The sequence below is a fragment of the Hesperophylax consimilis genome, chromosome 18, assembly GCF_061612785.1.
Source record: "Hesperophylax consimilis isolate HC1 chromosome 18, BYU_Hcon_1.0, whole genome shotgun sequence".
NCBI lineage: Eukaryota > Metazoa > Arthropoda > Insecta > Trichoptera > Limnephilidae > Hesperophylax > Hesperophylax consimilis.
The window spans coordinates 17,892,566-18,180,923 of NC_142853.1; the positions used below are offsets into that span (position 1 = coordinate 17,892,566).

The window sequence follows — 288,358 nt, forward strand, 5'->3', positions numbered from 1 at the left end:
AAAAGTGATTTAGGTAGCAAGGACGGCATTTGATTCTCGTCTTTTGAGTCTCGCATTCGGATATTTGGAAGGAAATCATAAACAAAGTTCCAGTCCGCAGTCCATTCGGAGCGTATTTTAGTGTATTGCATAGATAATGAATAATAGAAATATATTGTAACAAATTATTATAAGCAATAATTATTAGCCTGAAAAACAAATATAAATTGAAAAAATCTCCGGGAAAATATAAATACCGCCGACGAGAATTGAACTTAAATAAATAAAAAACTTGTATTGTAAAGATAGATTTATCTTTAATAAAAAACAGAAATAGTTTGTTTTGATTGCATAGACAAAGCACTGAACGAAATATGACATTGGCGGCGCTTGGCGAATATTGTGTGATCTTTCATTTTGACAACTGTGGACCGAAATACTATTTCCCAGGGTTTATTTTGATTTCTGCTGATATCTCGAGTATTTTCGCACTTTCCGCAATAGGAACATTGCCAATAAGCAAAGGGAAACACTAGAATGTTTCCGACGTGAAAATATATAACATTATCTAGTCCATATCTGTAAATCCGAAACACCGGCTGCGCCTAAAACAAGGACTTTTTGTAGGTTAGTATTCGGTTTTACGCATTATTTCTTGGACTCCGTCAGAATGATTATGTCGAAAACAACATCTATGTAGTGAAGTTGTATTAAGAGTTCATCAAAGTTTTATTCATAGATCTTATATTTTGGTGCATAATTTTTGTATTGGTAGAGTTTCCAATCAGGCGTTAACATATATATCTGAAGTTGCGCAAGACAGGTTTTGGTCTTATGAATGACATTGTACTGTCTGGACGAGTAGCCTCAGTAACATTCAATAAATGTACTACTAAAACAAATTAACCACGCTACAGGATGGACCCTGATGCGCCGCTTATACCTAGATTGTATATTGTTTATGCATTGTGTAAGCCAAATAACTTAAAAACCTGATTTGTGTTCGTGGTTTCACGAAAAAATACGACGTCCCAATATGCAAACCATCGGCTCGCAAGCAGTTTGGCTCGCGTACGTCCATCCAACATAACACAGATTTAATAGTACTACATAAAATACTTCATTACAAAATTGACTGTCCTGAGTTACTTTTTTTTTTCTTGTGTCAGTCCGGCGTACCCCAACTCTGGGGTGACAGAAGACCTCGTCCGTGCATATCAAACTTCAAGATCAAATCACGATGAGGGATCTGTGTCATCGTCTGCTCGCAGCGCCTCCCCTGAGGTCAGGAACTGGACTGAGGATGGGCCGAACGTGGATTGGCGACCTTCCGCCCTGCCTCCAGGTATTCCGACGCTTTCTCCTCATGGTCTTCGGGATATTCCCAACCCCAACTCACACTTCTCGTCGAGGCACAACCGGTTTCCTGGCTTAGGGGCGCGGAACCTGATTCTCGTGAAGCCAATCCAACGCCCAGCTTTCTCTCCCTAGGTCTGCCTGTTAGTAGGTATCGACACCCCCTTCACCACAGAAAGAGGCGCATACTTTACCATTTTTCTTTTTTGTTCTTTTTGTAGGTGGCTGTGTATTATTTTAATTCTTCTCTACCTATTGTTGACATTTTGTAAATGTGTTTTTATTATATTAACCAAGTAGAATAGAACTTACTAAAATTATTAAAACACAGCACTTGCATACTGAGAATAACATCGTATGCATGAACATTTTGGAGGTCTTGTTTTGAAATTTTAAATGTAGACTCGTTTTTTTTCAAAAAAATTAGCGTCCTTGCGAGAGCTCTGAAGGGGTACCATCAGTACCTAAAACAGGACGGGGAAGTGGTGGGCCTCCTCCAAAATGTCCTGAGTTACTCCAATTAATCAGCATCCACATACCCAAAAGATCTTGCCGAATTTTACTACCCTTTTATTTTTACAACACAAGGACACTGTCTTATCAAAATTCCCCAATTCCAAGACTTCACAGTCTCGGAAATAAATACTCTGATCTGGAAGATATATTTCATCTTAAAAATAATCAATTTAAATATTGTTTATTTCAATTCTTTTATAGATCGAGACACAAATAGACATCTATAATTTCCGCAATATATATATTTTTATTTTTATTTTGAATATCTATTTATGTGAGACTTCTTATCATTTTTACTAATGTATCTTATTTTTTTTATATGCTTTTGTTGTAACATTTAATATTTTTTTCTTTTTTCGTTGTATTATGTTTCCTTTATTGTTTTAATTTTGTAGAATCTATAATAACTGTGATACTCTACTATTAAACTTTGTGGTGTGTAAAAGCCCATTAGGGCGTGTAATAATAATAAATAAATAAAATAAAAATAACATTGATAATATAATTAGTGTAAAATGCGTTAATTCATTCCAAACGTTTGGTATACGCATGTGTAACGTATTTTCAACGACCAATGATGCGTCTTCGTTTACGCTGCGTACGCCAGTATGTATTATCTCGTTATTACTGTGCTATTATCCTTTTTTTCTATTACTTATATAAAGTCTCGTGTTACGACGAATGTGCGGAAGTGCATTGCATAAATACACCTAGGCAGAGACCGCTTATGGTGCCAATACACCAACCACCTCACTATATTATTTTTTTTTTTCGTAAACTAATGTTTTAAGACAAGATTTTTTATGCATAGCACAAAGGGTAAAAATTATTTTACAAGCAATAATTATTTGCCTGAAACACTCATCCACATTGAAAAATCTCCTGATAAAAGATACATGACATGATACATGGTTGTTTTCAGGTGAAAAAAATGTAACAAGCAGTAATTATTGAATGAAACACTAGTATATATTGAATTATTTCGCGGATAAGAGATAAGCCGCCATAGCTCAGTGGTCAGAGCTGTCGACCGGAAATCAAAAGTACACGGGTTCAAGTCCCGTTGGCGTCATGTATCTTTTATCAGGAGATTTTTCAATGTGGATGAGTGTTTCAGGCGAATAATCATTATTGCTTGTAAAATAATTGTTACCTCACTATCTCACCACCTCTTTTGTAGTAATACAAAGAAAAAGTATTTGGACAAACGTATTTTGTGAGGTGGCGGACATTTGTAGTGCATCTTGTATGAGGTAGGTACTTAACACTACACGAAAGAACGTTATTACAATTTAATTAAATAGGTACCAAATAAATATATTCATAAATTAATTTTCTTTCTGAATAAAATTCTGGAAGATTGTTTTGTTTTGAAAATTAAAACGAACGTAAAATTTTCACCTCTTATGGTTAGTATCGATTTGAAACCGTAAGAAGTCGGACGAACATTTTTTATATTTATTAAATTTATTTTTGATACGTTTTTTCTTTGTACCTACTATGTCGGGCTTGAGATTGTACGTTTTGTTAACCATTCTTGGAATCTGCTGGGCTAATTCTACTAAGGATTATGGAAAAAGCGAGGTTGAGACATCCGTTGTTCACTCGGTCCCTGTCCCTGCCAGAATTGGATTCGAGCTGCTCGCGGGGTGAGGAAATTCAATACTTTTCTTAAACTAATTTCCATCTATGCGTACTGCAGAGACCTTAATTTCGTCGGTTTTTCTGTTTTGGCTTACACAATGCATAAACAATATACAATCTAGGTATAAGGGGTTGCGTCAGGGTCCATCTTGTAGCGTGGTTCAATTGTTTTAGTAGTACTTATTGTCCTACTAAAACCCTTCAAAATTCCTTCATAAATTCATTCCATAAATTAGCAAAATACTATTTATTTTCTTAGAATTTAACATCGTATGGTATTTTTCCAAAAATATGTTGATATTTTCGTATCAGTTGTTTTGTCGACATGTATTGGCGCGGTTATAAGATACTTAAGTATTATAAGATACTTCCCGAAAGTACGCGTTATGGTGAGGCTCATGGAGGATTATTGACGGTACTTGAGGTGATTTTTCACATAAACGGCGCTCTACAAATTATCCAATTATTATTATTTTTATTTTTTTTATGCTTCCGATTTTGTTGTCCGGGTTAAATCTTCCCCATAGGAAAAACTAAACCCTTCCACTCACTTTTCCACAAATGATCAGCTAGTCAATCAATACTATGTAAGTGCATTATATAAGTAAAATAAATACAAGAACAACAACACGTCAACTCACCAGATATCAAATGGGAAAAAAATTCACCGTCTCCAGATATTTTCATATCAGAGGGTACGGCTCGGTAGAACTTCTAACAGGGCCTATAAATCCTACTGATCCCTCAACATAAATATTTAAAAAATCTTTTGTTATCCTACATGTATTCAAAATGACCGACTTTTGCATCTTTATATATAAATTTTTTGATAGATCTAATACGCCAAAATTTTTAATTAGAGAGCTAGGTATAATGCCAGTAGCCGAAATAACGAATGGTAATATTTTTATAGTCTGAGAATGCCAAATTCTTTTTATTTCATTTCCTAAATCTGTGTATTTTCTTATTTTTTCGCTAACAGATTTTTGAATATTACAGGAATTTGGTATAACGACATCAATGATATAAGTTATTTTTTTAATTTTGTCTAGTAAAACTATATCGGGTCTATTATGACTAATCCCTCGGTCTGTTGGTATAGTTTTATCATAATATATTTTATAAAATTCGTTTTCTAAAAATGAATTTGGTTCGTATTCATATTCAAATAATATTCATTATTATTATTATTATTACTTATAGATTTAAGTCAATGGCTACAAACAACACATACTATTGCGTTTGTGCAGACTTTTAAGCTTATTTATATTGAAGAATGTTTTCAAATTATCCATTAAAAATGAAAAAATGAAGATACAATTTTTTCATCTATTTAAAATTTTATTACATTTACTTTAAATTTTGATCTTTCTTAAACGAAAAAATGTCGAAAGTTTAAATAAAAAAAAAGATAAACTTGTCAAATTCCGCTGCACGCTTAGTAAGCAAAAATAAATATAAATAGCACTTGGTTTCAACCAAAGATATTATAGCATATGAGGAGATATATGCTGTTGAACATTTTTACTATGGGACCTAATGTCGCCGTTATTACTAACCAATACTACTGCGCGCCTTCGATTGAAAAGTATCATTTTCGTTGGCACTAATACTACATCAGATTTCCGTGCCTACACTTTCCGACAGCTTTCGCAATTAACAATTACAAATACAAACGGATAGCGATTAAAAAAAAAGAATCGATATAAAAATCGATATTTCAATCAAATTATTCAAGTATAACTTTCATTTCATATAAGTTCTTACTCTCAGAACAGAATAAGTGTGATCTGGACTTTCACCAGGGCTATACTGAACGTATCTACCAAATTGTTTCAAAATTAATAATTTTACAATTATATTGACCAGTACTTTGCGCACCAACGGGTGCTCTACTTGTGTTAGGGTCTTTATTTGTATTTTTTTGTATTTTTTCATAGACTCTTTTAATACACCCATTGGGCTTTTACATTTGGTAGATTGAAATGTTTACAATTTTGTACATAAGGGTTATAAACAATGATTGCAAAAAATAATTTCACCCATTACAGTGGTTTATAATCGGATAAAATAATCACTAACTGAATTATCAGAAATAATATCTTGACACAATAGGTATGTTTTAAACATTGAATTAAAATTAAAAATGTCGATTCGATATTATGAAATTCGTCATTTCATTTTTATATTAAAACGAAATATGCTACAGTACATATTTTGGTCACCGCCATCAAGGGGCGTGAAAAGCTGCATTTGGCTACTTTTTGGCAAACGGTTAAAGAGTGAACAACTAGATCATATACGTAATACAGGCAACGGTTAACGAGAGAACAACTAGATCATATATATGTAATACAGGCAACGGTTAACGAGAGAACAACTAGATCATATATGTTAATACAGGCAACGGTTAACGAGAGAACAACTAGATCATATATGTAATACAGGCAACGGTTAACGAGCGAACAAATAGATCATATGCGCAATACAGGCAACAGGCATATAATAAATTTCTTTACTAGCTGTCCAGACAATACTTTAATGATGAAAATTTGCGGTGTTTTGTGGTGCTCGTTAGATATACTCGTAAAAAAAAATATTTTTATTTTTTGTTTTTTCGTTTAATTCGTAGAACTCCATTTAATTTTTTTTTTAATTTTTTTAAATCAAATTTAATAATATAATTATTAAGTTCTGCAAGTATTTTTTGGTTTTTGTTATTGTTACAGCTGTTTTGTTTTCAAGGCTATTTTCAAACTGTCAAAAAAAATACTCGTAAATAACATAAAGCCTTCTTTCAAAAACCTATTTTTTAAAGGTAGGTATAGAAATTAATTTTGGGTGCATGTAAAACAAGAAATTCGTTTCAACCGGATCATTTGCAGACAAAGGTAGATCAATAAAGTCAAATTCAGAAAATCACTACTAAAAATTATCATCTTCATTTAGCTAACGCGATCTTGACATTTAATACATATATTGTTGACCAGTAAAATCGATATATTTGCTTTACTTGTCGCTTCGATAATTTTGGTGTTACGTTTATATCTAAGTAATGTAAACATATCAACGGATGTCAAGGTATTTTTCCAAAACAGCTTTAGTGAATCGAATTTTTTTTTTATTTGGTGGATTGGTCATATTGATGAAAATAAATATTTTCAAACACTTCCAGATTCACAACACAAACAGATTCCAACGAAACTTTTTAAAGCTTTGGCTACTAGTTCCTGTTTATTATTATCTTTTGATTTAACTCTTAGTTTATTTTGTATCTAAAATGGCGTTCTTTATTATCAATTCCATTATTTTTCAAATGTGTGTAATATCAATGGAAGGGAGAAAAGACCACCTTTATACTTTAACTGTATACATCCATGATAATTAGTTATTTTATTTTCAATCAACGCACCGACACAAGTATCACACTTTAATTTCACACATAGAAAACGGACAAAAGCCAGCTATATATGCTATCACTTGAGAACTAAATTGTGAAGTATCTCATACAAGAATATCTTAACTTCATCGCCAAACAATGTCTGTTGTGTTCTTACAAACAGGTCTCCAACTCGTCTTGGAAGGAGTTTATAAATATTTGGTTGTTTTAGATTAATCAGGGATTTATTAATACTCCACTTATTATAATGGTGACTCGATAGTCGACTTAACTAGAAGTTTGCTAATTGGAATCTAAAACAGTGAGTTTCTCTGAGAGCCTTGCCACTGGCCCTGGCGACTACTGGCCACTGGCTCCATCTAGCGGACTTCTACGCAAGCTCTATGCACTGCCATCTGTGCGTGCATCTGTGAAGCTCTTACGTCCCAACAGTAGAGTAATTGTATTTCATCATCACAATTTTCTAAGAGACTAGCTTTTGGCGCGTTGCAGGAAACTAATGGTTAAAGTGCTAAGCGATTTGATGTTTGAATGTGAATGAAGCAAGGAGTGTGGGACCTCAAAATTTGATAAAAACGGTGTCAAAGTGCTAACGGGTCATTTTTCACCGGGCCATTCGGGTTGTGTAGGTTGAGACGCGTAGTTTGATACCCATATCTTATGTACGGTTTTTGTCACCGACACCTTTGAAAAGTCCCAGGGAATTTACCGCTATATTCAGTACACTTTCTGCTGATACAAAGCTCAGTTTTCTTACGGAAAAACATTGCTTTATAAACACGCAAAACATGAAAACTTTTTACAAAAAAAATCAATTAAATAATTATTTTTTAATAGTAAAATTACTTTCCGAAACTCGGTGCTTCTGGTAGATTACAGCGTCCTCGGGGTAATTTTACGCAGAAATGGCTTCATAAAAATTATCGTTATGGAGGAAAAAAATGTCATTTCAAACATAATTTAATTTCATTAAAAAAAATACCGTAAAAATATATACAAAACGCAATTAGGTACCTACTCGTTAAAAAATAAAGGGATGTGAATGGCACCCGGTGCGACGGTACCCATGCACGCCTACCAAATTTACGATCATTATAAACACGCGAAATACAAAAACTTTTAATTAAAAAGTATATTTTACAAAAAAAATCTTTGCTTCAACCTAATAATACCGCTTCAAACTTCTGCCCTCCTGGTATAATTTATAAATTTGCGTGAGGTTATTGCAGTTTTTCACTAAAACGGACATAAAAAATGATTATTATAATCAAAGCTTATTTTATTTCGTTCAAAAGCATTATATTAAATATATGAAGTAAAGTACCTACACAGATTTTATCATCTCTTTTTACGGTTTTCACATCCCTATGATCAGCCTGTGATTGGCCGAGCCGCAAGATGTACAAAACGCACTCTACAGTGGTTCAGATTAGCACTAAACTTTTTAAACCAATTAAAAATATAAACCTTTTTTTTTTTCGACATTTAAAAATTATTTTTCTGAAAATGACGTCAATCAACCATCCATCTTTTTAATTCACGAACGCGGCTACTATTTTTGTAACAATTCATTATTCATAACGATAAATGTGTCGAAAATCAAAAAATTGTACGCTTCGCAATTTGAGAAATATTTCATAAGCTTTTAAACGTTTCCCGAAACCGACCGACGTGATTTTCTTCAAAAATTTCGTAAATAATAGCAAAAAATTCCGTAAATGCTGTAGAAATGAGATCCCTGAGGCGTACGTGTGGCAAAGCAAATATGATCGTGTGAAAAATGTGGAGATCCGCAAAGAGTACAAGGCTGATGTAAGCGTAATGAGTAAGATTAAGAAAGGGACGCTTAGATGCTTTGGGCATGAAGAGCTAATGAACGAAGAAAGGAGTGCAAGGAAAATATATGACGCAAATGTGAATGGTAGCAGAAGTCGGAGACGCCCGAGGAAGACATGGCACGACCAAGTGAATTAGATACTTGAGTCGAGCCATGTCAAGAGTCAGAATAATAGAAGAGTGTGTATGAGACGATGTATGAATTTGAATGAGGCAAGGAGTGTGTGCCAAGACCGAGTTGTTTTTTAAAACAATGTTTTTCATACATGGGGTAACCATGTCAACAGCAAAGGAGGTACCTACCGCAATTGCATTTGTGTAATGCACTGCCGCACATTCACGGCAACATAAGATTTTATATAAGTAATAGAAAAAAAACATGTAATAGCACCGCAATAACGAGAGAATACTTGCGCCAAACATCGATATACGAAACTATCTACTCGTGAAGGATTCCCGCCGCACAGTGGGCTGAAAATCGCCTTTCATAGACATAGAGACTTGAATTTTCAAGGGTATTTTTTTGGCTAGAAATGGATTCTGCTGATAATTACTATGCTATAAAATTTTGTATGAAGCAATTGCGTGTACAAATGAAGGAGTTACATTTTTTAAAGAAAAAATTGTATGGCACTGACATTAAAAATGAGGTTATCTCTGAAATCATAAGGTTGGCCATTACATCCTTACACACAGATTTACTACTATTTATTTGTATTTTTTTGACAAATAAAAAACATTATTTAAAAAAATATAATTTTGCCAAATGAATGAAATTTTGAACTGATTTAAGTCTTTTCCTTATTTAACTCTTATTTTACATAAATATTCAGCGCGATATTCAATATTGTCTAGAAAATGATCCTACACCGAGACTTTTAGTTCTAAATTCAGTATCATATCCTTTCTTGCTTACTCACCTCTACATAAGAGGAGTGTTTCCCTAGTATTTGAATACTAGAAAACACTCTTCTTATGAAGGCGAGTAAGCGATATGCCTATAGGAATCTCCCGCCCACGGTATATATACGCAAGACGCGCAATACTCGCAATACATAGAACAAATACTGAGTATCTTTGACATATCTGTTCCAAACAAAGATATTATAATAAAATGAGATTATACTGTCAAGTATTTTTAGTATGGAAACGTATGTCACCGATTTTGTTAACCAATACTATTGCACGCATAAACTAAATTAGACTAGACACGGCATATCCATTGAAAAATAACCCCAACACAATTTTGGTTTGGTTCACGTGCACATTTATGAAAAGGCCCGCGCATTGTTTAATTTATAGTAAAAAAAAAAAATATATATATATATATGTATATTACTATATAAAGTTTCCACATAACATATTATAACATAGAATCTATGTAAGAATCGTGGCTCCCTTATCAGGCACAAGAGCTCCTCTTTTCTGATAAGGTATACATGACCAATTATGAACCTAAATATTATATTTTGCAAAATATTTATGTATTAATGTAACCCATATGATCTATATTAAAATAATAAAAAATAAAAAAAATTGTGTCGCATGCGAAATGGGCACTGTGCATTGCGTTTTGCTGGTCTAGAGTTTACTTATTTTGCTTCCCAGTTATAACTGGGCAAGTTCATTTTTTCAATCACAAATATTTCAGATTGTACCCATCGCGGACTTTATTTTAGAAAATGTAATAAGCTATCTGAATACAAAAAAATTAAGTTCCTTACAGATAGCTTGAAGGCAGTGCATTAACAAATATCAGAAATTAATAGAATTTCACAATCGACAAGTAAATTTTCTGACGTCATATTTCAAACAACTCATGACGTCATGCAGTGTGATTTACACATTTAACGGATACATATAAACAATACGACATGGCACGAGCCTGGCACATGATAATTATTGATGTGTTGGTTAAAATCACGCGTTTTTACTTGATACGCGCAAAAAACTTAAGTATGGGTTAGTTATTTGGGCATGTCTCTAATTCAGGGTTGTATTAACTTCACTTCACTTCCACAATTATTTTCGTGTTAAATTATATGAAAAAATCGCGTCGTTGAGTAATTTATTTTGTGCGTACATTTTTCTTTTTATTGAAAAAAAATGTGTATATATATATATATATTACACTTGCCTTGAGCAATTTTTTAAATGTTACCTTAATTAGCGACAAGCTATGTTGAATTATAACAAATATGTGTTGTTTTTTGTCATATTTATTTATATAATTATAACTATTGCTGTAGAGGTGATGAAGGTGGTGGAAGATATGTTACATGAAAAGGAACGTTAGAACATGTAGGCTTAAAATGTTAGGTATAGGAATAAATATTTTCTATATACATTCCGAAAATTATTCTTAAAATGTCTTATTTTCGCTTAGGTTTCCCCACAAACCGAGAAAAAATTGAAAAATGGATATAGGCAAACCGGATTCAACTATGTGAAAATAACTTGGTAAATTTCCTTCAGGTCCTTTATAATCTTTGAGCATGCTGTGTGGAGGAGAGAATGTTATATACCCACAAATTAGGTATAGTTGCTTAATCTGAGAAAGGTTATTTTAATTGCTGGTTGTTATTGTCTAGCTTTGGTTAAGCACCATCTATATATTTCACAAAAATGGTACTACAAAAATAAACCGAATAGGCATTTCTATGAAATCGTATGACATTAGAGCAGTTAATATACGAAATAAATGTCGGTCCTACCCGATCGGCATGCATTTTGCAAGGTTGTTGGCGCGGTTGACTCCAATCCTTGGGGAGGAAGGTACAATCATAATTTTTTTCCGTAGATATGTAAAGTTGTGCCTATATTCGAAAAAAGGAGACACACAACAAAAAACACAATGTAAAAGCTTATTTAATGGACATAAATAACTTGATATTATTACCATGTAACCCCCACCCTCCCTTGACCCACTCCACCACACGCTCTCTGAAGCTCTGTCCTCGTCTAATATGATTTCTCTCGCTTTATTTTAATATTATATTTTATACATCTTTTAATACTCAGTTGTTTTGTTTTCTTCGGGGGGCGCACAGAGTCGTATTTGCACGATCTACGCGGCCAAAAGTCCCAATCTCAAAATAACAATACTATTCATAAAAACCGGTTCCCCGAACAAAGGACTAACTCGTGAACAGAACCCGTCCCTGTTCTACCTTGTAATGCGCACCGCGCACCCGTGGCGTCAGTCGGAATTGAACCGTTTCACCTAGTGCACGTATCTGTTCTCGGCGACGCGCTTTATTATACGAACTTCCCAAGTTATTTTTTATGTTAACAAGTTATTGTTACAAATTGAAAGTGATGGATTCTAATGAAGAAGGTAAGAAACTTACAAATTACATTATAAAAGTTATGGTAAACTACAAAACAAGATTATTATTTCAACTTATAAAAAATGTTTTTTTCGTACCCTGATTTCCTTCAATATTTTTCTTTACTAGTGTTTGTGTTCATGTATAGGGGTAGATCGGGCTATGGTTATTATTACAGGTTGTTATTTGATCCTTTTCCTTATAACTAATATCAAAATCGTGTCCGGAAACTTCCGGATAAATATAGTTTTGAAACGTTAAAGATGTGTAGCGAAATTTCGTATAAAATTGGAAATGTTTGTTCGTGTCTTTTAACTTAATGTATGTTTGTTTTAGGTTCAGAGGGTGCATCAGAAGTAAAGATTGTGACTCGACAATATTTATTCGACCGCATGAAGAAGGAAAATTTGCCTAGTTTAGATGCAAATCTAAACTATCTAAAAGATCAACTTTTGTCATGTGAAAATTATAATGAAGACCAAATTATTAAATTGAAACGTGGTTTTGCCTTTTTCAAATCAGAACTGAAACAAAGGTGGGTCAAAGCTCATTATAAAGAAGCTAATTTTCTAAAATACAACCAATCTTGGCTATAAGGTACTTTTGAAATACCCGTAGTTGAGACACAAAAACGGCCAGGTCGGCCATCCAAGTCGTTCGAAGACTTAAGTGAGAGGAGCAAAAGGCGAAAGACTGAAGAACTTCGTTCTAATTTTGAAAAGGATATCATAATCCATGCTGCGACAGTGGAACTGGGAAAATCTGGTAAAAAAGATGCATCAAATGTCTTAAAAGATATCACCAGTACTCCGACACGAGCAACTAAATATAAAAAGGCATTTTACTGTACAAAATCAAGTAAAAAGCAAGCCTCCTCCTTAACACCAATGCAAGCTTTGCAAATGTTAGTAGATGCCGATTTGACACTTGGACAGTACGAAATTTTAAGAAAGACCAATAAAAAGTTTTTTCCATGCTATAGCCGCTTACTAAAAGCCAAGCAGACAATTTACCCACCTCAAGAATCGATTACGGTGACAAGTACTAGTGCCGAAGCTCAATTGCAGCCTCTAATGGATGTTACCGCTAGGCGTTTAACGGAGTACCTAGAAGAGCTATTGGAGACTTTAAAGGATCAAGAGCGTGAATGCCTAACTCTCATAAGTAAATGGGGTTGCGATGGGTCCCAGCAATCACAGTTTAAGCAAAAACTACAAAATGATACCGATTCGGATGCAAATATATTTCAAAGCTGCTTTGTACCTGTCCAATTGATTTGTGGAGATAATAAAGTTTTATGGAACAATCCAACGCCCTCAACGTCGACCAATAAGATTCCGTTTTGTCAAGGAAACAACAGATGTTACTGAAGAGGAAATAAGACATGTCAAAAGCGCCATTAACTTGTTAGTCCCAACAGAGGTCAATATAGTGGAGAAAAAATTCTTAATAAAGCACACATTTGTACTGACCATGGTAGACGGAAAGGTCTGCAATGCCGCCACAGGTACAAAGTCCACAAGTAGGTGCTATATATGTGGAGCAACCTCGAAAGATTTCAATAAATTGGACTACACAAGAGGAGTGAACTTTGCAGTCCTTGAATTTGGCATATCGGTGTTGCACGCCAGAATTCGAATTTATGAATGTATCCTACATTTAGCCTTTAAACTCTATACAGGGAAAGGAAATCGAAGGAGGAGAAAGACCTAGAAGAGCAAACCAAGAAAGAGATACAAAGAAGGTTTCGCAATGAAACAGGGCTAATAATAGATATGCCTAAGTCCAATTTCGGCAATACCAATGATGGCAATACCAGCAGAAGGTTCTTTGAGGACCCCAAATTAGCTGCAAAAATAACTGACATCAGCTATGAGCTAATTTACAGACTAAAAGTCATATTGGAAGCAATTTCAAGCGGGTTCAAAATTGATCCCGTAAAGTATGAAAAATATGCTTCAGAAACTGCTCGCGTTTATGTGGACCTATATTATTGGCACCCTATGACGCCAACAATGCACAAGCTTTTAGTCCATGGCGCAGTCACCATCGAAAAGGCATTATTACCAATCGGACAGCTTTCCGAGGAAGCAGCTGAGCCTCGCAACAAACATTTTAGATGTTACCGCCAAGATTATGCGAGGAAATTTTCAAGGGAAAGCTGTAATCAGGATATTTTTAATCGCCTTCTTCTTACTTCTGATCCTATGCTAAGTAGCATGCGGACTGTAAAAAAAAGGAAATCTGGAACATTTTTACCTGTAACTTTGGCCATGTTTGCCCCTGCAGACCCCAATATATCAGAAAGTTCATCGGAGAGTGATGAAGAATGCCAATAAACTAGCATTTTTATTGTTATTTCCCTTTGTACAGACCGAAAATTGTACTTTTTTGATTTTTTGTAAATATATAATTATATAATCTTGAATATATATATAATTATTGTGAAAAATTGTTTTTTAATTTATTTACATTGTTTCTATACCAATTCAGTATAAACATAGTTTTGGCCGCGTAGATCGTGCAAATACGATTCTGTGGGGCGTTTAGGCAAAAAGCGACCGCTCTCCCTCCCCCTCAAGTTGTTTCGACTCGAGGTTCGTTTTTGCTTGCGCGGCGTTTAGAAAAAAGTCCCATTCAATTGTTTCGGGCTTCAGGCGAAAAGCGACCGCCGTTTCCCCAGAGTCGTTTCGACTCGAGGTTCGTTTTCGCGCGCCCCGTTTTTCGAAAAACCTCGAGTTCATTTGTTTCAGCATCAGGCGAAAGGCGACCGAAATGCCTTTCTGTCGGTATAGAATCCGAGGTTCAATTTGGTCTGGCAAAAATTCGACAAAATTCAGTGCGAGTTTGTATTTAAATTTTTCCCCCAAACTCGACCAGATTCGTTCGGGCTGGATGTCGACAAAAATTTCCGGAAACTATGGCGGCGGAATTTGGAAGCGCTCGCGGCGCGCTATACGGAAGCGCCGCAGTACGCTTTTCGGCGGCCGGGATGGCCACACTCGCAAAACTAATTTGTCGCCGCTTAAGTTGCACAGCTTCCCGGTGACAAATTAACGTTTCGCCACGAGTGTTACCATACGCGCCGTTTCCAAACGGCTATATTTTGGAGCATTTTAGCAATGTTTCATTTTCATCGATCACTATCGATCTGTAAAACTTTTTTTCTTTCTCCGTTTATATTTTTATTCAATTTCGAACACACCCTGAACGCGAAATGATTAAAAAAAATTCGTGCGCCTTTTTTGCTCGAAAATGTTTCGTTTTTCGTATTATTCAAACGTAAATTATTTTTTATTTATTTTTTTTATTTTTATTCTAGATAAAAGAAAATTACATTTTTTAATTATTTAACTAGAAATAATATAGGTTTATATTTTACACTTAAATATATTACACACTGATATTATTCACTTTCATTGTTTTGTTGATTGAGCATAAAACTGAACAATTTTTTTTTAAATGTACCTATACTTTTTTCATTTTTATTTTCATCTGGGAGGCAATTGTATATGTTGCTTCCCTCGTAACCAATGGATTGCTTGCAAAAGATTTCAAAAGACGATTGATTTTGATCAAGCGTCGGGTCTGATTTAATCAGTTATCGTTGTTTTTTTTTTAAATTTCACGTAAAGGTTTACGAAATTTCCCCATTTATCGGGAAAGAGGTTAAAATATCGCGGAAATGTTTTTTTTTGCATAATGGTATCATTGGCCAAGGAAATAGTCACGTGGTCACCCAACCACGTGGTTCGCTTTGTTTATCAAAATCTACATGGTCAACCTGATGATTGAATTCCGTCGAAAACGCGTAGTCTGCGATTAAAATTTTCGAAAAAAAATCGTCGTCCGAAGGTTTAGAAACGTTAATCGGCCGTCTTACATATGGCGCTCGGTTCAAAATGTCTCACAATAACCGGCTAAAGTTTTGACATTGGCGACCTTAACAAAAAATGCCATTTTAAAAAAGAAAACAGTCGGGCTTTTGACCAATCAGAAATCAGCCAATCATAGACTAGCACCGAAGTGTTGTAGTATACTTTTAAGTGTTGTAAATTCAAAGAAACGATAAAATCTGTTCAGGTACTTACTTTGGGAGTTTATCTTTTTAGAATCGATAATGCTTTTGAACGAAATAAAATAAAGTTTGATAAAAATAATTTGGCACGGGTATCGTCGCCTTGTAGTGAAAAACTACATCAATAGCGTCACGCAAATTTATAAATTATACCAGGAGCGCAGAAGTTGTGTGAAGCGACGTTTTTTTTGTAAAATAAACATTTTTTTAATAACAAGTTTTTGCAGCTTGCGTCTTTATAATAATCATTTAATTTGGGAGGCGGGCATGGGTACCGTCGCCCCGGGAGCCATTCACATTTAAAGTATGATCCATTTATTTTTAACAAGTAGGTACCTAATTGCGTTATGTATATATTTTTTCGGTATTTTTTTTTAAAGTAGGTGCATGTACCTACACAGATGGTACCGGGTAGAGGTCCTAGGTAGGCAGGCACTGAGAGCGTGTTTTAGCCCGTTTTCTAGGTTAGGTACGTCGTGTTGTTATATAATCTATGGAAAAAAAATAAAAAATAAACGATTAAATCTCTTCAGGAACTTTGGCAGTTCATCTTTTTAAAATCGATAGTGCTTTTGAACGAATAAAATAAGGTTGGATAAAAATAATTTTGCATGCGTACCGTTGCCCCGTAGTGAAAAACTACATCAATAGCGTCAGGCAAATTTATAAATTATACCAGGAGCGCAGAAGTTAGTAGGGTGAAGCGATGAGTTTTTTTGTAAAATATACATCTTTTAATCAAAAGTTTTTGATTAAAAGATGTTGCAGTTTGCGTGATAAGTAATAATTAAATTTGAGAGGCGGGAATGGTTACCGTCGCCCTGGGAGCCATTCATATATAAAGTTTTTTCTTTATTTTTTTAACGAGTAGCTACCAAATTGCGTCATGAAAATATTTTTTTAGTAATTTTTTTAAAAAATTAAATTATGTTTGAAATGACAATTTTTTTCTTCCATAATGATAATTCTTATAAAGCCATTTATGCGAAAAATTACCTCGAGGACGCTGTAATCTACCAGGAGCTCAGAAATTTGGAAAAGTAATTTATTATTAAAAACGGTTTATTTATTTATTTATTTTTTTTGAATATAATTTTTTCAATTAAAAGTTTTTACATATGGGTACCGTCGCCCCGTAGTAAAAAACTACGTCACACAAATTTATAAATTATACTCGGAGCGCAGAAGTAAGTAGGTTGAAGCGTCGATTTTTTTTGTAAAATATACATTTTTTTGATTAAAAGTTTTTGCTTTTCGCGTGTTTATAATAATATTTAATTTGGTAGGCGGAGATGGGTACCGTCGCCCCGGGAGCAAATCATAAATAAAGTGTGATCCCTTTATTTTTTAACGAGTAAGGTACCTTATTGCGTTATGTATAAATTTTTTCGATGTTTTTTTTATGAAACTAAATTATGCTTGAAATGAACGACTTTTTTCTTCCATAATGATAATTCTTTTAAAGCCATTTCTGCTACAAATTACCTCGAGGGCGCTGTATTCTACCATGAGCACAGAAGTTTGGGAAAGTAATTTAATATTGAAAACGGATTATTTAACTTTTTTTTTAAATTTAATTTTTTCCAATAAAAGTTTTTACATTTTGCGAGTTATTAGAGCAATGTTTTTTTTTTTAAATAAAACTCGAAGAATTTTGAAGAATGTCGGTGACAAAAACCGTACATACGATATGGGTATCAAATTACGCGTCTCGACCTACACAACCCTAACGGCTCGGTGAAAAAATGATCAGTAAGCTCCTTGGCACATTTTTTTCTCAAAAGATCATTTTTTTTAAATTTTTGTAGTCCCACACTCTTTGTCTCATCTACACTCAAACATCAAATGGCTTAGCACATTTACCCATTAGTTGCCTGTAGACGCGTAGACCCATATTGTATGTACGGTTTTTGTCACAGACATTCTTGAAAAGTCCCAGAGAATTTACCGCTTTACTCAGTACACTTTTTGCTGATCAAAAGCTTTCAGTTTTGTTTTGGATAAAAACATTGCATTTTAAACACGATAAATGTAAAAAACTTTTATTTAAAAAAAAATGTATTTAAAAAAAATAATTCGTTTTAAATAGTAAAATTACTTTCCGAAACTTCTGTGCTCCTAGTAGATTACATCGTCCTCGAGGTAATTTTTCGCGGAAATGGCCTTATAAAAATTATCATTATGGAGGAAAAAAATTGTTATTTCAAAATGAATTTAATTTTAAAAAGAACCGAAAAAAAAACAAAACGTAATAAGGTACCTACTTGTTAAAAAATAAAGAGATCATACTTTATATATGAATGGCTCCCGGGGCGACGGTACCCATGCCCGCCACTCAAATTTTATGATTTTCAACAAAAATCGTTACTTCAACATTCTTAGTACCGCTTCAAAACTTCTTCCCTCCTGGCATAATTTATAATTTTTCGTGACGCTGACGGGCAACAATTGAAAAAACTCGTTGATTCCGTTTTAGAAGTTATTAAAGCCAATGTTGGAAATATTTCATATTATTACTTTATTTATTTATTTATTAAACGCCATAAAAGGCTTTTACAGTAATGTGAAACATTAGATTATAAGTACACAGTTCAGGGCTGTCAGAGACTTGACAATTAAAAATAACATATTGATGTAGTTTTTGCTCTCCTTTTGCTCGCAACATATGTTATTATGGTATGGGGCGGTTGCGCTGAATCCGTCATTAATCCAAAAATTAAGTACAAAACTAATATTGAGAATTATATTTAATTACCAACCTACCCACCTCTCCGATGTGCTATTTGCTAAAATCAGGGTCTTAGATATTCGACAACTATTCACTAAGCCAAGCTTATCATACATACGTAAAAATAACCAGCTGGTGGCTCCACAACATCAAGTACACACCCGCTTTTTATCAAACCTGGGATGCGAGGTTCCAAAAACTAGAACCACATTCGCTCAACGACAATTCTGGTTCATCGCCCCTAATTGAATCCTCTATCGAAAATATTAATTAAAAGCAAATTTGGAATAAAAATTAAGGGTAATACAAGGGAAAGTAGTACAATTTCGCATTTATTATTTATGGATGATATAAAATTATTTGCGAATTCTGAACAAAATTTAGAGAAAATGATCGAGGTAGTTAAAAACTTTTCAGATGAAATCAAAATGACTTTTGGTTTGAAAAATCCCTCTTTTAATTGAAATGCCCGGTATTATATTTTCTTACCTTTTAATTTATAAGTTAATTGGTATCCCAAAAGGACATAATATTTTCCAAAAAGCTAATAATGATGGGGTTAATTTTATATACATATTTAATACAGCCACGAGTGCTGGACACTTTTTTTTATTTTTTTATTTATTGTTGATACATTTTTTTTTACAATATTTCATATTTCAATTCAGTAATGTTGGCCTCACTGGGTTGTTTACCCGTGCTGAGGCCCCCATTTTATAATTTAAGAATTTATACATTTAAATGACTAATTTAACGACTAATCTATGGTTAACTATAGTGCTAAGATCTGAAATTTCCGCGTCCCTTATAAACTAGCCGAAAAATTAATAGGAGTTGTTTAAAGCCACAATAAATAGATTAAATTAAAGTTTAAACCTTCTACGTTTTGTGGGATCAAAAGTTTTAGTTAAGATTTCAAAGTGTGAGTGATTTTTGCGCAAAAACTAATTAAAGTAAAAAAATATTAAATGTCAAGTTGAGTGACTTTGTCTATGCAATAAAACAAATATTAAATAGTGATTGCCACCATCAATTTTTCATCAAGCATAATTAAAGAGGGGCATTTGTGAACTTACTAAAATAGTGATGTCTAGCACACGTAGCAAAACCCCAATAATTTCGGAAGATAAATTGAACATGGATAAGATTATTGAATACATTGATAAAAAATTTGAAACCCTGAAAAGAGATATATTTACAAAAATTGATTTACAAACTACAGAAACTACTAAAAGTATTGATTTTATCAGTGCTCAATACGATGAGATGTTAAAAAAAATTGAGGTCTCAAATAATTTAAATCGAGCGATCAAACAGATTTTGAAAATATAAAAAAAGACCAAATGGAAAAAAATATGATAATTAAAAAACTTGAAATCCGACTTTCTGATTTGGAAACGTTATCAAAATCTAATAGTTTGGAAATAGCAGGAATTCCACAACAAAACCGCGAACAACCTTTGGAAATTGTTAAAAAAGTTGCTGCCGCAGCAGGAATCCACCTCTTACACACTGATATAACTGACGTCACGAGAGTCTCAGACAGACGAAATGAAGCCCCTCCTAAACTTCTTGTGACCTTTTCCGATAAAAGAAAAAGAGATTCCCTCCTTGATAAGAAAAAGGAAATAAATTATAATGAAATCAAGGATCTGGCGACATCTCGAATCTTCATCGGGGAAGAATTAAGCCCGTATCATAAAGAAATCCTATGGAAAACAAAACAATTATCAAAAGAAAAAAAATACCAATATGTATGGTACAAACAGGGTAAAGTTATGATACGCAAAAAACAAGATGATAAAATTATCTACATTAAGCACCTTGATGATATAGTGAAAATAATTTAGTGAATAATATGAACAACATTACTTAATCCACTTAATAATTTAAATTTAGAAAATGAATAACGCACTAACAACAAACATACCAAACATATCATCCATAAACAATAATTTTAACATAATGCACCAGAATATTAGAAGTATCAATAAAAACTTTGACGAACTACAAATATTGATGAAAAGTTTAAATTTAAAATGGGATATTATTATTCTTACTGAATGTTGGCTAACTGATAAATACTACCCCCTACAAATTGGTAATTATGTCCCTTACTCTACAATAATGAACAACACAAAAAATGATGGTGTCATCGTATATATTAAAGAAGATATAGAAGCTGATGTCAGAGAGATCTGGATCAATAATGCAAACTGTCTAAGTATATCAATCGGTAATGACACAACAATACTCGAAATTTATAGATCTCCTTCTACACAAAATCTAGAACCATTCCTCAACTCCTTATCTAATCAACTAAGTCTACTAAAAAGAACTAAAGATGTATTTATCATCGGTGATATAAATATTGATATTCTTGAAAATGGCCATCCAAAAAAATTTGATTATATGCAAACACTAGCATACCATGGATATAAAAGCCTAATTGATGAACCAACACGTGTATATAATGAAAGCAAAACTTGCATTGATCATATCTTTTGTAAAACTAATAGAAAAACTCAAGCCATTATTTGTACTACCACACTGACCATTATACAATAATTCTATCTATTACAAAAAAAAATACATATGTAAACCAAAAAAAGAAATCACTCCTAACGAAGTCTGAAACAAATTGGGAAAACGTCAAATGCGAGTTAACAGTGAATGACTGGACAAGACTTCTGGAAAAAGATGATACTGATACTGCTTGGAGTTATTTTATAGAAGTTTTACAGAACATTATCCTATCAAACACCAAAACCATAGAAAAAAAGTTATCTCATAAAAATTTACACATTAAACTCTGGATTAGTCAGAATATTATAAACTCAATCAGAAAAAGAGATGAACTGCACAAAAAAGTCAAAAACAACCCTTATGATATCCTAACACTTCGATTCTACAAAAGATATCGTAATACATGTAAAAATGTAATACGTTATGCTAAAGAAACATTCTATAAAAACAAAATTGATGAATGTAATAATGATTCACGTAAACTCTGGCAGATCATAAATGAAATAACTAATGCTAAAGCCTCACATAATGACAATAGCATTAAGGAATTAAACATTGATGAGATTCCCACATCTTTTACAGAACACCCGGACAAACTTCTTGACTTTATAAACAACTATTTTTGCAATATAGGCTCAAACTTAGCAAATAAAATTAAACAAAATTCAATTAGTACTATCGAAAATACAGTGAGGATTGACGATGTAAATCAAGAAAACAGCCTCAATATTGTCAAGATAACAAGTGATGAAATAAGAAATATTATAGCCTCCCTAAATATAAATACTTCATCGGGAAATGAACTGATATCAAGCAAATCAATTAAATATCTACAAAATGAGTTAATCCACCCACTGACGTATCTTATAAATCTGTCAATATCAAATGGTACTTTTCCTGCTTGTCTTAAAATTGCTACGATCATTCCAATATATAAAAACGGTCCCAAAAATGATGTATCAAACTATCGACCAATTAGTATTTTAACTACACTATCAAAAATATTAGAAAAAGTTATAAAAAAACAAATGCTTACATTTTTGGATTCTAATAAAATATTATCATCTACGCAGTATGGTTTTAGGGAAAACCTGGGTACTGGTGACGCTATAGCTAATGTAACAAATACAATTATTAGAAAATTGGATGAAGGCAAAAAATGCCTAGCAGTTTTCATTGATCTTCAAAAATCTTTCGATACCATTGACCACGAAATACTGTATTTAAAACTAAAAAAATATGGAATAACCGAAACAACCCTAAACCTACTTAGAAGTTACTTAACGGGAAGAGAACAATTTGTACAAATTGGTAAAAGAAGGAGCAAAACTCTACCAATTAAGTACGGTGTCCCCCAGGGAAGCGTATTAGGACCTATACTATTTCTAATTTACATAAATGACCTTATGAATCTTCCCATCAAAGGAAACATAATGAGCTTTGCAGATGACACTGTAATTTTATTCCATGAACAAGATTGGTCAAGCACATATAAGGAGGCTGAACATGGCCTAACTGTTCTTCAAAACTGGCTTAAAGCAAACTCCCTTACATTAAATGTGAATAAAACCAAATATTTAATTTTCTCCAAAAACAAAAGAGGACAACCAATGAATGAGCATATACTCAAACTACATGAATGTCAAAAAAAATTTCCTCAATGTTCCTGCTCGATTATAACTCAAACCAAAAGCATAAAATATCTTGGTATTGAAATTGACGATAAACTACACTGGGATTCACACATTGATCGAACTTCAAAAAAGTTAACTAAACTCAACTACTTCTTCAAAAAATTACGGAACATTTTGTCAGCTAGGGATTTAAAGAGAGTTTACTATGCTTTATGCCACTCCAAATTGGAATATGGAATAATAGGATGGGGCTCAGCAGTATCAAAACATATAAAACAGCTGAAGGTAACTCAGAATTGCATCATAAAGACCATACTAAAGGTTCCTATAAGGACGTCAACAACAGAAATTTTTAAACAATTTGACGTTCCAAGCATACAGAAAATCTATGCCAAAAACATTTTGGTACAACACCTCAAAAATAATTCTCAGGAAAACACCTCACATACTCATAAAACCAGAGCCAAACAAACAGAGATACTAACTATACCAAAGTGTAACTCTACCTTTGGACAAAGAAGCTCTGAATTTTTAGCAGTAAAGGTATATAACAAACTCCCACTTAGTATCAAACAAATCAAAACAAAAAACAACTGCATTAAGAACATTAAATCTTGGCTTAAGGAATTACCGGAAAAAGAACTTACTAGCATATTTAAAACATCGTCGTAGAAGTTTCTGGAAACCCTTACCCAAAACATGGAGTCATACCATAGAAGTCGCTGAATAACTTATCCAAAACCTAGTCCCCCTCAGCACAGGATCTCCTAGTGAGGGGGACTATGAATATAATCAACATCTATTTTTTATATATATATTCTTATAAAAATGTAAAAAAAATGTATAATATAGCTACTAAATAAAAAAAAAAAAAAAAAAAAAAAAAAGAAAAACAATATTAAAATAAAGATAAATTTAAAATAAAAATAAAGATTAAAAATTAAAATATAATTATTCAAAAGAAAAATATCAAAAGAGAATGTAAATCGGCATTTATAATGATATATGTGTTTGTGCGTGTTGCGTGTTTTATATATTTTTTTTGTGTTGCGTGTATATGTTTTATTCTTTTATGTTATAGAATTTTGGTAATATTGTCTAATACACTATGGAAAGCCTTTTGGTAATCTATATAGCAAGAATGTAAATTACGCTTTCGAGTTTGAATCTGTTTTAGAATTACAGAATCAAAAACGAATTGTTCTTTACATCCCATATGTTTTCTGCGATAACCTTTTTGCTGTTCAGATACAATATTTTTTCATCTAAATAAGTATAAATTAAATCTGCCAAACAAGAGGTTAAAACTTTGTATACTGTCGGAAAACATGTAATGTGTCTATACTGAGAGCTTTGATTATATAAATGTCTAGATAGTGTCGCACTGTTATTCCGACAGAAAGAACAGGCCAGATTTGAAATACTTGTGTGCGTGTCACGCACACAAGTATACGCAAATTATATCGTTGACGTAAGCGCTTAACGTCACTGTAGGCGTATTGAGTAATACCAGCTACCTAGTATTTCCCAAAAAAGTTGGGAAAAAATATGTTTCGATTTTGCGGGACCTATAATTCGTTTAATTTTGAATTCATTTAAGTAAGTTAGTTTTCTACATAAATATAATGATATAAATGAAAAGAAAATCATTGTTAAAAGAGATTTATTTTTATTTGATTATTTTTAACAAATAAACAAGAAATACGGAAAATAAGAAAGATACATTCCTAGACGCTGCCAAATGGCCGGCAGGTATCGCTGTGTCTAAATTTAAATTTTTATCATCATCAATTAAAGAAGGTGGCCCACAACCAGGTAAATCTATACCTACCTAAAAAGTAGTGTATGGATACCTTATCAACTTAAATACATAAATATGATCGACCAAATTCAAAAAAAATTCCTAAGGTACGTTTACATGTGATCATACGGAATATATCCGAAATTCATGCATCACGTGGAAATGCTAAAGGAGACAAATTATCAAAGCCTGGAGACCATGCGTAATGCCGGACTCATGGTATTTGAATTAAAGTTATTAAAACATCTTATCGATTGTCCATATCTCCTGTCATGCTGTGGCTTATTCGCTCCTGATAAACACTGTCGAACTCGTAGCCACGCCCTATTCTGCATACCGCACAGATGTCATGGCTCAACATAGCATGACAAGAGGTTATGACATTGCTTAATGCCCTACCAGCAAATATAGATGTGTTTAATATCACTATACCATGTTTAAAATAAATTATGTATATGTATTGTTAGTTGTAAGAAAATTGTACCAATATTGGACCTACCTGTCTGTTGTACAAAATAATAATAAAACATGTCACACTAAAAAAGACAGTGCAACTTTTTAAAACTAAATCTATCGATAGTTATTATTTATTCTTAATGACCTTCCCTTTGAATTTGTTTTTTAAACAGATTTCGTTTAGATTTTACATTCCGGTTAATATTTTCCAATTTTGTCTTATAGTGATATCTTAAGGTCAAATATTTTTCCACGACCAATCTTATCAAATTAACTTGATGCAGAAGACCGCAAATATGTTCAGTTTTTACTTCGAAATAATTATCACCTCCAACAAATTGTTTCATAACAGCGGATACTATTTTTGCATAAGTTATGGGCGTCATTATAAAATCATTTGGAGCAACGTTTCAATTCTGAATGGTGGTCTTACACCAGGGCGATACTGGTAGTATCTTCCACTCTGGATAAACAAATTTCGAATTCATAACTTTTTAAAATATAGTGTCAACGCGAAGAATTTACAAACACTTAAACACAAAGACAAACTTTCACATTTATAATATTATTATATAAAGTGTACTTTGGGTAATTATTAAAACCTATTTTAAAATTAACAACGCACTCATGGGAATTTTTTTTATTCACTAGATTCTTATATTTCTTAAAGGGATGAATCATTTAAATTTACTGAATTTAAAGTTAATGTTCTTTATAAAAAGAACGGCGTCATTTGCGCCTTGCAATTTTTACCTTATGTGGGTATTTTAATTTGAAGAACAGGCAACCCTGTAAACAATGCGTCAAAATATGGCGTTGTCAAGACTACGGTAAGACTAAATTACACTATTAAAACTGAATTGTTTCTTTAAGTAAATGGTTATTATATGGCTTTGAAAAGGTAATTTACCTATGATAGAGTAACCTTTTTAGTTGTTTTCAATCGTCCTTTGTAATTTCTGCACACTTTTATAGCGCAAATCGTCATTTTCAAATGTCACACAACACGTGTTTACCGCACAGCGATAGTTTCGCAACTGAGCGGACTGAACGAGCTTGTCAGCCAACAGTTGGCTGATCTTTTTTTTGGCGTTTCGTCGCTCGAACGCTCAATCTAGACATTTATATAATCAAAGACTGAGAGAGATTATTAATATTTTCGCATTTAGGCAACATATAAGTAATGCCCTTAGTCAGAAAATTTAGATTGGAATTAAAATTTTAATTTTAAATTAAATGTTGGAACACTTTTTTATTATTTTTTTTCACATTGTATAATTTGTATGACTACCATAACACGGACATTAGCCTAGTATGGTAGTTAAAAATTGTAAAAAATCAATAAAATTAAAATCTGTCACATTATACTTGAACTTACGTAGGTAGTACATTTTGGTGAAGTTGAATATATATTTGTTACTCACTAACCAGTGGCGGCCGGTGGTCAAAATATGTGGGGGTTCACCGGATTACAACATTAAGTCATAAAATAAATTAAATAAAGGTAGATACCTATTTATAAAGAAGTTCTATTCTCTGCTCCTTTTGTTTAGCGAAGACCTCTATCAATGCTTAACACTGATAGTGCGTTCAGTCTGTCCTGGCTCAACGTGTTTAAAAAATATTTTATTTTTTTTAACGTTGAGAAACATCTTTAGCTTTCAACTGAGGTCATTCCAAAGGTCATGAATGGTGCACAAAAGTTTTAGTAATTTCACAGTCTCGGGAAAGTCTTCTAATAAACAAGTAGATACTATAAAAAGTTGTAAAATTGATAAAGCGCCGTTAGCTTTTGAAAAATCGTCGCGGGCGTAAATTGCACAGAGTTTACTGATCTTTATTTAGGAAGTCATACGCTTTAAGCGTCACATTTAAATCATTTTCTGGGAAATTTGACCTGTATCGATTTTTATTAAATAGCTCATTATGGTGTTTAACTTAGGCACGGTAGCCTGAATCCAATTGCATTCTGATGTCAACTTTTCCTAAAACCTTTAAGCTCAAAACTTTTTGTAAATGTAAATGACAAGAATTATGTTTTTTGATTTTTTCAGAAAGGTGAGTTACATCAGTAACACCGCTGATTGTCCAAACTGTATCAACATCGTAAATTAAACACGGAAAATAAAATAAACTATTGAATTGATCACATGCACAGAGCTACCAAGCTTTGTTATACAATGTTTTGTTAAATACCTAATCGGGTAAACTTCTTCGATCCAGATTTTCACTCTTGTTTTATTATCAGTTCAGGTTATAGGTGGAACGGCATTTTTTATTATCACTTTGTTTTCAAAACTCGACCTATTGTTCTTAATGTATTCCACATTCAAACTCATTCTTAATTTATACTTTGAACAAACACAAAAGTAATCATAAATTAGTATAACCTACAATTGATATGCCTTATTAATAATTGATATACAAGATCGATATAACCTGTTAAAATTAAATTAAATTACAATTAAACTTCAAAACTTTCGCAGAGTAAGAAAAGTTTTAAATTCAACAGACAATGCCCGTACCCGGCAACGGCGAGTACTGACTAAACTGATAATAAGTAATCTGATCATCACTCATCTCTTAATGACAAGTTTTATCATGTATGCTTGTATCGAAGAAGCGGAACATTCGCTGAAAAATAGCAGATGGTAAATTGAAACCACGATATCGACAATAATATCAAACATACGCGTTTTAGTTTAACTTTCTACTGAATAAACCATTCCTTCTGATGTGGTGGTAAAACCCCGAACGCCGTCCTTGATATGGTATTATTTGCAAAGAATAGTATGAACTGGTATGTACCCACGCTTTCGACTGTTCCACAGAATATGCTACAAAGCAGTTAAATTTTGGATCGCAATCGAAAACGAACTGCTACGAACATAGGCACAAGTCAAAGTCGGTCTGCAAGTTAAGCGCGCCTAATAAGTAGGTACCTTTTGAATGAGATATTATAACCGAACCGAGTTTCGTATTGTGATTAGCCATGTCGGAAATCTTGTTGGTTGTTCGGCGCTCGGGAGCACATATTAGCTGGCCGCCACTGTCGCTAACACTGCACTGGCTTTATATTTTTATCACGAAGAACTTTAACAAGCCATATTTTAGACACGAAATGAAAGTATTTCACGGCATTCGACAACTGCGTTATGTGGCCTCGAGCGATATGTCAAACTAGTCAATGTCTAAGCCAATAAGATCTGAGCTTTTTTAGCCACAATATAATAATTTTTTTTAAAGAAAGACAAACATTCCCGGGTTACGAATAACCTGACAATATTTTAAAATCTCCTACTACCACCACAGTAAGTTGAAAATGTTGCTTGTGTTGTGATGGAAGACTTAGCCAGCCGAGGAATTGAACACACTACGCCTGGGTTTGACCCAAACGCGATGTCGACTCGGCCACCGACCGGTTCTACAAGGAAATGGAGTTGGGCGTTTCGGTTTCAAATGGGTTTCAACGCCAGGCCTGAGCTATATGCCCCTGAGAAATACTGACGCACTGAGGCGGCGAGCGCATACACGCATCATTACGCGCATCAGTGACTCCACCACTTTTCGGCCACGCCCCAATACTGATTGGCCGATCCAAATTTCGGACATTGCCATTTTTTTGTACCCCCACCACTTAGTTGTCAATTAACTTTGATAATTTTTTTAATATCTTAAATCATATTTTTTTATTGAAATGATTATAAATCTGAGAAATATATTTAATTTGTAATGTACAATCACAATCTTTTGGCAATTTATCTTTACTACTTTTTTAAAATAATTTCACAGTAAATGTCACAATTTGAATACGCTGAATGCGACCTTCATATTTATCTTTTAAAACAATCGCTAGGCATCAAACGCTGTTAATTTTTGAAGTGCAAATAAATAATAGTAAATTTTAGAGTTTTTCGGTTTAATACGTACTTTAGTTTTTTTTTTACTTCCGATTTAGTTGTCCGGGTTAAATCTTCCCGAAAGGAAAAACTTAACCCTTCCACTCACTTTTCCACAAATGATCATCTAGTCAATCAACATTATGTAAGTGCATTATATAAGCAAAATAAATACAAAACAATACAAGAACAACACGTCAACTCACCAGAGATCAAATGGGAAAATAATTCACCGACTCCAGATATTTTCATATCAGAGGGTTCGGCTCGGTAAAACTTCTAACAGGGCCTATAAATCCTACTGATCCCTCAACATAAATATTTAAAAAATCTTTTGTTATCCTACATGTATTCAAAATGACCGACTTTTGCATCTTTATATATAATTTTTTTGATAGATCTAATACGCCTAAATTTTTAATTAGAGAGCTAGGTATAATGCCAGTAACCGAAATAACGAATGGTAATATTTTTATAGTCTGAGAATGCCAAATTCTTTTTATTTCATTTCCTAAATCTGTGTATTTTCTTATTTTTTCACTAACAGATTTTTGAATATTACAGGAATTTGGAATAGCGACATCAATGATATAAGTTATTTTTTTAATTTTGTCATGTAAAACTATATCGGGTCTATTATGACTAATCGCTCGGTCTGTTAGTATAATTTATCATAATATATTTTATAAAATTCGTTTTCTAAAAATGAATTTGGTTCGTATTCATAATATGGTACTACATTACGGCAGTCAATCAAGTTATGTTTAATTACCAAATTTTGGTGAATTATTTTTAAAACTTGATTGTGCCTAAATGTATACTCGGACGGTGCTAATATAGAACATCCCGATATAATATGTTCTATAGTTTCCAGAAAAGCCAAACATTTTCTACACAAATCATCAATTTGATTTGTATCTTTTATTAAACATTTTTATTATATAAGCTACAAAAAGTTCAAAATTTTTGTTAGGTTTTGTAACGCAAGTTTCAACCAGTACAAATACTCTTGCTAAATTCATTTTTATCGTGTAACTAAATTCCTAGTGAACACTATGCCGTCATATTGACTCTTCACTTCAGTCAGTGAGTAGAATTATAACAGTGGGCGTGCTTGGGCTTGATTTTAGGGAAATTTTTGTCGAATTTGTAACGTTGACCACACAAAGTATCTACATTCAATACAAAATTACGATACTTTGTGTAAATTATTATATTTATCGTCCTTAGTTCACCAAATTACAAGGCGGAAAACCTCGAGGGCTTCGAGAAGTATATTGAACAGTTTCCCACATAGCCAACACAGGCCAGTCATGCTAAGCATAGGCATACAGATTCCGTGTATCTCCAGCAATCCGATGCCACAGTTGAATCTAAGAAGGGCAGAATGGCGGGACTTCTCGGAATATGTTGACAGGGTTGTGGATAACATACCACCAAAGCCGACCGATTTCTACGATCGATTTTCAAACCTTTTATTTATAGCCGCAAAGAAATTTATACCTAGAGCCTACAGAAAAGTGTATATTCCTGAGCTGCAGATTAGCCAACTAAAACAATTCCCAAAGTGTCACAAAATGCTGTTTAAACGAGTTCTAACATGTATATGTAGATTTTTGAACCTGGTGGTTTCACCAGGTCCAAAAATTTCTGAAGGCGGCGCGGCTAAAATAGCCGGTTAACACTGTGGTCGCCGTTTCAGCTGATGATGGAGACATCGCCCTAACTTCCAACAATTTTTTTATTTATAAAATTGTTAATGGTATTATAGACAGCCCTGATTTATTGAGTCTAATTACCTTTCATATACCTAAAAGAGCTAGTCGATCTAAAATTATTTTTAATTGCAACAAAATAATCAGGACTGACTCATTTAGATACTCGCTTGTACCTAGATAACATGCAGTTGGCAATGTTTTGTCAAAAGTAGTTGATGTGTTCAATTGCACGAAATGTAGTTACAAGAAGTCTATAATAACATACCTCATAAATACATATATAAATATCCAGTTTTGTTTTTTTTTGGGGCGTTTAGGCAAAAAGCGACCGCTCTCCCCCTTAAGTTTTGTCGACTCGAGGTTCGTTTTCGCGTGCGCGGCATTTCGGAAAAAAGTCGACTTTCAATTATTTCAGCGTCAGGCGAAAAGCGACCGAGACGCCTACAAATTTAAAGTATGATCCGTTTATTTTTTACCGAGTAGGTACCTAATTGCGTGATGTATATATTTTTTTCGGTATTTTTTTTAAAGTAGGTGCAGGTACCTACACAGATGGTACCGGGTAGAGATTATAGGTAAGCAGGTACTGAGAGCGTGTTTTAGCCCGTTTTCTAGGTTATGTACGTAGTGTTGTAATATAACGTATGGATTAAAAATCAAAGAAACGATTAACTCTGTTCAGGTACTTACTTTGGCATTCATCTTTTTAAAATCGATAATGCTTTTGAACGAAATGAAATAAGGTTTGATACAAATAATTTGGCATGGGTACCGTCGCCCCGTAGTGAAAAACTACATCAATAGCGTCACGCAAATTTATAAATATACCAGGACCGCAGAAGTTAGTAGGGTGAAGCGATGATTTTTTTTGTGAAATAAACGATTTTTTAATCTATCGTTTTTGCAGTTTTGCGTGTTTATAATAATCATTAAATTTGGGATGCGGGCATGGGTACCGTCGCTCTGGGATCCATTCATATATAAAAAGTCTATCTCTTTTTTTAACGAGTAGACCTTATTGTGTTATTTTTTTTTAAATAAAATTTTGTTTTAAATGACAACTTTTTTCCTCCATAATGATAATTCTAATAAAGCCATTTCTCTGAAAAATTAACTCGAGGACACTGTAATCTACCAGGAGCATAGAAGTTTGGGAAAGTAATTAAATATTAAAAACTGATTATTTAATTGTTTTTATATTTTTTTCCAATAAGAGTTTTTACATTTTGCGTGTTTATAGAGCAATGTTTTTTTTCCAAAATAAAAATCGCTGAGACTTTTGAAGAATGTCGGTGACAAAAACCGTACATACGATATGGGTATCAAATTACGCGTCTCGAATTACAGAATCCGAATGGCTCGGTGAAAAAATGATCAGTAAGCTCCTTGGCACATTTTTTTCTCAAATATTCATTTCTTTCTAAACAAACATATATATTTTAATACATTTGTGGTCATACACTCATTGTTTCATTCATATGCAAACATACATATTACATATATAAACATTTTTTTTATTTAAAAGTTTAAAATTTTTTTTCTTAAAATATCCATTTTTTTCTTTAATTTTGTAGTCCTACACCCTCGCCTCATCTACATTCAAATACAAATATTTACCCATTAGTTTTGGGCAAAAAGTAAAAGTGTCAAAACACACTTTTTGCTTCATCCACATTCAACTCCAAAATACATGAAATTTATTATTTTTTACATCCACTTACTCAAATATTTTTTACCCATTAGTTGCCTGCAACGGGAAAAAAGAGTTATAAACTAATCGTTGCCACACACTTAAAAGATTGAGTTGACGTTGCATGGTTTTTATTCTGGTGTACCTGCTACAACACAGTATTGACCTCATGCCTCTGTTCTGGATTACTTCAATTTTCTTAATTTGGGTTATGTTACTTAGAAATATTGCACTTGTACAATAATTCAGATGGGGTGCTACAGTGGTATTGTAGACCAATATCCTTGTTTTAATGTCCAATTTACCTTTTATCCCACATAAGAAATTAACCTTTTTCGCAATTATTTAATTTAAAATTTCAAAGTTAGTGTTAAATTTGTTATCTATTATGATTCCCAAGTATTTGGTTTCTTTTACTTCTTCAATATTTTGATTGTCTATATTTAGGACATTATGTACGTTTAGTTTTTTTCCTAATACCATGAATTTACTTTTAGTTACATTTAATTTCAATTTATTTATGTATAACCACTTAGATAATTCATTAAGTTCATTTTGTATTTTTGACAACGCATCTTCAATATTATTTGCTATAATTTATAAAACTGTGTCATCTGCAAAAAGTTTGATGGAACAGTACTTAAAGCACTTCACTATATCATTAATATATAAAATAAATAGGAGCGGTCCCAAAACAGATCCTTGAGGAACTCCAATGTTGATTTCTTGTTCTTCAGAGATAGTATCTCCAATTTTGGTTTTTTGTTTTCTATTTTTTAAGTAATCAATAAACCACTGCAATTCATTAGCACGAATTCCTATGTCCTTCAATTTCATTATTAGTCTTTCTCTGTCTATCGTTTCAAATCCACGTCTAAAATCCAAGAAAACTGCTATTGTGATTTTCTTCTGATCCATAGCTGTTTTCCATTCATTTATCACATAATTTATTGCTGTTTCACAGGAATATTTATTTCTAAACCCAGATTGTTCTTTTACTAGAATGTTATTTTTTTCTATAAATTTACTCATCTGTTCTTTCACAATGCATTCTAGTAATTGTTCATATTTAGGCAATCCATTTATTGGTCTGAAGTCTTCGAAATTTTAAGCATTTATTATTTTGGGCACTGGTGTTATTATGGAGGTTTTCCATGACTGCGGAAAAATTCCCTTAGTCAAAGATTCATTTATTAGTGTAACTAATCTGTTTCCTATAGCTGGCAGTGCATCTTTAATTATGCTTATAGTAATTCCATCCGGCGATGATTTTGGTTTCATTGTTCTAATGATTTTCACTAAATACTCACTGTCAATTTTATTAAACCTGAAAATATATTTACTCTCCCTTTTTTCCGATGATTGAGAAGAGGTATCTGCGACTAATGGAATACATACTCTTATTTGTGTTTTCGACACTAAGTACAAAATTTGTGTTAAATTTTTGGGTTATTTTAAGTGTATCATCTTCAACTCCACCTTGAAACCGAACTTCCTTAATGTTTTCCCTCTGTTTGCCGCTTATAATTTCTTTGAGTGTAGTCCACATTTTTCTTGAGTCACTTTGAGAGGTAATTATTTTTTGCCTGATATACGAATTTTTTGTATGTTTTATTTCTGTACTGTACATATTTCTAAGTTTCTTATTGGTTTCCCACCTTTCTTCAGTGAATTGTATTTTAGAGGCTTTATAGGCTGCCTTTGTTTTTGTAGAATATGTAGGGATTTCGTATACCATTTCTATCTTATAATATCATTTAATATAATATTAGTTAAAGGCATTAGCTCATTTGTAATTTGTATCATAATATAATATTAGTTAAAGGCAATAGCTCATTTACTACTGTTTTCAGATGTCCTACTAGTTCATCGGCTTTTCCGTCTAAATTTCCTTGGTTATCGCAGATCCATTTTTTGTTTTGTAATGCTGTACACAATGTATCCTTATTATAGTTATTTTTTTTCCTATGTTATATTTCGTATTCCCTGTGGCTTCGGACTTTTATATTTAATTTTAGTTGCAATAGTTTCGTGATCAGATATTTTGAGTTCTTCTACAGCATTAACTTCCGCATAAAGGTCATTTGAAATGACCAAATCAATCGTTGTTTTAGAGTTTATTCCCATTCTTGTATAAGTGTTGACCAGTTGCTTCCAACCTAGGCAATTTATGATGCTATGTTATCTCGTGCTTTTGTATTGGATTTCATAATATTAATATTGAAATCTCCACAGATAATTAATTATTAAGTCTCTTGTATTTATTTGTTTGCCACACCATTCTTCAAAAAAATCTAAAAATTTTGTAACATTTTGATTTGGGGAATGATAAATAGCTGCATAGGTTCCCCGCTTAAAATCCTTTTGAATTTCAATAGCCAGTATCCAGGTATTATTATTATCTAGGACCGCATTTGTTATGACTTTGTAAGAGATATTGTTTTGAATTAAACTCCACCTGTATGCCTGCTAAATGAGTTGCATCTAATTGTCGAATAGCCCTGAAATGTTATTTCATTTTGGTTAATGTCTTCTGTAATACAGGTTTCGCTCATCATCACCATGTGCGGTTTGTATTATTTTAGCATGTCTTCGACTTTTTCGATATGTGCTAATAAACTAGCGATGTTTAAAGAATATATTGTTATGAAGTTTGAATTTAATCTAAAAAATTTACCATTCTGTTCTCTTGTTCAAGTTTACGACAATATACTGGACAGTCTTTGCTCCATACAGGTGATTAATTTTTAAGTTTAATTTCAATCTTTCGTTTGCCTTTTTACAATTGATGCAACAATCATACCTTTCGTCGCAGTTTTTGATGTCATGGGATTTTGCACATTTTGGACATGAAATCTCATTTTTACAATTTAGCGCTTTATGGTTAAACCCGTTGCACTTAAAAGCATCTCATTATATTTATATTATTGTACACCCGGCATCTGTCCCACCCTATGTATATCTTTTCAGCCTTTATTATTCTCATGTAAGTTTTTCCGTCGACTTCCGCATAATATACTGTATAATTTATCTGGTCTCTTTCATTTTTAATATCCACCAGCTCTCCCAATATACTTCGCCCGTGTCCCCTAGCCAAGCTCCGACGTTTCATTTATTGGTTTTACATTTTACATACATAGAGGGTTTACAGTTTAATTTTACATACATTTACATATTTCAATTTATAATTTTATTTTATAATTTTAACGTGGGTGACTGCGGCCGAGCCCGGAGCAGTACGTCCGTTACAGTTATGTAGCGGTTTAAATCGTAGAAAATAATAATAATTGCCGAAGCCGCCACACGCTAGTGCTTGCAATCCTGGCGGCAAATCTCACGCGGTCAGCTCACGCTTGCTGGAATCAGAGTGAATGCTCTCTCCAGAACTTGCCCTTAGTGCGACAACACGTCACTCCGAAGTCGCGTCTCGCGCCCCGGAAACCAAATCTGGATACAAAAGAAAATCTGGACCAACGTCTGGATAATCACCCTAAAATCATTACCTTTCGACAAAGAATATAGTATAACTTCTGACCGGATTTCTACGCGAATCTAACCTTTTTCATTCATGGTCCGACGCGCTCCTTGCGCGTTGACAATGGCCGCCCCACATTTCATCGCCGATAGAAGAAACTATGTAAGCATGACCCTTCTACCCCCCTATTGTGGGTGTATTATTAATTCAGTGCCGATTTAGTAACTTAAATTCAAAGAGAGATCACAATTAGATAGGATTATACTTTGTACCTGTAATGTTTACCATGTCCCATAAGATGTATACTTTGTGTTGACCCTTTTTTTAAACTTTTTTTATAGAGCGGAGACGGTTTACATATAGTTCCCGTAAGCACTTAGGCCATAGACCTATTGTGCTATCTCCCATTTTACCTCATTCCTTTAAAAGTCACCCGGTCCCTTTTATAAAGTTCACCGGGGTTGTCATTGGATATGTGGTTATGTCTTCTGGTTCCACAATGTGTGTTCCAAGGTCTCATCTCTCTTCTCCAATCCCTCTTGGTTCCCTGAAGGCTCCAAAAGGGAAGAGAGCCTCATTTCTCCTCTCAATTCTCCTTTGGTTCCATGAAGGCCCCATAAGGAAAAAGTTCACGGAGGTGGCCTCATCATCCCTCTCCACTCCTTTTTAGTTCCCTAAGAGCCCCACGATGGAAGAGGACTTCGTCTCTCCTCTCTACTCCTCCTTGGTTCTCTGAAGGCCCCACGAGGGAAGAAAGAGTTCTCAAATGCGCCAATTTTTGTCCCACGGATATCTAGGGAAATAGAAGGTCTACTCCATCAGAGCCCCAAGTGCTGGGGTAAGGTTTAAATACTACCCTGTTTCTCGGATGCACCGTTCGTGACACTGTTCCCCAGATCATTCAACCTGAGCACGGTAGCTCACATCTTAGCTTGGGATGGCTATTGCAGGTCGTGTTTCCACTCCCCGAGCGATGGGTTCGCCACACTCCTACGCTAATATTACATCAATTTGCATATTTTTATACATACATACATATTTTTACACTGCCACCCATCGTGCATTGCACGGACATGGGGACCTGTATTATAGCAATATTTACCCATCTTTAGAATTAATTATGGTCTTAACATTATTACGCCCTGTAAATTATGAAAAACAAACTACTTGGAAAACCAAAACACTGGACCACACCAAAACACCCCGACTTATCAACCCACTGTGAATGAGATATTACTTGAAAATACCAAAGAACTAGGAATCCAAAATACTGTAATAAAATCTTTAGTTACCACGTAATCGTAATCGATTCGGTTGTTAAAAACAAATTTTATTTGTGATTAAAAATAATAAACGTTTTAATTTTTTTGTGATCAGAAAATTTTTGTTGGGTGACTGAACTAAACTGTTCAAAATATGCAACTTGTTGGGTGACTGAACTAAACTGTTCAAAATATGCAACATGAATATGCGATTATTAAAACAAAGATTATTCAAAAACTTGGGTTGTTGGTTATCGAACGTAACGTTTATTGAAAAACTAAGGGCTCTTAGCTTTTCCGCTCTTTATTCATGACTAAGTTGATATTTTTTTACAGAAAAGTGATGTCGCTCAAGGAATCGGGAGAACTGAAGAAAAGAACTCCGGTTAAACGACAAGCCGGCGTTAATACAACCACTGAGGTCCCAAAGACGACAACAGAGGCTGCCAAAACCACTATAAAGTCTACTACGAAGTCAACTGCACCGCGTCCATGCCCTTCTATCCTCATTTTACTGATTACCAACTGCCTTCTCCAAGCGTTTAACGCACTCGAATAGAAAAAAAACAAATCATTAATGCTTTATTTTCAAAATTCCTCAGTCATATTTAACAGGTGCGCATTATGTGTGCATAGTGTGTGCATTATATGTGCATTATGTGTGCATAGTGTGCGCATTATGTGTGCCTAGTGTGTGTATTATGTATGCATAGTGTGTGCACTGTGTCTGCTCTGTGTGTGCACTATGTTTGCATTAACTAATCAAATGGGACAAAAAACGAACCTTTCGATATTGCACGCTGGAAAAAAGGTTTTTTTTGTTTATAATTGTAAAACAAACATTTTTCAACATTATATTGAAACAAAAGTTTTTTGTCCCATTTGTTTTCGTAATGAACACACGATGTGATATTTCGCTTTCCAAAATTTATGTGGTTCGTTTGAATAAAAACACTGAAAACTACAATTGTTTTTTTAAAACCTTTTCCATTTCGACATATACACGTGTAAGTATAGTTATTATTTATTTATTCATTTTCGGCCCGTCGGGCTTTAAATGAGTATAAATTATTTACATTACATAGTGCATTCAAATGAACAATAATAATGTCATTAAAAGAAAGGAAAAAATGAATACAGAAAAGAAAGAAAAGAGAAAAAAGGTATTAAAACCTGCCTGGAGTAAATAATAAAAGCCAACATAAAGGAAAAAGTAAATTATAAGTTTAAAATTTACATAAAGTGTAAGTTACAGATCTTTGTATAAAATAAAGTCGTTTTTCGTGTCTTGTCTGTTTGTGCGCTTAGTTCTCCTAAACTACGCTACAGATTTTATACGGTTTTCACTGTGGTTTAGAGAATTTCTTCGGGAAGGTTTATGTAAATAATACATGCATATTATATTTATAGAAAGTAATCAAGTCAAAAAAAAAGTGGGTGTGTCAAGCCTACGCAAGACAGAAGTGAAACTTCTAGTTTCAGCTGATGCTTGGCGTGGCGCAGTTCGCTGGTGTCTGAGAGAGAGGAAAGAAGAGAAGAGAGAGAACGTTCGTGAGCGGCTCCCCCACCTCAACAAGGTTTCACTTCAAAAATGCCACAGCCGAGAATCGAACCTCGCTTAACTGATTGAAAGCCAACCACGCTGAGCACCAACTGTAAGCAAAGCCGCATAAATTGATTATATTATGTAGGTTCTGAAAATATGAGAGCTTGTTATGTTTTATAATGTTACCTACATCACACCCAAAATATAATATATTTTTAAAAATAATGTACAATGTACAGAAATAGAATCCCACACAAGATCGCGTAGTGCGCTCTAGCGAACGGATATTTTATCAGAGGGAGATAGTTTTAATTTTTTTTTCTGTAAATTATTACATATTATCAAAATAAATAAATTAATTAAATAAATGTAATACAATTATCATAATATACGGATTAGATAATAATTTTAATCCAACACAATAACGCAAAGCGCGCTCTAGCGGAGTAATGTTTTATCACAGTGAGATAAGTGTTTTTATTATTTTGCAATATTATTTTCTTTTAAAAAATGTTCTGACCTACTAAAAAATAAGATATTGAATGAAAAAGGCGTTAAAAACAAAAAAATAATGTGCGATGGCCGAGAATCGAACTCGGATCAACTGCTTGGAAGGCAACTATGCTGACCATTACACCACCAACGCCAGTTGTCGGGATGAGCTAAGAAGCATTTATATGTTACTTCAAAACTTTGACTAGATCAAATGAACTTTAATCGGTGGTGGGGGTACCCGCATTTTCGTTTCGGTCATGAGTCGGTTTTACTCCGGTCCTCGAAATTGCATGACGCGCGTAAAGAAGTTTCACTTCAAAAACTTTATTCTTATTACCTACCAAATTTTTTAACTGCATATTGTGAATTTATTATGCTCTTATCGGTCGGTGTAATGTTTTGAAGAGAAAGGTTTTTTTAGGTGAAATAATTACCTAGGAAGAAAATATTTTTTTTTTACTTTCATTAAAAACAATAATTTTATTTGATACCAAAAATATGTAGATATTTTTCTTTTGTCAAAATTCGCTTATTGGATATTTTTGAAAAAAGATAACAAATTCATTTTGTATTATTATTCATCATGTTAATTGGATGCGTATTTAAATAATATCGTATAACATTGACCCCGATTGATTATTCTATTAAAACTGTTTAACGAAAGAAAAACGTATTTGTAGATATTTATCTTTTTGAAAACGATCCTCATTTAAAGTTTCTATAATTAGTCGAGTCGGCACGTTGGCACTTCGGACACAATATATTGTAACAATCGACATTTTGACCCAAAAAAATTTAATTTTTCAGTGATATCGAATTTGATCTAATAAGATGACAATAAATAGGTATGGAAAAAAATGGTTGTCACTTTTTACATAAAAAAGTTTTATCAATCTCACACAAACACCCCTGCAACACACTTCTGTAAGGGAATCTTTTCAGTGTTTGGTTTACGTGTAACCTAAATGAAGGGCCGAAATTCAACCCGCGTTTCTCCAATAATAATATTAAAAAATCGACAATTATCACATTTCAAAATTATAAAAATCTCAAATGTTCTTCCGATGAAAAATGGTACGTTTTGCAGGGTGAAAGCTCCCCATTTCTCTCAGGAGGTCTCCTGGGAATCCGGGCCAGGTGCATTATGAAAAGTTTAGTAATAATTCGAAAGCTCCCAGCAGAAAAGGTAATCAGATTAAATGGAGTTATTGTTGTGAAGCCTTTTATAACTATGCGGATTAAGGGCTTAGAAGGGATGCCGAGTTGCATTCTCTTCTGTAATCCCCAATTTGAAAAACTCCAGCGGATACGGCATGGGTTTTCCGGTTGCAGGGAGGCTTTTGCTTAACGGATAATAATAAAATTTGAACTGTTTCAATGATTGTAATTTAACGTGTAATTTCGACGGATTGTTATCCGAAAAAACCTAATATAATTTTCTTATGAGTAAAATTTCGGCAACTCAACGGTAAGCTCTTTTTTTTACGAAAATTTACTCTGATTTCACTCTCTAGAACTTCTATGAATATTCTTTTATTTTCGTAGATGGAGATAAGGTTTAAATTCCCGCTTAACACCATCCGCCTGTTTTGATTTATGCAAGAAGAAAACATGGCCAAAAAGTGCCTTTTATTTTATTTTGTGGATGTTAAGGCATAATTTTTTTTTTTTTCAGATCATTATAAATAATTTAACTAACCACATTATACAATAAAATCAGTTTGGAGCAGTTTTCCTTATTTTTTTCTGGGCTTATAAAAAGACTTATATAAAAAATACTCGATTATTTCAAAGGTCAAGATGTATTCTACTCGCAGTATTTAATTATCTATTTAAGTATCTGAAACATTTCTAGGCGACCATATTTTCAAACCAAAAACACATGATTTTGCATTACTACGTATGGCATCGCCTTAATAAAGCAAAATTTCAATAATAATACAAAATCCCAACAAAGTGCTAATAACTACTAGTGAAATATATTTTTCTGACAATATGACGAAGTAAATTTTATTTCATGGATGCATTTTTAAAACGTTCAATTTAACAAATATAGTTGTTTATGTTAAGGTTATTCGAATTATATCCGTAAGTATTATCTTTGATCTTATTGTCAATATGATTTTCACTATCTGTTAGGAATGATTGCGAACAACGATATGTATATTTATTGGATAACCAGCAACTCTGACAAAACAGGGGTGCATGGATTAAGGGGTTGAGGTTAGTCCAGATCTTGGCGGCGCGGCGGATGCACCTGTCCAACACCTTGTGACAAGAGGCCAAGGTTGAGGAAAAGCATTTGACTTCTCTGGCTGGACACTCTCAACCCATTGCCTTGCACAGTGGGAAGATTGGATTTATAATTACCTTTCTTCATATTTTCTTTCACTCCTGACTCCTGGACACAATGACCCCCATTTATTCCTACCCACCCCACCATATTTTTTTTCTTTCCCAGAACTTCATATTCTTCCTTTATTTGAAAAGACCCTCCACACAGTAACCCCAAAGATGACATAGGCTGGCAGATAAATGGTTTTCCTCGGGGCTTTCCCCACGGAGCTAATGTAAAAAAACTCGTTCGAACTAAGATGTCGAACAATATAATATTATCTGAATTCTCCGGTATTGCTATTTTACAAAGGCCTAATAACATATAATGTTTCTGCGCATATATCCAAAGTTGTTCGTTATTAAAAGTTCGGTTAACGTTCGGAAAAAGGAAGCTCTTGCGAAATTCGGAAGAAAATAAGAAAGTCGTTCTGATGAATATGTAAGTAAGCCAAAGTGAGGAAATGTCATGAGTTAACGGATGATGTAACCGCTTTGTTTTTAAAGAAAATACTTAGTATGAAGCAAGCTGGAAAGAAACCCAATATTTTAGACAACTTCCAACACGATCCTTCCTTAAAAAATGTATTTTCAGTTTTATTACCCAAGACGTGAATGGTTATTTTAAAACTTTTTCTTTAACTTTTACCTTGAATTATATCTTAACTCTTAAATTGAATGCAACGACTATCTTTTCTTGCCTGAGAGTTTGTATAGTATTTGTTTTATTAAGGTGAAAAAAATGATACAGACAGTTATTAAGAAAACAATATTAAACTTTAATTGGAGAATTCGCCTGCATCCTAACTATTTCTTTCAGATTAATATTTTTTATTGAGTGATTTCGGATTGTTTACAAAAATACTTCAGTTCAAAAAATGTATGTTTTAGAAACCAATATTGAAAAGCCTTCCTAAAATGAATATAAATAATGCTAATGTGATGTTTAACAGCAAAGATCTCTGACAGTGAGTTCTTAAGCCCAACTATTAGGAACCAGGTGGACTACACTTTGTGGAAAGATATATGAGAAGACGGAATTCACTTAACAATTCAGAACTGATTTTTAAATAAGGTTAATTGCATACTAAACCAAGTTCTGTAAAAGATTATAATCTTTATGAAACATAAAGCTATGTAATTAACTTTTGTTTGTGTATCTGGAAGTTTGCGGAAGCGTAATAAAATATCTTCAGAGTAATATTTGACAAACTTATCTAGATTATACGCATTGTAAACAAAGTAAAGAACCTATCGCAGAAAATTGAATTTCCATTCAATTAACCGAAGTTATTTGCCTTTTTTCTATATTGGCGTTTTCGCCTATATTATCCCCAAAGCCCTTAATTTATGATCATAACGTAGCAAAGTGGAAAGACAAAGTAGGTTTTTTCGCATAATCAATCACCCTCATAATGCCAAATTGATCCACTAGTCCCTCAAATGATCCCCTTATTCTTATTTTGTAGGTGGCCAACTTGCCAGGATAGCCCGATTCAAGCTTTAAATTTAACAAAGGAAAATAATGTAACCCACCGTAGATAATATTCCCATCCAAGTCCATTGTTGGACATAAATGGACTTTTTTCTCAGTTACACTGCCAAATGACAACAAAAGGCCTGGTAATTTCAGACAATAAGCGCTTATTGTTTATGATCTATATCCCTTATTAGCCCTGCACCCTCGATCTAATCGCAAAGGGATGGAAATAATGCGTTCGAATTGTTTTTGCCTTTTCATTGTTACATTCAAGTTGCTATTTTACCCACAAATAAATAGTATAGATCTTTATTATTATTTACTCCACTTACGGATAGTGTAATATTTGGAATTTATTATTTTTCGATATTATCAAATAGTTGTTGTTTCTCCGTGTACTATAAGTGGCTTAAGTCCCAAAATTTTACTTCTACATAGTATTATATTTTAAAGGCTTAAATTTATAAACCAATGCCAAAATAATAATCACTGAAAATCGACAGTAAAAATAATGTAGTGGAATGGAAATAATATGTCTGTGTAGTTTGTGTAAAGATAATGTATCCTTTCAAATAAGTCTCAGTAAACTGGATCTATTTTTGATCTAAAAAATTACCTTTATTATTATTCTCATTAACACTATATTTGTAAAAAACCTTTATGATGTTTATTTTTATGTGGAGGTTGGGAATATCTTCTGGATGCTTTGTGAAAAATCAGGATCACGTTTGCTGTGTAATATCATTTTCCGAAAGGCCATAAAATGGCTAAAATCATCTATTTACTTGAGTTTTCCTGATAGTGAAAGGGGAGAATATTGCTTTGACTGTAAGTAGGTACTTTGTGTGTGCATCAGTTACAGAGTCATTATTTATTTGAAGTAAATATTCGCAGAATTACTTAGGAGTTTTTTGACATTTCATTGTTAAAATAATATTTAGGAACATAGAAGTTAATATACTAGTTTAATAAATTCAGATCGTTAGATTTTTTCAATTTTGTATAAATAAGTCATCTGGTTTTAAGCAGGCGTCTCTTGTTGGCAACTGAGTACAAGGTATTTCACACGACAAATTACATGAGTTTGTACACTACATGAGACGATTGCCGTCAGCTTCTGATGCACAATTTTGGCTTCAATCCACTTTTATATTTTAGAATCGACAAGACGTTAAAATTATATTTCTTCAATACTTCTCCAATGTTCACCGTTCTTTCAAACATAATATTTTCGATACAATGCGATTTGTATAAAAAAAATGGATATAATCTGTTTCCGTTATATGATTCAATTATTAATTCAAATACATTTTCAAATGCACATAAATTATTAGGGGTTCCTAACAAGGGTATCTTTAAGACCCAGGTTTGCTCCTCATTTTTTCTCAAAAAGAACCCTACACAGCGTCGACAAAGGTAAATTAGGTGACATGGGGAAATTATTTCTCTCAGAGCATCCTTTGTGGAGTTGATACGTAAAAAAGGGGTTCCGTTTTAGTTATATGTAGGGCAACAGTAGTGTGCTCTACAGTATACGTACCTACACGGAGAAAACTTACTGACATAAACTATTGCTAATTTATTAAAAATCTCTTCTAATTATTTGTGTTCCTTTTAAAAACGGGACTGCGTACATTTAAAGAATGAATTGACAGATTTCATAATAAAATATAAATAAAAGTTCGAATATGTTCTATAAGATACTAATAATTTATCAGGAAGTAACAAGCTGTCACGTTTTTAACAGGATTTTAATAAACCCGAAACACTCATTTTCTCCGTGTACTGAAAAAGAAAGAATTGTACTTATCCTACATTCAGAATAAATAAATCGATTAATTATAGTACCTACATGCACATTATTATGCACATACTCATATCTCCAGTGAACTTTCTTTGATTACCTTTGAAAACTCTTAGTAGTGTAATTAACGTAATGTAGTTGTATGGTTAGCGTAATATACGAGGAAAGCAAAGAATGTCGGCATAATTCTCTATGCAAAACTATACATTTTGTGGTCGTTGGTAGTAAAAGTGTTATCGCTATTGCAATAAAGGTATATCATACTTCCCCCTGTTTTGTGTAGGAAAAAGGCAGTGTTTCACCATTATTTACATCATGACTTGTTAAATAAGTATAATTTTGAGAGGATACGCTTGTGGTAATTACGAAATATTAATATCTATTGCCTGGGACGATGTCGTTAAATTTTTCTCATTTTAAAATACTCATAAATATGTTATTATACACATATGTTGTAAAGATAAATTTTGCAATGGCTAGCCAAAATAATTAAAGATTTAATAATTTCTCTACCAGCTGTGCATCATTTATACTGTATGCATCGTAAAAAAGAAGAAATGATTATTTTTGGTGGTAGGTATTTCTTTATTCCAGATAATATACACAACAAAGCATTACGTTCTTGTATATACGTTAATCATAGAACAAAGTAGAATACTAGCATTAAGTTTAAATGGAAACCAATGCCTGACTAAGTACCACTTGGTTCCAGCCCATTTAGCACGCACTTTGACCCTCTTACACTTGACTGACATCCAATTAGGGATATCTGGTCACCAAATACGACTCGAACAATTTTGAACGGAGGTCTTTCACCGAGGCGCTACTACAATGTTCCACTACTGATTTCTGTGTTTTCGATTCCTTGTTCTCTTTTTAATCCAACTACTCGTAGTTTTAGATACAACCGTGCTTTTGTCAGGCAGTTTAACAACTGTTGCATCCGGAACAAGTAAGTTTATGTTTTTGTTTTAACAAAATAATCTTCGTGCAACAAAAGCGGGCTATGTTTGCTTGTGACTAACTGAGCGTTGCACTAAAATTGTATCGGAACTTGGTGAACAACAAGCAGTAGAGAGTTTACTTGGAAACTAGAAATTCTAATGCTTCTAATCGAATAAACGAACTGTGTCGACCAAAAGTAGATATTGCAGTTGCCTACTCTAAATATTTAACTGATCGGTAAATTGATCCAACCCAGGCGTTGCTGGTTCAATCTTGGCAATTTTCCAACATTTTATACTTACGAATATGGAATCAAAAGGATTTGAAATAATGTTCGAATTCATAATCAAAGATTTTTCTAAATGGTACCATAAGACAAGATACCACAAAATTCTCAACTGCTACTAACCGTCTGGAGCCAGTGAGAAAATGAAACCCCAATTGGGGTATGTTGGGAAGCTGAAATTAGTGGGGAGGGGAAGTAGATAAGATAGAGGAAGGTAGAAAAGTACCCGGATATTTAGATCTGGTCCCCAAACACGGCTAAACTCAATTCAAGCAACGTTTCGATTCAGAATGCTGGTCTACTAAATTCTCTACCACTCTGCAACGCGCCGCAATTACAGTATTTTTAATGCGAAAATTGTTGAAAAAGAGAAACTTCACCAAATATAATTTACTTGCACACGCCAGGATTTTAATCCACGATCCCTGAATTCGTAGCCAAGTATTATAACCACTCAACCACGGAAGAAGTCAAATTTCTTCAAGTCTTTTAATTTAAAAAGATAGGATAGCTATTTTCGTGGAGCTAGTCCCATCAAACACTTCCTTCAAAATTTGTCTGATTTGGAATGGGTTTTGTAAAATGAATATTTTATAAAAATCGTATGCTATTACCGAAAAAACATTACTCCACATAAATGATTAAAAAAATAAACCCTGTTTCAAGCCTGTGTGAATTATTGAGGTTCTGTTTTTCCATTCCCGCATTTTTCCATAATACTCATACTCATTACTCAAAAGGAAAATAATATAATCTCCCCTTCTCCCGTTGTATGTATCTCGTTATATTTATGTTTCTTTGTTCTGTTTTTATACCTTTGTATGATTACGAGAAGAAACATTTCTTATTCAATGTACCTTATTTTCACAGGTGAACTGTTGTTAAATGTAAAATTCGGTAATGTTTTAAGCATGTTTGCTTCACGTTGATAATTTATCTTATTGGACTTCATATTTGTTGTTTATTATCATTCAAACCTCAAAAAAGATATTTCAGTAAATTTTGGTTTATTAAAATAAATGGTACTTTCAAGAAAACATAAAAAATTAAACAGACCCTTGGATCCGGGGTCCTTTGTGATAATTATTTTGGGATTCATGAGGAATATCATAGATTTAATCATCTCTCTAAGATGTCTTAAAACTTTCGTTTGTTTCGCTCAATGGTCCCAAATGCTTCCAATCGTCTGTAGCCAGTGACACTTTGGCATCCCCAATTGTGGTATGCCGCGAGGCTGGATGTAGTGCAAAGAGGAAGGAGATGGAGAAAAATGGGGTGGAGAAGTACCTGGCTTTTCAGATCTAATCACAAAATACGGCTAAGCCGTTTTAAGCAACATTTCAATTGTGAAAGATGGTCTTTCACCAGAATGATAATGAAAGTATCTACTACTCTGGAACGTGCCGCAAATATACTATATATAATTAAAAATGGTTAAAAAAACAGAGCGTGCAGTTTTGAAGGGGTGAAGGGATAATAAGACCTAATAATCTCAAATTTAGAAATCCTACACCACAGTCTTTTTGGGAGTGAAGTAGGCTTGGGTTGTTTTCAGCCCAGTACCAAAAATGTTGTTTATTCATCGCTCCACAGAGATGAAAGGCCCGCTGGGTAGTGACGAAAGAACGGCCATTTTCAAGAAACGTGTGGACGTCGATCTCAAGCTCAGGTATTGTCCAGACCAAACCATGGTAACGACTGAAAACGACCCTTCCGATACAGGTTCCTACCCCCACCATACGGGATGTACCGGTCCTTCAAAACAGGACCGTCTGTTGTATTGTTGAGGTTACAAATAAATTCTTTCTTGAGAAGAACTTTTTATTCATTCAAAAAGTAAAAAATTGGTCACAATTGAGGCGCTGTTTCTCGGTTGTGACCGTAACCTTTTATTGTCTGTATTGTTCTGTTTAACGTTCTGTTTCGATTTATTAGAATTATCTTCTCCTTCAATAATAACTAATACCTTCTTCCACAAAGTTAAAGTTAAAAGGTTAAAGGTATCGAATCACAGTTAATACAGAATACAGAAATCAATGTTATTTTTCCGATAAAACATTCAGGAATATAAAATAAACTGTATTCACAGTATCAACAGTTATCAACAAAACTTCTTGTTTTGAAAACAAAAAGTTTGAAACACGCGCAAAACCATTCATTGAAATAATTTAATGATAATACTTCAGTCCTGGTGAAGAAAGTGGAATCTCCAATCTTTCGCAAAAATGAGTTATATCTGTTATGCGTGCTGCTATTGCAATATCTAACGTCAAAAAAATTGTAAGGATGATATATTTTTATGGTTTTTGAAAAATAACGATCTTATAAAAGACAATTAATTACGTCAAATATCCCTTTTCGTTGCCTGTTTTTAGATATGCACAAAAAACCTGCCCCTTTCTACATATGTATTAACGGAATAACCGCCTTTTTTATGTGAACGCTCGTTTGTATTTCAAGCTTGTTCCAACTTTTTTAATTGTTTTTCTTAACCATTATGAAACACTAAATTGGGTGTGTTTAGTTCGATAAAAATGAACATTTTTATGAAAAAATTTTGATCATCAAAAGTGATGTTTAGATTTTTTTATAATTAGTATGACCCATCTATATTCCGATCTTTCAATAATATTTAAAACGATTACGTCTCAATTAAATGTGTTTTATTTCTTTACCATGAATCAAAGGTATTTATTATCTCCATTTAAGTAAAATAATTGGCATTAAAAGTGGCAAAGCCTCAAATGCAACTATTTAGTTATGTATCTTACGGTTTTTTTTTAATTAAATGTCGCAAATCCTCAAATGCCAGTTTTTAGTTACGTATCTTATGATTTTATTTTCTAACTAAAAGTGGCAAATCAACAAATGCCAGTTTTTATTTATATATCTTACGAATTGATTTTTTTTCTTATAAGTGTAAATCCTAAAATGCCACCTTTAAATATTGGAACTTAAGTTTTTTATTATTTAATTTTAGCCATATTCAAAAAAGTAAGAGAAATTTCTAATAGATTTCCTATTCCAATATAAATATTTAATTTAATCTCATGAATTGTAATATGAAGCTTAAGTTTATAAAAAATATATCTGAATATATGTTTATTTTAAAAGGTGGCAGAAAGCATTTTGTGTTTTCTTTATTTTGCTTTTATTTTGGATAAGTCACTCTCTTCTTACGGCCGTCAGAATAATAGTTTGTATGTACGAATGATATATAGGTACAGAAAATCTTCACACCGACTTTTTCAATCACTCGATTCCCGCAGCTCAGCTTTTCTAAGCTTTTCCTAATAGTGCTTTATAACAAAGAAGAGGCATTTCTCCGGCGCACATAAACGGCAAGAGGAGAAAGCGGATAGTGGGCTATCTCTAAGTGTGCAGAAAAGACAGAAATGCGAAGGAGAAAACTCTGCGAATAAATACTTTCAGAATGTGAAAGCTGTAGCGGCTTTTAGAACGTTCCACAATGGACCACTGACCCTTTCGGTGAACGAACGTAATTCAATGCTGTAGGCGGTCAGCGGTATGTGAAGCAGTGCTTTTACACATCACATGTTAAATTTGTAGTGTGACATCAAGATTTTAGAGCGTTTCAGATTACATGTATTTATCAACATGGCTTTCATTGTATTACTTACGTTTATTGAACTAAACTCTTGGAAACTACTGCATCACTGGCAATCTCTTACTTTTTCTTTGAAATTTTTTTTTTTATGTTAATGTTTGTAAGTAGGCTGAAATACGTGGGGAAATGAAGGAAATGGAGTAGAAAATGGTTGGAAAGTAATTGGCTATTTAGCTCTGATCACCAAATGCGCGAAAAGTCATTTCAAGCAACGCATAACCAGGACGATACAACTCCGGAACATATATATATATAAATATAAATATAATATTTTTTTGTATCTCACGATTTGTACTCATATATAAATATTATTTCCAATTCAACGATTAACAAGCCATCCTAAGTTCTCAATCTAAATGCCTATTAAGAAAAATCTCATATAAAAAATCTTTTTTTTTGATTTTGGTATTTTGAATGTTTAATCATTGTTGTTACGCATCTCCGTCGCTCTTCGGTACATCTATCTTTAATAAGATAAAGATCTTGATTTTCCTCTGGGATTCCATTTCTGAAAAATTAATTTCAGGCTGTCTCCGAAACCTTATTATGTTTTCAATAAATACTCAATCTCCCGGGACGCCGAGAGCTCTCTCCCGAAATTATTCATGTTTATTCTAAATTTGCACGTGAAAGCAGAAATAGTAGTCATGGCAAATCATAAAAGCCAGAAAACGCAAAAACATCAACTAATTTATTTCTTAACTATGTATTAAATGCGTGTTGTAAATAATTTTTAGTGGGAATAAATATTATGATGTAGTACCTTACGCAGAAAATCACCTTTCCCTCGATGTAACAGCCTCCGTGGTCGGCTCAGTGGTAAGGCTCTCGATTAGCAAGCTGGAGGTTGCGGGTTAATATCCCGGCGTGCGCAAGTAATTTAAATTTAATTCATTTGTGTTATTTCATAAACTTCTCATTTAAAGTAATATATAGCATATTTGTAGCACGTTCCACCATTCGGAATTAACAAGTTGCTTTACTTGGCTTAGGCCGTGTTTGGTGACCAGATCTGAATAACCCGGCACATCCTCACCATCCTCTTTTCCATCTCCTTCTCTTCCCTACTATCTTCAGCCTCACAATATACCCCAATTCATTTGAGATATCTTTTTTTCTTGCGAGGTTTCCAAAGTATTGAAAGGCACATTTCTCGCAAATAATTATAAATAATTTTTTTTCTCAGAAAATTGGTCAGGTGTTTGTAATATACAGATATATCATAAAAAGCAAGTTATTTTCCATTATTCGCATTTAAAATCAATTTTTCAGCTCTGCAATGAAAACAGATAAAACGGGAAGAAACAAAAAAAATCCTTTAAAATTTACTGTAATTTTTAAAACGAAATTCATATCAATTTTGATTAATTTCACACCAGCGACGCAAATAGGCGAGCAAGTGTTTATGCCAAAATATTTACATAATATTATTCATGTATTTCGCCACTGTTCCCAGTTTATTATATAAAACTGATGAAAGTAAAATTTTGTTGTTTCAACAAAAACTAATTATTACGAAATGTTTGAGTTTTTTTACTAGCCTGATAACAGAGAAACATAAAGCTTTATTGGTCGATTAGCTTAGGTCATAAACACACAAAAAATATGAAAGCTATTATATTATCCCACTAAACACGTTTCGCAGAAATAATTTCGTATTATTTAACTGGCAACATTTAAAAAATGAAAATGTGACGAATTTTCACGTTTCATTATTTAGAATATTGTTTATTCAAGTGGGTGGCGTGGATCTATGGTTTATGAGAACATGTGGATTTATAACCGGCAAGTGGGCATTTTCTGTACAAAAAAAGACGAGTGGAGTGTCTAGTTTCCACTTTATTTCGTTTTGACATTGTTTTTGTAAGAGGTTGGGTTTTATTATGTCTTCTACTTTATTTTTGATTTTGTTTTTTGATTTTACTTTTTTTTGTTTTTTTTTTTTTTTGATTTTGTTGTGCTTATTTAAAGATTCTTTGTAAAAAAATAAGAAAATTATATGTAAAAGCTTAGCCGGGCGTGTATTTATAAATAAATAAATAAATAAATTACAGTCGTAAAATATTATAATGTTTGAAAGTTATATTTTCTGTTATATTTGTTGGGTTTATTCCATGGAGGAAAGAATAGGAGGTGTCGTATGAAAATATCCTAAAAGAATTTTGTCGCCAAAAAGTATGAAGGGCGGGGGCCTTTGGGGCAGATAAATTGACACGCCCATTCATCTAACGGGACGCCGGCCAAACATTAAGCCAACCACTAGATAGGTGGATAGATATATGGAAATAAAAATTATAAAAGGTCTTCCAAATTTTGAATGAACCTAATTGTGACCCGTAACAAAATAAATAAAATGATTTTATTTAAATACAAATAATTTTCAAGCCAGGCGACATACATCAAATAGTAAAAATGTGTTTCTTTTATTTAATTTATTTGATTATGAATGAATATTTATGAATATATATTTCCAGAGTGGAAGATACTACCAGTATCGCCCTGGTGTAAGACCACCATTCAGAATTGAAACGTTGCTCCAAATGGCTTTAGCCGTGTTTAGTGACTAGATCTGAATAGCCAGGTACTTCCCCACCTTCCTCTTTCCCTTCCCCACTTACCTTCAGCCTCACAACATCCCCCAATTGGGGATGCCATAGTCTCACTGGCTCCAGACGGGAGCAGTTGAGACTCTTGTGAGGTATTCACTATAAAAAAAAAGAATATTAAAATCAACACGGTATGTCAACTCTTTGGGTAAACAATTTACCGTTTGTCAAACCAATGCTACGCGATTGAGAGCTTTAACGTAACTTTATTCAATGCCCAATATCACATAACATTGTCGTATCATGTACTCCGAAGGACACGGCTACCACAAAACGTGAGACATAAGCACTTTGCGGAAACCAGCATTTTAATATAAAGATCATCACTAAAAATACTTGCATGTGGAAAGTAATGCCTTCTCTAATTTTCAACTTTTTTTCCTGTATTGGTTTTACAAAATTTCATAGTTTATACGTAGCAAACCCACTTTATAGTCATGCAACATTCTGCTTCCACCGAGTAGTGAAATCATACTGGCCTAGTGAGCTACGCACATTTGAGCACGGTTGAGTTTATTTGACGTGTTGTGCCCGGTTGCTCTAGTGCCATATCCTTTCCCTTCGTTCCTCTATGGTATATAACGACAGCAAAGCGGTAAAGTTTAGCTGATTCTGTAAGTGTAATGTGATAGCTCATTTGAAATCACAATACATATTTAAGCTCCCTTGCAGGATGATAAAGATTCTTCGTCTAGAGGTCCTAGGTTCACAACCCGACAAAATAATTTTTTGGTAGTTGTCAACTGATAATATATTTATTTAGTAACTGGAACATACCGATCCCCAAAAAAATCACCATATGTTAATTATAAATTCTTACATACAAAATATAAAATCTCTACAAAATCAAATACAAACAATATACATTTTTATTGCAGTAAAGCGGCATATTGAACAAACCAAGAGCTATCAAATACTGTTGGTTCTTGGGTAAGTAGGTAAGTTGTGCGAAACATTCCTGCTTAATGCTTAACATTATTCAAGCCCAATAAACTTTTAATTGAAAATTGGAACTTCTAAGCATTTCTTTTGTTCGTATGATCGACAAATACTGAAATACAATAATAGAGTAAAGTTTCCTTACTGAGACAATGTGCGTGGTTTTACTGAACTAGGTCCAGTGAACATTTACTTTGGCGAGCCGTTCATATACACATTCTTTGAATGGCTATCCTTTTCACAAGTAGCGTTACGTTTTTTGTTCGATTAGTATGTTGTGTAACAGTATATACGATGTGTTTGGTATTTTTATAATTTCATTCGATAATCCTTCAAGTTTACTAACGGAAAAAAATTCAATTTTACTTATTTTGATATAAATCCTGAATGTTGTCAGCTTCAGAAATCCTACAAGTATAATATCCCGTGATTTATGCGCCAGTTGACATACTATAAGTGAAGCGCACCAAATAATTGACCCCTTGGTAAATAGGAGAAAATAAAAATTTTGAAATTCGTACAAACAAAATACATTTCATTTGCGAGGGTGGACTCATTTAATTAAATTTCAATCAAAACAAATCCGTTCAATCTGAATTGGAGGCCGTATTATCATCTGTAGGATTATATTTCAATGATAAAACATTATTTTAATCTTCATTGAAACAAGAATCGTAAAAAAAATACAAGAGTTTATGCGTTTGTTTTGCTCGCGTTATTCCCCCGTTCAAATATTTACAATAACGACAGCTTTCACTAGGTATTATTTGTTTTCTTGTTTTTTCGGCAAACTGCTAGTGATTTATGGAAGCGTGAAGCCTTCGCAATTATTTCTTTGAAGGCTTTTATTCAATCTGTGGCTGGGAAGGTGTTCTAATATTTACGTTTTTGATGTTGGTTTTTTCGAAAAAAATATAGAGATTTGAAATACGCATTGATTTTGCTTGGGTGATGTCGCTGGATGGGGCTGCGATAAGAAATATAGATATTTTAAGACGTCTGAAATTAAATATTTTTTATTGAAAAGATTTCAGTCGAGTCTAAACGGCATTTTATAATCTTGAGGATAAGAATAAGTCCAAAAGTAAAATTAAATGTTCGAGCGTAATTAAATTTTTTTTTGGTTTACAAAATATAATTATACTTTATTGTAGATACATGATTTATATACAGACTTTTGTATTTGAATGCAATTATTAATTTGAGTACAATGCAATAACCAAGCCAAATTTAACTCATTTTTGTTCCTGAAGCTGAAGGTAGTGGGGAGGGTAGCGGGAAATGAGATGGGAAAACACAAAATAAGTACCATGACAAACTCGTTCATCAGCAATTAATTAATGTTTAAACATTTCTTCATTAATCGTGAATTCACTTTGTGGCGCCATTTTAATTAAATGAAAATAAATCACTGTGTTTACAACACCATTTAATCAAAATAATCGACATGTTTCGAAACCAATGGTTTCTTCGTGAGTAATACGATTATTATATCATGATATACACATGTTGATTATTTTGATTAAAACGATGATATAAAGTTTAAATACATGTACGATTTTTTTTCTTAACCTTTTAATGCGAACTCCGTGTGTTTTTGGAAAAAAGCTTATAGGAAGTAAATTTTTTTATCATATGTAATATGTAACCATTTCAAGAAACAAATAGTTACTGTCAGAGATAACTCGGTTTACGATTAACCGCTGGCGGCAGTTCTTGCCACGATAATATTGAGCAGAAATTTCAACGGTCAAACTAAAAAAAATACGTTTTTCAGTGCTCAAAAATTTTGCAGGTAAAAATAACATTGCCGTGGTATCAAAGGCTTAAAGAGAAATCGCTTCAGTCGCTACGCTTCTGTGAAGTGTAAAAATATTTTTATGCTCCGCGAATTACGTACACGTTAACACGATAAAATACGTTTTATTTTGTTTTGTGGTAGCAGTTTATTGACATGACAGTAAATATGGATAATTTATTCTGACAAATTAAAAAATTCCAACCTGGATTGAGATTAAAAATTTTATTAAATAAAAAAAAACACAGCAATATGTTGAAATAACATTATTGTTACTTTAAATTATCCTACAAATGTGCACCCAAGTCGAAGCTATGTGAAATCATTATAATGTAGTCAATATTTATGTTGACTTCAATGATGTGTTACGTGTAAGATTTGTAACAAGGTGTGTGTGCATCATTTTCCTTACATCGCATCTATGGTCTTGGTGTGTGGGACCTTTAAGTACCTACACATTGTCATTTTGCTATTGGTCAAATTGACAGCCCTGGAATTCTGACTTGGAGAGTTGCCAAACCTGAGGGAGCAAGGATCTGTGATTTGTATTGGAAGCAGTGGCCATTCTTTGATCACCAGCCCAGAGCAGCTGGCATTTCCTCTTGGCTGAGGTTCGACGAACATATTCGCCAATTTTTGTGAACATCAGCTTTGCATATGGAGCATTGACCATTAGATTGATGGAATCGGATGGCATCTGCCGATCCTCATTGGTTAAGAGAAACCCTTTTGGAGACCAGCAGCGTGAGGCTGTTTTGCATTGGAATACAAGACTATTTTTTGAATAAATTATAAACTGGGAGTTGCTGTGAAGAACCGGAATCTACTACTTCGCATCAAGAACGAACTAGTATCACACCTTCATTTTACCTTTGCAAGCCCTTTGCCAGACAGATTATATAGTAGGATGCTAATTAATTTATTTTTTGCTATGTCTTTTTTGTGGTGATTTTTAGTATTCTTAAATATTTTTTTTTATTTCTAGACAATAAACTCATCCTTATTTTTATTTGCAGCCACTTAATTCCACGGTAACAGCTGATCATGTGCAAATTGTGTTTAATTCATATTTTTCAATTTCAAAATCTTGTTCAAAGCTGGATGGGTACGTTTTCGTTAAACGACTCTAATAAAATCACTGTTTCACGTGTCGTAAATACTATTTTTTCTACCTCCAATTAATTAAGTTCATATAATAACTTTTGGTTCGTAAAGCAGAGCTCAATACGCCCCATGTGTGGGCTAAGCCCCTCGTAGGTAATTCCTCGCAGTGCTTTCGGTTCCCCCAACCTGTTATATTAATTAGTTAAATCCATTACACAGCCACCTTATCCCCCGTCTTAACGACCAGAAAACGCTAACCATCCTGCGCGTCCTAATTACTGCGACTTTGCAAATAAATAATCCGAACTAAGTTGAGGGCATGAAGGACGTGCGCCATGGGGCGGTTGAGTAATTCGTGCTGATGAAGTGTGGACTTTTGAATGATTTGTTCTGCTTTGAAATGGAACCAGTTATATAAAATTAATTGTGGCATATTCTTTGATGGATGCTAAAATCCAATGAGGTTCAGATGATAAGTACACGTCGTGATTGCATAAGTATGTGATCGGAATGACGTTACTTCGCAAAAACCAACCTAATCTTATTTGACTTTTTCCAACCTAATCTTGTGCAGATATGAATTAAGATTTTCGCAGTCAAAAGTATTATAGCGATTATTTTTTTGAGGTACTATGCCGTGTTGCGCTACTTCCTTATTTAGTTTTGGACAGCATTACAATGTCCATCATCAGGGCAGATGTGTAAAACATTGATGATGTGTAATGTAAGCCAACATTGCCTAATTAAGCCTACTCTAGCCTAGCACAATCTAATCTAGCGTGAGATGTGTAAAACTCTGATGATGTGTAATATAGCACAACCTAATCTAGCGTAAGATGTGTAAAATACTGATGATATTTAATGTAACCCAACCTTAACAAATCATTTTTTATTAGCTATTGAAGACAATATTAGCAATTTCTAAACGAAAATCTGAAAAAGAAAAATCAGAAAAGGATAAGACTGTGGCCGTATCCTTTTCTGATTTTTCTGTTTCAGATTTTTGTTTAGAAATCGCTAATATTGTCTTCAATAATTAAATATTACAATTTGAGGTTTTACTCAATAAAATTATTCCGAAAAATAAACATTTTTATCAGTATAACCGCCAATTAATATTGTCTATAATCTACGAGATGAACTGTAAAACTAAGGAAACTAATACAGAATTTTATAGCTGCTATGGGAATTTACCCAAAAATTTGATCAGTAGTAGGCAGCTGCTAATTAAAATATTTTATATCCTTGTTATTGTTTCTCTATTCCTCTGTACAGTATCAAAATCAGGACATTCAACGAAGTGTTGACATATGTAGGATAAAAGCTTTTGAAATTTTGACTGGATAACTAATTTATTATTTCTTCATAGCACACAACCTAATCTAGCGTAAGTGATGATTAATAAAAATTTGAAAGGTGGAATAATTTCCAAAAATATCATCGTTTAGTAAAAAGCTTTTCCGCCTCTAATGTTAAGCTTACCGAAATAATTTTAGAAGGTAAGCAGAATTCACCATATTATTCCGTAGAAAATAATATTTATTATTCATAAAGTTTAAAACAACACCGATTCTTTAACTCGCGTAAAAAAGAAGAATAAGAATTGCAAACTTACACAAAATTTAGTTTGCATTCTAATTGATTATTATTTGATAATCTTTACATTTTACGGTTATTTTTACAACTGTCTGAATCCCATCGACACATTTGAATTAATCACATAACACGTCAACCAATCACACGCCTTAATTCAATGGTAGGTACCAAATATTCGCAAGGAACAATGAAAAGCCCGACGTTCGTTGTCATACCACTTCCTGATGATGGATGGCATAGTGCTAATCGACTTTTACAGAACTGTAGAGTTCAAACCTATTGTTATGTTAATTATAAATATATTAACAATATTAATAGGTACCGGGCGACGACCATAGTGTCTGGAATGAGACATGGCGTCAGTTCTACAAAAAAATCTACATAAAAAACCTTGTTTTCGAAGATTCGGCAGATTTTTTAGGCTTCAATCAATTTACACACAATAATATTAATTTGAATTGAATATCATATCAACAATCACTCAATAAATTCTCTTGATATAAAAATTATATTTAAGAATTTAATAAGTAACATTTTATTTACACTATTTGAAACAATTAAATTCTTGACATATCGTCGAATCTTATTATTTATTTCACACATCAGTTGAACATATAGGTATTTCATGAAAGCTCTTGCGGGCAAAGCAAAGTAAATTGTCTCGCGGCTTACCTACGTGCTGACGGACAATAAAATACGTAGGTAGAACACATGCACAGGTAGAGAAAAACTATGTGCACTCGACATAGTTATTGGTACTTGAAATTGTACAGAGCAAAGAACGGGCAAGGGGAAACCGTAATTAAGGAAACGGTACATTGAAATTAGAAATAAGAACAGAACGTTTCAAACAATAGTTCAAAGTTGTGAGGAGATGAAGCATTTTGTTAGCTTTATTTTGAGCGAAAATTATTGAATTTAAAAAAAGTTTAAAACAATTTTTTACCAACATAATTGGGCCACAATCGAGTTAATAATTATGTACCAAAGTAATTACACAAAATCAGATTTTCTATTCTATTTCCAATTATATTAAAACTACTTAGACAGTTTTAATAAAATACACATTTAAAATAAATATTAGATTTAAATTTTTTATTTGCTCTGTGATTTTTTTTGGTTTTATTATTATACGTTTTGTCCTTTTTTAGCCAATGTTTCGGACAACGTTCGCGTCATTTGTTGTTGCTTCGTTCCTTTCCCGTTATTCGTGGTTCGTTTTGCGGTTTTTCCTCCTGTTAATGGCAGCCTTATAGTATCGTATTTTTAAATATATCGTAAAAAGGTTAGCGTAAAAACAGATAATATACGTATGTCTTTACATTGAGTAACATAAAATATTAATTGCATTATTAGTCATATGGCGGGGTAAAATTTTACTTCAAAAAGAGTTTATCTGCGACATAAATATTCGGTTTATGTTTTTATGTTGTGCTCCACAAACAAAAATTTGATAATATAATATGAAATGAGCAATTCCGTTAACTGTTTAATAAATTTTGATTACCTAAAAGAAAACTTGTTTTACAGCGAATCCTTCACATAAAACAAAATTATTTTATTAAAAAAATTCTGGGTAAATTTCATGATTAAAATACTGAAACTTTCCATGAATTCAACTATAAAAATTATTATGGCCGAATAATTTGGCAAGAAAATGTTAATGTGCTGATGACGAGGCTCAGTTTAGGGAAACATTAAACATTCAGGGCTGCCAAGAAGGATTTCAACGACGCATAATAATATACAGGTTAAGCATCAGGATTTTGTGGATATTTTACGTTGTATGAAAACAAACACTGAAGAAAACATTTTAATTATATTGGCTACGTTATCACCAGTATTTATTAAAATTCATGTTTAATCTCTGTTTAAAGAAATGCCACGATATATATTTGGAATGAAATATTTATATTTTTAAACAAACATGTATTATATTTAAAAAGTTAATAACGATGGTAAAATTATTTTTTCGTTATCTCCAAAAATGACGAAGTTATAACTTTCAAAGTGAACTTGGGTAAAACGAATACAACGTAATACGTGACGTCACACGAGATACAATTTAGTACAATTCTTCGAATGGTAGTGCTGCAGTACCACCGTGTCAATTTATAAGCATTGTGAGGCTTATAAATTATTCGGAATTTTCAAAAAATTCAAAAATTTGTGTTCTCAGTAAGTTTTAAGTAACTTGATACATTTACTAAAAAAAAATAATTTCATTTTAGGAGACGACCATGTAAAAATATGATTATATTATATTAAAGGGTTAAAATAATATAATCATAATACCAAAGACAAAATACATACTAAAATGTATGCACTGAAAACGGGTTCTTTCAGAAAAATTAGAAGAATTTTTCAAATTTCAAAGTTATTTTTCAAGTTCTGTGAAAGATTTTTTCAAGTTCTGTTTTATTTCAGTTTTGTCATGCAAGTAGCATATAATCCAGAACTTGAATAAGACTTGAAATTTGATAAATTGTTAAAAAAACCCATTTTTAATTTACCTTCGTTTGATGTACCATTTCGATGCGGAATTAATATTTTTTATCAATAATTTTAATATTTCTAACTTTGGTAGAACTTCATTTTATTTATAAAATTGTTTCAAGTGTTTTCAAAAACCGAATAATAATTATTATTTATCTCCCATTAAATGAAAGCATTAAAAATCATATTATAGCATATATTCTATTGATTTGAATCAGTAATTTATGTAAGTTTACATTGAAATTGTAAAAAGGAGAGAACCATTCATTACCTTTTGACAAAATATGTTGACTTCGTCAAATCTGTAAAACAATAATATTTACTCTCATTGTTCGTTTTCCAAATTTAGTTCTGTCAGCCCTGTTTTTATATAATTCAGGTAAGGTTAATGTAAAATGTAAAACAGGAAAGGCATAAAACGGCTGAGAAAGGGCCATTTATTTTTTAAAGTTTGTTCGACTTTTATTTGACTTTTTCTAACTTTCTTTTAATCAAATGAATATCTGTCAATTTGCCCTGCTTTATTTGTTCTTTTCGTGAATAAATTTCAAGTTTATGGCACAAAACTTTTAGATTACTTCGAAAACTTATTGACACTTAATTTATTATTTTTTCCAGTATTTCAAAAGGAAGGAACTCAATTGAACTTTTATTTTAATAACTCAACAGTAAAAAAAATAAGTTTATTCTTCCTGAGACATAATAAATTCTTTAAATATATTCAGCAATAGTTAATTCAGCGACACGTGTAATTTATGACTAAACTGTGATTTTGTAAATTCAATAAAAAAATATTTTTATATATACAGGGTGTATCGGCACTAACCCGACAAACTTTCAAACATAAGATTTTTTACTCCAAATATGCTAAGGAATAGCTGGTTAAAGTTTGTCGGGTACGTGCCGATACACTCTGTATATATATATAAATATACATATATATAATAAAATCGATAAATCTCTGTGGAAGATTAAACAAAAATCTGATAGTATTATTACTCTAGCGTCTGGACGGATTCAAATCGAATTCAAATAGTATGTTTCGGGTAAATTCCGCATAAATCCTTCACGCAAATAATATAATAATAATAATAATGTTTATTTCAGCTGGACAGAGCGGTGTGTGCAATGCTCTGCCTGCCATAAAAGTTTACATTTAAGTTAATACATACATAAAAAGAAAATCAATAAAGAAATAAATAAAAATAATAAAAAATGAATACATTGATGAGCACATTAGGACTCTATGGTGGCTTGAGTGAAATTCTCCATCTCTGGTGTAGAGGCGCTCCCTGCCACTGGGCAACGGCCTGGACAAGAGTGTTGTCCGATCTCTGGTAGCGCTGACTCGTCCCGGCTATTCTGTGGCGCATTAGAGCAGCGAACCCATGCACCCTTCCTTTGGTAAACATCTGTGAGGCGCTGCATCGCCAGGGGAGGCCAAATAGGGCTCTGTATGCGTGGTTGTACTGTACTCGGAGTGTGTTCATGACGCCTTGTGTATATGTCGTCCATAGCTCGCTAGTGTAGAAGCTCATACAATATGTTTGGAAAAGTTGCTTCTTCACCGGAGGACTGCATTTGTTGAATCTTCTGGCAAGCATGTTAGCTTGCACACTCAGTATTCTTCTTTGACGTTCTATGTCTTTTTTATCATTTAGGTCATCGGTGATGACATGCCCCAAATATTTGATTTCGCTGCATATTTTCAGGTTGGCCCCGCCGAGACGTATGTGGCTATGGCTATGGCTATGAGCTAGTATGACCATGTCATCTGCATAGCTAATATTGTTCATACATACCTCGGCTATATGGCATCCGATTCTTGTTGTATTTAGTGTTTTACTAAGTTCATCCATATACACGTTGAAAAGCACTGGGGACATTGAGCCTCCTTGTCTAACGCCGCACTTTAATTTGGCTGCTTCTGATAGGCTATCATTCCATCTGACAAAGTTTTCCTGTTGGTTGTACCATGTTCTCAGTATATTAATAATTTGTAATGGGACTTGTCGTTTGGTCAGTTTTTTCTACAACGCATTATGACAAACCCTGTCAAAGGCTTTGCTTAAGTCTAGGAAGCATGCGTACACCGTTGTTTTTCTGGCTTTATAGTATTCTATTGTTTGTTTCATGCTATATATGGCCGTATCAGTAGAGCATCCAGCTTTGAAGCCCATTTGAGAGTCAAATATCACGCATTCTAGGGTTCCTTGAAAATGTCAAACCCTCCTTTACCGGCCGCTGGAGTAGTTTCCCTATTGGCCGACAGAGCGCACCTCTGGCGGCATATTAGCGAATAATTTAATTTGAAATAATCCATAACAAATATGTACAATTTCATCTATTAAAACTACAAAACAACCGTTTTAATACGCATTTATAAAAAAACTGACAATAAACAAAAACTCTTTGCAATTACATTTTTTTTAAATAAAAATATTTAATATTATTTAATTAAATAATAATTTCGCACCATTTTTACAGAACACTGATATGAAGTTTGTTTGTAGGAAGTGTAGGCATTGCCAACTCAATAAAAAAAATATGAAACACAATCGGAAGCTAGAAACGCTTCAATGGTTGTAAAATTAGCCAGCAAATCTCTAATCTGACATGTACTTATATGTATAGTAAAATGTACGTGTACTTATGACATGCACTTATATGTATAATAAAATGTACGTGTACTTATGACATGCACTTATATGTATAATAAAATGATAGGTTAGGTTAGGTTGGGTTATTATAGGTTAACTGTTGTTAGTATCACTTAAACTGGGCGAAGCCCAAAGAAGTGTAAAAAATATTGCTGCTCTGTCTTCTTAACGATGATTTTTTTCTCACTAATTATAATTTAAAACCAAAAGTGATGGTATTGTGAGAGCTCAATATGGCTTTGTCATCGTCTAGTATTCGTATTAATTAAGCCATATTATTTTTTAAATTTAAATTCCGCCCAAGGGTCTCAACTGCCCAAGCCGGTTGGACTCTGGCATTCTTACCGGATATTGTGAAGCTAAAGTGAGTGGAAGGAAGAATATGGGAAAAAGGATGATTGGAAAATATCTTGCTATTTCATGCAATATTTTGATTCTAAATAATGGTCTTTTACCTGGGCGATACTAAAAGTATCTATTTATGTTAGCCAGCACAGTTATTCGTGAAGAATTGTCTTGTCCTTCATAAAGTGTTGGTACCAGCTGATTTGGATTCGTTGGTTTTTTTTCTCTACTGCTTAGATATGCATGTATCTATGCTAGAAGACTTGCTCAAATAACGGAATGGTTTACAAGGAATTAAACGTATTTCTTGGTTGCTCCGGTGTCTTCAAACACATACCGCATTAGAATCTTTTCTGGGATCATATTAAAGATTCAATCTTAAAATTACGACAATTACGCAATTTTATTTTAAAAAGATACTTCTTTACATTCATGAATACAAAACCCAAGAAATAACAACTAATACGCATATAATAAACACCAGATCTCAGGACCATAACATTTCCAGCAAGCCACTACGAATACAATATCTGGACAAAAAAAGCTTATACCAAGGTACTAAACTCTGCAACAAAATTCCACTCTCACTCAAAAATTACAAAAACGCTATAACATTCAAAAGTCAAATGAAAAACTTGACAAAAGATAGGGCCATCAGAAATAGAAAACATACTGCCATCAAAAACAGATTGAAACTACTCAACCGAACTAAAACACACTACCTACTATATTTATAATTCTTTCAGTAACTTTATTTTATTCAATTTATTACATTTTAAAATCTAAATAAAGTCCTCAGCGCGAGAGATCCCAGTGAGGATGTCAACAGGTACCTCTACTTGTAACAAAAAAGGAAGATTCCTAATAAATACCTAAAAAAACATTTACCTAACTACTATTGAAATACATTTTTACAAAATTTACATTTGGTAGGCGGATATTGGTACTTATATATTTATTTACTTACATTGATCATTTGTGGGATAACCAATAAATGCGGGATTCTTTTCCCCTCTTAATGCGTGGCGGGTCGGATCGGGAGAGGCTGGTTAAAAGATACCTTTTGATTCCTTCAGCCGACACTCTCGACCCATCGCCTTGCACTGGGATGGATTCATTTATCCGTCACTCCTGGACACAATGACCCTCAGATTCCTACCCATCCCTCATGCCTTTTTCCTTCCCGAAACATTCTCTCTTTCCTTTCCCTAAAAATCCTTTTCACACATCATCCCCAATGATAACATTAGATGGTATGGTTCCAATGTAAAAAAATCTGAAAGTAATTCAAAAAGATAATTACGTCACGTCTTTAATTTAGTCATCTCCACGTGTTCCAAAAATTCAATTAAATTAGAAGCACAAAGTTTTCCGTGTTGATTACTCAGAACGGTTGCGAATCTGCTAAGGTCGGAAAAAACCTCTCGTGGATCAAATACTATTGCTTTAAGAGGGGAAATGGTTTCATTCAATTATCCATCTCTCTTCCTGTAACGTAATTAGTTCCTTTGAACTACTTATTCCTATTGCCCATGTGCCGATCTTAACTAGCAACGTTACCTGACTACCGAGATTGGTAAAATTATAACTAACTAACCACGCTGTTTCCCCGCAAGGGTAGGCAGAGAGGAAGGTCCGCCAAACTTCTTGCCTCACTTACATTCATACGTACTCTTCTATTATTCTCTCTTGACGTGGCCCGACTCGAGTATCTGATTCACTTGATCGAGCCATGTCTTCCTCGGGCGTCCCCGACTTCTGCTACGATTCACATTCGCATCCTATATCCTCCTACACTCATTTCTTCGCTCATTCGCTCTACATGCCCAAACCATCTAAGAGTCCCTTTCTTAAAATTAATACAAAAATGGGACGTTCCTTGTAATGTAACCGATCGCATTTCTTTAGACGACTAAAAACCCGATTTTTCTAGGGTCATGTAAAAAAATTGAGAAAAAATAAAACCAACAACGTTTAGTCAGAAAACTATTTCTAAAAGATTGGTTTACAGCAAAAGTTCTTTAATGAATTAACTTGTTTCCGCAACTTCCAGCAAGCTTCCTTCTACAATGTAAATACTAGTAACTTACTTCATGTTAAATCAGTTAACGATTGTTCCTATATTACTTACAATTTACTCTATTTGTTTATTCAACATCATATTTGTCTGTGTATTCAATACTTAGATATTTTACGGACTCTTAACTTAACTTGATGGAATGTAAAAACTACAATAACAACCACTGTATATAAAGTAAATAGTCTGAATATGCTAATAATCTGTTATTTTTCCTTGCAGTTCAATGGGACGTGGGCGCTTCCACCGTTCGTGTGCGACTTCTACATAGCCATGGATGTCATCTGCTCCACGTCCAGCATCTTCAACCTAGTAGCCATCTCAATCGACAGGTAATTATATCTTTTTACATATCCCTCAGGGCATTCATGTCATCCTTTGGGATGCTGTGAGGAAGGTCTTTTTCAATGAAAGGAAGGAGAGGAAGTTCTAGGAAGGTAAAGGATATCAGGGTTTCGGTAAGAATCTAAGGATCAGTGACGGATTTATGAATATATCCCTCCCACAGCAGCACTAGGCGATCGGTCGAGAGACCAGTTAGAGGAGTCAAAGGGTCTCCCCAAACTAGCCTCTCAGATCGAATCCTGAACACACCTCACCCGATGAGCCCCAGCATCCCTGAGAAATCACCAATCGTAGAAAACCACTTGCGGTGACCTATGGCAGATGTTTTAGCTATCCTATAAATGATTCCCGGGCGGCTGTGCCCAAACCCGCCTTCTAAATTGAAAATAAAATCATTCCTTTACAAAATGCATATATTTTGACGGCCTCCGTGGTCGAGGGGTAAGAATCTATCTGGGTTCAAATCCCAGCATGCGCAAGTAAATGTAGTAAAAAACGTACGTTACTAATTTTCTCTTATTTTAGTAAATCAAAATCGAAATTTCTCCAAATCATAAGATTTTTGAATAGATACTTAAATACCCACCTGCTTAGTTGTAAACATTCTTCATTTTTTGTCCAAGGAAACGGCACTATCTTAACGACAATTCTATTTTTAACCTTTCTTCAGGTGGGTAGGTAGGTACCAAAAATGCTGATAAAAAAGTTCAAATAAGCACGACAATTTCACAAATAAAAAAATAATCTCTACTGAATCATCAAAACGACCGCCATCTTTAACCGGAACAGAACCTACAAACAAATTGACAGACAGACGAAATGCAAAACAGCCAAGTTGAAACTGGACTTCTCCAGGTACAATCAATTAACCCACAAATTGATTAATGATTTACAGTAAAAAATGGTTTTTCTAGAAAAAATTATGAACAGCAATAAGGAACAAATTTCACATAATAATTAAATTATTAATCAATAATTGAAACGATCGCTTTACATATTTATATTTCTCCCGTTCAGATAAGTTATTTGTTTAACGCACTAGTAAATCTAAAATTATCATTTTTGCAAAATAGGTAATCCCAAATCCTGAGGCAAGATTATTCTAAATAGTGGAATATTTCGGATACCTAGAAGGACTTTGTTTTGTAATGCACCTAATTCGAGTTATTATTTAAACATTATATTGAAGTGCTTCTGAATACCTTCTTATTGGGCGGGAAGATCATCTATCATTCATTGAAATAAGCAATTCGAAGAATGTAAGGACTCTTCGCGTAAACAATATGACATTCTGTCAGTTTCAGTTTGAATTCTGTTTCTCCGAAATATTTTTTATTATTTAAACAGGAACAAACTTTTATGGTGTTTTTTTTTTGGTTTGTGTTTATATTGACAACTTACAGCTCCAGAGTAAATGGTACAAATGTAGTTGCATGCTTAATAAAGTCGAAATTCTCTTTTTTTAAATTATGATTCAGAAAATAATATATATGTATATATATTAAAATATTAGGTTTAGGTATATTATTTGTTACATCGTGCCTTATTCAATTTATAAGTTTAATCTCCGAATAGACGAATCTAGTGAGGCAAGTAACGAAACTATGTATGTGATATTTTAGTTCAATAAAACTTTCAAGAAAACGTACCCGTGTAACTCAATTATACGCTTAATTTTGGGAGGCGGGTGCGGGAACCACCGCCTTGCAAACTATTCATTGGATAACCCAAACCACTGCCATCCATCTATTGGATCATCCCAAGTGGTTCGCTGCGTTTGTTAACTTTGCAGGAGTGCTCGGGTTAATGAGGTGTGGGAGAGGCTTTTCCGGGCATAGCTGCGTGGCGGGCTGGATCGGGAGAACTTTTTACATTATCAGTAGGATTTTCAGGACTCATCACCTTGCACCGCTGTGGGAGAAATGGTTCGTCACCTCTTGACACACTGACCCCCGAATTTTTACCCACCTCTCATGCCCTTTTCCTTCCCTGAACTTCCACTCCTACCTAAAATTGTTTCATACTACGTCCCCAAAGATTAGATGGCTCCGGAGGGAAAAATTTTCCTCTACACAGGCTTTCTGTGCCGAGTAAATATAAAAAAAAAAACAAAAAAGTTATTTCATTGTTATTTTAACATATTAAAAAAATTAAACTACAAAATTATAAATAGAAAAATTATGTAGAGGCATTTAAAATTATTGTTTAACCAGTTTCCACACCAAAATGGCAATATCCCGCTATGTTATCTACCTGCGTTATAACATACCCACCTACACACATAATAAATAACGTAAATTCTATGGTATTTATTTACGGGCCCACTAAAATGTCAGTCGCGCCGGACTTTGGACACCTTATGATAAAGTGCCCCTAGATAAATGTGTGAGGGTGTGCGTAGAGCATTAGGGTGGATTCACATTAGCGACTGCTGAATTTGGGTATGTAGGTACTAGCGAAAAAACATGAGGATATTACATATTAAAAAAATAATATTTTCAAATCATTTTTTTAACATTGAAAAAGGAAAACGGATATTGTTGTATCCAAAAATAGAATGCCTGGATCTAATAATAATTGGCTAACTATTGTTTTATGATATCGCAGAAGATTCCCATCTGAAGAGAGTGGAACTATAGCCTCCATTTTGTAGAACTTGAAAAATAGCTTTGATGAATTTTGTAAATTCTGTTAAACAACATGCCCTTAGTGATCTTTATTTAATTATTGACTGACCGTAGTCCTGTTTTAACTTAAAACTTTTAACCCGTCCGTTTACAGACAGACGAAATTTATTTGTTTTCTCCGTTTGCAGTTCAACATAGATTCTTTTTTCAAATGTGAAATCGCCGTTTTTATTTTGACTTTATTATTGGCATTTTTTGAATATTAAAGAGATGGTGAAGTTTCATTGGATTTTTAATTTAAGGTTTGTTTTGGTTTTGATTAATTAAACAAGATAAAATTAGAAACGTACTTCTTTGGACTTGAGGTGCTCAGTTCACAAAACTACTTCTTCCGTCTTTATGTCCGGGTTAAATCTTCCCCACAGGAAAAACTAAACCATTCAACCAAATACAAGATCAACAATACGTCGACTCACCAGAGATCAAATGGGACAATAATTCACCGACTCCAGATGTTTTCATATTAGAGGGTTCGGCTCGGTAGAACTCCTAACTGGACCTATAAATCCTACTGATCCCTTAATATAAATATTTTAAAAATCTTTCGTAATCCTACATATATATTATATGACAGATTTTTGCATTTTTATATATAAATTCTTTGATAGACCTAATACGCCTAAATTTTATATAAGAGAGCTAGGTATAATGCCAGCAGCCGAAATAACAAATGTTAATATTTTTGTAATCTGAGAATGCCAAATTCTTTTTACCTCATTTCCTAAATCTATGTATTTTCTTATTTTTTCACTAACAGATTTTTTTTAACATTACAGGAATTTGGAATAGCGACATCAATAATATAAGTTATTTTTTTAAATTTTGTCATGTAAATCTATATCGGGTCTATTATGATTAATCGTTCGGTCTGTTAGCATAGTTTTATCATAATATATTTTATAAAATTATAGTATAAACATTCTTACTGAAAAGGTTTTTACTATTTATAAGCATAACCAAATTCTTTGGCCTTTTTAAAAGTCGAAGTAAAAGTTGCGAAATTCTCCATGATATTTTTACTTTACTGCTTTCAGCTTTAAGTCCTTACCTTGCCATTAATTATATGAAACTCCGCACACAAGTTTGGAGTCGGGTTGTACGGGAGGGTTTGTATGACAGGGCGGTGTATGGAAGGAAATTATTTCTGTCGTTATTGTGATTTCTCATTCATCTGACTTACGGATTTCAGCTCTATTCTACATAATACTTGGATGTTGTTCAAATCTATGTAAAGAAATAATTATTTTAAGTGGTTCGTTAACCCACAATTACAATGGAAATGAGACATTTTGGCAGATTTATTACTTGTTAAGTCTAATTCATGAAACTTTCATTAGTTTTTGTATTTTAATAATCGAGTTTGCGTATGGTATTATATTTCTAAATTATGTAATATGCTAAATTATAATAATCATATATACTGACGGCCTCCGTGCTTGAGTTAAGGCTCTCGATTAACAAGCCGGAGGTTGCAAGTTGCGAGTTCAAATCCTGACGTGCGCATGTAAATTTTATTTGATTTATAGATACTCCAAGTAACGCCCTGGTATAAGACCACAATTCATCGATTTGGCGTGTTTGGTGACTAGATCTGAATAAACAGGTAATTCCCTATCTTCCTCTTTTCCATCTCCTTTTCTTCTCCACTTCTTTCAGCTTCACAACATACCCCAGACCGCTGGGAGCAGTTAAGAGTCATATAAGACTTTTTTGATCACAACGTAATATATTTATTTACTAAATATTGTGAAAAATATTTCACGTGATATTAAAAAAAAAAATAACATTTTAATTTGACTTTGCGTTCCGTTAGAACATCAAGGTTCCATGTGCCATTTTGTATGAATTTAAATATTATTACGGAACCGGCTCAACCTGAGACGGTTTATTATACCAAAAAAGTATATTTTACTATATACTTTTGTAATAAATAAATAGTACAATTGTAACAAAAAAAAACTTACCTGTGAAAAAAAATGTATAAAAATTATAATGAATTAAAAAAATCATTTTGTAGCAAAAAAGGAATTATGGCCAATGTCAGACCTTGTTGTTCCAAGGCGCCCGATTTTGGGGAAAATTTGTATATCAATTATTTTGCATGTGATTTAGAGAGGTTTGAACACAAAATGAGCGTTGTAATTATGTTCTACCTTGCAGGAGTTATGTACATATTTTGAATGTTAAATGATGCTGTAGTATTTGTATATTCTCCCCACCACGCGACAGCTGTCTCATCGAGCGTACAAGCACATTTGAAAATATGACTTTTTATATGAATAATACAGCATAGGCTGTTATTGATTAGGGTGACTGAGGAAGCAGGCTGACATGACAGAGAGGCATCCGCGCAAGCTTTTTTCAGTAATAATCTGTCATGCACCTACTTTAAATCACTATCACTGTATCCTCTGGAGAAAACTGCAACAACCTTTATAAACACTGCCATGATTTCTGAAGTAATAAAATATCGAATAGATTTTCAATTTGGGTGGCGGGTATGAATAACCAGCAATACATCTGACATAGGTCACCCTTACTGGTTCGCTACGTTTGGTGACTTAGCAGGGGTGTCCAGGTTCATGGGATGAGGATTGTCTAGGTCTTGGAGAAACTGAAGATAACTTGGTTGAGGGAAATCTTTTCACCTTTCCATCAGGACTCTTTTGACCCATCACCTTGCACTGCAGTGGGAGGGATGAATTCAAACATCCGTCACTCCTGGACACATTTACCTCCAGGTTCTCACCTAACCCTATTACCCTATTCCCTCCTTTTCAAAAAAACCCTCTACATAGCATCCCCAAAGAACCACAATAAACGAAAGAAAAATTAATTGTATGTAAGTTAAAATTAATTATTAATTAAATATTAAAATAACTAAAATAAAATTAATTAAAATAAAGTTAGACAAAATAAAATAATGTCCCGAATATAAACTAAAGAACTGCGATACATGCACTACAACTGATTCTATAATAATAAACTGTCTTGATGAAAGGAAAAATTTAGAAGCGCCTTCAATACTAATTTGAATGGAAATAAATGTGCCACAGACTTAGTACCTTTTAGTTTTAGACCATTTAGCACGCGCTCTATCTCTCGTGATTTTATTATCGCCTTAAATTGTGTATCGCCATCAAATTTGAAATTCGTAATCACGTTAAACACAGTTTTGTATAGAAATATAGGCCCAAACTGGGCTTTTATTTAGATCACGAAACACGCCCCAAAGTCAGTATCATTCTTTATTCTATGATTAAAACATTGTAGAAACACTGCTTTTGTTGCTATAATAATAAGTTATCGTGATGAACCCCCTACGGACTACTAAATTTGTGTTTCAACTGTTGAGTGTTGCGTACGTACGGTTCAATTTCGTCAGTTACTCCTCTTGGGAACGCACGCAGTATGCCTCCTACTTTATATTAAAAAAATTGCAGTCGCTTTAGTAGGGTCGTAAAATATTAACATGAAAAAAAACACAAACAAGTGCAAAAAATGGATGGTCATATGATGCTACTAAAATAATAAAAAATAGCTTTTTCCGGTTTCATTCGTTGCATCCTTTTCAAAGCTGTTTAACAAAATGCTTAGCAACTGTTCATTCTATTAAATACCTTGGTGTCTCTCTTGACAGCAAGCTTTCTTTTCGGGAACATATAAATGTGATTGTTAATAAATCTCTTAAACTACTTGGCTTCATCGCTAGTACCACTTCCGACTTCAAAAATATAAAACCCCTTAGAACTCTTTACTGCTCCTTGGTTCGCCCCCATCTTGAATATGCTTGTGTTATATGGTCTCCTTTTTATGCTATCCATATTCGTCATATTGAGTCTGTTCAACATCGGTTCCTAAAAGGAATTGCTAGGAGGCTAGGATTAGAAAGAGACAATTACTCGTATTATGAAATTGAACAAAATCTAAATCTTTCTTCTTTAAAAGACCGTCGGAAAAAATCTGATCACATTTGTTTCTTTAAAATTATAAACAATTTGATTGACTCACCTACATTACTAGAACTCATCACATTCAATAAACCTACTCGTAGACTCAGAAATAAATTCCTCAATCAACACTCGACTAATTATGCTTATAATTCACCACTGTCCAGAATATGTAGAATGGTCAACTCTCGACAAGATCTTGATTTTTTTGGTATAAGTTAGAATGTTTTTTGTCGCTCACTATGCAATTGAGAATATTTTGTTTAACTTTAGTTTTAGCACTTGGCTTGACACTTCTATTTCATTTCTATTTTCTTATGTTTTCCCTGTTTGTCTCTGCTTTTATATACCATCCTTTACTCTTGCATTGTACATTGTCCTAAATCTCGTGTCGCTTTGTTATATATGGGACGAAGTCCGTTAATTTATGAATAAATAAATAAATAAAAAGATTTGCACTGCTCCAAAAGAATAACAAGAAATTCATTCCTACTATCGCCATCAGAAAACCTCTTGCTTGTAGTATCCCACGAGTAAGTTGAATCCCCTTATAATGCGAAAAAATCCGCCAAACTCCACAATCATTAGTAATACCAGTTATTTTATTTATTTGTATTCGTTAAGTTTACGCTCACAAACAACTACGCATGACGGCTCCTAGGAAGATCCAATAAAGTTGGGTCAGCCGCTTAACCACGCTACGCACGATTCAACTTGGTTGGCTGTTGGGTGTTTTGATGGTGGTTGAATGCTTTGGCGGTACAACCATTCAAAAGGATAGCCACGCCACATTATCGCATACAACGCATCTCCTTACGGTTCAACTTCATATTCAACTCAAGCAGATTGATACAACCGCTCAACCAAATTGAATGGTTTGTAGCGTCCAAGCACAAAAGAATAACACGCTTGCCTTGTGGGCGTGTATCGTAATCCAAATATTCGCCCACTCGAGACTTTCCAATACGAAACAGTGTTTGAGAAATTCAAATGGGATGGAGATTTACGATGCCAGATGAGCGTAAGTGAGAACGCTGTCTGTTCAGCTAAATGGAACGTCTATTTCCGTTCAAATTTGAACAGAAGAAACTTTTTATATGGCTTTCATAATAATAATAATAATTGGATGATAGCGCCATTTTTAGGAAAAATCACCTCAAGGGCGCTGTACAAATTTATAATACATTTCTACAGTGTTGTTACAATGTTATTACTAATTATTTATGGAGATAATATACAGTACAATACTTACCTGGTAGGTCACTTGAGATTAACACTTAATTAACATTAACTAATTGTTTGTTAGTGAAATTTAGATAGAGGATTTAGAACATAATTAGAACTGTACTTTCTCTAAGGAATGGTATATTTAATTCAAGGGGATATGACAGTTATTCTTTGGCCGTCATACACGATATCCATGGCTCTATTCTTGGGTTCTTCATTCATTATTATAACATGGATAAATCTTTACACGTTGAATAAAGAAATTAGCAAGATGCAGATGGTTTCACTGATTTAACCTGCGACTAAAACTAATAACATTGTTTTCACCAGAAAGTCATACATATTAAATTCAACAACTTCTAACCGTGTACAGAAGTTGGATCTTATTTGGTAATCTTACGCCAATATTTGTAAAAATAGCTACAATCTGAATGATTTATTTTGCTTTATTTTTCTGGCCATCCTCATTTTCATTTTTAAATAGTCCATTCAACGCTTTTTTCATACTTTTTGCTATTTCTGTAATACGCAAAGCTGTTTTTACAAGAGCTAATATTTTAATATTTGTTCTTCGCATAGCAAGATGTCTAGCAAATGCCGTAAATATGTTTCTCATAACGGTCACATGCAATTTTTGTGAGGAGGAGGAAAGTTTTTTTTTAAATTGTTTCTTTTTGAGTGTTATCAGAAAAGCAATGTTATTTATTTATGTCTCCTTTGTAATTTACCTATCTATATATATATAATATGACCTGATTTCTGTTGAACTTTTTTTGGATCTTAGTTCCGGAGGGAGTTTATTCCAAGCCTTCGGCCCAGACACTCCGAAAGTGCAATCACCAAACTTAGTATTTGGCTTGCGCTTAGGTTTCATCAGCCTGCCTATAGCTGATGATGTTGCTGATCTAAGATTTGACTGCCTAAGACCAGTGTTTTCTGGGACGCATAGTTCATAGATGTAGGATGGGGCCATTTCATTGATGGATTTAAACACCATCCAGCACAATTTGTACTGGATTCTTTCAGGGCACTTGAGCCAGTGAAGGTTTCGAGGGTGTTCTGAAATGTGCAAATATTTTGAAACCCCGGTTATGAGCCGTGCTGCTGCATTAAACAATGATTGAAGTTTGTCAATTTGATATTTTGGAAGGCTGGCATAAATGCCATTGCAGTAATTGTAAGAGTTGATAAGTAGTTTTGTTGCTTCTTTAGGAAGGTGTTTTCGGACAGACTTAAGTTGTCTTAGGTGAAAAATGCTTAAAATACTACGGTATATCCACATTATACATAGACAATGTCAATGTTTTCTTAAGAAGAAAGTGTCATGTTTATACCAATTGTATATCTATAATTTTTTTTAATAATAAGCCGTCATGGATCACATGGGGACAATATTATATTATCCCAAATTTAGTGTCCTAGTGTTGGACATGTTCCACCGCTTACCCGCTCTGGTATAGGTACATTTAATGTATGACGAATCTAGACCCCAATGTCCCTGCATAGTGTTAAGGCTGAAAGATGCCTACAAAGTACACAACAATCATTGTTAAATGTATTAAGATATGTACAGTAAAGTATGTTGTAAATTAAGCCTTACATAATAAAAATGGACGAAACAGCTCTTGAAGAGAAATCCATCTGTAGAAATAAAGAAATTCTCTATTCCATTCAGTCATATTATAATTGTAGAAATCTTAAAATAGAACAAAATAAGATGCAAATTAGTAATCTTTTTACACATTTGATTCCAATACATAAAGCTATAAAAGAAATAATATTTTTCATGTAACGTGCATCGTCGTGTATCCATTTTGAACTATGGTTGAATTGTTGTATTGTACCATTGTCCTGTCCTGGACAAGACAGGACAATATTGTATTGTCCTTATATGAATTCGGCATAGAATGTAGAATATCTATTGCTAAAGCTTCTAGAAAAATGAGCTGAGATTCAAAGAATCGTGTAAACACTTTTTTTAGTAAACTTATTTTGTCCCTATGAATATATAATATATTCCCTTATGCCGTGCTAAAAGCAAGTTTCCACAAAATAATCTGTCATACTAAAAGCATATGTCACTATTATGCAAGCACTGTCACTGTTTCGCAATAATGATCTATCATAATTTATTTCTCTTAGCACTGTCAAGCATAGCGCTGGCACTATTTCTACAATTAAAAATAAATTTATTTATTTATTTATTTACATATCTAAATTAAACATTATTATACTTAATTTTTCTATGCCTGTCTCACTGGGAAATTCCTATAGACAATCAGACATGGGATGTAAATAAACCATCATCGATATCAATACTTGATTTGTCTTTGTCTGTCTCACTGGGAAATATCTATATACAGACTGACATGGGATGTAAATAAGTAAATTATCGATACCATCGGGAGGCGGGTATGGGTACCGCTGGCCCGGGAACATTTTTTTGGATAACCAATACCTCTTCAATAGGTCACATCATGTGGTTCACTACGTTAAGTTACTTAGCAGGGATTCCCAGATTCATCAGGTGAGGTTTGTCCATGTCTTGGTGGCGAATGCGTCTGTCCACCAACTGCGTGGTTGGCCTAATCGGACCCTTCGACCTTTCCAGCCGGACTCTCAACCCTAACGCTTTGTGGGAAAGATGGATTCATATATCAATTCTGGACACACTGACCTCCAGATTTCTACCCACCCTCATGCCCTTTTCCTTCCCAGAACGTTCTCCTTTCTTTTCTGAAAAGACCATCCATACAATAACCCCAAAGACAACATAATCCCTAAGGGGAATTAACTTTATTTTTTAATTTATCAGGGCCTTCTGTCTCAAGCATTTCTAAAAATAAAAATTGTGTTTGCAGCTGCTTATTTTACGTATTTGAGAAAAAAGTTATAAGAAAATCAACATTTGTTAACGTACCGACAGATAAAACATATTTAGCATGTGAAAACTTATGTAAATTCTCGAATAACATCGCTTCAATGAACACCAAATATAATCATCACAGATTTTCTTTTAATTTCGTGAAGCTAGGGAGTGAAATTCGCGTTAAACATCTCAGGAAAACATCGCATCGCGGATTATTCAACCAAAAATAACAGCAGTGAATTCCTTCCACCCGTAACGTGGGAAATAATATCGTAAATGTTCGGCTTAAATATTTTCGTAACTCCGATAAACTCTTACTGGCAAAAGCGTTCATTCCACATCCAATATAGTGGTAGGAATAGGTAGTTACGTGTGCGTTGTCACAGCCCACGCTGTTCCTCCTATAATGGCAAGTAATGTATTATATGTCACGTTCGAGGAATACTTAACCTTTCTGCGTAAATTGATGGACAAAAAATGCAATATTAATGAATATGTATTTATACATGAAAATAAGAAACCCGTTTAAAAAAAACTGCATACCTCCGTCTTGTTTGACACGTGGTATGCATAAATTTTAGGGAACGTATCACCAAAAACCATTTTATTGGTACTTTTATGGGAGATTTTTAAAAATTAACTAGTATCTATTTCTGTGAACAGTAGAGCTCGCATCCAAAAAATTAACTGTCTGATTATTCTTATTTAATAAATCAAAACCAATTTATCAATTTATGTAAAGAATTTTACAACTTGTCCAAAGAATTATCACCATCTCAATTTTTTTTCAACGGCTCGTAGTACGGACCACGCTCATGCTAACTCTGGCCCTATAAATATGAAGTATCCAACACGGCTACCATATTTAACCGAAAACGGAGCGTAATAAACAAATTAACAGATAGATAAAATTCCAAACGGTTGAGATGAAACAGGAATTCGTCTCGCTCAGACAATTTTAATAATCTCACAAAAATGCTTTTAAGCCTTAAAAAAAAACTTGACATTACTATTTTTGATACTACAATTTGACACCACATTTTTACTTGTTCAGTAAGAAAATAATGTAGGCGAGAGAAAGGAAGGTTACGAGCTGGGCTAATCAAATCCTTCTGTTAAAAATAATAAAATTGATGGAAAATCAGGCGCCTCACCACTCTCACAAAACTTATATATTTTCTTGTAAATCATCCCTACCATTTACTTTTTCTTAAGTTTAGTAATAAACTGTGTTTTTGAGGAATTTTAAAATAAATTATAGCAAAACGAAAGATAATATTTTTTTATTGATAAATAAATGCAAATGACACAAGATTTTTTAAGCAATAATTTGCCATCCTTTGTACTACGGAAAAAAATCTTGTATTGTATACATTAATTTATCATTAAAAAATAATAATATTTGACACGTCAAAATATTTCACTAACACATATCTCTATGCCATTTAATAGGAAATTCAGCACTATAGAAGCCTTTCATACAAAAATTAAGTTGGTGAAAAAAGGAAAAAGTAATATTTGCAGAATACTACCTACCTACTACTGAACTGACGTTTGTCTTTCATCTCCTAGCTTACTGAATATAAAAGTATTAAAATTTCAAGTACTAACAAGTGTAAAGTGCTAAACTCACTAAAACGACGATCGCGCTTCGCCTGTGGTTTGAGTTTTTTCAAAATAAAGTGTCTTTCCGGCATTATCTGCCATAAAAAAAAACATACATTCAGTTACTAATCAAGAGAATAAACAAACTTATGGTTCTCTCAATCACAAGGAAACCAACAACAAATATTAGTGAAAAAGTGAATACATCACATAAGTGAAACTTTGTGCTTAATTCTATTTCTAAAGAATATCACCTTCCAGCATTATCTGCATATAAAAATATACATTCAGTGACAAAACAGAGTGATTGTTCAATCTTATAATTCTACAAAAAGCAATTTAACTCATATCAGTGAAGTACCTAGTGGACATACCATTTCAGTTGAACACATAATTAAAAAAAGAGTGCTCAAATCGATAAAATAATAAAAATATCAAACATTTAAATTTCGAAGCGTATCAAGGCGTCATTGTTTTTGTCAACACGCAAAGTACCTATATACTTATTTCCAGGCTGACCGACAAGTTAGTCATATTGCCTACTTGCCAGTTGACAGGCGCAAAATTTCTAAATCTAAGTGTGAATACAGTGCATTACTCCACAAGCTATTGGAATTATTTTTGTGTCATTACAAACATTATTTCAGCAACAAGATCCGCCATTGAACTTCAAAAAATCATGGACTCGCTCACCGAATACATTGATCGCAAACTGGGTGAGTTGAAATCACAATTGTTTACAAAATTAGAGACGGAACTAACCGATCTAAAAAAATCAACTCAATTTGTGAGCGATAGATATGATGACATAAACGAAAAATTAAATAAAATTCTCGACCTTCCGAAACAACACCAAAAAATAATGGAAGATTTGGAAAACAAAGAAAAAAGAATAGTTGCACTTGAAACTAAAATATCTGAATCTGAACAAAGGGAATTAAAAACTTGTGTAGAAGTCAACGGATTCAGAGTATCGCCAAACGAGCCACCACAAGAAATAGTCAACAGAATTAGCTCAGCCTTTGGAATTAATTTAGAAACAGCGGACCAATACAAATATATAAAACCTACTGAAATAAAACCACCACGTCTAATATTTACCTTCAAAGATGACACAAAAAAAATAACAATGATGAATGCCAGAAAAAATAACAATGTCTCCCTTCTTTTAGCAGATGTCAATAAAAAGGTTTACGTAAATGAAGCCCTGACGCCATACTACAAAAATCTTCTATGGAACACTAAAATAAGGGCAAAGGAAAAAAAATTCAAATTCATTTGGTTTAAAAATGGAAAATTACTGGCAAGAAAATCCGAAGACTCTCCAATATTTGAAATAAAAAATCATTACGACCTCGAAAATAAAATCATGTAAACAAACAATAAATTCCATAACCATCTATAATATATTGAACACTTATACCAAAAATGGATCCATTAACTGAGATTGAATTCGATTACCCTTCTCCCGAAACCACCACAACTTCAACAATACGAGAAATTAATGACTACATACTAAACAAAAAAACAAAAACATTAAAAATACTCCACCAGAATATTAGAAGCATCAACAAAAATTTCGTAGAGTTGACAGTGATGCTAGAGCAACTTGATGAGGAAATCGACATTATCATACTCACAGAATGTCGTATAAAAAAAGAAACATATTCACCAAAACATCTGGACAAATATAAGGTATATAACTCCACGCAACATAAAAGTCAGAATGACGGAGTTATAATTTATCTTAAAAATGAGATCCAAGGAATTGTAAAGGAAATTCAACTCAGAGACGCAAACTGCCTACTGATAAACATTAATAATGACATCTCAATATTCGGGATATACAGATCACCGTCAACAAGAGACATTTCTCCCTTTCTTAATTCCCTGGATGATGAGCTAACCCTACTACGAGATGTTCGGAACGTGTACTTAATTGGGGACATTAATATTAATCTACTAAATACAGGACAGAAACACCCGCAGTGTGATGACTACCAACTACTTTTGCTGCATCATGGACTGATCAGTGCAGTTAATGTACCAACAAGATTAGGATATATCGAAAACGCTCAAACTGTATCTGCCTCCTGTATTGACCACATCATGGTAAAAACAAATAAACCATACTGTACCGCCGTTCACCATTCCAATATTACTGACCACTTTACACTACTACTCACCATTCAACTTCAAAATACACAAACATATATTAAAAACACACTTGTTAAAAAAAGAATTAATGTTAACAAATTAAAGGATTTACTAAAATCGGAAGATTGGGGAGAATTACTTAAAATTAAAGATTTTCAAGATTGCTGGCACTCGTTCACAAACATTGTTCAAACAAATATTCATAAATGTTCAGAATCATTCACAACACAGACTTCACACAAACGTAAAATAAAAAAACCTTGGATTACTCAAGGACTTCTAAAAAGTATAAGAATTAGAGACAAATTACACTTGAAAACTAAAAAAAACCCACTTGATCTTTCATTACTAAATCTTTATAAACATTATAGAAATATGTGTTCCAAACTTCTGAAATATGCCAGAGGTAACTACTATAAAAGTCAGATTCAAGACTGTAATAACGACCCTAAAATTGTCTGGAAAATTATTAGGGAGATGACATATACTAACAACAATACAAACAGTGATATTACCGAACTGGATACATCAAATCAAAAATTAAATATGAAAGAACATCCAAGGGAAATAGTCCAATTTGTAAATGAATATTTCTCCAATGTCGGTTCTAATTTAGCTAAAAAAATCATTAAACCTCTTCGTACTGCTAATGAGAATAATAACGCACTTACTAATAATATCACCTTTAAATTAAATACAGTTACGGCAGATGACATTAAAATCATTATAGATTCATTGAAACCAACACTCACTTCCGGATCAGATGGCATTTCAATGAGAATAATTAAATCAACTAGAGATGAACTAATCCAACCACTTCTCCACCTTGTGAACAGATGTATCAAGGATGGTATCTTTCCTGCATCGCTTAAATTGGGTTCTTTTATACCAATCTTTAAAGCCGGAAATAAAGAGGATATAAGTAACTATAGACCGATAACAATTTTGAATAATCTTTAAAAAATAGTAGAGAAAGTTATTAAGAAACAGCTCACTCAATATCTTGAAAAAAACCGCATACTATCTGAAAATCAATACGGCTTTAGAAAAAATATGGGAACTTCCGATGCCATCGCCTCTATTGTAAAAAGTATAAAACATAGTCTCGATAATGGTAATAAGTGTATCGGAATATTTTTAGATCTATGTAAAGCTTTCGATACAATTGATCATACATATCTTCTAGAAAAACTCAAAAAGATTGGAATCGTAGGTCGTGAACTGAATCTCATTCAAAGCTATATGTCAGAAAGGTCACAACTAGTCAGGATTAAAAATGAATCAAGTCAACCAATACCAATTCAATACGGAGTTCCACAAGGCAGTGTCTTAGGGCCGATTTTATTCCTGATATATATAAATGATCTATGTAATCTAAACTGTCACGGCTCAGTAATTAGTTTCGCAGACGACACAGCTCTTCTCTTCCATGGAAAGTCGTGGGAGACAGTATTCGTAAAAGCTGAAGAAGGGATGAATCAGGTAAAACAATGGCTTGATACAAATTCACTTACATTAAATGATACAAAAACTAAATATATTAAATTCAAAATTTACAACAAACAGACAGATAAAGTCAATTCAAATCTAAACATAAAAATTCATAAAAATTGTTTAACCGCGAACCATGGAATTCCTTGCAACTGCCCAAAATTGATTGAAATTCAAACAATAAAATACCTTGGGATAATTATTGATCAAAACTTAAATTGGAACTCCCAAATAGAAAATGTGAGCAACAAATTAAAAAAAACTAACCTATTTCTTCAAAACAATAAGAAAAATTTTAGATAAAGAACAATTAATTCAAATCTACTACGCATTAGCCCAATCTCAACTACAATATGGTCTTATCGGATGGGGAAGCTCATGCGATTCCACTATAAAACCAGTCCTCATAACACAAAAGGCAATTCTCAAAATTATACTTAGGATCCCCATCAGAACTCCTACCGACTATGTTTTTAAAACCCTGAATGTAATGACACCAAAACAATTATACGCAAAAGATATACTAATTTACGCATTCAAAAACCAGGACAACTTTACACAGACAAACTCAGACAGACTCACAAGATCCACATTACAACACATGTTACACCAACCTACAACTAAAACAACTTTTGGACAAAGAAATATGCAGTATTATTCTATAAAATTATTTAATGTCCTCCCTTTTGAAATAAAAAACATAAAAAAAATAACTGACTTCAAAAGAAACATTAAGAAATGGATTATGGATAAGGGAAGGAAGAATATAGATATAATTTTGCAACCCAACAAAGACTAAAGCTCGTATTATGTTTTATTTTTTCTCTAAATATTGTTTTTTAATTTTCTATGTAGTATTTTAACATATGTACTTATACTATTTCAAACATATAACCATGTACAATGTGACCTTAGAACGGGGTACCCCAGTAAGGACACATTATCTTATATAAAAAATTGTTAAATAAAAAAAATAAAAAAATAAAAAAAATAAAAAAAATACTAGTACATATTGAATTATTTGGCAGGTTTGGAATAAGTCGATGTAGCTAAGTGGTTTAGACTAGCTGACCGGCAGTCAAAAAGCTGCGGGTTCAATTCACGTCGGCGGCATTTATTTTTAATCGGGAGATATTTTTTTTATTTTTATGGGTATTTCAGGCGAATAATTATTGCTTATAATAATTTGTTAAAGATTTAAAAATTGTGTATGTAAATATTGTAGATAATTCTTACTATCCTATATGATTTAAACACAACTGGCAGGTGTCAAGTAGAGAAGCAGTTAGTACGAATGATAAGAAGTATTTCAAAGGTTTGAAACGGTCTAAAAATGAATTATTGTGGTGTTCGCAAACAAACAGTTGGCGATCCCTATTTCGTGTAATCCATCTTAGGGAATCGAGTTAGATATGTGCGAAATGTAACTTATATTATAACAGAGTTAGTGATGTAGCGCCGCGCCGTGAACACGACAAGATATCACATGAAACTGTTCTCACATGTAGTAACGTATTGTTGATGTGATGTTCGTACGATTTAGGTAAAACGAAAGTACTCACCCCCCAAATGTAGAGATTCTAGAAATATTGGTTTTAATAGAGACTTTTACAATGGAAAAAGCTCTCAAGCTAGGCGGCCAGGAGAAAAAAAAATCATCATTTAGATCAAAATGTTGATTGGAATGACTTAAGCTTAGTTTTCTTACAGGTTCTTGCTCCCCCACTTTCCTAACATCGCATTCCCCTCTTCGGGGGAAAATTCATAATTTTCTTTATCGGGGATGCATTAGTCCCACTCGCCAGTAAAAATAGAAATAATTGCGTGTAAAAATTATGACGCAGGTTAAATGCTGAGTGGTTAAAAGTCCTGAGTTCGATAACTTGTATCTTTAATATTCATTAATTAATATATAAAAAAAATTAAATGTTATATCTAGATAATTTGTTTGTAAATTTTTTTAAATGTTTTATTTGCCTTCATAACACAGTAATAAATAGTTGCAAAATGTTAAGTATAAGTCAAATTATCGTAAGTCTTTATATATGTGATCAGTAACACCGACAATGAGAAGGGAAGAATTGTGCATGTCTCTCCTGCTTTTGGTCTGTGGTTGAATGGAATTGAATGGAATTCAATCAATATTTTTTGTGTTCAATTTTCACAACTCCATTGTATTATTCTGTAGACTTGGCTCATACGAGTGAAACTATTTGACAAGTTGACAGAAACAGTAAGTTTTTCAATGCCTCTGGAAAAGCTGTCATGGGTAAAATTAAATTTATCACACATGACACATAACATTACACTGTAAATAAAAAATATACAGGGTTATCAGTGTTATAGAATACTGGATACAATGTTACAGTGTCCATCATCAGGGTAGATGTGTCATATGCGAAACACGGCATATCACCCCAAAAAAAAATAACAAAAATACTTTTGGCAGTGAAAATCTTAAATCATATTTATTTATTGTTTTGGTGTTTACTTATTGTTTTGGTGTTTAATTCGTAGAACTCCATTTAATTTTTTTAAATAAATTTAAAATAAATCAAATTTAATAATGTTATAATAATTATTAAGTTCTGCAAGTATTTCTGTTATTTTTACAGTTTTTAATGTGACAGCTGTTTCGGCTTTTGAGGCCATTATCAAACTGTCAAACAAATATCAAATTATATTTGATATTCATAGCAATGTACTGTACTTGATAAATATTTTTATTGTTTCTTTACATTGTATTTTTTTTACGTTACAATTTTTAAGTCCACTAGTACAAGTTGTGTTGTAGTTAGTAATTTTATAAAATAATAAAAATAAAAAAAAAGATTAAAAAAAATATTGTTACATAAATGTTTCTATGAATTAGGTATCTACCCTGCATGTAAGGTTGCCAGACGTCCTATATTTAAAAGGACGTCCTCTATTTCAGACCCAAAAATTGATCTTGTCCTCTAATTTAAAATCTTCAATAGAGGACAATACTTTGTCGTTTTTTCATTTGGAAAAAATAAATGAATCAGCGTGATTTCGCGCGATGTGCTGCGAGGCGGCGCGGCGGGCGGCGGCGCGCCGCGGGCGGCTGAGTCAAAATAGTCAAAATACGGAACACGGTCGGGCAAATATTGCTCGGCGCCTATTTCCTCTGCTAGGTGAGGTGACGCGTGACGTTAGAGAGCGTGTTATTTCGTCTGTACGCAAGTAAATCGAATTGAAGATGCCTTTTTTGGAATGGCAGTCCAGCAAATTTTTCGAAAAATGTCTACTTCTCAGGCTGAAAAATACACAACTATATTTTTGGAGTGGTATCAAAATGTACTGACATATATAGAATCGCGATTCGATTTCTCAGAAAACAGTAATTTCCATTGTTTGCACCCTCTGACACTGACGAAAGAAATTAAGTTCCAGGATTTGTGCATCATGGTATACCTAATATTAACCTTGATGCATTGTATGAAGAGTTCTGTATATTAAAGCCTCTCCTGACGAAAATTATAGACGGTAAGAAAATGTTCTTGAAATTTGAATTCAGATTCTCAAATCTACGGATAAAAACAAGAATCTGCTAAAAAATAATACAATACGTATTTTCCATCCCCGTTTCTAATGCCCAAGCCGAAAGGATTTTTTCCTTGTGTACGAACACGTGGACCAAAACCGAAATAAGTTAAATATTGATGCATTAAAAGCCAAAAGTAATACCAAGTATTAACTTTATTTATAACTTTAATTGCAAAATGACTAATTAAGGTCGTACTACTTACTTGGCTTCGATTAACATTGTTTTTTATTAATAAATGTAACTACTGATACCATAACAGCATTTTATTAAAAAAATATTGATGTCCTTTATTTTCATCATAAATATATCCTTTATTTAATCGTATCAAATCCTCTAATTCAGAAAACGGGAGCTGGCAACCCTACCTGCATGGTACCTATAAAGCTAATTCCAGAGAATTAATTTCAGTATAATGTATAAATAATATATCGTACAAGAAGAGCTCTTTGGTTTTAGTCGCGTAGTTAGCCATGCAAATCACATAAATAACATTCTAACATTAAGCTCACTAAATTGATGATCACAAAAATATATATGTTAGTCTGTTATCTGATTATCTATTCAGGGATTCTGTCAATCTCAAAACGTAGTAAACAAAATAAGACCGGCATCACAACCCCCCACCGAAAAGGTATCACGTAAAAAGCTTAACCTTTTTCAGGTAAGTACCCGCATAAAAAATTGTTTCGTGAAGAAGCATTTTATATTTTTCGAATGTTCGCTGGGGAAACGTTTCAGGCCCGCTGAAAAAGCATGAAAGACTTTCATACGCTATTACCCCTTAAGGTTTAAGACAGAGCTCGACAAGCTGTGGTCCATCCGGCCATCTTCATGAATAATGATCTAAAACAACTTTTTTAGTGGTTGCCAATCTGTTTACTATTTTCCTCGTTCCTGCAAACCCAAACGGCTGCAAGTCCGGGAACTCGCTCTTTCGTGAAAATACTGGAAGCGCTGTAGGATGTCAGGAGTCCGAACATTGTGCGGAACACGTTATTGTGTTAATGGATTTATTATATACTAAATTATATAACTTACGCACACGGAGTCCTTCGACAATGATCTTTTAATAGTTTATCCAAAGTTCGCACCTGCACAGCATTGCGCATTCTCCTACAGAAGGCGAGAAAAGGCGTCTTTTTCACGAAAGCATAAAAGCGAAATCTTATTTCTGCTTGTTTACTTTTACGCTGAGAGCTCGTCTCTGCCTATCAATATCGAAAAAATTCATCAAACTACTGGTGATTAAGTGTCCCAGAGATGTTTACGTAATCTTTTTGTCTAAAATCATATACGCCGTTATTAAGTGTCTTTATGTAATTCAAAGGATGAATTTTCATTTACCTACTAGAACCATTAGACAGTATTTGGCAGGTTGATTTCACAATACGGGTACGAGAAGAAACTCTGTTTTGTTTTGTTTGGTCATGGAAACAAATTATCTATCTGACCCTTCGAAAAGTTTGCCTATCCCTGCCTTAAGGTATTGCATCAAAGAGCTGTAAAGGGTGTTCACAAGCCAGGTTACTCAGCCCCCGTAGATTAATGTGGCATAAGCCACTGAGTGGCGGCTAAGCACTTTTAAAACTGGCACCTGGGGGCGGTGTGTCACTTTTCAGAATCCTTCTTATACCGAAAAGTCGGTACTCTCAATTAATAACGGGATTATGCCTTAATTGAAGGGTTTTTTTGAATTAAGCGCCTCAAATATAAACCATTCATCTTTTTTTCTCTTTTAAAATACTTTATTAAATATTAATAGGTTGCTAATTCAATATTTCGGCTCCGCCCGAGATTACATTTTGTAAAACCTTTTATAAGACTCCCAACTGCTTCCATGAGATTATGGCATCCTCGATCGGGGTATTTGGCAAAAATTAAGGTAGTGAGGGGGCAAAGAGATGGAGAAGTGGAAGGTAGGTAGTTACCTGGCTATTCAGATCTGGACACAAAACGAGACTAAAGCAATTTCAAGCAATGTTTCAATTACGAATTGTGGTCTTTATTAAGGGCGATACTGATGACGACCTCAACTCTTTACCGTGTACTTAATATACTTTATGTTATTTGAAATGATTTGTTTATAAAACAATCCAAATTTGTGAGATAATTTTTACTTGCCGGGATTTAAACCCGCGACCTCCGGATTGCTCTGAATGTTGTAGAAGGGAGGAAATATAGAGGCCGGCAAATCATTCCGCAGCCGAGTTTTTAAACTCAAGAACAAATCGTAGAAGCGAAATTGTTTACATTTACTGGGCGGAAGTACACCGAGTATGCATCGGTGCCGAAGGGATCAATTACGCTAATTCCTCGGAGCATCTTCCATCGAATTACCGGTAGGACCTAGACAGCATATATACCTGACGCGTGTGCTATAAAGATTTGCAATCCACTTGTAAGGGTGAGAGAATATATCAAACGGACCACCCGGTTCTACACAGAGTCGGGGTTTATTTCAGGTATTTCATGGAAATAAATCATAAATCCATATAACATACTTCGGTTCGTTAAATTTCACTGCATTTTCTTATATTATTTCTAAGCCATTTTTCCAGCGCAAATTGAATTTTATTCTAATTCGGCAATAAAATATAAAGCACGGTAGTAATTCACTTCATTTTGGTAACATTTAAGGCTTTGATTCGGTGCCAAGTGGTCGCAGGCTTTTGCCAAGAATATAAATTCTGAATGCAGTCCAATAAATAAAGACGCGGAGGCGAAATCTAACTGAATCATGTCGGCTATGCGAAATTTCATTTGGGTAACAAAATTACTATCGCACTATCGAGCAGAACATCTGTTCGTTTGACAGTTGAAGCAGCTCAAACTCGCTAAGGTGAGCTCTGGCTTAATTTAAGTTTTTACAAAATTTTTGTATCTAAACCACATTATAATTGTGAAATTCATTTTTTAATTTCATATTTCTCAAATGTTCAATCGAAAAAGGATATTACAATCATGGGCGAAGTCGGGTAGCAGTAATCTTACATAAAGCAAATGGTGAACCTTGGCGTCAAAAAAAATTGAGCATGGTTTTATTTCAGAAAAAATTAAGGCCAATTCATAATTATATTTAAACAATTTCATAATTTTCATTGTGATCATTAAAATGAAAATCTGACAAAATATTACAAGACTCCATATTATCTAATTGTGCAAATTTAAGAAAAAAACTCGAATGAGATTTAGGATGGGTTGTTTTGCAGAACAACAACAAATTTCAAAAAACATTTCATCAAATTTCACAGTTAATTTAAGTTCTGTGAAAGTACTATTCAACTTATGTTATTGTATTACTATAGACCAGTAGCTTTAAATATTAAAAAACTTGAAAATTAAATAAAAAACTAATGAATTGTTGAAATTCTGTTAAACAATTGGATCTCACAATTAAAATATACACGAAACCATGTATTGAATTAATTAACGTCGTAATTATTTTACCTAATCGAAACTAAAAAATGCTCATTCATAAAAAAAAATTATTACCACAATTCATTCCAACAACCTTTTAAATTCCTTTCAGAACCCTCCCATACAACCAATGTAGCATTACGATTTCAATATTATTTCGATACGTATCAATCTTAATAACTGGTTTCCTTTACATATCATGGCATGACGACGAGTTTCCGCCTGCCATTAGACGTCGTGAAATCTGAACTTCAAAGTCATTTCAGACGTTTGAGACCTCTCGTAATACCACAAGGGAGTAAACAATAAACGTGCTTTGAATATTTTTATTTTATTTTATGTTTATTAAGCTTTTTACGTAATAATACGGAAATGTTATCCTTGCAAAATATGGAAATTTATATATTGGCATTAAAAATAGTTTCTACATCATTAATCTAATCAATTGTTTTTTTTTGTAGTTATTTATTTTTTGTGTTTAATTCATAGAACTTCTTCTTATATGAGAGAGACAGTGAAGATGAAGGCGAATTCTCAAGTTAATATGTATTTTTTAATATTAAATGACAATTATATTGTTGTAGAGTAGACATGTGCGTAAGTGTTTTCTCCTTAAATACAAAAAATAATAAACTCCATCTTTTTTTATAAAAATTTGTGTTAATTAAATTTAAGGATATTCTTTATCAATTTTATTTATATTATTGTGAAAATTCTTTCGATGTTTAAATCCATTATCAAACTGTGGTTAGGCCACATTAAAATGACTTATTTATAAAATATATTTAACCCTACCATATTATTATGTTCACGAAATTATTATGTTTTATTACTATTTTCCGTACGAAATGATTATACAAAAAGGTTTTTCTATTAAAAATAATTATTGTGGATTATGTAATATTTGCATAACGAATAAAACCTGTATAACGAATTTTTGAGAGTAATTATTAAAAATATATAAAACATCTATAGTTTGCAATGACATTTGCTACATGCCGGTGCAGCGGACTAGCCCTGAAATTAGTTCAGAAGATATTACACCGTAGAAAATATTTGTAAAAAATCCATTATTATATCTTCTATAATTATGTGTTTTATTATGAAAGTGTATAAAAAAATATTTTAACACCATGAGTGCATTTTAAATCTTAAAAGGTTTATCCCTTGACCAAAAATAAACTTATACAAGACGTAAGTAAAGATTTAAGAGTCTTTCTAAGTGTTTCTAGAGTACGTCGAACTTGGTAAAAGTCCTGACACATGAAAATGTACGGGTAACTCGTAAAACACACGAAATGTTTTGTCTTGGAGAAAAAGTTTCTAAAGTTTCGAGTAAAATAAATGACCTGATCAGGATTTAAAAGTATTCTTGGCATCCTAGAAAAACAAATCCCTTGACTAGTAAACATTGGATTGCGATCATCAGTCAGGTTAGGGCTTAGAATTTAGAGGCTTTTGGATAAAATCCTTCGTCGGGTACGGAAGTATAGTATCTGTATTATTGTTAAAACTAGTTAACTAACCAACCATAAGGGTAGGCAGAGAGAATAGACCGCCACAAAACTCTGTCCAGGCACCCACTCTTTGCTACTATTCACATTCATTAATTATTGTCTCAAACATACAACTTACCTGTTATTCTATCTCTCAACATGACCCAAAGCATTTGATTTTCTTAGTCATGCCATGTCTTTCTGGGGCGTCTCCGATTTCTTTTACCACTCACTTTCACGATATTTTATATTTATTTCCTGTTAATTAAAAACTACAAACTCTGCAAACTACATGTCACATGCGTCATTTTCATAATCTTATTTACTACAATTATGTCAGCCATGGATCTCCAGATTTGTCATACGGTCATACATGATTTAACCGCACAAACGCCTCAGTTTCTAGAGCTACGACTGCTAGCCTCTTTGGGCATTTATTTTCTTAGCGACTACCGTGTTCAGTCCTCCATTAATGGAGTTTCCTGCATTACCCTTCTTCCAATATCCCTAACAGCCTTTCCATCCTGATTATAATTATTGCCAATTTTCAGTATTAATTAAATACGCGTCCTTATTGACTCAGACCCACAAAGTTACCCAAAATGTTGACGTAATTGGATTGAATTATTTAGGGTGCATGTATACATAAAGATCAGGCATCACATTTTGGTAGGCCTTTTAAAATAGGCTTTTGGTTGTAAGAAACTGATATAATAAAAATGCTGTGTGCATTTTTATATGGGAATACCGTACAAGCGGCACAAGCGTCCTGTTGGGAGTGAGGGGGACTATGGCATCCCTTAATGGGTTATGTTGTCTAACTGAATGGAATGTAATGGGAAGGAATTGGAAAATAGGATGGTGGTAAGTACCAAAAAATAACGGAGAGTATTAACTAATAACGATAAAATATGATTTAAGATTTTCACGGCCAAAAGTATTTTTGTTATTTGTTTTTGGGGTGTTATTCTTTAGCCAAGACGGCTACACCAGAGCTAAACGAAGAAAAACCACTTTAAATAAAATAAAATATACGTAAATGTTAACTCAGAGGGTTGGAGCTGGCAACACGGTATCACAACCTCATACTTAAGCTCACATTTTAACACAACCTCAAATAACACATCTGCCCTGATGATGGACACTGCAATGCTGTCCGAAATGTTGGCTAAAGAAGGAGTTAGCGCAACACGGCATAACACCCCAAAAACAAATAACAATAATAACGATAAGTTTATTTAAGTGAAACTTGGAGGTGACGGAAAAACCTGATACCAACATTGGTGTATGACAGTAATGCATGTAATTGGCAGAGGAAACATGAAATAATACCTTCTGATGATGGACATGATGGTAGATATAACTAAAAATGTACTAATTTGAATATATTTGTGAAGACGTATTGTAGGTTATTTAACTGCAGTTAAGGAATGAAGATATTAACCACAAGAACCGTAGTAAGTTCATGTAAAAACTATTCATAAAACTTTACCTATATTTTGGGGGTGACGAAGGGTAAAGACGAATGAAAGATGTGGCAGTTATCATAGTGTATTTATTGAGTAGTCAGTGTAGTTGTGTCAGGAAGCATTACAATTGTATGAAGGTCACATAACGGTATGCTGTATGAGCCGATTCTCGAAACCAAAGGCTAATAGTCTTCCTGATATTACAGTAAGACTTCGGGAACTCGTCGGCTGACGTTGCGAGAGCGGTTGGCTCGCGGCGTGGGCCGTAGCGCAGGACGGCAAAGTATCTCCAAGCGTAGATAGGCGCAGTTGTAAGTGCCCGCGGTATACGCGACTTCCAAGACTGATCTCTAGTGCTGTGCGGTTACGCTTATTTTAGCGCCTTTGAGGTGATTTCTCAAGAAAAAGGCGCTATATAAATTAGTCAAATATTATTAAATATTATATACAACCGCGTGGGTCTTGTAAAGCCGGAAATGTTTCAGTAGTTGCAAGTAGATCTGTGCGCCTTCGACGCGAGTCTAGAAGGTTCTTTTCGCTGCTCATACTGAAATTCTTGTACTTTCTAGGTTGCACTAGGTATTATTCTAGTAGCTTGCCGCTACATATACATATTTTTTTTCGTTTTTTGGTATTTAGTACTATTCAAAATCTCATTTACCAAATGAACCCTTTTTTAAAAAATAAATAAACAATTAAAAGATAGATTAGGCGCTTCGAATAAATAATAACACGAAAAGTGCGTCGTGAGCGTGTTTTTATATCCAAATATTTGTCTAATTGATTCTTTAATTTCCAATATAAAACTGTCTTTACTAAATTTAAATATGATGGATTTCTACGATGTTCATACACTTAGCTCAATAACCTGGAGCAACATATATGTTTCCATTAAAATTTGTATGAAACAACCTAGACAACTCGCGATTGTCCTTGCAAATATTGCTGGTGCCAATTTAAATCCACAAACCAGCCTGTTATACTGGAATAACACCAAATGCGTATTAATACATGTAAATTTTTTACAATGATCTGCCAATTATAACTGCCAGTAGGCTTGTTTCAAATCTAGTTTTGCAAATATTTTACCTGAACTAATCTTACGAATGACCTCTTCTATCTTGGGAATCGGATATTTTTCTAAATTTGAAATCAAGTTGATAGTTTGTTTGTAGTCCACGCAAGTTCTAATGTCACCATTCGCGTTAGAAGAATCGATAACATTTCAAAATCGATGTTTATACATCATTGTATATGTAAGGAGCGTTGGATAGTTTGAGGTAGAATATATCTATTATAGCAAAGGATGAAAGAAAAGGGTGGAAACGTCTCAGAACGACAAAGCATAAGACATAAGTGAATCAAATAGTTGAGTAGGATCTGATTAGAGCTCAGACATCTTTCTGCCAAGATTCGCGTCTCTTAAGCTGTAAATCTAAGCCCAGCCAGTCGAGCGACATGAAAACTACCCTTATTTCATACGTCAATGCGAAGGGTTGTGTGCGTTTTTTCTCCTTTTTTAACAGAAAGTCTTTTGTATTTCTGTGGCATAGAGGTAAAGAGGTCACAAAATATCCGAAAATGGTTTATGTATGCAGTTCTACTTAATAAGGTCTGAGGAAGGTTAGTTAAAGAGATACTCGTACAACTTGAAAAAATATTAAGTCCTATATTTCAAAAATAAAATTGGTTTATATCATCAAAATTCGAAGTATTCATAGAAACAGGGGTACATTAGAACCAGAATGCTTTTCACATAATATAAAATAAAGAAGGAAAAAATGAATAAAAATATACTTATACCGCTTTGCCTATTTTTTATTTTTATTTAATAGCTGTATAAACATAATGAGGAACTAGCGTCATTGAGCCCTTCGGCACCGGTGCGTAGTCGGGATACACGCCAAACGCGCGCCCAACATTTGTACACGGTTGACATTTGTCACATGAGAACGGGTCGCTTCTACGATTCGTTCTTAAGTTCAACAGCTCGGCTGTGGAACGAACTGCCGGCCTCTGTGTTTCCTCCCTCCTACAACATGGGACTCTTCAAGACCCATGTTCACTCCTTCCTCTCCACAAAAAGACCCTCCACACAGCATCCCCAAAGATGACATAGGCCCTGAGGGAAATTATTTTCTTCAGGGCCTCCTGTGTGGAGTTAATGTAAAAAAAATTTTTTTTTACATTTTTACAAGAATATATATGTAAAATAGATACTGATTAAATTTATAGTCCTCCTAACTAGGAGATCCTGTGTTGAGGGGGACTAGGTTTTGGAAGTTTTCAGCGACTTCTATGGTTCGACTTCATGTTTTGGGTAAGGTTTGCCAGAAACTTCTACGACGATGTTTTAAAGATGCTAGTAAGTTCTTTATCCGGTAGTTCCTTAAGCCAATGATTAATTAAATTTGATTTTCAAGTCTTCTCTATTCTTGACGTGTACAATTTCCATGGGTAATGATTTAAAATATGTTAAAGTTTCAAAGAACACTCTTTGTTTTCCGGTAATATATTATCTTTAAAAATATCCTCAAAAAGCAGTCAATACAATAAAACTAACATTTTTCACATAATCTAATAAAATAGATATTACCTAGTAATTATGCAAATGAAAAACATGTATAAAATGTTAATTTTTTTTCTTAGAATTTTTAATTTTACAAAAAAATATATTACCTTATTATTTAACTTTGTACATTTATGGTTTTTAAACACAAAGTAAATAATAAGGTAATATTATTATTTAGGTACCTTATAATATTAAAAACCTTATAATATTAAAAACCTTATAATATTAAAACATGTATTATATTATGTTAATTTTTTTTCTTAGAATTTTTAATTTTATGAAAAAATATATTACCTTATTATTTAACTTTGTACATTTATAGTTTTTAAATACAAAGTACGCAAAGTCTTATTTTAAGAAAAATAAAAAGTAAACATGTTTTCTCTTCCTGAACAATTTGGGAATTTTGCATGTACCTTTTTACATTAATGCACAGATTTTACCATCTCTCTTGCATTATCACGACATAATTCTAAAGTTGGGCGAGAAGGATAGAGATTCTGAAACGAAAATAAAACATAATAAATTATTATAAGCAATAATTTTTTATTTTTTTATTGTTTATATTAACTCCACACAGGAGGCCCTGAAGAAAATAATTTCCCTCAGGGCCTATGTCATCTTTGGAGATGCTGTGTGGAGGGTCTTTTTGTGGAGAGGAAGGAGTGAACATGGGTCTTGAAGAGTCCCATGTTGTAGGAGGGAGGAAACACAGAGGCCGGCAGTTCGTTCCACAGCCGAGCTGTTGAACTTAAGAACGAATCGTAGAAGCGACCCGTTCTCATGTGACAAATGTCAACTGTGTACAAAATAGTCGCCTACAATTTCGAAACAAATTGAAAATATCTCCCGAGTAAAAATAAATGCCGCCGAATTGAACCAGCGCCTTCTGATGTCCGGTCAGACGCTCTGGATCACTGAGCCACGTCGACTTATTTCCAACCCACCAAATAATTCAATATGTACTAGTACTTCAATGAACAATTGCTGCTTAGTATAAATTTTTTTTCATCAGCAGAAGGCGCGGGTTCAATTCCCATCGGCGGCATTTATTTTCACTCGGGAGATATTTTCAATTTGTATTGATATTGCAGGCGATAAATTATTGCTTATAACAATTTATTATCCTTTGTGCTATGCATAAAAACCGTATCTTATAAACATTAATTTATCTTTAAAAAAGTGAAAATACACGTTATGTTTTATGACACCTCGACAATCTCCACATATTCCGTTATAACAGTACCTAGATAACGTAATTCAATAAAGTCCTCGTTTGACTTTATTGCCTACTCTCTATGGCTGATGCTTTTCTTGCTAGTTGCCTCTTCGATGAACCTTTTAAACTGATCAATAAGTTTCAAAGGATCATCTTACGAATACAAAACTCGTTTCTGCAAGTCACAGCAAAGAGGATGTTTCCTTGTAAATAGCTGAAAAAACTTCATTATTATGTAACAGGGAGATATTTATTCATACGATACAGGAAAAGTAGCATATCAGAGGATAATATATTAATATTGTTACCATGTATTATGATTAGGTACTCGTAATCGTGATAAAGTAGGTAAAGAGAATTATTTAGTCCTTCCCAATGTTGAAATTATTATGATGAAGATATTTCCCGAAAAATACACAATAAAAGGAAATGAAAATACATCAAGGATATCTTATTATGTCTGTTTGGCTATTAGGATGAAGAAAGTTAATTCCTAATCTGATTTTCCGGATGGCCAGCATGAGTTGCGTAAAATAAAACTGTTGAGAAATCTGCTTTATCATCCTTCATATTTAGTAAAATTAAAAAAAATATGAAAAATAGAAACCATATTTTTTTTGATTTTCAATCATGTATTTTATCAGTATCGTAAAACCTTCCCATTCTAGGCACATATTATCCTTACACACCCAAACCATCTTATCGTCCCTTGCTTAATCTTACTCATTACGCTTACTTCATCCTTGTTATTTTTTCGAATCTCCTCATTTCTGACACCTTTATTTAATTTATATAATAGTAATTTTGTACAAGAAGATCGCACGTTTAGTATACTTAATTAATCTATTGTAAAACTGGGTTAGAAGAGATTGATTTTTCGCGCAACAGGCGAAAATTTCGGATCGCATTCAGTGGGTAAGTATATTGAACGACCTTACGCGGGGTTTTTCTTAGCTCGGGCCCTGAACGACTGCCCAGGCGGTCGAAATGCCCCGGACCGGGTTTTATATTAAGAGAATCTTTCTCTCTTGATTAAATTTCACTTTGCCGCGAATCGGAAACTGAATTTACTTAACCATGTTAGCGCCTCCGGTCTGGATCAGAGGTTTTTGTTGTACCTTGTGCATTAAATGCGGTCTATCTTACTATGGCGATAATTTTTGGTGCGCAGATGGGCATTATAAGTCGGAGATGGCTGTAGAAGACATTTTAAGTTCAAGGAAATGATATACTTGAATCGTTTCCTGTCAATAATCAGTATAACAGAGAATTTATGTGTGAGACCATACCATCCTCTCTTTCTACCACTTTTTAGTTTAAACGCAAACCTAGGCAAGTTTGATATAATCTAAAAAAATAACTTGAATATTTTTCGGAAAAAGATTGAAAGTACGAGGTTCAATGAAACTGCAGTGCGTTTGCATTTGTTTTGTGTTCGTTTGGGGAGTATAAAATACATTATTATTTCTAATGTTGATTCTGTTTTCATTTATTTCGAATTTATTTTTATTTTTAAAGATGTATGAAGTTTGCAAAATAAATAGTTTACGGAGACAGAATAGTTAAGATTATTTGTATAACTCATCTGTTGAAAATGTTCTTTTCCGACTATACATAACTTTGATGATATAATTTTGAGTTATTTGTTAAGGTTTTATATGTGCATGAAGAGGATCGCCCCATCCTATTATTCCATATCATCGCATTAATTCGTAGAATGCGTAACCACCAAATGTAAAATTTTACAGGAGGCACAAAAAACCTCGTAGTGAAAAAAAAATGAAAGACGGCTCATTTTTTTTATTTATGTTTCGAACATAATATAATATATTTCGAAATTTATTTTCAATCATTAAGCTTTTGTAAGTTAAGGCTTTCTATTTCAAATCGGAGTTAGGAAGTTTACATAAAAACCGAGAATGGAGATACGTATTTTACAAAAGATACATACTTTTCTGCGAACAGTTTTATGAACAACCTAGCGGAAAATTTCGGAGATAGGAATTTTACATTCACGAAATTAAACACAACAATGTATGTATAATATGAGTGAAGATTGCACCAAAGAATAATAAATAATATTTAGTTTTTCAACATTGAGCACTTCTTTTAGTCTGTAAAATGTGTGTGTAAGATATTTCAATTTACAGACGGTATTATTAATTTGTGACTGTCAATTTAATTTTGTATCAATAATAATACCTAAATATTTGATCTTTTCAACTTTTCTCAGTTCAAAGCAAGATGAGCATATTTCTTGATTACAGTTAACATTATGTATTCTAATTTTAAGGTTATTGGGGGGTTTATTTTTACTATTTTTATAAAAGGTTAGGTTAAATGTTTTATTATAGTTTAAGAAGAGTCTATTACTTTTTAGCCATGATGAGACATATGTAATACATTTTGTTGCCTTCAAAAAAGTTTCAGGCCAGGATTTTCCATTCACTATTATTGGTGTATCATCAGCGTAAGATACAATTTTACCAGGGATCATAACATCACATAAATCGTTTATGTATATTAGAAAGAGAATTGGACCAAGAACAGTTCCCTGTGGTACTCCATTTTTTATTCCTGTTTCAGTACTACAAAAATCCCCTATTTTTGTCTTTTGTTTTCTGTCTTTGAGATAGCTAGTAAGAATTTTTAGTGTATCATTTATGAAACCTATTTGTTTCATTTTTTATAAGTAGATTGTGATTTACCGTATCAAAAGCTTTTTTTAAGTCTAGATATATAGCCAAACTCTTTTATTTTGATCAACTTTATTTACAAATTATCGCAATTGGAGCATTTCGTTTTTATTAATTTCAGAAAAACATACAACGTTGAGGACATTAAAATAAACTATTGATACCAAATTCGAAAGCAAATAAAAATTAAGTGGTGGTTGGGTTGTTCTAAATGTAAGCATATCTATTTTTAGCTGTATTGTTTCAAATTAATCTGTTACAAAAAAACATACATTTACAAAAAGGTGTTATCTGATAGTATTATTGTCCCAGCGTCTGGACGGTGTAGGCCCTCTGATTGGTCAAATTTAAATTGTCTGTTTCGGGTAACTTGAATATTAAGACACAATTCCATACTAAAATAGGATCGCCTCATAATAATACGAGATTTCTTCATAAGCATCGTTTCTGCTCATATAATTTTTGGATAATATCGAAGAAAATATGTTTTAGAAAGTTCATAATCCATTGGATTAATTACATTACAATGAAAATTCTCCACAGTTACGTGATTATGTTTGACGTTTATAAAAATTCACGCGTTTCTTCAAGATGGCCGACAGAGCGCACCTCTGGCGGTTTAAAAACGAACCAAATGCCTGGCGCGAATATTTAAATATGCAGCTAACAATACTTGACTACTTACCATTAACAAGCGTTTTATAAGAAGATTTCTTCTGGAAGCTTATCACTTTGTAATGGCATTTATCATTATTTTTTATATTTTTTTTCTTATTAATTATATCTGATTTTATATTGGCATGTTTTCTAATTTCTAAAATTGCAAAATTATTTATTTGCGATGCTTTATATCCTGAGTGAAGTATTTTAAGACCTGAATTTTTATCGAAAGTGTGATCATTATTTAAAAGATTATTTGCAAACTCAGATTCACTATTTCCATTTATAGCCCTGCGATATTCTTTAGTTCTGACTTCAAAGTTTCTATTGGTTCTACCTTTGTAAAAGAAATTACAATCATCTCAATTGAGTTTTTAAACTCCTGTTTTTTTTGTTTGAATTTTGCTATCATTATTATTAAGAATATATTTCTTCATTGTTATTAGTGTAAACCGCCAGTTGAATGGTACCAGGATTGTTTATATATATATAATTTTAGAAGTATCTTTATCCACAAACAGAATTCTACGCCATTGTTTATTTCTATCTTTAGAAAGACCGTTTGAAGAGAATGTGTTTAATTTTTTTATTTAGTATTTCAACTATCAATTTATTAGAATAACCGTTATTAAATGCTATTTGTCTTATGAATATATTGTTTTATGGTTATATGCTATTTGTTTTTTTCAGGTCTTAAAATACTTCACTATAAATAATTTAGAAATTTTAGAAATGAGGAAACATATTAATATAAAAGCAGATATAATTAACAAGAATTTTTTTATAAACTCTCTTTTAAATATTTTCCCACTCAACTGGTCTTTCCCGTCTAACGATATTGTAATTCCTAATTATTATACACCCAGCCTACTCTTACTCCTCCCCCCTCCTTCCACTTCTTCTTTCCCAATTGCAATCTATATTTAATTTTTGACTTCGGTGTATACACAATAAAATGTAAACATTATATTTATTTATTTATTGGACAATTTGCATAGCGCCGCTTTTGTGAGATATCACCTCAGGGGCGCTATATTGTAATAATCTACCTTTATATATAGATTTTTACTCTCCTGATAAAGGTGTATATATAATCTAGCTTTAAACTTTATTAGATACAGTAACAGTTGTAGGTAAAGAATTACCACCAGTTGGAGTAAAATTAACACCTTTTAATTAAACCGACTGCTAATGTCATCGCACAATTACCCTCCTTTTATTCATAAACACGGGTACAATTACTCAATATGTAATAATCTATTATTTAAGTCAACTTTGTTAAAACTATCTTTAATTGTGACAAACTAAACGATATTGATTCAACTTATAGACATTGACGGTTGTAACACATATTTAAGCACTGCAAGTCTCCTATGAGCTAATTATATTAGGTACGATAACAGTTAATATCAGTTGTAGACATGTAGTCAATAATAGTGTTTCATTTGAAATAATCCATCACAAATACGTAAAATTTCATTTATTCAAACAACTGTCATTCTTATTATGCGTAAATTTAGAATGTTATTATTAATTAACTCCTTCCTGTTCCGTGTTTTAACAATATATATACTCACCCTCTCTCTGTGAATGTTCTAATATCTATCTATTAAATGTAACTGTTGTTAATATCACTTAAAATGGGCGAAGCCCAAGCAAGAGCCGCCCGCAGGGCCTAGCAGAAAAAAAACCGCGGAGCGGGTTTTTAACTGCTAGTTTATGGTTATAGTGTTGTATCGTATTAAAATTCCCTTAATATATATTTTTTTAAATTTAAACGCCCTGATGGGCTTTTACATTATACATATTTTGCATAATTTACTGCATAATACAGTGACAACAGAAGGTTTTTATTTTTAAAACATCATCCACTAGTTGCATGATAAAACTTAGATTTGGAATATTTAATTTTGACAAATAAAATTCTTTTACTCGAGAACCAATCCAACAACTTGCCTCTCACTTCTTATGCATACAGTTTACTAAGCAATAATAAATGGGATAATTTGTCGAAAGCTTTTGAAAAGTCTGTAAAGATACTGTTCACTTGTTTTTTGTTGGAAAAAGATTCCGTTATATAGTTGTGTTAGAGTAGCAGGTTAGTAGCAGTTGACCTTCCAGTAACGAATCCATGTTGGTTTTTATCAATTACTTTGAGTATTGATGACATTGTGTTTATATGAAATTGATGAATTTAACTGTCTTTAAAAAAATATATTTATTAAAAACGGTTAACATTTTGTTGTTATATTTTCAGATACATAGCAGTAACGCAGCCGATCAAGTACGCCAAGCACAAGAATAACCGGCGCGTGTGGCTAACGATCGTGCTGGTATGGGTCATCAGCGCAGCCATCGGGTCACCCATCGTGCTAGGTCTGAACAACACGCCCGACCGCCTGCCAGACCTCTGCCTCTTCTACAACAGCGACTTTATCATCTACTCGTCTCTCAGCTCCTTCTACATCCCTTGCATAATCATGGTCTTCCTGTACTATAATATTTTTAAGGTAAGAGTTAATTGACTGAACATGGCCAAACACTGTGAAATAGTTATAATACCTCCAACTTCTGACATATTTTTATTGTAATATAAGGAATATAGATACATGAATATATAACAATATTACATTTTAGATCATCATTGGTTATGTATACCTTGTCAGAAAAGAGGAGTTCTTGTGTCTGATAAGGGAGCCACGATTCTTACATAGGTCTTATGTTGTAATAATATTTTTATATAGAATACAGATTTATCAATGTAATTTTTAATTTAAGTTTTTTTAAATTTTTTATTTCATTTATTTGTACTGATTGATTGACAATACAGCGCAGTTCAGAAGGGAGATTATTTTAGTTTTTTATGGCTTGGCAAATGTAATGGTTTTGTATTTGTGTTGTTTTAAAATTAGGTGTAATAAATTAATTTCCATTTCTCATTAGTTTGTAAAATTCTTGGTATTCTTTGTTATTTTTTTCTTTGCACATTTTTATAATGGAAGCTTGCTTAAATTTGTCATTGACATTTGGTACTGGAAACAATTCCCGTTTATTCTGATGGCGGTATGCTACGCTAACGTCTTCTATGCATGATTTACTATTTTATGCATGATTATGCCATGCTACAATAGCGCCTGTAGCGGCCAGATTAGCCAACCAATACAAGTAAAATCTACCAATCTTTTTAATATTCCAGGGTATTTTGTTTTGTCCCGACTACATTTCATTTCGTATGTATGTATATTTTTTTTTAAATTTCCATGTCTAGACAATCCTGTCGAGATGGTATACGTGTTTGATAGTACCATTTTATTCTGCCAGAGCATATGAGCTTTGCGGCTGTTGCGTTCAAGTCGGGGTAATCAAAATTATGCGAATTGTAATGCATAACTAGTGGTTTTACATTCGTGTAATAACGGAAATGGTCAAATTTTATGGATAAATTTAAAAACAATAATAGATTTGGTATTGTATTGTAGGTAGCGAACGTTACGGAGAGATAGGCCGTGTTTAGTGACCACTTCTAAGGAGCCGGTAACTTCACAACTTTCCTTGATCGCATAACTTTCTTCCCAATGCATAACCACATTTTTCAGTTATTATGAATTATAACTCCGATATTAGATACAATTTGAGAATTATTAATTATAGGTACATTTATAAGAATTCGGTGGCTTGGGTGGAGGAAAAGCTTTTAGATGAACTTAAATGGGAAAGATAAACAGTGATTAAACTTGACGTAAAGCAAATTGTGGTAACAGGGCCAACATTGTTGTACAGTAGAACTGTGTGTAGTTTCCAGTTCTATTCCAAGTTTTCTACAGCTAATTTGTTTTACAATTTGGACCCAAGCCACTTCTGAATGCATTCGTGGCCTATTATGTCGTTTAGGAACACGAAATTTCGCCATGGATAAATCACCGCGAGGAGGGAGCTAAATAGGTCACGCGAACAAAACCTTTTGACCTACAAGTTGAAACTATAGAAGGGGGATTATCCAACTATTCACGTTGCGTGGGTGAAGATACCTGACGAGAAAACAGGTGCAAACCAAAAAAAGAAGTTTTCAATTTGAATTCCAAATGAAATCTCACTAAATGAAGGCAGTGTTAAATGTGGGGAATTTAATGAGGTTTGCTGTCACTGCGTCTGACCAACGAATACTGACCGTATGTTTAATGTTTAGCGATGGTTTAACTTGAGTGTATCGTTACCATTGCATCAGTTAGTGATATAAAATAATTTTTTAAATTAGCAGTTATATTATATTTTTTAGGATAATATACAATTATTGTAAGTGCAGGATACATAAATGTATATTTTATGGGTAATTTTTTTCTCACTTTTTTCACCTGCTCTATTCACCTGGCGCGAAAAAAAACTTATCTAAAAAATTTTGTACTATTCCGAAAAATAAGTAATAACAAATTTGTTTGTAAAAATACACGTGCGTTGCTTTGCTTCCTGACTTCGAAGTTCAATTTTATATTAAACCCGAAGAGAGGTTGAATAAACAATGGGCTAATATTCCTCCCAACTCGAACCAAAACACAGACGCCCTTTCCACGCTGTTTTGCGACCAGACAAAACTTAACCCTTTCACCGCATCTGTCGTCCGGATAAGACGGCCGGACGTCGAAGTTTGCCAGTGTGCGTAGCGCCGGACGCCAACTCGATTCCAACTTCCCACAACAATTAGCCAAGTTCCATCGGACAGTTTCAGTACCTACAAACTGCTTCTGCCGTGTTGAAATGTTGTCCATTCAGAGCTGGAATGACCCGGACACCGCTGCATGCAAAGCAGCCATGAATTTGAATTGCCTGCGCTAACTTCAGGGGCTTTGCTTTATTCCAAATGTAATTATTGAACTGGACAATTGAGGGATATTTTACAGTAATATTAATGCTAAACTGTTCATGGATGGTGGCTGAAGTTTATTTTGGAACTAACTGTACGTGAACACATTTTCAAGGATAGTTTTGTACGATACTTTCTTGTATAACACTGTATCTGTAACAAATACGGTTTCAATTATACGGTTTAATTTATTATTTTACTAACTGTCCCCCGCTACGCGTTGCTGTGGCTCAGTCTGTCTGTGCAGATAGAGAAACAATAGTGATAGTGCGTGTTGCTTTTACGTCCAACTGATGTTTTTTAGAGCATATTTGCCCCAAAAATGGCGCTGTTTTTTTTAATACCTGTTTTTATCTATCACAGATGACATGTATATTTAATATACATAATAACACACGCGTATTCAAATGTAACGTTGAGTCAAAAGTTCAAAGCAATTGGTGAAGAACTTCCGGAGATTCATGATTTTGAACAAACGAAAATTTTTATTTATATAGATAAATCATCGACTATTAGATAAATAAACAGATTGATTGATTTTTCTCTAAATCTATTTGATGAAAACTTCTATTTTAAATAAACACGTATTATTGATCATTATTATTTATTCTCTTTAAAATAATGTATTTTAAAAATCAAGCATTTCTTAAGAATTTTTGCAATATTAGCTATATTATATATTAAATAATAAAAGCGTATAACAGTGGAAAATAGGTAAAAAAAATATTGTTTTATAGTCGAATTTAAGTTATAAAATGTTGGTCTATAATTATTTAGATGCTTTGATATAAGAACATTGTGTTTTTTAAATAGTGTATCATTATCATTACGACGAATTCATGTATCACTTAAGTAAATACATCATTGATCAAAATCCTCAGATTCAAATAGGTGTAAATGCTAGTCGCATTACATATTCAACAGAACTATCAAACACATCGTCGCAACCAGTACCATTCGCACACCGCCAAATATGTAGACTATTTATTAGATATTAGCATCTCGGCTAATCCCGACAGCCGAACCACTAAGCCGGCATCCGGTACTACCCGCAGCGTCAAACTTCGCGTACTTAAAAGTTACACCGTCGACTGCGGCGGCCGGTGTTACCCCACCGTTCCCGTATCGTTTGCATAAAGGGCTTTGCGCGCGAATGGGTTAAAAAAGTTACCCTTCTCGTATAAAGTATAAATACAGTCGAGCCGTTTTGGTCGGCAGTGTTTAAAGGAAACATCGCTGGGTTTTGGTAAAAGTTTCGCTACGGATTTTGTATTCTCGTTGCCATAATGTAAAACCAAAGTTCGAGGATTTAAGAATTCAAAATCCTTAAAACGTTTGTAATGCCCGCAGAATGAAATTGTAATATGATCACATATATCTTCGTACGTTTTGATGATTTTTGTTTTTTTGGTTAATTTGTTGAATTATAATAAAACATGATTATATTAATGCATCATGTTAAACTAATTCGAAAACTATTTTAAACTTCTATTAAAAATTATATTTACTCCGTAAAACTAATTCTATTACTCTTTTAGACTTTTGTTCATAATTATATTTACTCCGTAAAACTAATTCTATCACTCTTTTACACTTTTGTTCATAATTATATTTACTCTGTAAAACTAATTCGATCACTCTTTTACACTTTTGTTCATAATATTATTTACTCTGTTAAACTAATTCGATCACTCTTTTACACTTTTGTTGATAATTGTATTTACTCTTTAAATATAATTAGAACACTCCTGTTACGTATCCCGATGTATATTTTGTATTGCATTTATTTTCTAAAGCTATTTTTTATCTCTATTTTATTATTTACATAAATTATATTATTTATCTATTATGTTTCATCATTTGAGCAACCTTCAAAAACCGCGCATAAGTTGTAAAAAATAAACATTATGTGGAATGACAAATACAAGATTACACAACTGATAAACGAGGTAAATTTGGTGAAAAGCCGTGAGGCTTGAGATTTACGTGACTGGTACGAGCGCATTTCCGGGAAGTAGTTTCGACCTGCAACTTGCATTCCGCGGGGTAACGCTTGCCAACTTTTAATAACATAGTAAATAGACATGTTAGAACAACAACACTATTTTCTAACCCTTTTTCTGACTTTTTATCTGTGTGCTAAGAATAGGAAAAATATTTTGTAAAATCCCAATCACCTTCAATATTTTTTCATAAAAAAATATGTTTTTTTCAGGAAAATAATAATAAATAAATAATAATAACAGATATTCATTAAATTATTTAGTAATTTATCAATTCATTCAAAATTTAGGTGTATTAGATCTGTCAAAGAATTTATATATAAAAATGCAAAAATCAGTCATTTTAAATACATGCAGGATTACGAAAGATTTTTTTAAATCTTTATACTGAAGGATCATTACGATATATAGGTCCAGTTAGGAGATCTACCAAGTCAAACCCTTGTGGTCCCAAAAAAACACTCAATTATATTATAATTGTATAGTAGGTACTTTATTGCTTGTATTGATTATTAACAAAAACTGTTCTAATTGTGAAAACGACTCAATTATTATTGAATTATAAAACAATATTATAATTATTCGCATTTGTTAAATGAACGTTTTCGATAATAAAAATAAACTCCCACTAAATTTAGAACACGCCGTAAATTCAAAGGAAAGTTTTAGCAATCTTTTTCCTTTTCAATACTTAAGCGATCGGCTTATACGATATTATATTTCCGCTTACGAAATCAGGACGAAATTTTTCAATGCTATCCTCCCTCACGTTTTTTCATGTACTTCATTTTATCAACTCTGAGAAGCAACAGAAACCTTAAGCCTTTAATCCCACCGAATCTCATATTTTCCACCAACTTTTGAGGCATATTTTCCGTCGTCAAATAGATTTTTCACATTGTGAAACGGCGAACCTAAATTCTGGCCAGTGTTAGCTTAGATTATACGTTGTAAGGAACCGTCTGAAGATTTGAATGTATTTGTATTATCGTGTTCGCCTTGAATGGTTGTATAAACCATATTTTCATAGTCAGCAAATAAATAATAAGATTTTCTCAAAAGCGGTTGGGTTTATTTGTATTAGAATATTGCCTTTTTACCATTAGAACATTAATTTAACAAAATTAAAATTTTTGATTTTGTTTGAGAAAAAAGAAAAGTAACTCTATAAATAAAAAAAACCCTGAATTGTGATCTATACTGATTTGAAAGAAAAATGTTGCTAGTGTAAAAAAGGCATTATGACTCTTCGATCCCAATCATATCGATTATCTGCTCAAATCAAATTTCGATATTTAAAAACGCGTTATGATTTTTGCCAGAGTTAGCGAACAGCCGCCGTGGTTGAGAGGTAGGCACTTGACTATCAATCCCTAGGTCGTAATTCGTAAATTTTATTTGTTTTATTTCACAACTTATGAATTTAAAATGATAAATAGTATTTTTACCGAACGTTCCAGAATGATAGATACTATCAGTATCGTGTAAGACCACCATTCAGGGCCTCGATTCTCGACGAAGTCATTCCACTCGAACAACGAGTCGTTCGACCCACTCGTCGTTTGAGTGGAATGACTTTTGACGTTTGGCTTATGTTTAACGAGACTCAAGAATAAGAATTTCGACCAATGTATGTACTTTCAACGGCGATTGCAAGAGGCTGGATAGGAAAATCGATACCGTGAATAGAAACGTTGCTTTACCGTGTTTGGTCACCTTATTTGAGTAGCCAGGTATTTCTCCACCTTCCTTTTCATCATATCTTTCTCCTCCCCACTACCTTCAGCCTCACAACATACCCCTATTGGGGATGCGACAATCTCATTAGCCCCAGATGTTTGGGAGCAGTCGGGACTCGTATGCGGTATTCACATAAATAAAGGAAATATTTAGCTTCCTGTATACACTCCTACAATACCCGTCTATCGGCTTAACTCTTCGATGGGAGAAAAACTTTAAAACCTTCGGAAAGACGAATAAAATAACTAGGACATAACAATAAGTATTATTATGGTCATGACTGTACAGTTTAGAATTGCTGCAAACGGAAGTGGCGCCCTCCGTTAATTTCAAAAAGAACCGTGTAGGTTTTACATGATATATTATAAAATATTGATATTTTTAAATTTCAAATTATATACATTTTGCAATTTAATTTCGATTTTAAAAAGAAATCAGTTCGGTTTGTATGGGAGAGAACATCTACGTTGGGTGTTTCTCTCATTGTCCGCTCTGTTCATATACAAATATCTACTATTATATTTCTACCTATTAATTGCAAGTGTTTCATAGTTCTTTATTCACAATTGTTAGTTTTGCAAAGGGGGGATGCTCTATATATGGTTACTAACACTTAAACTGGACGAAGACCAACCAAAGCCGCTCGCAGGGTCTAGCAGTAAAAAATTCGTGAAGCGGATTTATAACTGCTAGTAATAAATATTAGTTCTTATATAATTTTAAGTTTGCGTTAGCAAAATTGGTTAAATATTTTAGTAATGTCAATAGTTTAATTATATATATTGCTTTTTAAAATCTTTATTATACAACTTTGACGAAGCAACCGTTGCCGCGTTGTAGCGAAACACAGTCGGAATTCATCTGCTAAAAAATATAAAAGTGTAAGGAAAGTAAAAATAAGTGTTTAATTTTATTAAATACGACAAACCACAAAGTGATAGTTTACCGAGTTAATGCTATGTTTCATTTAACACGTTTTTGGCGGAAACAATACATAAAAACGCTTCTGTGCTATAAAAAGTAAGAGTTATGTATTGGTTATTAACCCTCGGTTAATTATAAATATAATCGTTTGCATGAATTATTTATGCTTTTGAAATAGACCAAAATGAAAATTGTAATTTAAGAACATGCCTAAAACTCGTAACATTTTTTTCATGACTTTTTTACTACGTTCAACCAAAATAATAATTAATACCCTTGTTATACCTTATTTGACATGTTATAAATAATATTTTAGCAGTTTAAAAATACATTTAACAGTTTCGTGAAAATAGTATAGGCTTCTGTAAATTATTTTAACAATCTCGTGTATTTTCGTACATAAATTATTACACGTAAAACATAACTTTTCCAACACATTACTTTAGTTTTCGACCGATCTCAACGCTTTCTCTGACAGAACTGTTTTCATACCATTTTTTCCGTGCTTAACTTTGATTTTCCTCCCATAATTCATGTACTAAAACAAACCTCTGTTACCTACATTTGTTGCAAAATTTAAAACGAGTTATTCTAGATATTGATTAAAACACACCTAAAAACAAGCTACTATGGAATTCCTGTTTTCTTTACTAAATAAAGTACACATTATAGGTATTATATAATATCCTATAAATGAACGAGTCATCAACAGCAAAAAAGAATACGCATAGATTTAATTAGCAAAACATCACAGGCAATCGATGCACAAGATCAGTTGAAAAAGTTTTATTTCTTCTTGAAATGTATGTTAACATGTTCCAGGGTGGTTGACTCTCATAGTATTGCCATTCTGAAAAACCTACATTCTAAATTGAAAACTTGTTTTAAGTGGCAATAGTCATATTTGTTGTAAAAATCTGAATAGCCAGGTGCGTCCTTCGTCTTCCCTATCTCCTTCCCTTTGCACGGTTCCATGATATTTCAACAAAATGAAAATTCAACATACCTTTAAAAAGTGATATAGACTCATTAAAAGTGATGAAACAAAAATTAGGTTGAATAGTTATTTTGACCTAGTTTTTGTTTAATGACTTTTCATTCTCAATTCTCATCAATTGACATTTTATGAGATACCCGTTCACCCCTTACGAGTATTTTGATAGTTGACGTTTATTTACGATCCAAAAACCGATATTAAAGCTTCTGTCTGGCCATTCAAATGTCAGTAGTTTAAAAAACGTCATTAAAGCTTCTGTCTGGCTATTCAAATGTTAGTGGTTTAATTATGATGCTTGATGGCATTTTAAAGTTAATTTTAATAGTTTTAAAGCCATGCAAAAGTTATAACTATTTTCATCTGAAAACTTTTAAGGTTTCGGCAGCCCTGTTGCACGTCAACCATTTTAAATTAGTTTTAGTTTGGACGTATAACATTAAATACAGTGTTATGATGGTAACTTAATATGCATTAGTTATCAATTTTGTTGTTTCATTTTATCAAAATTTTAATTACGTTGAAAGTGTTTTGGAGAGTAACATATTCTACTCTTATTTTTTAACTCATTTGATAATTTTTCACAAATCTGATATTTAAAAATATATTTTTTCAACGGTTACGTCCTAACTAGAGCAGTTCAATGCGCCGAGCCGATAAGAAACTGCAAATAAATAATTAAATTAACCCATATTTCGCTGACGGTTCAAAAACGCACCATCCTGGTTGCTTGGTCATATTTTGATAACTTGATAAGGATTCACCGTTATTCTTTCAGGTATTTATAGAAAAGGTTTGACTTTACCGTTTAAACTAAACAGGTAGAAATATATTTGCTTCAGTCGCATTGTAGACGCCCCCAAAGTCGGACAAAATACGACACTCAGGTGAGCAATTTTTAAATAATTATTATATTTAACATATGACTAAAATTCTTAATATATTCTAGCATTTTTTAATACAGAATTGACTCATATTTAATAATTTGAGCACTTTAAAAAAAATAAAAATTTCAAAAGTACTCATTTTACATAGTTTATTTAAGTGGTGCATTAACGCACCGTCAGCGAAATACGGGGGTAAAAACCTTGGCATTATTTTATTCATAATTACCGGCATCAATCGCTAATACTGTGTTTTTTCTTCTGAATAGGATGAATCCAAATGACTTTTTTACCGCACAAGAGGCTGCTGACTTTATCACAGAGAATTGGAATGTCAACGATGAAGACGGCGAAGAAGATATTCCAGATGTGGTCGTTTTACTACCTGAAGTCGCCGAAGTTACTGATGAAGAGGATTTTGATGACAATGATTTACATGAAGACGCTGCATTTAGCCATACTTTCGGAGATACGGCAGGAACTTTGGAAGTCCACTCCAAGAAGCTGATGAGTGAACCTTCAACAACTCCATCCCAACCCCAACCATCAACATCTTCGTCATCAATGCCAAGGGAAATGCGTTGGAAGAAATCGAAACCTAGTTATTCGCGAGTGCCAAACAACGTTGAGAATAGAAGCGTCGAAGATGTGAAAAGAAAATTAGTGGGTAAATCTTGTACCGAGTTCTTTGAACTATTTTTTAATGATGATCTTATTAACTTAATTGTAGAACAATCAAATGGTTACGCTCTATTAAAAAACAAAGTAGCCACATTGTTGACGATCAATAATATAAAAACATTTATAGGATTTTTACTATACACTGGGTATCATAGGTTACCTCGTGAAGAAATGTATTGGTCTCTAGATGAGGACATTACAAATCCTTTTGTAAGGTCATGCATGACCAGACAAACCTATCGTGACGTCAAGAGTAATTTACATTTGGCTGACAATTTAAATATCAATACGACTGACAAACTTTATAAAGTTAGACCATATTTATCCTAGTTGAATAAAAATTTTAAACAGTTCGGAATTGTAAGGCATGCGCTGTCAATAGACGAACAAATGATCCCTTATAGAGGAAAACATTCGTGTAAAATGTATATTCATGGCAAGCCAATCAAATTTTGATATAAGTCGTGGACATTGGCTTCTGCAGATGGATATATTTATGCATTTGATATATATACGGGAAAAAACAAAGTGTCGTCAAATACTAATAATTTGGGTATGGGAGGCAACGTTGTGAAGGATCTAACTGGTCGTTAGATGGAAAGATAGTGCTGTAGTTACAGTGGCATCTAATTTTGATAACGTAGAGCCCATTAAAAACGTATCGAGGTATTTAAATATTAAAAAAAGATATATAAATGTCACTCAACCCAGCGCTCTTACCCAGTATAATCGTTTTATGGGAGGTGTTGATTTAGCGGATAATTTCGTTTCAAACTATAGAATAAGGGTTCGTGGTAAAAAGTGGTGGTGGGCAATATTCTCCAACTTCTGTGATGTGGCACTTTGTAATGCATGGAAACTATACCAAATGGTTCATCCAGAAGAAAATATGAGCCTTTTGAATTTTAGAAGAAGTGTGGCCACCGCTCTCATGAAGTCGTCAAAAGTAAATTCTTCTTCTATTGGCAGACCCAGTAGATTTGCGACAACATCGAGGTCAAGTATAACAGGGAGTAGTCATTTTTTAAACAAGGGGGAAAATAGAAAAGGATGTCGCATATGTCATTCACACACATATTTTATATGTCCAGAGTGTAATGTGGCATTGCACCATAAATGTAACGAATTATACCATACCGGAAAATAGTGTTTATTATAATATTTGTGTATGCTAATTTCTTATTATGTCTTTTAGAAAGGTGCAATTTCCTACCTATATATACGATATCTTTAATTTTAGTTAATATTAGTAATATGATTAATAAATGAAGAGAAATAAATCCACTTTCAAATAAACTTGTTTGGTTTCATACATTTACTTTTTACCCCCCTATTTCGCTGACGGTGCGAAAACGCACCACCTCATATTTTTGTAAGTATAAGTTTTGTCATTTTTTTAAATTTTTTATTTTCTTAATTGTGTGTTTATATACCACATATCCAAATTTCATCAAAATCTGACCACGGGAACTGATAGCGGCGAAATATGGGTTAAGTTGTCAAAAGGGGGAAACAAAGTGCATGAAATCAATTGCGACTAGGTATTTTATTATATTTAAGCCTTTCCATCAAGTGATTACCCCTTTTGACGAAATCGTATTTCATATGATATTGTTATTCTTATTATATAAGATTTTCTCGTTCCTCGACCTAAGAAGCGAATCTGTCTGAGAGGATCGCATCGAGTTCGGATATTTGGTTTCTAAAGTAGCTGCATAAGTGTGCTGCAAAGGGTTAAAGTAATTTATGAGGTGCTTCATGACCGATAGAATATTCGTTTTAATTTTTTTACAAGAGCGCAAGAAATCGCTTGCCGCGGATTATGTTTTTTTCCTTATAACGCAGCTCAAATAACTAATCACGTAAATGTATAAAAATTTAAATATAAATGTTCGTTTATTCATAATCATAAATCACCGAAACTTTCTCACTGATTGTTTTGGTATTTTGACACAACGTTGCATTCGAATATGCGTATGTTTTTACATACATATATTATATATATATATATGTTACCTGTCACAGGTACAAACATTTTTTTACTAAAAAACAGCGCCATCTGTTGGACAAACATGCTTTTTTTGAAAAACAGCGCCATCTGTTAAACAAATATTATTTTTTTTAAGCAGTGTTATCTGTTGGATCTAAATGAAACACACGCTATTGTTTCTTTATCTGCACATACAGAATGAGCCATAGCAACGCATGGTGGGGTGCAGCTAGTATATAACAATTTTTAATTTCCCCCTTTATGTCTGGGTTAAATCTTCCCTACAGGAAAAATAAGCCCTTCCACACACATTTTCGCAAATTATCATCTAGCTAATCCACATTATGCAATTGCATTATATAAGCTTGATAAATACAAAATAATACAAGAAAAACACTTCAAATCACCAGAGATCAAATGGGAAAATAATTCACCGACTCCAGATATTTTCATATAAGAGGGTTCGGCTCGGTAGAACTTCTAATTGAACCTATAAATCCTCAACATGAATATTTAAAAAATCTTTCGTACTATCCTACATGTATTTAAAATGACTGATTTTCGCATTTTTATGTATAAATTGTTTGACAGATCTCATAATAATATAATAACCATATTTTTATTGGAAACAGTGATGCAATCAATTTTTTATTGGTTTTCAAGTTACAATCCCGTTAAACTTCAATAAAGCAGTTTGTCAACAGGATGTTAATGATCAATTACATACATACACACATAATATTATTACTATAACCATACAATTAACACACCTAAATTAATATAAACTATCTCTATTTAGTAACCATTGTTTCAGCATATATCTCAATCTATTTGTGGAATCGCAATTTTTTATATTAATGGGTAACATGTTAAGCATTTTTGGCACGTTAAATTCTAGGGTTCGCCGTCCGTATTTATTATTATATTTTGGAACAAGCATTCCGTCATTCTTTGTAAACCTTGTATTATATTCATGTTGCACTTTCCTTTTATAATCAGACTCAGATATATGTTGGATCAATATTTTGTACCATAATAAGGCCTGCACCGGTAATATTGTTAAATTTCGATACAACAATGAAATGTTTCGTCTCTGTGAAAAAATATGTTTTTGAGCTAATAACTTCACCATAGAATCCTTTAACTGTGGGCCATATAATATCCACAATAAAGTGTACATTCTGTTGCCCTTTTAGCTGCTAAATTATCATTAATTTGATAGTTGGAAGTGGCACGAGGTTCGTTGTGGGCTAATATGAACAATACTTATTATTACTCGTAACACTGTGGTAGAGTATCATCAAAACAATTAATTTGCATTAAAATTTTGTATTTATTTGAGGTTATGGCCAATAGGTGTCTGACTCGTGAAATCTTCAGTTCAGCATTCAACATGGTGTATATAAAAATGGTGATATTGAAAAATGACATTTGTATAGTGGATGATCACTAATTACTTCATTAAAAGAGCAAAACTAAATGTTTAAAAAATTCAATAGTGTATTCATGTTAGGTGAAAACAAACAAATAAACCAAATGAAAAAAATTTGGATAGATACAAATATAAGTAAGGTAATGGAAGATAAAAAGGGATACATGAAGAACCGAAACTATTTGGTGTGTAGGTGGGTAATCATATTAAGTGCTTCTTGGTATGGGCAAAAGCAAGCCTCAATCTCAGTTAAGCTTGCTAAGCACGCTGAAAATGTTGTGTTTTGTAAGGAGTTAAAATCTAACTTTCAGATCCGGTATCGAATATTTTATCGGCAGTATGGAACAAATCGATAAATTTATGGACAAACTCGTACCACAAAATTGCGAAATCGACGGTATTATTAATTATATGTTACACAGCAAATATTTGGAAAGAAGCTACCTACGTGGGAGGAAAATTTAACGCCACTTAGCAAGTTACGTGATTCAATTTTATTTATCTGTTAGAAACACCAAGTTAGGAATTACATCGCCAACTTCACATAAGTAACTTGAATTTCAAGCGTTGGGCAAAAGTTTACTTAGGACTGCGTGTTAATATTATATTAAAGGGTATTTAAATGTACGTTTATATGTGAACTCAAAGCTTACAAATAGCTTGAAATTCGTTTGTTTACAACTTTTGAATCATTTCAAACAAATTTCAAGGACTCTGAGATTAAATAATATATAGGTAAAAAAATTCGGCGTTACCTAAATTGTTTAAACTTTGCCTCTTTTAAGATTGTTGCTTGTGTTTTTCGAACGGGGCTGCGATTTTCAAGAACTTGGTTCGACCCACTCGTTATTCGAGTGGAATGACTTTTGACGTTTGGCGTATGTAATTATGTACCTTAGACGAGACTCAAAAATAAGAACATCGACCGATGTATGATTGAGAGTGGCAAGGATTTGAGAATCGATACAGAGATATGTGATTCTTCTTAAAACTCCTAGTATAACATAAGATATTTCCCCAAGAGCAGAAAACTGCCAATTTAAATCTCTATTGTCAATCCATCGCAAAATTATTTTGGTTTTAGATTGAAAATAGTTTAATAGAACTTTATAATCTAAGATTTGTATCTAAGCGAAAACTTAAATTACCGGTCCGACCTTTTAACATTCATTGGAGAAAGAGACTTCTTTCCCTTCTAATAGTTAGTTAGTTTTAGTTTAAGCAGCTTAAAGTTTGAATAATCCACTTTAAATTTCCAAATTGAGTTTAGTCGCGCCCCCGGCTGTGGAAACGAATTGTATTAAAATATTTAAACAGACCAACGTTCGTAATTTCGTTTTGTTGCGCTGTGATGAAAGCCTTTGCGGCTTCAATTTAAGTTGTAAAGGGTGTTTAAACGTGTAAAGCGTATCGTCTTCCATCTCGCTTCTCTCTTGGTAGTAAGTAAATTAACTAATCATGCTCATGTTGTTGAGGTTTTTACGACTCAAGTTATTTATCAAGGGAAATGTGTAAACAAAGTAGATATCTTCAAAATAAACTGGCAATAATACTTTTTTGTGAGTTAGTTTTTAAAAGTAAAAGTAAAAAGAAGCAAAACATGGAATAAAAAAGGACAAGAAATGCAATGTGGGCTTGTTTTGTGATTCAAAATTCTAACCATTCTTTATTTAAATTTTATATATTATTTACTCTAAATAATATTAAAAAAAAATAAGAAAACAATAAATGCGATATGGGCGTGTCCAAAAGTTTGGCAAATCGGATCTTAAATTTCCCTTACAAAACTGTTTCGTCATCATTATGAAATTCAAAAGTGATGGCAATTATAAGAGAGACATAGCGTGTGCTAAATAGGCTTAGAACCAAAGGATATTAAGTCAGTGGCGACATTGCTTTCATATTGTTACACAGTGTTTTCCACAAACGAAAAAAAAGAAGTCCGTAAATCTAACTTAGGACGCGCTGTGCAAGCGAGTTTCCTACAAAGAGTCGGAGTATGTTGATGAAAAAATCTTCGATTGTTTTTCAATTCGTTAGGTATCTTACCATATTTCAAGTTGTGAGAGAAGGGGAGATTTTGTTTTGGATAAAAATATACACTTTTTCTTAAATAACAAAAAATTATTGTTTTAGCTTTTTACCTTGTTAGAATGTCATAATTGGAATTCACGCGATGCATTGCAAAATCATGCAAAATAGTGTTATTTTTTCTTAAATTTTGATCGGTTCAAACAGAATACATCTATGCCTTTTGTGTAATAGGGGGATTTTTAAGCCGATAATTTTGTGTCCTATAAAATGGTTCAAACAACCTACTTACGAACCTTTTTGCGGATTTAATTTTATTGTATAATGTGGAAAATTGGGTAATTTAGAACTGTAGGAAAATATTTAAATATTTTTGCCTGAGTTTTCAAATTTTTTTTGCTTTAATCGATACAAGCGGCATGCATTTACTGTAAATTTCAACGTTATGGCCACCAGCGCAATGAAAGTGTGATGTCATTCCAATTCCTTTTCAATCTAAAGTCTTTTACGAAATGCTTCGCCATCAATTGTTGGAGATACTCCTTCTTAGGATCACTGATGTACTGGACGGGAGTCCGCACAAGACTGTAGATTTAGGCGCCGGGTCCAAACCGTGTCTTCAACCGATGAGAATGCTCCTTTACGGTCGATGATGATGATGATAGTTGTATATTTGATGAAATCTGCCTCCCGCACCCAGGCTTGGTGAATAGTGGGCACTGGGTGTGCTGTTGTCTCTGCTCGCTTCTGGTGTTGGCGGTTTTCCAGAGGAGGGCCGGCTGGTCTTGAAGAGGTAACACCAGAAGATCTTGGAGCAGAAGACTCGGCGAGGTGAGGCAGATGTTGGGCAGGAGTCACTTGTAGATAAATAAAACGCTTGGTTTCGGTGGTAAAGATGAACTGATTTATTTTGAATTATGGGGCTGCTTATATTTAATTAGCCTGACTCGTGCCCGACATTGGGCTAGGAGCCCAAAAGTGGTGGGGGGTTGTACCCGCGCCAACAATGCGTTTATAGCCTCCGACAAAATGTTGCATATTCATTTTGTCGATAGCAATGGTGATAGTAGTCGCTTAAATTTGCGAGTTAGAAAAGATTTTGAGCGCTTACATGAATGACAATTACATACTTTAAAGGCATAGTAGTTATAGGAATGTGTATCTTGACAACTAGATTTTTTGTTTGTCAAGATACGACAAAAAATAAGAAATGTTTGTAAAATAAATGTGTAAAAATGATCTCAAGCGATCAAATTTGTAAAACATGTTAAGTTAGTATTTTTCCGAGGTCCCCCGTAACATAGCGCTCAGAAAGAGATAAGATTCACTATGCTACGAGGTTCCTGGATTTTTTTACACGCAAAAAAGGTAAAAAATATTGTTAAAAAATGGGTTTACATATGGGTGAAAAACAGCTTTTTTAATATCTCCTCAGCGGTAGTATATCGAAAATAGTGTTTATTTGACTACCGCCGAGGGGATGAACAAGTAAAATACATACATTTGTAACATTTAAAAATTGATTTTTCTATGTAAAATTTACATAGAAAAAATGCTGGAAATTGATCCACGCGGCAGGTAAGCCGGCGATGTGGTATCGAAGCCATTCGGAGTCAAAGTTTTCAAGCCGCTTGGGCCGAAAATTGGACAAAATGACCAGTGGCGGGGAGTGGTGATTTTGCCAGTGGCGTGGAGTGGGGACATTTTATGAAAGTAAAACAATTTTTATGAAATTAAATAATATGGTCAACTACGTCCGTTACACTCCCCCCGTTTAGCTATGCTGAACTAAAAAATAGGACGTTTGTTGGTACGGCGCAGTCCGCGGCGGCCAGTCCCTCTGGGATGGTGCTGGGCTGGTGGTACTGTTGGGTTTGCATCGGTAGGTGGGGCCGGCAAGATTACAGCGAGCTTCACAGCGGGGCGGACGTAAATTCCGGTGCTCGTCTGGATCCTGGCGGTCCTCACTTGGCCGTCTGCAGCAGGGGTGAATGGAGGAACATGGTGGGCTAGCCTTGATGGCGGCAAGGGCCCCATCAGAGGGGGGGCTGGCTTGCTCCTGCGTATCTTGCAGGTGGGGCAGTTGTGGGCGATCATCCGAATATTTGTTCGCAGTCGCAGCACAAGGTAGCTGCTTCGCACCTCAGCCATCGTTCTCTCCGCACTTGGGTGATTGGCTTCCTGGTGATGATGTCTCACCAGAAGTCTTGTATAGGCGTGATCACCATCTAATATGATCGGAGTCCTTACTGCTTGAGGCACTTTACTAAGGGCTTGTAATCTGGAATTCATCCTCAGTAGGCCATCAGGTCCAAGGAAGGGGCTCAAGGCTTTGAGCCGGCTGTCACTTGGTAGTGGATCTCCTTTCTGGAGCGCATTTATGTCATGATAAAATGTTTCTTCTTGACATTTTCTTGCCCATCGGGCCTCTGCTTCCTTGATTTCATCGGTTCTTAAATGATTATCAGGTTGTTCGTGGCTTTTTCCACGACACCTTTTAATAGAATGATGTATCCGGCAGGTAGTTAGAATAAGATGATTAAATGAGGAAAATTTCTTGATGTCGGGCAGTGTATCTGCCACAGTTGAAGTAAGGCCAACGTTTTGGCGCCTTACTTCAATGTGCCTGGGAGTCCCTTTCGCGGGGCCGACTGATTTTCTCGTACCATTTGCAGGCACAGATCCAGCTGGTACTCCTCGTACGGCCGCCTGTATAAGAGGTGCTCGCGGTACGGGGCCAGATGGTCCATGGGGCGTGGTAGAATGCCACCGGGCATGGTGCCTGGGTGGTCTTCTCTGCAAAGATGCTGGCACAGATCCAGCTGGTACTCCTCGTACGGCCGCCTGTATCAGAGGTGCTCGCGGTACGGGTCCAGATGGTCCATGGAGCATGGTAGAATGCCACCGGGCATGGTGCCTGGGTGGTCTTCTCTGCAAAGGTGCTGGCACAGATCCAGCTGGTACTCCTCGTACGGCCGCCTGTATCAGAGGTGCTTGCGGTACGGGGCCAGATGGTCCATGGTGCACTGTATGATGACTCCCGGCGGTGCGCCTGGGTGACATTGTGGTTCGTATGGCCAATGTGGTAGCTTCATTCACATGTTCAGAGGTCCCTCCGCCATGGGTGGTCCACCCCAACGCCGTTCGTGATAATATTCGCGTAGAATCACGAACGTCGCGCACTTCCCTCGAGACAATAAGGTGAGCATTGTCTTGCCCGATGAGAAGTGTGGGGGTGATGAAGCGACCGTGGTACCTCTGTACAGGAAGGCTGAGCTGCTTGATGGTATTGGCTTTGATGACGTACTCATCAGAGATTCCGGCGCCGCGTAGGGTGATTGGCACGCGGCGGGACGTCATGTCTGTTGAGCACATGTTTTTTGCTTCGTGTAGTCGTAGCTCACGGGTAGGTCCGGTTGTGCCGAGTTTTTGTGCTGTGGTGGCGTCAATAAGGGTGACTGTTGAGCCCTCGTCCAGAAGCGCAAAGGTTTTAATCTGCCGCTTCGGGCCCGACAATATGACTCCCACCACTTTTAACACGGCACTTTCGGTGTGGCGTCACATATTGTGAACATCTGCCACAGTAATGTCATTATCACGATTGTTATTATAGTTGTGAAGAAGGCGGTGGTGGGGGGATCTGCACTCCCCCACGCCGCACCATTCACTACCTTTGCACTGTTTTGTATAATGTTTGCCATTGAGGCACAATCGGCACAAACCGGCGTCGTTCACTGTTTCAAAACGATATTTCAAGTCTTTCGCGGCGAAAGTGCGACATTCGCTGAGTTGGTGGCCATTTTCACCACACTCGACACACCCGGCGCGGTTATCGAACTCGCGAACTTCACCGTAACTGTTTTGCACTTTTTCCCCGCTTCGATTATTTTCTCGATTATTACCAGACAAAATTTGGGGCATTCGATTATTACCAGACAAAATTTGAGGCTTTCGATTAATTTTCGCGAACTGTTGTTTTTCACTAGAATTGTTGTTGTAAACATTGTTTTCCCGCGATAAAAACCGTTCTGACGCGGCAGACGTGTTTAAACTGTTGTCACAAGTGTCACTTTTGTTCGAATTGTTTTTTCGCGAAAACTTTTCTGACGCGGCAGACGTATTTATGAAACTTTCACGGGTAACACGTTGGCGCGCACTGTTTTTTCGCCAAAACTGTTCTGACGCGGCAGACGTGTTCTCTAAACGGTTTTCGTCACATGTTTCACGATTTTGAGCACTGTTTTTTCGCGAAAACTGTTCCGTTATTGAGAACGAATGTTCACGGCGTGGGCGGGACCTCGCGGGGTCAACCAAACCGGACTTTGGGATGGCGTTCGCGACGGTTTTCAGGAAGGCGGCAAACTGGCAAATGGTAGCGGAGGCCTCGTAGTGCCGCACTTCCATCAGCCACGCCAACCGCAAGGTGGGCGGCATCTTCCCCGCGATGTCACTGAGCAGCGCTGGATTCGTCAGATAGCCATCGTTGTTGAGGGAGCGGAGTGATGCCACCAGGTTCTGAACTGTGCCAGAGAAGTCTGCGATGTCCTCCAGAGAGGCCTCAATTGTGAGGTGGGGCAGCTTCTTCACTTTGTCCAGCATCAGAGCAGCGAGTGAAGTAGTCCCTCCAAATCTCTGCTCCAGGACTGTCAGGATCTCCGGAACCTGAGCAGGGTCCATCAGAAGGGGGCCGACGGCTTCTCGGGCTTTCCCCTTGAGGGCCCGCTGTAGGCGGATCAAGTTTTCGCTGGAGGTCATCCGACATGTGGAGGTAGAATGGTTAAACTGTGCCCTCCAGGTGGGCCACTCCAGTGGATCTCCAGAGAATGGAGGCAGGTCCTTGGCCATAGATTGTCTGAAAATAAGGGCCGCCATTCGTGGATCGTCCTCGATTGTGGGACGGGGGCTGTCCTGAGCCCTTGAAGCTCTGATGGCTTCTGTCAGGGCGGAGGCCAGCTGAGCCATGGGACTGCCGTCATGCTGAACCCAGGCTCTGGTATGTTGGGCCGTCTCATCCGCCGTAGGTTGGGGCGGGAATCTCGGCATGGAGCTGGTACTGGCTGTGGGCGGGCCATCTGGCCGTGCCGGCACGCCATACTCCTGTTCGCGCAGTGGTACGGGCGGCACATGTCCAGATGGTCCAGATGGTCCAGAGGGTCCAGGTGGTCCAGGCTGTGTCCATGGCACGTCCCACTGCTCCAGCAGTCCGGCAGGTGATCCTGGCGTCGGCGCTGGGTACCCCGGGTGGGGCAGAGGTACGGGCAGCACAGGGCCATGAGGTCCAGGCTGCACCAGTACTGGGCATCCCTGAATGGTCCAGGGTGCTGGTTGCGCAGGGCCTGCTGGCTCTTGCTGCGCTCGTGATGCGTACCTCTGGTCCACCAGAGGTACAGGTCCGGCTGGCACTTCAGGTACGGCTTGCCTCTGTTCTATCAGAGGGGCGGGCGGTACGGGGCCAGAGAGTCCAGGCTGCATCATGTTTGGCCACCCTGCATTGGGCCAGGGTGACGAGGGCGGGGGACCGGCTGGCCTTGGCTGCGCCGCTGCTGAGTACCTCTGGTCCACCAGAGGCACCGGGCTCGGTTGGCCGGGCTGCACCCATCCAGGGCTGTACCCTTGGAAGCGCCAGGGTCCTCCTTGGGCAGGATACCCTTCCAGGAGTACGGGTCCAGATCGGGCAGGCACTGCTGCTGCTGGTTCCTCGTACCTCTGGTCCACCAGAGGCACCGGGTTCGATTGGCCGGGCTGCGTCCATGATGGTGGTGACCTCTCTAGGAGCTTCGAAGGTCCAGGAGGGGCAGGGGCTGCTGCTGTTGGAGCTGATTGAAGAGCTGCTTTAAGTCTCTCAATGTGCTCGGTTTGACTGCGAAGCTGTTGTCGCAATGACTCCATCACATCCTCTTGAGATGTGGAGGGCGGTGAGTCATGATGTGCAGGTGGTGCCATGTCAGGAGTAGTGCTGGGCGTGGGCATGGGGGTTACGTCAGGCGTGACGTGAACCGCAGCCGTGGCCTGAGACCCAGCGTCCAGGGCATCTGCAGATGGTGTTGAGGATCCATCGTCTTGGATCCGGCTCGACCGTAAAGTTGGAGACATCCTGGTTGAAGGCGTGTGAGTATCCGGCTCGAAGGACCACTTGTACTGGACGGGAGTCCGCACAAGTCCGTTAGGAATTACATCGCCAACTTCACATAAGTAACTTGAATTTCAAGCGTTGGGCAAAAGTTTACTTAGGACTGCGTGTTAATATTATATTAAAGGGTATTTAAATGTACGTTTATATGTGAACTCAAAGCTTACAAATAGCTTGAAATTCGTTTGTTTACAACTTTTGAATCATTTCAAACAAATTTCAAGGACTCTGAGATTAAATAATATATAGGTAAAAAAATTCGGCGTTACCTAAATTGTTTAAACTTTGCCTCTTTTAAGATTGTTGCTTGTGTTTTTCGAACGGGGCTGCGATTTTCAAGAACTTGGTTCGACCCACTCGTTATTCGAGTGGAATGACTTTTGACGTTTGGCGTATGTAATTATGTACCTTAGACGAGACTCAAAAATAAGAACATCGACCGATGTATGATTGAGAGTGGCAAGGATTTGAGAATCGATACAGAGATATGTGATTCTTCTTAAAACTCCTAGTATAACATAAGATATTTCCCCAAGAGCAGAAAACTGCCAATTTAAATCTCTATTGTCAATCCATCGTTTGACGGCCGGCGTGGTCTAGTGGTATACGCTTTTGACTACAGATCCGAAGGTCGCGGGTTCGAACCCGGCGTGCGCAAATAAATTTTATTTGATTAATTTGTGTTATTTCACAATTAATTAATTTAAAATAATATATAGTATATTTGCGGCACGTTCCAGAGTGGAAGATACTCTCAGTATCGCCCTGGTGTAAGACCACCATTCAGAATTGAAACGTTGCTTGAAATGGCTTTAGCCGTGTTTGGTGACCAGATCTGAATAGCCAGGTACTTCCCCACCTTCCTCTTCCCCATCTCCCTCCCCTCCCCAATACCCTCAGCCTCACAACATACCCCAATTGGGGATGCCATAGTCTCACTGGCTCCAGACGGGAGCAGTTGGGACTCTTGTGCGGTATTACTGTAAAAAAAAAAAAAAAAAAAAAAAAAATCGCAAAATTATTTTGGTTTTAGATTGAAAATAGTTTAATAGAACTTTATAATCTAAGATTTGTATCTAAGCGAAAACTTAAATTACCGGTCCGACCTTTTAACATTCATTGGAGAAAGAGACTTCTTTCCCTTCTAATAGTTAGTTTGTTTTAGCAGCTTAAAGTTTGAATAATCCACTTTAAATTTCCAAATTGAGTTTAGTCGCGCCCCCGGCTGTGGAAACGAATTGTATTAAAATATTTAAACAGACCAACGTTCGTAATTTCGTTTTGTTGCGCTGTGATGAAAGCCTTTGCGGCTTCAATTTAAGTTGTAAAGGGTGTTTAAACGTGTAAAGCGTATCGTCTTCCATCTCGCTTCTCTCTTGGTAGTAAGTAAATTAACTAATCATGCTCATGTTGTTGAGGTTTTTACGACTCAAGTTATTTATCAAGGGAAATGTGTAAACAAAGTAGATATCTTCAAAATAAACTGGCAATAATACTTTTTTGTGAGTTAGTTTTTAAAAGTAAAAGTAAAAAGAAGCAAAACATGGAATAAAAAAGGACAAGAAATGCAATGTGGGCTTGTTTTGTGATTCAAAATTCTAACCATTCTTTATTTAAATTTTATATATTATTTACTCTAAATAATATTAAAAAAAAATAAGAAAACAATAAATGCGATATGGGCGTGTCCAAAAGTTTGGCAAATCGGATCTTAAATTTCCCTTACAAAACTGTTTCGTCATCATTATGAAATTCAAAAGTGATGGCAATTATAAGAGAGACATAGCGTGTGCTAAATAGGCTTAGAACCAAAGGATATTAAGTCAGTGGCGACATTGCTTTCATATTGTTACACAGTGTTTTCCACAAACGAAAAAAAAGAAGTCCGTAAATCTAACTTAGGACGCGCTGTGCAAGCGAGTTTCCTACAAAGAGTCGGAGTATGTTGATGAAAAAATCTTCGATTGTTTTTCAATTCGTTAGGTATCTTACCATATTTCAAGTTGTGAGAGAAGGGGAGATTTTGTTTTGGATAAAAATATACACTTTTTCTTAAATAACAAAAAATTATTGTTTTAGCTTTTTACCTTGTTAGAATGTCATAATTGGAATTCACGCGATGCATTGCAAAATCATGCAAAATAGTGTTATTTTTTCTTAAATTTTGATCGGTTCAAACAGAATACATCTATGCCTTTTGTGTAATAGGGGGATTTTTAAGCCGATAATTTTGTGTCCTATAAAATGGTTCAAACAACCTACTTACGAACCTTTTTGCGGATTTAATTTTATTGTATAATGTGGAAAATTGGGTAATTTAGAACTGTAGGAAAATATTTAAATATTTTTGCCTGAGTTTTCAAATTTTTTTTGCTTTAATCGATACAAGCGGCATGCATTTACTGTAAATTTCAACGTTATGGCCACCAGCGCAATGAAAGTGTGATGTCATTCCAATTCCTTTTCAATCTAAAGTCTTTTACGAAATGCTTCGCCATCAATTGTTGGAGATACTCCTTCTTAGGATCACTGATGTACTGGACGGGAGTCCGCACAAGACTGTAGATTTAGGCGCCGGGTCCAAACCGTGTCTTCAACCGATGAGAATGCTCCTTTACGGTCGATGATGATGATGATAGTTGTATATTTGATGAAATCTGCCTCCCGCACCCAGGCTTGGTGAATAGTGGGCACTGGGTGTGCTGTTGTCTCTGCTCGCTTCTGGTGTTGGCGGTTTTCCAGAGGAGGGCCGGCTGGTCTTGAAGAGGTAACACCAGAAGATCTTGGAGCAGAAGACTCGGCGAGGTGAGGCAGATGTTGGGCAGGAGTCACTTGTAGATAAATAAAACGCTTGGTTTCGGTGGTAAAGATGAACTGATTTATTTTGAATTATGGGGCTGCTTATATTTAATTAGCCTGACTCGTGCCCGACATTGGGCTAGGAGCCCAAAAGTGGTGGGGGGTTGTACCCGCGCCAACAATGCGTTTATAGCCTCCGACAAAATGTTGCATATTCATTTTGTCGATAGCAATGGTGATAGTAGTCGCTTAAATTTGCGAGTTAGAAAAGATTTTGAGCGCTTACATGAATGACAATTACATACTTTAAAGGCATAGTAGTTATAGGAATGTGTATCTTGACAACTAGATTTTTTGTTTGTCAAGATACGACAAAAAATAAGAAATGTTTGTAAAATAAATGTGTAAAAATGATCTCAAGCGATCAAATTTGTAAAACATGTTAAGTTAGTATTTTTCCGAGGTCCCCCGTAACATAGCGCTCAGAAAGAGATAAGATTCACTATGCTACGAGGTTCCTGGATTTTTTTATACGCAAAAAAGGTAAAAAATATTGTTAAAAAATGGGTTTACATATGGGTGAAAAACAGCTTTTTTAATATCTCCTCAGCGGTAGTATATCGAAAATAGTTTTTATTTGACTACCGCCGAGGGGATGAACAAGTAAAATACATACATTTGTAACATTTAAAAATTGATTTTTCTATGTAAAATTTACATAGAAAAAATGCTGGAAATTGATCCACGCGGCAGGTAAGCCGGCGATGTGGTATCGAAGCCATTCGGAGTCAAAGTTTTCAAGCCGCTTGGGCCGAAAATTGGACAAAATGACCAGTGGCGGGGAGTGGTGATTTTGCCAGTGGCGTGGAGTAGGGACATTTTATGAAAGTAAAACAATTTTTATGAAATTAAATAATATGGTCAACTACGTCCGTTACAACTGAGTTAAAAGTATCGGATAAAATTGTTCGTCGTAATTCTACTCGGGGCACTCCATCGCAAATTGTATTTTTATAATATATAAAAAAAAATTTTATGATGGGCTTTGATGGGCGGACATAACAGTATAACTGCATTTTTGACCATTTAACGATTTATATGAGAAAATGTGTCTTGTGTATGCCGGCATCAATGGTATTAACAGTATAGTTACACCAGTACTCAAAACATAATATGTTTAAAGTACTGGTGTAACTATACGGTTAATACCATTGATGCCGGCATACACAAGACACATTTTCTCATATAAATCGTTAAATGGTCAAAAATGCAGTTATACTGTTATGTCCGCCCATCAAAGAAATATAATGTATCCAACTCACTTTAAGTATTCATTTAAATAATATGTAAATTAGAAAAGTTTATTGCCAACTGCTGAATGCTAGGGAAACGCTTCATGTACTTAAAAAGTTGAACGTGCTTTCCGCGGCTCGAGGGAGCGTCGACCATAATGTAGCTTTAAACAAAATAATGTTTCAGTTTAATTCCATTGTTCTGCCCGGTTCTCCATTCCCTTAGTATGTTGTCATGCGTTTGAGAGATGGAGATCAGTACTACTATATTTTGAAAATAAGTAGCAGGTAGTGGAAATGACATAAATGTACCGAGTTGATTTTTTTAAGGTGTCCGTTGTTTTTATATATTATATTTGGGTAATTTGTTTAAACGAGTGAATGAACAAAGATTAGCACAGTTTTTATAAAAATGTTTAGTGTTTATAATTTCTACATATGTTCCGAGCTTACTGTTTGACCCATTTACAAACGTTGAATCAAATACCATTTAAAACACCTTTTTTACCTTTTCCTTGAATCAAATACCATTTAAAACATTATTGTAATATTATCGTGTTGATTTTTTATCAATATAGATTTTTATTCTGTTTTTGATTCGTTTGATTTGCTTTCTTTGAAACCAGTTTTACCAGAAAAAAACGTATTATGTATTTCTGAACGAGTTCCTCGTTTTGCAGTCCTCTTAAAAATCCGGTTGGCAGGATACGGAAAAGGACAAAGAACCTCTGAAATGTCCTCGTTATCCAACTGAATCCCGCGGAGTCCAGATTTCAGCATCGAAACTGAAGAATGTTATTGGCCCCACCAATATCAAATTTTACAGATCATTAATGTCTTATTTTTTCACTTTATTTTTTTTATACATTCTTAAGTATACGTACATTACGTACATGTTAGAGTACTTGCACGCGAGATACAAAAAATCGTTGTAATCAAAATCAAAAAGCCAATTCAAGTAACGTTTCGATTCTGATGATTGCTGGTATTTCACAAAGAGAGATAGACCAAGGTTCAACAACAGATATAAACAATTAGAGAATGTTTTTTTTTTTAACTTTAGATACTAAAGACAAATATAAATATTAGATCTTTATTTGCTCAGTTCAAAAAGCACCCCTTTTCATCCGCTTTATTTAGCTGTTTGTTGAAATGTTGACCTAGTTTTGTCCATTAAAGCACACCTTATACCCATCTACTACGGCTATTTCTACTTTTGGATTCCATCATGTAGCCACTTTGCAATATTGACTTTTATGCAAGGTAAATGGGAATAATTCTGATTATTTACGGCCTGGCTATTCAGAAAATAATAGACGTTAAATCATACTTAATCTCAAAATGCTTTCCCCGATTATGAGAACAATTTACGTCAGTAATCAAAAGAAGATTTATAGAAAGATATTAAATGCCGAATTCCTTATTTGATACACTATTTAATGGTCCAAACAATGGCAGTAAACCGATGAAATATGTAAATTAATAAGGTATATCGTGAACAAACGTGGTCGTTCGGCCGTTAGTTCGGGGTGGATCATTACTACTCGCGAAACTCAATAATTCTTGGAAATAAAATGCTTACAAAATTATATCCAATAAAGAAGTATTACAATAAGTTTTTTTCAATTGATTTCGGTCTAAAACCTAGCTACTTGCTAGATAGGTTTTTGATATAGTAAGTAAAACCATTATTTTCACAGTATGATAATGAAAATAAAGAGGAAGCTACAAGCCAAAAATGTGTATATTCTTGGTAAACCTTATATTTTAGATAATAGGTATTAAAATTGCTTAACAAACAGGGTCTAGAAACGTTCGATTTCAAGCACAAAGCGGTTTTTATTTATTTTGTAAATAATTTTATGAGAAAGCAAAAAAGTTAATCAAGTGAAACTGTCACAGATAATCTTAGCTATAATACTGTATTTTTAAATAGTTTTTTCCTTTACGCGTTTATACATTTCTATTCAAAAAATATTTGTTTTAGTAGCTAACATTTATATTTTTTACTGAGTAATTTATTTTTTTATTTGTATTCTACTCAAGCGAAACGACAGGAAAAAAATCAATTTATCTAAAGCATATTTTTTGGTATTCAAAATGTATACCAATTTGTTATATAGATTAATCAAAATAGTGATTTAGCATAAAGCTTCGAATTAAGCTTGATTTCAAGAGAAGCTTGTGAACACAACTTTAAGCTTATACTATATTTATTTATACTAGTCTTACGTGAGAAAAATCCTAATGTAAATACTCATTTTTAATAATAGGTATATAAAATTACAATACCAAGGTGATTTGTCAAAGGATACATAATAATATCGACGTTAAATTATAAAGTCACCAAATTATGAAGACATATCAAATAATTCATAATATAAATGAAAATAACATAATATTTCAATTTTTTAAATTACAATTCGTAGTGGAATTCCATTATAATGATAATATATATTAATTAAAGTAATTTTAAATTTCTTTACACTTTTTTATTATTTTTAGTCGTGACCGGTTTCAGTATTTTATGGCCATCTTAAGACTGGTACAATTATTCTTTAAACCATAGTTTACTCGTATTTACACAGTATTTGAGGGATAAAGGTTAACAGGTGGTAGGCAATTATTTTTCTAAAATGATATTAATTTTCCCATCTTCATAGCTCTCGTATTTCACAGCTAAATTTACCATTATGTGGTTATTACCACAAGCATAACTTCATCGGTTTTATTGATTTATTTAATATAATTAATTGGTTGAATTATTTGCTGAAAAAAAAATTAAACAAAGAATGGCATAATATTCCATACTTCTATCAGAGTCTCAAAATTCTTTTAGTGAGAGCAATTATGTGGGACAAAATTATATTTCAGCACATAAATAACCCCTTATATAATATAAACAGACTAGAACACAATCATAATACTCGTTTCAACTTTAATTAAGGAATTATTGTACCTAAGCATGTTAATAAATATGGAAAAAAACGCTAAACTATATGATTCCCAGTTGTTTTAATAAGTTATCTGCTGAAATTAAAAACTATTAGTGAACTAACTGAAGACTTGCTAACTGAAAGAATTAATTTGTATTGGATTACAATGATATATTATTCTAAAGAGTTTTAAAATTGTTATTTATGTTTTTCATAATTTTCTTTGCTATATTTCTGTAAAAACTTAATTTTTTGTTTTATACACATAATTCTAAAAATGTAACTGTAAACTAACTATAATAATAATTATAATATAAATTGCCCGTTAGACAATCTGCTAAGAAGCAGTTTATCGGAACGTTTTTGCTTATATTTGTAAAGTGTATAATATATAATAAAAATATATTATTATACCATAATTGAATTATTCTTCGTTAAACGCGGCATAGCAATGAAGATAGGAAAGTCTACATAAATGTAATAAAATTATTGTATATCACCCCTGTTAATTGAATTGAAACCTTGGAACATGCGCTATCTTTAAATGCAATTCTTCTTCCTTCCTAGTATATTCTATCGGATATTGCCATAATATTAGACATGTTAAACATATTATAGCTTAATATTACCTACTTAACTACTTTTAAAACATTGTACCAATAAGTTTTATTTATCAGCCTCTTTCTTGTTCAAAAATTTTAAACTAACAGACGACACGTAAATCAATGAACTCTACTTGAAGGGTGAGAAAGTGGTGTAAGTTTAGCACTTTAACACTTTTCGACTGAACAAAGACAAGGAGAGCTTTTATTTTAGAGGTCATCTAATTCAAGAAACACATTCAATAGTCACGCGAAATAAATTAATAAAAAATAATCACTCTCGGGACGTGAAGAAAATAAACATCATCTCTTAAAACCCACGATAATTGGAAAGAATGAAAAATGTGAAATCGCATACCTTATTCATAATTTTACCTTGAGTCTTAGCTTTATGCCTCACTAATTTAATGTCTTTATTATATTTTGTGAATGTGAGCACGCTTCGGGATTTATATACATTTTTTAGGAGAATTGAGCCACGGAAAATGGAGAAAATTTATGTTTCCACTTGAGAAGCTTCCCTGAAAGAAATTGAGCATGGAATTCGTTAAAAATGCATCAAAGTCGCTGGGTTACATACAAAATGAAGCACACATCCTCATACCGTTATTAAATTCACGGTTTTGAATATCATATTTCGAAAAATTACATAACTAGCGCAGGCCCGTGAAAAATTCTCGGAATATTATAATAATTGTAGGATTTGGTATTTATAAAAAAATATTGCCATCGCGATCGTTGTCTTTCAAAAAAAATTATTTAGGTTTAATGAAGTAAATTGAAAAAGGAACGTCCAATATAAGAACACTTGAAAAATTACGACACCTGTCCAATGAAATTATTAAAATACATGCCACTTATTTTTTTCAATAACCCCACACAGGAAGCCCTAACGAAAATTACTTCCCTCTGGTCCTGTGTCATCTTTGGGGATGCTGTGTGAAGATAATTTTGAGAAAAAAAATGAGATTAAGGAATGAGAGGTCGGTAGGAATCTAGGTATCAATGTGTCGAGGAGTGACCGACGAATGATCTATTCCCCCCGCTGCGGTGCAAGGCGATGGGTCAAGAGAGACCAGTTAGAGAGGTATAAGGGTCTCCCCACATCAGCCTCTCCCGATTTGGTACGCCACAACGTAGAGAACCACTTGAGGTGACTTATGTCAGAGGTGTTGTTTATCTAATAAATGGTCCCCGGGGCGGCGGTACCCAAACCCGCCTCCCAAATTGAAACCTATTCGCAGTAACAAGAACCATTAACCGGTCGGTGGCTGAGTAAACATCGCGTTCGGGTCCCACCTATCACAACACAAGCAACATTTTCCGCTTTCTGTGGTAGTAGAGATTTTCAAATATTTTCAGGTTATACGTAACCCAGGAATGTTTGTCTTTCTTAAAAAATATATATAATAATAATAGTCGAAAAAAACATTCCATAATGTCTACAGAAATAGTTTTAAACTTGTTTCGCTTCACTCGATTAACATTTTTATTTCTGCAACAAAAAACAATGCATTGAAATTGTTAACTTTTGAACGGTTCCAGATAACTGCCAGTACAAACCTAATTCCACGATTTACCCTTTTTAAGAAAACAGGGACTAACAGAATAATATTTGAACTTTAAATGTACAAAGATCACTATGTTTAATCAAACACTTAATCATAAATCACCGAAAATGCTAATTATGATCCTCAAATAGTGTGACATAACGAGTTGATCTCCTTCAACATCAAACCCGTCAAATTATATACTATCCCAGCCTCTGAAAGACTTGACACCCGTCAACCTGGGGATGAATGGTCCATTCTTCAATCTAGAGGACAGACAACCCTCGTCAATGGTTGTGTGGTCCCAAGGGATGGATTTAGGTATTTTAATTTTGCCTATCCCTTAATATGACTACTCAACCAAAACTAGCCAATTAAAAATGACATGATAATTATCATGAAAGGGCAAAGAAGGGAGTGGGCACCTTGGGGATTCCGGCATTCTCTCTTAATACTTACTATGGAAAATCCCAATATATATGATTCAAAGCTGACTAATTTTATCTTCATGAGTTACTAAATGTTTTGTTTCAGTCTATAAAACTTAACATTATCTTATAATCAGTTGTAAATAATAAAAAATATATATTTCGGCAATTAACCCCGTTTTGCGCCTTAAGATAGGCAATCCCACAGTATTTTGCGTTTTGCGGAAAAACCTTACGTGATGGAATTTTTTGATAATTTTCCCGAATTCAGCAACCAAAAATACATGTCAATTACCTCTTATTTCAAAGAAAAAAAAACGTTGCAGACCTGTGTAATCATCGATTACGAAGAACAAAATGGTTACAAAAGTTGATATTACACAGGCGTATATTACATGTACCCTTATTAAACTGCAGAATTACATGCGGACAAAATTGTTTTTAATAGCTGTAAGTGTACCCTAAATAAAACAAATTTAGGTTCATCGTCCATCATCCAGGGTTTATTATTGACATCGTTTTTACCTAAGCTATAAATCATGAAGAAAATTCTTATTAATTTATTTTGTCCAAGCGATTTACACTTACTTCGCTACCTATGAAAACGATGCTTAAAGGACCTTTACTACCTTTCAGAACTATTTTTCCCCATGGACTTATTATAATACCCTTATGAATTTATTTATATGTGGATTAATTACCACTTGTGTCTATTTTAGATGTATTCATCTTATTATGGACAGTTAATAAATAAGCTCCTTTTCGATATCGAAGAAAATTGGTATTATCTCACTCATTTAAAACCGTAGTTAAATTACAATTAAATGATTTTAATTCAAACCCTTCCCGGTCAACTTAAAAATGGTGTGAGTGTGGTTGAAATTAGGATCTTAGTCTCATGCATAAACACTGTTGCTTTGGATGCATTTTAATCACCACTTATTCACTTATGCATCGGTTCAATAAATTTATGCACTATCCGCTTAATTTCAAAGTAACTAAATTTAAAGTAAATTTTTCAATTTCGCCTAAGCCTTCCGCCGGCTCTTCTATTACCACAAAAGCCTTATTTGTCTGAATAACAACTCATTTAGTGTGAGTTGGTTAGCAACTTTAATCAACTCGTCCTTAAGGGTCCGCTAATAATAATGAGTATCAGTGGAGTACGGAAATTTAAAAAACGCTTATTTTTTGATCACACCATTTTTAGACAACATTGACTTTTTATTTGAAAAACGTGTGTTTTTCTAAAGAAGAAAATGTACAAATTATATTATTCTGAAAACGGGGAAAATTTTTGCTATTTCTTAAAATTTTTGCAAAATCAAAATCATTTTTTATTTTTTATTTTTTTTTAATTTTTTTATTTAAAGAAAGCAAGACAAAAATATATATTACAGTAGATAATAAAATAAAATACAGAAAAAAAAACAGAAAAGTTCCAATAAACTACTTTTCAGTGTATGAATTATTTTATTTTATTAAAATAATTTTTCCGGATACCCCAAAGTACCTAGTCCGAAGAGATTGGCGGAAGATTCGGAAAATATTTCTTTATTATTATTGTTTTCTAAACACCGCCAAAGATCGATCACCGTACGTCACTGATATGCTCACGCATATCACGCATTATTATGAAAATTAATTTTTCTCACCAACAAAAAGGATGACGCTCACGCATCGAGGTATACTAGATGGGATCTTCTATAATTTAAAAGCCTTCCAGCCACACATTATTGATATTATTCAATTCAGTTGTGCTTCGAACAAAATTTTAGTATTATATCAATTTTCAGAAACTCCAATTAAGGTTATGTTTCGCTATATATATATATATATATATATATATATATATATTAGTAGATTATATGATTGGAAGAACTATTAACATATTTAATTGTGAACCATTTCGGGGCGCCTCAGCAATTGAAAGATCTCCCAGTCAAGATGATACAAACGTGCGTCATGACCATTGTGACCTAAAAAAATTGTCCACATATCACATGCGGTGCAGTGCAGACTACCGGTATGTATTCGACTAATCCATTTTTTTATGACGCGACACCTACCCGACACCCAGGACTATCTCATGGAACTTTATATTGACATTATTATTTGACTTGTACGAAGAAGAAGATTTTACTGGAAATGAAAAACGAATGTAAACTGAAAATAAATGCATAAAATTAAATTTGCGAAAGTCAAAGATTTTTCGTCAGTAAAATGAATAGATTACAATTTATTTTGTATAAAACCTCACCTAAAAAATATGAATATTGTTGCCTCTCGTGGAAAATAAATTTGAATAAGTTTTTTGGTTGTTGAGACAATACAAAAGTATCCACAATCCATATCCATAATCATTTTTTGATAATCATTATTACCAAAAAATATAGGGTCGATTAGAAGATTATTTTTGGTTGATTTCGGTTGCAGTATTAGTAGAGCGTTTGCCTGGTTAGCGGAAGGTTCAGCGCTCAATTCTTTGATTGTGGATCAGCGGTGAAATTATTTTAAATCACTCAATTCAACAACTAATCAAATATTACATTTTAATCTGGGTTTTCAATTCAATCGTGAGAGCCAATCTATTGCATTCTATGTCCGTGTTCTACCATCCCCAGTGGGTATCACAAGTGATGAATCAGTGAAGTATTCGTGACATTTTACGTATTCACGCGGCCTATTGCTCGTGTGATTGAAAATGCTTTCTCTGGGAGCGTTTCTATTCTGATTATACTCTTGTTCATCTTTCCTTTGAGTAAATAATCGAATTGTTCAAGGGTCTTTGGAACTCTAAAAAGATTTTCCAGGGTTCTCCGCCTTAACTGGGTGAATCGATGCCTTAATATATGAGGCAAAAAACTCAAGCTACACGTTGCTTACGACATTTTGCCGATGTCTGACAAACCCCGTCTTTATTGAAAGCTCATACTATTATTATTCGTGATGAATAGACTTAATTTAAGTTATGAGCTTAATGTTAGAAAAAAATTAAGAATAATTCATTAATTTAAGTTATTTTTTTTTAAAGTAAATTTACTTTTTAACGTATTTATTGTTTACTTGTTACTTGTGATAGTGTTTATGAGAATTTATTTCACCTAAACACTATCTCGCACATATAAAATATCAACAGTCAATTTTTATTTTATTTAAAGATTGATTTCGTAAACTGAATTTTTATATATATAATTATATACTACATATATTATCTTAAATTATATACTCCTAATTTTCTCTTAAATTATAAACTTTTTATACTTCTTTTAATTTCTTCTACATTTCATACTTGATTTATTATTTTAATATACTGTATTATAATGAAACCACCACAACACGGGCATGTGCCTAGCTTGGTGGTTTTAACATACACAAAAACTGTAAAAACCAATAAAAACACTGAATAAAGAAAAATTAAAAAAAACCTTTTGTCTACTCATTATTTAATGAAATAATAATAATAACATATTAAAAACTCGTTATATTGTTACTCGGTGAAGGCTGAAACCGGTTTCGGTAATAAATAAAAAAAAAGTGGAATAAAGTTTAAAATGATTCAATTTACTTCGAAAAATGGTTTCAACAATTCAGCTGTGGGACGATTTGCCGGCCCCTGTGTTTCCTCCCTCCCAAGATCCAAGTTCACTCATTCCTGTCCTCAAAAAGACCAACCACCCCCACGATAAGATGACGTAGGCCATGAGAGAAATTATTTTCCTGTGTTAAGTTAATTTAAAAAAATAATAATTTTAATATTAATATTCCTTCGCGAATTGTCAGTATACAAACACGTACTAAGTAAAATAATATCTTTTTTTTTTTTTTCATAGGAAGCAATTACTTTGTGGTTAGACATTATATTTTAAATAAAACACAAACACTTTGTATTTAACCACGAATTTATTATTTCATATATCGACCGGTTTCACTTCGACCAAGCTTCTTCAGGATATAATAATAACTATTTTAGAGTTATTATTATATCCTGAAGAAGCTTGGTCGAAGTGAAACCGGTCGATATATGAAATAATAAATTCGTGGTTAAATACAAAGTGTTTGTGTTTTATTTTATAATAAAATAATATCTATTCAACCTTTTTTGCTTTTGAAAGTTTATTTAGATGTATGTAAAACAAATCATTCACGTAGGTAGTAACGAAGAATATATTTCACAATAATAGCTTAGTTATACAGGGTTTTCCAATAAGAGGTGTTATTTTGATATTTAAAGAAAAATGCCTTTTTTAGTATAAATGATCGAATGTTTATTTCATTATAAAGAAGAAGGTATGTCGTTAATAGTGAAAAATAACATCAGTCAAATGACCACCACGACCACGTCTACAGGACCATATCCTTCTCATGAAATTTTCCATAACCAAATCGCAAAGTGGCTGCCTTATGACCTCGATATCCTCACGAATTTCATTTTTGAGGTCTTGAATCGACGCTGGGCTGTTGGCGTAGACTTTTTTTTTCACGCGGCCCCAAAGGAAGAAGTCGCAAGGTGTTAAACACAAGATCTCGGTGGCCAATTGTGATCACCTCTTCGAGAGAAAACATGGTCCGGAAACTTTTCCCGTAAAAGATCAATGGTTTCGTTGCTTGTGTGGCACGTAGCGCCGTCTTATTGAAAGTAAACGTTGTCCAGATCAATACCATTCGATTCCAGCCATAAAAAATCATTAATCACCTCTCGATAGCTCTTTAAATATCAAAATAACACCTCTTATTGGAAAACCCTACATATAAAGAAAACCAAGTACTTGAAAATCAAAAAATTCACATTTCTTATTTTTCACACAGAAATAAGAAATAGACGCATAAATAAATTGATACTAAATTCATAATTTTAACAATAACAATATATTATTTTTTCACATATCTAGCACATATCTTACGAAAAGTGCCATGGCTTGTGGCTTCTTATTTTATTATGACTTTGCTAAAATTATATGTACCAAGTAAAATATATATGTACCAATATATTTTTTTAATAAGTTTTTTTCAAGTATCTACCATCAACTCACAAAACTTCCAGTTGTTTGAGTTGCGGCAGGTTACAAATTTGTAGCATAAACTGTGAAATGACAAAAAAACTTGAATTTACAACAAAATAAATATAAATTGCACAGAAACGCATTTTTACAAAATTTATTGTTCATTCAGTGATTTCGTTACTATGTCAACTTTTCGTGCGGATTTAGTGTTCTGCATCTGGCAATTTGAACTAAAGTGTTTTTGCGTTATCATTGTCGGTGGTTTTTTTTTTTAAATAAACAGTTTTACGATAGAATTTAAATCAATTCAAACCAAATCCAAACTTTAGGCACGACTCCATCTGAAATCATAAAATGATATTACGCACATGCTTGGGCAATAAATATTGCAAAATGGATATATTCTTTGAAATGGGGTGTTTAAATTCAAGCAGCGTGTACTTATAAAGGAATAAGGACAATATATCGCCTGCAACGGGAGTAAATTTTATAAAATAACTTTCAATTGCCACCGCAAGCAAGTAATATCTATTGTATAGCCTTTAAAAAGTGCAATAAAATTGGAGGGATTGGTTCTGCAACAAATGGTTCTGGTCCCATATGTTCACTGTACAAAAATTGCGTGGCGTGTCATGATTTTTTTAGTTTCACGATCTTAAACTTAAAATTAGTAGATCTTGTAACTTGTCATTTGCTGGTTGCAATTAGTGCAACATATCGAGATACGAGCTCAATAAAACTCGATTTTTTTTTTTTTTTTTATAGTGAATACCTCACAAGAGTCCCAACTGCTCCCGTCTGGAGCCAGTGAGACTATGGCATCCCCAATTGGGGGATGTTGTGAGGCTGAAGGTAAGTGGGGAAGGGAAAGAGGAAGGTGGGGAAGTTGCGCTGCTATCAGAACGTTTTAACATCACCTAATTACTACTAATTCCACTATGCTATCGTATTTAAAAGAGAGCAGAACATTCTAAAGTTACGAATAACCTAACAATATTTCAATTCCTCCTACTTCCGTCACAAACATGTTGGTGAATTGATGGAGAACTTTGACAGCAGAGAATTTAACTCACTCGACACCTGGATAGGAACCCGACGCATCTGTCCAATCAGCTGCTAACTGGCCGCAGATTTTAACACATTCCTTGTTTAGTTGGTTTTCACTTTAGTGCATATTTATTTTACAGGCATACATACTTAAACTGACACCGGAATTAGTGGCTTTTTTACATTTATTCTTACATACATAACATGCCCAAGAAGATTTCATCCAAGAACATAGCTAGACTGATTAATGTAACGTAATTAATATCACCTCAATATTATACAACAAAAATATTGCATTCCGTTTTCCTCTTATTTGATTTCACGCCACTGTCTTCAGATTCAGTTTATTACATTACTTAAAATAATTAAACTGCAACTGCAGTAGTTATTTTAAAATGGAAAATTAATTTCTCAGCACACCCCATCTGGCCCGACATCTGTTCGCATCCGTTGCCAAGACACTACCCCGAGCACACCAACAGTGTTCGTTCTCTCTACCCTGTTCCCGTGCAGTCTACAGTCTACAGTCTCCACTCGGATAAATTAAATGTTTAAATTTCACCTTCATTTCAAAGGACGACTAGCGAAGAAAGTGGGAGTGTATTTATGCATGTGATGCCTGTGTCGTTGCCTGCAAACTCCCGTTAGACAGTGTAAAGAAAATAGAAAATGTTATTTTTAGCGAGTTTGCTTTCTCTAAGGGAGGTTTTAACAGTTTCGGATGATCAAAGTATTAGCATTGTGTAAAACCGTATTGTGTAGTGATTGAATGTATTGCACTTATGTATCATTTGTAGGAACTTATGTGCTATATTTATAGGCAAATGGCTGATAAATGCATGAAATAATTTGCCAAAAACTCCACCACTATACAGGTTGCATTTTGTTTATCTATTACTGTTCTTGTTTAACTTAACACAAAATTTTCAAAATAATGTTACCTAGCTATAAATAATTTATCTGGTTTAGCCATTTACACAATACATCACTCTTCTTTGTACATATAAACAGCTGAGTTGTACCTCTTGTCCACTGTGTACTTCTCTCTCCGTTTGCACGCACCGTAGTTCGCCGACCGCTTCTGATGAATTAAAACTAGCGCTGAACTGCTCTGATAATCATACGCGATAAAAACCCATAAGCTATTTTTTTGTGTGCAACCAGAACCTGTGCCAATAAGGGAATTGTGTCACAAATTACGCGGTGAGTTATTTCCACTTTGCGATATACTCTCCTCGGGGCAGTGGTTTGTTCACACACTAACTTTATCATCAAATGGTCTTTCGAAACGCATAATTACATACCAATATCTATTGAAAGAAACACAAAACGTCTAAATATCCAAAAGTCAACAAAGCTGCCCAACCGATCAAATAAATTACAAAATAATTACTGGATAATCTTAAATCTCATCCTTTTAGTTCATAATATAAACTGTCAGTTTGTGAAACAGTAAAGTTGAGATATTTCATAAGGTAAGAGTTTCTGACTTCATTCTCGACTGGGGCTCAAATCAGATATTAATGATATACTCGTATTTCATCTTTCTAAACCTTCCAACTTTTGAACGAATTTTATTTACAATTATTAACAACTTTTAAAACTAATAAATTTCAACGGAAGGATTCGTAAATTTAAAATAACTTTGAATAGAATTATGACTGTAATTATTCACGAAATATAAGCCATAAATATTTAAGAAATTCTGGCTCCCAGCTGTATATCAAGACACATTATAAGTTTTCTTATTCACCTCCGCGGAAAATGTTCTCCGAGATTCAAAGTTGAGGTTAGAAATTATTTTTGAATCAGAATATTTCAAATAATAATGTATTCAAAACCGAGAAAAGAGGTTTTTATATCACATAGGATTATACTGTTAACGAAACTGATAATGCTATAAGATTTTGATGATTTTTTGACATTTGGAGTTTGCTTATTTTATTGTTTAATCAATTAGATATCAACTTTTGAAAGCTGAAATCAAACGAAATTAAAATAAGAAATTTAGTAAGGTCCGACCAAACAAACAATATTTTAGTAAGTTTAGAATTTTTAGAATTAAACATCGCTTTTTTATGTGAATATGCACAAGAGTCCCAATTGCTCTCAACTTTCTGAATGCAATGGTACTACGGTATCTACAATGAAGGTTTTTTTGAGCCTGAAGGACTGAGGAAGGGTAAAAGGTAAACCTGGTTCCACAGATCTGGTCACCAAACACTGTTGAAGTCATTTCAAGCAACGTCTCGATTCTGAATGGAGGCCTTTCTACAGGGCTATACTGAAAGTATGTACGTGAACGCTGTTTTGAATCAATTTCAAAAGTGTGGCACTCACAAAATATTTCAAACTTATCTGAGGTTATGATTAGCTAATTTTCAGGAATGTAAATGTACATCACAGTTTTAAACTATGTTCCTTTAATTTTTGCTGAGGCTTTTGGGGTTCTAAATAAAGTTTAAAATAACAACTATCAAGCAAGAGGTTATTATAATATAGGGACAATTTTTTTGATAAATTCACATGTGTTTCCACTTTATTTCTAGTTCTACATTGTACCTGGCACCTGGGAAGTACAATCACCCAGAAATTTTCACACCCCATCCCCAGGATTACTATTTTGAATTCCGCCCGGATCCATATTAAATGCACTCGACTGCATATTGCCTCCGTACGTCTGCTAGAAAATTCACCCCTGTGATTTTTCTAGTGAAACAGAATCGTTGGGCATGCAACTCGAGTGTGATATTTCGTTCAAAATGTATTTTTTCTTATTTTAAAAAGAAAGACAAACATTCCCGGGTTTCGAATAACCTGACAATATTTTAAAATCTCCTACTACCACGGAAAATTTCACTTGTGTTGTGATGGAGGACTTAGCTAGCCGAAGAATTAAACACTTTTTTAGTGGGACGCAAACGCGATACAAACTCTGACACTGACCGGTCAAACGAATAAGACTATAATATATCATAACATCATTAAATTTTTATGAAAGTATAATTTATCATTACCGCAAGTAAAGCCCCTACAAAGTATTTATTTTATATTTTATTAATGTTTTATTCATCTAGTACACTTTAATAATTTGGGAGGCGGTTATGGTTACGGTTATTCCTTCACACCGGGAACCATTTATTGGATAACCTACATCTCTGTCATAGGTCATTATGTTTGATGACTTAACAGGGGTGTCCAGGTTCTTGGCAGCGGATGAGTCTGCCTAACTACTGCGTGGCGGGCCGGATCGAGAGAGACTGGTCGAGGGAGACCTTTTTACCTCTCCAGCAAGACTCTCGCTTAGGACTAGATGTATTCATACGTCCATCATCCCTGAACACACTGACCCTTAGAATGAAAATATTTTCTCAGAGCCTGTATAATATAATTGAACTGAAATTTTAGTTTTATTTCACCATAGAAACTTTATACATTTTCACTATAAGTTCGACAGAAGTCGAAGTTTTAGACAAGACGCCAGATTTTTGTCAGTTTTATGTTTTTTAAGTTCAGCGAGATTTCGAAAAAAACAATTGTGAAACTTTAATGAAGCCTTGGATTTGTAAACTTTCTATGTTACTTTCATACAGATGTATTTTATACAAAGCTTCAAGACTGTAATATTTTTAATTACATCTGTTTGATATAAAAAAGTTTTTGTCCAAGGACGTACACTGCAGACATTTTTTGAATTTGAAAAGCGTCTTCAAACTTTCAAATAAATACGTGATACTAATAATATTATCGTTATTCTTTTCAATACCAGGACAATACCTGAATATAATTTCGTAATCGTGACAAGAAGTTTTCAAGATTTTTTAGAATAAGACAACTTTTCAATTTAACTTTTTTTTTAATACAAACTAATATTTTTTGTACCGGACAGGCACATATTTACTATTTTGAAACAAAAAATATAATTGGATTATTCATGTTGCTTACAAAAAATATTCTCTTTCGGCTGATTACTTTTTGCTTGTTCGAAGTCCTTATAATACAGCGCCCCCTGGTCTACTGGTCGCACCGGTACAGTAGTACTCCTGGCTGGGGTAGTACATTCGTTTCGTGTCCTATTGTATCTGGTACTAAAATATGTTTCTTTTCAGGCGCTACGTAACAGGGCGCGTAAGCAGCGAGCTGCCCGGAGACAACCACTTCCGGGTGAAGCCGGCGCGGGCTCAGTCATAGAAAACGTGGCCCAGACCCGGAGACTCGCTGAGACAGCGCTTGCCGGCGCTAGCAAACCAGAAGACGAGCGACCCACAAACACCGCGTCGGGCAGCAATGAGGAGGACGATGAAGCGGGCGAAAGGTAAGGAGAACAAATTTTATTGAATTTGCAAGTAATGTTATTATGTGACCCGGAAAGACTAGCGTGCTGACTGGAGGAAGGGCGATTTATTATGTATATTTGAGCAACAACGAGGTAAAGATAACACGATTTTAATTAATTGCGAATGAAACATACGACCCTGAAATAGATTTTTACGCGATAGACCAGCGCTGACTCCACCAAACGGGAATTTGTGATCATCTGGACGATGAAGAAGGCCTAAGGTAAAGTTTTTTTTTAATGACCAAACTTAGGTAAATCATAGTGACATTGGAGGTTGCCTATCACTTTCCCACGGAGTTCTAAGGAAAAAAATAGCTTCTTCCTACAGCTTACACTTTAAGACTCTTATGTTTTATTTTTAAAGGAAGCTCCTTTTTACAAAAATTACTCTAGACCACATTTCATGTCATTTGGCCTTCGTAATGAAAACTTTCCTGCGATTCATCGATGAAGTACTCCAAGGACTTGATTTCTGTTATGCATATATTGATGACATATGTACTTGTCACATCTACTTCAGAGGATGAACATATTCACCATCTAGAAACTGTATTTGAGAGGTGACAACAACACGGAATAGAAATCAACTCGCTCAAATGTAAATTCAGACGTCAAATTTCTCGGACACCTAGTAAACGCAGAAGGTACTATAGTTACGCCATACAGTGTTAGTAGGCAGTATGTTGTTAGTTATATAACTGGAGATAAAGAGAAAAAAGTTAAAAAAGGGAAAGACACCGAAGACCCTCGGGATAAAAGTGAGCAGAGCGGAAGGACTTCGGTCCCCTCCTATAATGATAGGGACAAAAATAACTTTCCAGGTAATTCCAGCACATTTTTGTGAGTGGATGAATTTTACCATGCGAAATAGTAAAGTAGTGATAATGGTAGCCATAAAATATCATTCTTTAACATAACTAGCTAAGTTACTAACAAACAACTCGGTCTTGGCACACACTTCTTGCCTCATTCACATTCATACACCGTCTCATACATACTCTTCTATTATTCTAAATCTTGACATGACCCGACTCGAGCATCTTTTTCGCTGGATCGTGTCATGTCTTTCTCGGGCGTCTCCGCCTTCTGCTACTAATTGCCATCGTATATCCTATATTTCCCATCATATATTCTCCAAATACCCCTTCTTCGCTCATCATCCGTATCATTCTCGTTATGTATAAATAGTATAATAGCAAGTCTGTGCCTTGTAGTAATGCGATAGTGGAAACAAGTATAGCAATAAATTTCGGACAGGTTTAATCTTCAAGCAATGGAGCCAAACTGTATGTTACGTGAATTGGTAGCACGTTCCATTAATAGTAGGTATATTAATGATTCATAAAGTATGTGCCAAATTTTAAGTGACTGCATTTCTGCTTCACCTTTCCTAAAATCGTTAAAAACATGTATTAATTATGATGTTGCAGACCCACTAGTTTGCCAAACATTTTTAATACCTTCACATTCTCTACACACATTCTCGATAAATTTTCTTCCCTTGTATAACTTTTTGATCGATTGCTCTCAAACCAATTTTGAATTTAAACATATTTTAAAGTTTTTTGTTGTACAAAGTGCTTTATGATTTATTGGGGATTTATTTACACATACATTATCATTTTAATATTAGCTAGACATAATATTCCAAAGTTTGAAAATGCTACACCTACATGTTATTATTAAAAAGTTGCGTCGAATACTATCCCGAGGCCGACTATAGTATAGACCTGGGCGCCAGACTTTTGTGGTGTCAAGGGATCAAGTCAGTATCGTGTCATAATAGAGCAACGACAGTTTGCAAATTGTTGATACTGGTTGTAACTGCTGATGTGTATATTGTTTCACCGCAAGCATATAAATAAGCAGAGTGATAAGAGTATTTTAAAAAGTGAAGTTTACTTACCAACAGCATACACTTCGTAATTTAAGAGTTGCGCGTCCAGAGCTTGCATTTTCTCTACGACGCATAAATTTTTCGATTAGGAAAGGATTGTATTTGTTAAGTACTTGCGTTTATGTACAAATGAATTGTTATTTCTTGGCTTTTAATATTATTTACCGAGTAATTTGGGCCTTAACACGGGTATTTATAAAAAAAATTACTTCTAATGTACAAATAAAAAAAATTAAATTAGAAAACCTTTTCACTACAGACGAGGGCATTTTGCCAATTTTTTAAGGCAAGTTACGCGAGGCGTGATAGTTTAGTACTAAAAATACGAAATCAAAAGCACTACAATTGACAAACTTTTGGTTTACCACTTTGAGATTTATAGAGCGCGTCCATATATATTGTAACGTCATTGCGTTTAGGGTATGCTTTATATACATCTTCCAAAGCCAAGGAACTGTTAAAAAATAACGTTATATAATATTCACACACACAATTTAAAACCTTTACTTATTAAAAAAAATTAATATATTTCATAGTTTTTTTAAAATTGATATTTATAAATTTAAATTGAAATTGAATTTTTGAAAATTTTTAAATTATTAAATTTTAATTTTAATTTTTAACTGTAATTTTTTTCTTTCGAATTTTTTTTCATATTCATAATTAATTTATAACCCGTTAATTTGTTGCTCTCATACGCATATGAAGAGGGCTAAAGTTCATGTAACCGAATTTATACCAACGAATATATCGTCACCTAATAAGTTATTTATTAAAATTGCTTCCTTGCATCCGTTCTTCATAAAACGTGAACATTACGAAAAAACATGAAAATTATTCAAAAGACGAATGTTAAGAAATATTCTTTTCTTTCAAACATTTTATCTTGTTCACATTTTGTTTGCATGCCTGTCTTGTCCATTTTAATAAAAGCCTCTGGTCGATATATTAGTAGGCCTAAACTCGAAATAGGCAAATGTAAAACGAAATATCTGTAATGGAAAACAAATAAATGTTGCCATTATCATACAAAGTACTTGTAATCAAGCAAAGGTCGAGTTCTTTAACATTTATTCGCTGGAAATAAAACGGAATCCACGGTTTTATATCTATCTCCATAGAGTTTAATGATCAGACTTTGCATAGAGGCATAAGTACCGATAAAAAGATACAGCCGCTTTTACATTATTTCGGGATAATAAAAAGGATAGTATTATGTAATGCAACAGATTTTACTATAATAATTTTATGTACGACCTAAATATGAAAAGTGTTATATATAATTCTATTTTCGTTTTGAGAAGTGGAAACCTTTACCAATAAGTACGAAACAGTTGCAACACTTAATAATTATTATAAAATAAATGCCAAATTGGAATAATATAATAAAATTTATTCCGAAATAATATTTTATAAATAGTTATTAATTTTATTTTACTTTTTAAAGTGATGTTTGAAAAATTCTGGGGAAATTGAATGTCATCAAAAAAACTAATTTCAGTTGTGTGTCTGTCTGTATAATCTGTCTGGTTTTCGAATTTGATTTGAATTTAGGTATCAATTTCAAAATTGGAACTGATTTGTGTGAAGAATTTAGACAAGCGATAAAGTATATAGATACCATTAATATGTCATCTTAAAAGAAAATTATTTTTTTAATTGTCATTTTCAAAATTTGAATTGATATGTAAAAATTCGGACAAGCAAGAGATTACTTAACCATAAAGTAGTGTATTATGGTGATGTTTTTTTTAACTGATTATTCTTCTGTGTGATGTATTATTTACATAATCGCCTTTATAAGTCCTAGAATTATAATATCCATTTAAACAAATGACGGAAGTTAAATACATTTTAACGAAACGGCAGGCGGGTGGGCGGACATCGGACGAGAGGTGTTTGCTTGATTTTTTTACAAATCTACAGTTTTATTCCGAGATTGGTGAAATTTCGCACATTTGATCCTTCAAAACAAGAGTAAAATATTCGTGTAAGTCTGATTTTGACATACTCTGTGTGTCCGGACAACGCCGGAGACTTTAGCTATTATTATATAGAAGTGTGAGCTTTCGAATAGAAAAAGGATCATTACATTATTCGACTACACTAAAAAAAAATAAACCGTAAATATCTACGAGCACGTGCACACATTAACGTGATTGTGCAAGCGTTGAATAGTAGAATGGGAACAAGGTAGAAGTGGCGCTGGCGCCTGGTAGTAGTGCCCCAAAAATGAGAAAATAAATTATTTTACTGTATTTTATTTTTTTATAAAAAAAAAAATAAAACCCACATTTCCAAGTTACAAATAACCTGACAATATTTGGAAAACCTACCACTACCACCACAGTAAGCGGAAAATTGTGTCGTAATGGAAGACTTAACCAGCCGAGTAATTGAACTCGCGACATCTGGGTGGGACCCAGACGACTTTTTAACTATGTGGGTATATGGAAATCATATGTCAATAACTTCAATGCTAAAAATCATTAATTCTGAAATCAGAGTTTCTTAGTTTTGAAATTCACGAAAACAATTGTTTTTTTGACATATTATTTATAAATTATCTCCGTATCTTTCCATGATTTCATACTTAGTGACTAGATCCGAAAAGTCATATTTATCTTTTCACTTACTCCGTCTTTCTTCAATTGCCTCATAAAGTTTATCGAAACAGGGACGTCACAGTTCTACTGGTCCCGCACTGTTGGAACTCAGTAGGTATGGTAACTTTTTTTTTTTCACAATTTGGTGGTTTATCCACAAGTTGATTATTATTAAAGCTCTTATTTTTTTTCAAATGTTACATAAAGCCAAAGGTACAAAAAATAATTTAGTTTGAGAAATTTCTCCATACATATTTATTAAAAATTTCATGGTTTTTGTTAATCCTACGTGGAATTAAAAGCTGGTTTAAACCAGAAACACATTATATCGTATCAATCTAGTGATAACCGTGTTCGCACAAACCCTTTGTTTTAAAAATGTTTTATGTTCTACATGTTTTAATCAAAGCTACCTTACAGAACAAAGCAAAATGGATATCGTTGATTGTGTTTCTTAAAAATTTCTAACCGGTTCATTTTTATTTAGCAACAAACTATCATGGACGAAAAAATAGAGATGATTTATGTAAGACATAACCACATACTTATTAATACTCCGATATATACTTCCAACCTTTATTAAGATATTTAACATAATAATTTAGTTCATTACGTAACTACCGATAAAAACTTATCAAATAAATTGATTTTGCTGTGGAGTTTTGATTATAATATTCTTGTTTAACGGTAGGTAAACTGGTAGATGAAAAGATTACTGAGGCGAGAGTGTTGTGTTGCACTCTCGTCTCAGTGATCTCATTTATACAGAATTCATAAAATAGATTTATATTTGATTTAAAAAAAATAATTCACCTCCATGATAGCATAATTAACAAGATTCAAAAGGGGACGCTTAGATAGTTAGAAAAACTAGGCAAATTGAGAGGTAATGGGGTTTAATTGCTACATTTTCTGTAAGAAGACCTCAGAAAGATATAGCGCGATTAAGTCTGCGATCACATCAGGAACAAAAATAATGTAAGTGTGTGTATGAATGTGGATTGTACGCCAGCACAGATTTTTGTGGCTTTCCATCCCATCTTTCGCGAATTGCGCGAGCTTAATTTAGTACATCAGAGAAAACAATCACAATCAGTGGCGGTTCGTGGTCTTTTTAACAGGGGGTTCAGAAATTCAAGAGAAGATAAACATATCTAATTAAAATTTACTTACTGTTGTCCTTCGTCAAATAGTCGAATACGGCAGCAGTCACACAACTTAAATAAAGTTAGTGGGAGGGGTACCTACATATTATTGTTTTTAAATCACTTCACTAGACACAAATATTAGATAATGAGAAAAGTTTTATAGGAATTAAATTGTTTAATGTTTTTATAGCACTCAATGTATGTTGCTAATTATTATTGTTTTTTCGAGAAGAATAATTTCGTAGAATATACATATAATAGATATTTAAAACATAAAAAAAAAAACAAATAAAGGTGGCACGAAATAAATTTACTAAGTCTACTTCAATAGGTAGTAGATTTGCAAATGCCATAAGCAAACGGTTGGAGAAATGCAGAAACAAGAAAACAAAAATATGTACAAAAATGACTACAAAGTTAAATACCATAATATAACATAAAAAATAACACTTGCTTCCCTAAAGGTCAAACGTCGACCGCGAAGTTCTCGGGTTTCTTCGGTTACATTCGTCAATGTTCGGAGGTCACGTGATAACATAACGCGTGTTCGGCGCACACAATTTGTCTTACTTTTGCAAAGAAAGACCAAATTTTGTATATGTCACCGTCATAGGGATCTGTACCGGCTAAAATTCTTTTGTATGAAGAGTTTGGCGCGGATTTCAACTCGCACAAAATTTGGAATATGTATCGTATTTTTCGGTGGCGCGGGTTTTGAAGGCGAAATTTTAATAGCGTGCTATCTATAATGTGCTTATATTATTATAAAACAAGTTTGTTTTATTTTCTCATCTTTTTAATGGGGGTTCGCCGCACAAACGCACTTTAGAGAAAACCGCCACTGATCACAATGGCATGAAATTTCTGTGGTCCCTAAAACAGAAAGAACATTTTTTTGGTCCGTAAGATGACATTATCAGTTTCACAGGCGTTAATAGATTTTCATTTCATATTTCTGAACTATTTATGGAATATAAACCCTGTAAAAATTACACCAAAAACCACTCATGTGATATTTCACGAGATTTTGTGTCCGTTGGGCTACGGACAGATGGGATCCCTGACTTCACGTGGCCGGTTTGCAAACATTCCATAATCCTACATATATAATATTTTTATGTATATATGTAAGCTTTATATAGTAAAGAGGTTTGTGGGCGAAATATGTAGACATAATGTTAATGAAGTTAAGGGATAATGATTCCACTCAAGGTTTTGTTTTTATTTTTTCCATTTTATTTTACAGAAACAAACAGTACAAGATTTACGGAGATGAAACAATATACAGGAATAAGATATTTCATGTTGGGTACTTATGATATGTTTCCTTGTAATGTCTGTTAAGTGGTATGTTTATTTATTAATTACCAGGTGACGTGTGTAGTTTATAGATGTGTGTGTGACGTGTGTAATGTATGTGTGAGTGTTTGTGTGTGTGTGTGTCTGTATGTATGCGCATTGAATAGTTTAAATTGTTGACATGATGCCACGTTTGAATTTGGGCAGTGAATCCGAAAAAATGTCAATGTTAGAGTTGAGACAAATATGATTTAGAGTATGAAGAGCTCGGTTAATTGGCGAATTAGATGCTGCATTTGTTTCATAATTAAGCGTGTGGAATTACACTGTATGTCGTGTACGTCTCAAAGGTATGTTAAATTTAATAAGGGACAGAAGTTCGGTACAGTCAATGTCATTGTTTAAAATTCTGTGTATAAATAATGAGTCAGCTACTGATCGTCTTCGCTACAAAGTTTAAAAAAATAATATTTTCATAAAAGTAACAGCGTAACTGACATTTTCTTAACGCTCCCTTGTAAAAATACTAATATTTTGTTTTAGAACACACTGCTATGAGTTTTTTCTCAAGGCGCATTCCATTTTTCCGTATGATTTTCTGTTAAATCTTTAAGGTCTCTTCATTAAAAACACTCCGTGTTAATCATTTTTATTTATAAGGATCAGTCACATGATAATTTTCTAAGCTACACTTTTTTTTAAAGTTTTTGTTCTAGATAAAAGAAAATTGCATTTTTACAATGCACAGCCCAAGATATTTCTCCTGTATCAGGATTTGCAGGTTGTTATACATGAAGATGAATGATTTTACGAGTTGAGCTTAAAATCATGTATCCCGTTTCATTAATACAATTTTTTTGTAATGCAATTTGTTCCAGCCTACAACGCAATGTCCATTATGAGCTATTACGCTTTAAAACATCCATCTTATCACTCACAAAATAAGGCAAGAAGCCACTTTTTTTCTTTTCTTTTTTAAGTTTTTATTCTAGATAAAAGAAAAAGGTTCGATACTTCTTTGTTAGTCTGGAAGACCTTGCTCGCTCTGTGGTTATAACGGAAGAAGAAAGATTCTATAAAACACATTGTTTTATGAAAAAAAAATGATCTTTTCGAATAATAATGGAAAATGACTTGACCATTTGAGCTGATCAGATTTCTGCTCTTAAGATTAATCAACATATGTATACAGGTTAAGTCAAGTACAAAACCATGCAAGGGAATAACTTAAGAATTAACCCAACAGAGGGTGGTTGTTAATTTTAACAATTTCAGAAAATGGAACGAGTAAACATTAATATCGCTGATCTTGTTTCAGGAGAGATCAAATACGTCAGCTAGCATTGCGTTCTAGAGGTAAACCTTTATCATACGACATGTAATGAACGTCATGTTGGCGCAAAATGATAATCTAAGCAATTGATTATTGCTTTTTATTGTTGATGAAAAGAGTTAATAAGTTGCTCGAAGCACTTTTCTAATAATTTTCAGTAAAATCGACAAATTATTTTCACCTACTGTAATTCAATACCTGAAAATCTGAAAAAGCTGTCAGATGTAGATTAAAAGTCAAGTTTTTGCAGAATTTGTTCTGCTGAACGCTGATATAAGTCCATTTAATGACAAATATTGTCTCCGAAGTAGGACTTTCTTTCCGACAGTTTAAAAAAAAAAACAAAATCTTATGAAAATAAATTGAGGCTCATAAAATGTATTGCTTCTTGTTATTTTATTGATAAAACCCGCAACGAGATGTAAAAGATAAATGAACAAACCTTCGATTTAGAACATAACCCAGGATCCCCGATCAATCATTTCCATTCCTCAAAAGCCCCAAAAATTTAGAACCTTAAAGGTTTGACCAAAAATATTATTGCACATTACTCTAAATGAGTTTTATTGGGCTCAAATTGAATGGAAACGAATTCCATAAAAAATTACAACATTTACCCAAGAATACCTATTTTGTTTTTAAAAAGCGACCTTAATGCCATTTTCTATAAGGGTAGGTTTGCCGACAATGGTTTGGAGAGGATGATAAATACTTGAGTAAACTACCAATAAAAAACGAAGACCTTTGTGCGGAACGGGATGGTTCTTTCCCCTTATCTCAAGGAACACCCTGTTTTGTCTGAACGATTCGTGTCCAGCTTTTGCGTTTTATTTTTATATACAAAAAACGCTCGAGATAGTAGGTTTTACTTTCAATTTATTACTAAAATAGAAAGTTAAGATCAAATGTAGTATTCTGATTTTATTTTGTTAATTTAAATTTGTTTTTAAAACGTAAGTAATAGAATAATAAGTCGGGCTATGTCAAGATTCAGAATAATAGAAGAGTATGTATGAGACGATGTATGAATGTGAATGAGGCAAGGAGTGTGTGCCAAGACCTGGTTGTTTGGCGGTCCGTCCTCTCTGCCTATCCCTGGAGAGGAACACCGTGATGGTTAGTTATTTAGGCAAACATCCATTGTTACATTAAAAACGATAACTCGTTTATTATTTTCAATGTTTTATTCGCAGTAACCGAATATCTCTAATATAAAGGTTACATAGGTAACCATTAAACCTAGTTTTTGTTTCATCACTTTAAAATGACTATACCACTTTTTAAAGGTGTGTTGAATTTTCATTTTAATGATATATCATGGAACCCTTGGTCGCATATCGGTTATTAATATTTACTCAACAATATAAAATAATGAATGTGCTGGAAAAAATTGATAGAAAATAAATTATGCTATTGATACATTATCAGATAACATGTGCCGTTGGTCACAAAAGGTAATATTTAGTGACATAAATTTAAGGTAATTTAGGAATTTGGTTTCAGAATGACGTGGTAATTGTGAGGTAGGATATTTTGTAGTATGTAGAAGGATCCTATCGTGAATAACAATTCAGACATTTGTGCGTCGATCGGCATGGAAGAATAGTTGGTATATTGAATTCAGCCCTAATGTGATTTAATAAAAATGTCAGCCATAACTTGAGCCCGAATGGTTTGGGGTCAAAATCGTCCCCCGTGGTATTCATAGCATTTCCCACCCTGACGAGGGTTAGAAGGCTCTCCAGATGCGAAGAACAGGAATATTATATATTTATCCATTCTATGTACTATATTTCATACAAACCCATATTTAGGTGTACAGCCCTGGTATATCAGCGGATTGACAATGATTTGAATATGTTTGGTATTCAATAAAATCAAAAGCTGAACGTCACTTCTGATTATTTTTCCGAATTATATTAAATAACTTTCCTATTTGGCATTTCATCTGTCTGTAAATTTGTTTGTTGCGTTCAGGTTAAAGGTTCAAGATGGTTGCAAAACCTCCATCTTCCATAAACACGTTAGTAAAATTGCGCTTGCGTTGCAAGTAAAACACCCCATTACACGAAGAAAAGTATTATATTATCAAGCCCTCGCATACCCGATTTATAACAACTTTCTTGTAAACACTTTTTTCAAGTTTTTAAGTTCCAAACAAATTTGTTATTTTGAAGATTTGTTATGCCGAAATGTTAATTATATGAAATTCCCTCGTTAGAAAAAAAATCACAAAGTAAGCTCAGAAAATTATTAAAAACACGCTTTGTTCTGTTATTTAATATGTTATAGGTAAGAAAAAAGCAGAGTGTAGCCTTAAATATAACTAAAGCATTTGTCGAAAGGTTTTTGCTCTATTTGAAACGAGTGTTTTTTTCTTTTTAAAGAAAAACAAACCTAAAATAGCGGGCTATTCAAAATAACACCTCTTATTGGAAAAGCCTGTATAATAGAAGGTTGTTAATTACAAACTTAGTTTAGTTACCTCTGCTGCAATTTGGTATCGGATAACTTTATCCTGGTATCGGAAATAGTAATTAGCTTACTCCGAAAATTATTTTCAAATGAATTAATTTTACCTGAAAACCACCAGCCTATTATTAGAGTGGCAAAGGCACAAAATAACACCCACTCTATTCCTAAGCCAACCTATAAATTTGAACATCAATCAAACATTATGACGAAAATTATTATGCTCGTACATCTCATAAACTACGAACAGATACTTTTCCACTCAATTTTTCATCCAAATTTTACCTCTAAAATAACACTTAACATTTTTGTGATAATAATTCGCTGTTGGAATATGATTATTTATTACCCTTCTAAGGGCCCAACCCTTAACTGGTTCCACATCCTATTGAAAATGTACACTCTTTCACGAAGGGATTAATCATAAATTATGCCGTGGATTCTTGAAATTCTGGTACCTAGACCTCGACCTTCAAACCGTCTCCCTACATTCATGCCAAAGGTCTCGTTCAATGTGCCACAGAACATTACCAATCTGGAAATGCCCTCAAGATATATTACCATACCTCTGATCTCCACGGGCAGAATCACTTGCACAATCACTTTTCTACAGAAATGTTTTATTAAGCACCAATATTGAGTAGTTGAGTTGACATCGCGCTTGGGTAAGTCTTTCATAACAATACAAACCACATTTTCGACTTTCTGTGATGGTAGTAGGAGATTTCCAAATATTTTCAGGTTATTCGTAACTGCGGAATGTTTGTCTTTCTTTTAAAAAAAAGTAATAAGTTAAAAACATTTATGGTATGTTTTATTTGGTGATATACACCACCCTTTTCCATGGAATTGGACAATAAGGGACGGTGCACAACACGTGCGACAAGCGTATTAATATAAAGTTAGATAAGGTTAGTAGTGGAATATATAAAATAAATGAAAATGTTTTGATTTCAATCACGAAAATGTCATCGGAGACAAATATTCCATTAATATGTTTTATAATAAATTATAATATCAGGAATCTATGGTTATAATCTGTCGCGATAAGATCATAAATCTGTCAGGATGGTACCCATAGATTTGTTTCAGTATTAAAATACCCATTTCATTCTGCGATGAAAGACTCTATCGTGATTTACAGAGTTTAATAATATTAATTTAACCATAATAAAATTAAAAGACAATCCATATTATTTGCTAAATAATAATCAACCATTGTGCTGCAAATCAGGCGAAGCCGGGTGGTAAATTTGCATTTGCACTTCTCTAAGTTTCATGCTTTGTCCATGTACCCTTGGCTAATGCATTCTGCCAGGTTTATATCTCCTGATGTATGTACCCTGATCATGGGGCTTATGGAAAACGATATTCCGAATACTACCCCCCGTGGGGTAGATGCATAATTTAGAGCACCCTGTTTAACCAAAACCTCCTAGAGCACATAGGAGGTTTTAGTTTTTCCGTCTCTAGCGGGTCAAACATTAATATTCACTGTTTCTTCACAACGACCACCATTAGATAGTGTGGTCAAAATAAAAATGTAGTTCTAATATATTACATATTCAGGCTTTGTATTTTGTAGGAAGAAAAGGAAAGTGGGAAGTTTTGGGCTCACCACTTAATAGAAATGATATTTACGTGAAGGGAGTGTCAGGGCGAAATTACAAAGACGTGAATTTTGCATACCAATATATTGCACTGTCAGAATTAGACACGCATGCAATTACACGTGGAAGAAATTACATATGGAGAGAATAACACCTACTTAAATTATACACGTAAAAAAAGTTATAAAAAATAAAAAAATTTGTTTCACTATATAAAAAAAATTATAAGCTTATTTCAAAACCAATAAAAAAACCTTTGGTTTTGAAACACGTTTATCATTTTTATTGAAAGGTGGTGTTAACAAAGTGGGTTATTTAACTTAATTTAAATGACGCCACAATGATTATGTTATTATAGGAGAAGAAATTAAGTTTTGGTGTTAATGTGTCAAATAAATAAATTTCTTAATTGGAAAAAAAAACAAATTTAGGCATGTTCGATTAGGTTGTTTCGATATGTGTTACAATTCAAGTAGGTGTAATGTATTAAACAATGCTATAACGCATATGATAATTCACAGCTGGAATAGATACTATTCATAAAAATGCTTACAGTTTTCTATGGCAAAAGTGACCGTCAGGCACATGTCAACTTTTACAAGAGAAGTATATTTTTATTTTATTTAAAAGAAAGACAAACTTTCGCGGCTTATGAGTTACCTTACAGTATTTTAAAACTCCCACTTCCACCACAGAAAGCGGAAAATGTTGCTTGTGTTGTGATGGAGGACTGATTCAGCCGAGGGATTAAACACTACGCCTGGGTGGCTGAGTTCTCACTTGGTTTTTCTGCCACATTTATATCAATCAGTTGCAGAGTTCTCCTTTATAACTTTTATTGTAGGATACTGACGAGGTGTCCTTTTGCCACAGTCGAGATATAAGCGAATTAAAAGTTTTGTGGAAGAAAACTTGAAAACTGAAAAAGTGCTGATGGACCCTTCTGCCATATGACTACCTACTGACTTATTATTATTAATCTAACATTCTTAAACGAAGATCACTTTCAAGACAATATAACTCGGAAAGGATAGATATTTGAATTTGTTGTGCCTGCCTTTAAACAAACGAACCATTCAACGAAATTAAAATATGGTAAAAAAAATACGAGAATTATTTTTTGTGCATTTTCAAATAGTTGGCCACATGATATTAAATTGCTAATTTTCAAATACTTAATCCATACTTTATTCGTACTCGAACCTGAATATTAAATACACGGCCTACCTTTTGTCATAGCGCAAAACGCGATGCGTAGATATATGTTTAGTTCAAAGCAAGACATACTGTTTTGGATCTAATGTCACAGTTAGATAGATACCCCGTTGTAAAATATTACGGTTTAGAATTTCTTATAGGTATAAAATCGAATGGCGAAAACAAAATTGATATTTTTGGTTTGTCCCATAGATAAGGCAACCGCACATAAAGCAAGGAATCACGGTACCCTTTCTGATCTTGTGACCTCGTGTTGCAGACCCTAATATAGGGGAGGAAGCAAAAGACAAATTCCTCAGGGGGATGTTTTATATTAAGGGGAAATGGGAGGGGGCAATTTTATCGTACCCTATCCGTCTGTGACGGTTTTTATCTTTCGATGTTGAATATATGCTTTTTTCTTACCAACCGCTGAGAATTTTTTTTATTTTATATAAAATTTATTAAAGTCGTCTTTAGTTCCCACGACCGATGTTATGGCAAAAAGTGCAAAGTATAGAAAAAATAGGTTAGTTCAAAAAATTTTTTTTTTCATAACCATTTCTTTCTTATGAAAATTATGTTATTGAGTTTGATAACACTGTGTTAAATTTTAGGGACGTTGTATTCTAAGGTTCTTTGATCGTGTTTATTTAGACATCTGGGAATATCAAGTCCATCGTTTGCAGTTAGTCTTGTATTGTGAGCATGTTCCACTATTTTGGTATATTCAGATTGAGATGCGCGCTGACTCACAATTAAGCCACAACATTTACACAATAAATTTACAGAATTGTCCAACAATGATCTAGATCATCATGTCTCTGTTTATATTCAGCTTTGTTAAATCGAGGAAAAGCAGTGGAGCAATAATAATACAATTAAGATGCCGTACTCCCACTACTCCGGATATTTGGGGTTCTCGTGAGGTATTATCAAAAAAAAGGTACTTAATGTACGGTGAAACGTGAAATTTTTTATTCTTATTACATTTATTATATGATTTGTTGCAAAAGAAGAGCTGATTTTTATTTTCACTGTGCAGTGTGTATGTATTGGAGATTTTTTTAAAATTAAATAAAAAGGGTGGCGATTAAGTGCGAAATTATCAAAACTTTTTTAAATTTTACACATTTAGTTATTAACAATGTTGCAAACTGTGAAAGATTCTAAATTTCATACAGCAGTATTTCGACACATTAACAAACTAGTGAATGACATAATTTTCATATTATATGTGACTTTAGGTATATACTAACCGTCTAGCCTAGCTATGCAATTTGCTTCTACATTTCTATCATTTATGAAAATGTTAATATGGACATTTTTTTCATATTATTTTTCGCACCCACATATTTTCTGTACTTGTCGTCGTTTGTAATACTGCCGCAAAACTGTTATAACTATAATAAAGTTGTAAAGACAAATGTATATTAATCAGTTTTAAAAGGTTTTTAATTAAAGAATTCCTGGTTTGTATTTATCAACTCAATTACTAGTGTTGATAACATCAATATAAATAAAAATACACACGGTGCTTGAGTAAATAACGTTCAATCACTTGCTTGTCAAAGCTTCATTCTTTAAATAATTATTGAGCAGAGTATTACGTAAGCTATCACTCTTATAAAATATTCTTCAATCCCTACATTTTATTTAAATCTGTCACGATCTGCCACGTCTTATAAAGGGGAATGAAATTTTTTTAACCTTTTTGATACAATTTTGTATGCATTTATAGGCATAGGTAGGAATAAATAAAAATATTTTCAGTATGATGTTAGATTCTATGTACAAATATGGATGCATTTGAATTACTTACATAATATCGTTAAGGTTAAACGCGACGCTCGTTATATTATACGTGTTCTTATATGGCGTTAATTTATTTATTTAATAAAACAATATGAATACAAATTATTTGATTGCGACCATACATACGCAATATGAATATGAATAAACAGTTTTGTACATCGTTTGCCTTTCTGGAAAGAACTGAGTTTTTAAACTAATAAAAATATTTATTTATATTGTGTATTTACGGGCACAAAACAAACAACTCGTCTTAATATTAAAAATCAATAACTTTCAAAAAGTAAATTTTAATAAAATAAATTAATTAACGCCATCTATGGAACACCTATAACAAACCAGCGTCTCGTTTAACCTTAAAACACATATTTTGTTGAAACCGTATTTGATGACCTACCTACAAGATTTTTGGCCAATTTTATTTTAATGATTAATGAAAGATTTGTATCTTGGACAAGAAACAGCCATAAAATATAAAAAAATAATATCGAAAGGAATCCGAATTTTTTTTATTTAAAACCTTGAACCAGCCTTAATTAAAATACTTATTCTTTAATAAGTGTCATATTTATATATTTGCTTGACGTTGAAACAAACTTGGAATGACATGAACAAATGTTGTAAAATAGGTATTTGCTAAGAGGCCTAATCAAAAATAACTTTTCCCATCTACTAATTAGGTACAATCACACAAATACATTTTTATAAAACATAATATTATAATAATAACGTGATAAGACCATTAAGGGAACAATGGTTGCGATAAAAAAAGCGTTGAAAAAGGGTTTCCTTCCGGAAGCCCCCAGGATCGCAGAAGCGGCAAGGGGATCCCGTATTTAATGAAACCTGATGGTTGTATTACGGTTGGTACAGTTCAAAATAGGCGAACAAAAGATCCTCTAATTATTTTCGCAAAAAACGGACAACGCGGAAAAGTTTCGAAGCTAAATGGCGACGACAGAGGAAAATTAAGCGAGATTTCATTTCGTTTAATTTAGACAGTAAAACCCCGGGCAAGAAAAATATTACTCGGTTAAAGGTGAGCGCTTGTTTATTTTAAACTCTGGAAGTTGCAAATTGTATTATTAATCCGCTCCGAAGCAAATTTGTCCCGTTCAAAATTGAAATATCGCGTTGTTATTTGTGTTGATATTCATTTCTGTTTGTTATAACGGAAGCCACTTTAGTCCTGTTTACAAGTTAAATCCTATGTACCTTTGAAGGAAACTAAATTGTTTGAGTTATACTAAATGAGAGGAGATGAAATTAGAACAACTACCTTTAACTCATTATTTTGAGATATGTGTAAGGCAAAATTAATTTCCTTTTTGAATTTTTAGCCAAAATATTTCCTTTTGCACCGAGCAAGCTATTTGTCTATATTTTATTCTGGCCAGCTTTGTTCAAACTCTTTTTTTTTTCCTAAATCCCCAAATTCCATAAAATTTATGTTGAAAATTTACTCTTTTACAATAAATTACAATTTTTGGAGATATCTGAAACATTGGCAATGATAGTAGTTTGGCAGTCACACTACTGGAAATGAATAGTTCTGGAGTAAGGATGGTCATTGCTCTCGTGTTTCCACTTTACTACTGCTTTAATTTCTCTGGGAAATATAATTACATCTCATTAGTATTTGATGCTTCTGTTAGAGACACGGACTAAATTTGTGATATTAGTTTAAAATGGTATTGCGTGAGAATAACGGAACACAGTCGTTATTACTTTGTTTGGAAGATGCTTTGTATTGCATAAACAAGCATTAAATTGCAGGACGGTTAATGCACAACTAAGCAGCAAGCTGCTGAGAGAGTTTACGAGCTTACTAACTTACACCCACCGTTATGTTATGTTTATGATGTGTAATCAATTATATTCTGTAATTTGTTGTATTTGTTAATAATAAAAATGTTAATTGTGTATGGCCAAGATCACCCCTAATGGGTGAAAGTCAAAACAAAGAATAATGAATTAAAAAAAAATTAAAACTTACACTCAAAACCTCAGTAAGGAATTACTCAAAATTATTCTCCTAATACTGGGCATTTGAACCCAGCAGATTATCTAAAAGAAATATTATTAAATAGCATGGTTTGCATGGTTTTGGTTTACTTCTCCCATCTCCCAGTTAACTTCTCCAAATCCCGATTATCAACCAGATATAAAATAATCAGTTATCAAAGAGTTAAACCATACTCCTAACAGTATGCATGTAGCGATGAGTATCTCATATACACACTTACTTTAGTAGCAGATAAAAAATATGTACGTAATTTCACTAACCGAACAGTTTTCATGATGCATGAGTTCACATTTCGAGAAGCAAACGGCAATTTGATTCCTTCTCTATTAAAAAAAAAAACACTTTTCATCGTTTCCTGTTTGCATAACTGGTGCGAGTGATCGGCCTATAGGAAACTACCTCTCACAGCCGACAGGAAAGGCTTTCAGGCGGATACGTTGCGGGTTGTGCAAATAAAAACGTAAAGGCTTTCAATCATCCGATACGGTTTAAGTGGAATCGGATCCGCAATTCGCAAAAAAAATCATTTTTTGGAATGTTAAAATACTGCTTCTATTAATTTATGGACAGATTTATTAAATCGGATATCTTCATGAGAATACATAATAAATGTTGTTTTAAAATTTTATTCCATTTTGCGTGTACAGTGTTACCAATGAGTAGAAAACATTATCCTTAAGACGTAAGAAAAAGAGACTTAGCCCACATCCCACATTAAAATGAATATATTTTAATGTTCCACTTGAGTTATATGATAGTAGGCTGAAGGGCTAGGAGTAATGGGGAGGAGAAAAGGTTGGGATATACGGTGCAATTTGGATCTGGACATTATATACGACTATTGCTACAATCTCAATCAATTTAACGATTCTGAAAAGTGGTCTCTCACCGGGACTCTCGGGGTATCTTCCAACTCTGTAGCGTGTATAATAAAGAAAATAGTATGATCTTGTTTCTAAACGATTAATGACTCTTTAAGTTTGGTTTATTGACATAACTTTTAATTTATACGTGAAACATTTATTGTTAAACAACACGTATATTTAAAGTGATATTTATTCACCTGGCTACGCAGCAGAATGGTTCTATTATGTAGTTCAGGTTTAGTGAAGAAACATTAGAGCCATAAAATACCAACTTTAATAACTAAACTTGCGTTTAAATATACAGCTCGAATCGTTCTTCTAGTTAACATTAACTTTATTTGCCTCCCTTTCGGGCATAAATCTTATCAAACTCGACTGAGGTTGCTTATAGGCTTTTTTACCTGTACATTTTCACAGCCGTAAGGTAGTTTAAATCCTTGTTGATGAAAATCTCAGTAAAATGTTTTTCTTTTTTTCCATTAAAATGATTTTAGAAAAATAATTTAAAAGTCGAGAGAGTTTACACATTTTAAATAGTATTTAAACTCAATACTCGTCCATTTGGGCATTATTTGCCAAATAAATTTGATTTTTTATTTCACAGACAAAAAATGTTTTAATTTTATTTGCTTCAACAAAATCAATTAGTTACTGAACAAACGCAAGAAGTTGAATTTATTTTATGGTTCTATTTTTATAATTCTAATCCCGCTTACATACGACACAATTTTCGTCAATTTACATGAAAGCAACACTCATCAGACGACATTGTAATTGTATTGTTTAAAATCATTGGTAAAACTGATCCTACTTTTCACCTAACTTATCTTACTTGACATCTTTTAGTTACTTAGGTAGTTATAGTAAATATTAAGTAGCTTAAATACCTAGTTTTTTTCCGAGCGTCAGGACGAAATTACACAGGCGTGAATTTCAATTCCAAATTACACTGCCAGAATTATAAACGGATAGAATTACGCAAGGACAAGAAATACTACCACTTAAATTAGATCTATTAGAAAGACAGATGTTAAGACACACGTTTTAACATCTGTTATTTATTGTTCTATTGTTAAAAAAGGATTGACATATTTGATTCCAGTAGGTGTAGTTCTCCTTCTGTATGATTTAATCCATGTTTAATTCCGTCCTTGTGTAATTCTGGCATTGTAATATTAGCAGGGACGTGAAATGCATGCCTTTATAATTATTTTGCCATATACCAATTAAATCTACGTCCAGCGCTTTAAAACCCAACTGCGAGCGATATATTTCTAACAGAACTACAGTATTTTTTTAAACTCTTCTACTACTATCTACTATCATGTATTATGAACAATTCTGTATAGCTTGCTTCCATAGGTTTCTAGGAATGAATAAAATAAATCTGTATCTAAATCATTTTTTAGGTCCATTGGAATTCACACACCTTTTTCAAATAATTTTTTGACCTTACTTTACGTAGGTAAAATTAATGTATGGGTACCTAGTATTTTCTTCGTGAAAATATCACTTAATAAGTATTAATTATTTACCTTATTATTTTCCATACTTACATTGTGACTTATTATTTAATTCCTTGACGACACCTTACCCATTATTTGTGATCCCTAACCATTTCACCCTTATCTGGTAATTTCATCCAATCGCTCCATGTTTATATTGGATTTTCATGCATGTTCATCGTTTTCCAATGACATTGGAATGATGCTACAGTTTGACATTGTTTCCTTGCAGATCTCCTGACGGTGACGTAGACAGCTGTCACGTGATCCCTAATGACAAGTCCACTGAGTTTATTTTGGCCACCGTGGTGGAAGAAGCTGGGAAGTAAGTTACATGACATTTCCTTCCTTTCTACCACTATTATTTTATTTTATAGTATGTATACAAATATATTTTATAGTATGTATATATATATTACAGTATGTATACATATATATTTTATAGTATGTACAGTGTACGCATATATACATATTATAGTATCTAAACATATATATTTATAGTACGTATACATACATATTTTATAGTTATAGTTTATGTATACATATATATTTTCCTATATTTAGGTATTTTTACTGTTAGAAGACCAAAGAGACTACCATAAGATTAAAATATTACATACTTGTTACATTCTCTCTAACAAAGCGTTTTTTAGGCGTTGAAGATTATTTAGCACGAAATAATGTTTAATAATTTAAGACAATATTAATCACTCCCAAACAAAAAATGTAAATAAGGAAAGGCAGAAAATATTTGGTTTCGTTAGGGAATTGAACCCATGACCTCTGCCTAGCTGGGGTATCTTGCTTCAAATTTTGACTATTCAAGAGGTTTGCAATGATTAGATAATTTATTTTTGGTTTAACATCTCATCATATTTCTAATACAATTGGAGATAACATTAAAAATGTATATATATCACTAGGAAAACTATGTATCTTTAGTGAATAATATCTTAAATAAATAAAATCTTAACTAACTCCCCGGAACGTAGGTACAGTGATGTTTCATGTGCTTTTATTAATTAAAATGTCCAATTTTATTGGAATCACTTGATTTAAGGTTATACGAATTATAAAAATTTAGATAATACTAATAAATCTAAATGAAACAAGACACAGCAAAATAAAAAATGTTTCGGTCTCATCGTGGTTTCGATTCTCAATGGAGACCGTTACCTTTTTATTTGACTGTGTTTTCTTATTCTGTTTCATGTTTTGTTGAGATTTATTGATATAATTTTTCTCTTCAATGATAAATTAAAATGTAATTTAATGTACTGAAAAAGGTATTTTATTCGTATTCAAAACAAATTTTACCAAATAAAAATCATTTGCAATGCGTGGTATAAAATAACATTTACTGAATTCCATTCGAACAAATTTTTCGTACACTATCCATACACATGCTAAAATGTGCAATAACAAACTTCGCCTCATATTTCAAACTGCCTAGTAAACCACTATATTATTGTGTCGTTAGTCGGCTTGTAAGATCGTTTAACTATTACATTCAATACCGGTACTACCAAATACCATGAAATAAAATATTAAAAAATCAAACAAATATGACACTCCCCAAAAATATCGTAATGTGTAGGTGGTAGAAAAAATAATAACAAAAGCTGATTTTCGAAAATGGGAGGTATTTTGAAAAAGTTGATTTGATTGTTTCTAATTCTCTGCATATTAAATTGTTACACACCTTTTTAAAAAATTAACTCTACACAGGAAAACCCTAAGAAAATCATTTTCCTCAGGCCTTGTGTCATCTTTGAGGATGCTGTAGGGAGGGTTTTTTGAGGAGAGAAAGGAGTGAAAATTTGTCTTTAACAGACCCATATTTTAGGAGGGAGGAAACACAGAGATTTATAGGCAGACCATTATTTGTGATTGTGGAGACTACCTTGTCAATTCCTAATTAGAAAGATTTTTGTACTGGTAATTTTGAGAATGAAAAGATTATTTTTACTTTTCACTAATTAACAATGTGACCATAAACATGTTCTCTTCTAGATAAGAACCTACCATGATTAATCTGCGTTAAAAATGTCGTCTTATATGAAATAATATCATCGTATTTTTTTAAATATATATTTTTTTCTATATTATTTATTTTCGTTTTAATCATTGAGTTAATGTTCTTTTTTTTATTTATTTTGAGCCTAGTATGGTGGTTAAGAAAATTACAAATTAATTAATAAAAAAACAAATCCATTTTGAATTTGATCTGATCCTGGAAAATCTTTTTGAGACTTATTAATTTCACCGGACAAGTTTCAAACAGGTAACATAATTTTTTAATGTTGAAAATTGTACACGCGTGTAGTGCTCCTTTCTTTTAGAAATTTCAACCTTCAATTTCTACCAGCCTTTGTGGAATCGCGTAGTAATAATATGATTGATCCTTCTAGATGAAATCCAAAATTGAATGTTGAAATAACAAAATACACTGAAACTATTAACAGCAAACTTCTAAACATAATTAAAGATTTCGACCAAAAAAGACCTTGATATAAAATCAGCGGCACAATCGCATGGAAATCAAATAAATTCCTTGTATAAAAATGTTGTAGATGCACTGCAAGGTGCTGCCTCTACCACACTTAATGACACGAGTCGAAAAAATAGAAATATTCCGGGATGGAATCATATAGTTGCAGCCAAATATGCAGCATCGAGACGCGCCTTTCTTTCATGGCTCGAGGCCGAAAAACCACACACCGGCTGCCGAAGACAGGAAGAAGTAGGACGATTTTCAGAGTAGCTCTAAAAAAATGCCAATAAAGAAAAATTCAACAGCGAATGGATGGTATTGCCACCTCACTAATGAATAAAGATATCTATAAATTTTGGCAAAAAACCTTTTCAGAATTGAGAACTAATATGAAAACTCCCCTCTGTGTGAATGGAGTAAGATGAAATAAAAATATCGCCAATGAATTGTTGTAACTTCCTTTCCATGGAAGGTGAAGAATTAGCGGAAAAATCTCAGAATGTAAATTATAGTTTTAAAACCGAAGGTAATATTACCACTAACAGCATTACTCTACATATGGTAGAAAGAGCTGTAAGAGAAATGGCCACAGGAAAAGCCACAGGACATGACTCAATAGCTCTTGAGCACATTAAGTATGCTGGGCCAGCGATTCATATTATCCTAACAAAACTATTTTCAAATATTATTCGTTATAGGTACATCCCGAACGAAATGACGAAAACAGTTACTATTCCCATAATTAAATCAACAAAACTTGATCCATCAGTTATCAATAACTACCGACCGATTTCACTCTCGACCGCCCTTAGGGAGATTATTTGAAAAAAAATTATCGACGGACAGAGGATAACCAGTTCGGATTTAAATCTGCACTGTCAACATTTATGGCAATACATTCCTTAAAAGAAACCATCAGCTATTATAAACAAAGGAAAACGCCAATCTATACCTGCTTTCTAGATCTAAGCAAAGCATTTGATCGCGTTTGTCACAATAAACTCTGGGAAATACTCAGGAAAATAGCAGTTTCGGAAGATATAACAGCGATTCTTTCAATTTGGCGCACGCGGCAAGAAAATGTGGTAAAATGGTTTGACGAGTTTTTCAACCCATTTTATTTGAAAAGTGGCGTAAGGCAAGGAGGAAGCATGTCTCTAGCACTGTTTAATATATGCACTGATGAACTAATTCAAATACCTTAATAACAGTAAGATAGGTTGCCATGTTCAAGGAGTATGTGTAAACAATATTAATTACGCAGATGATATGGTTCTTCTAGTACCGTCACTTAGCGTACTACTGAAACTACTCCAAATATGTGAAGATTTTGCAAAAAATCACAACCTTGTATATAGTACGTCCAAGTCGATAGTTATTGTTTTCAAATGCAAAAACGAAGACATGTTAACACCTTCAGTATGGCTAGATGGAAGGAAAATGGATGTTAGTCGTAGCGTCAAATACCTGGGACATATTATCACAGACGACCTGAAAGAAATCGAGCATATGGAAAGGAAAAGAAGAGCGATATCCGTTAGAGCAGGTATGCTGTCAAGGCGTTTTCACTTTTGCAGTACAAACGTAAAAAAGATACTTTTCAACGCATTTTGCACTTCGCTGTAGTACACGTCAGAACTGTGGGTGGATTACACCGCATCCCAATGACATAAACTAAAAGTCACTTACAATAATGCTTATCGCCTACTATTCCGCCTACCGAGATACTGCAGCGCCACGGAAATGTTCCTGGAAGGACGAGTACACTCTTGCAGAGCGCTTCTCCGCCATCACATGGGAAGCTTATGGCGCAGACTACGCCAATCAAGTAACAAAATCATCACTGCCATGGTTTCCTGGATGAAGTCCCCTCTGGAGACGGGAGATGTGCAAATATCCTCCATAAACGGCTGCTCACACTCATTTTTGTGTTTATATTTTATGTTTTTTCACTTAAATTCACTTTTTTGTGCCTATCGGAATCACCTATATATTATTATTATTGTTCTAACTCGAATTTTGTATATTATTTCAATTTTTTTGTATATCATTGCACTACCCCTGCATACATTCTGGAATAAATTCTTATTATTATTATTAACGTAACTGAGTAAGTTTAAAGCATCAATTTCTAGGAACTTTATTGGTAATTAACATGTCATAAAAAATGTTTTTTCTCAAAACTGATTTGTTTTTCTAAATAATCAAGTTGTCTTAAATTGTGTAGGCATTATAATAATTATCCTTATATCGAACCTTCTTTTTACGATGTTGATTTAGTTTTTAATGAAACGTAAACAGCTGAACTATCAATTGTTTGCGAAAATCATTTGAAACTTCCAGGTATTGGTAAAATATTTACTTCAAGTGTGGATTATTTGCAGTAGAACCCCACTCGGGCCGTTGAAGTATTTAGGTACGAGTAGGTAGGGCTTTGCATAAAATGTTGACTTTGGGGAAGCTAGTTACCTCTGCAAATTCGTGTGCTTCTGGCAGAGGAATTTATGTCATGTTCGCAAAGTATAATAAAGTTCTGCGAAACTGCAAGGTAAATTTATTGCTCACATATTTTGGAAAAATTACCTGCACATGTACTGCCCCTTTATGGACTCTAAAATTAAAATTAAAAATTCTTCGTTTAGTTCTTTAATGTAATCAAGAACACATGATTTCGTGGATAGCCATTTTTCTACATATTATTTTCTTCAAATTTTAAGGGGAACTGGTGCGCGGCCTTTTTCATACAAAACTTAAATTTGGATTTGAGGCCGAAATACTTCAGACGAAACAGGAGTCTCATAACGAAGGTTTGCTTGATGTTCACATTTTAATTATTTCTGATGAACGTATTACTGAAATCTTAAATAGTTCTAGAGGTATCCCTACGAATGTAATTATTTTATATTTAAGATTAATAAAAACAGGACCTTACCATTAAAATATTTTACGTAAAACGGTTTGAAAATTTTATAAAACGTTTTTTAACTTTAAAATTAGCGATAATCACCAGCTATTTTTTTGCTACATGATAAATTAGTAATTTTTCGAGGGATTCTTCTAGAAACAATTGAGATTTTAATAACTTAAACAGAAATAATTAAAATAAACCCTACGGAAAGATCGATTTTCTAGGCCTACTAGTGTAAAGTCGACCGTAGGTCCGTCCATTACGCCGGGATGCGCACCGAATATTGTTTTTACACGACTTCATCACTTATGTCGTTAAGATTCCCACATTATTTTAGAGATTTGATAGGGCAAATTTAACTGCAGGTCTGTCCAATACAGCAGAGTCGCGCACCGCATATTTTTGGGCACGGCTGCTTCACGTCGTTAAGATTCTGGCTTTATTTGAGGATATTGTCTCGTATTAACCAAAATGAATATCTTTTATTGTCAAAGGGTATAGAAAATGGTGACCGGATAAATCATCACAATGATAATTCATCACATCTATAAAAAATTATTATTTAAGTTAACTGAAGTCAAGCCACAGAAGTTTCTTATGTTAAAGTGCATTAGAAATGAAGTTTTAGTATCTTAAAATTAATTTGGTGTTAAAGAAAGGGGAGAGGAAGAGGAAAATAGGAAGAGGATAGGAGATGCTGCCGATACATTCCATACTTTCATATTAATAATCGATCGTACGCATTACTTCATATCGATATTTCTTTACGTTATTACCAAAAATGCTAATGCTGTAAAATTTTTTTATTATATTGTGCACATATACGAGGAATTGGGGAATTTTTTCGAATGTTTGTTCTACACAAGGGTAGATAAAATAAATCAGATTGTAGGGTTGATCTAGACGGAATATGAAGAATTATTAAATTGGTGAGTTTTGGTGAGTCCAGGCCATTATTTAGGATTTTAAATATAAGATTTGATCAAAAATTAGACGTCGTGTTTGGAGGGAGTACAAATTATGAAATTTGATGGATCGGTATAATTTGAGAAGTGTAAGTTTAGTTTATAATTTATGTGTTTAAAATTTTTTAATTCTTTCTATTCTTTCGATATGGGCTTGGTATAAAGGAGTCCAGATCTGTGTACAGTGTTCCAGGTACGGGCGAATATATGAGGTGTAAAGAGAATATAGAGTGTTTATGTTGTGGAAGGGTTTTGCTATGCGAATTATAAATCCCAGCATTTTATTGGCTTTTTTAATGATGTCGTCAGTGTGTTGGATAAAGTTTAATTTAACATCCAGTGTTACCCCAAGGTCCCTGATATATTTTACTTCATTGATGTGTGTGCCGTTTAGTGTATATACAAAGGATATTTTATTTTTATTACGTGTAAATGTTAATTTATTGCATTTTGCGATGTTAATAACAAGTTTGTTTAATTCGCAATAGACAAAGAGACGATTGAGGTCCTCTCATGGAATCATCATGTACCGTAGAAAATAACTAGTAAGGATATTCATAATGTTACTTTTTTCATTTTTCGATGAAAATATAAAATAAAGGTCATTGGAGAAATCGTTTTTTTCGTGATTTTAGAGAATTATTTGATTATTTACGAAAAACAAATTTTTCGTATGACGGTCACGGTTAAAAACACGCTTTTTACAAGAGTTTAATTTAAAAAAAATTATAAATCATATTTTTATTTTTTTACGTGAAGCCTCACCCAACTGCTCCGAAACGTCTGGAGCCAGTGAGAATATGTCATCCCTTATTGTGGTATGTTGTGAGTCTAAATATCGCGGGGAGGGGAAGGAGATGGGAAAGAGTAAGGTGGGACAGTATTTATATAGTAAGATGTGCACGATATTTTTTTTCATAATAAACATTAACTCATAAAAATTGTCAAAAGTGCTTTTAAAGCACGAAAACTAAAAAGAGGCCTATATTGTAAAGGTTAAATACAGATAAATAAAGTAGCCTTTATCCGAACTTGATATTTGCTAAGCTTTTGTTTTAAAAAATAATCAGTTTGGTCAAGTATTTTGGATTCAATTCAAATATAAGTTTTTTTTAGAAAAAAGCAGCGCAGCCGTTCTTCTTAATGATCAGTTTTCTCTTTTGCCTTATATTGTTTTTCATAATGTCCTTACCTCTTTTTTAAATGAGGAAATTCCGTTGTTGAAAGCTGTAGGTATCTTGTTAACATAATGTCCTTACCTCTTACTCAAATAGGAATATTTCGTTGTTGAAAGCTGTAGGTATCTTGTAAACATAATATCGTTACCTCTTACTCAAATGGGAATATTTCGTTGTTGAAAGCTGTAGGTTTCTGTAAACATGGTTTCCTTACCTCTTACCCAAATGGGAATATTACGTTGTTGAAAGCTGTGGGGTATCTTGTAAACTTGTGGTTTTTATCTTATTTTTATTATTTGTTCTATTTTGCGATTGTGGAAGGAACCCCTTCTTGTCATGATTGTTTTGCATTTCGTCTGACTGCAAATTTATTATAAAATGGTAGCCGTTTTATAGGTTCAGATTTTAACTTAAATGTGAAATCGTTGTGTTTATTTGGACTTTTTACTCGCATTTTTTTGAATAACTTGTTACCCACTTGCCTGAAGATGTTTTTTCATACACTTCTATTGAAAAATCGTCGTTTCTCTTGGTCGTAATGCATGTCTATAATCTTTACCGGTTAAAGATAATGAAAATTAAAACCAGCAGTCAAACCCTAAATGCCGATCATTTAGCCCGTTTTCTGTAAGAACTTCTTACACCGATACTCCAGATTTTTGGATCGATCTTTTACTTTCCCGATTCGGGTCAATTATTCCCGGCATCAGTCCACGTCCGGAAAGGCAAAGTTTAGCTTCCCCTTCGTCATTTTGTCATGCCAAAGTCAACGCAAAGTTCCGCGGTACGAGGAACTAGCTAACTTCACCAACATTCCCTTGTACTCTTGCAGCACAAGTTATTCGTAGTTGCGCTATTGTAGAAGGAAATTTCTTAGTGTTATATTTCATGGTTCTTTAGATCAGTGATTATTTTTTTATACATTGCGTATTGCGGTATTGCGTACCATGTAATGCTTGTTTTGGGCAGTGAACAAGATGATAACAATCGGTTATTTTAATTTACCCAAAAATATTAAAGAAAGCAATTTTATAATAATTATATAAGTACCGAGTTTGATCTTTTGCTTCGAATTCCGGGGTGCGCAAGTAAATTTTATTTGATTATTTTGTGTTAGTAAACCATTTTTTCATTTAATATAATACATAGCCCTGGCGAAAGACCACAATTCAGAATCGAAACGTTCTTTGAAATGGCTTCAGCCGTCATTGGTGCGTCTCAGCGTCTTCTTTCTCTTTACACTACCTTCAGCATCACAACATACTCCAATTTGGAATGCCATAGTCTCACTGGCTTTAGAAGTTTGAGAGCAGTAGGGTCTCTTGTGCGGTACTCACTTGGATAAAAAAAATACAGTGTGTGGCAAGCCTACGCACGACGGAAGTGAAACTTTTAGTATTCTTCTCTTTCTCTTTTCATTTCATTCTCTCTACACTCTTCGGTTGTAGGCACAACATCACCACATCACATTTCACTGTTAGTATAATCTTGCCAATATGTTAAACAATCTTATCATGCTATTACTAAAACAATACTATTTTGTGAGATATTTATCCACTCTTCTTGGTTATGTTTACCTTACGTTAATTTCATAACTGTGTGAATCAGACTCTCTTCTTCTTTGGTGATTTTCAGGGGATATTTCATCTTGTGCCACGAATGTTTTTTCTCACTTCTATCTCGTCACTACTCATTTTTGACACTAAAACTCTGTTCCAAATTGAATAAACCACAATCAATTACGTATTTCACTCGTATTACACTCACCGCACAGTACACGAAGCAAGCAGCTGATGCCTGGCGTGGCGTCGTTGGCTAGAGAGAAAGGAAACGAGAGATTAAATCTTCCCCCTAGGAAAAACTAAACCCTTCCACACACTTTTCCACAAATGATCATCTAGTCAATCAACATTATGCAAGTGCATTATATAAGCAAAATAAATACAAAACAATACAAGAACAACACGTCAACTCACCAGAGATCAGATGGGAAAATAATTCACCGACTCCAGATATTTTCATATCAGAGGGTTCGGCTCGGTAGAACTCCTAACAGGGCCTATAAATCCTACTGATCCCTCAACATAAATATTTAAAAAATCTTTCGTTATCCTACATGTATTCAAAATGACCGACTTTTGCATCTTTATTTATAAATTTTTTGATAGATCAATATGCCTAATTTTTTAATGAGAGAGCCAGGTATAATGCCAGTAGCCGAAATAACAAATGGTAATATTTTTATAGTTTGAGATTCCAAATTCTTTTTATTTCATTTCCTAGATCTGTGTTTTTTCTTATTTTTTCATTAACAGATTTTTTAATATTACAGGAATTTGGAATAGCGACATCAATGATATAAATTATCTTTTTAATTTTGTCATGTAAAACTATATCGGGTCTATTATGACTAATCGTTCGGTCTGTTAGTATAGTTTTATCATAATATATTTTATAAAATTCGTTTTCTAAAAATGAATTTGGTTCGTATCCATAATATGGTATTATATTACGGGAGTCAACCAAGTTATGTTTAGTTACTAAACTTTGGTAAATTATTTTAAAAACTTGATTGTGCCTAAATGTATACTCGGACGGTGCTAATATAGAACATCCTGATATAATATGTTCTATAGTTTCCGGAAAAGCCAAATTTTTTCTACATAAATCATCAATTTGATTTGTATCTTTGATTATATGCTTCCTATAATTTTAGTATTAATGACTCTATCCTGAATGGCAAGCATAAATCCTTCTTTTTCTGCACTCAACTCTCCAATACTCAACCATTTGTTTGACGAAAATTTGTCAACATTTTGAGTTTGGTTGAGATAATTTTGGGGGTAAAATTTTATTTGACCAGGAATCTAATAATTCCTGGTTGGGATTTATAAAAAATTTGACATTCTCATCGTATAAATTTAAAGGTGTAATATTTATATCTGCCTTGCAAATTATTTTGTGCATTTCTACATGATTATGTTTCAAAGAAGTTATTTTGACTATACCTCTACCTCCTAAATTTCTAGGTTAATTAATTCGTTCTATAGCTGAATTTGGATGATGGCAATTAAACTTTATTAGCGTAGTTTGTAATATTTTGCCTCTTTTCGCCATTCTTTTATTTGTTTAAAACAATATAAAATTTTCTTCTCTCTTGGCTATGACCGATATTTAAATTTTTTTCTAAGGCTTTGCATATGTGTTCGCAGGGATGGAAAATTCCTCCCCTACAACACATAAGCCTCCATGAAAATTGGACCCTTTTCCTTGATATCTACAGAAAGCTACTTAAAGCTCTCTTGTACTATATATCTTTATAGACATATGTACTTAACTAATTAATACGTTATTTACGAACTTGAACGCAAATATTTCCGTATTTATATTGTAATTAAATTCCATCAAACGTTGTGTAATTTTTTGATTTATGATATAGGATTTTAATTACATTCATTTTTGTGGTAACCCTCTTGGTTCTGATCGAGGCTTTGAGTTTCAAAATTTAATTGGTCTTTCCATTGCAAACCTAGACTTAAATGAATTCCCTGAATGAGCTAACTTTCCTATTGTAATTATTCTGATTCCCTGCACCCTAACAAAATCGTAGTTAAACGCTGATAAAAGATATTATACATGTTTATTTGGACAGGTAATTTAATATAACTCAAATGGTTAATTGTTAGTAAATTTGATTTTGGTAAACTCTTGTGTCTGTTTGGCGCCACTCCTTTATGATTCTGCTGCTATAAGGTACATGTAAAGATTGATTTAGTAGGTTAATGTAATTAGTTAATTGCATATTTGACGAACTCGGAATAGCCCATTTGCTGGCATAATTTGGCTCCAAATCCTCCTGCAAGTAAACGAGATGATCTTGAGTCAACGAGAAATTCGCACAATCCTTTGACACGGCTCTTTGATTGATACCTAAGTTATCGCGTCCCAAAAAGCCTTCCACGTCATCATGCACTGCCTTCAAGTTTCCCCTCGAGTCCCGATACCCCCAAATTCCGACCCCTCCTTGGACTACAATTTACTTAGGGCGAACCGGTTTCGTCCTATATACAATCATATACTCACGGTTGGTGTGGACTTACGGGTCGTGAATCCTCATTCCACGTTTAAAAGAAGATGCGAGAGTGGTCCAGAAGACCTAAAATGCAAGCTGTATGCAGGTCCGCATCCTCCAGTAAACAGTACATACGAATAAATATATGTATACATACAGTTTGGGAAAGGTTTATAACTCGCAATACGAGGCTATCTACCTCGCATTCCAAGCTCGGATCTCGCACGAAGAGTTCTGCGAAACTCTAGGATTGGTAACCGAATATATACGTAAGAATAAGGTTATACTAATAAATACTAGTAGAATAAGATCTTATGATAGTTTGTTTTGGAGAGCTATCGAACTCCAGGCTTTTTGTTTGTTTGGTTTTGACGTTTTAATTTAAGAGAATCGTCATCTCTATTTGGTTTGGTTAATGGTCTTGTTGTAGGAGCGACCACTGCCTCCTGTTTGATGAACTGTATTTGTTTTAAATTTTTCCTCCAGGGTTCAACATTAATTTTTGTTCATCCTATCCCGTGATTTTCCAATTGTTTCAAGTAGTTGATTGCCACATTAGAGAGTACTCGACTCTCAAATGTCTCAGGCAACTGATGGGGTTTTGTATGAGCACCCAATCAATAAAATTCAAATGTTTCGTATAATTATTCGATATAATCCTACTAACCCGTGATTTTCCAATTGTTGATTGTGAATGATAAGTATTTGTAAGCACGCAGCTTCCAGCTGTTTCAGGTAACTAATAAAAATCTATGCGACTATCTAATCAATGATATTCAAATGTTTTATGTAATTTTTCGATATTAATCTGGCTAACCCGTGATTTTCCAATTGTCGTTTGTGATTGATAGGTATTTGAGAGCACGCATCTTCCAGCTGTTTCGGGTAATTAATAAAATCCTATGTGACTAACTAATTATGGCCAAGGTCGTTTCCAAACTATGCGGTTGACCCAATTCTCCAGTGATCCCTTGTTTTATCAACAAATTGAACAATGTAAACATCTCATCTGACCCACTAACCCAGATGTGAGATTGTTTATTTTAAAATATCTCGCGCTCTCCTTGTGATTCAGTTTTGTTACCGTTTATTGTGCATAGTTAATTTAAATATTTTTAATTCCTTTATTGAAGTTAAACTATTTTTTTTCTTTTCCGAATTTAGTAAATTTACTAGAGTTTAATTGAAGAATAGATATATATATATATAAGTACACATATCTCGATTGTCAAAATATGTTAAAAAAAAGAGTACATATATTAATAAATAAATATAAAATATATGATTCTACATAGTCTGGAATATTAATAAATACATATTTCTTTTTCAATAATATAGATATGTCCTCGGGTAGGTATTAAAAATCGCTACCATTTCGATGCTTCGATTAATAAATAAAATACATATATATAATTACATTACTCATATATATATTCTTTATATACAATATATTATTTTATATTTATATATATATACACAAATACACAATATACATATTTTAATGTGTAATTCTTTGTTTTGTTGTTTTAATTTAATATTCAATTGATATACTTCCACTTCACAGCCCTTCTGTGTCTCCTGGGACCTGAAAATTATTTATAAAAGGAAAACTTACCCCCGTCAAGGTATTTCCGGTCGGGTAGTACACAACAACCTTGATGAAGAAATCCTACCTAATTAATTGTATTTTTCAACTAATTTCAAAATAAATCTTTTCGACTATTTATTCCTATATAATATTTTATTCTCGCTTGAATCATATAAATTAGCTGATGTTTAATTTTTCTTCCGAACGAAATCCTAATCCAGAAAACCCGTTGATTTAATAACACCTTTCTAGTTTAGGCTTTTGAATGATAGCTGTTTCAAATACTTTTTTTCGAAATGGTAGACTGATGTTTAGAATTCCGGTTAAAACGACAAACACTTTTAACACTGTCGCTATACGCACGATGGATTTTAATTGATCAATTTATTGATTCTAAAATTTCTTTTTATTTATTTTTATAAGAAAATTTTTTCCGAATTGCGCAGACTTTTAATTATCTCGATTCTTAATAAATTAATTTCTTTTCCGAACTGTTACTTTTAGAACAAAGGTTTGAGCATTTGTTGTTATTTCTTTTCGAACTGTCTAGATTGTGTTTATTTTAAACTAAGACGTAAATATTTATTACTATTATTATTATTTTTTTAACCAAATTGATGTTAAATTATAATCTATTTTTAAATATCAATTCACGAGCACATCCACTCTAGATGAACGACAAAACTCTCAATCGAATTTTAATTTCATTTGAATGGAATAATTATTTTTAAATTTTGATTTAATTTTTTAATTCCGTAATCACTTTTTGCAATTCACTTAACACTTTTTAAGCACTGAGTTTAAATTATATTTATTTTTCACTGTTTAACCAAATTAAACTGACTCAACAAAACTTCACTGATGGGATTTTCAAAGGAATTTAAACTGAATTTAAAATTTCTAACTTTTCACAAAACTTTCTAAGTCCAGGGACTTGTTCAGAATTTAAACTTAGACTTTTTCAAAATTTAACACTTAGATTATTTCACTAGAATTTTACCAATAGACGTAGTACTGCGACGTAAACTCCGTTTTCAAAATCTCGACTGACTCCTGAAAACTGGTCTGCACCGTCATTTTATACCCTTCTCAGATTCCAAAAGACGTATCTGAATTTCCTCTGATGATCGATTCTATCTTTTAACAACTCGCAAATCCGAACACATCTCCCCCTAATTTCACTTGTTCCTACATACGATCTTTTGTTTTCCGGCTCTGGGCGGTGGTTAATTTTTATCTCACGACTCTAAATCGATAGGGTCCGAATTGGGTAAGCCTGCGTTAATCGCCCAAGCTTCCTTTGTCCTCTGTTCATACAAAATGTAGTTAAAATCTCATGATTTTGCGTTCCTTTTTTTCTCAATTCGCGATAGGTCCGTCCTCAATAACATATATACAGATCTCAATTTTATGCATCTCGTGCGAAAATTGTTTAAATCCATGTCGAAATCTTTACTACGCATTTTTGAATTTCGATTTGTTTAAATTCTACTTAATTTTATTGTCACTTATATGAGCTTTTCCATTTCCACCCGTACTTTCTATCTTTATGTCGCAGATTTGAGTTTTTCCTTATCTTTTTGGATTTTCTTTTATCCGCGACGTTTTCTTGCACAATGTCTTCTTTATTCTTTTGTTATTTCTCATAACTCTATAACTAATTATTTTCCAAGTCGTATTTATTTATTTCACGGATAAATTTGAATTGTATCACTTTTCTCCACTTGGATTATTCTTTATCTCCGTTCTTTACCCTTTCTTTTATCTTTCTCTCACTTTTCCCGATGTGTGTGGTCTCCAGGAAAATTTCATACTTCATTTATTATTAATTAATATATAGTTTTCCACACTTCTATGGGAGATATACCTAATTTGACTCTGGGATATCTGTCACTTTTATTGCCTGATCCAATCTCCGCCCATTCTCCATCCCTCACTTACAAGATTTCACATAAATTATACGTCTGGACATATGTTTACGTCTCAGATTTTATGTACTACGGCCGTAAATTTAGTTTAATTTCAAACCTATTAATTTTAATCTCTTTTGCCTTATCTAAATACCTCATCTGCTCCACGTTAAAGTTAATCGTTTTTCTAATCGTTTATTACCTTAACGTAAATAAAAATCATGTTCGGATTTCGATTGTTTATATTCCAAAATACACATGAGATTGTCAACCTTTTATCTTGTTTCGATCCCTCTGTAATCTTGTGTAACTTTAATATCTATCTACCCTGATAATCATGTAAAATGCCTACGTTTCCTGAATTTAATCTATCGCTATATGTTTAGTTTTACTGTCTTCTTCTGATACTCAATTTTCATGTCCCTAGGACCTTCGTAGCAGTTCAAAATCTCTGTATTATCCTTCCATTCGGTAGCCGCACTTTTCTAAAATGTGTATATTTTTTGCGAGATTTTTCATTCAAAATTGATTTACCAATATGTCCGTTTCATCTTAAATTGATAACGATTAATTTCCATTGTTTCCAACACTCACTCCTCTCTTTAGTACGATTTTTTCGAACTCTACACCCTACTTCTATCATAAATAATTGCACTACAGTTGAAATTCCGCCAGTAACTTTCCTTCGCTTTTCCCGTCCTTTTTTTATACTATCACGTTTATAATTTTTTTCATTGCATTTTCGTGTGTGTGTTTTTCCAACATGAAAACTTCAAAGCACTCGATTACAATGGTTCGCTACCTCCTAAATTTCTCAGTTATTGTAAACATTCCCAGGAGTTTGTCACCTTGAAAGTCGATGCTTACCCTAAAGTGCGTTCACCTCTAATTTCTGTGAGAATCGAAATGTCGTTAATTATCTATTTTAATGTCGGGTCCATAGTTCATTCCTTTGTCTTTCGTAGACACACGCCCCTCCGTTCATTGATTGGTTACTCAAAATTTTATAGCTCTTTGTTCAGATCTATTGGTTGACAAAATTCAATATTTATTTTAAGGCCTAGAAAAGGGGGCTTCTTTCTCGTGCTAGACGATGTTACGACCTCTCTGCTTTCGTTCCGGAACCTTGATTTAATTCCAACTATTACAGGTGTCTACTGCAAGCAAGCTGGATCAATTCTTTCTCCGCCAGATGTCGTTAGCATGTCCGTTTTCATAAATAATTTGTATATTTTTTTGCAGCTATGGTTTATCTGTTTTTTCACTGTGATTTAAAGCCTTTCATCACAAGTTCTAATTAATCTTTCTATGTTATCTAAATTTGTATTGGACCATTTGATTATGCCAAATGAGTACGTTAATAGAGGTTTTATTATTATTATTATTATATGCGGTATTGCCTAAAGAACTACTCCTCACTATTACTCAAAAACCAACTACACACAACATTCATTTTTCAGAAGAACATGCACAAAATACAATAATATATTTTAGACGCCAATATTATCCATATTTCTTAGTTCAGCTTACTAAATACATATTTGGAGAAAATTAAATCAGATTGTTAATTACGTTTCCTCTCCCCCGCATGTAAGATATCTCTGTTATTTTCATTAAGGTGTTTTTTATGTTTTTCTGTTTATTTATGTTTATTCTGTAAGTAACATGAATTTTATGTGGAAACTTCAATGGTTAATTCAAACACGTAATTATTTATATACAATTGTAAAACTGTTTGTTTCCTCAATCAACTAAAATAAAATTATGAAAACATTCTAATTATTTTCTTTCTTTCTTTAGTGTCATCACCTCACTAGCCACCCAGCTACCACACGCGGACGCCAACGGCAACAATGACTCGGGCTACGCGGCGTCGAACCTAAGCGCGCACGACGAGACGGGGGTGCGCGAGGTGGTGGGGGAAGGATCGCCGGGACCGCGTAGCCCGCGGGACCCGCGCGTCACGCCGGCTGCGCTGGCCAAAGGGAAGGCGGCCGTCATCGGCAGGATAGGGTCCACCTACTCGAATAAGAACGGGAGTACTGCTTCTCCTAGAAGGGAGAAAGTGCCGTTAAGGTAAGATGATTTTTTGTTAATTTCTAAAGCATTGATTGGCACATTACTTTAAAATTAATTGAGTCCACATTTATATTTATTTTTATTTGCTTACATTGATAAATTATTATTGTACAGTTTATTCTTTTTAATTTTCCCTTTTTAGTTAAAATGTAAAAACAAGCACTGCTTAAAGTTTCGAAGCCACCTTTAACGCCTGTAAACCCCTTCACTTCAAGACCCCACATTCTGAATTTCTCTCGACATATAAAACATATAACTTCCCAAGTTAAAAAAATAATCATATAAAATTCACGCCATTGAAAAAAATTGTAATGTTTGGACGAAAATTATAAAAACCACACCTGGTACTATTATTTAACAATATATTATAGGTACGAAAAAAATCATCAGTGATTCTATTCCATTTTACTCAGAGGTCAAAATATGTTTCCTCTATTTTAAATTATTCGTGATTTAGTAAATATTTTCGCAACAGGCTTTAAATAATCTTCTACTCCCTTTTGATCGTTTGTAACGGAGCCTTAGTGTAGCGTCAATGACTAATCTTTTTTTAATGCAATTGTCGATTTGTCAATTCGGGTTTGCGAATTCAATTTCTGTGCTGAACCGTATTGTACTGTTAAATGACGTATTGCAATTATAGTGATTTATTTTAAGCGCTACCTCCAAATATAGCCAACATTTCGGGCGGCCTCGGCGTTACAGTTTTCATGATTAGAGCAGATGTAAAATTGATAATGGACATTGAAAGGTTGTCCAAAAAGTTGTTTAAAGAAAGAGGTAACGCAACATGACATAATCGCCCAGAAACAAATCACGGTGATACTTTTGGCCATGAAAATCTCTAATCATCAAACATACCATAATTTTTTGCTCAATTCTAAAAAATGCGTCTCGCGAAATCCATTTTTACTTGATCCATTCATTAAAACGACCTTTTGCATAGAATCCTCACTAGTTATTCACAATCACAATTATTGTGACCTTCCGTATAGAGTTGCTTACTATAAGAGAAAAAAACTCAAGAGATAAAATTATTTTCACAAAAATGACGCCATATAAATAAGTCTGTTTTTGATATCAAATAAAAATGATAGATCATAATATTTAACAAGCTTGTGCTTAAAAATAATGGAAGGGGCAGTTGTGCACAAAATTTGAATAATTAATAGCTGAAATAGCTATTCAAGAATTACAAATTGACTTTAACGAGCTACTTAAATGGTCCCATGATGTAGGATTAATTATTAATGTCAAAAAAACTAAATGCATGTATATAAGATCACCGAGCTTAAAAATGTGGAACTTACCTAAAATAACTGCACATAATTTTGATTGTATACATAAAAAAATGGATAATATTTGCTGCTGTGAAAAAATTGATTTTGTAAACGAATATACTTACCTTGGCATAATCGTAGACAATAACTTTAAATGGGACAAAAGTGTGATCAAAATTTGTAACCAGCTCCGATGTTTGGCGAGTAATTTTTATAAATTAAAATTTGTATTGCCTCGATGTACTCTCAAACTTTTATATCATTCTATGGTCGAATCAATACTTAGATATGGAATTCGAACTTGGGGACACTCGAGTAATATTAATATTAAATACATTCAAAATCTACAAACTGCTATAACTAAAAAAAATGTTAAACCTAGCATTTACAAACAAAGAAACAACTTAAAATTACTGTATGGCTCTGAGGGCCTACTCCCAATTAAAGAGCTTCTCTGGTTTATTATAATTATGGATAATGCGGGAGAAAATGCGTACAAAAAGCCATTGGTGCATAGTCACAAAACAAGATTTACTGAAAAAAAAGGCCTAAAAATTCCACTAATATCAAATAAGTATGGTAGCAGAACACTTTATTATTTGATACCTGTGATTTATAACAAATTTAACGAAAACTTTAACTTGAAAAATAATGAGGAACCCTGCCCTAAACTGACAAAAAAGTGGTTAATAAATGAACAAAACGTTTATCTATCGTAAACATTATATTTGGTATTAATATTTAAACTTAAGCTAATGTGTATTATGTTATAACATTAAATGGTAGAACCTACAGACAAGCTGATTGTCACAGCTTTGTGGGACTACCCATATCTTATATTGTATTAAATGTAATTATAATAAATTTAATAAATACAAAAAAAAATAAAAAAATAAATAAAAAAAATAAATAAAAAATCAAAATTCAAAGTTATATTTAAGTTCTCTGACGGTTCTATGCAGAATCTATTTTTATATCGGGGGCCATTACGGGCCAGTTGTTTAATATACGTGAAATAGTAATTGAACTTGAATAGAACATTCACAGAACTTGAAAATTAAATTTGGAGTTTGATGAATTGTTGAAATTCTGTAAAACAACTCATCCAAGTGTAGGTATATTTTCAGCATAGTCAAGTAATATTAATATCAATTAAATTGGTTGGAAATTTTTAAATTCAAAATTATAGGGTAGGTATGGGTTTTTACATGATGTTAGTAATGTGTACTCTTATTTAATTATATTTTACCAACTTGAATTTTGATGTCATATTTCATTAAAAAAAAAATCAGAAATTTGGGAAGGTTAGTGCGATTATATACATCCTATAAAGTACCTCCACACATTGTAATGCTGAAAATTTGTAAAAATAATTAGGGATGGACAAAATTAATTAAAAAAACACCTGTTTTAAAGGTATTTACCAAAATAATTTTATTAAAAAGTTTTCAGAAAACTACGTTTAAATCATCATAACATTAAAACCACAATTCATCCCAATTAGACAATAAATGTGGCAACTCTTTAGAAATGAGGAATAGGTATTTTGTGAATTACATCAAATCAAATTTAATTCGATTTGAATGTGTTATGTTACAGTAGTAATTAATTAGTTTTACCACAAATTACTGTTACAAATCAACATTAATAATTAGTTTTACCAATTGAGGATTGTGATTGTAAGCATGATATTATATTATTTGTAATACAAATCAAGCCAGATTAGTTTACAGTTTACACAAACATTAGTTAATTGAAATACTTATCATAAGCATACAAAATTTCAAAGCATGTACATTTGAAGTAAATTAATTAGTACAATGATGGGTTGTTTAGTGGAATTTGAACAAATTCGTCAAATTTCTACATTAATTTTTGGGTTCCGTGAAAGTCCTATTAAATTTATGGTATTATATCACTATACAGAAGTCAAGTGATAACGGAACTTTCACAGAACATAAAAATTAACTCTGAAATTAGAAGAATTTTTCAAATTTTCTGAATCAACCCGTCCTAAGTATTCGTCATTTAATAAAACTTCCGTCTGTTTATTAAATATTTTTTTGTCTGTTTATTAATTTATTAAATATGAAAAACTTCCGTCTGTTAGGATGGGTTGACAATTTGAACAATTCATCAAATTTCGATGTTGATTTTCAAGTTCTATTCATGTTCTGTTATTATGTCATAATTGGCCAGCTGTTTAACAAAAATTAAATAACATCTTGAATCGAACCTTCACAAAACTTTTCACAGAAAATCAACTTTTAAATTTCATTATTCGAATTCTGTGAAACAATTCGTCTTGAATCGTCATAAAGATTTTCGTAATTAAAATTTAGAATTTTGTATTTAGAATTTTTGAATATTACTTTCTACAATTATTTATTTGTAATACTACGATTAATATGTCTGTTTATTATGTATACTTAATTTTGTTTGTATTTAAAATGTATACAATGAACAATTACACAGCCAAGGATCTTGAAGTGCATTAATTTTTTCTAGCTATTTATACCTGGTTACTAAATATAGAGTTCATTTCGTATCACAAGGTGAATATCTACAATTGGTTGTAAATTTAATATTCTGTGTTACCGTGGAATTAAGTGGCAACAAATAAAAGTAAGGATGGGTTTATGATCTAGAAATAAAAAAAAATATTTAAGAATACTAAAAATGCATTACCACAAAAAAGACATAATAAAAAATAAATTAATTGGCAACCTTCTATATTATCTGTCTGGCAAAGGGCTTGCATAGGTAAAATGAAGGTGTGATATCAGTTTGTTCTTGATGCAAAGTAGTAGATTCCGGTTCTTCACAGCAACTCCCAGTTTATAACTTATCCAAAAAATAGTATTGTAGTCCAATGCAAAACAGCCTTACGCTGATGGTCCCCAAAAGGGTTTCTCTTAACCAATGAGGATCGGCAGATGCCATCCGATTCCATCAATCCAATGGTCAATGCTCCATATGCAAAGCTGATGCTCACAAAAATTGGCGAATGTGTTCTTCGAACCACAGCCAAAAGAAAATACCCGCTGCTCTGGACTGGTGTTCAAAGAATGTCGACTGCTTCCAATGCAAATCACAGATTCTTGCTCTCTCAGGTTTGGCAACTCTCCAAGTCAGAATTCCAGGGCTGTCAATTTGGCCAATAGCAAAATGACAATGTGTAGGTACTTAAAAGTCCAACACACCAAGACCATAGATATGATATAAGTAAAGTGATGCACACACACCTTGTTACAAATCTTATATGTAACAACTGTAAAAAAAGTTTAAAAATGATTAAATTCAACAAATATCAAGCTATGTTTTGACTGTAAATTGTGATCTCTTTTCATGATGATACTAAATGTGTATAGCTTTGAAAGAGGTACAAATAAACGAATAAGTATTACATCTAAAAATAAATTTTAAAAATATGTTATGTTTGAAAGCAAAACAAAAAAATGTAATTACTTCTCCTTGAAAGATGTCAAATTATAGGATAAAGCTAAGGGATAGAAAGAAAAATTGCGTCTTTTGTTTTCTTGGTTTGAATCTTATGTTGCTAGAATAATATCGTAATTTCATAAACCTACACATAATCGTATATATGTAGTCAACATAATTATGGCTTATTAACTAGATATTGTTTAGTCCCCGTAAAACAATTGTGTTAATACCTGAGAGAATGCTTTCCCAAATCACAAAAGTCGAAAATTTCTTTAGGAATTCAATCCAAGCGAAAGATCTTATCACTTAAATTTGGTTTTGCACAATGCTTTGTAAATTTAACATGAAAATCCTTGGATAATAGGATGAAAGAAAAAGTCATCATGGAAAATGGTCCAAACCACAATATCTGATTTCATTATTTTTTTCGTTGCGTAGATTCCATCAGTGTAAAATCCAAGATCTGGATCTAATCGTTTTGTCTCTCTGCAATCTGGATCAAATATATGACACAGAAAATTGGCTTTGTAAAACATTAGATTTATGTTTTACTGAGTTATGCTGGTTGTAAGATGTTATAAAATTCTCATACATGGTTGTGTTTTCATTTAGAAATATTATGAGCTAGTTTTTAACGTGCGAAAATTTCGAAAGAGGTTCCCCATCTTTTTTGAAGTGCCATTTCCTAGCTAAGTTCAGCGAAAATGACGCTAAAAGAATCACCGACCACAGCAGTGCGAAGAGAATAAATAGAATCGATTGCGGCCATTTTGTAGATACTATCAGTTTCGTCCTGGTGAAAGATCAATTCTAAGACTGAACATTTCAAACACTCGCTTGTACCTAGATTACATGAAATTAGTAATAGGTACGCAGATGTAGCGGATCTGTTTAATTGCACAGAAGCTAGGTACAAAAAGGCTTTAATATCATATCTTTTAAATCATGACCAATAAAATGTAAGTCTACTCATACTTACGTCAAAAGTCAAATAAATATGTATATAAAATGAACTGCCTGGGGCAAGTGAAGAAACTTGGGTCAATAAGGTGAACCAACAGCTTGATTGGCACTTACCTACTTTCAACCAAAACCTGAAAATAAATGCATACATTTTAGTTATTGTAATATATTATATCATGTATCTATACTATCATATATTTCAATCAATACTAATCTAACCTAGTCTACCTATAAGTTTTGCATGTACTTGTATAACTAACTTTTTAAATCCATCTAGAGTTTCTTTTAATTGTATATTTTCTGATGTCACTGTTTATAATTTACTGTATCTGGTATATTTTATACCATTGATATTAAAATAAATTCTCTAATACGCCGTTGCAGCGCTAGTATAGCTATACCGTGTGAAGAGCCATATGAAGGGCTCGAGTTAAAATATTTAATCATAATAATATTCTTAGATTTCAATAGATTTTTTTCGACTGGCACCACTTTGTTCCAATCCTCAAAAATACGGTCATTTTTGCATTTCGCGTTAAGTTGTCGACTGAAAGTTTTTTCCGATAACATTTGTGATGTCATTGACCCGGTCTGCTTTGAATTGCTTCGAAATTTGGCCAATTTGATTCCGTATTTGTTTTGTTAAATCGGTATTTCGATTAAAAATATTCCTCTGATAGTGCTATCAATGTGTAATACTGCTTTTTTACATTTTCATCGCGCGACTGCTCGAAGTCTTAATACTATAGTAATAAGTCCCTAATCCTGGGGGTCGGGCAATTTAACATTTGTCAGCCACAATACTGCGGTATTACGGCCGGTTCAGAGTTAAGAAAAAGTTTTTAAACATGTCTCTTATCGCATGCGAAATGATGAAAACAATTTGTCCATGAACTTTAAAACTCTTGATCAACGCCGAGATATCAGAGACCTAGTAATGCTATATAAGATAATCCACTTTTTTATTGATAGCCCATACATTTTACAAAATATTCATTTCAGATGTCCATTAAGAGTAACTTGATCTCCGGACACATTTTATATTCCCAAGAGCAATACTAATTATCTTGAAAATGTATTTATAAGAAGAAGCTGTAGCACCTTTAATAGATTATGCACAAATATCGATGTGTTCAATACGAGCCTCGCAGGATTCATAGCATTCCTAAGAGAGTAGCGTTCGATCGTTGCGGGAAACTTAGTAGTGTTAATGTGTGTATTTTTTTTGTATGGGTTGAATCTGTAGTTTTTTATTTTTATTTTTTTGGAGATTTTCCTTTTCTACTAGTTAGTATTTATATTGTATTGTATTATTTATATTCATATGTTTTTCTACCTATGTATAAAATGAATCTTCTGTGGAAACTTTACTGGTTTATGCAACTTGGTAAAAATGATTTTTATTAAAATATATTTGTATAACTGTTTGTTTCCCAAATAAAAAAAAAAAATAAAAAAAAAATGAAATACGAAGTACGATTATGTGTGATGTTTTTTACTAGCCTGTTCTTATTTCTCCGTATTATCTATTATGAATAAGACGGATACATTTTAAATACATTTTTATACTACCTACACCGTCTAATAATATAGCCAGTCCAATGATAACCACTCGTTATTAACTTTATATTATATTCCCTACTGGAAGTAATCCAAAGAAGACTAATTAAAATAATTATAAAAATAACCGTCAGATTACTCGATACCTGAATTTTTAGAAGAATTAAACAGAATCTATCGAAAAATGCAGTAAATAATGCAAATCCACAAAGATAAACTAATAATATAGTGATTTAACACCAGACCGAGAGAACCACGAGACAAATAATAATCCCTAAACTCAATACAACAACGGCACAACACCACTATACATACTCAGCCATTAATTTTTTTAACAAACTACCTAAAGTGATGAAAATTTTAAGAATAAACCTTAAATTCACTTTACCTTAGACTAATTTGGTTTTTTGGCATATTATTGCATAAAAAATCAGTATTGAAAATATTTTTACGTTTATATACACGGGAATTAAAAAAAATATATATATTTATTTGTTGTGCCGTTGTTGTTTTGAATTTATATGTATGGTAAAACGTAAAACGACACTCCCTCCCTAAACACGAATTATTCTCAATTAGGAAGGTGTTAATTAAATTAACAGCTTATAACTTGTTTTGTGCATTATATGTCTTGAATTTTCGTTAAATTTTATTTTATATACCCTAATCGTTTATAATTACCTATGGTAACTTCTTAAAATGTTAATCCTTTTTTGTATGAAAATTTAAGAATTATATTTCAAAACACGAAAATAAACGAAAAAAAAAATTTACTTGCTGACGCGTACCCGGAATTGCTCGGGGTTGTGAATGATTTGGACTAAAGTTTTGAGGTTTTAAAGTGAATTATAAACATCAACTTTTGTCTACTTTCCATAAATATTATATGAATGTGTTATATATGTAAACCTTCCGGAAGAAATTTTCTGAGTGATAGTAAAAATCTAAATTTCTTGCTTAGTTTATAAAACTAAGCGCACAAACAGATGCGGATAGCGACTATATTTTACACTATTTGGAGATAATCAAATTACCATAGATGAACAATGTAAAACAATAATATTGTAATGTTTAGACCACAGAGGTGGAATACCTAGTGTGGTATATATAGCAAAAAAAGTATTCAATAAAAAAATAAAACAAATCGATTACGTTTTCACCTCAAGGGCGTTGATACACTTAGACAAAATGCATTGATACTTTTGTCGGCTGTATTGCATGAAACTTTTCCCACTACCCCTGGATATATTTTTTTCTTTATTGTCCTCAGAACCGCATCTACCATCGTCCGCTGCGCCGAGGAGCTGACTAGAATCGGTTCCGGCGGTTCAAAGGAGAGAAAAGCCACCACGGCATCTCGATTTACCATCTACAAGGTCAACAAGGCCAGCAAGAAAAAGAGGGAAAAGTCTTCTGCTAAGAAAGAAAGAAAAGCAACGAAAACTTTAGCCATCGTTTTGGGTGAGTAAAAAATGAACTATATTGCCAATTTCTCAATATTAAGGGCAAATTATACAAAGTTTTTAAATTTTATGGATAAAAAATTTAAAAAAAAAATTGAATTTTTGTTTATTTGTTAATTTGTAAGTTGTAATTTGCCTATCTTCTCTTTATGACATAAAACTAGTTTAAAAAAAACTTCTGTATATCGCCATCTCAAAACAAACATTTTACACCTAGTAAGATGAGTAATAAGTCAGCACCGATACGAAATATTTATAATATATTATGTATGAAATGAAATTAAAATAAAATTTAAACTATTCATGAAAGCAAAATTAAAATACAATAATACGGCAAAAATAAATGCAAAAACTTTTCATTTACTTTATTTGCGAGGCAGAAGGTTCTTTCAGTATCGCTAACATAAAGGGTAGATAAACTTTGTAATGTTTATTTTTATCTCGTTTTTGGGTGTGAGAGTAATTTTATATAATTCCTTTTTGTTTGTTTAAAACAAATATAGAATTTTCTTCTCTCTGGGCTATGACCGATGTTTAATTTTTTTTTTCTAAGGCTTTGCATATGTGTTCGCAGGGATGGAAAATTCCTCCCCTACAACACATAAGCCTCCATGAAAATTGGACCCTCTTCTTTGATATCTACAGAAAGCTACTTAAAGCTCTCTTGTACTATATATCTTTATAGACATATGTACTTAACTAATTAATACGTTATTTACGATCTTGAACGCAAATATACCCGTATTTATATTGTAATTAAATTCCATCAAACGTTGTGTAATTTTTTTGATTTATGATATAGGATTTTAATTACTTTCATTTTTGTGGTAACCCTCTTGGTTCTGATCGAGGTGTTGAGTTCAAAGTTGAATTAGTCTTTCTATTGCAAACCTAGACTTAAATGAATTTTCTGAATGAGCTAACTTTCCTATTGTAATTATTCTGATTCCCTGCACCCTAACAAAATCGTAGTTAAACGCTGATAAAAGATATTATACATGTTTATTTGGACAGGTAATTTAATATAACTCAAATGGTTAATTGTTAGTAAATTTGATTTTGGTGAACTTTTGTGTCTGTATGGCACCACTCCTTTATGATTCTGCTGCTATAAGGTACATGTAAAGGTTGATTTAGTAGGTTAATGTAATTAGTTAATTGCATATTTGACGAACTCGGAATAGCCCATTTGCTGGCATAATTTGGCTCCAATCCTCCATCAAGTAAACGAGATGATCGCGAGTCAACAAGAAATTTGCACAATCCTTTGACACGGCTCTTTGATTGATACCTAAGTTATCTCGTCCCAAAAAGCCTTCCACGTCATCATGTGCAGCCTTCAAGTTTCCCCCCGGGTCTCGATACCCCCAAATTCCGACCCCTCCTTGGACTACAATTTACTTAGGGCGAACCGGTTTCGTCCTATATACAATCATATACTCACGGTTGGTGTGGACTTACGGGTCGTGAATCCTCATTCCACGTTTAAGAGAGAATGCGAGAGTGGTCTACCGACCTAAATGCAAGCTGTATGCAGGTCCGCATTCTCCAGTAAACAGTACATACGAATAAATATATGTATACATACAGTTTGGGAAAGGTTTATAACTCGCAATACGAGGCTATCTACCTCGCATTCCAAGCTCGGATCTCGCACGAAGAATTCTGCACAATTCTTAGCTTGGTAACCGAATATATACGTACTAATAAGGTGATACTAATAAATACTAGTAGAATAAGGTCATATTTGATAGTTTGTTTTGGAGAGCTATCGAACTCCAGGCTTTTGTTTGTTTGGTTTTGACGTTTTTATTTAAGAGAATCGTCATCTCTATTTGGTTTGGTTAATGGTCTTGTTGGAGGAGCGACCACTGCCTCCTGTTTGATGAACTGTATTTGTTTTAAATTTTACCTCCAGGTTTCAACATTAATTTTTGTTCATCCTATCCCGTGATTTTCCAATTGTTTCAAGTGTTTGATTGCCACATTAGAGAGTACTCGACCCTCAAATATCTCAGGCAACTGATGGGGTTTTGTATGAGCACCCAATCAATAAAATTCAAATGTTTCGTATAATTATTCGATATAAATCTGGCTAACCCGTGATTTTTCAATGGTCGATTGTGAATGATAAGTATTTGTAAGCACGCAGCTTCCAGCTGTTTCAGGTAACTAATAAAACTGTGCGATTATCTAATCAATGGTCTTCAAATGTTTCATGTAATTTTTTGATATAAATCTGGCTAACCCGTGATTTTTCAATTGTCGTTTGTGATTGATAAGTATTTGAGAACACGCATCTTCCAGCTGTTTCGGGTAATTAATAAAATCCTTTGTGACTAACTAATTATGGCCAAGGTCGTTTTCAAACTATGCGGTTGACCCAATTCTCCAGTGATCCTTTGTTTTGTAAACAAATAATATAAACATCTCCTGACACACTAACCTAAATGTGAGATTTGTTTATTTTAAAATTCCTTAGAAGTCATTTGTGCCTCTTTACTTTTATTGCGCACTATTTATTAAAATATTTTTAAATCCTTTATTGAAGTTAAACTATTTATTTCATTTCCCGAATTTAGTAAATTTACTAGGTTTAATTGAAGAATAAATATACATATATAAGTACACATATCTCGATTATCAAAATATGTTAACTAAGATTACATATATTAATAAATAAATATAAGGTATATGATTCTACATGGTCTTGAATATTAATAAATACATATTTTCTTTTTCAATAATATAGATATGTCCTCGGGTAGGTATTAAAAATCGCTACCATTTCGATGCTTCGATTAATAAATAAAATACATATATATAATTACATTACTCATATATATATTCTTTATATACAATATTTTACTTTATATTTATAAATATATATACAAATATACAATGCACATATATTAATGTGTAATTCTTTGTTTTGTTGTTTTAATTTAATATTCAATTGATATACTTCCACTTCACAGCCCTTCTGTGTCTCCTGGGACCTGAAAATTATTTATAAAAGGAAAACTCACCCACGTCAAGGTATTTCCGGTCGGGTAGTACACAACAACCTTGATGAAGAAATCCTACCTAATTAATTGTATTTTTCAACTAATTTAAAAATAAATCTTTTCGACTATTTATTCCTATTTAATTTTTTATTCTCGCTTGAATCGTATAAATTAGCTGATATTTAATTTTTCTTCCGAACGAAATCCTAATTCAGAAAACCCGTTGATTTAATAACACTTTTCTAGTTTAGGCTTTTGAATGATAGCTGTTTCAAATTCTTTTTCGAAATGATAGACTGATGATTAAAATTCCGGTTAAAACGACAAACACTTTTAACACTGTCGCTATACGCACGATGGATTTTAATTGAACAATTTATTAATTCTAAATTTCTTTTTATATAAATTGATAAGAAAATTTATTCCGAATTGTGCAAACTTTTAATTAACTTCTTAATAAATTAAATTTTTTTCCTCTTACTATTAATTTTAGAACAAAGGTTTAAACGTTTATTATTATCGAATCCTTTTTTTTTGTTTTTGTGTTTCTTTTAACCTAAGATGAAGTATTTATTACTATTATTATTATTTTTTAACCAAATTGACGTTAAATTATAATCTATTTTTAAATATCAATACGCGATCACGTTCACTTTAGATTTCCGATAACAAACTCTTAAATTTAATTTGAATGTTTTCACTTTGAATGAAATAATTATTTTTAAATTTTTAATTAATTCACAATTCACTTTTTGCACTTCACTTAACACTTTTAAGCACTGAGTTTAAATTATATTTATTTTCACTGTTTAACCAAATTAAACTGATTTAACAAAACTTCACTGGTGGGGTTTTCAGAATTTAGAAACTGAATTTAAGACTTTTTACAAAACTTTCTAAGTCCAGGGACTTGTTCAGAATTTAACACTTAGATTATTTCACTAGAATTTTACCAATAGACGTAGTACTGCCATGTAACAACTTTTCAAACCCTCGGCGCGACTGACCTCCTGACTGATGAGTTCCATCTTTTATACCCCTCTCAGGTTCCAAAAGACGTATCTGAATTTCTCTTGATGCTTAATTCTATCTCCTATCAACTCGTAAATCCAAACACCCCTTCCATCAATATCGATTGTCCTTCCATAAGATGTTCTGCTTTCCGGCTCTGGGCGGTAGTTAGTTTTTATCTCACAAATCTAAGTCGATAGGGTCCGAATCGGGTAAGTCTGTGTTAATCGCCCAAGCTCCCTTTGTCCTCTGTTCATACAAAAATGTAGTTAAAATCTCATGATTTTGCGTTCCTTTTTTTTCTCAATTCGCGATAGGTCCGTCCTCAATAACATATATATAGATCTCAATTTTATGCATCTCGTGCGAAATTGTTTAAATCCATGCTGAAATCTTTACTACGCATTTTTGAATTTCGATTCGTCTGAATTCTACTCAATTTTATTGTCCCTTATATGGGCTTTTCCATTTTCACCAGTACTTTCTCTCTTAATGCCGCAGATTTGAATTTTTCCTTATCTTTTGGATTTTCTTTTATCCGCGACGTTTTCTTGCACAATGTCTTCTTTATTCTTTTGTTATTTCTCATAACTCTATAACTAATTATTTTCCAAGTCGTATTTATTTATTTCACGGATAAATTTGAATTGTATCACTTTTCTCCACTTGGATTATTCTTTATCTCCGTTCTTTACCCTTTCTTTTATCTTTCTCTCACTTTTCCCGATGTGTGTGGTCTCCAGGAAAATTTCATACTTCATTTATTATTAATTAATATATAGTTTTCCACACTTCTATGGGAGATATACCTAATTTGACTCTGGGATATCTGTCACTTTTATTGCCTGATCCAATCTCCGCCCCATCCTCCATCCCTCACTTACAAGATTTCACATAAATTATATGTCTGGACACCTGTTTACGTTTAAAATTTTGGTACCAGACTCGTAAATTTAGTTTAATTTCAAACCTATTAATTTTAATCTCTTTTGACTAATCTAAATACTTCCATAAGGTCCACGTTAAAGTTAATCGCTTTTCTAATCGTTTATTACCTTAACGTAAATAAAAATCATGTTCGGATTTCGATTGTTTATTCTTCAAAATATACATGAGACCGCCAACCTTTTGTCTTGTTTCGATCCCTCCGTAATATTGGGTAACTCTAATATATATCTAACCTAATAATTATGTAAAATGTCTACTTTTCCTGAATCTAATCTATCGCTATTATGTTTAGTTTTACTGTCTTCTTCTGCTACTCGATTTTCACGTCCCTAGGACCTTCGTAGCAGTCCAAAATATCTGTATTAACCTTCCATTCGATCACCGCACTTTTCTAAAATGTGTATTTTTTTTGCGAGATTTTCATTCAAGATTGATTTACCAATATGTCCGTTTCATCTTAAATTGATAACGATTAATTTCCATTGTTTCCAACACTCACTCCTCTCTTTAGTACGATTTTTATCGAACATGACACCCTCCTTCTATCATAAATAATTGTACTACAGTTGAAAATTCTGCCAGTGATTTTCCTTCGCTTTTCCCGTCCTTTTTTATACTATCACGTTTATAGTTTTTCCATTGCATTTTCGTGTGTGTGTTTTTCAACTTGTAAAATCTTCAAAGCACTCGATTTCAATGGTTCGCCATCACCTAAATGCCTCAGTTATTGTAAACATTTCCAGGAGTTTGTCACCTTGAAAGTCGACGTTGACCCTAAAGTGCGTTCACCTCTAATTTCTGTGGGAAAGAAGAAGCCATTAATTATCTTTTTTAATGTCGGGTCCAAGGTTCAATCCTTTGTTTTTCGTAGACACACCCCCCTTCGTTCACTGATTGGTTACTCAAAATTTTATAGCTCTTTGTTCAGATCTATTGGTTGACAAAATTCAATATTTATTTATAGGCCTAGGAAAAGGGGAAGTACCAGTCGTCCTAGACGATTTTACGACCTCTCTGCTTAAGTCCCGGAACCTTGATTTAATTTCAACTATTACAGGTGTCTACTGCAATCAAGCTGGATCAATTCTTTCTCCGCCAGATGTCGTTAGCATGTCCGTTTTCATAAATAATTTGCATATTTTCTTGCAGCTATGGTTTATCTGTTTTTTCTTTCACTGTGATTTAAAGCCTTTCATCACAACTTCTATTGAAATATGTAGACCTGAAAAAAAATCTTATTCCTTACTTACTTACTAGTGTCCCCTTCTCTCTGTTTGCCCTTTAAATTTATTCTGTAGCAAAGCTGTACGAAACTAAAATTTAAATCGTAGGTCAAAATACCCTACCACACTAAATAACTATTATTTTAATCAAAAGTTATATAAAATATCAAGTAGAAACGTATATGTGCTACTAAATTTATTTATTTTCTAAATTATACAATATAGGCCACTAAGAATTAAAATTTACGTTAAGTTAATGAATAAGTAATTTTTGTTCTATTTATTATACACATATAATGAAAAATAAAATAAAAATTAAAAATGTTTTAAGAAACAAGGCGTAAATTTAAATAACATACCACCAATTAACCTCGGAACAATTACTCTCAACAATCGAATGTGTCGATTTTTTTAAAACTATATTTATTCAAAAAAAAGTGCCAAAGTTGCCTACAAATAAATAATTATTTTATGTTCTCTAAATCATAATTTTTAAAAAATAACACACAACCGTACTACACATTTGCTATACGTTTTGATTAAAATATTAATTTTGCAGTTAAGTTGAGTATTTTAGTTTCAAATTCAAATTTAAGTTTTTTTTATGAATAACCGTTCCTGTTAAGGCTTCCATGATACCAGATATTCGTGGATATTATTTGATCATTCAATAATTTTTTAACCATATTTATGTTTTTTTTTACCCTAAAGAAAATATTAATTTTTCTATTTCAGTATAAAACAATGCAACATCATAAGTCCTCCAAGATTATCTTCCTTCTAATTTGCAAAGTTTGTCAAACTTCTTTATTAAACCACCCCACGCCAACTGCTATTTTACCTTTTAATTCCGCATTATTTTGCAGAATCATTTCAATATTTCATGAAACCGCAAAATAATACAACACTAAAGGCCTAGTAACATGCTATACAAGAACCGCATAAATTCACATGTGAAAAGCTGCCGTACAAAAGTTCCGCGCCTAGCATGAACGTATAACAATCTTTTATTAACGCGGGACTTCAAACTTTCAACACTCCTCAAAGTCTACGTTTAATATCCATAAAAGCTCGCGTGAAATACACAGCGAAAAGTTCACCAGATGTTTGCTTACTCTTCCCTTCAACTTTGATTCACAGACTCGGGCGATGTATTATATAACATTATTCCCGTCATGTGATAGCAAAAGTCTTCTTCTTTAAATCATTTCCCGTGTTCGCCTTGGGCGCATATGTTTTCCAAATTACTAGCGTATTTATTATTCATTCCGGCTTCCAGATGTGAGGGAAAAGCTATCGAGAATAATTTTCAATAAAACATTTTAAATGTTTAAGCCTCGTAAATGAACCACTTCTAATATTTTCAGGCTTGAAAATGTAAAGCAAAGATAATGCGCATCAATGTTGTTCATGGAATTATTGATGTAATGCCGTCAGCCATATTATTCTTAAATGGGCTTCAAATTTTGTTTTTTGTAGAGGATATATAATATTTTTAAATTGTTTCAAAAAGTGATTTTTTTATGGATATTAATGTTATTTGTTTTATGTGGAACTTGTTTTTGTTTCTAGGAACATAAATATTTTTTGCCACTGACAAGGAAATAAGGATGAAACCGATTTCGTTAAAACTAATATATTCAAGCAGGTGAGCTGAAAAATAGATGTGAAAAAAATAGCCAGAATACACCATCAGAGTTAATGCTGTTTCAGAAATTGGTCTACAGTCAAGATTCGGCAACCTTGGTTACATTGTTATTATAAACATTAACATCTTCCAAAAAATGCAACATATGCATGTATAAGTATCACAGATTAAAGATATGTATATGTTACAGTCAAAGTGATTAAATAGCTATTATACATAATGACTGGTCATTATATATAATTACAAAATTGTTTAGACAATGTGATAAATTAATCACTTTATCCGGATATTTTTCATAATATCGGGTCAAAGTTAGCCGAAGTAATAAATACGTTCCAACTGACTTGTTACCCCCCTATCCTAACCTAACCTATTATAACCGAACCTAACCTAACCTAACCTATCATAACCCCACCTAACCTAACCTATCCTAATCTAAACTAACCAAACCTTACCTATAATAACTCAACCTAACCTAGCCTAACCTATCATAACCCAACCTAACCTAACCTAAACTATAATAACCCAACCTAGTTTAAATTTACTTTATAAATCTTTGATGGGCGGACATAACAGTATAACTGCATTTTGACCATTTAACGATTTATATGAGAAAATGTGTCTTGTGTATGCCGGCATCAATGGTATTAAGAGTATAGTTACACCAGTACTCAAAACATAATATGTTTTGAGTACTGGTGTAACTATACTGTTAATACCATTGATGCCGGCATACACAAGGCACATTTTATCATATAAATCGTTAAATGGTCAAAAATACAGTTATACTGTTATGTCCGCCCATCAAAGAAATTAAAGGTGAATTGAAATATAATTTTTACCTATACCTACTTGTTTTATTACTTTATCCAAGTCTTCGAAGATATTATATATAATTGCTAGTAAAAGTGATTAATTCTGCGTCAATTATCACTTTGTGTAAATTGGGTAGACATTATAAATAATGGCTGGATAGTATGTATAATATCCGGATTTATTATTTTGGATGTAACATATATATGAAACAGTTTAATTCTAAAAAACTTGATGAAAGCGCTGAATCCTCACGCATTAAAAGCTCACCATCGTTCTCGGTGCTTTCATTATAATACACGAAGTCTGCAGGAAATTAAATATTTTCATAATTTATGATGAAACATCCGTTCCGTTGTTCCGTTGGATGGGTTTGACGCCTGTTTTGTCCGCCAGGGGTCGCGGGTCGCGGGTCGCCGTCCGAGAGTCGCGGTCCGTGCGTCGCGGTGATTTAATAGGGACAATATATTTAGGTAAATGTCAGGAATAATGCGTAGCGTTTACTAATTTTAATGGCCTGTATTATTCCGTTTCAATGCGTATTTTTTTATGAACGGTGTTAAAATATGTTATTTACTGTGTTCATTTTTTATTATATTATTTTTTTTTTTCAATATTTTTGTTACGTGCCATAAATTTGTTTTATAGTCGGTATCCGCTTTGTATTTTAAACTTGATATTTATTTATTTATCAACGTCCTACTGGGATTTGACATAAAGATCATAAAATAAATTTTAAACAACCGTATAATATGAGTAAAGAAGATTTACACAAAATACAGCATAAAATACAGTTATTATTAAATCACACTTTAAAAACTCAATTCTTTCGAGAAAGGTATTCAAATACAGGGTTTTCCAATAAGAAGTGTTATTTTGAATAGCCCGCTATTTCGGTAGATGTTTCTTTTGAAGCTGTCATTTGACAAGTAGAAACTACGCCATTAGTAAAAATGGAACGATACACGCTTCAACGACGCATTGAAATTATTAAAATTCACTTGAGTGAATCAAATACAAATCATCTGGAGTGATGAGGCCCATTTCCACCTCGGTGGCTTCATCAACAAGCGAAATTGTCGCATATGGGGCTCGGAAAATCCAAGACTTATTGTTGAAAAGCCTTTCTATCCTCAACGTGTGACTGTTTGGTACGGTTTATGGTCCGGCGGAGTCATTGGACATTACTTTTTCGAAAATGAGGCTGAAGCAACAGTTACGGTGAATGGATTGCGCTATCGAGAGATGATCAATGATTTTTTATGGCCGGAATTTGATGGTATTGATCTGGACAACGTTTATTTTTAACAAGACGGCGCTACGTGCCACACAAGCAACGAAACCATTGATCTTTTACGATTGAATATCGAAATAACACCTCGTATTGTAAAACCCTGTACTATATTGTACCGATGATTCAATCCAATATTGTATTTGTATGCCTTTCTTGAAAGAATTGAGTTTTTTTATGGACAAACTATTTATTCATATTCATATTGCGTATGTACGGGCGCAAACCAATATTTTTTCTTGATATTGTAAAGAAATACCTTGCAAAAAGCGTATTTTAATAAAATAAATTTACTAACGCCATCTATGAAAACGTAGAATATAACAAGCGTTGCGTTTAACCTTATGAGATACTGTTGAGCATATCAGTTGGGCATATGAGTGTGCCAATCATTATTTGCGTTTATCTCATTACTATTTTTTTGTAGATAACCCCTGTGATTCTAAACTCCCAATTTGTTTACTGACTATTTGTGAGCTTAAAATGTAGGAAAAATATGTAGGTTATACGATATAAATATTTTAGTTCAAAATTGTTAGTTCAATGATTGTGGATATTAGAAGTTGATGGTTGTTTACATTACCTGATTGTGGATTAAACCGTATGGCTATTAATTACATTATTGTTACCATAATATCTTGTAGGTACCTACATCCTATATAGCTAACTAAAATTCGTAACACCAAACATCAATACTCTCAAACACTACCGCAGACCACTGAAAAATCATGGGATATTATAATTACTTGCAGGATTTGTAAAGCTAACAAACCTTTCAACATCAAACATTTTCAATTTTAAAAGAGGATCAGACATTTAGACACCGTCTGACAAAAATTTTAATGTAAAAAAAAACTCACATTTCAAATAAAGGATAATCTTTTTCAATAATAATTTTAATACTTCTACTTTATCTATTTTAATTGTTTCCACAATAAATTCCAATTTTGAAAATGACACTTTTGAAGTCTAAGAGTTAATTGAACCGTAGTTACAGACAGAATCACAACTGAAATAAGTATGTTTATTATTTGTATATTTTATCAATGGATAATTTTTAACGGAGACTTTTTTAATAGTTTGGAACTAATATAATTTACTAGAAAAAACATTAAAATTATGCCAGTTGAACATGCATTGCGTGCATTCCCGTTTGGCAAATGATTTGAGGGTTAAAGGAATGAAAGAAAGGGAAAAGTAGAAAAAAATATATATCAGGGAGATACCCGACTATTTTGATTCTACATAAAGACGAATTGCTAAATTACAGAAAGTGGAATTTAATCGGAAAGCTCAGTTATTAAGTGTTGTTATTAGTGCCTTAAGATTCATAGTTTGAAAAATTGCAGATATACATGTTTTTTTATTTGTTTCTTAACGTACGTAAAAAACAGGTACTTTACAACCATACTATTCCCTTACATCATTACAAACCAAAATTTAAAATAATAATAATTCTTAGTTGCACTGGTTTCATACAATGTCTGAGAGCTTTGTATGATTCCCTGTTTAAAAAAAATGATAGTGTGTGTTACACGGATTTTAATTTAAAACATCACAAAAAACTGGGTTTCAATTGCGAATTTCTTAAATTAAACTCTGTATCTCTAGTTGTGTATATGTATAGTATGTAGTTATTCAGATATACGTGCTAAGTGATATGTTCCATCTCTAAGACAAGACATGCTTCTCAAAGACACGCCAGGGAATAAAATATTCAACGGGTGGTAGTGTATAGAATACTGGTGAGAGATAAAAACTCCTCTCTTGCAAAATCTTTCTAACATCATCCGAAAATACGGGATGATTATGCAAAATATGCTTTTAACAAATTTTCCCCCGTGTCTATACGAAGGTACACAATTATCAGGAATACCTTCCCTGATACGAGCAAGAACGATAATACAGCATTCCTTAAGTGCTTACATACGATATTCGCGCTATGCTAATATTGGCACGCATTTAATATTATTCTTCCGAGTCTAAATGTTTTTTTACTTTTGATAGTGAAATTTCTTTTCCTTTCAACTAATTTAATAATAATTAGTTAAAGGAGTATTAAAAACGAAGAAAACAAATTAATCTCGGATAAACAATATGGATTTAGAGAAAAAAAGAGGCTTAGAAGAAGCATTGTCATAAAGCAAACTAGATCAAAGGATTAAATGTAAAGCGATATATTTAGATTTTATATAGCCTTTGAATAAATCTTTTAAAAAACCCTTTATAAAAAAGTAGAAAACATTGGTTTCATACAAGGATACAAGAAACTCCAACTAATGAAAAATAATATGAGTAACATTACAAAATAAGTTCACATTTTTTTAAAGGTACCTACAACAAACATTCCTAGATTGCGAATAACCTGAAAATAGTTTAAAATCTCCTACTACCACCATATTAAGCGGAAAACTTTGCTTGTGGTGTGATGGAGGACATAGCCAGCCGACGAATTTAAGACTGGGTGGGGTGGGACCCAAACGTGATATCAACTCATATACCGACCGGTCTTAATTAATCACCATACTAGCAAGCCACTGCCGATTACATATGGAGTACCACAATGAAGCATACTAGGGCTCGTTCTATTCACTATTTGCAGAAATTAACTCTGCACTATGTAAAGAGATGGGAAAATAGATATTTTCACGGACGACATAGCTGAACTCTTTATTTATGAAGACTGCAATAATGTGTAGGTATAATATACTGCCGCGGTAAATAAAAACACGGTAACTCACATGGAGCTATTTTCCAAAATCTCTTTATTTTCATATCTCAAAATGTACAAATAAAATATCTCTAATGTGAAGCTCATTTCTTTAGAGTCTTGTTTGACTTATATTCTCTCGTTCGTACCGTCTTTTCGATACAAAACTTCATACCGTCGTTAAATAAGGAAGGCCTCTTTCATATTGGACATCAGCCGCACGGTCATTAGAAAAATGAACATGTCTTTAATTGAATCTTTTTTGCAGGTGTCTTCCTCTTTTGCTGGGTGCCTTTCTTCACGTGCAACATTATGGACGCCATGTGCACCAAGCTGGGGTGGCAGTGCCAGCCTGGAGTCACTGCATTCATCCTCACCACCTGGCTAGGCTATATTAACAGTTTTGTAAACCCCGTCATCTACACCATCTTCAACCCCGAGTTCCGCAAAGCGTTCAAGAAGCTGATGCACATGGGCACTTAGCCAATAGACTACATGGTCGTGTTCGCTCAGTGAATCATTGACTCTTCCTCGTTCTTCTCAACTAAGTAGTTTGACGATCTTACTAAGTTACAGAAGTCTGTTAGAGACTGTTCTGCGAAGGAGCCAACGGATTAAATTTCTTTTTTTCATCTTTATTTACCACAAAATGTATTTATTTCTCGTGTTGTGGCGGTTGTTATATCTTAACCTAACCTTAACCTTATACCTTAAACCTTAACAAAAAAAAAATATATATATAAGTTCATAAACAAAATATATATATATATATATATATATATTGTTTATGAACGTGCTATGCATACGCCAGTCCCAAGTACTTTAAGTTCAAGTTAAGTTAAAGTACAAGTTAAGTTCCTACCTGGCTATTAAGCCACGAAACTGATTAGTAAACATAGCTAATTTTGTCTCAAGCATCGATTTGATTTTAAATTATAGCTATCATAGGCGTGGATTTAGATTATCTTTCATATTAGCTGAGATTTTAAACGATAGCTTAGATTAGCCAGGAAAATTTGAGAAATTATTATAAAGGTTATATGGTGAAAAAAAAAATGATTTTTCATTTTTCAATAACTTATAATCTAACAGAAAAAAATTCTTTAGTATTATCGTTATTTGTTACGGGTATAAATGGACTACTGATAAAAACCACTGTCAGCATCATTACATCAACAAAAATTATCCAATCTGCAAAAATAAAAAAAAGATCTTGCTGGTGAAGTTATGATGCCGAAAATGGTTTTCATCGGTGGTCCATTTATACCCGTAAAAGATGTGAGTTTTTGTTGTTGTTGTTAAAAAGTTAATTTTAATAAACTTAATAAGTTAAGAGCACGCAGCGGTAGCAACAACAACACACACCTCTGTACTTACCAACGCCAGTATTTGAACCCGCCATCTATAGGTTCAGATTTAAGACGTAAATAACTTTGCAATGGAGGTAATCCAACTCAACAGGTTGAGCAGTATATTTTAATTAGATAAAATAAATATCATTATAATAGTATAAAACAAAAATGCGTGCAAATCGCCCCACTAGAATCAAATAACAGATTTGTATAGAGCCATCATACCTAGTACCTGTATTAGCATAAGATTTCCGCGGATCTAATATTCATATTTTATGCTGTGCATCAGCTGGAAAAAGATATTTTCACATAACAGGGAATGATTTAACATATCTTCTGTCTGTTTCCACTATGTAGTATTCTGAAGACATGTCTGAATTTAAAGTAAATATGTAAGTAAGGAAAGGAAGAACGCAAAGACTAGATAATGTAGGATATCTGTCCGGAAATACAAACGTCGCTTCTGATTTCGAATCCAGATACAGATTGAATAGAATCCATTCAAGGGAGACATATTTTACTCTGCTACTAGATTCAGATGCACTTGATTTATAGTGAATACATGAATACCTACATAATTTATGAACTTAGTCAACTGAATTGGAATAAATCACTCCATTGTAAACTAAAATTCAAGAAGAATTTAAATGTGCGTTTCTAGCTATGCTGTACTTACCAGTTTCGCCATAGATTTGAATTTACTTCATATTAAAATGAAAACGTCTAAAAAAAATTATACAAAAAAAACTGAAATAAATCAAAGCATCACGGTGTGAGTACATTTTGCATCTCATTATTTTATGAGTTTTTTTTTACTTATTTAACGATTGAAAAATGGTAGGTAGGTACTTTGCCTTATTTTTTACAGTTTAACTAATACATATATCAACGCACAAATGCTAATGATTTTAAATTAATTGGGACTTGGGACCTCAATATGCAAACATTAAAAAAAGTATTGCTAATGTTAAAAGCATTTAATAATTTATCAAATCTTTATAAACATCATCGGATTATAGCTACAGTAAGATTACAGTAATAGTGAGAAAATTAATTTGTAATGTATGCAAATATTACGAATTTCAATGTTGCATTGTATCTGTGTCAGATATTTTAACGTTATCATCATTACTAACCTCAATGAACTTTTGATTTTTGTTTATGTTTATTTTATTATTTTTCCGTAAGTAATTAATCCGTTTGCTTCTTCGAATAACCTTTACATTCTAGTGAGTGCGACCTAATTCTTTATATCTGTAAAATAAAAACACTATGAAAACACTTTTGATATACGCAATAAAAAAACATGGTTGTGAAAAACCAGTGGCGGAGATTTTAAAATCAGTTGATCTAATGTACATAATAAAATAATTTTAACCTTGACATAAACTTAGTAGATATTTATTTATAATCAATGAAAGACGTTTAAGTGATTTGATTATTCATGTAAATAAATTTATAAGTAACCAAATAAAGTTGTTTAGTAATAGATATTTATTTGTGTACATACAACATTTAGGATTGTTTATAAATTCGTATAGAATTCACTTGATAGAAGATTGAATTAAAAATGTACCTACCTACTCAACTTACGTACGTAAGAGACAAATATTGTATAAATGTTGTTATTTTAAGGGGTAAGTAAGGTATTTTTCTCGTTATAAACAATTTACTTTTAAATTAAATACCTAATATTACTAAACTTTTTTAGAATTTTTTTTTGTAAATATTATTTCTAATCAAATCATTACATTAAAAGTGTCAGCGTAAGAAAAACATATTAAAATATTTTTTTCCAAATACGAATACCTTTATTTATAATTTATTGTTTTTTTTAAGTTTCATTACTGTATTTTGTATAACTGTACATATCATCAAAATGCACTTCCACATATCGCATCTAAAAGAATTAAGATTTTTTACAAAAAAAACTGCTATGATTTTTTGTTTGGGTAAAATCTAAAATAATCTAGTTTACCGACCCGAAAGAGGACTCAAAAATCTCCAATATCGGTTTTCTCGTATTAATCATACGATAAAATGAATTCTAATTATTTTTAATGATCCAAATGAGCTCTCGTATAATTACGGTGGATGAACCCTTAAGTTATTACTCGATAATTATAATCAAACCAATTATGTTCGAACAGCAAAGGAAAATCCGCTTTTCCTTTATGTAATAATTGCGGTTCAATTTTTCAATAACGAAATTTCCGAAAACAACAAAACCTACAAATTAAAAATAATTTTCTAATTTAAAAAATGCTTTTAGTTATAAATTCACGAGCTGGCAGAAATATGCAAATATAAGGTTAGTGAATAGTAATTATTACACATCTTTTTTTTTGTACAACATTTAAATAAATCTATTTTTCAACAATTTTTTAATTAATTAATTTAAATTTTAATTATCTTTAAAGAGTGTTTATTATTTTTTTATCTCAAAAAAACTCGATATGTTGATCTGTCTGAATCTTCATATATTTTATACATATCAGTATTTTATGAATTTGATCTATTTTCTTTATAAACAATGGTATTAGTATATAGTTTCAGAAAGTCACTTTCAAGTAGATATGTAAATTTTAAATTATACGATAGTAAAATGTAAGCGTACATATTTAATAATATAATCTAGTGTTAATTTATAAAAAAGTAAAACTCAAATAGAAAAATATTTAAAAAGCATAGTTACTTATGAAAAACAACGCCACGCTTCAAAACAATCGAAATAAGGTAGTGGCATTTCAAACCCTTTTTTATAAAAAAAATAACGAGCACATTAATTTTAGTAAAATTTGACCACACTCGGTACATTGTAGGTATGACTTCTACTTGTTTAAATTAATCGCATTCTAGATTTTTTCCATTTCTTCCTATACCATTGCTATTTAATAAATTATCTCTTATACACCATTTTTCCAATTGTTTAATACATTTTATGTCATATATGTGCCATTTTTCCAATTGTTTAATAAATTGTATGCCATATATTACGAAAACTGTTCATTGTTTTAACCCACCTGTATACAATTATTATATATACCTACCTAGTTTTTAATTGTACATAATAGTTTCCAAATGTTAATATAGTAATAAAAGGGTAAACTTTTAGGTAGAGACTCAGCGTAAGCTTAAATAATATTATATAATAATAACATACAGTTGTTAAAATGTAGAGCTTTTAAATAATAAAAACTTATATATTCCGTTATCCTTAAACTATGTATACACCATGTTTACAGCACGTCGTTCTAAAATGGAGTCACGTCGGAGTTTGAATGATCAATTTTGATGAGAGTATTCATGTCAATAAGCATTTTGATTTAAAAAACTTAACCTTACATATATAATATGAAACTGCAACAAAATACGGATAGTGCCACAATCCGTCTGTTTGGCAACAGTAACATACAAACCCCGTGCGTAGAAGTTATCAAAAACAAGTATAGTTTCATTTGTCTATATATTTATTCTCTGATTTCATTATTGCTCCATATAATCGCCAGATCTAAGATGGTAGACATCAAGTGAAACAGAACTCTGCATTTGCGTAGAAAAATATATACTTATATATTATACAGTATGTTGTTTATATAAACAATTTAACTTTAGTGAAATTAGTGCATAAAATTAACGCTCTCATTATTTAGTAAGAAGTAACTTTGAACAATAAGTAGGTTACCCAAATACTGTGTCGAAATGCTCATGTATCTTAACCATGTAATTTTATATGTAAGATATTAATTGAAATTACGGATTTAATCTAGAATTGTGTAGAAATGCGATAGATATTAAATTATATTTAATGTAATATAACGTTAATTTCTACTCCCACCATACTACATGGTAATAGTTTGAAAATGAATGTAAATTTACGAGTACGCTTATTATTTATAATGGAATCTAATATAAACATAATATTATATAAATTTATCAATCAACTGTAATTATTTAAAATACTATAATAATCGTAGATAAATATGACAATGTTAAAAATATTAGAATATGATAGATAAAACAACTTAATGTTTATTTCAACATTGTGTATAATGAATGCTATTAGAATTGAATAAACAATTATTACTCATTGTTTTTACTACCTATAATTTTAATAGATTGTGAATGTATTTGATTATATATTATATGTTTCATAATATATAAAAGTATCAATAACAGATACTTTATATCTTGATACTCAGGATCTGAATATTTATTTGTATGCTATTTCTGTAAGAATTATGAAATAATATCTCTGCTGTTTATATAAAAAATGTTAATTTCAAAATGCATTTTTTTTATTTTATTCCCTTTCCTTTTAAAAAAGTAGATTTATTAAATATATTACTTGCCATCACTAGGAACTAATGTCTTAAATGGTTTCCCCGTATAACCATTTTCAGAAGAATAGTACAAACGTTGACTTATATCTTTAATTGTTTGAGACATAATCCAAACATTGAACTACTGACATCTGTATATTTTTATTATGTAAAAAAATTCGGTTCTGCAAAACATTGTATTCTGAATAAAAACATTGTATTATGTACATTTGATTAATCAATTTTTTGACCAAAGTGGTTTTATCTCATTTTGAGTTTTTTCTGACTCTTTCTTTCTTATAATTACGTTCAATTTAAGGTCAGAAAATAAAATGCTCTGTTCGTGTACCACTCAAGTTTAGTGTAAGAGTAAAATATTTTAATTCAAGCGGCACCACTCAGAAAACTCAAATAAATCTCATTAAAAAATGTTACCGATTCTGATATTATGAATAAAAACTTAAGGTCAACAGAACAAAATTTTATATTATCAAGAAAGACAAATATTATATCCCGGGTTACGTCTTACCTGAAAATATTTGAAAATCTCCTACTACCACCACAGTAAGCGGAAAATGTTGCTAATGTTATTATAGAAGACTTATCCAGAACACAATACGCCTGGGTGGGACCCAAACGAGATGTCAAATCAGCCACCGACCGGTCAATATACCTAGAATTTTTTTAAAAATAAATAACCAGAAAATAATTAATAAAAATTTTAAAGAATTACTGAAAACTTAAACATATTTCAATAAATTTTTAACGGTGCATTTTTTCAAATACCCCTTACTTTCAGAAAGTCGTCAATTTTACTCCTGTCCTCCAGCACAAAAAAAAATAACTTGCTTCGAACGAAAGCCTCGGATAGCAAGTGAACGTGGGAGCATGGAGGTTGTATATTTCGAATGTCGACTGTTTGGTACAACGTCAACCCTTGTAATGCAAGTAAGCGACTAATTCGGGGCTGAGAACCCTTCAACAGTTCAACAGTCGGGGATGGTTATTACAATATTAAGGGCATCGCGCTTTTGAAGTACGACAATCGAAGTGCTGAAAACTCTGGTGATATAATTATTTTTGGTGGATTACGTTCGCTATTTCTGTCAGCACGGTAAAGTGGGAATATTTTAATGAGTAATACAATTTAAATGTATCTGTCACTTCATGCACATTGTTTGTTAATATGTTTTGTTAAATATTTTTGAGTAATTGCTTATTTATCACAAATTTATGTAGCCTTTTATAATATGTCTTTAACGTATTTCAAATTATATTAATTAATTTAAATAACGCGTAGGAAGAAATAATTTTAACATAAAGAATACCCATAAATAAAATATAGTTAATGAATTTAAAAATTAAAAAAGTATCCGTCACGGGGCGGCCTGGAAAATGTGAAAAAAGTAAATAAGTCTGTGATCCTTTTTCATAATCAATGACTCAATCCGATGATATTGGAAATTCAAAAATAAAATAGGAATTTTTGATAGTTTTCCAGCATAGTTCCAAATGATTTTTTTTTTGATTATCTGGAAATGAGTATTTCCTTAAAGGTTTGTGTAATATAAACTTTCCACACAACATTCACTGTTCCTGTTTGTTTTGTTTTTGTATTTGTGTTAGTCTTGAAGTATCGATCGATCATTTACATGACTGGGGTCGATCACTACCCACTGGAGAGTGGGTAGTGATCGGATCAAAAGGATACGATCTTCGATTGATCGATCTGCTGTTCATCGCCATTTTGACCATGACTATAGAAGGCATAGATTTCGATCGATTGCTGCGCTCTGCACATTGTTAAAGTAGATCCTAGACGTATAAGTTGTGTATACCGGTTGTCTCGAGTTTCGAACTCGCTTATTTTGGAAGTCTTATAAGGATATATTTTTAAACACTTGAACAATTACCATAAAAAGAAAATTCGGAGAAACCTGATCCTTACTGAGGGATTCCCTAGCCACACCTGACTGTAAATGCAATAACAGCCTATTTATGGTAACAACAATCTTTTATTTTGCGTCTATTCAAAAAATTTTTTTCATAATGTCCCTATTATACTGGCAATACAGATCTGTGGTCGACGTTGGCCACGCCAATTACGGATGCTGATCGATTGAATGATGGAATCTTTATTGAAAAAGTGACGTGATCGGATCAAATTGATCGAATCGATCACGATCACTAATTTGAGTGATCAACATAATATTTTGTATTCTATTATGCGGTGTTGCGCCCTTTCACATTTAAATAAATTGTGGTCTTCGGCCTTTGTCCGTTGATTTTCTGCTAAGCTAGTGATACTTACCGTCGGGTGGCATACCTACGTATCCTAAACTAAGTTTCCCTCGATCCCTGTGTAGAGTATACAGTAAACAATATCTTAAGAGTTATTTCGCAATAATGCTCATTTTTCAGCGTCGTGTGGTTTGTTGTTTGTGAAATTCATATAAAGGAGTCTTCCCCCATATGAACGAACCATTAATATGCACATGTTTTGTGGTAATCCAGTTCCGTTTAATTAGAGTGGGTGACCTCTTTACCAATGAAATTGTAAAAACTTTTCTCATAAAACCGTGTGTCTAATTTAATCTTGTTCCTGACAGAATATCTATCCCTAATTTTGAAGTCGTTATTCGTATCGGATATTAAATCGGATCTTATTTAAAATCCTAAAAATTAAAATTTTCTCGGAGAACATGAAATAGTTTTTTAATGAATAAAATGTGAAGTATTGAATCAACATGCGTAGAGTATCAGGATTAGTAGATTTCCTGTCATCTCTCTCTGGAGTCGTCGCCGCCACTGTCTCCACCTGTTGTGGTCTATATTAGTTTTTTTACTAACCACTAAGTCTTTTTTTTTTAAAGAAATGCGCGGAGAGGGGAGGGAAAGAAAAAGGGCTACCTATAGAAATGCAATCTCTTCGAAACAAACTTCGCTAGTTCCTCCACTTTACCAAGCAATAATAATCTAGTGAATAGTAATCAGAACACAACCATCATCCCCAGCATGTCTAGGCTATACCCTTATAGCTGGCAGCCTATTTCATAAAGGGACCCTCACGGACCTTTTACTCCAGAAAGAAAACGAACTGAGCTTTCTTTTCATTTCCAGAAATCGCTCCAGCGTCCACACCTTCACAACGTGCCATTTTTTTAACCTTTCGATGGCCCCCAGCAGCGACACATTGATGAAGGCGATTTTTTACGTTGTCGGCCGCATTTTGGCACATCTCGACGGGTTTATTTGCGTCATTTTCCTTCAGGTAGCCTCATATGAAGAAGTCGCAAATGCTTACATTAGGTGAGCGTCCCATCCCACGTCACCCGTCAGATAGACGAGGCGCGCAGGGAACATCTGTAGCAATTTCGTAATTGAAACTCGAGCCGTATGGGTAATAACACCGTCCTGTTGAAGCCAGATCTGTTTCCTCCGTTCATTCTTCCAATTGAGGTTAAAAAAAAAATCATTATGGAAACATAACGTTGAGCCTCGAGAGTCACGGTTTTTCCATTCTCCTCAAATAAAATAAAGCCCAATCACCATAAACATGAAGAATGAAGTTGTAGCTGCAATGATAGTGAAGATGATGAAATAATATAATATAATACATAAAAAATAACTACTTTCAAAAATAAAATGTATTAGTACAATAAGCAAGTGTGTGTTTTATTACATAAAATAGATAGTAAACTCTTGCAAACAGAGAATTCATTTTAGCGTCGCAAATGCACACAAACTTTACACGACAACATGATTGCAAACATGTAAACACTGTACACATTATACGATATTGCAGCCAATCCATTGTCTACTTTGTGAGAAATTTATTTAATTGCCTTCCAGAAGATATTGTATATTAAAAAAAAACTTTAAAAAACAATTATTTTCTCTGAAATTCAATCAACACAATAATTAAGTTAAATGAAATAATAAGATTTTCTTAAGTAACCATTCTAGTTTAATAAGTGAAAATGTATTTTTTTTGCTCGAGAAAAAATAAAAACCTACAAACATTATATTGTTACAAATCTGAATATTATGTAAATTAGTTTTGAGGAAAATTTTTATTTCTGAATTTGAATTGATCGAGAAAATTACGCAAAGTAATTAAATCCCAATAGCCGATTGGTTAGAGGCATTGTACCCGTACGGCAGTGATCTTGGGTTCGATTCCCAGCTGAGACCGTTACCTTTTATTTTTTCTCTGTCTTATTCTTCTTCAAAGTAACATATCTAGATGAATTTATCTTATTGTTATTTGGTTATTTGATACAAATCAGTAAAAAAACGCGTACAGCTCTTAGTTCTTACTATGAACTCAGTTTTTATCATGAAATGTTATATTCAGTTTTTGGAGAATTTATTATATTATAATTTTTAAGAAGCATTTGTGTTTGATTTAATTAAAAATATAATGCCTAACCAAGTAAATGCTTCAAACGACATTTTTTTATGTAGTCCTAACTACTCCCGACGATCCGAAGACAGTGGTACTATGACATCCAAAATTATAGAGGTATGTTGTAAGGCTGAAGAAAGTGAAGAAGGGAAGAAGGGAAGAAGATGGAGAATAGGAAATTTGGGAAGTAGGTACCAGTCAATCCCGATCTAGTCACCAAATAGTAGTTCAAACAAACGGTAGTCTCACACCAAGGCCATACAGAGAGGATCTACTACCCTGGCCACAGGCAGATTGTCAGATTTTTAATTTTAAACCAATCAAAATATATATCTTTTTCAAACACAGCAAACCTATTTTGGGGTACCATTTTTATTTAAAAAAAATAATCGCAGAGCTTTTACAACTATTTTATTATTTAGGAAATCAACATTTTGTAAGCGATGCTTACTTCATCGGGGTATACTTAATACCATTAATGCAATTAAAACTAACATGTTTTGTAAGCGATGCTTACTCCATCGGGGTATACTTAATACAATTAATGCCAACATGTTTTGTAAGCAATGCTTACTTCATCAGGGTTTACTTTATACTGAAAATGAAATTGCTTACGAAACATGTTGGCTTCCTAAAAAATAAAAAAAGTGGATAAAATTAAGTGATTATTTATTATGAATATATATCTTTGTAGAAATCATGATTAAAATGAATTTTTTAGGCAATTTTATCGTTGTTAATTTTTTTTTTTCATGAATGATAAAATCATATTTGTTTTCAGGGTTATTAAACATTAATGCATTACGTATATTAATGTCCCAATATGGAAGGCAATAAGATATTCAAGCCTCTATTAAACTGGCGTGCGTACTGTAATATATAGAATCTGCGAAGTTCCACCTTCGGCAGCGCCGCTAACTTTAATTCGTTTTACACTGCAGGGGCGGGGGTCCATAAACACCCCTAGAACCTTAAACTAAGTTAATCTAACTAACTTCCAGAGGAGAGAGATACACAACAGTCACTTTACTAGCCTTGCATCGTATTGGAAGGGAACCAAAGATGCAAACTATTAATTCATCGTTCTGCTGTGCATACCCTGACAAATGTATTTGGTTCAGTCCACACGACACCTTCACAACCTATTGAGCCGCACAACTAGCAAAATGATAAAAAGCTAAAAAAAGGACAAAAGTATAAACTTTCGCTGAACTAGAAAAAGGACAAAATAAATACCAAGGATTGTTATTGAAATAGTGAAGCTTTGAGGGACAAATGGTATAATTCCTTATGTGAAATTTAAATAAAAACGTTAGTTGAAATACGAGTATACATGGTTTGTAATTAAGTAAAAATATATTTAAGAATCTGCTTACAATTTTTATAAATTTCAGAGGAAATTTTGGCATTGATTTATTAAATAATATAAAATAAGAAACATGCTTTTTTTTTATTTTTTTTTATTTATTATAAATTTTTAAAGATACAGGTATATGCAGTCCCACAAAGCTGTCACACATGACGGCTTGTCTGTAGGTTCTACAAATAATATATATAAAACATTTTTAATTTTTAATACATGTATGACACAAAATTATACAATAAACAATATCACAAAATAATATATATCAAAGTACCTACCTATATACAAATATGAGAGCGCTAGGTTTACTATGCACAGACCTACTACTTAGTATTTCAAATTCTAGTACGAATTTTCACACTTTCTTATTTATAGTTCAAAGTACACACTAATTTAAACTCTATTCCTTTCCTTTCCCACTCCCTTCAGCATCATAACCAGTGGCGGCTCGTGACTTTCTAGAGTGCTAATATTACAAAAAGATGGCATTTTTGATGTTGTAGCTGAAAACTTTTACTTTTTTCATTCGAAAATTCGGTTATTTATACAAAGATTTTCAGGAAATTTGTTCCTAACTGAAATATCCTTAAAATCTTCATCCAAAAAATCTAATTTTCTTGAACAAACAACATCAATTAAGTCGAATTTTTCAAAAGTCACAAGCCGTCACTGTTCATAACATACTCCTATCGGGAATGCCACACTCCAACTGGATTCAGACAGTTAGGATCAGTTGCACAAAAATCATAAAAAATATTATGTACAATCAAATAATGTATGTCCCCGTAAATATGCACAAATTAGATCATTATCAACCCAAGAGTCCGAAGCAATCCAAAAAAGTTTCAACAATTACCAAAGAATGGAATAAATCTTACTCCGTACTGTCATATTACATTATATTCTTACGCTGAAAAGGTCAGACATATTTTAAATTCAGCCCGACGACAATCCGATATATTTCGCTTTATAATGTGACGTACACTATCTATGTCCTCCGTGTGTAATGTGTATGTGGGTAAAGCGTAAGTAGGGGAATCTCAAAGGAAATCATCCTTCCTTGTTTCATGGAGCTCTGGTACTAGGCTACGTTTAGAAATACTGCCCAGAGGACGGCCTTAGCGCACGGAGCGAAGAAAGACAATTGCTATTTGCTCTAAGCCCGGCATGATTTATCATATTAGGTACAATACGACTGAATTTGAATGCATTTTTAATTTTACGGCGAAGGAAATGAACTACATAAGTGCTTTGTACGTTACCCTAAAATAAAAGCGTTTTTTTAAACATGACATTAATATCTGTTAATATTTTGATTTAGATTTATTGCTCGCTTTCTTTATTTGAAAATGGCTTTTAGCTCAATTTCTTCCATTATGGCTTTTTGCAGCCTTACTTGAAATTTTTTTATGTATGAAAACTACCTTATTCTTAAACATTTTGTTGTTTTCATTAAACGGATTGCTAAGTTATCTAAGAACATCTAATAGGATTAATATGAACATAATGTATTTAATTAATTAACTTCCACTTAGAATTCAGGAAGATTTGAGCATGATGTAAAACAATTTGTGAAAATAATACATTTTATAGAACCTCTCCGATTACGCGAATTTTTCAAGGCTACACGGAGAAAAATAAGTATTGCCAATTTATCAAGAATCTCTTCAAATTATTGATAATCTGGTTAAAAACTGGATTGCAGGCTGTTTCCTAATACACTTTTAGTAATTTTCTTATAAATCGAAACACGTGTTCATGCACCTGCATTTGCTTTTATAATATATAGTGACAATATGCGACAGTATTAGGATTTTTATTAACACGTGTTCCTACATCGTGATAATACATTCGTATTTTACTAAAATAATATCAAGAAACCCAACAATTCATTCGTGAAGGGCCTGTAGTCCTGTTTTAAAGTGTTTACGAATAATTTAATGAGATTCTTAATAAATTTGCAATACTCATCTTTTTCCGTGTACGAACCAGATAGAAAAAATGGCAAAGAAGTGTCACGAAAACTTTATTAAAAACGCTTAAAAGAGAGATCCCAAAGCATATTGATCATATGTAAAATAAATAAAAATCAGCTTCCATTCTTTAAATATTAAATCTAAGGATGAAACAGTCGAGGGTGATCAGGCAGTCTGTTATTTATTTGCGGATTATTTCCATTCCGTCTACGAACCGGCCGACTCTCCGAGAACTTCCTACGATGACTCTGTAGTTGAGCACGTTAGTGCGATCGGACCAGTTTTCATCGATGCTGACCTTATATCTAAAATTTAAAAAGGCTCGATCCAGAAGAGGAGTTGTGTCAATGGTATCCACTGCTGTTCATTACCGAGTGTGCAAATCACTTCCGCTGTCAATATTTTTCAAAATATCGCTCAAGACTGGTACATTTCCAGACAAATGGAAGTATATAACTATGGACCTATTTCCAAGTTTTGCACACGAAAATATAGTCTTCGACCAGTTTTTCCCTTGTGTAAAAAATTCGATTAACGAATTTCTTTGCATGTGGCTCTATTGCTAAAAATATAATATTTTCAAATCGTTTATTTGCCTGCACGGATAAACGTGTACGTGTAACGATTACAGCAAGGCCTTTGATCAACCACAACGTCCTGCTTAAAAACTTGTTAATCGTGGTATTCATGCAGTTCAATATCTTCATAACTAACAATCAGGTCTCAGATTGTCAAAGTGGGTGGATTTTCCTCCATCTAGAAAATCATCACTCCAGATGTGCGTCAGGGGTCCATTTTGGGTCTCTTGCTTTTCTTTATCTAAATCTACGACATTACGACATATTATACATATATTACGACATATTATCACAATGCTCAAATTTTATTATTTGCTGACCATATGGAGATATACCTATTTATAAGTTCTTCCGATTGCTGATTGTTACCAAAGTAACAAAAAATCGGGGTTTTGTACTGATAACGTGTACATTTTGCAGCACTAAGACTTATCTGATTTTCTATAATTCACGTGTTCGTCCCCAACTAGAATTCTATTCACAGGGTTTAAAATCGCTACGTTGTTTACGTTAACAGGTTAGAATGGGTTCAGGAGCGATTCCTTAAATTCCTCAATTGTAAAAAATTTAATGTATACAACTCTAACGACGAAATCGAGAAAGATTTTCGAAGCATGAAACTACTCAAACCTACAGGATGACTTTCTGGCCGATCAGATGCTCCTATATAAAATTATTAACTGAAAAGTTGACCTCCAGTAGTTGAGAAACAAAATATCGCAAAAAATAATAATTTCCACCCACCGTTTCAATATACCAGACAGAAAACTCTTTTCTACATTGACAGATGCAGCACCAAATCCAATCAAAATGAATTTATAAATTGGACCTGTAATTGGTACAACGACAAACTTGCAAATATAGGCATACATGCTGACATGTTCACTGCCAGTTGCCATCATTACAGAAGTTAATTGTATCACATTCTGGGTGCTAATAACACAAATTCATGATGATTAAATTAATTGTACGTGTTATTTTTATTAAACTTGCGCGGCAACATCTCCTTATCCTTAGTCTCCGCAAAACCATACCAACCCCAAAATCTATTTCCCACTCTATTCGCGGTATAGTTATAAACATATATTTTGTTGTATAATGTATTATTTAATTTATAAATGTTTATTACATTTTTTGTGCTTCCGTTTTAATTATTTTATTTTTGTAACTTAATTCTCCTTTTTTTTAAATATTAGTGAAACTTCGTAAGTACTTAGTTTTATATTTCTAAATCAACTTATCTCTGAACATTCAAGACTATTCGTGTCTTAAATAAATAAATAAAAATATTTCGGTTAATTTAAATTTAAATTTAGTTTTTAAATTGCAGCCCGGCTTCGCCAAGGTAATTGCGTTTCACAATAACTGATTTGGATGATTAATTTCTTATACGTTTAGGTAAATACCAAATGATTAATAGAACGTGGTCGAGGGGTGAGGCTCTTGACTAGCAAGCCAGAGTTCAAATCCCGGCATGCGCAAGTAAAATTTATTGTATCAACTTGTGTAATTTCAAAATTTATTCATTAAAAATAATATATATGCAAAGAAAAATATAATTTTCTTTAATTCAAGGCAATGCCGAGCTTATCTCGTCATTGTGGCGGTGTGTGTCGTGGACTGTCACTGGCTGGATGTGCGCCAGAGTACCTACACAGTCGACTCGATATTTCGTAATCTATGGTTTAAGACATAGTAAAAATAATCTATGGGTTGTGACAAGGCAGATTGATGGGAATAATTTCAATAATTGGTAATTGCTATCGTGATTGTGATTAAGGAATTGACATAACAATTAATAACATTAAATGACGTTTCTTTCCTTAAAGGTCATGTTTTGTTACTGAATGCTTTTCTTTATGTAAATCTTGTGAGATTAACAAAATAAACTTCTACTTTCCTTACAGAGAAACTCAATTGTGTTTTAATTGACTGTGTCGTTCAAATCACAAGGAAAAGATCATTACATATATAGTATATTTGCGGCTCGTTCCAGTGTATTTTGAGTATCGCCCTGATGTAAGACAAACATTCAGAATTGAAAAATTGCTTGATATGGCTTTAGCCATGTTTGGTGACCAGATTCGAATAGCAATGTGCTTCCCACCTTCCTCTTACCCATTTCCTTCCCCTCCCCATTACCTTCAGCCTCACAACATGGGGATATCATAGTCTCACTGGTTCCAGGCGGGACAGCAGTTGGTACTTATGCGGTTTCACATAAAAAATTTTTTTAAGAAAGTAAGAACATAATGCCTAGTTAGTCCGCCATAAAAATAGGATAATTTATATATCTATAAAAAAAAGATCTAATCCTTGGAGAAAATCGTCTTCAAAATAATATGAATATAAAGATTAGCTAAACCCAAGGTCAGTAGGTATCAATCTAAATAATACGACTTTCAGTACTTAGTATTACAGTATGTATGACTTTATATTGCCCTAATAAAATCTCCACTTTAGACTGCTGCGCTGCGAATAATAACTTCTGGCTGCTGTCAACCCGCTAAGAATTCCGCGAAGAATGGGTTCGCTTTAGAATAATTCACGGTCAATGCACACCCCGCTCCAATTCATTCCCCGGGCGTTTGAAACGTAGATAATAGAAACAAGTGAGATGGGCCATGAACATTAATTTAAGGATAAACAGTATGAAACCGATCGCAATATCGCCAACATTGTTCACTAATACTAACAAAAATTGAATATGTGCATAACAGCGTCCATCCTTTTTAAAGACATATATTTGAATGTTGTTTTTGTTTTCGTAAATAAGAAAATGAAAGCAAATCTTGGAAGAGAAATCCACCCATTTCCCGACATCAGATCGACCTGAAACTCGTCAGATAAACTTCTTGTCGATTACAATGCATTCATTATTTTGAAATTGGATGACATTACAGCACTTAAGTTGTTAGCGCGGTTGACTTAAGTCACTGGGGAGGAAGGTTCAATCCCCAGTCAAACCTTTTTCATATTTTTTCAAAGTTTTAAAACATTTAAAAATTCTAATCAATTTTTTCAAATTTGCTACTAGTCGGTTCAGGAGATATGGCAGTTTGGGCGTTAGCCCGCTTACTTGCCATCTCTTATCGTCCTTTGTTTCTATTATCTATGGTTAAAAATAAACTTCAAAACTTGTGATAAACACGTTGCTGATCAGCGAACGGATAAAACAGGCAGTTAATCAGATAATTGAGATAATATATAGACGTTTTTGAATTAATTCTGTATATTCAAACCCTAAAAGAAAAATACTTCACCTAGTTATAATTAATCAAATGACGCCGACTAGGTGAACCGAAAACGATCATTCAAGATGAAATCCGAAACGAACACACTGGTCGGGATTGTCAAATTGTTTTTGCCAAATATGAAAAATGTCCTAGCCAATGTGACGTCGGTGATAAATCACAAAATATCATTATTCTGTTGGTATTGTTACTAGTTACTGAAGCATCGAAGACATTATAGATTTATCTCACTCAATGGCATACCTTGAAGCACATATTATTATTCAAACTATTTGGAGAGGACGTATTAAAGGATACAAATATATTTGTTTTGTTGTTATGAAATACAAGAAGGCATTTATAATTATATCCACTGGTCTGTGGCTGGGTGATACTGTCGCGTTTGAGTCCCACCCAGGCATAGTGTGTTCAGAAGGAACTTCTCATAATTTTTCACGTTTTTCTGATCGGGCACGAAAAAAATAGATTTTTACCATTGCTGTAAGTTAACAGTCAATTTAATAAAACATCAATTTAATACTTTTTAGATTTACCTTCATAAATATATCATGAAGATACAAAGAATTTCGGTTGAAACGCAAAAATATTCGGATTTTCATAAACGCGTGATACGACATCTTGATAATACACTCGTAATTTACTAAAAGTTCCTCAGGTAGCCTGTAAATTCATTCGTAATGCCTGAAATCCCGTTTTTAACCGTAAATATTAATAATTATGTCAGAAGTTCTGAGTATTTCCGCATTGAATTAAAATCCGAATAAATGGAGTATTTCTGAACGTATCCGAAAACCGAAAATGTTTTTAGAAAAGTGATAAAATACGCTTTCAAAATTAATGATTCCAAATAAATATATATTTTTTGAAATATTTAAATTATGGATGAACATAAATATATAAACAAAATGAATTACAAGTTTTTTTTTAACTTGCGGTCGAAACCTTTGGTTTCATAAAGGAGCAACTTTTTTTTCTTCTGTAGTTATTTTCTAGATTTGAGTATAAAACGTGGTATTTTTTTTATTTTTCACCATTTAGATCACATTTCTCACAAGGTGAGTAAGGGGGTATACAACGATTTCTGTGAGACCATAAGAGTTCCTAACAAAGAACAAATTAGCCTGAAGGGTTAATAAATTAGCAATAGTATTTATTCTCGCATTGCGGTTTTGTTTTACTATCTATTTCTAATTCTCTCAGCACCGAATACAAAACGTGAAATGCCAAAGAGTTTCCCTGTACTCAAGCAATCTATTTTTTCTTATATACTTACATTTGAGAATTGTTTTTAACACTCCTTACAGAAAAACCTGCACACTTTTTTTCTTATAAAAGCAAAAAAAAAATGTTTTCCTCAATAATTCAAAATCGGGATATAGGTCACGGTACAACCCAGATTACAAAAAACATGTGTATGGAGGTATCTACTTACGGCTTCATTTTAAAAACAATTTTAATTAGTTTTCTGAACCTCGTTAATTGCAATATTATGCGCAGTCAATAAAAAAAGTTATCTTTTTGATTGTATTTGCTTTGTGATATTTTCAATCGGATTAAAATAATGAATTCTATTAAATAACCTTTTACCATCTCGTACTTCAAAAGATTAAAATAATTCAAATGCTCTTTAACAATTTGTTTGTTTCAATTGGCTTCACTTCGTTTTTATTACAAGTCCAAATTTTAGTTTGCAAACTTGACTTTGTTATATTATATAATACAGGCATCTGTTTGTATTTCCGTATTATTCCCCTCTCGGTTTAATTAATAAAAAAGCACTTAGGCCGTAATTAAAACCCCACTTTCATCCCTCGAAGTCTCTACGCCCGAATCAATTTGTAAGGCTCGGGTATTTGAAAAAAGCTTTGTTTCATTGAAGATTTTTTCAAGTACTCCGGAAACAAATTGCGTCTACGGAGTTGTTCGACTTACCTAAAACAAAAGATTTTTTTCCGTGATTACAGAACCATTATATAGTGCACGGGGCCCTAGTAAAATCTGCAATTACCATAAATATTTAAAAAATAAATTTAAAAAACTGTTGTTCAGTAAGAACAGATTTCTAAGGGGATCTCAATGAGATAGTCATCTCATATTGGTACGTGAAATTCACGACTGTGTTTTGTCATCCTGACATCCCTTCTACGTACACGAACCATATTATGCTTTATGAGATGTGAGGGATCGCGCTTACCTCCCGGGATTAAATAAATTCTGCTTTTATCATCATGGTCATTATTTACCTTCGCCGAACATGTGTTTGAGAATGTAAAAGTTTAAAATTTACCTAAGTTCCAAGGAAAAGCGTCAAGTGATGAAGATAAAAATATGAAAAATGAAATTTTTTATTTTTATTTCTTTAAAAAGTGTATGAATCATGTACGGTAAGGAAAAGCGTGTAAAAAATGGTGTAATGTGGTAAAAAGTTTGCAAGTGTAAATGGAATGGCTTACCTAAAAACTTACAAGAGAAAGGTAGATAATTATCTTTATCCCAATTCTGTCACAAGCTTGATTGATATATATGGGACTAGATTACAGTTAAAATAACATTCGAAGTTGTTGAAAAACTAAATAAGCTAGTGGGTACAAATAGAGTGCAAATAAAATGAATACTAAACATCGTTCAGGACGCCATCCAAGCGTATTGTCATATTTATATATTTTTAAAAAGCATTAACTTTGAGGCTCGTCATGACTTACAATAAAAAAACACATAAATTTGTTTTTGACCACTTTCATTTTTTATATTTCTATTTTTGAAACTGACTGGTGGAATACCATTGTAGTATATTATAACAAAACTTTTTTCCACTTTAATTAAAGTGGAATAAATAAATATATAAACAAATGTATGTGTTTTTTATTGAAATATTTATTGTTATTAAGTTTAATTTTTAGTTTAAATTCGATTTTAAGGTCTTTAAAGTCAGGTGTTTCTAAATGAGTCATCCGAGTTATTAATATTTAAAAATACTTACTTTAACTACATTTATTCAAATTTAAACAATGCAATAATTGGTAAAAACTTTAAAGGGTAATAACCATTAATATGTTCTGATATTTACTCGGAAATCAATGATGCCGAAGGTAATAAAAATGAAATTTATTTGTTTTCATTATAAATACTAACTAACCATCACGCCGTTTCGCCGCAGGGGTAGGCAGAGAGGACGGACCACTAAACAACTCGGTCTTAGCACACATTTCTTGCCTCATAAGTACCAATACGAAAATGATATAAATATACCGTCTATAAGGGGCTTCACCACAGTTTAATAATGCATTTAAAGGGCGAAACTGCTGTCACGCATAGTAATAATTGCACAGCAGAACTCATTTAAAAATTAATTGTTTTTTTCAGCTCGCAATTAGTTAATTATTAGATTGTGAGTGCTGAGTAATTTAACACCGATATTTACTTGACGGGTAGCATTACGTTAGGTTTAGATGGTGTCATGGATAATATAATATGTTAGCGCTATCGCTACTCGCCGAGTAACATAGCTAATCAACAGTTTGTTTAAAGGTGAAGATATACTTTTCTTAAAGAAATAATACAAAGGCAATAAAAAAATGTTAAAAAAATAACAGGTATCTGTTGTGAGATTTTATGTGTAGGCATGAATGAAACCTTTTGAGTGTCTCCACCCGAGAAATTGTGTTGGAAATTCAATTTGTCGTCCTGGAACAAAGGTATAATGGACGCTTCCAATCTAAGCCATCTCACACAATCTCACCTAGCATCACCGACGCTCGACGGTCGGAACTGCTCTAAATACATAAATATCCATGTATATGTCGAAATGCGAAACAGAGTGACGCCATAAATCTTCCTGCCACTGTAGCGACCTCCCTCGGCTGACGCGGGGATAAAATAAATGAAAATAACGCGGATTGTGAAACCGTGTAAAATAATTTAGAAACATTTATACAGCCATTTTGCGATCTCTATTCGACAATAAAAAATTACCACTATTTTCACAGTCCAACTTCAACATTATTTACAGATTTTTTTGGTTTTGATTGCTTGTAAAATGAATTTTTAAAAATTGTTGATTAGAACGATAAGAATCAGGGTCAGATGACATCACAATCTTTCGAGATGGGAATAGCCCTGCAAATTATTTTCGATAAGGGTGTTTGCACAATTTGTGTGATAATAAATGATTCCACAAATAACCATATTATAATTGAACTTAATACTTAGGGTTGACGTTTTTACCATCCGAATATATTTTGATTTGAAATATCTTTTGGCGCATCTAAGGGGATAAAACCGACTCTTGCGTAGCAAGGGTGGTCAGACAGGACAACACTCTAGCACGGAACGAAGCTACATTCGTCCATTCTCGTGAATCCTCAGCTCTTTCAGCCCGGCCGCCAAAACTCTGCGCGGTATATTTGTTTCTATTCTCTCTAAAATTGCAAATTATGATGCATTTTTAATTTGTAATATATTTCATTGTTTATATTTTATTATTATTATATTTTATTAATGTTTTATTACCAAAAATATAAAGACTTGTTCCCTTTAATTTTCACTTTCTTCAATAAAAATCAATATCTATGTTTCACATCTGCCAGGCGCCCTGAGACGGTTTTTTTAAGTCTCAGTCCATTCGCTCAAGGGATAACTGAAAAAAAAACAGTTTGCAAACTCATGTTTCTGTCCTATGTATTTCAATGGCAGTACGCACACGGCACAACCAGTGTTTAACGGCGACGTAACCAGTTACTCGCAAATCACCTACGCGTTTTTGGCCCATAGAATTTGTCAGTTTTCAAGAAATTTGCGATTCGTCCATGCCTTAAGAGCGATACAGGCATGAGTCTGAGCAGGAAAACATTATATGTGTTCAGCAGATTGAAAAATTCTTGCGTATTTACGGCCGTAAGCTTCCTGATAATGCAAGAAAAGAAAACAAAATAAAGGCGGCTACAAAATCACTTGATTCTGCAGACATTTTTTAAGGCAATATGGTAGTGACAGATGACAGCTGAAGTGTTCTTCTTCATTATATGGTTAAACAAGCTTAGAAAATTTGTGAAATCGTAAACTTGAGTTGCGCCGTGAGAGAAGCTAGACAACCATTTTCCAACCGGCAGTTGCCAACCAGTTTCAGTTGTTCCGTGAGCGGATGGACTTATTGAAATTCCTCAAAATATATTATTATATTATACTCGATGACTTCAATTGACGATCAGAGTTTGAATTCTTTCCGTTCCTTTAATGTTTATTTATGCCAAAGAAATTTAATGTTATAAAATAGATAACAAAACTCTTTATTGATGAGTTCTACCGTCATGAAGTTTTCATTGCATTCCATCTGGAAAATCTAAAATAGTCATTGGCAGCCTCATTTCCGTCTTGACTACCTACAATAACCTTGCCCTTGTAGTGATTGAATCCCTTAACAGGGGGATTTTTAAATAAAGTTAGCAAATATTACTTTTATAATCTGAAGCGTTTTTAGAAATCAATTTTATCACTAAGAAATAAGGTTAGATGTTCTGTCAATTGTTCCACGTGTTTATAAAGTCAAGTCCAAAATTGTATTAATATATCGGACAAAACCTGGTTGTAACTTCACTATCATAAATCATACAATTTATTAATAATCACTTCCAACTATTGTAGAATCTCATCAAAATTGATGAAGAAGTATACTTTTTTTCTGATCAATACTAGTAAATAAAATACTAATTAAAAGAATGGTAAAATCAGAATAGAGGCACGAGGTCTATGTTATGCTGTAGCAGATATACCAGGAATAAAAATACAACCCTAGTATTTATTTAATACCCTAGTATTTATTAAGAAAATAAATGTCAAAATATTGTTAAAGTGTTAGTTTTAATATTACAGTTCGTGGCTATCCTACGAGAAGCCACAACAATTTAAGGCTAGGCAAATTTATCAAGAACACGTGATCGCGAGCAGTTGGTACTCTTGAGAGGTATTCGCATAAAGAATACCAAATAAATATTGCGGTAAATAAACTGAAGAAATGAAAAGCATGTTTCATAAACCCCAACTTTTAATAATATTTTGCAACTAAGAGGACTTTGATAAAGACAACAACAGGTATATTATAATACAATAATCATTGGAATTCAAATAAGTTTCTAACCTAAAACGCGCTAACGGAAGATCTCTGCTGTACAATATAGAATATTATTATCTACGTCTCTACGAATCTGGCGTAGAGAATTCTGTAGAGATTTGAGTTCATGCAATCGTGCTGTGGTACATCGTAACTCGTAGATTTCGCAAGGGACATGTTGACCTATAATATTTAGTTAAGGAGAATATTCTTCTAATGTAGGAACGAATTGCTTTGACTGAAAATCTTTTAAAGAAATGATATTCATTGTTTATCATATTTGAGTGTTCGACATGAATATGCTTATTAACGAATTATTTAAAAAAATCTGCCTCTTTTCTTCGTCACTTTACCTCGTTTTAAGCACTTTTGTAAAGTACTATCTAAATCTAAATGTATAACAAAAAACATATATATTTGGTATACAAACCAAAAAATGTAACTCGGCATTCGCTACGTCGCCGCCCGCCCGCTAAAGAAAGTCTAATTTATTTAAATTGATAGATAGATTTTAAAAAATTTAAATCTAAATCTTTTAGAAACCTAACACGTATTTTTTTCTTTTTTCACAGAAAGAAACCGCTTTGTGGTTTAACATATTGCATGAAATGAAAAAAATATTTGGTAAGGTCTATAATTTTTTTTTAAAGCTCTTAAACACAATTCAATACGTGACTTACAACCCTATTTTAAAGGAAAATTAAAGTCTGCCTTTTCAAGAATCTTTAACTTCTTCATTATGAAATTTCACCATCCAATTCTTCATTTAATGCTCATTCAATAAAATCCTCGAATGGGATAAATTGCAATGAGAGAAAAAAAGCTCTAAAACTGCAGCATTAATAAACTTTTCAGCTCATAACGATAGAAATATTCCTCGGTAATTTAAATTAGAAAATTTCCTATCATTTTATTTTTAGAGACTTGTTTAACAAGTTTAGTGTTTGAGGTTCGGAAAAAGATTTTTGAAATTGTAGAGAACAATGACAATAAATATACCAGATGAGGTCTTCGCTTGTGAACAATGCATTTTTATACATTACCTAACACAAAAATCGTTAATTTTTGTCAGGAGTATAAACTATTGAAAAAATAGAATAACGGCTTAACTAAACTATATTCTGTGAACGGTGAACCTCAAAAAAAGTTTGTTCCTAGTATTCTCTCATTAAATAAATAAAAAACTGAAATTACTTCTGAAATTAGAAGATAAGTAAGTAGGTACCTAAATACCTACCTACCTAATTATAAACCATTAATATATTTTACTTTAAAAAAAAGTTATTTACAAAAAATAACTACACAATGTGTCCAAAGAAATGTCACATATCAGTGTCAATTCTGTTTTTAGACTCTCTTTGGGTGGGTAGGTACCATGATATTGATTATTCGGGTTTGATAACTAGTAGAAAGATCCACGACTTTGAAATGTAAACTTAAGTGGGATAAAAAGGCACTATCCAATACAGCCACCATCTTGAATATGAAACGGAACATACAAAAATTTACAGCCAGACGAAATCCCAAATGGTCGAGTTTAAATAGGAACGCTACTCACGGTCAATAAAAAAAAACACATTATATTTGAGTGGTTCAAATCAAAGACAGAACTATCCAGAATCGATCGAAATCTAATAGTTCTGCATTTGATTTTAAATTCGTGGAGGGTTCTATTTTTGATACCGACGATTTTCAAATCATTTTAATACCACAGAGATACGATTTAGAGAACTAATTAAACATTTTTATGCAAATTATGACCTAAATAATAATGTGGCATATTTAGTTTATTTCGTCAATTTTTGGGATAGTTGTGGCATTGGTTAACGCCGGGGATACGTCAGCTTGTAGCATTTAGGTTACCCATATTATTTTTCATAGTAGGTTTTCATAGTAGTTAAACCATGGAATATACCACTAGACAAGAGTCATGGTTAGTTCTACAAAAACCAATCTGATATATCACAAGTCAGTGGAAGGGATATTAAGAAACTTTTATTTCGTTATTAATTCGCAGAAATACTTCAAATTCTTAATTAAACCGAGAGAAAAGTTGCACAAAATGAAACATTGTTTGGAAGTTTCTAGCTTATAGTGTTTTTTTTCAAAAAGTTAAGCATCCTTGTCGTCTGGTCAATATTAAAAAAAAACTTTGTTTTCATCAATTTTTGTGCCAAGGTTTTATTTTCAAGACAGAATTACGAACGAACTAGCGAGCGGTCCTAGAACATGAAATTTCGGGTAGATTATAGGAAAAAGGTTTTCAATTTGCAACTGCAACGCGTTGTGAAGATAAAAATGTAAGTTATAGATTGTGGTCAACTACAAATATATACAAGTAAAAATTTTTTTAAATTGTCCTTCTATTAATTTTTTTTTTTAAAAAGAAATCATAAATAAAAGCAATTTGTTTTTTGATAATATTAAAATCTTAATTTTTACAGAAAATTCTAACTAAAGTAGAATAACGAGATTGGAACACGCTGTATCAAACAATGCATTTAGTACACTAGAATGTTAAAATCAACATTTCGGCGGTCATTTCGATCATTAAAAACATTGTTTAAATCGGATATTTTTGGGAATAATCATATAGTGAAACTTGTAATGGATATTTTCGGGAATAATCATATATTGAAACTGGAAATAATAGTCACAAATATGAATGAAAAAACTATTTTATTTATGTATTTAATAAACATATTTTTAAAAGACATTTCTTAGGTCAATCAACAAACATAAAGACAGGTAAGATTTTTTTTTATAATAATAATTCCTAAAATTATCTACACACACAAACGTAGAGTTAGGAAACTAACATAGATATCTAAGACATATTTAAAATAAAGATATACTTGAGAATAACGTACTCTGGCGACTGCCAATCAATAATACAAAGGCATTGAAGGATGGGATGGAACTTATTAAAAAAATACATAATCATGTTGCTTGGCACAAGAATTAGTTTTAAAATAATTCTAAATAAACCATACATATTCATAAGAACTTCTTATTTAAAAATAATAGAAATCTTAGACAAACTTCAATTCACCCCGTTAAAAATTATAAAAGACCAATCGGGAAACAATTCTATTATATCTTTTTTTATATATTCACAATAATATAAATAACAAATTCAAATATTTTAAATAAATTTTTTTTAAAAACACGATGAAAATATAAATAAGATAAATATATTTTTAAAATTTTATTTTTGTGCTACATAATAATTACAACATTTAATATTTTATCTGATACATTGTAAACGTATCTTTGACACACTGAATAGTTATTCAGTGCTAAAAGCTTTGCAACCTCATTGTATGTTTCCAAGACCATGTTGGATTTTACGTCCACTGTGTTCATGAAGCGTGAGCGTATTCTGGTACAGATTTGTTCCACTTGATCGACAATACAATATATTGAGGTGACGTCAAATTTAATGTAAAGACAATAATAACGTAAATAAACAAATAATAATTATAATACAAGCTCAGCTTAATTATGTGGGTTCATCTTATTTGCATGTTTTATTGATAGTTATAAATATATTTATTTAAAATTGTTACATATTTTTTCAATAAATTTTGTAACATTACTTTATTATACGACATAATTTTGTCGACGTGAAAAATATTTATTTATTAGGACGGGTTTCAGATAATTTGAACAATTCTTCAAATTTAAAAGTTAATTTTCAAGTTGTGTTATTATTTCAGTTCTGTTAAGCAACTGGCCTTCAAACTTGAATAGGACATTCAAAGAACTCGCAACTAAACGTTGAAATATGATGAATTGTTCAAATTCTATGAATCAACCCATCCTTAGCATCAGTTTACAAATTAAAAAATTTAACAATATTTGTATAACTTCATGTATTTCAAGTAAATGGCCTATAATGATATCATAATAAAACTTGAATATTTCATTCACAGAACTCGCAAATAAACCTTGAAATTTGATGAATTGTTCAAATTCTATGAAACAACCCATCCTTAGTATTAGTTTACTTCAAACATTGCAAACTCTGAAGTTAGTGAAAACTAACCAATTGACAAATTTAACCTTTTTGTATAACCGCATGTATATCCATGAATGCATTAAGAGGAATGGCAGCACAGCCTGTTTATGCAAAACTTAAATTTGGATTTGAAGCCAATAGACCCAACCAAACTGAATAATTATTTTTTTAAATCAAAAGTTTAAGCAAATATCTAGTAGGAATAAAAAATATCATGATTTTAGAGGCATTTTTAATATTTTTTTGTGAGTTAATGTTAATTGTAAAAATATATATAAACACAAATAACAAAACAAACAGAGTAGTGCATATCTGTACTAGATATAGGCTTAATATTTAGATTTTAAAAAGAACTTTCAGTTTGATCAAGTATTTCGGCCTCAAATGAAAATTTAAGTTTTGTATGAAAAAGACTGCGCAGCCTTTCATCTTAAAGCACAATTATACAGTTGGCGATCACTAGTTGTGGTTTGATTTAACAGACTTTATAAAAGGGGATGAATTTAAAAACTTGGGTCTACGCCATCCAAACATAAATAAACATAATTAATGTGAGCTAGTAAGTAATGTCAAAATGTGCTATTTTAATAGAGCTAAAGTTTCCATAAAGTTACACAAGTTAAATCAAACTACTTGTAAATAATATTTTGCATTGGTTTACAACGCTTAACAATAATTGTAGACGTTAAGACACAAAACAGAACGCAGAAAAATTCTAGCGGTTTAAAACGCCACATTAACAGAATATAAATAATAATAAGATTGAAAATACAAAACTCGTTATACCTTAACACATTAAAATAAAATAAGTTTATTATTTGCTTCAAAAATATCAAACAAAAACTTTAGTTTGTTGTGGGTACTACTTCAATGTAGGTAATAAATTAAAGTAAAATGAACCATCAAAAGATATAATGTCTTTTTAACCATAAAACACTAAGCTTTTCATAGATTCATCAAACAACTTGACAGCAAAATTATTTTTCGACCCAACCATTTGGATATTTCCTGATTAAATACCTTCTGAATTAATCAAGGAAAATTTACAAAATTAGATAATATATTTTAAAGGATTCGACTAAGCTGTTTATAGACTTATCAAAAAACTTAATAAACTCTCCTTCGATCCAACCATTCTGATAACTCCTGATTAAACGCCTTCGGAATTCATCAAGGAGAATGAAAAAAAATAGATAATGTATTTTGAACGATTTAACAAATAAATTGATAGATTTATCAAATAAACTAATAGTATAACTCTCTTTCGACCCAACCATTTGGATACTTCCTGATTAAATACCTTCGAAATTCATCAAGGAGAATGATCAATATTGCAAATGGTATTCCCGGCATCCACATTAACCACGGAATTGGTTGTGTGTATAAATATTCATTGAAAAATGGAACGTACAAGATCAAGATAGTAATTGTAAACTCAAAAAGAATCCCGAAATTCAACATGTAGTTGGTCATACCTTGGTGAATGATGGATAGCCGCCTCGTCTTGCAAATGATCACATCGGCAATTTGAACAATCACCACAGTCGCATAGTAAGAAGATTGCGCCAAAGTTTCCAACTTTTTTCTATCATCGTAAGACCACTCTTGACCATAAGAATCAGTAAAATCATTCACTGCCATGGAGTCCCATCTTTCCCTTGTAAAAAAAAGATCTGAAGGATAAAACCCATAAGCCGCATAAGCCGTAAAGTATCCTGTCATTGCGGCTGCCAATTGTATTACACCAACTTGAAAATATGCCATGTTTATCAGATTCCAAGTTACTAAATGTTCTTTTTGTAAATCTCTCGGTGGTTTGTGCATGATGTCTCTTTCGGCTTTTTCATATGCCAAACTTATAGCCGGCCACAAGTCTGTAAGAACGTTGATACAAATAATAAGCAAAGCATGCAATGGAAGAGGTATCCCGATTGTTGCGTAGAGAATAAATGGTACCATCTCGGAGAGGTTAGACGTGAGAGTAAACGCAATACTCTTTTTGAGGTTATCAAATATAAGTCTTCCTTCTTCAACTCCCAAAATAATGGAGGAAAAATCATCATCCATCAGAATCATATCCGCCGCTTGTTTTGATACATCTGTTCCAGTAATCCCCATTGCAATGCCAATGTCCGCCTTCTTAAGAGCCGGAGAATCATTCACTCCATCTCCAGTGACACCTACAACGTGGCCAATTCTTTGGCATGCTTCGACAATGAATAACTTCTGCTGAGGACTCGTGCGAGCAAAAGTGATTTCATCTACATTTTCCACTATCATGTCCAGTTGATGGGCTGACATTGCTCGCAAATCGTCCCCCGTTACTAGTATAGCATTGTATTTGTGCGGATCAATAGTTTTCATGAATGCTTTTGGTTCTATGTTGGCATCAAAAGCATCGTCGTATGCTGTTCTGCTCTCCTCTGAAATTATTCCTACCTTTCTTGATATAGCTAAAGCTGTTATCGGATGGTCTCCAGTAACCATTATTACTTTGATCCCCGCAGATCGACATTTTTGTATGGCGTTGGGAACGCTAGCTCTTGGTGGATCTATAAGTGAAATGAGACCCAAAAATCGAAAGCCTGTTATGGGAAAATTTGGCGTTTCTGAATTAAATTTAAAATCTTTTGGAAAATTAGCTACCGGAAGATCAAGGTCGCAATAGCCCAAGACTCGTTCTCCTTTATTACCTAAATCAACGCACATCTGTTTAACGTTCCTGAATAGAGCTTGCGACAATATAATAGTCTGACCATCTTTCCATACTGTAGAGCACATTTCTAAAACTATTTCTGGGGCTCCTTTCAGTACAACGAGGTGTGAGTTTGAATCCTCCAACATGTGAATTGATATCTGATATTTAGTTTTTGAATTAAATGGTATTTCACTGACCTTTAGGTTGGCATTCCTTATGTGATTTGCATTATAATTTTTTTCCATAAACCGAAGAACGGCTGACTCCGAAGCATCCCCCCTGATTCGTCTAATAGCTAAAGGCCAACTGGTGTCGTCGATAAATTCGGCTTTGAGACAAAGACAAGCAGCACGAAGGAAAGGATTTTTGTTAATATCGCTTTCAAAGGGCTCTTTAGCATCTTGTATCCTGAAATCAAATGCTAGATGGGAAACCGTCATTCGATTTTCAGTTAGCGTTCCTGTTTTATCTGAACAGATACAAGACATTGCTCCTAAAGTTTCAACCGATTGCAATTTTTTAACTAAACAATTTTTCTTTGCCAATTTTTTAGCAGTCAATGTTAGCGATACAGTTAATGTCACAAGTAAACCTTCAGGAACATTTGCAATAATAATTCCTGTAAAATAATAAAATCCTGCTACCCAGTTAGATTGAACTACAGTCACCATCACAAAAAAAAACCCTCCGAGTATTAATGCCAGTATTGTAAGTATCTTGATAAAGTGTTTGATTTCCATGGCTATCGGGGTTTCCTCTTTCTGCAAGCCTTCAGTGAGGTCAGCTATTTTGCCTATGACCGTGTGTCCTCCCGTGGCAACCACTATACCACGCGCTGATCCATCTGTTACCTGACAAGAGAAAAACGCCAAGTTCTTTGTTTCTAGAGGGTTTTCATTCGTATAATAAAGGGTCCTCGACTGGGGTTCTGCTTCACCAGTGATAGAGGACATGTCTATGCGAAAATTATTCATCTGGACAAGCCTCACGTCAGCGGGCACCACCTCTCCAGCCGTCATTTCAACAAGGTCTCCCACCACCAAATTTTCCACGGGTACTTCTCGTAACTTTCCTTCACGGATGACGTTTGCGGAAAGCGGTATCAACTCTTTAAAACCTTTCATAACTTGGTGGTTTTTAGCCTCTTGGTAAAATGCGAATAAGCCAGTAAATATGATAACTGCAATAATAATAACTCCCAAGTAGAGGTTTTCGTTTGATTCAGCATTATCATCATCAATATATTGAATGAAGTGTATGAATAGAGCAAGAGATCCTGCACTCCACAATAGTAAAGGAAACCAGCCAAATAGATTGGAAAAAAATATTTTTAAAAGGGAGAGGTCGAGGGCATGCGGCAGGGCGTTTGGTCCATCCACAATGAGTTGTTCAGCGGCTCTCAGTTCAGTGAGACCAGTTTCCAGGTTAGTGACGAGTATCTTACTCAGCTGCGATGGTGTGAGAAAATGAGCGGCAATGTTGGTCTCGGTCTTCCTAGCCCGCATCACCTCTATAGTGCTTCTTCTTGTTGTGTTAAGAGTCATAAATGAGGAGGAACTGATTCGACGAGAAGCTCGTTTGTGTTTCGGTGCACAGATAGGTAAAGCACATGATGGTGTCTTCTTAGCTTCTGTGTGTCTCCGACTAAGATGAGACTTCTCAAGATGAGACTTCTCCATTTCTTTGATTTTAATTTATTCTTGATGCTTTGGTTTAATTCTCACATTAAAAACAAAGTATCAAATATTTTCCACTGGCAGCTAGAAATTAACATTTGAATATCGTTTGGTTTAAAAGCGACAAAAAAATCTAAATTTAAAAATGTAATTTTTAAACCATAGTATAGGTACTTTTTGGGAAATGAACCTACCTACACTACAATTAATATCTGCTTTGAAAATTCTCTTCTATTTTTATTGATTTGCAAAATATCGTTAATCGTTACCCAGTTAAAATAAAATTAATTTCAGTAAATTTTCAAAAAATCGAGTTTCCTGAAAATATTCATTTGATAAGACAAACATAATATAATATTTTGTTGGTTCTTGAGTAAACACAATTATATTATGATGGGAAATGCAGCTATCTAAATCTAAACAAGTACAACCTCTCCCATCCCCGCCACGCGTTGCTGTGGCTCACTCTGTCTATGCAGATAGATAAATAATGTGCGCGTTGATTTTAAGTCCTGTTGGTGCTGTTTTTCAAAATAGGCAAATTTTTATTTTCTATGTATTCTTGCAATATTTTTTTTTCTTTGATATATTCTGTGTGGGATTTTACCACCCTCCCCGAGATCTGGAATAAGCGACATAAAAAAAAATGCGTAAAATACCTATGTACTGTTTCAAAAATTTTACATTAATGTATGTTTGGCAATGACGATAATTGTTTTTCATAATAATTCAATGATCGTTCTTTAATTCTCCCTCGGGATCTGTGATGGTGATATAATTGTATTAATTAACTAATATTTTCAATCCAACTTTAAAAATATGAGCTATCTAAATCATTTAGATTGATCCCTCCTGCCTAAGCTATCGTATATTCAAAATTCCGATTGTTGAGGCGAGCAGTTAAAATTTATTTTTTATCGCAACAAATCTAAGTACTAGCCGATTAAAGTCAATTTTTCTACAATTATTTTATTTTAAACTATTGTTAAATTAAATAAAATAATTGACGATTTAAAATAATATTGGATTAAATGACATTGTCAAAAAACTCTTTATATATATATACTTATTTAACGCCCACATAGCGTTTGTATTATATCCAAAATAAATACATGAAAAACAAAAGATATCTATATCTATATATTATATTTTAACACGTGCCCTTCCTTAATCAGAACAATATTAAAACTAACGTAAGATACAACATACTGACAGACATACATAAATATTTAAGTGTTGAAGTGAGAGGTCAAAAAGGAGAAGGGATAGTTAGTGGAATCAAGGGGAGAACAGAACGGCTTAGTAGAAATATTCTTACAATAGTACTAGAAGTTAAATTTAATTGGTTATTCCATACACTACAATTATAATTTAGGGATTTTATTTTTATTTTATTAAAGCAAATTCAAAGGCTAGAAAACATAATAAATAACAGTTTCCCCTGAATGAAACTGTGAATAGTGGCTGAAGGTAAAGGAGAGGAGATGAAATGGGTTAGAGGAAACTGGGAGAGTACCTAACTATTCAGATCTGGTCACCAAACACCGCTAAAGCCATTTCAAGCTACGATTCAATTCTGAATGACGATCTTAGACCAGGGGGCGTACTCTGTATCTTTAGAAACTTTCCTGACGCCAGTTTAGCCACGCCACAAATCCATATTAACCCTTCCCTCACTGTATTAAAAAAATCGTCTTCCTCCGGTGTTATACACTCGGTAAATATTTATATATTGTAATTACTTAATGCTATACATAAATGTATTGAGGAGGAATACCGAAAATTTGCGCTCTCTGTTTAGTACATTTAGATAGATATATTATTAATTAGAGACGATGTTCACTCAGTTGACAGCACCGGTAAGGAAAGGTTAAACGTCGAACTTACTGGTTTGTTAACCCGAAAGATACAGAGTAGGCCCCCAGGGGGCGATACTGGGCGATACTGACAGTATCTTCTACTCTGGAACATGCTGCAAGAATACCATATATTATTTTTAATTAATTAATTGTGAAATAACACAAATTCATCAAATAAAATGTACTTGCGCACGTCGGGATTTGAACCTTCGGTCTTCGGATAGCTAGTCGAGAGCCTTACACCTCAACCACGGAGGCCGTCTGTAGTTATTAATATATGATGATAATTATTTGCTAAAAAAATTTTATCTCTTGATTTTTTTTCACTTCATTGTCTTTAATTTAGTATTCCACGCCCCTGTATGCTCGCAATCACGTTATGTTGTACGTCAAATTTCAAATTCGTAAATGAGGCCAGTTTCTAACGAATGGAACCCTTGTGACAATTAACGCGTTAACACCACGAGCCATCCCCGAGGTGCCTTACTTTACTGGACAGGACATGAACAGTATGAACTGAACACCTACATTATTGGAGAGTACATACATAGTACTGGTATTAGAGAAAATATAGAATTATCGGTAGATGTCATATTTCTCAGTATCGCCCTGGTGGGGAGACCACCATTCAGAATCGTAAAGTTGCTTGAAACGGCTTTAGTCGTTTATAGTGATTAGACCTATCTCCCCCTCCTCACTTCCTTAAAGCTAATAACACACTCATGTTATTGTGGATGCCTTAGTCTTATTGGTTTATATAGCCAACTTCATCAAATTACATTCCGACAGTTCATTTTAATTTTAATTTTTTAAATTTAAATTTAAATTTAAATTTAAATTTTAATTTTAATTTTAATTTTAATTTTAATTTTAATTTTAATTTTAATTTTAATTTTAATTTTAATTTTAATTTTAATTTTAATTTTAATTTTAATTTTAATTTTAATTTTAATTTTAATTTTAATTTTAATTTTAATTTTAATTTTAATTTTAATTTTAATTTTAATTTTAATTTTAATTTTAATTTCAATTTTAATTTTAATTTTAATTTTAATTTTAATTTTAATTTTAATTTTAATTTTATTTTAATTTTAATTTTAATTTTAATTTTAATTTTAATTTTTTTTAACTTCCGATTTAGTTGTCCGGGTTAAGTCTTCCCCAAAGGAAAAACTTAACCCTTCCACTCACTTTTCCACAAATGATCAGCTAGTCAATCAACACTATGTAAGTGCATTATATAAGTAAAATAAATACAAAACAATACAAGAACAACAACACGTCAAATCACCAGATATCAAATGAGAAAAAAAAATTCACCGTCTCCAGATATTTTCATATCAGAGGGTTCGGCTCGGTAGAACTACTAACAGGGCCTATAAATCCTACTGATCCCTCAACATAAATATTTAAAAAATCTTTTGTTATCCTACATGTATTCAAAATGGCCGACTTTTGCATCTTTATATATAAATTTTTTGATAGATCTAATACGCCTAAATTTTTAATTAGAGAGCTAGGTATAATGCCAGTAGCCGAAATAACGAATGGTAATATTTTTATAGTCTGAGAATGCCAAATTCTTTTTATTTCATTTCCTAAATCTGTGTATTTTCTTATTTTTTCACTAACAGATTTTTGAATATTACAGGAATTTGGAATAGCAACATCAATGATATAAGTTATTTTTTTAATTTTGTCATGTAAAACTATATCGGGTCTATTATGACTAATCGCTCGGTCTGTTAGTATAGTTTTATCATAATATATTTTATAAAATTCGTTTTCTAAAAATGAATTTGGTTCGTATTCATAATATGGTACTACATTACGGCAGTCAATCATGTTATGTTTAATTACCAAATTTTGGTGAATTATTTTTAAAACTTGATTGTGCCTAAATGTATACTCGGACGGTGCTAATATAGAACATCCCGATATAATATGTTCTATAGTTTCCGGAAAAGCCAAACATTTTCTACACAAATCATCAATTTGATTTGTATCTTTGATTATATGCTTTCTATAATTTTTAGTATTAATGACTCTATCCTGAATTGCAAGCATAAATCCTTCTATTTCTGCGCTCAACTCTCCAATACTCAACCATTTGTTTGACTTAATTTTGTCAACATACGTTTGGTTGAGATAATTGAAGTGTTTTGCGTGTAAAATTTTATTTGACCAGGAATCTAATAATTCCTGGTTGGGATTTATAAAAATGTTGGCATTCTCATCGTATAAATTTAAAGGTGTAATATTTCTATCTGCCTTGCAAATTATTTTGTGCATTTCTGAGCTATGAGCTTTCCTATGGAAAAAAGTTCTTAGCATTTCTACCTGATTATGTTTCAAAGAAGTTATTTTGACTATACCTCTACCTCCTAAATTTCTAGGTAAATTAACTCGTTCTATAGCTGAATTTGGATGATGGCAATTAAACTTTGTTAGCGTAGTTCTAACTAATCTTTCTAAGTTATCTAAATCTGTATTAGACCATTTAATTATGCCAAATGAGTACGTTAATAGAGGTATTGCCCAAGTATTTATTGCTTTTACTAAATTTTTAGCAGATAGATTGCATTTTAAAATTTTCCTTATAATAGTTTGAAATTTAATCCTAATATCATTTTTAATACTACTATGGTCTAATCTATTTGATTGTGGGTATCCTAAATACTTATAAACCTCATCCCTTTTCATACTAGTAATTTGGAAATTTCTAAATATACTCTCGTCCCCATCTACAATTTTGCCTTTCTCTATATGGATCGTTCTACATTTATCTAAACCAAATGTCATTTTGATATCATCTGAAAAGTTTTTAACTACCTCGATCATTTTCTCTAAATTTTGTTCAGAATTCGAAAATAATTTTATATCATCCATAAATAATAAATGCGAAATTGTACTACTCTCCCTTGTATAACCCTTAACTTTTATTCCAAACTTGCTTTTAATTAACATTTTAGATAGAGGATTCAATGCTAAGCAAAACCAAAGAGGACTCAATGAGTCTCCTTGAAAAATCCCTCTTTTTATTGAAATGCCCGGTATTACTATTTTCTTACCTTTTAAATTGATAAGTAAATTGGTATTCCAAAAGGACATAATATTTTCCAAAAAGCTAATAATAATGTGGTTAATTTTATATATTTTTAATACTTTGATCAGCCACGAGTGCGGGACACTATCGAAAGCCTTTTGGTAGTCTATATAGCAAGTATGTAAATTACGTTTTCGAGTTTGAATCTGTTTTAGAATTACAGAATCGATAACTAATTGTTCTTTACATCCCATATGTTTTCTGCGACAACCTTTTTGTTGTTCAGATAAAATATTTTTTTCATCTAAATGAGTATATATTAAATCTGTTAAACAAGAGGTTAAAATTTTGTATATTGTCGGTAAACATGTAATGGGTCTGTACTGAGAAGGATTATTAATATTTTCGCTTTTGGGTAACATATAAGTAATACCCTTAGTTAGAAAATTTGGAAAATTTTGAGGTTGACTGACAAATTTTGAAAGATTTTTTGCCAAAAGAGGATGTAAAGTAGTCAGACGTTTGTACCAAAAATTATGTATCCAATCGCAACCCGTGGCTTTCCAATTATGAGTATTTTTAATAATTTTGGTTAACAATTCAACCGATATATTAGAAAAACTCATTTGTTCAATACCTGAAAAATTGAGTTCTTCATTTTCTATCCATGGAGTTGACTCGTTATGTTTTATATCTTTACTCCAAATTTTAGTCCAAAAATCGCGCATATCTGATTCAGATGGTAACGGAATATTATTATTCGAAATAATATTTTGTTTATCGTCAAGTTTGGAATAAAATATTTTTTCATTTTTCTGAAATAATCTATTATTATTTTTTTTATTATACGTATAATTATATCTTTTTAATCTACTAGCTTTTACGCCTAATTTTTGTTTTAATAAATCCAATAAATCATTGATTATATTTTCATTATTATGACTATCAATGTTATAACCAAATTTTCTACAAATTTCATCTACATGTCTCAAAATTTTCCTACTTCTATTTCCATTTTTATATTCTATTACTCTAGCTATGTTACTTCTTAAAAATACTACATCATTTTCTAATCTGATCTGCCATTCTGGTTTACTATAACTATATGATCTATCGTCAGAGGATGATAATTTAATTCCTAACTTATTACAAACAGTAATCGCACTAGCGTATACTATTGTATGAAGATCTAAAAAACTAATTTCGTCAAATATGATTTTTGGTAAAATTATGTTATTTAATTCAAAAATTAATTTAGATAATTTCTTTGACGTATGCAATTTCGGTAATTTTGGTCTAACTGTTGGCTCTACATCTATATATCTGTTTATATTATTATGAAGAAAGTTGGCTAATTCTACTACATTTTCATCAACAAAGTTTAAATTTGCAATGTTGATTTCCCTAAGATTATAAATAACGGCTAAGTTATTTGAATCTACTGTAATATCATTGGACATTTCGACTAGAATATTATCCAAACTATCTACATTCAATGCATCTGATATGACATTGTTACTTGTGTTAATTTGTTCTAAATTATTTCCCCTTTGCAATCTATCTGCTACTTCTCTTTTAATCTGTTCTAATGTGACTACAGAAATTAAATTATTTTTGAAAATAGCTCGCTTTTGGTCTGCTAATCTTTGTTCGCTTACTTGGGCAATCGGATAATTTTGTGAGAAAAGTAAATGTAATTTTTTCCTATATAACAACATATCTGTTTCTACTTTGGTTACATAAAAATATGAACGAACAATGAACATATTGACATCGTTCGTCCATTTCATACGCTGTCTAGGAATACCTGCTTTTGTTTTTTGGGGTCTTAGACTATCCATGTTCATCTGTACAGATGACATAATAATCCCCTGTTCATCTACGTTGGTTGCAAATGACATTGTTGTCATTTTGCAAAACAACTTGGAGATGATTGTATCTTTACTACTACATTCCAGTAACCAAATCAATAAATAATTTTCAATGTGACCAAATTAAATATTCTAATCAAACTACCTTTCGACATAACAAATCTATAATTTCTAATTCAACTACCTTTCAACATTACGAATCTATGATATATTATATTCCAGAAAAACGTTATCAACATAAAAATATATTTTTATTTTTTTCAAATGAATGTCAAATATTGTTGTTTACCTTGGTTACTGGGGTCCTCAAATAATTTTTTTTTTAAATCCTATTTATTTACCTAAATATCCTATGGCTTACTGGCAGTTTATTTAATGCGTTATCTGATATACTCTTCTTTAAATATTTATATTTTTTGGGATCAAAGCTAATTCTTTTCTATCTGATATTACAAAAAATAATCAGAGAGCATTTAAGCATTTAAGCATTAAATAATAAAATAAATAAAATTTTAATTTTAATTTTAATTTTAATTTTAATTTTAATTTTAATTTTAATTTTAATTTTAATTTTAATTTTAATTTTAATTTTAATTTTAATTTTAATTTTAATTTTAATTTTAATTTTAATTTTAATTTTAATTTTAATTTTAATTTTAATTTTAATTTTAATTTTAATTTTAATTTTAATTTTAATTTTAATTTTAATTTTAATTTTAATTTTAATTTTAATTTTAATTTTAATTTTAATTTTAATTTTAAATACATTAACGGCTATACTGCCTTTTATAAATAAACATATAATAGAGTACAAAAGTAAGAAAAATAATATCATTACATAATAGTAGTTTTAAACTTAAAAATAACATACAATTATTTTGTGTATGACAACCAAAAATAACTAAAAAAGAACAATGAGAAATATCATCATTTCATTTCAACATGTCCATATTGCTTATATAAAGTTACATTATGGAAAAATAATTTTTGATTTCATGTTTATATTGCGCTAATTTTAAGAAATAAATGTCGCCGATGTTAGCATGTTCATTTCCCAAAATGTGTAATCGACTTATTGGTGAGTAATAATGTGATAATGTATGTGTGTTATTATAGCAGAACGGTAGTCAGTCTATTGTTAGCGCGACCAGGGCAATGAAATCGTATTATTTCTATTAAATCAGTAGTATCCAGGACCGAGTGAATTATTTTATATAATATTAATAGATCACAGATTTTTATGCGATCTGATAAATTTACGAGATTAGTCCAGTTTAATAACAAATTATAGTCCACGAATTCTCTTGGAATACCTAATTTAAAATTAATATACCTAAGGAATCTATGCTGGACTTTTTCAATATGGATATTGTAATGTGGAGCCCAAATCGTAGTTATATTCCAAAATGCTTCTCACTAGCGTTATGTATAAAATGTGAATAGTATCAATGTTACAAAATTGTTTGGTTATTCTAATAATAAATCCTAAAATCTTCATTGCTCTATTAATAATATTAGTTATGTGGCTAATAAATGTAAGTTTTGAGTTAAAAATAATACCTAGATCATTAATTGTTTCTACTGAGTTTAATATAATTTTGTCAAGATTGTATTCATAAATTGTCATAAAACATCTATTCTGGAGTGTATTCTGTGGTCCATAAGTGGGAACTTTAGGTTACATATTTGTGGTTTTCCCTCCCTAAACAAATATTCACACCTTTATCGAGCCTTATCTAAAATGGCCCCCCATCCGTTCATAGGGTGAAGTTTATCGAGGCCTTTGAGGTAGTTGCATCTGCGTTACATTAGGATCGGAAGAGACTTGTTGAGGTAGACCTTAGACTTAACCTTAGACTTCTGTTTTGACGTATCACCTTGCACCGTGATGGGAGAGATGAATTGATCCGTCCGTCATTCGTGGATACACTGGTCCTTAGATTCCTACCAAACCTTAACGCATTTTTCTTTTCCAGAACTTCCTTTCCTTAAAAAGCCAATCTAGACTACATACTTTATACATATTAGGGTGTCCCTTATATTTCAAAGTTTTTATTTTCTAATGCATAGGTCTTAGTTTTGTTCCTTTGCTTCTAAAACACTCGGATTTTTTTTTTAACCTTATTCGGAGCACGATAACCCGTGCCGACTTGCACCGAATCATGTTCATACAAGTTGCGCGGAAGTAGCGGCGCGCACTCGCGGTATCTGTCATTTGTGTTCAGATATTCTCGTGATTATCACGTAATGTTTTACATTTAAAAGATGGCAGTGGAATTAAGAAGCAATAAAAAAAGTATTTTCTTAGTTGGTGACGTAAATTATCAAATAACAGGCGCAAAGTTACCGTCTAACCGGCAAGTTCTTGCAGTACTTTTTTTTAACATTCGCGAAGTTAAATTGACTGTTAGTGAAAGCGCGAATCTCGTCATTCGAGAGTGTATTATATTTTGGGAAAAAGCTAGAATCCCTACCAGAGCTATACCTAACTGTGTAAAAAAACTTGTGGATCTTCACCATGCTTGGAGGGAGTTGCAAAAAAATTCCAAAAAAAAAACACTTGTTTACAAGCGCCGTGAGGAGGACTTTCAAAACAATTTAAACAATATATTCGATATAGCACACGTTGATGCTTTGGAACGGATGAAAATAGAAGAAGACAAAATATTTTTACAAAAACAAAGAGAACCAGGCCGTCCAGGATGCTTAGCGGGTGTAGACAAAAAGTTAGCCGAAAAAGAAGAAAGGACAAGAGAGAGAAAATTAAAAGAGAAGAAAAGACATGAGCAAATGTGTTTCGCGAGTTTATCGTCATCTCTTACTACACAAGATTTTATACAAACACAAGGACATACCGATCAACATACCAGCTCTGAAGAAAGCCTCGAGGAACCCTTGCCAACCACCTCTCAAACGGTTTCTGAAACTACTACAAAAAGAGGACGGAAAAACTTTATCACGCCTAAGTTAGTTGCAGCTTTAGATAGATGCCAATTAAGCATAAGGGATTCTGTCTATATTGTTCATGCTGTAGTAGAAGCGCTAGACCTTAGCTGTGATGATTTTCCGATAAACAAATCGTCCATTCAACGCATTCGCACACAGAGTAGAAAAGATAGAGCGGAATCTATAAAATCAGATTTTCAGGATAATATGCCTGAAATGGTGACCGTTCACTGGGATGGGAAATTATTACCTGGACTGGACGTGAGAAGTTCTAAAGAAGAACGCCTGCCAATTCTAATTTCATTTGGAGAAAAGGAACAACTGCTGGCTGTACCCAAACTGGAGAGCTCTTCCGGCCAGGATCAAGCTAAAGCTGTGTTAAACGCACTTCATGACTGGAACATCGATGACAAAGTTCAAATAATGTGTTGTGACACAACTGCGTCTAATACAGGGCGATTGAAAGGAGCCTGTGTACTTTTGGAACAAAGACTAGACAGGGAATTACTACTCTTTGCTTGCCGCCATCACGTTTACGAACTGGTTTTAAAATGTGTGTTTGAAACAAAAATCCAACAAGTTACTAGTAGCCCTGATATTACAATGTTCAAAAAGTTTAGAGACAGCTGGAAAACTATTAATCCTGCTGCTATTGAAACATACACCGATATCGTCACACAACATTTTTGTAATACAACAATAGAAGAACTGTTGACATTTTATAATCAAGAACTGCAAAAAACCATAGTACGTGACGATTATCGTGAGCTGATTGAACTATCTATTATTTTCTTAGGAGGAGATAATGAGAAAAAAATTAATATCAGACCTCCTGGAGCGATGCATCAAGCAAGGTGGATGGCTAGAGCTATTTACTCTTTAAAGATATGTTTGTTGCAATCCCAGTTCAAAATTAGCGCCAAGGAGAAACGAGCACTTCAAGACGTTTGTTTATTCATTGCGGTTATATATGTGAAACCATGGCTTGGATGTAGTCTGGCGGTAAAGGCACCAAATCAAGATTTGTGCTTTTTAAAGAGGCTTAAGGAATATGAAACTGTTGACAAATTGATCTCCAAAGCAGCCCTGAGCAAATTTAGTCAACATCTTTGGTACTTGTCAGAAGAAATTGCCGTTTTGTCACTCTTTGATGATGAAGTTAATACACAAACCAAGGGAAACATTGTAGTGAACTTACAAAGAGAGAGTTTGTATGATTCTGGGAAGAGATACATTCCATCGAAAGAAGATATGTCTGATTTTTTGTATGGTAAGTAGGAATACATAGTTTTATTTTTTATACTGTTTTCACTAAACTGATAATAAAACTTATTTATTATTGCAGGAAAATTATTAAGTGATTTTGTGTCTGTCAAAAGCACAAATTTATTTTCTCGATTAAAAATTGATGAGAACTTCCTCCAGAGACCCGTTTCTACGTGGGACGAAGATGTTGCCTATATAGAGGCAAAACGAAAAGTTTTTTCTTTAAGGGTAGTTAATGATACAGCTGAAAGAGCTGTAAAACTTATGCAAGATTTCCATGGTTTGATCACTGCAAATGAAGAACAAAAGCAATGCAACTACGCTGGCTGTGTGCAAGAGAATAGAAATCTGTATCCAGATTGTAAAAAAGAGACCCTCAAAGGAAAATATCCCGCCTGATCTGTAATTTTATCTTCTTTTAATAAATATTCTTTTAAATATAAATATTTAAACTGCTTACTTTGTACCGTTCATGATTTATTCCTTCTGTGTACTCCCTGTGTGTAATAAAAGTTTATTATTATTATCATTATTTCAATTGATTTCAATACATAACGGAAAGGGTTAAAAACAGCAATTTTCAAAATCTTCAGAGCTCTGTCGGCACGGGTTAATGTTGACGTAGGAAGATAAAATTTTGTATTTAAGTAAGTCTGGGTAGTTCAAAAAGAAATAGTGGGTATGCATTTTGATATCAAAAAAATAAATTTTTTCAACCATATAAGGGACGCCCTAATACATATCCATACATTTTTTCTTTTCCAGAATATCTTCTCCTCCCTTTCTTTCAAATGACCGTCCACACAGTATCCTCCAAGATGATCTAGGCGTGTAAAGCTTAAATAAAAAAACTCATCTCTTATAAATTAAATCGGCTCCAATCTTCAATATAATTTTGACGTTTTCCTATTTAAAATTAATTTTAAAATTTGCCTTCCTCCCTCCATGATTTTAAATTATGGTCTATGAACATTGCATAACTTCCTATATTTTTTCTTTCTTATCTAATAAGTACAAAGTAACAACTGAGTAAAGACTGCTTTAGTTTACAAAATATTTTTTTTTAAATTTGTAAATGTTTTTATTCTTCACTATTTCTTAAACTTGATACAATTTCTCGTTTATTATCATATATGGATTTGATGTTTTCTGAGGTGTAGGTATTTTTTTAAATAAAAAGAATGCATTTAAATTATCTCAAGAAAGAATGGATCCTATAAAAATAATCTAAACACTGTAAATATTTCTCAAAGAATCATCATATGAGTAATACTAAAAAAAATTCTACCTTCTCAACAGAGTCACTATATAAATTGTTTCCAGTACCAAATATCAATGAATTATTTAAGCAAGCTTCCATTGTAAAAATGTGCAAAGAAAAAAATAACAAAGAATACCAAGAATTTTACAAACTAATGAGAAATAGAAATCAATTTATTACACCAAATTTTAAATTAACAAAAATGCAAATCCATTATATTTACCAAGCCATAAAAAACTACAATCGTCTCCCTTTTGAACTGCGCTGTATTGTAAACTAATCAAAACTTAAAAATGAAATATAAAAAAAATCCAAAAAAACTTAAATTAAACATTACATCTATATTCCTTACAAAAATATTATTACAACATAAAACCTATGTAAGAATCGTGGCTCCCTTATCAGACACAAGAAATTCTCTTTTCTGATAAGGTACCTATACATAATCAATGATGATCTAAAATGTAATATTGTTAAATATTTTTGTATCTATATTCCTTATATTACAATAAAAAAATAAAATTTTCTTCTTAATTTTCCACCAAATTATTCTTTCATTGACTCCATCGCATTGCTTTGATACTCCGTGCAGTTTGATCGTAGCTTGGCGACAGTCGGCATGTTTATCCTTGCCATTTACCCCTTGTTTCTGTTATTTATAGTGAGGCATTTGTCTCATAAATAAATAACTTATAATTATGTATAATAACGTTTGATAACGTATAATAACGATGAAGCATATTTTTGGTTTTTCCCTGTAAATGAGCTAACATCGAGTATATGATCGCCTTTCGCACGATTTATTAGCAAATTTCCAATATTTACTTCGTAACCCAAAGTGTTTGACATGTTTTTTATAAAACGATTTATGAGGTATCATATATTCTTTCCCTCTCTCTGATACTTTATTCAAAAACCCATAAACTGAGATTGTCGAAATTGATGAATACGATGCCGCAAAATTAATATTTCTATATTTTGACTATGTGAAAGACCACCAGTATTCAGAATTGAAACGTTGCTGAAAATGGCTTTAGCCACACTTGATAACCAGTCTGAATATCCAGGTACTCTAACATTTTCATCTTTTCCATCTCTATCCTCTTTCCACTACTTTCAGCTTTACAACATGCAATATAATTATATGATTCTATTTGTTATTTTATTTTGTATTTTATATGTTTTTATTACTAGATGTATGAAAAATTTGCTTACATCTAAATAAAGCTTTAAAAACAAAAACAAAGAATCACTGGCTGCAGACGATTGGGAGCATTTGGTATTTTTACGGTATTCTCTTAAAAAATGGTATTCCAATAAAAGATGTTATTTTTTAAATTTAAATTTATTTTATTTTATAGATTTTTAAAGATTACAATTTTCAACTACCATACTAGGCTAATGCCTGTGTTATGGTAGCCATACAAATTATAAAATTTGAAAAAAAAAATATATATTTATATATTAAAAAGTGTTAAAGGTGAAGATAAAATATATCTGTTTTTGCATTATTTTTTTAATTAGTTTTAGGAAGTCTTTAGATATTCTTTGGATAATCCTCGCCCCCTTTCAAATATCCAACGTCGCACATTATTTTGTCATCACTAGTAGATGAACATTAAATTGGTGATGTGTTATCTATTAAGTATGCCATATCTTATAAACAGAGACTACCTAAAAGACTGTGATCATGTCTAAAAACTCCGAACGCACTCCTAAACATAGTTATTTACACTGGAATTGCTTTGAATTTAAGTGCCATTTTCATAATTTGAACTGCTTTTGTGAAGAATAATAATTCAGACTAACGATTAACGAGTACCTACCAATAATATAATATTTTAACAGAACATTTTTTTAAATTTATTTTTCAAAGGTATTTTTTTTAAATATCCCGTGTCACAATACAGTACACTACTATTCAAGCAAGAATCTCTTTTAAATGATTTGTCCATAATTATTATCTTATATTTACATATCGGGCATCCCTGACTTCTAATACCATTCAAATTACTCTTTAAACACTCAAAATATACGAATAAGAACAAATTTTGAAAATTTTAAAGCGAAATTGGTTTAGTAGTTTTTACAAAGAAACATTAATTATAGTTTTTTTTTAAATACCTCAAATTTAATAATATAATTATTAAGTAAATTTAAAACAAAATTAAATGGAGTTCTACGAATTAAACATAAAAACAATAAATAATTTAATTATAGTGTTGAAAGAAATTGGGGACGTCCGAGTAAGACTCAACAACCTGATTTCTGCACTGGAATGAGATATGGAATGATGTAGCTTTTTGATAGTAGCAATGTGGTATACAGAAGTGAAAGGTAGAAAAAGTCGGAGACGCCCGAGGAAGACTTAACAAGTTATCTCTGCACTGAAATAAGATAAGGAGTCGAATAAATTCAATATGAAATAGTTTTTTTTAATATAGCCCCGTGGTATACAGTAGTGAATGGTAGAAGTTGTGTGCGCATAAAGAAGACATGGCACGATCAAGTGAAAAAAAAACTTATTAAATTAAACTTTCTCAATCCTTTAGAAAAATATTATTTTCACAATAAAAATAGACCCACTTTTCAGGTACACTCACAGACATAGGAATTAATAGACGAGAAGATAATGGCGAGGGGTAAAATCAACTGTTGAAGAACGAAGGGAGTGAAGCTGACTGTGATTCGTCAATAAATCAATCTGACAGTAAATAGGCATCTCGCATTATAATATCACCATTTACTTCTTAAAAGTAAAATCTGCTTTTGAATGAATAGACATTTTTACATGGGAGCGCAAATAACTCGCCACGTTATGAACAAATTTGCGAAGTCCAAATTCGGCAAAATAAATTTCTTCTATTTTCAGAGTCGAATATTTCGTTTAAGAATTTAGTTAAGACACTTTTATAAATGTTCATAATTTACTTCCCAGCAACCAACCAGCTTTGTGTTTCGCGTCCAGACGTTTCTCGATGTGATAGTAACAACTGATTCATATTATACGATGTGAATATGCTTAAAATAAAGTAAAATAATGCTTATATATGGAATGTAATACGACAATTGGGTTTATTCTCTTTTTCACATCTATTTTTACAAGTTTTCATAGTACAAGTCAACATTTTGCCGTGTTATTTCGTAAAATGAACCGATGATGCCTCGACCATAGTTCGCACAAGAATGATGACGTCACGTTTTCAAATTTCACTTGAGGCCATACGCGAGCACAGCCAGCTCCAATGGAACCGGTATGGGGAGTGGGGATAATACGCTTTTAATCACTTAGGGCAGGTCTACTAATATTCATATGTCTATGGGTACACTAGTAATTCACAACCTCAAAATTTTACTCTCAAGGCGATGCCATACGTAGTAATGCAAAATCATGTGTTTTTGGTTTGAAAATTTGGTCGCTTAGAAATGTTTCAGATGCTTTAAATAAATACTGCGAGTAGAATACTTGACCTTTGAAATAATCGAGTATTTTTTAGATAAGTCTTTTTATAAGCCCAGAAAAAAATAATGTAAAGGCCTATGAAAACTGCTTTAAAGTTCAAAATCTCCTACTTACGAACCCATTTTCGGTTATAATTTTATTGTATAATGTGGCAAATTAAGTTGTTTATAAAATGGTTGAAAAAAAATTAAATATTTATGCCTGAAAATCCACAAAATAAAATAAAAGGCACTTTTTGGCCATGTTTTTTTCTTGCATAAATTAAAAGAGGCGGATGGTGTTAAGCTGGAATTTAAACCTTATCGCCATCTACGTAAGGGTTTTTATGGATAGCGGCTCAATTTAAAATATTACACGACGTAGTGCATCGCCTTAACCATTTGTAACCCCGAGCAACGCCGGATTCACGTCATCTAGTTATGAATAAAATACAACGATTGAAAAAAAACTAAGTCACAAAATCGCTTTGACGTATGGTGAATTCATTAAGGCTTACTATGAAAATATTATGATGTCATGAAAAGTACAACCTTTTTCTTTGAAAACATACAGTTGCATGGACATTTTGACATATTCATTGTTTACTTGTTTGTATCCGTTCCATCAAGTGTTTCAAGTTTCAACTAGTAATATATTTTTTTAAATAAATGTAAAATGTAAATGATGAACGTATAATATTAGTTTACACGTAATTCAATAAATTAAAGTACGATGAGCTCAATGTACAATAATAGAATGATAATTATTTTTAATAAATTGAGAAACATTTTGATAAATACGTATTCCGTCTTAAAATAAAGACCGGATAAAATAATAAAGCTGAGATACGCGTATTACCTGTAAGCGCTATCCAGTCACATTACGGCATAAATGAGTTTCAGGATAATATCGAGAGATAATAACCTGCGCTAACGGCTAACGGCTAACGGCTAACGGCCGTAATAACCTTTTAAACGTTCCTTATCTACTGTTAGGGGGTTGCGGATGAAGAGTGTAAACACTGTTGAAGGAATTGAAAATTTCGTTATAACGGTTCGCTATGCACAATTCGGCGCCTGAGAAGCAGAAATATTAAGTCGTTTTATAATAATTTTGAGTTTTTTGTGGTGCTTTTCATTAATTTCGTGTACACATCATAAGTCTGGTTTATTACACACAATACATCATATAATAATATGAAGAATAAAACTAGAGTACTTAAAAATTTTCTTTATTATTTTTGGCAAAATTTCAAATTAATATTGTTGGGCGTAATATTCTGCTAGACGAATATGTAGGTAGTTAATAAGAATAGTTTTATATTTTCGTAGAAAGCAATCACTTTGTGGTTTAACATTTTAATGAAATAAAACAATATTTTTGTTTAAAACCACGAATTTTAATTAAATTAAACTACAGTTTAATTTTGTACCCTGACGATGCTCGAGTGAAGCGAAACCGGTCGGTCTTAAAATTAATTAAAATTCGTGGTTTTAAACAAAAAAATATTGTTTTATTTCATTAAGAATAGTTTTAATCGCCCGGGCTTGATTTCAAAGTTGTCACTTAAGTATGTAGTGTTTAAGTTTGTAATTTGTTGTACGGAACTAAAATAAAATAAACTTATGCCACTGTAGTATTTTAATGCACTTTTAAAAACGTTAAACCTTTTAAATGTATAATTTCTTCCATATAAAGATAGTTTTAATCGCCCAGGCTTTAGCGTTTGGTGATTTCGAAGTTGTTACTTGAATTTAAGTTTGTTGTTTGTTGTATGGAACTAAAATAAAATAAACTTACTTTACTATAGTATTTTAACGTACCTTTAAAACATGAATTCTCTTCAATGTGTAATTTCTTCCATATATAATATAGTTTACATTCAAACGATCCAAAACTCTATGACTAAGCTTTTGGTAAGTATTTATGCACAAATAAGAGATATTAAATTTGTCAGTTAATATATTACCGGTTCGATGGATATTATGGTTTAAAATTGTATGCCGAAATCTATTGTCGGATTCTATATATTAACAAAGGGTAGATCACACACACAACATAAGATTTAGTCAAAATGAAGGTATGTCCATTCCAAAAATTAGTAATAAATATGGCCAGCCATTGACTTATTTTGTGACTTATATATTTAATAAGATGCCAGTGGATGTAAGAAGCGAATCAACCTACACAACTGAACTTAAAAAAGCTAAAACAGTTGTTGATGGATCAAGATTTTCTATATTGGTATTGTTTACAAATACACTAGTATCCATTGATTGTATGCATGTAATTGTATAAGTATGCATATGAGATGGTTATAAGTATGCTGTGTGCCTTTGAGTGTGTATATGCTTATGAGTATGTTGACTGTCTTATCTGTCTATGTATTGTATGTCTTTGTATTGTAGTCCTTTAAAATGTTATTCTTCTATATCTATTGGATTGTGGCTACTAGTTATATGTGTCTTAGTAAAATTGGTACGTGAAATTTCCGCCGTGTAATTACATCCTAATACTGATAAAAATGTTTATTTGAATTATTAAAATGTTATCTAATATTATACTATTTGAGAAATTGTTCCTAACCCGAGAATTTGGCTACTCCCAACGACAGCAATTTTAGTTGTGATATTTCTACAATTATAATATTATTCAATTAAATAGGGGTGCCTAGACCTATCTCAAAATAATCTTTTAAATCGCTGTACTGAAAGAGTATAATGAATCAGTAAAATCTATGTATATTTCAAGTCCTTACTAGGGACGATCTTGTTCTGAGGCGCAGAAATCGAGGTATGTTTTTCATTTATCTCCGACTATACTGCTTGGAAACCTTTCCAGAGATGGGAAATGTAATGAAAGAAAGAACCGGTCTTATCAGAAAAGTTTTTCCTTAAAATTAAACCAGCTTAAACGGATTTCAACGGTCATTTTGATGGAATTTTTCGCAAAAAATTTAATAACGACGTCGATAAATGTTAAATCTAGAGCAATGAAAAGTTTTGTAATTTTTTATTGCGTCAAATCAATAGTTATATCTTCAATTTAATTGCATTACGAACAGTTGATATCATTAAATTATTAACACAAGCGTCATCTGATAACCCGAAAAAAGATGTTTCTACATTCAATACGTTTTTTTCTTGAGAAATTGTTTTCATCTAACCGACAAAATTATCATCACTTTATTTTCTCGCAGCTATAGGCAGAGAGGGTTCCATGATATATTAAATCAAAATGAAAATTCAACAAACCTTAAAAAGTGATATAAAGTCATTAAAAGTGATGAAACAAAAACTAGGTTTAATAGTTACCTATGTAACCTATTTAATCTAGTTTTTGTTTCATCACTTTTCATGACTTCATATCACTTTTTGGAGGTGTGTTGAATTGTCATTTTGATGACATACCCGGTCACCGATAAGACCACACCTAGCACTAGATTCACTTGACGTTTGCGTGTTGAGCTAGTGATGTACAAATCAGTGTTTAAAATTAAACCGTAATATTATATAACAATGACTACAATATAAAATGTAGGTGAAAAACAAATTAAATTAGTCAATATTTTTATAACTTTATTAAAGAAAACATCTCCATTATAATTATACAACAACTAACACAATTTTTCATCAATGAATTGATTAATTGTAAATGGCATTTTTTTGGTCTTAAACCTAAACTAATCACTAAATAATACTTCATGAATGATGTTTTTTTATGGAATGAGTTTATACAATAAACATACTTTAAATTTGTGATAGTAGAAACAAGTCTTTCAGCAAAAAGTTTTTATGAATGGGTTGTTTCACAAAATTTGAACAATTCATCAAATTTAAAAGTTATGTGAAAGTCTTATTAAAATTCTGTGGCACAGAACTGAAATAATAACAGAACTTGAACAGAACTTTCACGGAACTTGAAAAACAACGATGAAATGTGACGTATCATTCAAATTCTGTAAAACAACCCGTCCTAAAACAAAAATAGGATAGAGATTCAAAAAAGAAACATGAAAACTAGAAAATTAAGAGCAGAAGTAGTGTAAGAAAGTTTTGGAGAAAGATGTTTAGTAATATTTTTGTTGAGTAATAAGATTATTTAAGAAGAATTCGATTCAAATAAAATGAAGGTATAGTTACTCTTTATGAAGTTCGAAGAGAAAAAAATGATGAATGTAATAAGATTAGTGAGGTGATTTTGCTGAAATGGACGATATTTAACCACAATTATGAAAGGGTTTTTTAATGGTTGTATTGTGAATAAGCATTGGAATTACTTTGAGCAGCCTTTCCAAAGAACTGAACTGTAGCTTGAGGTTGAGAATAAGCTGTTTTACCAGCTGAATAAACCTGTTGCTGACCTTGGTATACCTGCTGAGGTTGGGTTTGATAAACCTGCTGGTGCTGAGACTGGTAAACCTGAGGCTGAGAATGATAAACCTGCGGTTGGGAGTGGTAAACCTGCTGGGGTTGAACCAGGACTTGGTGTTGGAGCTGTTGTGAATAGACCTGAGCCTGGGGAAGGTAGCTTTGCTGATAGTTTTGCGACTGCTGAGCTTGCTGATAGTATTGCTGAGGGAAGACCTGAGGTGTCACGATCTGCTTTGATGATGTCACGGAAGGAACGGCCACCTATAAGATTATTTTTATAAATTTTATGATTACTATTATATAACATTTAAAACAATAGTAATATAATCCTAGCATAGCATTTGAGGACTAATAAACAACAACAAAAAATCCAATGATTGAGCATTAAAAGCGTTACATTTTATTGATACCGGATGAATTGGAATAAAAACTATTCTTGTAAACTGTTTTCAGCTAGCCATTGGCCATTTCTATCTTGATCTTTTATATAACTCGCAAAGTGAACATAACCCTTGCATTTAGAGATGGCTTGCTGAGTCTAGGAAGACAAAAAAGTAAAACAAAAAGTGGGTAACAAAAATGCATTGGACTGTACGTGAGCAAAATCTAATATTTAGTGAACAAACTTTTAAGCTTAATTAAAAGCTTAAATATAATAATATGGAGGAGATATATCACATTGGTTTGAATATTTTACCTGGTGAGCGACAACCGGAGACTGTGCGTATGCAATCTTAGCTACGACCGGCGAATAGGTAGAAACCTGTGGCTGAGCGTAGGTCACCTGATGATGGGCAATAGGCTGCTGCTGGAAGACCTGCTGATGGTACACCTGCGGCTGTGCGTAGGTTGCCTGGGCGGCCGGATGGAACAGCTGTTGAGAATAGTGCTGGGGCTGTGCGTACTGCTGGGGCTGTGCGTAATGCTGGGGCTGTGCGTACTGCTGACTCTGAGCATACTGCTGAACCTGGGCGATCTGCTGTGCCTGAGCGTATTGCTGGGATTGGGCGTATTGCGCGTAGTGGTTCACTTGCGCCTGGGGGAAGACTTGAGCCTGAGCGTAGGCCTGGGGCTGCGCATAGACCTGTGGCTGCGCGTAGACCTGGGGCTGGGCATAGCCAGCGTAGTGTTGCTGCAGGGAGATCTGAGGTTGGTACTGCGGCTGTGGGGTAAGAATTTGATGCTTTGAGTAGGCGAGATGAGACGCTATCGGGGCTGATATGGTGTAGCTTGGTTGAGAGTTGTAGGCCAACTAAAAGCAAATAAAGATAGATTAAAATGCTTAATTGGATTTCAAAGTTTGCTTAGATTTAATGAATTGACTGCATGTTTATAAAGAAGCTAATATTCTCAGAGTATTATACCTTAGGTTGCAGAACCTGCTGCTGTTGTTGGTAGACATGGCTTGGAGCAACGCCTTGGTACACCTGACCTTGTCCAGCAAGAACTGCGTCGGATATCTTTACCAGATTTGGGGAGGGCTTAGCGTATAGCTGGAAGATAAGGAGACCAAATATCACTACAAATCCCATAAATAAATTATTCACAAATTACATTTTAAGCCTTATCTCACTGCACGATAATGATTTCAACGTTTTTGTATTATATGAAATGAAACAAAAGAAGAATTCTTTTCTCAAAGAAACAAGGGCATCCAAAATCTTTAGAAGAAGCTTTGACATGCAAAATCTGAGCTTTTTCGTCTTTTGTGTCATTATATTTCTCATTGTTCTGTTCCCCATTAATCGTATCGTTTTGCGGATAGTAAATTTCTGGGATTACTCTTATTTATGCTTAGCATTATCTGTAAATAGGAATACCACAATAATATTTATGACTAATCTTCTTTCATACATTAATCTGAAATGCAGTTTCCTATTGTACCACTTCCAGTTCTTCGTTTGCTCGACAAAAAATCGTGAATTATATTCCTCAATTAAGAATCTCGTTAAGAATAAAAGGAGAGTTTTCTCGCAATTATTGCACAGCGGTGGTTTATAGAGACCGTAAAATACTCGACATAAACCAGATTGCTGGATGGTGATTATTTTGCATATTCTATTTATATTTTAAAATGGTAGATACTCTTAGTACCGCCTGAAATATCACCATACAGAAAAAATACGATCCTTGTGAATTATTCAAATAAAAAAAAAACAAAAGAACGAAATTTTTGTAATAATAAATTTGATAGGGTAACATTTTTACTAAATCTAATATTTAATTAAGCATTCCAAAAGTAATGAAAGATTAAATTAGTTCATTTGGGTATAAAGCTTAAATATTTAGGTAGCGTTTCTCAACGTCGGGCACACGCAAATCAGTGGATAATGTTCGAATATTTTTTTTTTCTTACTAAAATCTTTTTGTTGTTTAATTTTATTTGACGAACGTAAGGTTTCAGTTTCAAGGTTTCAATTTTTTTCATATTAAATTGAAATATTTTTTCATATTATTTTCGCTTTCTTCCATGTTTTTTAAGAGGATTATAAATCACGAGTATTTAAATACACAAATAAAAAAAATAAAACCGAGCCAGCTGCACTAAAATAATGCTCGTTTTAATATTCAACTTTGGGCCACGTATTTTGTCTGCATAACTTATGCTCGAGTTATGTCAGAAAAAGTTTGAATGCTCTAAAAATGTGATCAGTTTCACTAAATGCCCTGATTTTGACAGCTATGTTTAAAGTGACCATCTGTGTTATGATTGAAATATTTATTTAAATATTTTTCGCAGGGATTTGATAGCACTAAATAGTTCACGAGATTATTGGCTGAAACAATCGGTAATATAAGAGATACATAGAATTATATAAATCGCAAGGTATCGATGAATGAACTAATTAATATACAGGTAAACTTAACTAACCTTTTTGTAGTGATTGTTTATCTCGTCTCTATATTTTTCTAAATCATGTTACTTACATTGTATTTATATTGTTTGAATTAAAAAAACTTAATTTGCCACATCATACAATGAAATCATAACCGAAAAGAGGTTAAAAAAGTAGGAGATTTTGAACATAAAAACAGTTTTTTATAGGTCTGATACTTTCTAGGCTTATAAAAAGAATTAAGGCGATGCACTACGTCATTTAATATTTTAAATTTAGCCGCTATCAATAATAACCCTTACGTAGATGACGATAAGGTTTAAATTCCTGTTGTGATTTATACAAGAAAAAAACATTGCCAAAAAGTGCCTTTTATTTTATTTTGTGGATGTTCAGGCATAAATATTTTTTTTTTTCGATCATTTTATAAATAACTTAATTTGCCACATTATACAATAAAATTATAACCGAAAATCGGTTCGTAAGTAGGAGATTTTGAACTTTAAAGAAGTTTTCATAGGCCTTTACATTATTTTTTATGGGCTTATAAAAAGACTTATCTAAAAAATACTCGATTATTTCAAAGACCAAGATATATTCTACTCGCAGGAAAGCATCTGACATTTCTAGGCGACCAAATTTTCAAACCATAAACACATGATTTTGCATTACTATTTATGGCATCGCCTTAATATTTTGTGTTAAAGTATCTTGAAAGTGATCAAATATTAAGAGATCAAATATTAAAACCAAAAACACATGATTTTGCATTACTACGTGTGGCATCGCATTTATACTTTGTGTTAAAGCATTTGGATAGTGATCAAATATTAAAACCAAAAACACATGATTTTGAATTACTACGTATGGCATCGCCTTAATACTTTGTGTTGAAGCATCTTGAAAGTGATCAAATATTAAAACCAATAACACATGATTTTGCATTACTACGTAGTGCTTCGCCTTGTTATACGGGTATATTTTTATTAAAAATTACAGAACGTGTTTGATATATTTTATGCGTTATTTTTTATTGGATCCAGTTTACGATATCACTTACTGATTTAAATTAAAACACTTTCTTCTGGTTACGTAACGCCTCACATTCGTATCTCCAGTGTGTTACATGATATGTAATAAAATAATCATACCGCTTACCTTAACCGGTAATAATATGATAATATCACGGTAATAAAATCATAATGAGGCAATTACACGGGTTATTAAACACGAAGTTAATTATGGGAATTGACTGGTTTCATTTGACATCCATAGTAAGAAGACAGAATCAATCAACAATAGCACCCACTTGCTTTTTCATATCACATTATAAGGATATTAAATTGGTATTTATAAGGATATTAAATTGGTATTTATAAGGATATTAAATTGGTATGATTTTGCGGTGTTTTTGGAACGTGAATCACTTAAAACTGACGTAGATTAGTAGAAACCTGGGTAAGAACCCGTCGCTTTGGATCACTCGTCCACTAATCAATACCAGTCGTTTCTAATAATAATATCATAATTATGTTTTCGGGAGATAAGGCTTTATTTTCTATCAGTGTAATATTTGTAAATACAAGGCTTTATTTTCTATGAGTGTAATATTTGTAAATCTACGTAGAAAAAGTAATTAATATTGAATATTGCTAATATATTAAGAATCTCTTCTCATTATTCGTTATCCGGTTAAAAATGGGATTGCAGGCCCTTAACGAATAAATTAATAGGTTTCCTAATAAACTTTTAGTAAAATACGAATGTATTATCACGATGTCGGAACACGTATTCATAAAAATCATAATATTTATTATATTTCCGCATTTCGTCATTTTATATTATCAAGGCAAATGCAGGTGCATCAACACGTTTTCCGAAATTATTAATTATTTAAAAAAAGTTTATAAGGAAACGGCCTACAATCCCTTTTTTAACTGGAATACTAATATTTCTACAGATTTTTTATAAATTATTAACACTAATTTTTCTCCGTGTCATATTTATTCAGTAGGTGTAATTTCCTCCGTATGCAAATATTCCGTGTAATATTGGTAGGTACGTGAAATTCACGCTTGTGTAAGTTTGTCTTGTATCCACTTAATGTATTTTAAACTTTTGTGTATGATTCATGTATGTATAATATTGTACACGTCGTCAGATACCTACGCATGTTGGTGTTGTTTTTTACTATGTAAATTACACAGCCTGAATAATTTCGTACTGATTTCATCTCCCAAGCATCCCTTTCTCTTAGCCTTTATCTTTATTCGTCAAAGAAAGTACTACCAAATGACCGAAAGTGAATACATGACACGAATTTAAAGCAGTCTCTGCCGATACAACATGTAAATATCTTTTTATCTATGTGAACGCTTTATTACAAATGAACGCCAAACTTCATGTTACAAAATAAAGCATACTAAAGGTAATGGAAGATTAATTATGAAACAAACACTTTGTATATATATAGATATTAATTTGTTATTAAATCCTGATTAAGCTTGGTTTAAGCAAAACCAGTTGAAATAAAAAGTAAAAAATAAAGTTAGTGGTTATATACAAAGTGTTTGTTTCATTTAAAAATATAATGCCTAACCACAAGGTAATTGCTAATATTAATTAATTTCATTTGTGTTAAAAACTTACATATTAAGGTCAGCGTTTTTCAACATGGGGCGTACGATAAACAGGGGGAATGGGCAATTTAAATTTTCCTTTTTTTACTTCAATATTTCATATTTTTGTTTTACTTTTATAATAAATTGACATAATATATTAGTTTCACCTTTAACGAAGTAATTTTTTCGCCTGTTGCGCTTTCTTCGGTGTTTTTAAGAGGATTATAAATCACGTATATTTTCTACTGAAACTCTTTTTACAATATTCAATGTACCCACAATATACAAAGTACGTAAAAAATATTCAATATTGCAATTTTTTATAATGAAAAACAGATAAATAAATAACATTTTACATCAACAAGATATCAGAATAACATTAAAATTCATAAATTGAACACTAAGCTTAAAACACACCAGTGTACCTCTGTCTACGAATTAATTATTTTAACAACCTTCTTTAAATTCAAAAATTATCGAGAAAATTTATTTATATCATCTTGAATTGAAAAAATTGTTATTATTTTTTAGGTCTTATTTTTCTGTTTTCGATAAATCTTTTTTTTCTGATTTATTTTCATATGATAATTTTCTTGTTATTATTATTTACAATAGTTTCTACTTACATGTATTTATTACTTGACCTTGAAACCCCTCCCCAAACACGAGAACCTCGTCTTTTAATGTTAAGGAAAGCTTGTAAAAATATTTCTTTACTGTAAAAACATGTAAATTTTACTCTATTAAATTAATAAATAAATATATTTTTATTTTTTGAAATAACTTTATTGAGTAAACCCTCAAATTGCAATATTTAATTATTGAAGACAATATTAGTAAATTCTAAACGAAAATCTGAAACAGAAAAATCAGAAAATGATACGGTCACATCTAGGATTCGAACACAAGACTTTACCACTGAGCTAATGGGACCCTATCCCTTTCGGTCACATTTAACTTTATCATACTTTAAATAAGAATAAAAAGGATATAACAAATATTTTGCGATTTTCGTGCATTGTTTTTTGTTGTGAAAAATTTAAGAAGGAGAAAATAACAAAATAGTATGATTTGGGACAATAAACTTGGCGGTTAACTGGGGTTCCACCAACATCCAAGCAGTTTTTATAAGTTCGGTTTTAAAGTTCTGGTAGAGCTGGCTTAGACTAAGTCCATTATTTATTTGAAGCAATTATATTTTTTCCGAATTTGTTAAGAATGAAATTATTTTACTTATATTACAATAATTACTTTTAATGCGCAATTCAGTCGATTACTAATCACTCAATATTTTATCCCAATATTTATATGTAAGGACTTATTTCGTCCAGAGGAAGGATTTAATAAAATAATCTGCACCCTGCAGACTGCACCCGTAACAACTCAGCATAAATGCACACGTACCAGTCACGTAAGCAACGAGGTATGGCGTCTTCCCCTATGTCTAATTTCATTAATCTTCCCCTGGATGAACCTCATAATGCCTTAATAAATTTTACATTGTCAAGATCCTACATGATATAATAAACAATGAACTTGAGTTCTTGACGGTGTTGACATGCTTGAGGCTATAAAGGTTCAACTTTTAAAGATTGCATCAACTTGCACAAAGTTGAAGGCAGCAACACAATGAGTAAGTTCCTCATTTATATTCTAACTAAAGCATTAAAAATATTTATAATAAATGTTTTTCTTTCAACTCCGTCAAGGGGTAGAATAACTTCATGGGTGTTTCGCAAAACAACTTGAATAATTATACACGGAATTATTATTGCCAAGGCAACAGTAAATAACGCACTGAGAAACCCACAAAGTACATAATTCTGAGTAGGCTCTTTGAGCTTTTGAAGTCATATTTTTCAACTTTCTCCGTGTTTATTTTTTTGGTTTTATGAAAGTATCAAAGAGAAAATTCGGAATAATAAATTGATAGGTACGTATTATTGTGATAAAAATAGATTTGCCCTTTCACTGTCATTGTATTTTAGGAACCATCAAGAAAAATATTTACCCATATATGCTTATTGGGAATTATATAATTTAAAACATATTCTTTTGTGAAATAAATAGTTCCTTATATTTTTGTTATTTGTTTTTGGGGTATTGTGCCGTGTTGCGCTAATTCCTTCTTTAGCCAACGTTTTGGACAGCATTGCAGTGTCCATCAACAGGGCAGATGTGTTATTTAATAACACATCTTCCCTGATGATGGACACTGCAATGCTGTCCGAAATGTTGGCTAAAGAATTAGTTAGCGCAACACGGCATAATACCCCAAAAACAAATAACAAAAATACTTTTGGCCGTGAAAATCTTAAATCATAGTTCCTTATATTGTATGCTGAGTGCAAAAGATATTATTGCGTATTCTTTGAGCTGGTTACAGGATAACTCGACATACCTTTAAAACGTGATATAAAATTAATAAAAGCGATGAAAAAAAACTAATTTATTGACCTAACCTACGAAACCTATGTACCTAGTTTTTATTTCATCACCTTTTCATGACTTTATATCACTTTATAAAGGTGTGTTCAATTCTCATTTTGATAAGTTATCCGATGACCCTAAGAGAAACAAATTTCCCTTTGATATTTTGAAATCAACATTTCGATTCAGAATGGTGGCATCTCAGCATTGCAATACTTAAAGTATATTTAAGGTTTAATTAGTTTAAGCGATGTTAGTTAAAGCTTATTCATAAGTTTAGTGTTATCAGGAGGTTTTCTCAAATATTTTTAAGGGAAAACTTTTGTTTGAATAATTTTTATTAAAAAAATAATTGGAAAATATTTTCCAGCACTTTCCAATATTTTACTCGCCGTAGGAGCACTTGACCGTTAATAAAATATAAAATCTTTGATCAATTTTTCATCTGAAAAACAACATTCTAATCATCACATAATGCATATATATAAATGTAGAACCTAAATGCATGTACCTACCTACTTAGTGAAAGGGCTTAAATAAATACCTCAATCCATCTTCATTTAAGATTAAAAAATTATTTGTGTCGAAATTTGCTGTAACTAATCACAATAACAATTAGATTTCGCTGAACTAAAGTATTTTAATATATATTCACATCATACGAGTTCCAGAGCGCACAGTGATCAGTCTCAACGTTTCCGGCAAGCACGTTTCGTGTGACGTCACTCCCGATAATCGAGTGAGATCTCGCGTAAGATAAGTAGTTGGAAGAAGAAATGGTAGTTGAAATAGCACTTTCTTTTACCACCTGCGAACCAAGCTCCCCGGTGAATGTCCGAACAGCGAAATTTCGATCTGGATAAATTCAAAAGAAGATTGGTCGGTGTTTTGTCAGCCGTGTAGAGCGGACTGACAAAATAAATTAACGACAAAAATAATTACTTTGAAATCGAAAGTGGCCGCCGATTGGAATAAATTGACCACTGTGCGCTTTGTATTTGAATACTATTATTATATATTCACATTTTATGTATCTAGTGGGTACCTAGTTACTTTTAAATTTTTAATTTTAATTTTCGGAAAGTGTGTGCTTGTTATTGTTATGAAAGTGGTTCATGACTTGTTTTATTATCGAAATACTTTAATTTTTGCACATTTTTAAGAGGTGTTGTGAATATACCCCACATAAACTCAATTTTATCTTAATGTTGGCATAATTCACCAAATTTAAAAAAATATTGTATTTCTTTCTTGATCAAATCATATATTTAATTTAATGCCCCGTCTGGGGCCTCAAGGCCTTAAATTTACCACAGGAAAGAATTTAAATATGTTCATCCTAAAAATATGTCTTGTAACTACCATCCATTTTATTATGCTTTATATAACCAACTGCAACTGTTTCCAATGTAAAAGCTTCCAGCTTTACATATCGCAGGGCAGATGGCGCCTTGTTCACACGCTCGAAGAAATACTCCCTCATTTTTATTGTTTCAAAATGGAACTTCCTTCCGGCGACTTTTCGAAATGTCCAGACTTGGAAGTAGCGGCATAACCAAATAAAGGGATTCAAATCAATTTCGCCTACTTTTAACCAATTTCAGCTACTTTTAACAAATTTTCTCTACTTTCAACTAATGCACCTACTTTCAACCAATGTTATCTACTTTTTTACAAATTTTACCAACTTTCAACCATTTTTTTCTACTTTCAACCAATGTTACCAACTATCAACCAATTTAACACAGTTTCAACCTACTTTAATAATTTTCGGTTATTCGATACATCATTTTTGAAATTAATTAATTGATTATTTTTTCCTTAAAATGCTTAAGTTTGTTTCTTTATAATTCTGAGAATATTTGACGTCCACTAGCTTTCACCAAGCATTCTTAGACTTCTTTTGCGAGTGTGCCATGCAGTCGATCCAATTAAAAAGTATTTGATCTCTTAGATCTCTTATATCTCTTATTCTCCTAGTATTTGATCGGTTTTCACTTAAACTGAGGCCAATTTTAATATTAATCGAATTAAGAAGAATTAAATTTAAATTAATAAAGAATTAAATATAAGTACCTATAATTAAGAATTTTCGTGATTTATTTTTCGGAAATTGCACCATTCTGCTCTTCCTCTTTTTTTAAACAAGGTTACGGACAGCGTTATGAAATCCATCATCAAGGCAGAGTGGCACTGTAGACGAAAAGAACACTGTAAATCTGTTTGAAGGAGGAAGCGCAACTCGGCCTAGTACCTGCTCCAAAAATATTACTTTTCAACTATTAATACTTGGTAGAACTCCATCGCATTAAAAAAGTATAACAAAACCAATTTTTAAACTTCATTTCACTTTTATTTCTCTCCTACCAGACCATTTCGAAACTGATGTTTTTAAGTTGAAATGGAACTCTTTATCCAGTTTCTAAAATCGCATTATTTTAGAATCGTAGTTCTATCTTGACTGTTTTAAATTCACAATTCCAAAATATTATACACCTTTGAAATATACCAATTACCGGTCAATAGTTTTTATTTTAATCTTTCATTCTCATTGGTAAATTATAAATAAAAAATGCCATTAAAAATTAATTTTATTATTCTCTATTTGGATATGCATCGATCTGAAAATAGTTCGTTTTCAAATGACAGCAAACACAAAAAGCGCAAGTTTCATGACGCCAGAGCTCACCGTTCTGGGAAAAGATATTTTGAAGGTTTCAAGAAACAATTTTTGGTTTTGATTCATTGTTTTATGGAAACGTTTGGTTTCAATCATTTGGTAAGAGATGAGTTCGTAAAAGGGCAATCCTTGTATAGGTAGTATTTAGTATTATGAAATATTTGTCTTCTACAAATGAAACGAAAAATATTGTTATTTTTATAAACCAAACGAACGTACATGATATTTGTTAATACATTAATAGGTATAATAACTACTATATCTTACAAAAATAAAGGTTCAAAAGAAGTATTTAAAACTGAATGACCTTTTGGAACCCCCTGTACCAATCTACATTCTACATGTCATTTAATTTAGACCACCCGCTACTCTCACACGACACCACCTGTCAGACTTCCTGATTCGACTACTTTCGCTTATGATATCAGCTCGACGTCACAAATACTTCAAGAGAAAGCACAGCTCAAAACAAGCACTTAATCGAAAGATACAGACCATTCGCTCAAGCTCAAACTCAGCCAAACCAGATCAAAGGTCTTATTTTACTGCTAGTCGCTTTCTTAACTTCGTTGAATACCTACATATTTTTTCTCGCATGCATCGGAAACGGCAGAGATCGAACGATTCAAAAACCAGTTATAGTAAGTTTGATGTCTTGATTTCTTAAAACAAAAGGAACAATCACAAAAGGTGTGTTAAAATATTCGTAATATTCTGTTTAATACCTTTGTGTGCAAGGTGTGACTTTCCACGCTTCACACGGATTTTGATGGAGAACAGCGGCTTTAAAATATTTACTTTTACGCTCCGTAAAAAAGCTGAACGATTATCGAATGACCGGTTGTATTACGCGGGCTTTTTATTAGTGAAGTGATTGATATCGGCGGATTTTTCGTCAATTTTTTACGATGATTGTAGAGCATATTAGAATGTTTATTTCCATCGTAAATATCTCATCTGAAAGCACGCCATTTTGTCAAGAACATCTTAAAGGAAAGCTCATAAATTTTACATGGGATTTTATTATGCGAAGCTCAGGAAAGTTTTAACATAATATTAGTACGAAAATCAAGTACCAACTTGCACACATTATAATAATAAAACTTTATGGCATTTTTTAAACTTTATTTTTATTAAAGGGGGTAGGTACTGAATTGTGAATTTTTAAAATATTTAAACTTTGAAGTCATGTAATCTGCGGGCCGATGCCATATTTTTTTGGGGCCAGTGTAAATATTTTAAAAGTAAGCTTTGCAAAACTACGTTTTATTTCATATTATTATTATTTTCTGAAAATTTTATATAAAAAATTTGTCGTTATTAAAACTCATTTCTTAGCGCAGATTGCAACGAACATTCGTAAATGTATTTATTGTTTTTGTGTTTAATTCGTAAAACTCCATTTAGTTTATTTTTTTAAATTTAATTCAAATCAAATTTAATAATATAATTATTAAGTTCTGCAAGTATTTTTTGGTTTTTGATATTGTTACAGCTGTTTCGGTTTTCAAGACCATTTTCAAACTGTATTCGAAACATTTGATTTTAATTAAATAAAAATAAAAAATCTTAAATGTAATATTTAACTAATACCGAAAAGAGCGAAATACTCACGGTTATCATTTCCTTAAACAATTCTATTCAAGTTCGTAAGGAAAATTATCAGTAAAAGGCGAGATTTAACACAAAAACACAACAACACATAACACAACATATTTAAGCAGCGGTATGCTTTTATGATTTAATTTAAACTTTTATTTATTTTTTAAGCTAACAGTTTTACAACCATTCATAATATAACCTACCCGTTTGCTTTAAATAATCATGATTTCAATGTTTTCAAAAAATATTTCTGAAAATTCAATGAATTGATAACCTCAACTTAATCATGAATATTATTTAGGTAGGCGTAATAACGGTTTTAGTACAGGATGTAGTTTGAACAACTTTCTATAGTCAATTAAATCTATTTTACCTACATATTATGGTAAATATATTTGTACCTAGTATATTGTAGTAACAAATGAGAACGTTCAAACACATGATTACATAAATGAGTTTTTTTCTTCCAGTAGGGCGTTTAGTAAAAAACATATCGGTCGGACATTAAAATAAACTCTATGCAAAAATACTTGACATGGAGTAATGAGGTAAAGAGATGATCATAAGCCGTCCTTAATGACTACAGTTTGACAAGGTTTATTGTCCATTAATCGCAAGTGCAGATTTTATTGATCAAAAAATCAATGAATTTAAAAATAAAGTTTATTATATCTTTAGTTCTTCTTTCTGCCGAGTGTAAAGTTTATAATTGTTTTGCAATAAATTTTCCAGAAAACTGGATTATTTGAACAGGGTACTCAAACCTTAAAATGTTGTCAAATAAAGTGGTATGTAGGACAAACAAGACGACACTTAAAAACGTTACATTGATACTAAAACAGGCATAAAAGCAGTAAACAGTAGCAATCTTTATACCATTAAAAAGACAAAAAAACTAAAACAGTTAAATCTTTACGACATTGCAAGGTTTATGCAGATTTATAAACAGATAGATAGGGTGTTTTTTTTATTTATTTGACGACTGTGAAATATATTTTCACCACTTTTAGTGTGCATTTAATTCATGTAATCCATTTCATGCGTACAATGATTTTATATTTCGATTCAAATGAAAACAAAAATCATTTCAAATTATAAAAAAAAAAATATTTCTATTTAATTGCTCGTCCTCATCTGCAATTCATTATTACTGTTATAAGTCCAGATTATGATAAAAAACTACGGTAACTGATAAAATTGCTTGCTTTATATGTGACATTCGTTTCTGCTTTTGAAGCCATCATAAATATGAAGCAAAATTCATAATATCAGTTCATTTTATATCACTTTTAAATACCATTTTTCAAAGAATAATTGTTGCAGATGATACTTTATAAAACTATAAAAAAAGTGAAATTGTAAAGCTTTTTGTAGAGTAGAAACAATTGCTCACAGACGTGCTTGGTAAGCGTTGCTAAACGACGGACATTTGAATACGAAAATATGCGTAGGAAGCTCTCAGTAACACGGGCGGGTAAATAATTCATTATATCATAACTCAGTACAGGTTGCGCCTAGTGATATAGGTGATGCAAAAAAAATATACCTTTAATTAAATTATGCACATTGTTACACCTAAATATTATTTGAATTGTTCAACGACGATTTATTGACATTGAAAATGAAAAAAGTTAAATTAGACATGATAAAAATATTAACCTGTACCCGTTAGCACTTTATCAATTTTGTTTTTAGAAGATTACTGAAATAATAAGATAAATAATAATAATATTATAGTAATTAATAATACCTGAGATGGAGATGCGGAGGAAACAATCTGCTTTTGTGGAGCGTAGACAATCCCTGGGGCGGATGTGCCGACTGGAATAACTGTTGGTCCATGGGAAACTGTGGGGAATACTATTAAATTAAATATGCAAATCAATTAACTAAGTACTGCAAACAAAAAATACAGACACTAATATAAGACAGTTATAAGCCTAGTATCAGGATGTCATTACAAAAAGCTTCTATGATTCAGCAACAACGTAATATCGACACTGCTGTTTATGTTTAATGTTTAAAACGTTGACTTACTTCTTCACAATATAATGTAATTACATAATGAATCCTTTCGTTTTTCAGCTGTAACCTACATACAATATATTGGATACAGGGTGTCCGGGAGTAAAGTGCACAAACGTCGAGAAGTAATTCTACGTGATGGTAGAAGTAAAAAAGATAAATAACTTTTTTTAAAGTAAATTTTTTTCCCATAAAAATATTTTTCCCTTGAAGAATATTATTTTCTCGATACAAACAAATCAACTTTCGTACCTGTAAACTACCTTAAAACGATTAAATTTTGAAATTTTAAAAATCTTTTTTACTTTTACAATCATGTAGAATCTAATTTAATTTAAACCCGGATACCTTGTATATATATATATATATTGTATTAGTGGTTTGAAGTACCTTTATTCCTTATTTATTTTTTGGAATAACTTAGTGAGTAAAACCTCAAATTGTAATATATAATTAATAAAGACAATAATTATTGAATATAATTGTGTCCAGGGCCCTTTACTTGACCCGTGCCCCGGTAAAGCAAAGATCCTGGGTTCGAGCCCTAGATGTGACCGTATCTTTTTCTGATTTTTCTCTTGCAGATTTTCGTTTAGGAATTGCTAATATTGTCTTCAATAATTAAACCTATATACCTTTTTATTATTAACGGTTACCACGTAATTTTTTTTTAACGTAATACCCACACATAATTTATAACATAATTTTCCTCAGGGCCTATGTCATCTTTGGAAATGCTGTTTAGAGAATGTTTTTAAGGAAATGAAGTGTATGAAGGTCTGGGAAGGAAAAAGTTATGAAGGGTGGGCCATCCCTCCCACTGGAGTGCAAGGCGGTGGGTCGAGAGTCTAGGCCGGATTGGCAAAGACTCAATAGGTCAAGTGGATACACCGCCAAGACCTGTACAAACCTCACCAAATCGGCTAACCGCTTAGGGTGACTTTTGGCAAGGGTGTTTGTAATTCAATGAATAGTTTTCAGAGCAGTGTTACCCGTACAAGCCCCAAAAAATTAAGAGAAACCGTGAATTATATAAAAGGGTGAGTACAATAATTACCAGCGAGCAGACTGGGGGTGGGGGTGATGTAGGCCGAGTTTGAGGCTAGTATCTCCACGGCTCCCCTTTTGTCTGTCTTCTTGTCACCGAAGTTCGATGAAGGTTCTTCCTTTGGCTTAGCGGCTCCCTTACCCAGGGCCAGGCCTACGCAGCTGACTGCCAGGATTGTAAGAAACTGAAAAAAAGTTTTAGTAAAATTTATAGGTATGTTAGTGTTTTACGAAAACCTGAAATATTTTCTGGATATTTCCGTAAAATTTGATTTTATGTATTTACCTGCTCTTAAATTGGGGTATATTTAAGGTGAGGCTCATGTGAGTGGAAAAGGGAATAGGATGGTAAAGAGGAAGGTTGAGAGATAACTGGCTATTCATATCTAGTCACCAAACATGGCTTAAGATATTTAAAGCAACTTTTCGATTCTGAATAATGTTCTTTCACCAAGGCGACACCAAGAGAATGTTTTCTTCGTTCACTCCAGATGTCTGAATAAGTAGGGGTGAATGTTTGCGTTTCATTAAAAAAAAACCGTTAGTAAAAATAATTTTGCAAATACCTCAAAATTAGTCAGACGAATTCAGTTCAGTTGTAGAGTGGTTATATTTTTAATTTACTTTTTATTTAGGTTGTTTAAGTTATCAATTTCATAAGCCTACCTGGGATCTTAAAGTTCAAAGGTCTTATGTAAGCTGGCAAAATAAATTTTCCCTGATTTTGGTATAAATTATACATTTGGGTGAACTTGCTTGGTGCTTTGGTAAATTAATTACATCATGTGCTATAAGTTTTCACACTGTTTAAAATAAAAATAGTTTTTTATGAAAAAAATACAAACATTCCCAGGTTACGAATAACCTTACAATATTTTTAAATCTCCCGCTTCAACCACAGCAGGCGGAAAATGTTGTTTTTTTCAAGATGGAGGACTGAGCCAGCTGAGGAATTGAACGCACGACTCCTGGATGGGATCCAAACGCGATGCCAACTCAGCCGCTGACCGGTCCTTCTCTACTTCATAATTGTGTTTTTGAATAAATCTCATACACGCATATTTAGCCAACCTTAATGGAACTTTAATAATAACTTGAAAGCCTTTTAACGAAATGAGAGTGCTACCTCTTATTTCTACCCAACTGAATTGATGCATGATTCTGTTGGGAAACAATAGATGAAAAACCTTTTTAAAATATTTATATTTAAGCACCTTTGATTTTAGTAAAAAATGTTTTGTCTTTTATAATTCAAGAACTAATTTTACGTAATTAGGAGCTTAAATAATGACGCCTTTAACGATGCTTCCAATTTACAACATAAACGTTTTTAAATTGATAAAATAACCATCTTGAATGAAATAAGTATTTCATTAATATCTACGAACATATTTCGCTCATGTAATTTACAAGAACCACATGCGCGAAAAACTCAATTTAGACTTCCGTGAAATCAGCAAATTTGTTCTTTAAAAAGACCATTTCTCTTATTCAAATAAAATCACCATAATTGTTAGATAAGTTTCTTTGCAATCATAACAAATGTTATATTTAACATAAAAATACCCCTTTAAAAAATAACTTGTACAAAAATTAGCATATTGCAGATGTTTGATTTTCGACAAATATAATTCTCAAACATTTAACGTTTTCTCAAAATTCAGATATGTTTTTTTTTGCATCTTACGAGCGATATAATACCACAGAGACTAATTGTTAAAAAGTTCTTATCGCAGAATATTGTTATAACTATTATTTTAAAAGATTAAATAATAATGGCGTGTTTCTGACTTGCTTCAAAGGTAAATAATTGCTTTCTTTGTCTTAAATAATTAACAGCTTTTTTCATAAAGCACTTTACCAACCTCCTACCATCCGTGTGCCTTTTCAAAGGCGCGATACTTTAAAGGTTATGCAAATGTATTTATTTGCCAAATCATATTAAAAGTTGGAGAATTTAATAAACTGATTGAAAATAGTATTTGATTTATTTTTTAAATTGAATTTGACACCACTTTTACTGATTCTATTTTCAACCTATTTCAAAATTCGGTTATAGTTGAATAAAAATCATTGGCGATATGTGTAATTTAGATTTATCAAGGGCGTGAAGTTAATAAAGGTTATTACTATGAATGTTCCAAATAAGTCAAAGGAAAATGAAATGTTGGTATAATCAATTTGAAATAGAGTTGACATTTCATTTTTAAAACTTTATGTATGTGTTGCATGCTCTACACCTTTATGAGCAGCACGATTCTGATATATTTTTTTGTTGAAATATAAATAAAATTAAAAAATAATTTTCTAGTTATTAAAGATACAATAATACGAATATTTCTTTTGAGACAAATAAAGTGCAAAAAACAGGAACTTTTGTAAGTTCAGGCTAAATTATTTCAACTCTTTATTTCTGAAACTTTTTATCCTTACCAAAAGCTTCATATTGTCAGTCACTTGTATCACAGACACACACAGCGAACAGTTCCAATAATGAAAATCACGTATCTAACAACGCAGCACTCGCGAAATCGACGACTTTTCAGAAACCTTATCACTGGTCTTGTCAAAGCTGCCAGTAAAATAACTTGAACTTTTATCGGTTACCAAGCTAATTTATTATTGTTGTAAAATCACCGTTGGGACAGATCCACTAAGCCTGATCAAGACCAGAGCAGAGAGTGTGGACTGGTTTGTACCGCAGCCTCTTATATACTCTCACGAGGCATCTTTATCACGGCTGCAAAAAAAATTGGACCGCACTGGACTCTTACCTGTCGAAACCTCATAGCAGTTTGAACGCTGGTTGTAATGATAAGTTTTTGGTCTATTTTGAGTCATACTGGTACTTTTTATGCACGTAATATCCATGGAACGATACATACTTACTAAAATCCAGGCTGTCTCTCAATATTACTACAAATAATTCAAATATCAATATTTACGTGTGCATGTGATTGGGGTTTTAATAAAAGACAATAAATAATTATTCGTACCTACTGCGACAAATTCTAATCATGTGTATGCGGATGTTTTTGAATTTTTCGAAGAAAAGCAAGTCTTTGATAAGTAGTTTATTTGTTTGATACACACGTGAATGGAATGAATATAAATACGATAAACGGATGCTTTTACGGTTTAAGCAAGTGGAACGGAGGAGAGATGGATTTTTCTGTGATTTCAGGAGAATATTATGAAGACAATATTAGCAATTACTAAACGAATATTTGAAACAAAAAAAATAAGAAAAACATACGGTCAAATCTAGGACTCGAACCCATGACCCTTGCCTTGCCGGGGCCCTGCTCTACCAACTGAACTAATGAAGTCTGATTTTTCTGTTTCAAATATTCGCTTAGGAATTGCTAATATTGTCTTCAATAATTAAATATTACAATTTGAGGTTTTACTCACTAAGTTATTGCAAAAATAAAAAATTTGGCTGAAGCAACGATATTAATTATGCTAGGATAACTGATGAAAAAATACCTTGATATGTAAGTGGCCGAGTGGTCCAAAGCGTTGATTTCACACCTAGTTATAGGATGTGTGAAGCTGAAAGTATTTATACAATATTTGCATCAGCGCAATTGCCATTTAAAAACAAACGTTATAAATTTTCTTTTTATTGATTAACTATTTAGAGAGATGTCAGAAATTTACCTTTCAAATGACCACCGTTGGTAAACTTAAAAAATCGTCTGTCAACATTTTAAAGTAAAGAAATATGCATTTCAAAATGCAATAATTAGTTAAAAAAATAAAATTAAATATTTCGGAGTCTAATTAATCACTTTACTGAATTATTCCCACAATCAGTTTCAATTGCAAAAATTTAAAATTCATTGGACGTCAGTAATTTCAAATCAATAAAAACCTAAATTAATATGTTTGACGATTTTTTTCTGAATTTTTCCCACCATACCTACATATTTGTCCTGAGTTTGTAAGGTGTATCCATTCTGAAATATACAATAAAATGAAGGTATTATAATTATTCAAAAAAACAATAAGGTCCTTTTGAAACGACCACAGTGTAGGTAACTATTACCCGCCTACATTCATCTTTTGCAAGTGCCTCAGAATGATTCACATTTCTTTTACACCGCAAAACCTGTTTCTTCGTGTCGTAATACGTCGCCATTGACTGATCATCGAGTTATGTATATTCCCAAAGATTTGGCCATACATTGTCATCTGAAGTCTACATAAGTAGAGTGAAAGTCAGAAGAATCCAGTCTAAAGGCGTTCACTTGCATAACATTAGTATTTTTTGTGTAATATCGCTTGAAAGAGTATGGTGATATAATAATATATGAAGGTAAACAAAGAGGAACTCCAGGCAACTTTTTTAATGTATGTTTTTTGAAACACATTTTCAATATTGAAAAAGTCCGCATTTGAAGTAGATGACGTCACAAAAGTTGTTAATCTCTCCACATTGCTACACAATTGCACTGCGATCGGGATAAAGTGACGTCGGGGTATTTTGATGCGTTGATTAACTTCTCAAGCGCCAAATGCACACATTGGATACGAAAAAATTATATCCGTTGTAGTAATGTGACATTAATACATGTTGTCCGTGAGATTTTTACCCTCGGCAATTATTAATTAGGTGTCGGGAGCTCCGAGTAATTTAAAAAAATCGGTTTATTATTATCTGGTCCAGTATTAACTGGGATTAAATCTCCCTTTATTACATTTTATTTTTGCATTTTTTCTGATCTCCATATTCTAATATCACTTAGAACGTAGAAGATATTCCCTTTTCATGTGTATCCATAATGATGACAAACGGTTTAATGACAGTAATTTTGCCAAAATGTGGAACATTTTCCACATTCAATATTTTAGTAATGTAATGTAATGTAATATTACGTTAATACTTAGGCTATTTTTGGTAGAGGAAGTAAGCTTTACAAGAAATGTCAAACGAATTTTCCTCGAAACTCAGAAATAATATTATTTGTAGAGTGGGAGAGAACCAGTCAAAGGAAATTTTCCTGTTAAGGTTAATATTTTTATAGCCAAAAGAATTTTTTAGGATTCGATCCCAATAATAAAAGGAAAAAAAATTAACTTAAGTTTAAAAATAGCTAAAATATTTTCATTTACTTTTTTTAAAAATGTTATTACGCGTCTTTTAAATAAGTAGCATATTTTATTTTACAAATTGTATTACGTGTATTTTAAATAACTAGAATATTTTATGTTACAATTTTTTTCATAGTTTTGTTATGTAGCCAAAAATATTGCGTTTCAATGTGACAGTAAACTAAACAACTTTTTGTGCTCAAACCTGAATTCAAACACGTGGTCTCTAGATCCTAAAGGAGCTTGTAAACGATCTGCCAGGAAAGAAAAGAGAAGAAAGGTGGTTTTTGTAATGCAACTTGATCTGTTTTTAAGAGTTCTATTTTATAATGCACACTTTTTTACGGACGCACCTGTCGAAACCGGTAGCGAACTTTAAAAAATAGTTTCAAGAGTACATAGATAAAGTACATGTGATATCCCCATTTTTTGAGACTGAAGGTAATGGGGAGGGGAAGGAGATGGGAAGAAGAAGGTGGGGAAGTACCTAGCTATTCAGATCTGGTCACCAAACATGGCCAAATCAGTTTCAAGCAACGCTTCAATTCTGAATGTTGGTCTTACACCAGGGCGAATCTGAGGGTATATTCCACTCTGGATCTGAATCAGAAACATTTTTACATATTTATAAGGAACATGAAGAATCCAAATATAAATATAATGTACAGAAGAGGATGACAAAAAAACAAACCAATTATTAATATTCACAGATAGTTTGGTTAATGAATGAATGTGAAATATAAACAGCAGGACTAAGTAAAAAAAAAATAATAATTGAACAAGAAATATAATATACCTGTTTAATATTTAATACAATATATGTGATTATAACTATACCTAGACAGTGTAGATTCTGTATTATCTTCTAAAATAACATTTAAGTGCCACAATATGGCCACATGCTTGATGTTAGCCGCAAGTCACAAAAAACCGTAACAAATTGTTTTGCTAATATTTTGTAAACTACATTCTCCTTTCTCCCCATCTCTGTATAAAACAAAGAACATATTCAGGTCCCAAAATTCCACTACTAAGGGTAACGTAGTCCCACTTAGCATATGTGGAACTCTACATAGTACACATGCACAGCAAAACTCACAAAATTCTCTCACCGTCGCGGTCGTAGAGACAGGTAGAAACAGAAAGTTATAATTCAGTAAAAGGAAAATTTGAAATGTAAGATTACTCCTTTCAAATATTACGTAATAAGTTTTAAAGTAACTTTGAACACTTACGAATTGACAAGCCCTCCTTTGAGATGTTACTTTGAAGTTTTGACAACAAGATACAACTTGTCTAAATGTCTAGTTTTTATTTCATTTTGTTTGAACGTGTCAAATACTTCTTAACTGAGTGACGATAGATTTATCTAACTTATAAGGGGCCTCACTAAGAACCGTATTTTAAATTTTACACAACTGATATATAACCATTGATGTTGAGTAAACGGTTGTTTGTCAGCAGGGAAAATTTATTAGTAAAGGAGTATATAAATAAGCAAGTAATCATAATTATCTATGGCGTTGTGAATTGTGAAAACAATGCTGATTGAATTAAAATAAGTATCGTTTTTTATGCTTATTTACATACTCCTTTACTAAAATTTATTAGTAAAAGAGTATGTAATAAGCAAGTAATAATAATTATCTATGGCGTTGTGAATTGTGAAAACAATGCTGATTGAATTAAAATAATTATCGCTTTTTATGCTTATTTACATACACTCCTTTACTAAAATTTATTAGTAAAGGAGTATGTAAATAAGCAAGTAATAATAATTATCTATGACGTTTTGAATTGTGAAAACAATGCTGATTGAATTAAAATAATTATCGTTTTTTATGGATGACTAAGGTAACCATTGTCTGAACGTTAAAAATTTTATTTAAAATTTTAAAAACAAAAAAGACAATATTACCAAAATTCAATAACATAAAAGAATAAAACATATACACGCAACAAAAAAAATATATAAAACACGCAACACGCACAAACACATAAATCATTATAAATGCCGATTTTAAGTCTATTTTAATATTTTTCTTTTAGTGTGATAATTATATTTTAATTTTTAATCTTGATTTTTAGTTTAAATTTATCTTTATTTTAATGATGTTTTTTTTTAATGTATAATTCTTATATTATAAAATGGGGGCCTCAGCACGGGTAAACAACCCAGTGAGGCCAACATTACTGAATTAGAATAGGAAATATTGTAAAATAATGTATCAACAATAAAAAATTTTTTAAAAAAGGTTTGTCTTTTAAAAACAGTGTTTTTTTTCTGGAAAAATTTTCTCTGCTAAATGCGCTCGTTGCCTAAATTGATAGTTTTTGAATATGGACCCCAAGCTCACGGGTTCAAGACCCAAGTAAGTGTCAAGTATCAAACTGTTAAAATTATTTTTAAATATTCTAATAATATACTGCAAATCAACCTATTTTTGGTTTTAAATTATATACAAGAACAGACACAATCTGTATATTTTAAATGTATACATATTTAATTAGTTTAACCGATCCACCGAACTCACGAACAGTAATTATTACATCGATAATTCCCGAGTACAAAGGGCAGGCTTGATTTTCGGAATCCTTTTTCCACAAAGAAGTCATATATTATGTACACACTAATGAAATAAAAAAGTATATGTATGATTCATAAAATTTTTAGATGCACCGACGTTTGAAATTTGCTTTCATAATAATTACAGTTCTCAGCTAAACCGATTAGAAGAAATGATGGATCTGTCTACTTCACGTCACCATCAATCACAAATCAACATAAGATTTAATTGATTTACTGAGCCCTGAGGTTATACTCAATGTGTTGGAACATGCTTACCTGTAATGGCAGTGTTAATTACTTATAACCAATAAGTTAGTTGCTCAAAATATGTTGTGATGCCAACACTGATGTATGGCAGTTGGACGTGGAGTTGGCAAGAACGAAATTAGATTGTATGCTATCGAAATTGGATCGTAAAACTATACTTATATCTTAATTAAACTCCAAATTAGACTGATCCGAAATCCTACAACTTATAGACGTACAACATACCCACAAGAAAAACACGAAAAAATATACTATTTTTGCAGCATACATTGCTTATTACCCGATACAGCGATTTCACATAATGGGAAATTAATACTTAGGTATGTGATATTGACGCGTCTTTTATGTTATTAAATATTTATTCCAACCCTTAAATTGCACTCTTTAACCATCTGCTGTCTTTTTGTAATGGTAGTAGTTACAGCATATATGATCGCTGCATTGTTTTTATTTTCGTTTGTGTATTTTTATTTCTAGCATTTGTATTTTTTTAACCATTATAATTTTGTTTTTATTATTTATTTCTTGTGTTAGTATTTATCACAAGTTACCACCACCCATTTGTAAAAGTCCTCTTGGCGAATTAATAAGACAATGGATTCATAATCAAATTGAGGTGGAGATCCGAAATAAACGATTAAATGATCTATATAAATTGATATATTATGAGATATTAATTGAGAATGAAAAAACGCATAGATGGCGTAAGTACGTAAAACGCATTGGCATGTAATAAGTCAGGAAAATATGAGAATTGCTGCCTTAAATTCAATAAAATTGGGTTGAAATAATTCAGATAAGATTTGTACTAACTACGCATGAATTAGATATAAAGTAAGGAGAATGCACTTACAAAATTAAAGTGTGTTGCTCTACTATCGTATTTTCCTATCTCGGTGGTAGAATAACGCGATGGTTAATTAGTTACTAATAAAAGTACCAATCAGCAAGTTAAAATAACAATTTTCCTGGTCATTTCGTGAGGTGCAGTAAATGTGTTAAAAGATGCATGCAAGAACCTACATTACACAAAGTGTTAGAAGATGCATGCGAAAACCTACATTTCGTGATGCAAAGTCAATGTGTTATAAGACGCATGCAAAAACTTACACTACACAAAGTGTTAGAAGATGCATGCAAGAAACTACGTTTCGTGAGGCACAATCAATGTGTTATAAGATGCATGCAAGAACCTACATTTCGTGAGGCACAGTCAATGTGTTATAAGATGCATGCAAGAACCTACATTTTGTGAGGCACAGTCAATGTGTTATAAGATGCATGCAAGAACCTACATTTCGTGAGGCACCGTCAATGTGTTATAAGATGCATGCAAGAACCTACATTTCGTGAGGCACAGTCAATGTGTTATAAGATGCATGCAAGAACCTACATTTCGTGAGGCACAGTCAATGTGTTATAAGATGCATGCAAGAACCTATATTTCGTGAGGTGCAGTAAATGTATTATAAGATTCATGCAAAAACCTACATTACACAAAATGTAAGAAGATGCATGCAAGAATCCACATTTCCTGACTGTGACACACATCTTCGGATCTACCGGATCTGCGCTGATGATGGACACTGCAACGCTGTCCGAAACGTCGGCTAAAGTAGGAGTTAGCGCAACACGGCATAACACCCCAAAAACAAACAACAAAAATGCTTTTGGCCGTGAGAATCTAAAAACTTACCAAGTACAGAGGTGTGTTGTTTTTCATAATCTCCTCTTAACAATTCTAAAAAAATCCGTTTCGTTAGTTAATTGGGAAAAATGATCCCTCACATAGATATTGGTTCTTCGAACCAGAAACGTCTCGCCATTTGCTAAATTCACGGGAAAAACGGTAGAACTACAAAGAAAACTTCGTGAAAAGGCTGAAAATCCCATGGGACCGAAAGCGTCAGAAGATACAGGAGTTACATAGGCCAATATACCTGACAGAGCCAGATAGCGACTATTGGACCCTGACCCTACTCGGAAAAGGGGTTATAGAAAAGGAAACACATGGCAATGAGAAACCAAGACCTAAGGGATTGCACAACTTTTGGGCATAAAGTATATCATAAAAGACAGAAGCTGTCGATAGTTAAAAAGACAATATATTGTTCACTTTCTCAGACCCTTTCACCAATCAACACAAAATGCTTTGCTGCTGTGTTGATTTGTGAAAAACATAATCTAAAATTCATACATCGTAGAGTTATGGAGGTACATCTAAAAAAACCTTTTTTATTTATTCTCTGCTAAATTTAGCTTATTTTTAATAGTGCTGAGTGCTGTTCTGGAATTACTATAATTTTTTTATAACATTTATTTGTAGAGTAATGTACCACTACAGCATTGCATAAAAACATTTACTGTGTTTAATGTAGAATTTGGGTAACACACAAGTCTCATTATCACACTTACATGATGTAACCCTTCAAACCTCGGAAGGACATTTCTACCCACAAACATCATATTCCATTCGAGCCTCTGAAGGACAAATCTGACCGGGGAGTCCATACATTATAAAAGAATTTGTATTTTTTTATAACATGTGATTTCTTCGTCATTTGAAGATAAATAATTTTCTTCTAAGTTTGTCTAAAACATTTATACACGGATAAAATCCAAAAATTTGTCGAAGTGCATTATTACCAATTGACGGGATTTATTCATTGACAGTTGAAAGTTTAAAATTATTTATTGTACAAAAGGCGTAAAAAGTGAAGTGACGGTTTTCTTACTAATTCCCTAACAAAAAGAATGTGTTTCCTTTATATAGAATTCTTTTAAAAGTATGTATCTTTCGATGTAAAATGTCCGGGTAAATTTTTTTGTTAACATCATCATGTTTGACATAAAAAATTTTTTTGAATGATTTATGTTTTTTTCAAATTCAAACATTTCAAAGATAATTTTCTACAGTTTGTAAAGGGTATTTATTTTTACGAAAACTTAGCTATATAATAAATAATCAATTTCAGATATCTCGGGAGCATTCCTAAATTCCATGAAATTTCACCTTTTCGTTGGGTAGGTAAAAATATGTTAAAACCAGAAGGCTTGGTAAATATTATACTGATGCCAGTACAAAAGTGAGACATCTAGTATGTCTCGGTGTTGCACTCAATATTATTTTGCATAAAATATCTATGGTTTAATATCATCATTTGTCGTCATCTTGCGATACTTTTCAAGACATTGAGAAACGATAATGACATACCAAAAACATGATGTGAATTTTTATTGTCTTATTTTTATTTAACAATATTATAATGTCTCAATTCCATTGAACTTGAAAATAATAATGTTACTGTAAGTGAGTGATATACTTCGATATATTTTTATTCTGTTAATTTCAGATATTATTTAAAATTAAAATATAAGGTTGCTAAATTCTGTATAATTTTTCCTAAATATTGCCTTAAAATAAAACGTTTTAATTTTGCTACGGAATTAAAAAAAAAAAAATTCTTTAAACCTCAATATCTCAAATCTTGTTTTTGAGATGTCCACTAGAACTCACATGGACAGGGTTCTAACTTCACATTACCTAGTTCTAAGATATGAGGCATCAATGTTTGCAAAAACGATTTCTCATATTATAATTACCGATTTTTGATGTTGAGATTGAATCTTGTGTAAATTATTTTAGTTCAACATAATTTTAGTTTAAAATCCCACTACCAAGAAACTGAGAATTTTGAAAAAAACTTCCCTAATATAATAACACCTCTAAGTACCAACCAAAATTAAGATCAACTCAAGAAACTATACAAAATAAAATTAAAATATCTGCTCTGGGTATTGGAAAAAGCAGTATGAAAAAAATAACCAACAATCGATTGATTATAACTTGCCTTAAAAAAAAGATGCAACCAAACTGAAGAATGAAATCAACAATATTTCTAAAAACGACATAAAGGCTGAAGAAATACCATAAAAAAACCATGTGTAATTTTTAAAGGTATTGAAACGAAATATAACAAAGAAAAATTCTCAGATGACCTAATTTCCCAAAATGAAGACATTAAAATAATGGCACAACAAAATCTTGAAATATTTCAGGTGAAGGCTATGACTGAGAACATAAAATAACAGTGTCATAACATAATTGTGGAAACCAACGGAATTATGAGAAACTTCCTCATAAAGGAAAAACGTGTAAATTTAGGATTTTTCAGAATATACGTCGAAGACTGCAACCTTTTAACACACTGCTACCACTGTTTAAAATTTTGACATTCTTCACATTAATGCTTAAATAAAACAAAGAATCCAAGATGTATGCACTGCGCCAAAGATCACCAATACCGGGAATGTAAATCTATGGACCGCCCATCCAAATGTGCCTACTGTTGGGATTCCAATCTAAAGAAAAAACTAAATTACCCAACCGATCACCTACCAAATAGTGAAAAATTTAAGTTTAGAAATTACATGTTAAACATTGCTAAACAAAAAATCGATAACGATTCGGAATAAACTCATGTTACCCATAAATAAACCGTCCACCATACTTATTTAAATTGGATGATTTCATATCAAAACAATTAGAAAATATTTACGAAATTCGGGAATACGAATGTACAAGCACTAATATATGTAATGATTTTTTCCCCTCCAATTTTAACGGTTTATTAATAATTCACCAAAATATTCGAAGCATATCCCGCAATTTTGATGAGTTCATTATTAAAATCTATAATTTGAAAATTCAGCCGGACTGCATAGTATTAACAGAAACCTTCACAAATGATGAAACACCCGCCTATAACATAACAAACTATAATTACATCCCGACAACAATAAACATTAATAATAAAAGCGGATTTGCAGTGTTCATTCACACTAAATTCAGTATTGTCACTATTTTAGAACACACGTTATTTCTTACTAACTGCATTCAAATTGAAATAAAACTTGATAAATATATTTATCACATAATTGCCATTTACAGAACACACGAATCAAATATTTCATTATTCATAAACCAACTGAAAATTATTTTATTAACTCTACAAAATAAAATCTGTTTCGTTGCTGGCGATTTTAATATTAATGAAAATTCAGAAAGTGCTTTTAAAAATGAGTTTATAAACTGTATGACTGAATTAGATTTTAAATCATGTATAAACAAAAATACTCGAGAAATTTACGTAAAAATCTTGCTGTTTAGATCATATTTGCGTAAATCTAAAATTACAAAACCTTCATAAAATTAAAACAGTCGTTTGGCAAACAAATATTACCGACCACCATACATGCTTACGTTTATATAATTATGAAATGAAAATGGAAAGAAATTTCCCAATTACAAAAAAAAATTACAAATTTTCCGAAATTAGAAGAAAAATTAAAAGCAGAAACTTGGTAAACAATATTACATTCCAACGATGTCAAAAAATGTTCAAATATGTTTGATAAAAAACTTAGGGTTCATATTGAAAATTCTACTACAGAGGTCTCATTACACACTAATTTCAAATTCAAACGTCTAAAACCTTGGATCACTTGCGGTCTTATAAAATCAATTGGAGAAAAAAAAAATTATATGAAACTACAATTAAATATCCACTTGGTGAAAAGGCGAAGACCTTTCTCAGAAAATATAGAAATAAATTAACAAGTTTAATTCAAAATTAAGGACCACTATTTCACAAAATTTATTTTTACTTCAGAAAACAATCTGAAAGTTATTTGAAAACGGTAAATTATGCAATCGAAAACAAGAAAAAAAATAATACTATTAAATATATTATAGATGTATCGAGAGACCCTAAACAAACAGCAAACATTTTAAATTATTATTCTACACATGCCTTAACCCGCAACCAGTAATACACAAAACCGAAATAAACTATCCGTTTTTAAAAAAACTACTGAATCCGAAATGCAACATATAATAGAATCCATGAAATGTGGCTCTTCTCCAGGTTTTGAGAAATTAAAAGCATTAATGATAAAAACCAGATATTGAACAATGGTGGTAGTAGGAGATTTTCAAATATTGTCAGGTTATTCGTTACCCGGGAATGTTTGTCTTTCTTTGAAAAAAAAAATATATATATAATTTATTTATTTATTTATTCATTTATTTTTTTTTTTTTTCAAAGAAAGAAAAACATTCCCGGGTAACGAATAACCTGACAATATTTGAAAATCTCCTACTACCACAACAGTAAGCTGAAAATGTTGCTTGTATTGTGATGGAGGACTTAGCCAGCCGAGGAATTGAACACACTACGCCTGGGTGGGACCTAAGCGCGATTTCAACTGGGCCACACAATATTTTATATCAAAAATATTTTAGGGAAATCGTTAACAAAAAACTGATTCCCCTAGTTTCACTTGAAAACCTCACAAATTATCCCACTGTACTCTATTTATCCTCCATAATATTTTTTTTTCTTCCTTCCAAATAAAATATTTTATATGGATTTTAATTTTGTAATTTTTTTTACTTTTTAACCTAGTTATATTGATTGCAACAATAACATTTGGCTGTCGTCAGTTGTTTTGTTTTGCTCTATCTAAAAATAATTTTATACCATTCTTTTTTGCTTTCTGGCAAAAAAAAGTGTAGTGTGTTGTGCCTTGAGGTTTCTTCTCCCTCCTGATCTTCCAGGAGTCACTTTTCGCTGCTGATTTCCAGATATTTATAAACTTTTTTACTTCTGTCATTTTCCATACTATTGTTGTAGTTGTTTACTGTTGTGAATAATGGAGGAAGATTTCCCTCCTGGACCCCCTACAAAGCCCCCAGATCCCTCTCCGGACCCCCCAGATGAGGAAAATGTAGAAATTTCTGACAGTGATTCTGTCATTTTGACTTCTACCAAAAAAAGGAAATTTACTCCTTCTTCCCCAATAAAACTTGACTCGCCTTCGACTTCACAGTCCCCACCAGTACTTTCTCAACTTCCTCCAACAAACTTTTATTCTCCTCATTCCCGTGGCCCATTCATAGTATACGCCCAAAAAACTGAGCAAGGAAAAACCATCCACCCTCTTGAATTTGGCAAATTCCTATCAAATAGCAAGAATCTTTCAATCAAGCATGGAGGTGTAAAAGCCGAGGGTCGCTTCCGAATCTCCGTCGAATTCCTCTCAGGGTCAGCTGCCAATAGTTTCATCAAAAATATCTTCATTTTATCTAATTCAAAGTTCAAGGCATATATTCCTTCTTTCAATGTCACTCGCATGGGCCTGGTCAGAGGTATCTCGACCGATCTGTCCATCGCAGAAATTCTGTTTTCACTTTCAACCCCCCAACACATTGGCAATCCCATAAAAGCCAGGAGGCTAAATTACAAGGACTCCTCTGAGGGTATAATTTCTTGGAAGCCCTCCCAATCTGTCGTTATCACCTTTGAAGGTCAATCTCTTCCCTCCCATATATATTTATTCTTCAACTCATTACCAGTTGAAATGTATACTTATCCCACCACTCAATGCTTCAATTGCTGCCGTTTTGGTCATACCAAAGCTGCATGCAGATCTCAACCCAGATGTTTTAAATGTGGAGAAAACCATGCAGCTGACCAATGTCCTTCTTCCTCCTCACCTAAATGTTTTAACTGCTCAGGCTCACATACAGCCATCAACACTTCTTGCCCAGAACAATCTCGCCAAAAAAATATCAAAATTTCTATGGCCTCTCAGTACTTGTCTTTTCTGCAGGCTTCTAAACTATTCCCGCCTGTCAAAAAATCATTTGCTGAGGCTTTATCCAGCAACTCCTCATCCAACCCTCTTCCCTCCTCTACAACAACTTCTTCTCGTTCAACTAAATTCACATACAAAAATGCTATCTCTAAACCGGCTCCTGGATACGATCAGCAACAACACAACTCACTGCTCTTAAATCCCAATGGTTCATCTCTTTCAAATGCCACAAATGGGTGTGCAAATAATTATAATCCCTCCTCAATGAACTCTCATAAACTTTCTGAAAAACTCTCCCAAGACAATACTTCATTTATCCAAACTCTTATTATGCTTCTAATTGACCTCATTTCTTCTCAAACTAATCTACCGTCCAACGCTGCTACTATTATTTCCACATTGAAATCATTTATTCAAAATGACTCTTCAGGATGTCAGAATACTTCAGTGGAATAGCCGAAGTGCTATTTCTAACAAATCTGATCTCCTTAACCTATTAAATTCCAACTTTATTTCTTTGGCTGCTATCTCGGAGACTTGGTTTACTCCATCCACCCACTTTAATGTGGGAGGGTATTCCTGTCTCCGCGACGACCGCCCAGGAGGTACGGGCGGCGGTGCTGCCCTTTTTATTAAAAAATGAATATCATTTTCCCCAATAAATAATATCAAACCCCCCAATGCTGACTTCCAAATGGTTGCAGCTAAAATAAAGGATACATCCTTTATTTCAGTCTATCTTCCCCCAACAGCCCACTTCAATAAACAAATTTGGTTGCAAATTGTAAGTCAACTAAGCCCTCCTTTCTTTATATTAGGCGATTTTAATGCCCATTCCCCCGTCTGGGGTTCTGTTTTCTCCGACCGAGATGGTCGAAGTGTGATGGATTTCCTAGATCAATCCAACCTTTTCCTTTTGAATGACGGATCTCCTACTAGGATCTCACGCCCCAGCACAAACCCCAGTGCAGTGGATCTCTCGATATGCTCTACTAGTCTAGCTTCTCTCACCTCGTGGGTGGTGTCCCCCGACCCTTGCTCCAGTGATCATTTTCCGATCACCATTACTTATCAAACTTCTTTCCAATCAGACAAGTCTCATATTTCGACAAAGGTTAAAACAAAACACACCAAATGGGATGAATTTAACTCTCATATGGACAAGTTCCTACTCAATTTACCCGCCACCGATATATTTTCCGTCAAAGATGATTATAATAACTTCAAATCAATGCTCATAACTGCAATAAATAAATCAAATCCTCCCCCTAAAACTAAATCTCTCAAAAAACTCCCTCCAACTCCCTGGTGGGATGAGGAATGCTACAAAGTAGTAAGAATTCGGAAAGCTAAATCTCTTACCTATCGTTACAATATGACTATGGAGAACTATCTTATATAAAAAACGCTGAATCCAATGCCAAAAGGGTATTGAGGTCAAAAAAAAGATCCGGATGGTACAACTTCTGCAGTTCAGTATCTCCGAACACTCCAATTTCGGAAGTTTGGTCTATGATCCGAAGATTTCGATCCTCCTTCAGTTCACCATCTCCTCGAGCGTCTCATTCTAAATGGATCGATGAATTCTTGGACAAAATTTCCCCCCCTTCTGTACCTAACTTAGATGAAATAACGCCCATCTATAATACTCCTATGTCTAATCATTGGCTAGACTCTCCGTTCACCTTAATTGAGCTAAAAAATTGTTTATCAACAGTCAAGGACTCATCTCCAGGCAGAGATGGTATACCTTACAGCATAATCAAAAATAGTAATGATAATGTTCTAAACCACTTCTTAAGCATCTTAAATAAAATCTTCCAGACTGGTATAATGCCTGATGACTGGAGTTGTCAAATAATCATCCCTATTTTAAAAACAAACAAATCACCAAATTCTGGATCCAACTACAGGCCAATCGCTCTTTCATCCACCCTCAGTAAACTTTATGAAAAATTAATTAAAAACCGATTAGAATTTTTCGTCGAGAGTAAACAGCTTCTCTCTCCATCTCAATTTGGATTTAGGATAAAAAAATCCACTCAAGATAACCTTGCCATCATCAGTACTGATATTAATTTATCAATTTCTAAACAGGAAGTTTGTCTTGCCGTCTTTATAGATATAGAAGGCGCCTTTGACAATGTTTCCATCCCAATCTTGAAAAAAAAACTTCTAGGCCTTGGCCTCCCCCCCATGTTTGTCCAATCTATTATTAATCTATTTCTAGATAGGAAAATTTTCATTGAACTTCCAGATATTTCTCCTCACAGTAGGTCTATTTGGAAGGGTTTACCACAAGGCGATGTATTGTCCCCCTTACTGTATAATATATACACATATGATATGCATGTCGCTATTCCCCCACAAGTAAAAGTTATTGAGTTCGCAGATGACATAGCTTTCTTCTTATCATCCAAAATCATTCCTCTCGCCGTCAACTATCTTAACGAAGCCATGAATGCCCTTTGCACATGGCTCACGTTAAATGGTCTTGAACTTTCAATCCAAAAGACTCAGTGTGTCACCTTCTCAAACCGCCATAAAAACCCCCCCGTTCAAATTTTATTTAAAAATTCTCCCATCCCCAACGCTTCTGAAGTAAAATTTTTGGGAGTAACATTTGATAGGAAACTTAAATGGTCTTCCCATATTAATAATTTAGTTACTAAATGCGAAAAAAATTTAAATATCATCAGATCATTATCTGGCGTTTGGTGGGGAGCTCACCCTACTTGCATTAAGTTGCTTTACAACGCACTTATTCGAAGCCATCTTGACTATGCCTGCCCACTTTTTAGTACTGCCTCAAAAAATGTACTTGATAAATTAGACAAAATTCAATCTAAATCTTTGCGAATTATAACTGGAGCGATGCAATGTTCAAGTTCAAGTAGAATGTTCTGATCCTTCTCTTTATTTAAGGCGTCAACTATTTGCTAACAAATTTGCTCTTAAGTGTTTAAATTCTAAATGTCATCAGATTATCCCCAGCGTCTCGTTGTTCATTGACTCAACCCATTCATCTACAATCAGAGCTTCAACTAAACCTCTTCCTGACATCTGTAAAAATTTTAAGTCTCTCTCAGAGCTTCACATCATCCAAAATGATCTACTTCCCTTATACAAATTAAAATATAGTCACGTCACCCTATCCCCAACAATAATAGAAGGGATCGGAATCCTTAAAAGTCATTCCAATCTCCCGGCCCGAACTGTCAATAATATGTTCAATGACATTATTTTATCTAAATGGCCCAACTTTTCTCTTTTATTTACTGATGGATCCAAATCTCCCGACTCTCCTAACTGTGGTATAGGTATTAACGTTTACCACAATAATTCTAATGACAGAATATTTCATTCAATTTCAAATCAATTTTCAATATTTTCAGCCGAGTGTATTGCAATAATAGAATCTCTCAAATATATAATCAAAAATAATTTTGAACATTCCCTCGTTCTCTCTGACTCTCTCAGTTCCCTCCAAAAACTTAAATCCAGTCCTCTTCTTCATCCTGATGATCACTTTGTATGCCTTATTCGAGAGATGATAGCCTCCATTCAAAGCTCTGGTAAAACTGTAGCTCTGATTTGGATTCCTGGACATGTTGGTGTCATGGGTAATGATATTGCGGATGCCTTGGCAAAACAAGGAGCGTCCAACCCTGTTGTTACCCTCGTAAACCACATTCCCCTATCTGACATTTTTTCCATCATCAAAGATAGATCCCGCAATGTTTGGTCGGAGTATTGGCACATTTCTAGTCAATCCAAGGGAGCCTGCTATGCCTCAATACAAAGGACTATTCCATCAAAACCGTGGTTTCAGCAATTTCCTCATTTTTCCAAAAAAGAAATTTCTTCACTCATTCGAATGAGGATCGGACATTGTTCCGTTCCTTCCCATCTTTTTAAAATTCACGTCATTGACTCCCCAAATTGTACATTCTGTGGTCTAGAAGTGGGAACTTTAGATCACATATTTTTTGGCTGTCCCTCTCTAAACAAATATCCTCTCTTCTATCAAGCCTTATCTAAAATTGCCTCCCCTCCATTCAACATCTCATCTCTTCTAAGTCTGAACTCGACTCCAATTTTCATTATAATTTTGAAATTTGCCTATTTAAATAAAATTAATATTTAAATTCACCTTTCATTTCTCAATAATTTTAAATGATAGCCAAGAACACCCTTGAAGGGTGAAAGCCAGAAAAAATGGAAAAAAAAAAAAAAAAACCTAGTTATATTATTTTTTCGCAAATTTATGCTCCTTTTCCATCCACAAGCAAATACTTTTAATGGAAGTTTAGTATAAATTAAAACAATATGACTTGTAAACATTGTATATTTATTGTAAAAAACACTACAAATATAAATAAAAAAAAATTTTTTTAAAGGAAAATATTTAAATAGCACGTATACTTACCATTTCAGAACATACCTAAACGTACAGGTAGAACCTAACGCAATTTCTCTAACGCTATTCCAAGATAGGGCCACGTTCTAATTAACTATTTTCCACTAAATATGTTAAATTAAAATACTTAACTAAAGATTGAAGCTCAAAATCAGAAAATATTAATAGATTTGAGAAATCGTCAGAATGCAAACTTTAACTCCTCCGAACATGGAAGGCAAAGTTAGAATATCCAACTAAAGTGGCGAACGAAAGTGCGCATTGTAGAAACGATGCAAACAACTGGCAATTGCAAAAGGTTTAAAGTGATGTTAGAATGTTGTAAAACAAATGGAAGCTTTAAAAACATGTTTTTAAAACTTCGTTTTACAAGCATCTACAGAAATACAACACCGATGGCTC

General features: G+C 32.8%; 1 protein-coding gene, 1 long non-coding RNA gene and 1 pseudogene across 2 annotated transcripts; 2 read left to right on the top strand and 1 right to left on the bottom strand.

The window, feature by feature from the left end:
- Positions 1-560: 560 nt before the first annotated feature.
- On the top strand, positions 561-37,942 carry LOC149415454 (uncharacterized). Its single transcript, XR_016303764.1, has 3 exons — positions 561-606; positions 1,149-1,324; positions 37,664-37,942. It is a non-coding gene; the product is annotated as an uncharacterized LOC149415454 (long non-coding RNA).
- Positions 37,943-47,812: 9,870 nt separating this feature from the next.
- Dop2R (dopamine D2-like receptor) lies at positions 47,813-201,367 on the top strand. Its single transcript, XM_089642218.1, has 8 exons — positions 47,813-47,908; positions 65,689-65,798; positions 101,152-101,404; positions 142,328-142,533; positions 162,561-162,653; positions 179,244-179,519; positions 188,040-188,230; positions 201,153-201,367. The coding sequence occupies exons 1-8, from the start codon at positions 47,813-47,815 to the stop codon at positions 201,365-201,367; spliced, it is 1,440 nt and encodes a 479-aa protein (XP_089498344.1).
- A 28,142-nt stretch (positions 201,368-229,509) lies between these two features.
- On the bottom strand, positions 229,510-232,641 carry LOC149415456 (sodium/potassium-transporting ATPase subunit alpha-B pseudogene; annotated as a pseudogene).
- Between the last annotated feature and the right edge of the window lie 55,717 nt (positions 232,642-288,358).

Coding starts and splice junctions, on each gene's coding strand:
- Dop2R (XM_089642218.1), top strand. CDS start 47,813: ATGAAAGGCCCGCTGGGTAGTGACGAAAGAACGGCCATTTTCAAGAAA. Junction 47,909..65,688: donor ATTGTCCAGACCAAACCATG/GTAACGACTGAA, acceptor TTTTCCTTGCAG/TTCAATGGGACGTGGGCGCT. Junction 162,654..179,243: donor GTGGTGGAAGAAGCTGGGAA/GTAAGTTACATG, acceptor TTCTTTCTTTAG/TGTCATCACCTCACTAGCCA.